Source organism: Hemibagrus wyckioides, linkage group LG03 (genome assembly GCF_019097595.1).
Source record: "Hemibagrus wyckioides isolate EC202008001 linkage group LG03, SWU_Hwy_1.0, whole genome shotgun sequence".
NCBI classification, from domain to species: domain Eukaryota; kingdom Metazoa; phylum Chordata; class Actinopteri; order Siluriformes; family Bagridae; genus Hemibagrus; species Hemibagrus wyckioides.
In genome coordinates, this window is record NC_080712.1 from 25649602 (window position 1) to 25861640 (window position 212039).

The following is a 212039-nucleotide window of genomic DNA, read 5'->3' on the forward strand; positions in this document are numbered from 1 at the left end:
TCAGTTTACTGTAGAATATCCTGTGATTAATATTTTAAATTATAATTATTAATGTAATTTCCTTATAGGTCATTCTAGTTCTGTCGTCATTGGGATCAATGTCACATCTACTCCCATAACAACTTCCAGCCTACAACATGGATCAGCAGCTCCTTAAGTTGACCCAGGTGAGTGGTCATCTATCCTGTCTGACTCAGAAAGGACTGATCTGGTATGCAGAGGGCCACTGCCTATAAAGGAAAACTTCACATTCCCTAAAAAACCTGATGGTCGAAGCTTCCACTACCACTACACATACAGACAGTTAATTAATGGAGAAAAAAATCAAGCAGAGCTGGCTCACTTATTCAAAAAGAAATGATGCAGTCTACTGCTTCTGCTACAAATTGTTCTCCAAGAAGTCCACAAAACTGGCAACATATGGACAACAGGATTGGGTCAATATAGGTGCACTACTAAAACAGCATGAAAATAGCCTTGATCACTGCAACAACATGGTGAAATGAAAGGATTTTGCACTCTGTCTTTCAAAGGGGAAAACTACTGATGAAGCTGAAATGGCCCTGTTGGAGGCAAAAAAGAATCGTTGGAGAGATGTTCTCACACGCTAAATCAGTATTATTCAGTCCTTGGCAGAAAGAAATCTGGCACTCAGGGGATCTGTTGATACGTTACATCAGAAAAAACAATGGGAACTTAGTGAAAGAAGTGGAACTGATTGCTAAAAAAAATTGCTATTTTGAGAGATCACGTGAGATGAATTGACAGTGGAGCACAGCATATCACATAATTGTGGAAAACTATCCAAAATGAGCTGATAAGTGACAAAATACTGGACAAAATGGTGGCAGAAATCAAAGATTCAAAATATTATTCCATAATATTGGATTGCACCCAAGATGTTAGTCACCAAGAACAGATGTCTGTTGTTGTGTGCATTGTAAGTCTTGGCAAAACACCAGAGATAAAGGAACACTTCTTGGGATTTCTCATAGCTCCTGAATCTATAGGCCTAGGCTTGTCCAAACTAATTCTTAAAAGGCTTGAAGAATTGAACATCACTTTCCAGGACTGTAGGAGACAATCTTATGATGATGGTGCAAAAATGAAGGGCCGAAATAAAGGTGTGCAGGCTAGGCTGTTAGCAAAAAATCCATGTGCTTTTTATGTGCCTTGTGGAGCACATACCTTAAATTTAATGGTTTCAGATGCTGCTAAAGCGTCCAAGGATGCCACTTGTTTTTTTTTGGAAATGTGGAAAAACTTTACAGACTCTTCTCAGGGTCTCCTCAAAGATGGGCCATCTTGCAGAAGTATGTGGATGTCACACTCAAGTCTTGGAGTGAAACGCGATGGGAGAGCCAGGTGAACAGTATTGAACCTTTACGCTACCAAGCAGCCAAGGTGAGAGAAGCTTTGTTAGAAGTCAGGGAACAGACTATAGACTCCACAGTAAAAGTTGAGGCCCAATGTCTTGCTGAAGAAACTGGCTCATTTAGATTTCAGATTTACTGTGTCATCTGGTATGACATTCTCTCCAGAATTAACACCAAAAGCAAGCACCTTCAATCAACCAACATGCAGCTTGATGTTGCAGTGGGCCTCATTAAGAAAAATAAAGAAAATTTAGACGGTTACAGGACAGCTGGTTTTATGGATGCGCAGGTCTCAGCAAAAGAGATTTTTGAACAAATGAACACTGAAGCAGTGCTGAAGGAAAAGAGGCTATGGTCCACAAAAAGGCGCTTTGCCTATGAGGCAGCTGATGAGCCACAGAGTGATGCAATGAAAAGACTGGAGGTATCATTTTTTAATGTTGTGGTAGATTGTTGCATCCAGTCTTTGGAGGACTGCTTTCAGTCTCTGAGGGAAGTTAAAGACAACTTTGGAGTGCTCCTCGGCTTCAGCCAGCTTGATGCACAGACACGAAGGGTCCAGTGTAAGCTTCTTGGAGACAAACTGACCTGTGGAGAAGGGGCTGATGTTGATGGGAGTGCCCTTGCTACAGAGATGGAGAGCCTTTCAGAACTCCCTGAAATAAAATATGTCAGCATTTGAGCTTCTCACTTACCTCTCTCAAGATGAGATCTATGAGTTGTAGCCAAATCTTTGGGTAGCTCTCCAGATAGCTTGCACTCTGCCTCAGACTGTTGCGTCTGCAGATCGGAGCTTTTCTAAACTCAAATTGATTAAAAACTATTTGAGATCTTCCATGGCTCAAGAAACACTGAGTGGACTTGCATTAATCAGTATTAAAAACAAAATTGCCAGTCAGATATCTTATAGTGATATAAACGATTTTGCCTCCAGAAAAGTCAGGAAACACAGATTCTAAGGAGAAAGTGGAATATTGGGGTGGTATGTGAAGTTAAGTTAGTTTGTCTAAAATAAAGTGTTTAATTTCGAAACCTAGGTAAAAAAATTTCTATTACATATGTGTTTATTTTTCATATAAGAAGATCCTGTTTGAATTTGTAGTTGATTGTTATTCAGCTTTATAGTTTTTTCTTGAACCACCTTGTTACAGGTCCATCTGATCTGTTCATTTTATGCCAAAAGTATTCGCTCACCTGCCTTGACTCGCATATGAATTTAAGTGACATCCCATTCCTAATCCATAGGGTTCAATATGACGTCGGTCCACCCTTTGCAGCTATAACAGCTTCAACTCTTCTGGGAAGGCTGTCCACAAGGTTTAGGAGTGTGTTTATGGGAATTTTTGACCATTCTTCCAGAAGCGCATTTGTGAGGTCACACACTGATGTTGGACGAGAAGGCCTGGCTCTCAGTCTCCACTCTAATTCATCCCAAAGGTGTTCTATCGGGTTGAGGTCAGGACTCTGTGCAGGCCAGTCAAGTTCCTCCACACCAGACTCTGTCATCCATGTCTTTATGGACCTTGCTTTGTGCACTGGTGCACAGTCATGTTGGAAGAGGAAGGGGCCAGCTCCAAACTGTTCCCACAAAGTTGGGAGCATGGAATTGTCCAAAATGTCTTGGTATGCTGAAGCATTCAGAGTTCCTTTCACTGGAACTAAGGGGCCAAGCCCAGCTCCTGAAAAACAACCCCACACCATAATCCCCCCTCCACCAAACTTTACACTTGGCACAATGCAGTCAGACAAGTACCGTTCTCCTGGCAACCGCCAAACCCAGACTCGTCCATCAGATTGCCAGATGGAGAAGCGCGATTCGTCACTCCAGAGAACGCGTCTCCACTGCTCTAGAGTCCAGTGGCGGTGTGCTTTACACCACTGCATCCGACGCTTTGCATTGCACTTGGTGCATTGCACTTGGACCCCGCTCCGTCAGTTTACGTGGCCTACCACTTCGTGGCTGAGTTGCTGTTGTTCCCAAACACTTCCACGTTCTTATAATACAGCTGACAGTTGACTGTGGAATATTTAGGAGCGAGGAAATTTCACGACTGGATTTGTTGCACAGGTGGCATCCTATCACAGTTCCATGCTGGAATTCACTGAGCTCCTGAGAGCGACCCATTCTTTCACAAATGTTTGTAAAAACAGTCTTCATGCCTAGGTGCTTGATTTTATACACCTGTGGCCATGGAAGTGATTGGAACACCTGATTCTGATTATTTGGATGGGTGAGCGAATACTTTTGGCAATACAGTGTATATATTAATATTAATATTAGGGTTGGGCAACGATTAAAATTTTTAATCGCGATTAATCGCATGATTTCTCTGTTATAATTGTTATACGCAAATCTATCTATCTATCTATCTATCTATCTATCTATCTATCTATCTATCTATCTATCTATCTATCTATCTATCTATCTCTGCCTACCCACCTATCTATCTATTTATCTATGTATTTGCCTACCCACCTATCTATCCATCCATCCATCCATCCATCTATCTGCCGTCTGGAAGAAGTTAAAAATGAAACTGTCCATGTAAAAGTTCGGTGCCTTTCTCCATGTTTGTTTATCCGCCGGTTCTATTTCTTCCCCGGTTCCTGTGAGCGCCGCAGCAATCTTCACAATTGCTCTCATTGGTTGAGACGCGTGATGTCGCTCATCCCAAGCCAATACGGATCAAGATGCCACCCCTCCCGTCACCCATGGTTTGTCTGTATGTATATTCAGACCCAGTGAGCAACAAACTTTTAAAATAATTTACAAAATAATACAAACTGCGTTAATGCGCGAGATCTTCTTACAGGGATTATATCGATTAATAATCATTACATTAACAACCACTGTATGCTACTCTGTGTTGTTCACCACAATTACCGCACTTTTCTTGCACATTCCCAAATCCCCACACTCTTTGGCATTGTGTTCACCTTCACACTTGAGACAACTTTGCTTTCCTTTACAAACTGCTGCTAAGTGTCCATATCTTTGCATTTGTAGCAGCAAAGAGGTGGAAGAATCTAACTGGAAATCTCATTCATCTGATTATAACTTTATCTGGTAGCACTGACTCCTGAAACTCCCGACAGACGCTGACACACTTTTAACTCACACACCATCTAGTGTTCTTAGCAATCACTATTCTACTCACTTTACCTCCCTGGATATTCTGTTTGAGTTTTTCGAAGTCTTCATCTGTTGGTATTTCTGCTATTACTCCCTGAGTTACTTTATTTCTTGCCATAACCCTTTTTTCAAACAGTTTTTTGTCAATAAGTTTCTGTCCCTCAGTACCGTGGCCATTTCCATATCTTCTTTCTTCCTTTCAAGTTCCCAGGTCAGTGTTAATGGGCTAAGACTTGTTTCCTCATAATCATTCCTAAATTTCACATTTATTTTAAACTGCTCCACTGCCTAGCTTCATCCGAACAATTTTCCTCTAGTATCCTCTTTCCAGTTTGGCCAGAAAAAGAAATCCTCTGTCAGCTGGAGTGCAGTTGTCAGAATCCCTGTTGTCATTATCATCTAACATTACTAGCTGGCTTGTCACCTGGCTGCATACCAGTTTATGATAACTGGTACAAGTGGGTTCTGTGGACTCAGATGTCAATTCCTCTCTCAAGCTGCAACTCAGTGAGAGATAAGATCTCCATGACAGATAAGCTAATAGGACTACTGTGGCACTAGACATTGATATAGAGCTTTTTAGGCAGTCGTAATATTAGTATTGTGTCAGTGGCATAAACAAGAGTTACTGTATAATATGGTAAGTATAGTGTATACATTTTGTGGACCAGAACCACTCACATCAGCCAGTACTATAATGAGGAGCTCAATGGCATTAAGCAGGAAATGATTATGATAAGCATGAACAATATTTCTGTTATTTCACTTTAAATCTATTTTGCCTACCCATAGCAGCAGGGCTTGATATTTAATGCTAAGGTTAGATATTAATACTAATTTACACTAATTTTTTTTATTGTTTTTATTTGTATTTTTTTATCTACCGTAGTGGTATTACTAGTGGTATTACCACTTGGGTGACCCTTAATGTGTAATCTCGCAAAAGTCTAGGAAAAGTGTTGCAGCACGCTTCACGGCAGTGTAGTGGGATTTGTAAACATATCGATTTTAACGTTTGATTACGTAATTACCCTTCTGCAGTTCGACAGCAAAATGGACGAAGGTGGGGTTTTAAAGAAGCGCGATGAACACAATTAGAAGTATCACGGTTGCTGAGTAAAGCCAGTTGTATTCCAGTCGATGACGGTGTGTGTGAGATTCCCCTTCAGACAGCTGTTTGTTATGGTCCAGCTAATGCGAGGAGCTTGACTTTTAATCCCTCTGAATTTAGTAAGTTCATTTCATTTGACCTACTATACAAATGACAATGATAATGGAGTGGAAGAGTGGAACTGCTTGATAGAAATAACAGTTAATTTATTTAAAATCATATAATAAAAATAAAAGTAAAATATTATATTCTCAGGGCCACATAATATTTGAGTTGTATTTAAATTGAAGATATTGAAGATAACCTCAAAACTCAGACTTTCAACTTTAATTTAAGGACATAATAAATAAGCACTTGATACCCATATAAAGTACAGTCTGAAACCCATAGACATCACCAGATGCTGGGTTTCTTTTCTGGTAATGCTCTGCCAGGTCTTTACTGCAGCTGTGTTAAGTTCCTGCTCATTCTTGGGGTCTTTTGCCTTTAGATTTTGTTTCAGCAAATGACATGCATGCTTTATTGAATTCAGGTAATTTGATCAACTTTGCCATTGCAGAGCATTGTATGTCTTTGCTTCAAATAGTCTTGGGTTGCCTTTCAGGTCCTTCTGCACTATGAAGCACCATCTAATGAGGGGATTTATTCTGGCCAGTTTTCCTTCACAGTGACAGTATTTCATAGTATCTTAAAGTAGCTAAAACACTGAAATTACAGACTGTGGTGGTTGTTCATCAACAACTGAACAAAAGAAAATCTACTGCAGATTCTATAAGAAAGAGTATTTGAAGTATTGAGGTTATAAAATTGACATTATAAACAAGCAGATATGGTAATGTTAGATAACTAACATTGCAGTGCTTCAGCAGATACTGTCACCTCATTGAACTAAACAGCTTGTCAAAATTCATGATTTACAAGTATCTCCTCCTCTCTATATAACACCCTTATACACTACTTATTAACCCAAGAGGCTCTTGACAAAGTAAATATTTGTCCAGATGTGCTTTAAATACATTTTCATGAATGTTACATAATATATTGAGCTTTTAGTAAATGCATGTGAACTGTGAAATGTACATATTTTTTTCTTTGTTCCAAACAAAGGTATTGCCAAATTATCTACTCATTTCCATCAAGATCAGTGGTTGCCTGATATGATATGCACAAGTCCATGATTTTCTATGTATTTTTGACTGCAGTTCCTTGCTGTATTCAGAATCAGAGTGTGTGATTCATTGCCTCATTTACAAAACAAAAAATGGATGTTTCTTGTACACTTGAATCATTATTGACTTATTATATTTTCAAATTATTGTTGGTACTTTGCTTCACTTCAGAAGAATAGAAGCTAGATGCTAACTTCACTTCTCTACTCCAGTGCCTCTACAAGTGCTTGAAAGGCATATTATGTATGGAGCGTGATCATATGACCACATGACACAAATCTCCAGGATAATACCTAATACAAACTAGCCTCTCTCCTTCTGTGGTAAACTAATGCAAAAATATAATATATGTCTCCCTTGAATATTATTGGCAGATGGGGATGTTATTGGTACGTTATTATGAGATATGTACAGGTAGCAGAAAGAAATAATTTGCGGAAAACCAAAAGGCTGAAAGTATCAGTTGTTACAGTAGCTGCATGTTTTTACAATGTGATAATTAAATAATGTAAAATGGTTTAATTAATCTTGATATTTGTTGGTTGTTTAGTGATGAATGGAATGACAGCAGAGGACTACAAAGAAACTTACTGGCCAAGGCTGGAAAAAGCAGTTGAACAGCTGCTGACTCAAAGCCCAGTGAAATACAGTTCTATCTCCTATGAGCAGATTTACAGGTTGGTTAATTTTAGGTTTTTTTATGTTGCAGAAACACTTCACACAAATCCTGCCATGTACAACATTAAAATTTGTATGGTAAATCTCTAGGGGCCTCAAATATAAAAAAAAAAAATCGCACTGATTCCAGAGTCAAAGTATGCATGCACACAAAAATGGAAGTCATGTGCCCACACATGAAAAAAATATATTTTTTTAAACCTTAATTAAAACTGTTTCTGCTTCATAAATCATTGTTAAAAAAGTGCACAGGTAAATGTCTTCTTTTGCACGGATACCACCCACATATATTCAATTCAATTTATTTGTATAGCGCTTTTAACAAAGCAGCTTTACAGAAGTATAGAAAAAATTATAGTTAAGTTACTATTTATCCCTAACATTTATCCCTAATGAGCAAGCCTGAGGTGATGGTGGCAAGGAAAAACTCCCTGTGATGTTATGAGGAAGAAATTTTGAGAGGTACCAGGCTCAGAAGGGAACCCATCCTCATTTGGGTGACACTGGACAGTAAATAATGTGAATGCAAATAATGTTGTTTCTAGACAGCAACCAAGAGCTCTTGAGGAACTATTAGGTCAGTGTACTTTCTGAGTTCATTATTGGCATAGCACTAATTCCTTCCTGCTGAAAGCTGACTGAGGCAACGGCAGTTTAAAGACGGCATGATAGTCTCCAAGTGGTTCTATCCACAGTAGTCCCCTGGGTCACTGGCTGTCCACGCAGATCCATCATTAGCAGCAGTAAGCACCACTAAGCGATACCAGGAGTAAATAGTCTGGATGGATCAGGCAGGTCCGGAAGAAGAAGTGGTCACACTGGAAACTCAGAAACACTGGGAGCTCGGGAGTGGGACTTAGCTTGACAGAGAAAGAAAGAGAGAGAGAAAATATTAGGTATGCTTGTGATCATGTGATGTTTGAAGACATAGATTATGTGCATAGTGCAGGCAGAGACTAGCTATGAAAGCATAACTAAAAGGGAGAACCAGACGCTGACAGACATGAAGGCTTCCCAGGACCACTTCAGCAAACCTGAGCGACTTGCTCGGTGGTAAGGCGACAGCATCCAAGGCGACAGCATCCAAATATCCCTGTACTCCAAACACTCTGTGCCCATGAACCTTCTAGATCTACTCTTTTACCTAAGAAAAACTATACATTGAAAGCTTGACTAAACAAATGTGTCTTCAAATGGACTTAAACATTGACACTGTGTCTGATTGACTGTGTTTTCTGCATCATGAAGTGACATCATATTTCTTATCTTAGCAATATTTCTGTTTCTATTTGAAAGAAGGCTATCCTAGAGATATTATCTACATGAGCTTCAAATGAAAGATAAAATCTATAAAATTTGCATATTTTGAATTTGTCTCAATCCATCTGATAATATTTTATGCAGTTTATTATTTAGTAGTAAACATATGAATGTATAAACATGTAATCAAACTATTTCTTTTTGTTCAGTCATGTTTATAAGTGTGTGTGCCAGCAATACTCCGAACATCTCTACAGGGACCTGCTATGGAAGATTACAGCTCACTTACAGCAAGTGTGCTTAGAGTTGCAAGTATGTGTAAATAGATATTCACGTAAACATTCTTGTTCTGTTGGGAAAAAGCTGCCTGGCTTTCACAAGAATGGTGATTTTAGTCATTGGGTGAATTTTCTCTGCTTATTTTTTAAAGGACAGCCAACCTGAAAGTTTTGTTGAAAACTTCAATCAAGCTTTCACTCAGTACATGGCTGCAATCCAGTGCATCATTCCTGTGTTTTTTTATATGGTAATTTGCTCTTTTTGGTTCTTATTGACATAGCAGTCATAATATAACATGAGTTGTTTATTTTATAAAATAATGTTTTTATAATAATGTGATTGAACCTACTTGATTGTGTTATTTAGTTTGCTTTATTTTGTTTTAAAGAACAAGTTCTACATTGAAATTAAGCTGCACAGAGACTTGAAGGATGACCTCATGGACCTTTTCTCAGCTCAGGTTGCAGAGAAACATATTAGTATGTTAATATGTAAGTACATCTGTAAACAAATGGTGCTTTTACACACCAGTTTTGATGATGTATTTTACACAGTCAAGCACTGATTATTTGCCAAATTAATGCGTGTATCATGTAAGGAATAACACATGAAAGAACATGCAAGTATGTTCCTTTTTTGCATCATGATGTCACATCACCCCAAAGTATTTTCAGACTTTGTTATTCTGCTCGTACTATAGCACTTTGTCTAAGATTTCACTGTTTAATTTATTCCTGAATGGCACGTCATATATTTTAGTGGTTTATATTTAGATTTAATGTCAAGGAATGTCCATGAGACAAGTTAGTTCTTGTTCTTATGTTTTGACTGCAGAAATACTGACAGGAGGCCAGAATACTGCCACACTGATAAAAGAGTGTTAAAAAAAAAAAAAAAAAAAACTGCTGCAAATGCTTTTGCATTTGTTGGTGATAGCCTACAAGGTAGCTAACAGTAATTCAAAGATAGCCAGAACATCCAGAAACTAATCCATTACAATAATCCAACCTAAGGTAATAAAAGCATTAACAAGTATTTCTGCATCATGTAGGGCTGCAGCTATCGATTATTTTAGTAATCAATTAATCGAGTAATCGGATAAGAAGTACTTTATATGATATATGCAAGAGAAAATAAGACAGGTCTCTTAAAATGAACAACTAAGTTGTTTCCTATTTAGAAAAATAAAAATAAAATCTAAACCCATTTAGTACATTTAATTGACATTCAAAATGCAAATACAAATATAAATAAAAAAAAACTTAATTACTTCAAAAGAAGGTAAAAATAGTACAACATAAAACAAAATAATAATAATAATGTGTAAATTAATTTTGACGTTTCAGTCTAACTACAGCTCAAGCAGGACATAAGCCTTTACTATCTTCCTGGAAGACTTTGTGGCTTTTGTAAGAGGCACAAATTAGTGGACAGAAAGGTAACTTGGAACAACAACAAGTCCATACACATCAAATTTCTTAACACATTTTTCTGTAACATGAAATTAGAGTTATTCGGAGAGTAAACCCTCTGAAATGTCTCTCTACATACTGTGTATGTGTGTGTGTGTGTGTGTGAGACACAAAACTTTCACAAAAAAGCTAAATTAGGGACATCATAACTAGCCACCATACTGATTTACGGTCTTAAATAGTCACTACATGTAGCCGCAATCCACATACATTTATACCGGCCTTAATTCTTAATTTCAACTAGCAATCATATTGATTTAAGCTAATTGTGAACGTTTATATTGATTTAAGCTAAGTGTGAAGCTTGTGTCGACTCTGAGGACTTAAAACAGTGACTGTGTGTTTTCGAATGAGATATTAACACAGTGAAGTTAGTTTGATATTCAGACATTAGACAGATAGTTGGAAGCGGTATTTTAGGGACCGTCGACAAATTTCTGTACGACTGAAATGTGGTACTTGTTACTTACCTGGCTACGTGCCCCAGTTATTCTAATTTGTTCTTAAATATATGTATACCATGCATCATTGCATGCTGTTGTTAATTTATTTATTTAAATGTATTTATTTATTTATCTATTTAATTAATAGATAGTATTAATTATGCGTCATGTGAATTAATTTGTAATTTTTTTTTTTAATGAAAAAAAAATCACTATTCCTTCAATACCTCCTAGGTCATGTGATCCTGTGACCCAAAACTAGTACCAAAATAAACCCCCACAAGGTACACCTCGTATTATCTCAAAATATGTCTTCACTGATTGTTATTTGTCAGTGGTCCCTAAAATACCGCTTTCAAATGTCTAATGTCCCAATGTCAAACTCACCCGAATATCACCGTGGTTGAGATACATTGAAGTATGGAACTTTCCAGTTCAGTCTTAGAGTAATCACACTGTACAGAGTTTTCTGTCTGTTTTAGTTTGAAATGACTTTGAAAACTTTCTGCCGTTTTCTTTGGCCTGAATCATCTTTGTGTGTAGTTACAGTAAATGGACTAAACAAAGCTTCGAGGCAACTTATTTGCCTCTATGATTTTTGTATTTGAATTACTCGAGTTATTCGAGGAATTGTTTCAGCCCTGTACCCTAGTGATATCAATATGAGGTTCAAATGAAAGAGTAAAGTCAATAATCACACCAAGAACACTGTGTGGAACACTGCTGCACATGATGAAACAGAAAGGCTATCCAGAGTTACTCTGTAATCAGAAAGCTTGCATCTGGCTGCATGTGGTCCTAGTACAAGCACTTCTTTCTTGTCTTGACAGACGTAAGCAGGAGGAAGTTAATAAGCATCCACTGTCTAATATCTCCCTGAGGAACTTTGAACATAACTTTTAGTATGCATAGAGAAGTCACTTAACTCCAACAACATTTTCTAGCCTTGTGTAAAATATTATGCATAATAGTGTCAAAAGTTGCACTTAAGATCAAGCAACACCAGCAAGGTGACACAACCCCAGAGGTCAGTTATCACTTTAACCAGTCTCTGTGCTATAATGAGGCCTAAATCGATACGTTTGATACATTTCGTGAATGTTATTCCTAATGTTATTCCTTATTCCTGTAGGTATAAGCATAACTGCTGTGCTACAACCTTTTCAAGGATGTTGGATATAAAGTGGAGGTTTGATATTGGCCTAAATTTTGGACAGTTGACAGGGGCCAGGGTCGGGTTTTTCAATGAGGGGTTTTATGACAATGTGCTAGCTAGGGATGTGGTTACTGGTTAAGGCGTTGGACTAGATGATCGGAAAGGTTGTGAGTTTGAAACCCAGGTCCACCAAGCTGCCTCTGTTGGGCCCCTGAGCAAGGCCCTTAACCCTCAGTTGCTCAATAAAAAATTAGATAAATTGTAAGTTGCTCTGCATAGGGGTATCTGCCAAATGCCAGAAATGTAAATGTAACCATTAGTTTAAAATATTTTGTTACATTGCCAGCACTAAGGGAAGAATTTTTAGAATGGGTTTAGTAGCCAGTTTAGGGTTTTAGAATGGGTTTAGTATCTGTTTAAAGGAACATGTAGATAAGGGATCTAGTACACAGGTTGATGATTTTGGCAAAGAAATTAGTGAAATAAGTATTGCAAAGGGGAGTGAAATAAGTGCTGATCAGATATAGAATATTGTTATCTACATTTATTTACAATTATTGAAATAATTAATACAAATAATTCATTGCTGGTGCTTACTGATGGCCTGATCAGGGTGCTGTTTTTTCTCTGTAAATATTTTTCTTCTAAGTGGAACTACATTATCTAGGGTGTAGTGAAATGTCAACTCTAATCAATTAGTCGCTTGATCTAATTCTGTGGGGTCAGACATTGATCCAATAATGGGTGTTAATACCAGGAGATCTCTTCAGTAGCAGATGTAAATGTACTTTTAACACGGTAACATGGACATGTAACTATATTTAATCCGAATGTTATATTGAGACCTCTGGTATGAGTAATGTCGACATGTGACTATACTTTCTATATTTAATCTGTGACTACATTTTCTATATTTACTATATATTTAAAATTCTATATTTAATCATATTTAAGACCTCTGGTATGAGTGGATCCTATTACGGTCTGATTAACCCCTACTGAATCTAGAATGGGCTCAACAGCTGTTCTCAGAGGTTCTGAATTATCAGAATGAATACTAAAGTCTCCAGTAATTAGGTTTGAAAAAAATAATTCACAGATTCAGACCATACTGGAGGTCTGTAAATAACAATTGTCTGAGTAGGCTTAATTTTTGAGGATACATTTGTTAAGTTAGTATTAAATTAACTTAAATGCTGTAACATATTACAGCATCGGACATTGTCTTTGCTAATTTACACATCTTTACAATATTACTTATCTTTGGCTTTGTGAGTATGCCAGCAAGTCATCACCCAGATATTGTTGCATTTGTCTCAAACCTATTTCTGCCCATTGATATAGAACAGGTAGCAGCTAAATTCCAGTGAGTATTTGCTTTGCCAAATAGAGTTGACATGGAGATGGTTGGTTTGCAAAATGAGATATAGCTGAAAGTAGAATTTATTTGCCTGATATTCTCTATTTTTTTCCATTGAAATAAGTCAGGAAGTCATTTCTGCTGTATATTGATGGTGTGTGTTTTCCTACAGTGTTTTTATTCTTAATTAAGCTTCCTATGGTATTAAATAAAAATTTAGGATTATTATATTATAGGATGCTGTTTATATTCTAAGGACTTTTAAGGGCTTGTCAGCAGAGGGAAGTTTCCTCCTCACTGCGTGTGTATTCACTTTAGCATCCGAACATCCCAGTTTACAAAACCCTGAAAAACACTGGGAACTTTCCAGATCTGCTCCTTTTAATTAAGAAAAAACACTTGACTAAACAAATCTGTTTTTAGCCTAGACATAAACACTAATATTGTGACTGAGTCCTGCGGCTGTTCCGTAATATCAGGGCTTTGTAAGAAAAAGTTCTGCTCCTGTAAAATTTGACTAGGACAATTTGACTCGTCCATTCTTAGGGTAGTATGTAAGCCATCTTCTTTGCCAGTGACATACATTTGCATACTGCTCTCAGAGTTCACAGTTTTCACAGTTTTTATGAAGTGAAGTTGATGAATTTTGTAACATGGACATAATAAAATTGTACTCTTGAAATTTCCTTGCTGTCATGGGTCAGCAGGTAAAGAATAAAGGTCTCTTCTAATAAGGAGCCTGTGTTAACTCTTTTGCTTGTGTGCTCACTGAGAATCCTATGTATTCTCCACATGAATTAAAACTAATAATAAACATGGACATAGTCAATATAATGTAGCAAGGCAGCAAAATTACCTTTTTTTGCTCCTTAACTTCTGATCATGGGCATTGTTCCGTCCCCTTGTTTATGAATGCAAATAATTAAACAATTACAATACAAATTACACAACTACTGCAGCGCTAAGCTAAAGGTACAGATATGTTTGAATTAGTAATGAACATGCCTGATGTCTCTGTGATTGGCACTTACTATTTCCACCCCCCTCCCCCTTAAAAGGTCTACCAATTAGCATAAGATGTTCTTCCAGGTGGTCCAGTTAAATAGCAATTAAGATTGTTTGTTTTTTTTTTGTGATGATCTGTAAAGAGATCTTACTTATTGATTTAATGACCATATTACACCTGTCCACCTTTTCTTTTTAAAATTTAATTCATGTCATGTATGTCAATACTGCTTGTTATTTGTTATTTGTTTTAATATTAGCTCTTCTTAAGAAAGCTGATTCCATGTCATTTCAAGTTAAACCATCAACCATGGCAAGTGTGGTAAAGGGCCTTTATGATCTGCAACCAGGTGAGAATGTTTGTCCATCTTTTTCTGTGTTTAGTGTTTAGTCCAGAGGGTGGTGTGATCAGCTGAGCTCACCACCTGCACTGAGGGGAAAAAAGTATAGGAAGAGATGGACTGAAACACTTAATATTTAAAGACATTCCCAGGAGGGGTGGTCATATTTTATTTGAACAAACACAACCTGATTATACAGTAGTTCTTCCAGGACGTATACACAGAGGTTCTTCAAACCTAATGGTGCTGTTACTGTTATTGCAGCTGATGACCTGCTTGTGCTTGGCCGGCAGATCTGTGAACATCTTTCAGAACCATTTTGCTACAAACAGCAAAGCAGATTAAACATTAGCGAGCCTACTTCAAGTAGCAGATAACAGCTGACAAAGTGTTAAAAGTATTAAGTTAATAAAGAAATGAAATCTAGTCAGCAAAACGATTCACTGAATTTCCACACTAATATTGGTTTGATACGTCACTGCAGACTTAGTCTTTTAAAGTCTTTAGTAGTGTTTACTGTTTTACCATAACTAGACTAAGCTACAAATGTTGAGGTACATGAGCTGTCTTTCATGGAATCTAAATGCAATCTTTAAAGGCATTTTTCTTCTTTTTTTTTTTTTTAATATGGTTATAACCAGATTTAAAATGCTATGATGAACTTTGATGCATGCAAAAGTAAAATGTCAGAATATGATAGTTTGTTGATATTACCAACTAATAGTTTGTTGGTATTGTTGTTGCCCAGTAATGATAGCTTTTTATTCTTTTTCCCTTCAGACTGGGCTCAGCTAGCTCCTGCATTGTTTTCTAGATTTATTCCCCAGATTCACCCTCCTGTTTTGGAGTCTGATCTGCTGCGGTATGCAGCTGAAGACCAGAAATTGCAAATGGAGCTTTCACTAAATGGTTTTGCCAGGTAGTAGATCATTTTGCATACTGATGTTTTTGAATACTGTGTTTTAAAATGGCACTGCATATATAATAACAAAATATAATTTGGATAAATTGGCAAGCATAAGGGCTAAAGCAACAGGACTTGTGGGGTGTTCCCATCATGCAAATGGAGTAATGGTTAAACGTGACAAAGGAAGGAACACTGGTGAATCAGCAAGAAGGTTATGGGTACCCAAGGCTCACTGATGTGCATGGAAAGCAAATGGTAGTGTGATTCCTCCGATTCCTGATTGCTGGGCAAACAAGTCCGATCCATAATGTACACTTGAATGATTCAGCAGGTCAAAGCTCTTTTGGCAGGACAGGTGGGACCTACACAGTATATTAGGCTGGTGGATTTAATGTTAGGGCTTATCGGTGTATAAGCCGATAATGAAAAAATATATGTTTTTTTAAATTATTATTATTATTATTATTATTATTATTATTATTATTATTATTATTGAGTAATTTCTTTTCCAGGTGTAACCACTCACGTAAAAGACCAAGTGAAGAATCCTGAAAATCCTGCTGGAAAACATGAAATGAAGAAAGGCAAAGAAGAAAGTGCCCTTACAGTGGGGCTATGTATTAACTGAAAATAATTTACTAAGTTAAGTAAATGAAGGGGTTAAAGGCCTTGCTAAAGGTAACAGTTTGGCTGGGCTGGAGCTTGAACACTGAGCCCTTGATCTGTTCTGATCAGCAACCTGAGCTAAAGACCAGACAGACAGACAGACAGACAAATAGAGTTTTGCCATATTGCCAAATGTTTTGGGACCCCCCAATTCAGGTGTTCTTTTCCAGGGTTTGGCCCCTTAATTCCAGTGAAACTGGAACTTGTATTAGAGTAACTTTCTAATAGAATCTTTGTGTGGGAAGGGGAACACATCTGTCTGCAAGTCCTACTTATTGTTAGTGACACATATAGCATGATGGCCTTTTTGGTCTATTCACACTGCATGGAAAACAAACAGAATTTTCATTCATTTCATTTTGATTTGGGACACACCAAATCAAAGTTATATAAACTACAACAATCGTTAAAATAAGCCTCTTGAAAGTTAATGCAAACTTTCTTGTACTGTGTATGATTTCGTATGTGATAAATAAAATTTGAATTGAATTGAATTATTTGCAGTACAAATGCCAGGGTTCAGCTGCACACACAGTGTACTCAGTGTGAAACAGGCATTGTCCTTCATGGTTCCTTAATAGTTGTGGCCTTCTTGGTTGAATATACACCTTCATGGTTGTATATACAGTACATGGTTCCAGGGAGAACCTTTAGAAGAATTAATCCAATAAAACACACCTTTACCATTTGTTCATAATAGAAATGTAATATATAGTCTTTCATTATAAAAAAGTGCAATCTCTGTGACTTTGTGGCATAGATGTTGGTACCACATGTTCACGCCCATTCTGATGTTTCATTTTAACATTTGATTTTTTTTAATAGATAATTGCATGGAATTAAAAAGCTTAGATTAGCTGTCAGTGCATGCAAATACTACACAAAAGGCAGACAATTTATTTTACAAACAACCAGAACTAAAACAAAACTAAAAACAAAAACCTTAAACCATGTGGCAAAATATGCAAGACAAAAACCCCAAAAACTTGAAGGACACACAACCAAATGACCCTAACCCTCATGAGCCTTAGTAAAGACCAACACTATGTTTCAGACAGATCGTGCTGAAGACAAAGTTAAAAAAAAAAAAAAACCTCTTTGCTGTCTCCGGAGTGGTGGTCATGCAAAGAGTGATTTCTAGCAGGCTAGTAGCGTCCGAAAAATTAGGCACAAATAATAGCAAGCCCCAGAAAATGCCTCACAATCTTTTTGATTTTGGCTCTTAGGCAGGCTGCAAATCTCTGCTGTCTTATTGGCTGTTTTGAGATCCATCTGCACATTGCACATTACAAGTGGAAGTCCAATTAGCATATTTGCTTGTCAAATTCTTTAGATTTAATGTGAGTCCCGTCCATGTCAGGAATATCAGGACAGTTCTCACATGTTGTAATTATCATTGGAAATAATAATTGGCAGTGACATTTACATGTGAGAGCTGTCCTGATATCCATGAGATGAATGGGCACAAAGGATTCCTGATATCCCTGAGATGTCATATACACTTGATTTGACAAGAAATAAAAGTAAAGTAAATTTTTCAGTTATACTAATTAATGAGTAATATTCTCATTAACCATAAAATAACACTAGGGCTCCAAACAAATCAAACATCAGCTATCCTTGGGTGACACATCAGTGCAACCCAGAGTGTAAAAGGATGGGTTTTTTTTTTTTTTTTCCTCAAGATATTGGAGCCAAGGTAATCTCCCAAATGCCACTTAATTCAGTGTCAAATAAAAGCAAGCCACACCTGATCAGTTGAGAACTTTATCATCAGTTCTTCAAATTTAGACACTGTGCTGACATTTCTAAATTTCATGCTAAAACATCAGCCATGGACACAAAGACCACTGGGCTTTCCCAATGGTACTCCTTTATTACTCCCATGCAATCCCATAGTCAAGTTGATGCAAGCTGTCATGGTCATAAAAGTAGGCCTAAATCCAGTGGCGGGCCGTGAATTTCACACCTAGGCTGTCACCAAATCGATTTCTTCTCCTCTGTCAGCCATTGTGAGGTTAGTTTGTGCAGTTCGCTGCCTCTGACTACTTCAATTATCCAATCAAAGGCCATGAAATTGCTGGCGTAAGCGTACGCCTGCCAGATGGCCCCAGTGACGCCAACTCAAAATCTGATTGGTTAATGTAACATTGCCACTTATTTTAAGCTATGGGCATCTGCACTACTGATTCTGAAGGCCTTAAGGCAGATTTCTTTCACCCTGGCAACACATGATGTCAGCCACTGGCTGAAATATGATTGGATAAATACTCTTATCATAAATATACACTACTGGAAGCACCGCAACCAAGAGAAAAGCTATGAAATGTAGAGAATAGACTATTGGGAATAATTTAATGGAAATTATTTTTCATGGAAAAATATATTAAATATATTAAACTGCAAGTCAGTGACTCAGATCACTGCTGTTTAGACCAGCAGAGAAGGCCTTGCTGACCCTGATGGCCCACCACTGCCTAAATCAGAATTAATTTCTGAAATGAGCTCCAAATGGTCCTCACGAGATGAACATACACCAGATGAATGTACACTATTAAAATTTGTATTTATATTCATAAATAATCAAAGCCATTGTAAACAACATCCTCTTTATTCTCTGATACAATGTACAGAAATGGCATAGTGAAGAATTAATGAGAAACAAAAATGTATTCTTAATGTTTCTGAAAAAATAAAAAAAAAAGTTTATTTCACTAAGACAAATGCTCCCAAATCATTAAATGACCTTTTATTTGAAACAAATTACCATGTTTTTTTTCACAGCATCAGAACACATCAGGTTTAACAGTGTGGCTACTATATGATGTACAAAATGGACTCTTGCATTAATGAATGGGACAGACTACTTATTTCCTTCACTGGTATTTCACTACTACATTCAGCTGTCACAGTAAGACAGAAAACCACATAAACACCACTTTTCAATAGAGGGCTTTTTTTCTGAAAAGGTGGGATTTTTCTCCATTACCATCTCTAGTATTCTTTGTGCCTGAAGGTGGACCCATCACATGCACCCAACGTCTGACTTGTAATTTTGCTGCAGCACCACGGCTAAATAATTAATTCTGTATGCTAACACATACACCAGCCAAACCAGCAGCACTGGACTGTGTGAGTACATGAGCCTCAGGAAAAATATATTTATATTAGCTTCAAAGGTAAATGGTTTTCGAATTTTGGGTATTCAGAAAGATCTAGGATCCAGGATGTCTTAACTACAAAAGTTCAAATATGGAGTGAAAAAAAAAATTACAAATACAACTTCAACAACCAAAAACTAAGCCAATAAAATAAAAGATGTGTTCTGTGAAACAGAGCATGAGGAAACAAAGTTACTGAAGGTCCACAAACATTCTCCTATCTTCAGCAATATATACACAGCAATCTTCTTACAGTGCATTCACTTTTAGGACACATGCCCTATCCAAAGCAGGAATTCTCATGCCTCGAGGCACATGTCTTTTAGTCTGGTGCATGCAGACCTCTTCTCACTCTAAGGCAGCAGGGTTTCGGGAGGTTTCTGAAGGTTGTAGACCAGTTAGTGAGTGTAGCACCACTCTCTCAGCCTGCAGCATAGGTGCTCATGAATGAGTAAAACATGGGTAGCTTCATGCGCTGCTGATCCCGTCGACACCAAGCTATCACCATGCCCTCAATGTTCGTTGTGTACAGGTGGTGTCCATCACAGGAGAAAGTAAGACTACAGTAATAAACAGTTATCAGAATACTTTATACATACATGTTAAAATATAATATAATATAATATAATATAATATAATATAATATAATATAATATAATATAATATAATATAATATAATATAATATAATATAATATAATATAATATAATATAATATAATATAATATAATATAATATAATATAATATATGTTTGTTTGCGATTTAAATGATCTCTGATCATTCAAGATTATTTATACACCATTATCATGGTAAACCTGCACAACATACCTTACTATAGGCTTGTTGGACTTGGGAAAAGTTATTTCTCTCACTGGCTTTAGGTCCCATGTGCTCCACAGCCTTCGTGTGTATGCACAGCAGAAAAAGGGAGGGATTTCATAAAAGCACGATTAATGACAGAGAGCAGGGATAAATAACAGGCAGAGAGCAAGAGAGTGAGAGATTGATTATTGATTATACAAATTGAAGATAGTATCCTGATATGGCATGTCATTGTGAATTAAAACAAACTATAGCATCAAACTATATATAAAAAAAATAGCATTTAAGAACATGACCTTTATGAACATTACAGTGAATTTTATTTAATTTTAAGCATATTGCATCTTATTAGTAAGGTCAGAGCACTGAAACTGCATCCCTGGAGCAGAGAGGGCAGAGAGTCATACTCCCCCCAAAATCGTCATATATGCAAGACCTACCACTGCCCCTACTTTTTTTTTTTTTTTTTTTTTTAACATAACGTCTGGAATAATCAAATAAATATTAGTAACATGCTTTTTGAGGTAAAAGTCATTTGTGTTTTATGTATAATCTCTTACCTCACAACTCCATTATGTAGACCTCCTGCAATCACATTAACTGACACCCCCTCTGGCTGGTTGGAGAACGCAACAGAGCAGATGTTCTCTCGGCAGTGGACATGACCAATCAGATCGCCATTTACTGTCCATAGTCGCAAATCACTTCCTCCACCCACTACACAAAAGAAAAAACAGAACACTAAACAGATTGCTAAAGAATACATTTCTATCATTTAATTTTTTGTATAGTAATTTACATCACATCAGTAATGTACATGTACATCAGCTATAATATTTAAATCACTGACAATTTAAATAAATAAGGCTGCTTTGAGACAGACTTTGTGCAACAGTGGTATTTTGCTTTAGTACCTTTACATTTTTTTGTGTTTTTTTTTTTTTAGTATTTACCTTATTGTGGATACTGCTGGAAGTTGTAAATTGTGAACATTATTAATTTAAATAATAGAATATGCTCTCAATGAGATATAAAGTTATTTTAAAGCAAAACGCCACTGTTGCACAAAAGTCAGCAGAGTCCTCAAAAGGTCTTGAGCAACCTTAAGTGTGTCTCATTTGAACACTAAGCTATAATAATGAATTTAGGGCTGGAAATGTTTTTTATTTATTTATTTTTCCATTTTTCTTGAATCAGCATCTCTACATGTATGGCAGCAATTCCATTCCAGTGTCTGTTGAATTCCATCACAGGTACACCTCATTCTGCTTAATGAAGTACTGATTAGCTCATTACATGAACCAAAACTTAAGTATAAAAACCACCTTATTTAGGAAAAGTATAAAAACCACTGATGTTGTCATCACTATCCTCTTCCAGTTGGACCAGCTGGATGGCAAAAGCAGTGCTAGAAGTACCTCAAAAGTAATTGAAGTCAAATGACTATTGACCATGCCAAAAGAGTTAAAAAGAAAGTTTTGATTGAGGAAAAGAAGAGTTCAATTATGGTTTTACTGGCAAAATGATACACTGAGCATCAGGTTGCTTCCATCCTTAAAATTTCAAAGACAGCGGTTCATGAAAACAAGGTCAAGTTGCAGACATTGCAGACAACAAAGCTACAGACTGGCAGAGGGCGAAAACGACTCTTCACTGCCCGGGATGACCACCAATTCATTTGAATGTAACTCAACAACCGTAGGATGACATCAAGTTATCGAGTCATGGGGGGCAGGGCTGAAGTCAAGTGAAGGGCTGAGGTTTATAGAGGACTGGAGTAAGGTCATCTTCTCTGATGAGTCCAATTTTCAGCTTTGTCTAACCATTAGATGACCAGGTGTTGGTCAGAGACCCAGCGAAGCCACAGTTTTTTCCACCTTTCTCCTCTTGTCTTCCACGTTCCGCACTTCCTCTTGATTCTCATTCCATCCAAAGATGTGCCCGATTCCAGCCTTGCAGATCATCACTAATCCGTGCCATCAAACACCAGCCACAAGCCATCGAACAAAGCTGAGCTGCTTGAATCTTTGCTGCTGGGTGACTTTATGCCACTCCTGGCACAATGTGAAATATTAGTGGAGAGCATGTCAAGTCGCATGAAAAGCATGAATGAAAATCCTATTATATAATCTTATTATTATTGCACCAAATATTGATTTTTTAAATTTTTTCTAAGATAAAAAAGGTATTGTGTTGTTCAAATAATGCAATGGAAACATCATATTCATTTTTAAAGTCTGAAAACACTGCATCTTTTTTTTTTTTGACCAGTTGTCTTTTTCTGTAAATAAATGCTCTAGCTGACAATATGTTTATTTGGAATTTGGGAGAAATATTGTCTGTAGTTTATAAAATAAAACAAAAATGTTCATTTTACTCAAACATAGTAAAACCAGAGAAACTGATAACTTTTCAGTGGTCTCTTCTCCGGAGTTGTATGTTTCAACCAATCAAAGACAAACCTGTACAAAAGTACAAAAATCAGATTTGATAAAACTTTTTGATATTCAAAAGTGTTTTCCTAATTTTAAATTAGATATGATAACCTGTTTTGTGTTTTTACTGTAAAAAAAAAAAAAAAATTCACATGCTGTGGGCAGTGTTTCAACTTTTTTTTACATTTGTGTATATTTACTACTAGAAAATATAGTCAAATCTTCAAAAATTTAATAATTTTTTATCACACTAAACACTGCTTAAACTTTACTTCCTGTATTCATAATTCATATTCTATACCAGTGTTGTAGATAAAGTAAGAAAATAACCTAATATTAATGAATATCAGAGTTTAAGAAGCACTACAAAGATTTCAGTCTGTCAAACAAATAAACAAACAAAAAAAATCCTAACCGAAAATCATGCAATTGTTTGGAGTCTGCCACTTTCACTGCCATAGTTGTTGCTTTGCAGTGTAACATGGCATTGATTGCCTTAAAAATGGTCATGTCAGTGGATCATTAAATTTATTATATTTAGGGGTAAATTTATTATATTTAGGGGTCAAGCACAGAAGATGTGTAGCTACTTCTTGCGTTTGCTAGTGTTTTCCTTTTATAATTTTTTCCTATATTCCTATTGTTTTTGTTTTTATTATTATTAGGGGTCAAGCAACATAGGTTCATGATGACAAATAGACATGAAACATTTTCACACTTTGCAGACTGCTTTTGAATTTTGCAATGGCACACAATAATTGAGAAATTGCTTTTAAATTTATCTCTCTATCTCTGCAGTCTCAGAAAGGAGTATAACAATTTGTGGTCATATGCTACAACTTTCACAATAACACAGATAGCCTGAATGAACACCTGTGGGAGATTTTGGAGTGATATGTTAGGGCAGTAATCATCACAATCAGAATCACCAGTAAAGATACAGAGACTTGCAAATTTGATGCAAAGATTAATTGAAGCTGTTTTGAGAGCTTGTGGTGGTCTAACACACTGTGTTATTGTTCTTTTCCCTTTAATTTATTAAGTAGAAGAATTTGATTTGCTAACCTTCTGCTAGACGTTCTACAATGTTTGTAGAAGTTAGTCCACAAACCATCAACTGACTAACTAACTTTTGATCATAATTGTCTTTTTGGCACAAATCAGATAGGCTTTGTGGTAAATCTTGAAACAGCTTTTAAGCACTGAAGATAACAACTAAACACACAATTGGGCTGTGCAGAAATTCCCCTAATGAAAATCCACTGAACAATAAGGTTCTAGGAACTCCTATCAGCAAGAGGAAGAACACTCCAACAAAAAACAAAAAAAAAAACAAAAAACATGTTTTGGCCCCTAAATATCAGTGAAGCACTGCAGAGATATGACCTTTACTTAGAGAGAGATTCTGTTTTATGGATAGGGGCAACCTCAGCCTGGAAGGAAAAAATCCTAGTGAGATATTAATTTTCCATAACAACAAAGTTGATCGGTCAACAGTATACTGTAACTCCCAGCATGTTTGAGAACCTGATGAAACATTACATGTGAAGCATAAAAAACCCTATACTAATTGTGTTGGAAATGAGGCTCAGGAAAAAGGTGTGGATTTTTAGAACCCTTTTGCAATGTTGTTAACCTAGGCTATTGAGCCCCATTTCCAACCTAATTGGAAAGAAAAAAAAGAAAAGAAAAAGAAAATTCTAGTCTTTGAGACCAGTGGCTCCAAAATTTTTTATACAGGGTCATTAATGTCTTGTATCTCTAGACATATATAGCTGGTGGTCAACACTTTTGCAAGAAACTCAGAACTTTTCGTGACATGCAAATATTGTAAAGGAGTACAGGCCAGATTTTGTGGGAACTGGTGGTCCGTCCCTTAAACTAGACAAAGGAAAATACATTATCAGAATCAAAGTAAGGATGTAAGGAATAAAACAGAATCTAAAGCCTAGAATCCACAGTCATTGGGGACTGTAGAAAGACTGAACATAAAGACTAAATACCCATAAAAATGGGATCCAATCTGGTAGAATGATATAAATTTCTATGGAAAGAAAATAGGGAGAGACTGATTCAAGAAGTGGAGTAGCTACCTATATACGGTAAATAATTTTGATTTAAGCCAAAAGTAGTTTGAATTAATTATTGATTGAATAAATTCTAATGCATACAGATAACAGGAAATTAAGAAACACATAAACATCATTATGGAACTGAAGTTCTAGAGACCACAGTAACTCACCTGAGTCACAGACAGTGGCAATATCTCCTGTTGTCTCGCTTGCTGACACAGCATTCACAGGGCTTTTGTGGCCAGTTAGACTCTGCACATAGCACAGGCTAACAAGACAAATTGTCTATTACTCAACTTTGATCATCATCTTTTTAACAAATTACAGGTGACAAAAAAACCTTTTGTGGACCATCTTTGTATTTCTTTGTTAATTCCAATCTCATTGACTGCTGTTTTGAGATTTCTTTATACCTCTCACAATATTATTGTCAAATGCTGCTGCTGCTTTCCTGATCTGTTCCATGTCTGGTTGTAAACTACTTTTTTTTTTTTTTCCCCACGGCACTCCAAATGTTGTATTGGCTATGTGATTTTCCCCCATTTCTTAGCTCAATATGGCTTCATTTTAGCCTTTGGGTCTTCATTTTAGCCCTTGAGTCTTGTAGTCACTACATCTGAATCCCAGGGCTCAAGACATTCATAGCTAGACTGTTTACACCAGGCATCTCCAACACATCGCTCACAAGCTACCAGTCACTCACAACACACTTCTGAGTAGCTTGCCTAAAGTTTTATAGAATGTGTAAAAAACTGATGAAATCAAATGAACTTAATAAACCTGTTTAAATTTCATTTAAACTCACAGACGTCCCACCCCTTTCCAGTGTTGTACCGAAATCTGACTAATCATACTCCTCTGCACGTGAACGCCCAACACACAGTTTAATACAGCCATGATTCAATTTAACACACACCAAGCATGTTTGAGAACAAGGAAGTGCTATATAAACTTAAATCTTTAAGCACAAACTCAAGTAGTTTGGATAAAATATAAAGAACGAAGTTACAATGCCAAAGCAAAACTGCTGAATAAATCTATCCTGCTGCACGAAGATGCAGAACGAGTCTGCTGTACATAATTCTTATTAGTGCAGCTGATGTTTCATAGTAAAGTACTCTTTAATATTTCCCATTGCACTTGGATATGAATACCATAAAAATACTATTATTTAATCACAAAGTCCAATACAACTTCAGATCCCTGTTTTCAAATTAGTATTGCCTTCAATATTAATAGCAATAAGCTTTTTAAATAAATGTTACTAATATAACACAAGTAGATCTTGGCCACCTTCATTTTGTCAAAGTAGCTCTCCTAGGAAAAAAGGTTGGAGACTCCTGATTTAAACAGTCACTCTAACAGGGCAGACGTGTCAACAGACACATTTTCCAATACATGATTTAGTTTTCTCTAAATGATAATAAATTGTGTGATGCAAAAATTTGTAGCAAAAGCCATCAGCATGATGAGTTTTATGACAAAGGAGATTTACCCTTAAAAAGTCCTCTCATCTAAATAAGACTCATGATTATTAAGTACTAGGCATGACTACAGAAAACACAGACTTATGTACACAAACCGATTGAGATCCCAGATGATGCCGGTTCCATCTTGGCTGACACTAATCAGGATACTGTATGGTTTACAGACAAAAAGACCCGTGACCTCATCTGTATGTCCATACAAGTGAACCTGTGACTCAACCTCCATCTCAGAAGCCTAGAAAAGGAAAAGAAAGGAGGAAACTTGGTTAAAAAAACAAACAAAAAAAATACAGCAATTCTCTGCTAATGTGATTGATGTGTTTGATCAAGCCTTATAAATACAAAATAAAATGGGAAGATCACCACTCTGAAGCTCTTATAATGAAACACTTATAATTAAGCAACTAAGAAACAGGAAAGAGTTCTTCCCTAAGATTATATTTTTTTCTTAATGTAGAGGGATAAAAAACTAAAGATGAGAGAAGTGAGAGGGCAGAAGTGAGAAGTGAGAGGGCAGTGCAACCATTTGACCTCTCAACTCCATCAGGCTTCAAGAAATGTGTTTCTAGGGCAACAGTAAAATAACAAATGAGACCACTCCAAACATGGTTTGCATGTGTGTTTGATAATATGATGGTGGGTGGGTGGTTGGTGTAGAATCAGGAGAGTCATGTTGCTATGGTAACCTACCACAAAGCGATTGCTGTAGGCAGTGATAACTCCGCATTTACTGCCTGTAAATAGCTGACAACCATCAGACACCCAGGCACAACTTGTTACCTAAGAGTGAGTGACAGTATGCATTATGGGAATCAAGCAGCTTATAAATAAATTGCAATAAAGTAGGAGATCACACAGGAAGAAAAAGGTTTTCCATTCAAAATAATTTGCAATAATAATCATTATCTCCCTGAAGCTAAATTCAAGACTCTTAGATTTGAAACAGTTTTATATGTGCATTTTTTTTTTTTAGATTTCAACATAGAATTTCCCCAAGAACTTAGCAAAAAAGAAAAACAACTTAATGGGTTATGTATATGTATATGTATGTATATATATTATATATATATATACACACACACACACACACTATATTGCCAAAAGTATTCGCTCACCTGCCTTGACTCGCATATGAACTTAAGTGACATCCCATTCCTAATCCATAGGGTTCAATATGACGTCGGTCCACCCTTTGCAGCTATAACAGCTTCAACTCTTCTGGGAAGGCTGTCCACAAGGTTTAGGAGTGTGTTTATGGGAATTTTTGACCATTCTTCCAGAAGCGCATTTGTGAGGTCACACACTGATGTTGGACGAGAAGGTCTGGTTCTCAGTCTCCGCTCTAATTCATCCCAAAGGTGTTCTATCGGGTTGAGGTCAGGACTCTGTGCAGGCCAGTCAAGTTCATCCACACCAGACTGTCATCCATGTCTTTATGGACCTTGCTTTGTGCACTGGTGCACAGTCATGTTGGAAGAGGAAGGGGCCAGCTCCAAACTGTTCCCACAAAGTTGGGAGCATGGAATTGTCCAAAATGTCTTTGTATGCTGAAGCATTCAGAGTTTCTTTCACTGGAACTAAGGGGCCAAGCCCAGCTCCCGAAAAACAACCCCACACCATAATCCCCCCTCCACCAAACTTTACACTTGGCACAATGCAGTCAGACAAGTACCGTTCTCCTGGCAACCGCCAAACCCAGACTCATCCATCAGATTGCCAGATGGAGAAGCGCGATTCGTCACTCCAGAGAACGCGTCTCCACTGCTCTAGAGTCCAGTGGCGGCGTGCTTTACACCACTGCATCCGACGCTTTGCATTGCACTTGGTGATGTATGGCTTGGATGCAGCTGCTCGGCCATGGAAACCCATTCCATGAAGCTCTCTGTGCACTGTTCTTGAGCTAATCTGAAGGCCACATGAAGTTTGGAGGTCTGTAGCGATTGACTCTGCAGAAAGTTGGCGACCTCTTCGCACTATGCGCCTCAGCATCCGCTGACCCCGCTCCGTCAGTTTACGTGGCCTACCACTTCGTGGCTGAGTTGCTGTCGTTCCCAAACACTTCCACGTTCTTATAATACAGCTGACAGTTGACTGTGGAATATTTAGGAGTGAGGAAATTTCACGACTGGATTTGTTGCACAGGTGGCATCCTATCACAGTTCCACGCTGGAATTCACTGAGCTCCTGAGAGCGACCCATTCTTTCACAAATGTTTGTAAAAACAGTCTGCATGCCTAGGTGCTTGATTTTATACACCTGTGGCCATGGAAGTGATTGGAACACCTGATTCTGATTATTTGGATGGGTGAGCGAATACTTTTGGCAATATAGTGTATATATATATATATATATGTGTATGTATATGTATATATATATATATATATATATATATATATATATGTGTGTGTGTGTATATATATATATATGTATATATATATATATATGTGTGTATATATATATATATATATATATATATATGTGCGTATATATATATATATATATATATATATATATATATATACATATATATATATATATATATATATAGTGCCTATTAAGTAAATGCACAAAACAATCTAGAGTTTATGCTACTTTGCAGTTATCAGATAAATTATACACTATCATGCTGTTAAAACAACTTTAGTAAAAAGGTTGTTTTGTTTTTTGGCAACAATGCTATTAGTGTCTGACCTGATGGAGCGGAGAGCACTGGATATAATTGATGGGTGGCTCACTTTGCTTGCTCTTAAGCCGCAGTGTATTGTCACAGTAGCCCCAGCTGAGAATAGCGGACCACTGGATATCTGTGCTGTGCATACTTCTCACACCTAAAAAATAGTTAGTGTTCAGCTGAAAACATCATTACAACAAGAGACATACTGTTCATCTAATTTGCTTTCAATTGTCTATTATGGTCAGTCTAGCCATGTGCTTGCAGACTGGTGCAGACTCTGCTGGAAACCAAAGTGAGAAATAGGCCAGAATTTCTGCTTACATTTTCTGATAATTACATGTAGATGTAACAACTTAGAACATGGCACCTTTGGTGGCAGACAACCCAATTTTAGGTGACCATAAGTATACTTGTAAAAAGGAAATTTGTTCTACTGTTCAATTGCACAATGCATGTGCAATGTCTCTGATTTTCAACTTTCCTTCTTTTCCCAGCTTTTATGTTGCTTTTGGTCTTCATGTTTTTTTTATCATTTTCATCAACAAATGCTGCATTCACAGGCAAACCTGTCTATCAAGAGTAGACAATCAAAGCTCTTATTTTTTTAAACAATCAAATTAACAAGGGCATACCTGAGCAACAAAAATGATCCGTCAGTCACATGCTGCAAAATTTGTTTAACACATCTAGATGTATTACACATTATGATTTGTCTTCTGATCACAAACTCAAATGTTTTAAGTGTACAACAAAAACAGAAAAATTAGCCACACCATTCTAATACTTTTGTGAGGACTGTAAAAGCTTTATTATATTATGCAATAACATGATTGTGGTCAGTTAAGCAGAGGAAATGCACAACAATCTACTTTATCTGAAAACAGATGTTGCAAAGACCTGAGGGTGTATCCATGTACAGTTTTATGAAACATCAATACTCATGGTGATTTGGATGCATCTTTTGATGTATGTAAACGTGTATGTCCCCCACCTTGCTCCTTGCTGTAGATCATCATAAGGCAGAACTTGCAGGAGAGGCCACAGATGGCTCGGGTAGGCAGCGCCAACAGTGAGCCAAAGCACTCTCCATGGGGCTGGCTGAAACACACCACTGGGTCAGGAGCACTAGGTGAGCCCACATACTCACCCCATTTTAGGCCCTTAATCCATGGTAGAGGACTCTGGAAAAACAAAAAAGGGACTTGCAAAACCTCATAGTATCGCAATAAATTTGAATTTAAACAAAATAAAATACAAACCCTACAAAAGCAGGAGTTCAAGCACAATATTTTATTTAAATGCAGTTTTTCAATACACCACTTCAAAATTGCACAACTCTTGGTGGTGCTGACTATGTGTAAAAAGCTCAAAATGGGAGTAGAAGTAATTTCTAGATGATTAGAAGGGAGGCATCGTTGGTGCAGACAGAGTGGTTGTCAGAGAAATCTTCTTGTATGTGCTGTGAATAGTAGGCCTTTGCTCCACACACTTGCTTATGTAGCCAGTGACAGATAATGCATGTTCCTCTATGTAACTTTTTCCAACTCTCATTACAGTTGCTGGTTATCCGAGTTGAGATGAGAGGTTCAGTCAACTCATCCCATGTGTAAAGCATGACTGAGTTGCACTCACACAAGCTGATGTTCCCAACAACCTCATACTTAACCATTGTTTGTCCCGTCTCTCAGTTAGTTAATTGTCTAAAACTCACTTCTTGGTAGTAATAAAAATTAGTTTTCTACATTTGTAACTATTTCCTCTATGCTTATTTTACCACTACTCAAAACTTTGTATTCATTCTTGATAGAATGTATATTATTTTGAAAATGCATAAAAGGTTAGCTTATGGTGCAATGACCAAAGATGACTTTGTTCTACAATATCCCCAGTTTGTCCGTTGGGGTGATTTCAGAAAATCTTCCTACCTCAAATACTAATTTATTGATTCAAATGAATGAATAATATACTGATACTGTAGACTGTGGTGGAAAAAAGTAAAAAATATTGTCTCTTATTATAGTTTATTTTTTGCTATACCTGATGGAATAAAAAACATGGGAATTTTTTAAACAAGTAAACATTAGAGACTCCTATATTTTCTAACATTTGTATCTTGTGGTATCAACAGGTTGAACCTATTGATACTTTTATTGGTGTCTTAAGTGCTTCTACTGCATCAATGCTATTCCAATGCTTTTTCAGTATAACACATTTGAAGTTCTGCATACCTAACGTATGCAGCTACAAATAATAAGTTCACAGAGTCAATTCCACTAATTGTTGTTTACAGACCCCCTAGGGCCATATTCTGAATTCCTCAGTGAATCTGGAGATTTTCTTCAAACCTTGTTGTTTCTTTAGACAAAGCATTAATAGTAGGAGACTTTCAACATTTATTTTGATAAGCCAGAAGACCCTCTGAGAACAGCAGTTGTATCCATCTTAGATTCAGTAGGTGTTAATCAAAATGTAATAGGACCTACTCATATAGGCCACACTCTGGATCTCATTTTTACATTCAGATTAAATATAGAAAACATAGTCACTCTTCCACAGTTGGAAGCTATCTCAGATCACTATCTTGTTTCATTTAAAATGCGTCTTAGACACGAGATGCTTGAATTGCCACATTATCGTATGAAGCGTACATTTACGTCTGCTACTGCAGAGAGATTTACCAAAAGTCTCCCAGAATTATCTCGCATGATTGGTTCGCCGTCTGACCCCACAGAACTTCACCAGGCCACTGATTACTTGGAGTCAATGTTTCAGAACACCTTAGACACTGTAGCCCCACTTAAATGGAAAATAATTAATGGTACAATGACCACACACGAGCTTTAAAACAATCAGCTAGGAAACTAGAACATAAATGGTGTCAAACTAAATTAGCAGTATTTCAGTTAGCATGGAAGGAAAGCATTCCGAGATACAAAAATTCTCTTAGTACTGCTAGATCAGCGTATCTTTCTGCCCTAATCGAAAATAACAAAAACAATCCTAAATTTTTATTTAGTACTGTAGCAAAACTAACTAGGAGTAAAACCACTGTAGAAAAGCACATTCAATGAAAAAATTGACAATATCAGGCAAAAAATTCAGACTATTAATTTAAAACCAAATTATTTGTTAGATAATTCTTTAGATAATATAGCTATTTCTGATCAGAGCTTAGAGTGCTTCACTCCACTTCAAGAGCCTGATCTAATTTCGCTAATTTCCTCTTCAAAACTTTCTACCTGCATCCTAGATCCTTTACCCATGTCTTTCCTTAAACAGATACTACCAGTAGCTACCGAACCCCTTCTAAAAACCATTAATTCTTCCCTTAGCACTGGCTATGTGCCTAAATCTTTTAAGCTAGCAGTTATCAAACCCTTGATTTAAAAACCTGACCTCAACCCCTGTCAGCTGTCTAACTATAGACCAATATCAAACCTAGAAAAGGCTGTATCACAACAGTTATGTTCATACCTGCATAGAAACAACATTTATGAAATGTATCAGTCAGGATTTAGGCCTCATCATAGTTAGGACTCTAGCTGCTGCATTCTGGACTAACTGGAGCTTGTTTATGCTCCTACTAGAACATCCAGACAGTAAGGCATTACAATAACCCAACCTAGAGGTAACAAAAGCATAAACTAGTTTCTCTGCATCATGAAGTGACATCATATTTCTTATCTTAGCAGTATTTCTGAGATGGAAGAAGGCTACCCGAGTGATATTATCTACATGAGCTTCAAACGAAAGACCAGAGTTAATAATCACACCAAGATCTTTTACTGCTAGACAAGATGAAACCGAAAGACCATCCACCGTTACTCTGTAATCAGAAAGCTCACTTCTAGCTGCATGTGGTCCTAGTACTAGCACCTCTGTCTTGTCCGAATTAAATCAGGAGGAAGTTAGTGGCCATCCAATGTCTAATGTCCTTTACACACTCTTCTATCTTAATAACTGGTGTCTCTCATCTGACTTAGCTGAAACATATAGCTGTGTCGGCATAACAGTGGAAGCTAATACCATGTTTATGAATAATTGCACCAAGGGGTAGCATATATAGGGAGAAAAGCAGTGGGCCTAAAACAGAACCTTGTGGAACACCGAACATAACCTTGGTATGCATAGAGAAGTTCCCATCTAGATCTACAAACTGATATCGGTCAGTCAGATAAGACCTGAGCCAGGAGAGGGCTTTTCCTTTAACACCAACAACATGTTCTAGCCCATCAAGTAGAATAGTGTGGTCAATGGTGTCAAAAGCTGCACTAAGATCCAGTAGCACCAGTAAGGAGACACAACCCTGATCAGGTCATTTACCACTTTAACCAGTGCTGTCTCTGTGCTAGAACCAGAAGATATGAACACATCACTTCTATCTTAGCCACACTACATTGGCTCCCAGTCAAATTTCGCATTGATTATAAAATACTGTTACTAACCTATAATAACTATAATGGTCTCACGCCGCAGTACTTGAGCGATCTTTTAGTCTTTTATGATCCGCCACGCCTACTCCGATCAAAGGGTGCTGGTTACTTGGTAGTACCTCAAGTAGCAAAGGCTACAGCAGGGGGCAGAGCTTTCTCTTTCAAAGCCCCAAAGTTATGGAACAGCCTTCCAATTAGTGTTCGGGATTCAGACACATGTTTAAGTCTAGGCTGAAGACACATTTGTTTAGTCAAGCTTTTAATATATAGTTCTTAGGTCTTTACCTAAGAACTATATATTAAAAGCTTGACTAAACAAATGTGTCTTCAGCAGATCTGGAAGGTTCATGGTCATAGAGTGTTTGGTGTACTGGGATGTTTGGATGCTGTCATCTTACCACCCTCGCAAGTCGCTCAGGTTTGCTGACTGTGAAGTGGTTGGACGCTTTATGTTCCGGGAAGCCTTCATGTCTGTCACCTTCTGTCTCTCCCTTTTAGTTATGCTGTCATAGCTAGTCTTTCCGGAGTCCCTGCCTGCACTTTACACATAATCTTACTTTTTATTAAAGACATAATTGTCTTTAAACATCACACGATCAGAATCATACTTAATATCTTTCTCTTTCTCTCTCTGTCTTTCTCTGCCGAGCTATACACCCCACTCCTGAGCTCCCAGTGTTTGCCAGTTCCAGTGTGACCACTGCCCTACCCCTGGTCAGAGTCTCATTGCTTGGTGGTGCCCACTGATGCTGTGGATGGATCTGTGTGGACCATCCACAGACAGAGCCACTTGGGGACTTTCATACAGTCACAGATCTGCCATTTCATCTGTCAGCTTGTGGCAGCAAAGAACTAGTGTCTATAATTACCCTAGAATCTACAATGACCTAATAGTTCCTCATGGACCATTGATTGCTGTTGTAGAAAGGACATTAATCAGCTACAGTTACGTTATTTACTGTTTAGTGTCACCCAAATGAGGATGGGTTCCCTTCTGTGCCTGGTTCCTCTCAAGGTGTCTTACTTATTCCATCCCAGGGAGTTTTTCCTTGACACCGTCGCCACAGGCTTGCTCATTAGGGATAAAATAGTTTAATTATTAAATTGAATGATTTATTCTTATTTCTAGTTATTCAGTTATTTTTTCCCCTCCCCTTTCTCTGTTTCTCTTCTTTTGTAAAGCTGCTTTGAGACAATGTTCATTGTAAAAGGCACTATACAAAATAAATTGAATTGAATTGAATTATGCTTGTTGACATAATTGTAAAGCTAACAAGTGTAACAAGTGCAAAGCTAATTGTAACATGCTGATAGGGACTAGGACTAAGTGGCTTGCAGACACATCCCTCAATCATTAAAATATGGCTATTAAAATAAGTAAAAAAAAACCCAAACATCTAAAAATGACATGTATGTATTTAATGGTTGGCCATTTTTTATTTTTTTTAATTCATAACCATGTTTTTAAATACTGCACATTTGTTTTCATTCTCTTACCATTTTATGTGTTGAAACATGCTGCATGTATGTGGAAAAAAAAGGTGGATTTAGTTTTACCGGGTGGACAATGTCTTTGCTCTGATCACGGCTCTCCCTGAATGCCAGCTGTACCAGCAGGCCCATGGCAGCAGGCAACTCTCCCTCAATCACGAGTTTATGTCCAGCCCGGCTAATGTGTGAGGTTTGGAACAGCTGTCTGGGGGTCTGGCCATAAGTCTTGATCATTGTCTCTAGGGCTCGCCGTTGTACAGGATCCTCCACGGCTGAAACGTCCATTCCAAAATATGTCTATAGGAACAAATAAAGAAGAGGTTTAAAAAGATGAGAATGATTTCTGCACTGTTAGAAAATGTGAAATGTTACACGTTAGAATACCCAAGATTCATTCAAAAATCAGTCTCTCTGTACATTTTCCACATTATAATAAAAATGACAAGAAGAACATCAGTAATATTACCTATTACCTAGCTGGTTCTTTCTGTTGTAAGAGCATTTCAGCTAGATCAGACATAACATATGAGAAAAATGCACTTGAACTTAATCTTGCCTCTAAAGGGTAACCATGCCCTAACTTAGCCTCAGAATTTAGCATATGTCCTTAAATGTTGGGCAAATCCATCTAATACAACACACTAACTGATCACTTTATTCGGACCAGTGTTTCTAAAACACATGGACACAATTATCTAAATTAGCCACAATCACAATTATCTAAATATGGCAACAGTGCAATGCATAAACTCAGCAGAAATGGTCCAGCATCTCACATCAAACATCAGAATGGGGAAAATGTGATCTCAATTATTTTAACCATAGCATGATTGTTGGTGCCAGTCAGGCTGGTCGAATATTTCTACAACTGCATATATCTAACTGACTCTAGAGTTTACTCAGAATGGTGCAATAAAGAAATTTGGCTGTTCTATGGACAGAAGCACCTTGTTTATAAAAGATGCCAAAGGAGAATGGCCAGACTGGTTCAGGCTGACCAAAAGTAACTCAGTAACTAACCACTCCTACACTGTGGTGAACCTCAAGGGGGATGGGCAACAACAGCTGTAGAATTGGCTGACAGAAGTGTATAAGGAGAACAAGAACAACAATAAATGAGGCTACAGTGGGCAGGTAAGTAAATGTCACAAAGCAAAAGTAATCTCAAAATGGTTTCCTGAACATGGCAATGAGTTATGTTTTCTTTAGTGGCCTTATGGGTTCACATACGAATATAATTTTAAGACATTTGAGGGGAAAAAATCCATCTCCACATTATTTTACATTAGATATACTTTTTTGTCAGAGAATAGCCCCCAGTGGCAACCCCAGTAGCCAATCTAATAACAATGTATAATTTTTGTGGATCATCGTGGACCTATAGTTCATACCGACTAATCATTTTTAATTTTTTTTTTTTTTTTAAATCAAATTTCCTGTTAAAATAGCTCTTTCTTTAGTGGTTGTAAGAGCATAATAGAAAGTTTCATAATGACTGCTCACTTTTAACTCCATCAAATGCCTGCTGAAACCTGACTGCCATATCTTTAAAAATAAGCAAAAAATTTATGTTGGCAGAGCTGAGTGGTAAAATGGGGTGTTATAAAAGTAAAATGGTGTTATGTTGTTTTTATTGCAACCAGTAGACAGATTAGGGTCTAAGTAGAGGGAGTGAGTATTACATACTGGCCAAATTTCATGTCTGTGGCTTGTACTTCCTTGCAATTTTTTCCCATTCTTTTCCAGAGGAGCTATTTCAAATGGCTTTTAAACACAAGTTATTCATGTTCAGAAAATGGACCATTCCCAACCAGACTAAACAGTTTTGGTCTCCTTTCAATATCTCAAATAATGTGGCATAAGATAGTGGACAATACTAATCAGTGGGTTTAATCTAGCCATGGGGGTCACAGTCCAGTGACTTCTGTGCTGGTCCCAAGCCCGGATAAATAGAGAGGATTGCGTCAGGAAAATGTTGCCAAATTTAATCATGCAAATCATCAGTACTCTGAATTTCATATCGGATTGGTCGAGGCCCAGGTTAACAACGACCGCCATTGGCACCATTGACCTACAGGCCGCCAATAGAAATTGGGTTACTGTTGGTTGAAGAAGTAGAGGAGGGAGGAGAGTGAGTAGACAGAGAGAGAAGAGGAAAGGTAAGAGTGTAGGACTGAGAATAGGAACTCTGAATGTTGGTACTATGACAGGGAAACGAAACGAAACAGCCTTTATTTGTCACATATACATTACAGCACAGTGAAATTCTTTCTTCGCATATCCCATCCTTGGAGGTTGGGGTCAGAGCGCAGGGTCAGCCATGATACGGCGCCCCTGGAGCAGAGAGGGTTAAGGGCCTTGCTCAAGGGCCCAACAGTGGCAACTTGGCGGTGCTGGGGCTTGAACCCCTGATCTTCTGGTCAACGACCCAGAGCCTTAACCACTTGAGCCACCACTGCCCCCTAGGGAAAGGTAGAGAGTTGGCTGATATGATGGAGAAAAGGAAGGTGGATATACTGTATGTACAGGAGACCAGGTGGAAGGGTAGCAAGGCTCGTAGTATAAGAGCAGGATTCAAGCTGTTTTATTATGGTAAGTTTTATTATGTATTGTAAGAGAAATGGGGTATGTGTGGTCCTGAAGGAGGAGTTTGTGAGGAATGTTCTGGAGGTGAGGAGAGTATTAGACAGGGTGATGAGTCTGAAGTTAGAGATTGCAGGGGTGATGTTGAATGTTGTTAGTGGTTATGCCCCACAGGTAGGTTGTGAGTTAGAGGAGAAAGAGAGATTCTGGAGTGAATTAGATGAGGTGATAGAGAGTATTCCCATGGGTGAGAGAGTGGTGATCGGGGCAGATATTCATGGACATGTTGGTGAGGGGAACACAGCTGATGAGGAGGTGATGGGCAAGTTTGGAGTTAAGGAAAGGAAACTTGAAGGACAGATGGTAAGTTGACTTTGCTAAGAGGATGGACATGGCTGTGGTTAACACTTATTTTCAGAAGAGGGAGGAGCATAGAGTGACTTACAAGAGTGAAGGTAGGAGCACACAGGTAGACTACATCCTATGTAGAAGAGGCAATCTGAAAGAGATTACTGACTGTAAAGTGGTAGTGGGAGAGAGTGTAGCCAGACTGCATAGGATGGTGATGACTTTGATGGTTTGTAAGAAGAGGAGGTCAAAGATATAGACAGAGAAGAAAACCAAGTGGTGGAAGCTGAAAAAAGGAGGAATGTTGTGAGGAATTTAGACAGAAGTTGAGGCAGGCTCTGTGTGGTCAGGTAGTGCTGCCAGATGACTGGGAAACAACAGCAGAAGTGATCAGGGAGACAGAAATGTGCTGGGTGTGTAATCTGGAAGGAGGGAAGAAGATAAGGAGACCTGGTGGTGGAATGAGGAAGTTCAGGCTAGTATTCAGAGGAAAGAAAAGTGGGAAATAGACAGGACTGAAGAGAATACAGGAACACAAGGAGTTACAGCGCAGAGTGAAGAGGTAGGTGTCTAAGGCCAAGCAGAAGGCATATGATGAGTTGTACACTAGGTTAAACACTAGAGAAAGAGAGAAGGACTTGTACAGTTTAGCTAGGCAGAGGGATCGAGATGGGAAGGATGTGCAGCAAGTTAGAGTTATTAAGCATAGAGATGGAGAGAGGTGAGGAGAGTGTACAGTGGAGATGGAAGGAGTACTTTGAAGAGCTAATGAATGAGGAAAATGAGAGGGGAAAAAAGAGTAGAAAGGGTGAACTCTATGGAACAGAAAGTAGACAAGATTAGAAAGGATGAAGTCAGGAAGGCTTTGAAGAGGATGAAAAGTGGAAAGGCAGTTGGTCATCCCGGTGGAGGTCTGGAAGTGCCTAGGAGAGGCAGCAGTGGAATTTTTAACTAGTTTGTTTAACAGCGTTTTAGAGAGTGCTACCAGAGGAATGGAGAAGAAGTGTATTAGTGCCAATCTTTAAGAATAAGGATGACGTGCAGAGTTGCAGCAACTAGAGGAGGATAAAGTTGATGAGCCATACAGTGAAGCTATGGGAAAGAGTGTATTGGAAGCTAGGTTAAGGAAGGTAGTGGAAATTTGTGAGCAGCAATATGGCTTCATGCCCAGAAAGAGCACAATAGATGCAATTTTTGCTCTGAGAATTTTGATGGAGAAGTATAGGGATGGTCAGAGAGTTGCACTGTGTGTTTGTAGACTTGGAGAAAGCGTATGACACAGTGCCAAGAAAAGAGCCGTGGTACTGTATGAGGAAGTCAGGAGTAGCAGAGAAGTTTGTCAGAGTGGTGCAGGACATGTAGGAGGGGGGCAGGACAGTGGTGAGGTGTGCTGTAGGTCAGACAGAGGAGTTCAAAGTGGAGGTGAGACTGCATCAGGAATCGGCTCTGAGCCCCTTCCTGTTTGCTATGGTGATGGACCAGTTGTCAGAGGAGGTCAGACGCCATTGCAGATGACATTGTGATCTGTAGTGAGAGCAGGGAGGAGGTGGAGGAAAACCTGAGGAGGTGGAGGTTTGAGCTGGAGAGAAGAGGAATGAAAGTCGGTCATAGTATGAGTGAGTACATGTGTGTGAATGAAAGGGAGGGAAGTGGAACAGTAAGATTACAGGGTGAAGGGGTGAAGAAGATACAGGAGTTTAAGTACTTGGGGTCAACAGTCCAGAGTAATTGAGAGTGTGGGAAAGAGGTAAAGAAGTGAGTGCAGGCAGGTTGGATTGGGTGCAGGAAGGTGTCGGGAGTTCTGCGTGATAGAAAAATTTTAGCCAGTGGTGAGACTGGCCATGCTGTATGGTTTAGAGACAGTGTCACTGAGGAAGAGACAGGAGTCAGAGCTGGAGGTAGCAGAGCTGAAGATGTTGAGGTTCTCTTTGGGAGTGACAAGGTTGGACAGGATTAGGAATGAGTACCATCAGAGGGACAGCTCATGTTGGACATTTGGGAGACAAAGTTAGGGAGGCCAAATTAAGGAGGTTTGGACATGTTCAGAGGACCTGTGAGTGAGAATCCTCACTCTCCCTCCTCTGAACATGTCCAAACCTGTTGGACATGGAGCTGCCAGGCAGGAGGCAAAGAGGAAGGCCAAAGAGGAGGTATATGGATTTAATAAATAAGGATATGAAGCTAGTGGGTGCAAGTGTTGAGGATGCAGAATATAGGGATAGGTGGAGAGAGATGATTCACTGACCCCTGAAGGGAAAAGTCGAAAGAAGAAGAAGACGACTAATCAGTGGGTTTCAAGCACTTCTTGCAAATAATGCCCCCAGTGGCCAGTTCATGCCAAGATACACAAAACAATAAATAAAATATCTGTGAACATACATATTAAAGTTTTCTGACATTAACTCAGGGCTATTTGTGTAAAATTCCTGCTGACCTCTGATTGGATGAAGGTAGCCATGCTTATGAAGTAATTCAGTGATTACAAACTCAGTTGGAGATTAAACAGAAATAGATGCAGACATAGATAGTACTTAGACTTAGTATACTAGTTGGCACAAACAAATGAATGTGACTGAAGATTCCTACCAACTTCCCTCAGACTGAAGAAGCTGCTCTAACTAGAAATCTAACTAGAAAGAAGTCCAGCTGACATGACTCAACTTCCAGATAACCACACCAGGATGATTTAGAATGATCACAGACATATTGCTACACATTTTGGGGTGGAGACCCTGAAGTTGGTACGGGTATATGAAAGAACATCAAGAAAACTGGCGGACTACAGGAACCATCTTTAACCTAAGATGCAGACAACAGTCTAATCCCTACAAGCCTACACCTACCATCCATGGTCAAGGGTCACCAAGCCGATATGATCCTCCAGAAAACACAGGAACACCTGCTTAATGAAAGGATAATACAGGTCCACTTCACCATTGATGCCTTGCAACTCAAAATAGATCGCCTTCACCAGAACATATCCAGCACTCTACCCAACCCAGTTTTGGACAGAATTACGATTTTCGTCCAGAATGCCCAACTGGCCCAACAACACAAAGAGGAGAGACAGACTAAGAACATAGATCTCCTTCTCTCCCGCAAACAGAACACAGCAGAACTCAGCTGGGGGGAAAAAGGATGACAGGACAACAAGAGAGGACACGAAAGTCAAGTCACAGCAAAGTCACCACATTTCTAGAGGACCATCACACCTACAAGAAGCTGAAAAGAGACCTGACCAGCAACTATAAGACAAAAACACCTGGAAAGGGATGGCACCATTGACAGGGGTACCTACCATCATCTGTACTCTGAGGAAGCCACTCCTTGCATTTATGGACTTCCCATGATACACAAGAAAGGATCCCTACCTCAGACCTATAGTCAGCAGCATTAACTCAGTGACATACAACATTGCCAAATATCTTGCTAACATTTTAGCACTGCTGGTTGGACACACTGACCACCATATACAGAATTCAGAAGATTTTGTCTCCAAGATCAAAGAACTAAAACTGGACACTGACAATGGTTTCTTTTGATGTTACATCACTCTTCAATAGAATCCCCACTACTGATGCTTTCACAACAGTTAGGAAATAACTGAAGGATAGCAGCCTCACACTAAGAGCAGCCTCAACCCAGAGCAGACCTGCTCTCTCCTAAACCTATTTCTTAACAGAACCTATTTCACTTACAGAGGTGACTTCTATAAACAGAAATATGGCTGTGCCATGGGTTCCCTGGTGTCACTTATTGTGGCAAACCAATACATGGAGGATGTAGAGAAGGCGGCACTCAACTCTTTCTAAAAGATGGCACCAACCCATTGGTTCAGATATGTAGACGACACCTGGGTATCATGATCTGAGAAGTACAGGGCTTCACAGATCATATTAACGCTACTGAGACCAACATTAATTTCACCAGAAAGCACACCAAGGACAACAGGTTGGTATTCCTGGACTGTGCAGTTCTCTGAGGGGAAACTAGGAGTAGAAGTATATAGGAAAGCCAGATACACAGACCAGTACCTACTGTTTGATTCCCACAACCCACTGCAACACAAATTAGGAGTCATCAGGACATTACACCACAGGGCAGAAAGCATTCCCACCTCTACAAAAGCCAAAAAGAAGGAAAACAATCATCTGAAGGCAGCCCTCAATGCATGTGGATATCCTAAGTGGGCTTTCAACAAGACAGCTTCTAGCAGAAGGACAACAGACCGAACTGAGGAGAACCAACAGAAAAACCTTGTCATCTCTTACATGGCCGAGAAACTTAAAAAAGATTTTTGAAAAACACCTTATTCAAGTTTACTTTGAGACTCATCCACCTCAAAGACCGGACACCAAAACATAAGAGGAGTAATGTAATTTACACAGTCCAGTGTAGTTAAGAGTGTTCAGAGCTCTCCTTTGGAGAGACTAAACAACAGCTACATAGGAGGATGTACCAACACAGAAGAAGCAAAATCTCAGGACGAGAATCAGCTGTGTACCTGCATCTGAAAGACAAAGGACACACATTTTAGGATAAAAATGTACACATCTTAGAATCTTGGATGGTTTGAAAGAGGAGTGAAGGAGGCCATCTATGTCCAGGTGGAAAATCCAACAGAGGTGGAGGTCTTCGGCACAACCCCTCTCCTATTTTTCATGCTGCTCTTTGATCCATTTCCAATGTCTACCAGGAAAGCCACACCTAAGGACTCCCCTGTCCATTCTCACATTTGCTGATCATTACTCTTAATACTTCAATAAACTTACTCCACCTTACTCTCCTTCTCTGGGGTCATTACATCCTAAATGGCTCCCTTATTCCTAACACCTCCTCCCATTCTAACCTTCCCTTGTTCCCTTAAAAAGGCTACCCAGGGAGGAGAGGATCCTTGACCCTGAAGGATACAAATTCGTGGAATCCTGCCAACTTCCCTCAGACTGAACTGTAACCCAGTGTAAAAGCTGATATATTGTTTATTATCTATTTGTTTATATGTAACAATGTGCTGTTATATGTTAAAAATCATATTCTCTATTATAGTGTTTATTCTGCAAATAGTCTACATTATGTTTTGTGGTTATTTCTGTGAATCCTTTAGAGGTCATTGTGTAAGGGGAGAAGTTGGGGGGAAAAAAAAAAGAGTAGTGCAGAAGTGAGGAGAAAAGCATGCGGTGAGAGTGAGGCATGAGGGAAAAAAATGGGAAGCTGATGTATGAAGTAGATATGTAAATTAGTGTAATTTTTGCTAGAAAAGCAGTTAACTAATTTATACTCAAGTTTATATGAGAGAAAGACTCTCAAGAGTCAGAAGTGTGTGTATACAATACTACTCATGTGTCATAATGAGACACCCAGTTTAGGCTTGCTAAAAGTGGACTGTTAGAACAGAGGATTTCAGAGGAACAGGCAATTTTGGGAATTTTGTGCATTCTGAGGATATTAGCAGGTTCCTGAGTGGCACAGGCACCTCGTCAGTCTCTCATTGTGGATGGTGATATTTTCCACTTTCTGATTCTGACTACAAGGTTGAACGCAATTGGAGGTATTTTCTGCTTTAATTTTAATTTAAAAAAAGGGATGCATTTACAAGGGCACCAACAATAGAAAGATTGAAACTGAGGTAAAAAAACAAAACAGTGAATTGAACAGTGGTTTGAGAGAACTATCACTTATTACTGTCACTGAAATGTTTAATACGTTGAGTGAGGAGATTACTGTAACTGAGTGTTTGATTTGAATCTTGTTTTCAGTATCAAAATACTGAAAGGTACAACAAAACTGCTAAGTCATCACTAGTAGAGTATATTAGATCATTCAAATTCCCGGAAGATAAATACAAGGAAGCCAAAATGAATAAATACAGAGTAAAGTCAGGGCACTTTTTCTTTTAGAGAGAGGGAAAACAGCACAACACAATGAATGTCATGTACACAAGTACACAAAACCTTTCAGTCAAACATAAACTAACCGCAGGGTGAAACACATTGATGGCCTGGATAGCCGCCTTGCCCTTCTGCTTAATTCCAAACACCAGGTCTATCCACTGGCAGAGCATCTGAGACACTTGCTCAGACTCGAGAGCCTGTCTGTGGATCAGCACAAAGAGCCGTGGGTCATTCCTGGCCCAAGGAGGCAGATTCACATGGTTCACTCTTTCACTATTCTGACGGATTCCAAAGTCAAAACCTGGCATGGGGAAAGACATATAGTTAACATGGTACTGTGGTAATACACATTCAAGATTCTTAAGCAAACAAAATTAAAAATCATCTGACTTTTGAGATTAACCAGCACTCATAGTAAATTAATCGATTTGAAAATTTGGACACTAGATAGTCCAAAATGCATTAATGTGGAAACTTAAAATGTGGGAAAATGGATACCTTCTCTATTGACCAGAAATTCTGGCAGATAAAAAAACTCTGGGATCAATTCCTTAACATCTGTCATGGACTCATAAGAGGACAGTCTCCATGTGGTCTTCATGGAGTGAAAGGTCCGGTCAGGAATATCAAAGCTCTGGTCTGAGAGCATTAGAGAGAGAAAAAAAAATACATAAATACTCCATACAGACAGAGCCAGAGAGACAGCCTTTCCAGTTCCAAGCAGCATTTAAAGCATTGGCCTCTTTGAAGGCACTGGTAGATTTGGATATCCAGGTGTTATTTAACATTCAGGACTTATGCCTGTTACGAAGATCACGGGGGTTGAGTACACTGCCCTTCAGGCCCGGTTCTTGCCAACCATAGAAGGGTGGGCAGACAGATATCTCAGGTGGGCAAATTTTGGGGGTGGGGTTGAGGAGATAGATACTCTGTAAAATTCAACTAATTAAATGATGGAATACCAAAAATAATGTTGTACTAATATTCTTGCTTGAGCTTGGTTAAGAAGACATATTATATTAAGTCAATATAAGCACAAATTTCAACGTTCAGAATGGCTAATAACTGGACTAATAAGCACAAATTCAGGCAATATTATAATCTTTTTAAAGTTGAAAACCTCTGGAATGTCATCAAGAGTAAGATGGATGGTCACAAACCATGAAGCAAAGCTGAGCTGTTTGCTTTTTGGCAAAAATAGTAGTATAAAGTAACAGCAATGTGAAAAACCAAATGACAAAATGCATGCAAATCGGGGTTATTCCTCCAAATACTGATTTCTTAATGTTATTTAGCCAAAGCATTAACACAATTTGTTTACAAATTATTTGCATTTTGTTTTATTTGAGTTATTAAAGCTCTGCAAATACTGCGTAATCTTGGGTTATTTTGATGTGTTGTCATTTCCTTTAAATATACACTCTAATAACAATAGTTATATTTTGAATTTAGGAGAAATATTGTCAGCAGTTCACAAAAAATGAAACAAAACTGTTCATCTCACCAATACATGCACCTGGAAGAAAAAAACATAAGAAACTGATTTCTTATCAGATTTTTTCCCCCAGAGCAGTATTTCACAAAAGTGAGTACACCCTTCACATTTTTGTAAATATTTTATTATATCTTTTCATGTGACAACACTGAAGAAATGACAATCTGCTACAATGTACAGTAGTGAGTGTACAGCCTGTATAACAGTGTAAGTTTGCTGTCCCCTCAAAATAACTCAACACACAGCCATTATTGTCTAAACCATTATTGTCTGGCAACAAAAGTGAGTACACCCCTAAGTGCAAATGTCCAAATTGGGCCCAAAGTGTCAATATTTTGTGTGGCCACCATTATTTTCCAGCAGTGCCTTAACCTTCTGGGGGATGGAATTCACCAGAGCTTCACAGTTGCGACTGGAGTCCTCTTCCACTCCTCCATGATGACATGACAGAGCTGGTGGACGTTAGAGACCTTGCGCTACCCCACCTTCCGTTTGAGGATGCCCCCCACAGATGCTCAATAGGGTTTAGGTCTGGAGACATACTTGGCAAGTCCATCACCTTTACCCTCAGCTTCTTTAGCAAGGCAAGTGGTCATCTTGGAGGTGTGTTTGGGGTCGTTATCATGTTGGAATACTGCCCTGTGGCCCAGTCTCCGAAGGGAGGGGATTATGCTCTGCTTCAGTATGTCACAGTACATGTTCCCTCAATGAACTTTAGCTCCCCAGTGCCGGCAGCACTCATGCAGGCCCAAACCATGACACTCCCACCACCATGCTTAACTGTAGGCAAGGCACACTTGTCTTTGTACACCTCACCTGGTTGCTGCCACACACGCTTGACACCATCTGAACCGAATAAGTTTATCTTGGTCTCATCGAACCACAGGACATGGTTCCAGTAATCCATGTCCTTAGTCTGCTTGTCTTCAGCAAACTGTATGCAGGCTTTCTTGTGCATCATCTTTAGTAGAGGCTTCCTTCTAGGACGACAGCCATACAGACCAATTTGATGCAGTGTGTGGTGTATGGTCTGAGCACTGACAGGCTGACCCCCCACCCCTTCAACCTCCGCAGCAATGCAGGCAGCACTCATACGTCTATTTCCCAAAGACAACCTCCGGATATGATGCTGAGCACGTACACTCAACTTCTTTGGTCGACCATGGCGAGGCCTGTTCTGAGTGGAACCTGTCCTGTAAAACCGCTGTATGGTCTTTCCCACCGTGCTGCAGCTCAGTTTCAGGGTCTTGGCAAACTTCTTATAGCCTAGGCCATCTTTATGTAGAGCAACAATTCTTTTTTTCAGATCCTCAGAGAGTTCTTTACCATGAGGTGCCATGTTGAACTTCCAGTGACCAGTATGAGAGGGTGTGAGAGCGATAACACTAAATTTAACACACCTGCTCCCCATTCACACCTGAGACCTTGTAACACTAACAGGTCACATGACCCTGGGGAGGGTAAATGGCTAATTGGGCACAATTTGGACATTTCCACTTAGGGGTGTACTCACTTTTGTGAGATACTGTATATATGTGTGTATATATATATATATATATATATATATATATATATATATATATATATATATATATATATATATATATATATACACATATACACACACACACACACACACACACACATACATACATACATACATACATACATACATACATACATACATACATATATATAGAGAGAGAGAAAGATCACATTATGATCACTGTTGCTGGAGCCATTAACAGGCTTTTTTAAAGGAACCAAAAATTGATGCATTGCATTTGGAAGCAAATATTTCCACACTTTATGAATTGCGTGACTGTCGCCTCGCCTCGCGAGTGTAGACCACGCAGTTACTTACAGCCAATCAAAAAACGTGAAACTGTTTGATTTTGCATTGTGATTGGTCGGGGCTTTCAACACCCCTTCTACAAACTTCTCAACACAGAGCCCACCTCAGACTGCTTTTATCAAATCACAAATCGTACAAAAGAAAATAAAAACGTATTTGTCTTTACCAAATTTTGATTGGGTGGGCAAGACAGATGTTTGGGTGGGCTCAGCCCACCCCTGCCCATGCCTAGAGCTGGCCTTGCTGCCCGTGCACAACATACTCAAGCTGTGTAGGGACGTGGTAGGTTAGTGGTTAAGGTGTTGGACTACTGAACAGAAGGTTGTGAGTTCAAATCCTAGGTCCACCAAGCTGCCTCTGCTGGGCCCCTGAGCAAGGCTCATAAACCTCAGTTGTATAAAATGAGATAAATTACAAGTTCCTTGGGATAAGGGCATCTGCCAAAACCAGAATTGTAAATGTGTAAGTGAATGTTAGAGTGAGATTACCTTGATAGGCCAGGAACATTTTGGTGAAGGGAGGCATCCGGACTAGGAAGTGCAGTACGGTCCCACTGTTGGAGTAGTGGGAACCATAGTGGTATGGTTGTACAGGGGGCATAGGGTCATCCTCACGTGCACCCTTCTTATATTCCTCCTCCAAATACTACAAAATCATACAACTATTCATTATTCAGCATTATAGCCAGTAATTGATTCATGATAATTGAATTTTAAATGAAATCCAAAAAGAGCTAAAGCAATACCCTATAGTTGGCTACATATCTGTCCTCTTTCTCTTTTGACTGCACAGCAATAGGTTTGCTCAGGTTTCTGCCAAAATAAAATATACATTATAAAATCCAAATACCATTATATACCATATACCATTATATCAATTTAAACGTATTAAAAATACACTGAACAAAATTATAAAAGCAACACATTGAAGAGGAGTGGACCAACATTCCAAAGGCCACAATCAACAACCTGATCAACTCTATGTGAAGGAGATGTGTTGCACTGCGTGAGGCAAATGGTGGTCACACCAGATACTGACTAGTTTTCGGACCAACCCATCTTTGAGTTCAGCTCATGAAAAATGGGGGCAAAAACAAGTGTTGCATTTATAATTTTGTTCATACTTCATAAGGTATTAAAAATGTATGTGAGAAAACAACATTATTATACATAAAGTCCACTGAACAAAATTTAATAAGCGTAAATCCAGTAACAATGTAGTTCTGCTCTATGGCACCACTGAATCTACCTCTAAATATAAAAGCCCCTGCTGGCAAGATCATTATCATTTAGTTTGCCATTGTTAGGGTTTACTTCTCATTATTATTATTACTATTCTGATTATTTGCTACACAACAGGTAGCCACAGGAACTCATAGAAAAACACCACATTATGTCACATGGTCAGAATTCCCACAGCTCACAGGCAAGTAAAGGGACCAGCAGCAGCCTGATGGTGGTGCTATTATTCTAATTCACTGATAATAATCTAAATCAGTGAATTCATTTGCTGTTTTTCAGGGGTTGGGCTTGGAAAGGAACTCTTAATGCTTCAGCATACCAAGACATTTTGGACAATTTCATGCTCCCAACTTTCCAGCATGACTGCACACCAGTGCACAAAGCAAGGTCCATAAAGACATGGATGAGTGAATTCAGGGATCAGGCCTGCACAGAGTCCTGATCTCAACCAGACAGAACACTTTTGGGATGAATTAGAGTGGAGACTGCAAGCCAGGCTAACAAATGTGCTTCTAGAGTAACGGTTAAAAATTCCCATAAACACACTCCTAAACCTTGTGGAAAGCCTTCCCAGAAGAGTTGAAGCTGTTATAGCTGCAAAGAGCAGGTCAATTCCATATTACATTCATGTGCATGTAAAGGCAGACTTCCCAAAACTTTTGGCAACATGGTGTATTTCACACAACTAGCACTGAGCTCCTGTCACAAAACATCATATATATTTAATATGTATGTAATATTAATTTGTATATACGCTTTTCTAATGTTATATGTACATTAGAAAGGAGTTGACACTGGGGGTGAAGTGTGCTATGACCAAGTAGATCGCCACTTGTGGCTATATTCATTTTAACACTTTCTATTGCAGCACATAGAATGTTTCATACACATTTTATGAAATTTGGCAAAGTAATAGAGGTCTCAGCGACCTTTAAAGCAATCATGTTGTACACTACTTAAGCCCTTTAATGCCACCAGTAAGACAATGTTGCACAGATATTTACACTAATAACTTCCACAATGGACTGTGATTGAAAACTGTTCCTATCTGTGTCTCTTCGGTTCAACCGAAGTTCAAAGGTAATTTCTGCCAGATTGGCATTTTCACCATTGAACATTTTCCATATTTTATACATAAAAAACCTTTTTTTCCTCCATTCTTTGTCTATTTATCACTAAATTTAAAGTGGTATTTAGTATTGGGAGACAAAAGAAAAATAGATTTTTGATATATGGGACAGTTCATGTATAATATATAAGCAAAACAGGCAGATATTTATTAGGACTAAACTCTGGAAAACAACTAAAAGACTGTAACCTAAAAGTCTCAAAGCAGGTTTGTCTAATTTCACATACGTAACTCAGACAATCACTCTCTGGTGAGTAAGAACAAGAATCTGAGGCACAAGCTAACCCTTCTATAGATCTTCTACTGTCCAGTTTTGGGTTCCTATACACATGACGGCCATGCATTCTTGTTCTTGGATGGCAGAATAGTAGAAGACCACCTAATGTGGTCCATCCACCTAAGGTTTGATGTGTTTGCATTATGAGACTTGATATGATGTTTTCACACCATTCTATAAACTCTCTCTTTGATGAGAACATTAACTAAAGCTCTTGATCTGTATCTGCATAATTTTATGCACTGTACTGCTGTCACATGGCTCACTGGTTAACTGCATAAAGGAACAGGTATATAGGTGTTTTAATTAAAGTGGAAGGTTAGTTATCCATAAATTAACAGGTAAATGGGTGTATGTTAGTACACACATATACAATGGAAGTATTGGAATGGCAAGACCCATTCTTTGTTGTTACTCTACACTAAAGAAATTCAGATTAGAAGATGACAGATCTGAATTTCAGCTTTCATTTCAAAAACAATTGTTAGTGACATCTCCAACTATCTCCAACTACCTCCACAAGGCAGGGATTAAGGTATCACAATCCACCTTTGAGAGCAGAATTACAGAGGCCATACCACAAGATGCAAACCACTCATCAGCAGTAAGAAATGGAAAGATTGGAATCAACAATGAAATACAGAAATGCACAAGAGTTCTGGAACGAAAATTAATCTCTACCAAAGAGATAGGAAAGTCAAAGTGTGGAGAAAGAAAGGATCTTCTGATGACCCAAAAACCTAAGAGTTCATTTTTCATCCATGGTGGAGGTAGTGTCATGGTTTGGGCTTGAGTGGCTGTTCTGGAATGGGCTCACTAATCTTTATTACTGATTTGACCAGTGGTGGGCCATCAGGGCCAGCAAGGCCTTCTCTGCTGCCCTAAACAGCAGTGATCTGAATTGCATTTTAATATATTTAAAATATCTTTCCATGAATGTGTATTAAATTATTCCCAATAGTCTATTCTCTACATTTCATGGCTTTTCTCTTGGTTGTGCTGCTTCCAGTAGTGTATATTTATAATAAGAGTATTTATCCAATCATAAATCAGCTAGTGGCTGACATCATGTGTTGCCAGGGTGAAAGAAATCTGCCTTTAGGCCTTCAGAATCAATAGTGCAGGCACCCATAGCTTAAAATAAGTGTCAATGAAATTATTATATTAACCAATCAGATTGCGAGTTGGCGTCACTGGGGCCATCTAGCAGGCATATAATTACGTCAGCAATTTCACGTCCTTTGATTGGATAATTGGAGTAGTCAAAGGCAGCGAAATATATAAAATATATATATTTTAACTCACAATGGCTGACAGAGGAGAAGAAATCGATTAGGTCACAGTCATCCTTACAAATGCATTTTCAAGGTTGAACTGTAATAAAATTGACTATTCCTTTTGAGATATGAAATACTGTAGCCTAATTTCTTTTTTACTTTGCTATTTAACAGTTGATTAGTGTCTATTACTGTGGCGTCATAATGATGGTATAGAGGTGGATTAACTCAGGAAGGACACCAGTAAAGGCCTATAAAACTTAATTTACAGAGAAATGCATCCAATCTAACAAAGAGGAACGTTATCATGCAGCAAGACGATGACCCAAAACACACTGCCAATAGAACAAGGATTGGGGGGGAGAATGTAAGGTTTTAGACTGCCCATATCAACCACTCAGAACAAACAACTCAAAGAAGCTACACTCAAGTCTGGACAAAGCATCACACAAGAAGAATGTCATGGTTTGGTAACATCAGGCAATTGCCAGCTTGATGCAGTTATTTGCTAGCAAGAGATATGCAACCAAATAGTAAGTGTTATTTACTTTAATTTATTTTAAAACTGTTGTTCTAATACTATTTTTATCTCTGATCATCTATCATTTCAAATTCTCATGTAAAAACCTTCAGTGTGTAGCAAATTCTTTGAGTTTCTTGATTTAAAAAAAAATAAACAATTTTGTCTATGTTTATATAACCATAAACCTGTCATTTAATTTCTGTAACTCTAATAATGAAAAGTGTTTAGAGTGGAATGCTAAATGGTGACCAAATTTAATTTGATTTGTCTTTTTATGAAAATGCAACAAAACATTGTATTTTACAATTAGGCAATATAAATGTAAGGTTTGTTTGTTTGCTTTAAGGGCAACTTATAATATTGTAATGTTTTACCTGTAAATGGATGCGTCCTGCAGGTCCAGCACCTCGCTAGTGTAGTCACTCAGGATGAAGGGGAAGACAGGATACTGCATTAAATCATTAAAAGAGCGCCCTGCATGCTTATTCAGATGGGTGAGATACTCAAAATTGGTGATCTGGCTGGTGCCCCACAGGTGTGTGAGGGCATTTATATTATCATATTCTAGCAGGTTGGGCAGCTCAGAAGTAAGGATGCTGTGGTAGACATCATCACGAACCTGACACAGGAGGAAAAACACATAAAAAGATTTAAGAAGTATTTGTAAGAATTTCATGGGGATAACTAGACCTGTCAAGTGTGTCCATTACACCCTTTGTACATCCCTCATTTGATAAGGTTAAATATTAGATGTACATTCACTGAACATTTTATGATTTAGGGTCACTCTGGACATAATGAATTCAAATTCAACTTTATATACAAAAGAGTAAATCATAGTGCCTACATAATGTGTACTAGCAGGCCACTGTTCAATTGTAGCAGTAAAAAATTTACCTTTGTATTGTCAAACGCTAGTAGCAGAGTTCTGCCATTGGAGAGGAAGATCTCCACAGCATTGTCCCTAAGTTGCCACCAACGTTTGTGCACTTCTTTTATCTCCTCATAAGTCCAGCAGAAGGATGCAGACTCCATCTCACCTTGAGGAATCTGCTAATAAAAAAAGCTCTATCAGCTTAAGCCACTCATGTGCCACTCAAAATTTTCACAAGAGTCTGCTGAGCTAACCTGGTTATAGCTGGCTTCAGATGCATTGTCTTCCACAAAGTACATCCCTGATTTCCCTACAGACACACAAAACATTGCAATGGATCCTACTAGTTTCAAACAGTATGTTGTTTTTTTTTTTGTTTTGTTTTTTAATATAATGAGCTTACCCAGCAACAATTCTCCAGCAGTTTCTCTGGAGGGTGCTACATTCATACACTTCCTTGTGAACCTACAGAATGTACAAAATATCATGTTTGAATAGTCTTCTCCCTGTGCCTTCAATGAAGCCAAATACTTTGTGTATAGTATCACATAATGATAAAATAATGAATAATGCAAGTGACATTTGTTCATTGCTAAGGTAGCAGTACCTGATGGGCTCACTAGTCGCTTTATCTTTCACAGTGGAAGAATAAGATGAGTGAGTCTTCTCTTCAAAGAGGTAAGAAAGTGGGGCCTTGATAGGGTCTGTTCAGGGAACAAGATTTACAACAAACATTTGCAACATTTACATAAATCTATTAGCATAAATCTAGCTGACATGAAATACATTCTAAAATGCATGACGTGCATTTAATGATCCAAAGGTTTATCTACTAGCTGCACACTATGCATCCATAAATTCTTCATAGCTTTAGTCACAGATATGAAAAGGAAGACGGCTCATTGTGCTAAGCCATACAATTCAGTGGCATTGCCATTTGGATGGAAGGAACTTCCCAGGATAAGCTCAGTTACTTGAAATAAATATAACAGTGTTAACTAAGATTTTCTACAAAATTCCTTTCCTCAAGACTAGTAGGTCTTATCTTGCTTCATCAACATCAATGTCCAAACAGTATAATGTATGACACCAGAAAGCAAAATTTATAAAATTTGTCAATATTTTGAATAAAGCTTTTACAATACTGTCGTGGCACTCCCACATTGTCGCAGCAATCCCAGTATGACATACATGTTGAAATATCACAGCACGTTCAACATCAGCTAATGTGTCAGCAACCATTCTTATATATCTATGCCCTTGGTAGCCAGAGTTCTCCAGAATAGCGCCTCCTCTCTCTAATAATCTGTCTAACACATTTCTCCCTTTTGGATGACAATATTGTGTACCCTCTGGTTTACAGCGGTCCTTGAGAAGGTATTTATTAGGAATGGTGAGATAGCATCGCTGCAGGCGTCTGCGCTCCCTGTTGGGGCCCTCAGTGGGATCCAGTTGCCACGATGTTGGGTAAGAGGACTGGTCATACCACACTGCCCTAAAAGAGAGACAGACAGACAGTTGTGCACACATTTAATTCAATTTATTTGTATAGCACTTTTAACAATGGATATTGTCTCAAAGCAGCTTTACAGAAGCATAGAAACAGAGAAGTAAAAAATTTACACACAGACACACACATAACCCTAGTAACTTAATGTATTGACAAAATTCCTATGCTGAAGCCTAAAAAAAAATTATATTTATAAATGACAAAGAAAAATGATATGGGTCAGGTACACAACTGAGTGACAACTGATAGATTCTGCACCTAGTACATTAATATAGGTCAGTGACTTGAAGTAAAAGAAATCAAAGAAAACAAAACAAAAGAAAAAGTGACAAGAAGTTAATGACCGATCATGGGTGAGTTGCAGAACCAGCTCTTGCCAATGGCGGCTGCCACTCAGGTCAGTCTTGTAAAGGCTTCGGATGTGCTGAATGACCTTCTTCCTTTCTATGCCTTGTCTAAGAGACATGTTCTGAGTGATGTCTGTTGCAATTTTGGAAATGTCCTTTGATTTACCATCCAGTCTCTGCATTAGACTACAGAGGAAACATTGAGGTAACATGTACAGTATAAACAAGCATACAAAGAAGGGCACAAACTGAAGGCTTGGGTTTAAAGAATTTAACTCACATCTTTTGGGCACTGGCCAGTTTTTTCTCCCATGCACTTTTGCTTGTTCTTGCCTCTGATTCATATTTGAGTTGTTCCTTTGAAGAAAAAAAAAAAAACAGGTTTGTATTGATAAAATAAAGTTTATTGCAGTTTGTTAATTAATTTTATTGAGTGATCTAGCTGCATTTGAAAAAAAAAAATTATAAGTAATTATAACCCAAGAGCTGGCCACCCAGAAAATTAAGTTAAGTTTAGTGGTCAGACATAGCTGAACACATACAACTTTCCTTGTATATGTACTGAGACATCTTTGAAGTACCCATTGCACACAGACTTTGGTCATACACTATACGTTGTATAAGTTGGAACCACATAATTTTCTAGAATGTCTGTGTATGCTCAACTAAGGATCTTTGGCCAAACCCATTTCAGCATAACAATACCCCTGTGCACAAAGTAAGGTCTATACATTGTTCGTCAAAGTTTGTGTGGAGGCACTGGAATGGCTTGCACAACCCTACTGAATACCTCTGGGACAAGTTGGAGTGCTGACATCTGATATCAGTGCATGAGCTCATACTGTAAATTCTCTTGTAGCTGAATGTCCTCAAATTCCCATTGCCATGTTCCAAAATCTAGTAAAAAGCCTTCCCAGAAAATTGGAAGTAGCAAGAGTTGGACCTACTCCATATTAATGGCTATAGAACATATGCATGCAAAATCAGATGTCCACATTCTTTTGTGCATTTTTTAATGCCACAACAACTCTACATTATTAGAGCTGCTGGAGTGGCCTACCTCTCTGATAGCCTTGAGTAGGTCTGGTTTGGGGGGTGCAGTTGGAGGGATGCAGCGATGGCCACAAATCTTCAGAGCTGTCATGAAGGTGTTAGCAGCTGCCTGTTCATCCTTAGTGAGGCTCTCTTTGTGGTCATGAAGCATCTCATACAAGTAAAGAGCAAGTTTGGGTCCATGCTGTTAAATAAATAAACTCAAGTTATACACAAATACGGTATATAATAAAGTTGAAAAACAGTAATAAATAAAATGGATTTGGACTATAAGTTTACTTTTTTTTATTGGACTTTAAGTACTCTTCTTATTTGCTATATGCTGAATACATTTGAATTTGAGATCAAAAGATAAATACGACCACAATTTCAGCTTTCATTTTTTCATCATGTCTGAAAAATGGCCTACTGGGTGTTGTTAAAAAAGCAAAAGGTCTTTATATTAGAAATTGGAGATAATTAGACCATCTCTGAGCTTCCCCAGTGGTGATGGTTCCAAAAGACCCAAAAAGATTGACTACTCAGCACTTAATTCTCAAACCCATCTCAGTGCATTTCCAATGCAGAACATCCCTACACTACTAAGTAATCTTCAGCACCAGAGACAAAGTTCAGCATATTGCTGGAGACAGGTATTCATTATTTAGGACGAATAGTAAAAAAAATTGCAGATTCATTTCAGAGTCTATGGTTCTGAGAAACCTGACGGGACAATTTACCACTTGGATTTAACTAAGGAAATAGTTAAGAGCCATCCATTGTATAATTACTGCACTGAATATGAATTCAATAGTCAAAAAATGGCCTGCATCAAGCAAAGAAAACAACTAAGGAGATGGACAGAACTACTAAAATTGGGTTAAGAACTGTCCAATGCATTACTGAAACCTGGAAGGATAATGGTGAATAATAATCTTCAAGGAAAAAATGTTGTCAGAAAAAACTTGAATGATCATGATCAGAAATCACTTAAATGTTTGGTGAAATTCACAGCTATGTTTAATAGTGAATGTGAGAGCATTTTGACATGCACAGTGTGAAGAGAACCCTAAAGGGACTAGGACTAAACAGCTGACAAAAGCATAAATACTCTGATGCAATGGAAAAAAAATCATGTGGTCTGATAAGTCCAGATTTACCCTGTTTCAGATTGATGGGCAAAACAGGGTAAGAAGAGAGGCAGATGAACTTCAAAAGATAGCTAAGGTACTGCATACTTATATGAGAAATACTATTTGGACTATTTGGTTTCAAACAGAAGGCCACAATTGACCTCTAGCCTCAACAAAACTTACAATGATGAACTTTATATGCCCACCACTGTACCTGGCACAAATGGTTCTGTGTTCTGCTTCATCAATAACACAGCATGTCTAGAGAGTACAGGGATCACCTCAGCAGAAGTAGACATTGGCTGGAAACTCAGTGGACGTTTGGAACAGTTGTACCCAACGATATCAGAGCAACAATCATATTGACTCTACAAAAACACCAAAAACTACGCTGTCTTGTAAATTCCTGAGTGGAAAAAGCTCAGTCTAAACAAGGCAGGTATTTTAATCAACTGAGTCCTTTTAAGAGAAGGAACTGCTCTGGGTGAGAATGTACCCATTGTCTATGGCCAAGGAAGGTACACTAGAAAATTAACAGCAGAGTAGAAGGGTCCTGCAAAGGTACATAACTAGTTACATCCAGTGACTTGCTAGGGAAAAATTACTTTCTCTAGCACAGGTGCCTAGCTGTGTTTGGTCAAAATAGCTCTGTCAAGAAACCTTCCGTTTTACTGATTGAAGTAAGTCTGTTATTTAATGCTTGCTTTTTGCTGTATGCTTTATAATATATGTAAATTTTATAATATTATAGATTGGAATGTTTGCTATGACCACTGAAGGTTTTATGGCTTTGTTCCGTTTACTATACAGTATGTGTGTATGACTACAGTGGAGATTTGTGTTCTCTCCTTTATTTATTTATCTTCAGATAAACCCCTTAAGCAACCCACTCACACAGCTGGTTCTTCATCCTTCAGCCCAGCAACTCTTGTATCTACAAGGAACACTGGAATATCTAGTGAGAACTATCAAATATATTTCTCCAGCCTCTGTTTGGACATGTCTAGAGACTGATTTTAAAAGGTGTGTGTGTGCGGGGGGGGTGGTATTCCTGTGTGAATGTGTCCTGGATGGGGCCAAGCACAAGTACATGGACACATGGTTACCTGTTTTTCAGTATAGCACCACAAAAAGTCTACATTTCACTAAATAGGCCTCATGGTTAGCATGTGCTCTGACTTTTATACCACTGATCAAAATCATTGCAGAAATATGACCACTTTTCCCTTTATGGCGGCTATAACTTATAACTATAAAGTTATAAGCAAAAGTGTTTTGCCTCTTTGTGGCACTATTACTGACCACAAATTTCATGCCTTGATACATTGGACTGTCCTTGATCAATGTGACAAATCTCATAATAATTCACTAAGGGATTCTATGGGATTCCATAGACACAAAGAGGGAGAAATAATAAAAATAATAATAATGAATATTTCTAACAGTTACAATGACGACATTACAACGTACAAATGACCACTTACAATATCACAAATGCAACATTATTTTATGATACTGTCTTTTTCAGAACCAGAACATGAAACACATACGTGAAAAATTCCAATAGATGCCTAGCACATTTAGTGCTTGGCCCCTAAGAATTATTATGTATTATAATGTCAGATTTTAATGAAAGAAATTAAATTAAAAAAAGTAAAGTATAGATATAAATGCCAGATGAAGTGTTTGTGCTGTGACTGTGATGGGTCACCTCAAGTCCAGGGCTGAGGCTTTCTCTGAGGATGTCAGCATGATTTTTCTCACGGACAAACTCTAGTGCTTTCTTCCTGTCTTCCAAAGGAAGGGCAGGACTAAGTGTGTGCACCAGCAGCCGACCAATTTGAATCCGGAAAGTGTCCCTGCAGGACCAGAGTATGCGACACCATTGTTGTCGTGGAGCTCCAGTTTGTCCGGTATTGACCTGAGGGACAAAAATCCAATCAGAGACACTGTGTTGGCCCACAATGTCACATCAGACAGAAGGTCTTTATCGTGATTATTTCAGGTTATTGTTGATAAGCCAATGATCAATATCATCTGCTTAAGTCCCTGTGCATGTAGCTATTTTGATGGCAAAGATGACTGGAGATTCAGCACTGGAGAAAACCATTAGCTTATTTTGTGTTTACACACAATTAACCAGTCAATTACAATTAAGCAAATAAAACCCTTCAACAATCTTACATATTTGCTTCCACATATTACAATTTTACATGTGTAAAAATGCTAAGCAGGCCCAACTGACCTTGATTTGGGGAGTATCTAAGGCTACTACAAGGCTACTCATTAAAACTGGTCAGTTGAAGGTTAGCAAAAAAGTCACCTGCACTTTTTTTAATCTTCAGCTATACAGTTTGATAAGTCTGTGACCAGGATTCCTGTTCTTGGCTGACAGGAGTGGAACCAAATGAGGTCTTCTGCTGTTGGAACCCATTGCATGCTAAGATGCTTTTCTGCTCACAATGATTGTAAAAAGTGATTATCTGAATTTACATTCCTGGCAGCTCAAACCATTCTGGCCATTTACTCTTATCAACAAGGCATTTCCACTGACAGAACTGTTGTTAACTCAGTGTCCCCACATACTATTCTCCAGAGACTGTTTTGTATGAATATATAGGATATGTATCAGTGAGACATGTGGCACTAACCAGCCCGATTTTCAGGCCCTCTGTCATGAGCTTGAGAAGATCTTTCTGGAAACATCTCATATCAGCAAGTGGGAATGGAACAGGGTGTGTGATGCTATTCTCCTCTGATATTTGCTCAGCATGCAAGGATGTGCCCGCTGTGTGATCAGGAGACTCTGGAAAGTTTAGCAGGTCAAGGAAATCCTTACTGTTGTCTGTTGAGTGATAAGGTATGCACAAAAAGCAAATGATATATTCAGTAACATATACTCAGTAACTGCAGTATCAGCAGTTCAGTTTCCATTTGCACAACCATCTAAGAATCAACAGGTTAGCTAGAGCATACTAATAAAGTCACATTTTTTAACATATATTTCATGTCTACATTATACCCCCCAAAATAAAAGAAAGAGTACAAATGCTTGCTGGACATACTGTATATAATAGAGGTAATAATAAATAATAAGGAAGTCAGATGTCTATTTGGAAATTTACCATAGTATATTATTCTGTTGACAGCCAGCACTACAAGTCGCTGCAGCCTTTGAATAAACTCGGTCTCACTGGCTCTGATGGGGTTTTCCTGACTCATTCGCCGTTGCATCATTTGGGTAAGCTCATCATTAGCCACAGAGCGCATCCTCATTAGCAATGAATCTGACTGTGCTAAGGAGAATTTCTGCTGACCTGGGCCAAATACACACACAACACATAGTCATTCTGGTAAATTCAGTATCAAGACCATTCATTTTTTCAGACAACAAAAGTTGTAACTTGTAATATTCAAACTACAACAAATAAAAAGCCACCAAAACTTTGTAGTGAGTTTCTTGTCTGTGTTGGTGTTTATATTATACCGTTTCATTTTCCCTTGTTTTTCATCAATAATTTTGCACTGCCGCTTTCCTCTGTTAAATTTTCACCTACCTGTCGCTTACCTGTAAATCTTTTTGGACGACACCTTCGTTTTCTGTCTAACGACAGTACGGAGGACACCCACTTTGGTTCTCCTAATAATTACCGCATATTCAGTCAAAGGGTACGTAATCATTAAGTTTGGCACACATTAAGGTTGTATAGTGTTTGAGCTGCAGGATGTTCAGTAATTCCTCCTCCATTGTTAGCAGTAATTTTAATTGTGATAAGAATATTTTAGTTCTCTGATGAAGATTTTAGCATTACAGGTACACATCCAGGTGCTACCGACAGTTTGAGATTGTGAGAGAGCTCTCACAACACGGCAAATGGGTGACGACTCGGCAGCATAGTCCCTTAGCAGCTAACCCTAACCCTAGGTTCTCAAAAGTAGCTTTCCATGCAGCTAATAGCTAATGAAATATGCCTTTGTCAGTCAGAAGTTACTAAGGATTATATTGTAGAGGAATGTAAATTAGTGAAGGCGATGTCTGATGCTGTAATTTGCTTCATCTCAGTAGCATGTGGCAGTGTAGTTTACAGCAGTTTATGGATGCTGAACTGCTGAATTCCCAGTTGGTGTGGGCGTTATAGATAATTGGAGCACTTTTAAGGGCAAGGCTAGACTATGGTAGGGTGGGGCAGTGTCCATCCCACAGTGTCCATCCTTGTTTGAAGCCTCGCAATGGTGAGGTACTGTTGATCAATTGTTAGGTGTTGTCTTGGTCTCATGATGTCAAAATGTGAACAGCATGATGAAGAGGACTATTTAAATACCAATTCTAATTGAACCAGAAAATTTATTGGTCGATTCAAGGATCAAACACCAGATGTGAATTTTGCTGTTAAGCACCTTGTTACAGAACAGCAAGTTAAGCAAAAAGTGAACAGTGAAACACTGAAATTTCACCCGAAAGCCGAATATCCTTCACTTTTTGTGAGTAGTATGTGTTCCCCAAGCTATACCAAAAATGTAGAAACACTTCAAAAATTTGTGTTAGTTGAATGATTAGCATAAAACTAGATCATAGTGAATGCACAGCCAGCACCTTTGAACTGAAGCTAGGACTGTGTAAAGATTTCCTTCATATAAAGCACTTATATTTAATGAAATTATTACTGATCAGGAGTTTAATGTACCGTGTTTAACAGAAACATGGATTAAACCAAATGAATAAGTAGCATTAAATAAAGCTCACTTGCCCGGATATAGTTATATACCTCAATCTCACCTAACAGGAAGAGGAGGAGGAGTCATAATTATTTATGATGATAAGCTTGGCATCACACAAAAACCTAAAACAATCAAACATAAAACAATAGAAAAATGTGTTCCTCAGGGTTCTGTTTTAGATCTACTGCTTTTCTTCTAATATATGTTACCTCCTGGTACAATCATTCGTAAATATGGTAGTAGCTTCCACTGTTATGCTGATGATACACATGTTTAATCAAAGCCAGATGAGAGGCACCAACTTAGTAAGATTCTTAAATGTGTAAAGGACATTATACACTAGGTGCTTGCTAACGTCCTCCTGCTTAATTCAGACAAGACAGAAGCCTTGGTAATCGGACCACATGCAGCCAGAGGTAACTCCTTGATTACAGAGTAACTCTGGATTCTGTTTCATGTGAGGCACTAAAAGACTGTGGTGTGATTACTGACTCCAGTCTATGATCTGAAGCTCATGAAGATTATGTCACTAGGGTAGAGTTCATCTTAGAAATATTGCTTAGATAAGAAATATATCATCACTACTTAATGCAGTACATACTAGTTCATGCTTGATTCTTGCTACTATTACTATCTGGATTTTCCAGTAGGGGCATAAGCTCCAGTTATTCCAGAATGAAGTAGTTGGAGTCCTAACTAGAACCAGAAAATATGAAGATATCACTCCAGCCTTATCTACATATCCCAGTCAAATTTTGCACTGATTATAAAATACTACTACTGACCTTTAAAGCACTGAATGGTCTTGTGCCACAGTAGCTAAGCAAACTTTTAGTTTTTATGATCTGCCATGCCTATTTTGATCAAAAGCTGCAGGCTCTTTGGTAAATACCTCAAGTAGTAAAGGCTACAATAGGGGGCAGAACTTTTTCTTAAAAAGCCCTGCAGATATAAAACAACTTTACAAGTAGTGTTCAGGACTCAGATGCAGTTTAAGTCCAGGCTGAAAACAGGTTTGTTTAGTCAAGATCTGGAGGGTTCATGGGCATAGTGTTCGGTGAACTGGGATATTTGGATGCTGTCTCCGTACCACTCCTGCATGTTCACTCAGGTTTGCTGACTTCCTCGACACTTTATGTCCCAGGAAGCCATCATGCCTCTGACTGTTCTTTGCACATAATATACATTGTCTTTAACCAATACTTGATCACAAGCATACCTAATATTTTCATACTCTGTCTGTTCAGCTACACATGCTACTCCCAAGCGTCCAGTGTTCTGATTTCCCAGTGTGACTGCTTTTTCTCTCCAGACCTGCCTGTTCCCTTCAGCCCTACCTCTGGTTCAAGTCTTGTCGCTTAGTGGAGCTCACTGCTACTGGAGATGGCTCCACATGGACAGCCTGGTGACCCATGGGACTGCTGTGAATAGAACCAATTAGAGACTATGGTGCCGACTTTGAACTGCTGTTGCGGTTGTCGGTTTTGCACTTGGCTCTTCATCATTGAACATTTAAATCCTTCGGAGGGAATCACTGTTAAATCTATCATGAACTCAGAAATTATGCAGATTTATTAATTGCACAGGAGCTCTTGAATGCACAGCTCCACTTGACTCTTTGCACTCTCCAATGTCACCCAAAGGAGAATGGATTTCCGTCTGAGTCTGGTTACTCTCTAGTTTCTTCCTCATATCTCAGGGAGTTTTTCCTTACCACCTTTGCCTCAGCCATGCTCATTAGGGATAAATATAAATTTAATATTAAACTAATTTTTACTCTATATATCTATATTTCTGTAAACTGCTTTTAGATGGTCCATTGTTAAAAGTTCTAAAGAAATAAATTTGAATTGAACAGTTTGCTGCTATTGTTTTACTGCCATGTTATTCTTTTTTTTTGTCTGCTGGATAACCTTGTTGCTAAGCTACTTGTCATGGTTTGATAATTAATTAATATTGATTAATATTGCATGAATACTTTTACTTCCCTATAACAGAACAGCAACAGTAGCCATTCAGCACTATAAAAGTGAAAGTGTGGTTAAAATAGCTTTTTATGAACTTATATGCTCTGACAAAGCAAACAAGAGACATGCTTTCATGGAGGCATCCATGTGTCCCCCTGTTAAAATGTGCCAGAAAGACCCTAAAAGGTCACTCAACTTTGATGCATCACCCCATCTACTTTGCACCACTGATTATTGTTTCAGCTACTATCAACAGAAATTGCCAACTTTAATTGAAAAATGAATGAGTGGTTTTGAGCCATGCTGCTGCCAGTGTGAGTAGTGGAAAAACATGGAACTTGCTCTGGAACAACCACAGCATCAGAGGAAAAGAGCCTTTACTCCATAGTATACAGAGCCCAATAATGTGAAATAACTTGTCAGGAGCTAGAAAAGCACTTAATGGCTAGGAATTCATATAGAAATTTCTCATGGACCATACACCTTGAAAGATACAGAGCATATGGGGAAAAATATATAATTATAGAATTAAAATATAAATATAGATATCAAGCCATTTTACTGTGCATTAACAGTCAAATCTGTAAAAAACTTACATGGCCAGTTCTCACCTGTAATGCTCTTGTGCTTCTGGTGGACTGTGTGCTGCAGAGGGGCAGAAGTGTGGACAGAGGCACTCAACTTCCGAGGGTCCTGATTGGCCGTTGTCCTAATGAAGTTTATGGCTGATAGGAGTACATGGAACTGCAAGGCCCTAGCCATTTCTAATTGGTAGATGGGTATGAGGCTTAATGGATAATTTGCTTAATGGATAAATCGTTTATGTACTTAATGACAAGTGTTATTTACCCTGAGTGTGATATACTTTGCTGCCCTGCATAAAACCCAGTAAGGTGATTAGATCCTCAATGATGCGAAAGTACTGGGAGCCAGATGAGCTGCAGGCATGGATGGTCACTGCCACCAGCAACTGCTGTATGTCACATACAAGAAGTCTGTAGTCATTTTGAGGAATCCTGTAAAAAAAGAGCATAAATATGCCACTTAAATGCAGTATTTTTATTAAAAAAAAAAAACAACAAAAAAAAAAAACTTAACCACAAGTGACTGAACTAACCAAACCTATGCACTTAAGAAAATAATAAGATACTCAGAAAATTCTATTACAACTCTATTTCCAAAAACGTTGGACACATCCTAAAGAATAGTAAAGTAAAAATTGCACACCACTGTGTGTAAGACTGCATGAGAAATGCATGTTTCTCATCATATAATTGCAAAGAATTTCGGGAATTTCATCTTCCACAGTACATACTATCATTAAAAGATTCAGAGATTCCCAAAAAATCTCTGTATGCAAGGGACAGAGAAAAAAAATTAAATAGCTGTGATCTTCAAGACATCAGATGGCACTGTATTAAAATCAGACACAATTCTGTAGTGGAAATCACTGCACTAACAAAAATCATTGTCAATGACAAACACAGTTTGTTTCTGCATTCACAACAACTTAAAACTTCCCCATTGAAAGAAAAAACATACATAAACAAGATCCAGTACCACTTCCCTCTCCGGACCGGAGCTGTGGACCTGTGATTTGAAGCCACAAAGCGACAACAGACCATTCATTTCAATGAACCTGGCAACTTCCAGCTGCTGTAACAAGAATTTTCCTCATGGGATCAACAAAGTCTGTCTGTCTGTCTATTTCAGGGAATGCCTTGCATATTTCAGCAAAACTATGCCAAACCACCTTGTACAACAGCATGGCTGTGGAGTAAAATAGTCCAGGTGCCTGCTGGCAGTACAGTCACAGAATGAAAATATTATAGAATTATGAAATGAAAAATACAACAAAGGCAGCCCTGTACTGTTTTGTCTGCAGACAGTGGAATTGTTTATTTTTATGCTAAGTGAGCAAACAAAAAAATCTAAATCAAATCAATATTTGGTGGGTTTGAACCCTTTGGCTTCAAACCAGCATCTTGTACACTTTGTACACTTCATCAGAGTCTGGTATGTGATTAACAAATTATACCAAGCAGGTGCTAATGATGATCAATTTCATGTGTAGGTTGAAACAGACATTAACTGATACAGAAACAGCTGACATACACTATGGTAGTTATACTGCATCACCAAGGTCTCTCCCAGGCAAAGATTTCAAAGCACACTGGTGTTTCAAGATGTGCTGTTCAAACTATTTTGAAGAAGCACAAGGAAATGAAAAATGTTGTCTGTCAGGGACTACATGAAGAGACAGAAGGATTTGAGGAAGCCTACATCTACAGAAGATCTGTGGTTATTTCTCAAAGTTGTTTGGAACAACCTACCTGCCGGGTTCCTTAAAAAACTGTGTGCAAGTGTACCTAGAAGAATTTATGCTGTTTTGGAGGCAAAGGGTAGTTTCAACAATTATTGATTTGATTTGGATTACTCTACTGTTCATTTGCTTTCCATTTTGTTCATTTACATTATTAACACTTCTATTTTTGAAAGCATTCTCAGTTTCAAAATTTGTACTATTTTCTATTAGATATACTGTAGGGTTTAATGATTTTCAAATCATTGCCTTCTGTTTTATAAACATTTGCACAGAGTCCAAATGTTTTATGAAACAGGGATGTTAATATTTGCCTGGAATGATTCTTGGAGGCTAAAGCATGCTTTTTTGTGTTTTAATGAAATTGGGTGGGTATTGGTGCCATTGCAAGACATGGTCCCTTATACCAAACTATACAGAAGGATAAGACATGATAATCATCATTACCCATTCTCTAGGCCATTGAGTGTGGACAAGGTGTTGATGAGTACATAGAGGAGACCATGGTCCAGCAATATATCAGCCAGTTTTGGGCAAGCATTCAGCAGCTGCAGTAGAACACGTAAGGCATTGTGGACCAGCGGGTTTTCATACAAAGAGTTTTCCAAGAGCCCCAATATGGGCACCACAGATCGCTTTTTGAATGGAGAAACTCTTTCCATATCTTCTAGGTCAAGACTAGGTCAAAGGAGAAAAAAATTAAACCAATAAATTCTTGATTTCAGTAGCATAGTGAGAGGGATATTTCTAAATACTTACTTTTTTAAATGATCAAGCACAAATATTTGAATGAAGTAGATTAAATGCAATACTCACTCCTCGTCTAAGCTTACAGTTCGGCCGAACAACATCCCCAGAAAACACTCTAACACACCCTGAGTGCCTTGGTGCAGATACAACTGGTTGGCCAGCAGAGAAAAGCCATGGTTCCTTATGAACTTCTCTTTTTGTTCCTTTTGGGCTCGGGTAAAATATGCATCCAGCAGCTGTGTGTGTATTGGGAAGAAACCACAACATTTCTGTTGGAGTAAAAAACCCATGTTCTAGACCCTGCTGTAGCCTCTTGGCTTCCCTAGACACAATCCATCCTTTTACACAGGCACAGTCAATAATGTTAATAAAATATATATTTCAGGTTAACATACCTAATTATGTGTTATTTATTCTTCCCTTTGTTATTAGAATGAACACATCTTATCATTGTTACCATTACAGTGTGCTGTAAAAAAGGTTTTTTCCATATATAATAACATGCTCCAAACAATTCTTTTCTTTTTTTTTGGATATACTTACACTATAGGTATCACTTAAGCCACACAAGTTTTTTTTTAAATAATAGTGCAATTGCATACACTATCTAGTATGGAATTATTGATTAGACTTTTATTCATAAAAGTAAAAAAACTGACTAAACTGACTAAAGTACCTTTATCACCCCTTGTTGAATGAGAGGGGATGGATGGTTAACCAAGACAACAAGAGCTTCAGGCTGGATCATTTTGTCCATCACCTGCTCCAACATGAGATCTGGCAGCAGTAGCAGGACACCTCTCAGCAGATCATAAAGCCCACAGCAGATCAGAACCACAAAGTCCTCTGTGCCAGATCTAAAAAAAAAAAACCCAGAGAACACGGTCAGAAAGAAAATATGGAGTAAAGAGGAAAATAGGTGATTTGGAATAAATTCTGTTATATGGAAAGTTCAGAATTAATAACCATTCTCAATAAAAGATTAGATTTCATCAATTATGTTTATGGCTATTCATAAAAACCTGAATAAAAATGTGAATGTATTGCATGTACCAGAATGGAGACTTAAGACTCATCATAATTCAGAAGAATTAACTCTTAAGATCATTTCTACCTTTCACTGGCCTTGCTGTGTGTTCGGTCATAGCCAGGAGAGTAGGTGTAACTCTCCACATCATCATTCGGGGTAGTGCGATCAGTTATGCTGGGCCATCGACCAACGGCCACAGAACTGTTTTGCCCTGGAAATGCCAGACCCAGGCTAGCAAGGTCACTGTGGCTCCTTTGAAAGGATTGGATGCCTTTTAGGCTGTCAGGCCTTTGCAAAGCCTCTTCTCCAACTGAGTCAGTGCTGACACTGCCCTCCTGCTCTGTTTGAGCTTCCTGTTCTTCTCCCATGCTGATGGAGAATGTATGACGTACTTCATCAACTGCATCCAGAGAATCACAGACTGTCTTGGCTGACTCACAGCTGTTTAGGGGTTGCTCCTCTCTACCTTTCAGCAATTCTGTGCTGTCATTTCCTGACTGCTGTGCAGTCAGGGAGGCAGCCTCATCTAGTTCACATGGCCTAGGGGAAGCTTTGCTAGAAACATGCTGCCCCATACAGGCCATGAGGTCCGTAGAAGAATAAGGAGATGGAGTAAATATGTTTGGGGTGTGAAACAAAACGTCACCGTCAGGATCTGAAAAGGCAGGTGCACTTTGGTGTGAGAAATTCAATTAGATTCTGATTATAACATACAGCTTACAAATAAACTTCATCTGGCCTAAAGTGTGCTTTCTACAGCTACAGTAACCTCCAGAATTATTATCACTATTGAGGAAAATGAGAAAAAATGACAATTAACTTTAACAATTTATGGATTCAAGATTACAAATATACATGGATGGTCTTGTTCCTTTTTGGGGTGTGTGGGAGGTCTGTGAAGCATAGAAAAGGGGTCCATGACTGATTGATTATTTTGTTACCACTATTATTAAAAAAGTATAAAGTTTTTGGATTTATTAATTAGTTCTTATTATTTAGTTATAATTATCATTTATTTATTTAGCTCTTATTATTTACTTCTCTATTCAGTTAAAACCAGTTTTCTGGTCAAGTGAATTGATTGGGTTTAATTCAAACCTCAGTAAATAGACCCAAAAATAATGTCAGCTTGAATGTACTGAGATTGTTTTTAAAATACATTCTATAGGAGAGCTCAAGAATAAAATTTAAAAGAATAAACTCCTTCTAGCTGTTTACCATCACACAGTGTAGGTGCATATAACAGATATCCTTCTGCTGAATTTTAAGTCTTATATTAAGCCAATTAACCCTTCCTCAGACTCATGGCTTGGTCATCTGACAGGGGAAAATAGAATCAGGCAAACACTGTAGTCGATTTATTGCTTCACAAAAGCCATGATGTGTTTTCACTTATTTGGAAAAAAACTCCAGATCTCCACATGATGTTACTGTGAGATACTCAAAGTGGGCCATCAAACTGAACAAAACAAACTAGCAAAAAATCCATTTACAGAGTATGTAAAGTGTATGTTTTGGATACACAAATCTCCAATTATCAAAAACAAATTGCAGAAAAATAGCAGAAGCCTTTAATGATATTAAGCACAAACCAGAATTTGTTTTCTGAAATGTATTATGATAAGGATGAGTCAATATAATAAAAGTGCTCATAAATACATTTATTTTTAATATATGCTATCAGACTGGACACTTTTCCAAGCCAACAGTAGAATGTTCTGATTACAGGCAATTAAGAAGAATAACTGGTCTGAGGGGCTCAATATTTGCAGTTCTCTGTATTTTATTTGTAAAACATTACATCTTAAATGTACTCACAAACAACAAAGTATGAAGACTCAAGAGACTTCTATGCCTTTAATTTCTCTCCAGTATAAACACTTTTAATTTCTATGAGACACTGCTGGCTAGACCATCACTAAAAGGGTGCCCAGCAAGAGTGTTCTTTTAGAGTTACATTGTTTAAAAGTTTGAACTTAATAAAACACCCTTGTCCTTTAATGTTAATCCATAATATGCAGATAATCTTTTAGCCAATGTCAGTCTGAATCCTGGCAGATTCTTTAGTGAAATTATAATTAAACTGCATCAGGCCTTTTTGCAACCAGGTTGTGTGTGCATTCCTTTTTGTTTAAAAATACCAAAGGGGTAAAATCACATGTATAAATTGAGACATCTGCTAAGATGGTGTATGGAGTGTATTACCATCAGCTTGTATCCCAGGGAATGGAGCTGGGGAGAGCGAGAGCACAGAACTACAGGTGGACTTCCCTTCACTGCTGTGCTGACGTAGACACATCATGGACTGGACCTTCTCCTGGTACAGTTTACCATCTTTTACACATCAATAACATAAGAAGAAAGAAATACAAAGAAAATGCATGTAGGCAAGGCAATGTCAAGACATTTTTCAATAGGATTTTGAACTTTATTTCAGTTACTGTCCTAGGTCTATGTCTGAAGAATTAGCTTGCATGGATGACAATCAATTAGTAGACATTCTAATAGATATACAGTGATAAAACTGGGCAAAATAAAGTGCAGTGGAAAGCTGTCTTTCCACTCTCTAGCATACTGCATGCAGTCACCCTTCAGTTAGACATGCTGACATAAAACATTAGCCTATTTCAACTAATACCTACTATGTGTTAATGGAGAACAAACCACAACATTCCCAAGGCCAAATTATGTACTTGCTGACCTATTGGTTGCTGACCTATTTTTGTGAGTGCAGACCTATTGTTGTGTAGTTTGCAAATTTCTTATGAAAGGTTATGGCTGGATCTGCGTTAATGCACTTGAACATGCAGACTAATTTGCCATATATTATGATTGCGGCCGCTTTTAAGCCTATGCAGGTAGGGATAAAAAATATCGAAAAATGGGTCAGGGCAGCACAGTTATTAGTTATTAATTTACAATCTGTTCACCCCAACAACAGCCAGAGATCAACACCCTATATCAAGGTGTGCATAATTATAACACAGCTTCTTTTACTCAGGCAAAATGGGCCAAAAAGGAGATTTAACTGACTCTGAAAGCTAAAAAAAAAATGTAAAAAGTCTTTCAGAGGGATGCAGCACTCTTGAAATTATTAAAATAAAATATTGGGACGTGATCACAGAACCATCAAACTTTTTTTTTCAAATAGTCAACTGGGTGAAAAGAAATGTGTTGAGAGAAAAAAAAAGACGCAAATTAACTGCCAAAGATTCAAGAAGAAACAAACGTGAAGCCAAGAAATATCTGAAAACAGATTTTTCAAAGGTTCTATGGACTGATGAAATGAGAGTGACTCTTGACGGACCAGAAGGATGGGCACGTGGCTGGATCAGTAATGGGGCACAGAGCTCCACTTTGACAAACACCAGCAAGGTGGAGGTGGAGTACTGGTATGGGCTGGTATTATTAAAGATGAGCTAGTTGAACCTTTTCAGGTTGAACATGGACTCCCATACCTACTGCCAGTTTTTAGAAGACACTTTCATCAAGCCGTGGTACAGGAAAAATATGACCATGATATTTATGCAGGACAATACTCCACCACATGCATCAAAGTGCTCCACTGCATGGCTAGCCAGTAAAGGACTTAAAGATGAAAGAATAATGACATGGCCCCCTTCCTCACCTGACCTAAACCCTATTGAGAACTTGTGGGCCCTACTTAAACGGGAGATTTACAGTCAAGGGAAATGGTACCCCCCCTCTCTCTCCCCTGTCTGGGAGGCTGTGGTTGATGCACAAAAAGTTGATTAAAATTTTGAGTTGTTTGTTTATTCTTCTCACTTTAACAGATAAAATAAACAAGTGAGATGATTAATAGCTAAACTAATAGTTGCCCAATAATTGTGCACACATAGATATTCTCCTAAGAAAGCCAAACCCTCCCTTTTACTTTCTTAAATATTAAGGTTTATTAACATTTTGGATTGACTGAAAGCACCGTAGTTGATCAATAATTAAATTAATCCTCAAAAATACAACTTGCCTAATAATTGTGCCCACAGTGTAAATTTAAATTTTGTTATTAACATGTGCAATAACTCCATAATAGATCCACCATAAAAATAGAAAAAGGTGTACTGGACAGATTTACCCATTAAAGCTAAATATAGGTAGCTAAATGCGTTAGCATTAAGCTATAGTCTTTCAACAATTTTAAACAATTTTCTTTTTTCCTTCTTATACTACTTCCTTATTTTTTTTTTAGCCATTCACACAATCATCCATCTGCTGCAGTGGTAAGGTCCCTTACCAATATGTAGAAAGAAGTAAAAGCTGGATGGTGTGTGGCACACATAGGTGTTAGTAGGCGGGTGCACAGCCAACAGAAAGTTGTAGAGCAAACACAGCAGGTCCAGGTCAGGGGGTGAACCGAGTACTTCCTGAATGATTTTAATGAAGGACAGGCACACTCCTTGTGGAACAGAGGAAAAGTGCTCATCCTGATTCTCCTGTCAAAACGAAAATGTTGAAGGAAAGATGTCATGAAGGGGTATGCAGAAAAGGTAAATTTGAGGGGTGGGGGTTGAAGTGTTGGGGTCTTGCCTGGAACACTTGGCAGCTGAGCAGGAAGCGCTGCACCACTTGAGCTTTGAGCAGCTGCTGAATATTGAATGCCTGTTGAGGATGGTGCTCTCTGATAAGAATCTCTAAAGCACCCAAAAGAGTCTCCCACACTCCACTCTGACAAAACAAAAAACATAATGTGATGTAGATCTGTAGGACATGTCCTGTATATTATTCCTGTATATATTATATCCTGTATATCTATGAATTTGTTTTAGCATGTTACCTGAGCTTTGGCCCATATCTTCCAGTCTAGTAGTATTTCAGAGAGCAGTCTCAGGTCTTGCACCACTGCAACAGACTCTGTGTCCACATGCCACTGACCGTCCTCCTTTACTATCAGAATAGAGCCACTGCAGCAACCATCCAACAGAGTCTACACACACAAACAGACATCTAGCAAGTAAATGTAGGAAATATATAAGATCACTTTTATCACTCACTCACACAGACACACACAAATAAAGGTGGGAAAACATTTATGTAATCATAAAACATTAACAATAATTTAAAACCTTAGACAGGTATGTGCATATCCATAAAATTAATAAGTGTTATAAGGGAGAGAAGGAGAGCTCCAAACTTGACAAGTATAAACTAATACACCTTTAAATGCTAAATGTATTAAAGGAATGACAAGCCTAGAAGAGAAGTTAAAAAAGACTGGCAAACTAAATTCACACACAGAGCCTGCTTTTAGGTATTTAGAATTAGCAGGCAGCACTGTTTAATGTAAACAGGCAGTTACCCTAATTATAAGCACATAAAGAACTTGTAGAGAACATTACAGTTTGTTAAAAGCTATTGAAATTAAAAATATTTAATGCATGAACACCTTAAGAATATGATATCCCACAATGCATTTGGTATTCATGAGGACTTGGTGGATCATTGAGTACCCGTGACAACACTCCATCTCATGCATACGATGCTGATTGTTCTTAACCAGTGACAACAAAACCTGCAGTGCCAATGCCTGAGTCTTCTCACAATCATTTAGTTCCACTACCTGAGTGACAGAAAGAGAGATACAGGAAGGAAAAAAACAAGGAAGATTATCACAACCTTCTTTACAAACACATATAACTTAACCATTCACTAACAATTCTAAACAATGTAAAAAAAAAAAAAAAAAGTAAATAAATCTGGCAAAGTCAGGTGACACTATATTCAGACAATTTGGCATTGTGTGTTTTTGATACATGACCCATTTAATTTAGGTCTGTTTAAAGATAAACCTTCCTGCAATATTTTCTAAAAAAAAAATGCAAGATTTTTTTTCAGTTTTTCCCAAAAAGTGGTGTATACATGTGATGCAGCTTATATATAAATGCTTATATTTTCAAAATTTTCTTGAAAGAGTAATGAAAGTCTGTGAGCATCAGCCAATGATTATTGAAAAAAAAATTGGAAATAAATGATATTTCCTAAAGTCTCACACAAACAACCCTAAAACACATGAGAAGACAAAAAACTGAATTTCTTTATGCATGCAGAGTGTGCATGCATAAAAAAAATTCAGTTTTTTGTCTTCTCATTTCCGCATATTTCTTTAGTGTAATATAAACATGCAATTATCCAGTCAGTCAGTTGGCAGCAGTGCAAGACATACATTTAGGTAGATACATGTTAAGAGCTCCAAATTCTGCCACGCCTATTTTGATCAAAAGGTACAGAATAATTGGTGGGCTACAGAAGGGGCAGAACTTTCTCTTAAAAAGCCCTGCAGTTATGGAACAGACTTCCAAATAGTATTTGGGATTTGACATAGTCTCAGTGATAAAGTCCAGCCTCAATTCAGTTGACTGTATACAGTTATAGAAGGGAAACCCTCTGGTGTCTCTGGTATCACCCAAATGAGAATAAGTTCTCTTCTGAGTCTGGTTCCCTGTCAAAATTTCTTCCTCATATTGTCCCAGGGAGTTCTTCCTTGCCACTATGACCCCAGGCTTGCTTATTAGGGGTAGATATATATTTAAAAGACCTTGGTGTGATTATTGACTCCAGTCTTTCATTTGAAGCACATGATGATAATATAACTAGGGTAGACTTTTCTCATCTCAGAAATACTGCTAGAACTAGACAACCGGCTTTGAGGGAGTCCTGTTAAAAGCATACAGTACTAATAATTTATTATTATTAATATAGTACTAATTTATTTATAAGTACTATACAGTACTAATAAATAAAGCTGAATTGAATTGTGTATTATTATTCTATATTTTTATGCTTGAGAATCTTTATATATACATACATGTACATTGATACACACATTGCTTTCCTCCTTAATTAAGTATAAAAGGCAAAACAACAACAACAACAAAAAAAACCCTAAAACAAATCTATTTAATATAACAAAACTGAAAAATTACCTTTGTCTCTAGAGAAACTAGATTTTTCTGCCAGATGTACAAAGGTTTTGTAAATACTGCTTTTCATTGTATTTGTGTTTGTTTGTTTATCACCCGAAAAATGTAAAGTAAATTCTCATTTGCATGTGGTGACGCCCTCAAAACTCCATAAAAGTTCAACTGAAGAGACAGTTGGGCGCACAAAATGAGCGATAATTGTACAGACTAAAAGATGAAAGCTATTAGGAATAATGAATGATAATCAGCTTAAGGGCTGATCTAAGTTATTTTGACACACTTTTCTTATGGCAGTAAAATATTTAATAAATGCTACTATTACAACTAATAATAATAATAATAATAATAATAATCTTCCATCAGGTGAGGCATTTGTTTACAGTTTATAGCTATGTGCAGCAGACCAACCTGTCCTCCATTTATAAAGCAACATTTTTGTTAAAATTGAATAATTATTTTTAATATTTATGTTTAATTTAGCTTAATTTATATGATTGGGTTCGCCAACTTTCTTTATTTTTTATATTCTTTAATTAATTAAATTAATTAATTAAATTTAATTAATTAAACTGACAAGTTTTCACTAAATGTTCCTGATGGTATTATTTACTAGTAAAAAATAAGTGGGTCTACCAAATGCTGTAAACTGAATTAAATATGCATATTGACAGATTATACAATAGATAAAGGTATACAATGCAAATTATATGACTTGACGTTGATCAGGTCAAGATTAATATTAGTCTTCTTATGTGTAAATGTACACACACTTCAGAGCATAAGATGGAAATGAACATTCATCTGAGTGTAGGGAATTTTCTCATCATCCATATGCCTTAGACATGTTGTAATACAATTTAAAATTCTTCATCGTCTGCAATGGACTAAGGTCAGACTTTCTAAGATTATGGCTGACAGACCCCAACTTGGCAATGTAAAATGGGAACTTTCAGTATACATGTTTACTTCATGCTTTTAATTTTTCTTTATGGACATTTGATGATATATATTGTCTGTATGTATGGTGTATGGGGAATGGGGGTTAGTTATTTGTTATATGTGTTTTTCTGTGCTGTATAACAAAAAACAAATAATAATAAAAAACCTGATCAAATTAATTGGGAGCAACATCATGGACCAAGACAATGACCCAAAACACACTCTTGAAAGAACAAAAATCTTTTTTGGGGGAAAAAAGTGGTAGGCTTTAGACTGGCCAAGTCAGTCACCAGAACTAAAAGCAATTGAGCGTGTTTTTCACCACCTGAAGAGAGATTCATGGGAGAAAGCTCCTAAAACCAACCAAAAATATGCAGCTGCCCAGTTTTGGGAAGCCTCTTTGAAAAACATGCTAATAACTTCTAAACTGCTTATAAGAGATAATAGAAGTGAAGCCTGAGTACAGAATGCATAGACTAAAGTGTTTTTCATGGCCCCAAAATATTGTAGGTTCAAATATTAATCATAAGCATTGCTGTGCTGATATTGGCATGTGCCTAAGTAATTACCCGAGCAAAGAGAAAGATGAAAGCACCAGTGCCACCAATCTTATGGAGGCAGCTGTGGAGTCCAAGGGGCTGCAAAGCCTGCAAATGCCTGAGTGACAGAGGATCCAGCACAGAGCTCTTCAATTGTTTAACACTGAAGGGCCTCTGGAATGTGACAGGAGCCTTAACCTGACCTTTGAGACGAATCACTGGCTCGTAGATGGTGTAGATGGAAGGAGTGCTGGGAGAGTAGACAACAGCTAGGCTCTCCTGTGTGATGAAATGATGCATTTACATAAGGGAAAGAGAAAAGAAATCATTACTGCAAACAGACATTTGTTTACATTCCCATAGATTCAGGAAAATGTATTTGTAGAAAACATTTATACCCTGAATTTTACAAAGAATTACAAACTAGACTTGGATACTAGTGGATATGACATTTACAGGGTTGCGAATTAACTTTTGTTATTTGTATTTAACTGCTGCTCAGTGTTTCTCTGTTTAAAATGCATGTCACTGAATCTCTCCCTGGACTCCATGAAACAGCTGGCTTGTGGCATCTAGCACCAAGACATTAGCAGCATATACTGTACTTTAAGTCTTGTAGGTTGCAATGTGGGGCCTCCATAGATCTCACTTGTTTGTCCAACACATCCCATAGATGTTTGCCTGGGAAACCTAGGGTCCTGGCATTCACGTAGATGTTAATTTGACACATACCACTTACCTAAACATTGTTGTGCACTAAAGTTGTGCAAGAGCAATTCTTAATTGGAGTGGTCTCTTTCAGCAGCATAGTGCCCCCTGCCAAAATTGTTAAGAATTTGGTTAAAAGAGCATGAGTTCAAGGTGTTGCCTGGCCTTCAGATTTCCCAGATCACTAACCCTTGAGCATCTCTGGGATCTGCTGGACAAACAAGTCATGGAGGCCCCACCTACAAGACTTAAAGGATCTGCTGCTAATGTCTTGATGGCAAATACCACAACTCAACAGGTCATGAGCTATTTTGGTGGCACAATATTAGGCAGGAGGTTTTAATACTATGGCTGATCACTGTATAGTTGAGTGCAAATGGTTACAACCCCCATGGTCTATGGATGGCTTATTAAGGTGTTGAGCCAACATAAGCCACCAGAAAAACTAACCTCTTTGAAATGAACTAGAGGGATGAACACTATTGAACACATTCAAAAGATATTCCCTCATTTGGTGTATTGATGATGGCAATGGAGACTACTGTCTAATACATCACTCAAATATCTCTAACAAGTAAAGGCCAGTAAAGGTCATAGCTTATGATTTATCTCAAATCTTACCATGCCCTGGGGACGGGGGCAATGTCATTCTGGAAGAGACTGAAGCCCTTAGGAGAGTCATGTTTCATAGAATAAAGTTGATCAGTGAAAATCGTATTGTACCTGGGGTGAGGTGGATTACACTGGGAAAACTGCGTCCATGTCACAAGACCATGCACAAGCCCTGCCCAGCAAATGGCAGAGTGTTCACCTATATTGGGGCTATTGTTGAGTGGCAGAACAAGCATGCTGACGAACACAATACACAGTGTTAAAAATCTCTGTTGCACTGAGATCTGGTGCAATGCCTTTGTACTGGTAAACAGGGATGGTGCCATCTACTTCCAGTTGAATGGGGATTCACACTTCTCTGCCTCCCAGAACATTTAGACTTCTGGAGAGAAGATACTGACCGTGAAATCTGACCTTGAATCTGATTGAAGAGTTTAAGTATCTTAGGATCTTATTGCCTCACCTCTCTTTTTACAAGTTTATGAACACATTATGGTCAAAATTATGTGGATAAAAAACAAGGTTTGCCAAGGTTATGGTCCTCACATTGTCCACAGGTGCATTGTTATACTATAAGTTTGGGTGAGACCACTTAGTAACAGTAAAAGGAAATCTTATTTCAACAGCAAACAAAGACATTCCAGACTATAAAGTGCTTTCACCTTTGTTGCAACAGTTTGGGAAAGGCTAACATTTGGGTGTTATAGTGATCAAAAGAGGTCACAAGCAGCAGTTTCACCACCGGATCACTGGGCTTACATGATAGGGTGAAGAGCTTAGAAAATTCTGAACAGCCTCAGAGTAGAGACACTGCTCCCCTAACTGTGATTGGAGAGATTTAGGCTAACCTTCTCAACCCACCGTCACCAGTCCGACCATAAACACTGTAAGAGAAAAAAATCATGCTGCTCTTGTTCTTTTGTTCTAAGGGTATGCACTCTTTTGCACTCAACTGTATTTAAAGTCATAACATGTATTATAAAACTCACAAATTGGTAAGGCCGAGTTAATATTCACAATTCAGGTCTACTAAGCTCATGAAAAACTGAGCTCACATCACTATGCAATCAGCTTAATTTAGCTCTAAACTTACGATAATAAATGAAGAGTCTATTTCACAATTTCCCATCAGCAGCTCTCGAAGCTGCTCACACTGAAGCACTTGTTGAGTAATGTACTTGGAGAATGTCCCACTGGGCTTTCCATACTTGCATGGCATGATGGAGGTAAGGTCAGGGCCATTTGTGTACAGATAAAATGCCTCATCAGTGTTTATGCTGGCACCTTAAACAGAAAAGCAACAGTTTATCAAAAAATCGGTGTGGTGAAATGGATAGAAATGGTCACAGACATGCCACAAAACTATTTTCATTTAACATTCCAACCTTCTGGCTTCATGAAACACTTACAAAAATTAAAAAGAAAGAAAATTGTAGTCAATTGCAACTGTTTTTACAGATCAAACAGAGAAAAAAAATATGGAATCACTCAATTCTGAGGAAAATATTATGGAATCACCAAACAAAAACACCACTAGTACTTTGTTGCACCACCTCTGGTTTTTATAACAGGTTGAATTCTCTGAGGCATGGATTTAACTATCGACAAACAGTATTCATCAATCCGGCTCAAACTTTCTCTTACTGCAGTTGCCAGATCAGCTTTGCAGGTTTGAGCCTTGTCGTGGACCATTTTCTTTCATTTCCACCATAGATTTTCAATTGGATTGAGGTCCAGACTATTTGCAGGCCATGCCATTGACATTATATGTCTTTCTTGAAGGAAAGTTTTCACAGCTTTTGCCCTATGGCACGATGCATTATCATCCTGACAAATTATGTCATCATCACTAAACATCCTTTCAGTTGATGGAATAAGAAAAGTGTCCAAAATCTCAATATAAACTTGTGCATTTATTGAGGATGTAATGACTGTCATCTCTTCCATACCTTTACCTGACATACAGCCCCATATCATTAATGATTGTGGAAATTTGCATGTTTTCTTCAGGTAGTTGTCTTTATAAATTTCATTGGAACGGCACCAAACAAAAGCTCCAGCATCATCACCCTGCCCAATGCAGATTTGTGATTCATCACTGAATATCACTCTCATCCAGTCATCCATGATTCCTTGACTGCTTTTCTTTAGCCCAATGAAACCTTGTTTTTTTCTGTTTAGATGTTAATGATGGTTTTCGTTTGGCTTTTCTGTATGTAAACCCCATTTCTTTTAGGCGATTTCTTACACTTTGGTCACAGACATTGACTCCACTTTCTCCCCATTTGTTCCTCATTTGTTTTGTTGTGCATTTTCTGTTTTCAAGACATATTGCTTTAAGTTTTCTATCTTGACGCTTTGATGTCTTCCTTGGTCTATCAGTACGCTTCCCTTTTCCAACCTTCCTATTTGATTTGTACTTGGTCCAGATTTTAGACACAGCTGACTGGAAACAACCAACATCTTTTGCAACATTCCGTGAAGATTTACCTTCTTCAAGAAGTTTTATAATCCTCTCCTTTGTTTCAACTGACATCTCTCATGTTGGGGCCATGATTTATGTCAATCAGCTTGGTTCAACAGCTCACTATGGTGTGCAAGCACTCTTTTTAACTGCAGACTAATTAGCAGATGTAATTGGATACCGGTGTTTGTTTTAGAACTGCAAAATACATGGTGATTCCATAATATTTTCCTCAGAATTGAGTGATTCCATTTTTTTTTTCCTGTTGGATCTGTAAAAACAGTTGCAAGTGACTATAGTTTTCTTTCTTTTTTATTTTTGTTAGTGTTTCATAAAGGCAGAAGGTTGGAATGTTAAATGAAAATAGTTTTGTGGCATGTCTGTGATTGTTTTGTTTCTACACAATTAAACAATTGAATGAACATCTTCCAAGAGTGGTGATTCCATATTTTTTGCCAGGGGTTGTATATCACTGGAAGCAGCGCAACCAAGAGAAAAGCTATGAAATGTAGAAAATAGACTATTGGGAATAATTTAATACACATTCATGGAAAATATATATTAAATATATTAAAATGCAAGTCAGTGTTTTAATATTTTAGGCCAGCAGAGAAGGCCTTGCTGGCCCTGATGGCCCACCACTAATTAGTTGGATTCTATGCAATAACTACCCAACTCCACAAAACCCCAGTATTCAATATACTGATAAAAACCTAGAAAACTAAATCCATGCTTAAGAACAATTAAATTGGGTATACTGGATCAACTTTATTATCACTCACTAGTACAACAGCTCAAACAGCTCACCCCTTATAAAGTCAATGTTTAATTTAAAAAAAAGTACATTCTGTTAATCAACAGTAGCAAATATCGTAATGCAACATTTGTAGACATTAACTACTGAGAATATGATTAAGATTAAAGATAAGATTAAAATGCGGGGAGGCACTGTTTTCCAAACACATTAAATATTTATCCAAATACATTAAAATACATTAATGCTAGAAGTAATCCATACCTATTCATGACAAGTAGAAGAAATAGTGCATGCCATGTACTGCCACCTATGACATACACTTATTCCAATCCATATTTGGGATGTAATGAATCTTCATTGTAGAAGTTACTCATAGACATCTGACATCGATACCTTTCAACACCAGCAGTGACATATCTCTGACATATTATAGCACCAACCAATCAGACTGGTGGCATCAAAGTTAACATTCCAATGCAATAAATGAAATATGGCAAAGACAAATGCCCCTGTTAAGACACTAAATATTTACTAGAAATTTGGATTTCTTATGACAATAGACATATCATACCAGTATAACACATTCTAAACTCTAAATACCGGTAATATAAAAAAAACAAAACAAAAAAAAAAACCCTATCTAATGGCAAAAACTCAACTCCAATTAGCCTCTTCACTTTTTCATCAAAGCAAAAAATGACACCCTGAGAAACATGAACAGAGAGATTTACTCTTGTGGAACAAAACTGTGAGAGAAGAAAAACATACCATTAAAAAGAAGCACACTGCCCATATCCAAATGGGAAATTAAAGTTTGTGGCAACTCTTTTGTGGTGTTCAGGTAATGGCCCAGCATACAGAAGGTCTTGTTACTATCAGATGACAAACTGGACTTCCTTGGAAGGGTGTAGTCCAGGTAGACCTCACATTTTCTGGTGAAGGTATAGATAGGTGTTAAAGAAGACAAACGTTACTGCAGCATACTCTACTGTTGGTACAATGTTACATCAAAGACATAATAGCCATTAAGGGATGCAAAGAAGAAATACATTTTCATTTAAGTGGTCATTATTAGAGCTACTGTTTACACCCAGACAGCATAAACAGATTAATGGTGATACTGCAAATCAACTGCATTCTCATTTCTTGTCAAAGTCTTGTATTTCCTCCAGAGTATATGGTTTTATAATTCAATTATACAGGGGTTATACAAAAGAATGTAAACACCCATTGGTATAGGGGTGAATATTATTTCTGTAGACTACTGGGAAAAAATAAATGTTGTGATTATCATTTATTTATTTTTCGTTACTATATATTTATATCTATATAGGTTGCACGCCAGTATAAAAAAAAGTTGTGCCCAGCAGTGGTTTATTTAAGACATTGTTGAAATGGGTGACTTGTCAGATTTCCAAAGGAGACAGATCATGTGGTATTTCAAGAGCAATAGTCTCCCTGATTACTGCATATACAAAGCATGGCAGGACTTCATCAGTGAAGAACAATTGTGGATGAAAATAAAAACTCAATGATATGGACCATCAAACACTAATAAAGGATCGTGTCCAAACAACACAGAACTACTGTAGCAAAAGTGGCAGCAGAACTTAATGTCCACCTTAAAGACCCTGTTTCCACAAAAACAGTCTGCAGAGAACTTCACAAAGCCAATATCTATGGAAGGGTTGCAACTGCTAAACCATTAATCACAGACGCTAATGCAAAAAGGTGAAAAAAATGGGGTCAAGATCATAAAACCTGGACAGCTGAAGACTGGAAACAAGTGATGTAGTCTGATGAATTATCGTTTAACAACAGCAGGTCGAGTTTATATATGGAGAACCCCCAAGGAAGCATATAAATGGACTCTGTTTCCAACTGTCAAACATGGGGGTGGATCTGTGATGATTTGGGCAGCCATATCTTGGTATTCTGCTGGCCCAACCATTAGCCTACATGGTCATGTTACTGCCAGCAAATATTTGAAAATTAGGAGAAGGAAACTGTATTAAATGCAGATGGTGTCCCAACACCTTATTAATAAGAGATATGACATATTTAATTAGCGTTCACATTTTTTGTTTAAACCCTGTAGTTTACTATGTAGAGTTTAAATATTTAATTGATTGTTTAAAATCTTTTTTTTCACATTTAAAAAAATCCTAGAAATGTATTACTTAACTAAATAGACTAAGTTGGGAATGACTTACTTGATACCACACACCCAGAGTGTCAAGCAACCATGGATGTTCTTCTTGCCCTCAGGCTGCTGTGTATAAGTAAGTGCAAGGTGCTGCCAATGGCCTGCACTCAGCACACCATGCAAAGACTCTGCCTGGGCCAGGAGACCAGCCTTCATTTCATCATTAGGATCAATGCAGATCCTTTGGCCACAAATCCAGAAGTTAGTTCATATAACATTGCTTATTCATTACGTTGAATATAGTATGTATTTATTTTTATGTATTTAACAGTCTAACATCTACATAGTACATATTAACAAGCACTGAAATCAGATTACATTTACAACCTACCTGAAGGTGCAGGCTCCTGTAGAAACGTCAGCCCACACTTGCAGCATTAGGGCTTTGGAGCCAATAGAAAGAACATGGAGGAGGTTATTTTCTCCTTGCCAGTCCACATGCTGGACTCCATCACCCCCCATGTGAGCTGGAAAAGCAACCATACAGTCAGATATCCAGTAATTAAATTAAAAATGTAAATAATAAAATATTCTGCGACATAATTATTTAAATTTTAAAGCATTTGCTTGATTGTACATTTTATTGCAATTTTTAATCCTTTGCAGTCAGTGTTTGCCTGAAGTCTAGAACCTACAGACATGTTTCTGTTTTAAGTTTGTCACATGTTAGCGATAGTTTGTACAATGAAAGGTTTAAAGTGAATTCCAGGCAAACTACAGCACATATAATATAAAAACTTTTTTTTTTTAATTAACAAGCATCTTGAGCCTCAACAGAAAGAGTTGCTGCTGAGCCAATTGGTGTGTAGGGACCACGACAAGTCATCAGAGAGGTGTGCACCAAGGACCCTGATGCTCCTGACTCTTTCTACAGTTGCCCCACAAATGTGTAAAAGGGTATTTCAGGCTAACCTCCTGCTCTGTGATCATCTCTTTAGTTTTACTGATGCTGAGGCAGAGGTTGCTATCATTGCACCACTGTGATAGCACTCTCACCTCATCTCTGTAGGCCATCTTGTATTGAATAATTGATGATGAGAACAAACAAAAAAAAGACACAAAACACTGTAGAGTTTGTTCTGAGCTTTCACCAGCACAGCTATCCTGTGGTGCATTAGGACTAATTTCCAGAACATTACCAGACACTGGGTTTCATCACTGGTGATGGTTTGACAGGCCTTTACTAATTCAGGTATGGTGATTGTCAGGACCATTGCAGAACATTCTGCCTTAAATCTTGGGTTGGTTTTAAAGTATTCCTTGGCTAACTGTCTATCTGTATTTTGAAGTGCTGTCCAAGCATTTGGCTGAATCTGAGAAGACAATGTATAGGTCTAGAAACTTCAGAATTCACCCTGCTATATATTCAAGGGAACCAGTTCCATTTGCAGCCATACATGCCCATGCAATAGGTTGAGATGGTATGCTTTGGCTCATGAGCACTTGCTTCCTTTCTCCATATCTTTCTCTTCCCTTCCTTCTGGTACAAGATGACTTTTGTCTCATCAGGATGTGGCTTTTTTGCAAAATTTGTTTTTGACAAACTTGAAAGTCATCTCCCCATTTTTGAGGCTTACCTCTTGTAAATTCTGTGTATTTACTCTGATGAAGACTTCCCTTGATTGTTCACTTTGACACAGAGAAACCTACCTACTGGAGGGTGTTGTTGATCTGACCAACTGTTTTGAATAGATCTAAATTTTTTTGTTATCTCTGATGGTTCTTTAGATTTTTTTCCAAATGATGGTGTTCTTCTTAAATGTATATTATAAACAAACCATGATCAAACCACGATCAACTACTCTGTTTTAAACACTAAATACAATACAAAAAAAACAAAACTTTACCTATTTATGAGTGAAACTGTATGTTTGGGTGGTAATAATGTAAATTGGTTTTATCCATTGTTATTTAAACAACCGCTACCCTTGCTGGCAACAATCTTGATAGTGCTGTTTCTTGCCAGCTTAATTTGAGCAAGAGTTCAATATGATCTGGGTGTGGGGAAATACACCGATCAGCCATAACATTATCACCACTGACACGTGAAGTGAATAACATGGATTATCTCCTCATCATGGCACCTGTTAGTGGGTGATGTATATTAGGCAGCAAGTGAACATGGAAATGGTATTCCCTGATGGCTGCCATCCATGTGGATGTTAATTTGACATGTACCACCTACCTAAGCTTTGTTGTACACCCTTTCATGGAAACAGTATTCCCTGATGGCTGTGGCCTCTTTCAGCAGGATAATGTGCCATGCCACAAAGCAAAAATGGTTCAGGAATGGTTTGTTGAGTACAACAAAGAGTTTGAGGTGTTGATTGGCCTCCAAATTCTCCAGATTTCAATTCAATCGAGCATCTGTGGGATATGCTGGACAAACAAGTCCGATCCATGGAGGCCCCACCTCACAAATTACAGGACTTAATGGATCTGCTGCTAACATCTTGGTGCCAGATACCACAGCACACCTTCAGGGATCTAGTGGAGTCAGGGCACTTTTGGCAGCAAAAGTCAGACCAACAGAATTTTAGGCAGGTGGTCATGATGTTATGGCTGAACAGTGTATGTATATTATTTTCTTAAACCAGATTGGCATTTAAGGACAAACTCAAAATTCATCTGTAATAAACACATACTAAAACTTCAAAAAAGTCCATACAATTAAATCATAAAATTAAAACAGCTGTGGAAAGTCAATCTTTACCTCTGCCTGCTGGCTTCTCATCACCGTTGTTCTTCACAAATCTTACCCAAAGCGAGGCACTAAAGCCACTGGCCATATGTGGCCAGCAGTTCTGTCCAACTAGAGGCAGATGGAGAGGAGCAATGTGCCAAGGAGAAGCCTGAAAATGCGTGACATGACTCTCACCCACCCCCTTGCCTGCACCAAGTTTGCCACCCCAAAGAGTACCCACTGCCGCCCTAATGCCAACCGCTCCATTTGTGCTGGTGTTGGGGTCACTGGTGCACAGGGACATAGGAAAAGACAAGTAATGTAGTGGCTCCATTTCTGTGTTAGCTTCCACCATCTGGAGAATGCCATTCAGCAAAATCTCCTACAGGACAAAAGAAAGAAACTATGATAGCTAACTAGTCAGAATTATGATTTATAGCAGGTAATAGAGAGTCAAAGTGGCAGAAACAACCATATGGTAGCAACCACAATGATTTTTTTAGTGTTTGCACATTAAACATAATATTACAAGCACAAAGAGCTTACAAATGCTATTAAATTTTGAAAAATGTTCATTAGAATTTGAGATAGGATCTTTTGAAGTTCAGAAAATTCATCAAATTTCTGGAACATTTTCTGATATAAAAGCATTATAAGCAACCGTGATCTGTGAAAAAAGTGATTTTCTCTAAGTGTTAAACTTAACTGGGTCATGTACTTAGTCTCTGTAACTTTTTAATTTTTTTAGTGTTATTTTATTAGTTTTTTTCCCTTAGGTAAAGGAGCAGATCTGATGAGTTCATAGGCATAGTTTGGATGGGATGGGATGTTTGGATGCTGTCAGTCCCCTCCCCCCATGCATTCACTTAGACGTGAGGGCCAGCCACTCCATCGTCAAAAAACTTGTTACCTTCTGGCTCTCCTTTTTAGTTATGCTGTCATAGCTAGGCTTGCCGGAGTCCCTGCCTGCACTCTGCACCCAGTGTTCACTGTCTTTAAATATTACATGATCAAAAGCATAACTAATATTCTCTCTCTCGTAACACATGCTACTTCTGTGTGTTCAAAGTACCCAGTGTGACCAACTTTTCTCTACTAATAATGATTAGTGTAGTAAATTGATTTTCCAATTTCTGTATTAGTAAAATATTTGTGCCAATCATTAGACTATTTTGTATTCATATTGTATTGTGGACGTTAATCACATTAACCATACATTAATCACAACAGTAACCATACAGTTAATAAAGTATTAGACTCTATCAAAGTCTAGTAGAGCTGCGCGATTAATAGTTATTATCGACTAATTAAAATTTATGGTTTATGTCGATGTTGAAAAACGAAAATCGATTTCACTTTGGTTTGGCAGAGTGAGCTTCCGTAGTTCTGTGATGCAAAGTGCTTGTTTCCAAGAGAGGTGCGGTTTCTTCAGTCTGGTTGAAAAACGCGCTGAAAGACGAGGAGGAGCCGAAGTCTGCCACCGTTTTCATATGAAATTTAAAGGGGACTGAGACAATCATGAATTTGTGAACAATTTATGGAGAATCGCAGAATTTTTCGCAGGGGGGGTGAATAGAAATGTTTAAAATGGCCTAGCGATGAAAATAGCGGCAGACATTGGCTCTTCTCCATCTTTCAGCGCGTTCTTCAATCCGCGCATTGCAGAGTGAGGATCAGAGGACAAGTATGTGTGTGTGATCAGGAAGACTCATATTTGGCTTGTTCAGTACTCAAATGTTATACACATCTATGTATTTCACATCTATGTTTTTTGTTAAAGAAAAATAATTGTTTTAAAATCGAAAATCCGATTTTCTTTTAAAATATCGGAGATTCAATTTATAGGACATATCACCCAGCTCTAAAGTCTAGCCATATTTTAAAAATGATTCAAGACTAATCATTGCCCAGTTGAGCTACAGCAGTATACAGCACAATTGTGTGAAGCAAAATAAATGTATTTAAATTCTAAGAAGTGTGCCTGCAGGCTGCCATTCAATCATACATGAAGTTTGCAAAACCATTTGCCACATCTTTATGAAAAATGTTGGTAAAACGGCTTAGGACTACAATTACTATGATGGCTTTAGTACTGCAATTGCCATAAACAGTTTTGCACTCAAGACTAAGTTGATAACTTCAACAAAATAAACTTCATGTTACAACTAGAATGAATAACTGCACATTTGACCAAAAAGTACAAGTTTTTTATTTATAAAAATTATTTATAATTCGGATGTCACCCATATGAGAATGCGTTCCCTTCTGAGTTTGGTTCCTTTTTGGTCCAGATTTTCTTCATCATATCAACCTCAGGGAGATTTTACTTACCACCTTTGCCTCTAGCTAACTCACTGAGGACAAATTTATCATGTAAACTGCAGTAATCTTGTTCAGTGTAATGTGACACGGAAGAATTCTTACAGTAGGTGGAGTCTTCTCCAGGAAGAGATGTATTAACAGAGCCACTTCCTCTGCTGTTATCCTGTATTTTACCATTGAAACGAGTAGCTCCATCAACAGGGACTGGGACTCTGTAAGGAAGGATAAACAACCAGTCAGAACTGCATCCTTCCACAGCATAGTTTGTAGTATTGTATAATTTTTTTCAAAAGAATATTAGTCGTCTTGCTATCCTCAAGAAAATCATAAAGAAAAAAATAAGTGAAAACCTACAAAACTGTAGTGTGATCTTTAAAAGAATCATCATAGACAAAACAATGTGCCTAATTATATACTCAATAATAAAATTGTAAGCAGCAGCTGGAAAATGCCCAAGCACCAAGGTTGTGGCACTGCCTGCTGCATAAGTGCTGCCATGTGGAAGGTTTTTTATTTTTTTTAATTTTTTATTATTACTGAATATATACACATATCGAATGTAGTACTGGCACTTTAATTTTTGCACTGGTTCACTTTTCATGCAATGTTATACTGCACTATTACACAGTTAATATTTGCTCTTCTACACAGTTAATCATGCTTAAAATTCTTTAGATTTCTTTATATTTTTATGTCTATATTTTTATTATTGTGCACCAAAACACCAAGGCAAGTTCCTGGTACAAGTGAAACCCACAGTACTTGGCAATAAAGCTGATTCTGATAAATGACATCTTGATGGTATATATCACTACAACAGTGTTCATGGAGACACTTGGTTATAAGATCAAGAATGCAACAAGCAGAGAGTGGTCTCCATGTTGGAAGCCTAGATTAACAAAGTCTGGAGGGACCTTAGTCAAGCTAACAGAGGTGCAGAGTTGTGTATGAGAGACTGGTCCTGAATGGATAAGAAGTACAAGTTTGGCTGCTATGCTTAAGAGATACACATGAAAAGCAGAGGCCAAGAAAAATAAATAGGCTGTTCTCCAAAGATACATCCAAATACAAAGAATGTACTCCCAGCTGCAAGGAAATAACAGAAAAAGGACATACCTAACCAGAGTTCAAAAGGAGCAACACTGGAAGGACATAAGGGAGAAAAAGGAAGCACAAAACACCAATGCAAAGTGACTGGTGGGCCGAAGAAGTAGCCTTCATTCATTTACATTATGTAGCCTTCTACAATTTACATTACGGCACAGTAGAATTCTTTTCTTTGCATATCCCAGCTCTGGAGTTTGGGGTCAGAGGGCAGGGTGAGCCCTAAGTCAGTCAGCAGACTTTAACCCAGTTGAGCCGCATTTGATCTCCTGAAGAGGAGACTGAAAGAAGAAACACTCCAAAACAAAACAACTCCAAAACACCTAAAAAAAGCTGCATCACAAGACAAGACAAGACAAGACAAGATTTTTTGGAAATTTGGAAAAAAAAAGGAAATTTGTATTGGACACATACAATACGATATCTGCTATTTTATACAAGTAACATACTACGTACATACTGTATAAATACATTCAGTGACCCATCATTGCCCTACTCATAGTATACAGTGAACAATCTAACCTTAGTGTGAAGAATAAAAAAAAAAGAAAAAAATAAGAACTGGGCTTGCTGTTACAATACTTTAAGAGGAGACAAGAGCATGGACATTCAGGAGGGCAGGATAGCAGATATACAGAGAAGCTACCTTAGAGAAGTACCTTAGTGTTCCACAGGTCTACGGGAGCCATAATAAACATCCAAGGATCAGGTACAGCCAAATACCTCCAATGAGTAAGACTAGTGCTGAAAAGACAGCTCATTGGTAGGAATAAGATCCAAGCCATCAATATAAATGAACTACCAGTCATCAGATGACCAGCCGAAACAGTAAGCTGGCCACAAGAAGGACTACTTACAATGCACATAGAGTTCCACCCAAAGTTCAGCACCCTTAGACTCTATAAGCAACAAAACGAGGGAGGGGCAGGGATTAATGAGTGCCCGAGCCACTATACAAGGAGAAACACGGAGCAGTACACAGGGTTTCACCCAGAGTCTAGCACCTTTAGACTCCATGAGCAACAAAAAGAGGAAGAGCAAGGATTAGTGTGAAAGCCACTATACAAAATGAAATAAGGAGCAACAAAGCTAAGAGAGTGCTACAGGCAGCATAAGAGGGTGAAGAGAAGGTAGAGAAAATATAAGGGAAGACCAAGTCCTTTCACATATGACTCATCAGCAGATAGAGGACGTGGCTGACATCAGTAAAAAGGCCAGTATGAAGCTCTGATCCTGGCAGCACAAGAACGGACCCTACACACAAAATCCACGAGTCAAGGATCTATCATAGAAAACAGATAGTGATAAAGTGCAGGATGTTGAAAGAACAACTGAAACAGTTTGATATTTAGTACCTGTCAAAATGCACAAAATACAATTTGGAACGTTTGTCTGACTTAACAAGACAAACATACCTAAAATGTTAAATACAGCTCTGGAAAAAAATAAGACACCATTGCCCAATCTCCAGATTTGAACCCTATTGAAAACCTCTGGAATGCCATCAAGAGTAAGATGGATGGTCACAAACCATCAAGCAAAGCTGAGCTGTTTGCTTTTTTGCAAAAAGAGTGGTATAAAGTTACCCAACAGCAATGTGAAAAACTGGTGGAGAGCATGGAGCCAAAACGCATGTAAATCGGGGTTATTCCTCCAAATACTGATTTCTTAATATTATTTAGCCAAAGTATTAACACAATTTGTTTACAAATTAGTTGCATTTTGTTTTATTTGAGATATTAAAGCTCTGCAAATACTGCATGATCTTGGGTAATTTTGGTGTGTTGTCATTTCCTTTAAATATACACTCTAACAATAGTTATATTCTGAATTTAGGAGAAATATTGTCAGCAGTTCACAAAAAATGAAACAAAACTGTTCATCTCACCAATACATGCACCTGGAAGAAAAAAACATAAGAAACTGATTATTTTGCAGTGGTCTCTTATTTTTTTCCAAAGCTGTACATTTAGTTCAAATTGAATGTCCACAATCAAGCAAAATGTCACAGATGTGGTATAAAGTCCCTGGGCCACACTTGGGTCAACTCACAACGATGCAAACAGTTGCTCAAAAGAGCAAAAAGCCAGCCACATTTAGGAAGACAACAGTGTTGAGGAGGAGGAGGAATGAGACAAAGTGTATGCTTTATTTGCGGAGCAGATCATCACTGGGTGAGAATGGGAGTGAGAATTTCCAAAAATGGATCCGATTATCAGCACCTGATGGTTGAGGAGGGTAGTTCTAAAGGGATGGCTGAGTCAAAACCTTGCTGACTTAAATTCTGAATGCACTTGACTTCCTAGAAAATAAACATTGGCACATATGCAAAGAAACAAGGCACATGTGCAAAGTACAATTTAGATTGCCTTTAAACACATGCCAATGTGCATATTAAATGTAGAAAGGGAATGCCATTGTGTTTTCAGTAGATTCATGTGCAGGGAATTCTGTGATAAAAAAAAAAAAAAAAGGATGAATTTGAACAAAAAGGAGTGATTAGTTTCTGATATTCAGTAGGAGCATCTGGGTTAATAGTGAGAGAAAGATTTATAGCACCTTTAAGGGAGAAAATCAAAGATTATTTAAATTTTCCTTTTTGCTGTCTGAGTGATGTTCTATTAATCTGATGGGCAGAAATTTAATTAACAAATTGGGAATAAACCTAATTAGCACTCCAGATAGATTGAAAGTGTATAGCGTTAAGTGTGACCCCTGACATCTTCTGTATGTGTATGAGTGGAAGCCCAGCACCTCTGCAGAGAGCTTAGTAAACCATGCTCTCATGGACAGCTAACCCTAGATGCACACAATACATGAACATGCATGATATTCACTGCACAGTTCACATACATATGAGAGGATCAGATGTACATGAACGAGAATGTTTTGAGAAGTGAAAAGATGCAAACGTGTTAATGTTAAAGAAGTTGTATTGGGATGATCACTGGCATACTATAGAAACAAATCTTTCTTAAAATACATGCAAGGACAGGGGTACATACACCCATACACTATAGAAAACTCACACCCACATGTGTCGTTGTCAAAATGTAGAAAAAGACTGGAAAATTTAGGAGAGTGGACATTGAAAAATATGTAAAAACTTATGATTGGAAACCTGGCCTAGATCCCACTGCATTATACAGCAGAAGTATGAAAGCTTATAGTATGGTTTTCAATTCGATTAACCTTGGCTGACAGACCAGTTGAGATAATACAACAGCCGACCAACATCCACAGGTTTCTATCGATGATCCCCTGCACAGTTTCTAAGGAGCTCTGGGTAAACATGACGGGCCTCATTAAGTAGAATTGTGCACCAGTGCAAATAACACCCAAATCTGATTACAGACCTTGTAAAATGCTGTAAAATCCTTTAAAACCAGAGGCTATTACCAATCATTTATAATGAAGCTTATCAAAATTGCAAAACAAACAAACAACTGATGTCACTTGTGGGGATGTGCTCATTTGGAAGAACATTTGTACCAGTAGCTCATGGGAAGGGTCTATCAGCCCACAGCACACTTAGTTGAACACCAGAAGCAGAAAAGACCTTTGCAGATAAAAAAGCTACCCTTACAAACCACACCCATATTAGGTATACCAAATCCAAACAAACCATTCACACAGACAGTATATGAGAAAAATGAGTGTATGACGTACCAATATATAAATGGTGACTTCTCTATACATAAAGGTACTGTTTTAGGCCACTGATTTTGTTCCGATATTCTCGTAAACATGAAAAATTTGGCATTAGCTTCCACTGTTATGCTGATGACACACAGTTTTATGTTTCGGCAAAGCCAGGTGAGAGGCATCAGCTTAACAAAACTGAAGAATGTGTAAAGAACATTAGACAGTGGATGCTTGCTTACTTCCTCCTGCATAATTCTAAAAAGACAGAGGTGTTTGTACTAGAACCACATGCAGCCAGAAGTAAGCTTTCTGATTATAGAGTAATGTTGGATGGTCTTTCTGTTTCACCATGTGCAGCAGTAAAAGACATTGGTGTGATTACTGACTCCAGTCTTTCATATGAAGCTCATGTAGATAATATCACTAGGGTAGCCTTCTTTCATCTCAGAAATATTAAGAAATATAATGTCACAACATGATGCAGAAATACTGGTTTATGCTTATTACCTCTAAGTTGGTTTATTGCAATGCTTTACTGACTGGATGTTCCAGTAGGAGCATAAACAAGTTCAAGTCAGATCAGAACGCAGCTGCAACAGTAGAGTCCTAACTAAAACCAGAAGATATGAACACATTACTCTTATTTTATCCATACTGCATTAGCTCCCAGTCCAATTTTGGTGTGGTTGGGCACTTTATGTCACAGGAAACCCACGAGTCTGCGTCACCTTGTGGCTCACCCTTTTAGTTATGCCGTTCATAGCTAGTCTTGCCGGAGTCCCTGACTGCACTTTGCACATAATGTCTTTAACCATTACATGATTACAAGCATACCTATTATCTCTCTCTCTGTCTCTCTACTGAGTCGATTGCTATGATGTGTCACATGACATTATTTTGGTGGTTGACGTGCCTGTGACCTCACATGATGTCACCAAATACTCATATTAGAGTTCTCCTCATAGTGCTGGGCATTTTGATATGTCACATATCCATGTTACGGTACCTTTGTGAATCTGGTTGTCACATCATGCCGTTCTCATTATTTTGCTGAGAGTTTTGTTATTTCACATGTGTATATTGGTATACTGCTGCAATATTGCAATTTCACTTAATTCTGATAGATAGATAATTAAAAAGATAGAGAGACAGATAGATGTAAGATGGCTATACTTTTAGAATGGAGTAGATAGCTTTTCAAGCACCACAAATAATACGCAAGTGAGACAGTAGTAGTGTGCAGATAGATAGGATGTCAATGCTTATAGATTGGTTAGACAGACAGACAGACAGATAGATGGATAGATAGATTATTTAGAGCATGCAGCCTGAAAGCACTAGAGGGAGTAACATTTAGAAAATTGTTGGTCTCAGAAGAATAACAATAAGCATAAATACCAGAACAGAAAATTGCAGAACAGAATGTTGGTTTTGTACAAGCCAGAAATATGCCCACTTCTCACCCACAGGCCTTGGCATCAAATAAAATGTGGCCATAAATACCGCTTTTGAAAGTGCAACATCTCACAATTTACAGAATAATTTCTCGCATAACTAGATTGCACTGTCCTACAATTGATATTCTACACAAAACAGTGACAGCTTTTAAAATGAAGGGATACATACCTTTATAGCAGGAATCTGACTGAGTGAGAATGTTCGCAAAGCCTGTCAGAATGGTTTTTACTCCACCCTTGATAAAAAAAAAAAAGAGAAAGATGTCAAAATACATTTGCTATAGAAGGATATCATTCCTGGTTTAAACTGAGAATATGAAAATATCACATGCATTTATTAAAAATATTTCTAGGCATATTATACGATTGCAAGGATCATTTAGAAAACCAGTGACTTAAAATAATGTCATGCAATTGTTTTGCTATTTCCTCAACATAAAGTTCCACTTTACATTAGTAGAATATTTTTGAATGGTAGTGAGAGTGTAACCTGTTGGTAAATCATTTCAGCATTGGAATGATGCATCTTCACAGCTGCCAGAAGGCTTTGCAGTATGTGACCTAGAACATCTAGGTCTGGAGAACTATTGGCCAACAGCTGCAGCTCCATAAGACATATTTGTGGGAAAAGCAACATAACTTGTCCAGAGCCATGTGCCATAGCAGCAGATTCAAGCAAACATTTATCTACTGGGTCCAACAGTTCCATCTTCACACCTGAGAATAAGAGACAATAATAATCTTTCTCACACCTGTTCTGGTTTTTAAGACCATACTGCAGACTTTCATGTATACAGTTTAGCAGTGATTTTAGAGCCAACAAAGCAACACACTTTTCAGCTAGGACAAATACGCAAAATACAGTTCCTTGATCTAGTGTTCTAAAGCTCTGATAAATTCCACATATATAAATATATATTAGTTCCTTTAAGTTCTGTAAGTTGCGAGGTAGGGCCTCCATGGACCGGAACTGTTTGTCTAGCACATCCCACAGATGCTCGATTGAATTGAGATCTGGGGAATCTGGAGGCCAAGTCAACACCTCAAACTCAATGTTGTGCTCATCAAAACATTCCTGAACCATTTTTACTTTTTGGCACAGCACATTATCCTGCACATTATCCTGCTGAAGCCATAAGGGAATACCGTTTCCATGAAAGGGTGTACATGGTTTACAACAATGCTTAGGTAGGTAGTGTGTGTCAAATTAACATCCATATGGATGGCAAGACCCAAGGTTTCCCAGAAGAACATTGGCCAAAGCACACACGCCCGGCCATCCATGTGATGTAAAAGAAAATGTGATTGATCAGACCAGGCTGTCTTCTTCCATTGCTCCGTGGTCCAGCACCCTGAATGGTCTGCAGCTATGCAGCCCCATATGCAACAAACTATGATGCATTGTGTATTCTGACACCTTTCTATCAGAAACAGTATTAACTTCTTCAGCAATTTGAGCAACAGTAGCTTGTCGGCTGGATCCGACCACACAGGCCATCCTTCCCTCCCCACGTGCATCAGTGAGCCTTGGCCGCCCATGACCCTGTCGCCACTGTTCCTTCCTTGGACCACTTTTGATAAATACTGACCACTGCAGACCAGGAACACCCTACAAGAGTTGCAGTTTTGGAGATGCTCTGATCCAGTCGTCCAGCCATCACAATTTGGCACTTGTCAAACTCACTCAAATCCTTAAGCTTGTCCATTTTTCCTGCTTCTAGCACATCAACTGTGAGGAAATGTTCACTGTTCACTTGCTGACTAATATATCCCACCCACTAACAGGTGCCATGATGAGATTATCAGTGTCATTCACTTCACCTGTGACTGCTCATAATGTTATGTTATAATGTGTGTGTATATATATACACTATATTGCCAAAAGTATTCGCTCACCCATCCAAATAATCAGAATCAGGTGTTCCAATCACTTCCATGGCCACAGGTGTATAAAATCAAGCACCTAGGCATGCAGACTGTTTTTACAAACATTTGTGAAAGAATGGGTCGCTCTCAGGAGCTCAGTGAATTCCAGCGTGGAACTGTGATAGGATGCCACCTGTGCAACAAATCCAGTCGTGAAATTTCCTCGCTCCTAAATATTCCACAGTCAACTGTCAGCTGTATTATAAGAACATGGAAGTGTTTGGGAACGACAGCAACTCAGCCACGAAGTGGTAGGCCACGTAAACTGACGGAGCGGGGTCAGCGGATGCTGAGGCGCATAGTGCGAAGAGGTCGCCAACTTTCTGCAGTCAATCGCTACAGACCTCCAAACTTCATGTGGCCTTCAGATTAGCTCAAGAACAGTGCGCAGAGAGCTTCATGGAATGGGTTTCCATGGCCGAGCAGCTGCATCCAAGCCATACATCACCAAGTGCAATGCAAAGCGTCGGATGCAGTGGTGTAAAGCACGCCGCCACTGGACTCTAGAGCAGTGGAGACGCGTTCTCTGGAGTGACGAATCGCGCTTCTCCATCTGGCAATCTGATGGACGAGTCTGGGTTTGGCGGTTGCCAGGAGAACGGTACTTGTCTGACTGCATTGTGCCAAGTGTAAAGTTTGGTGGAGGGGGGATTATGGTGTGGGGTTGTTTTTCAGCAGCTGGCTTGGCCCCTTAGTTCCAGTGAAAGGAACTCTGAATGCTTCAGCATACCAAGACATTTTGGACAATTCCATGCTCCCAACTTTGTGGGAACAGTTTGGAGCTGGCCCCTTTCTCTTCCAACATGACTGTGCACCAGTGCACAAAGCAAGGTCCATAAAGACATGGATGACAGAGTCTGGTGTGGATGAACTTGACTGGCCTGCACAGAGTCCTGACCTCAACCCGATAGAACACCTTTGGGATGAATTAGAGTGGAGACTGAGAGCCAGGCCTTCTCGTCCAACATCAGTGTGTGACCTCACAAATGTGCTTCTGGAAGAATGGTCAAAAATTCCCATAAACACACTCCTAAACCTTGTGGACAGCCTTCCCAGAAGAGTTGAAGCTGTTATAGCTGCAAAGGGTGGACCGACGTCATATTGAACCCTATGGATTAGGAATGGGAGTCAAGGCAGGTGAGCGAATACTTTTCTAGTGCAATACTAGTGCAAATTGTACCGTTCTGCCATTCAAAATATTTGCGAATTTTGGCCCAAATCTGAATAGAATTCCATGCTATTGGGTGCAACGATTGAGAATCTGGACCTATCGGTAGGGGTGAAAATAGAAGAAGGAAAGCAGGCTGAGGATTCTATCTACACCTAATCCTGTATTTAATTAATGCCGTGTGAGCCCTGCCAATAAGTCAGACCTCTTAGGCTACAAGGCCAATACAATAATTGAAAATTTGGAAGGGCTATCCCGTCTTTTTGCAGAAACTGTAGCCATATTCTGGGGGGTTTCATATTCTGAAGGTAAGACGAGATTATCTTATTAAATAAGCAAAAAAGGATTTCTTAATGTAAATAGGTATAGTTTGATTGGGGGAGCAGTCAAAATGTCCAGTGGGATTTCTTACAAACACATTTGGCAATAAAATAGAATATGTATCATACTGAAGAACTGTAGCCTCCCTGACATATGTTTTTGTGTAACCCTGAAGACTAAGTTCTTCAGTTTCCAGTTTTTCTTTTTTTCCCTTTCCTTCCTGGGCAAAACCCTATTGATAATTTTTTTCCTGATGACCCAGAACAATCTCTGGCTTATATACAAAATTTGTATTATTATTATCCACTTCTGTAACTGCACAAAGAGATTCCTGGCAACTGGACCTTAATATCAGCGTGACAGACGAGGAATGAAATGAAATCTGTGCAAAATGTAAGCAGTCCCCTTTACATTAGCCCATACTGTATGTTTGGAATCTGTCCTAGTCTGTCTGTTTTTTGGTCATTTTTTTTTTTCTTATTCTAGAATATTCTGTAAAGATGTTTGTGCAAATCCTTTAACTGCCATCTTTGGTATTGATATGTGAATCTATGTTATTGATTGTTATTTAACTAAATATAAAATTGAAAAAAATAAAAAAAATAAAAAAATTAGATCAGCAAATTTGCCACTATAACCAAAGCTGATAAGTTCTGCCAGTGTATATAAAAGTAGTAAAGCTTTAGTTTAATGATTTTAGTCTTTCGTTAACAGGTATTGTTTAAAAAAGTTTTTTTCTAATTGAATCAATCTACAGTCAAGCCCGAAATTATTCATACCCCTGGCAAATTCTGAATTAAAGTTACTTTTATTCAACCAGCAAGTTTTTTTTTTTGACCGGAAATGACACAGGCTTCTCCCAAAAGATAATAAGACGATGTACAAGAGGCATCATTGTTGAAAAAAATATTTTTCAGCTTTTATTTGAACAAAAAGTGGCATGTCCAAAATTATTCATACCCTTTGCAAACTGTCACAGACTATGGGAAAATCCAAAGTTCTTTACCATTCCAAATAGTCCAAGCTGTTCTAAAGCATTAAAACAGCTGTTCCCAATGAATCAGAGTAATTAACCCTGATTCATTGGGAACAGCTGTTTTAATCAACTCAACAGGTGAAAAACAGAAGCTCTCTGCTGTTGGTTTGTGGACAGTCATGGCTAAGACAAAGGAGCTCACTGAGGACCTGCGGCTGTGCATTGTGGCTGCTCACAAGTCAGGAAAGGGCTATAAGACCATATCTAAATGTTTTGAAGTTCCAGTGGCTACAGTGCAAAGTATTATTAAAAAATACAAGACGTTCCGCACTGTGAAAAATCTCAGAGGACGTGGTCGGAAGCCAAAAATGACACCTGTGCTGGCCAGGAGGATAGTGAGAGAGGTAAAAAGAATCCAAAGATCACCACCAAGGCCATCCTGATGAATCTGGGCTCTGCTGGTGGCAACATCTCAAGGCACTTTACGTGGCTAAGACAAACTTCTGTCCTAGCTCTGGTGTTGTTTTGTGTTAAACTTTGTTGTTGTATGTTTATGTAGCACCAGGTCCTGGAGAAACGTTGTTTCATTTCACTATGTACTGCGTCAGCTATATGTACTTGAAATGACAATAAAGCTTCTTGAATCTTGAATCTTGAAAGGCAGACAGTCCAACAGACACTGCACACCGCTGGGTTCCACGGACGCAGACCAAGATAAAAAAAAGCCTGCTTGGCCTTTGCAAATGCTCATCTGGACAAAGAAGACTTCTGGTCTTCTGTTTTATGGTCAGATGAAACAAAAATTGAATTGTTTGGCCACAGTGATATAGCCTTCATTTGGCATAAAAAAGGAGAAGCCTTCAACCCTAAGAACACCATCCCCACTGTCAAACATGGCGGTGGGAACCTAATGTTTTGGGGGTGTTTTTCAGCCGGTGGACCAGGGAACCTAATCACAGTAAACGGCACCATGAAAAAGGAGCAATACATCAAATTTCTCAACAACAACATCAGGCAGTCTGCAGAGAAACTTGGCCTTGGACACCAGTGGACATTTCAGCACGACAACGACCCAAAACACACAGCAAAAGTGGTGAAGAAAGTCCTGACAACTGAGAATCTGTGGAGGGAGCTAAAGATCAGGGTGATGGCAAGGAGACCCTCCAACCTGAAAGAGTTGGAGCTCATTGCTAAAGATGAATGGGCAAAAATACCAGTGGAGACATGTAAAAAGCTGGTCAGCAATTATAGGAAGCATTTGATTGCTGTAATAGCCAATAAAGGCTTTTCTATTGATTATTGAGAAGGGTATGAATAATTTTGGACATGCCACTTTTTGTTCAAATGTAAATAAAAGATGAGTAATAATTTTTTTCCACAATGATGCCTCTTGTACATCGTCTTATTATCTTCTGGGAGACGCCTGTGTCATTTCTAATCAAGAAAAAACTTGCTGGTTGAATAAAAGTAACTTTAAGTCAGAATTTGCCAGGGGTATGAATAATTTCGGGCTTGACTGTATATTCTTCAACCTTAAAATTAGAGTAAACTTGCATGTATCATCCTAGTACCTTGAACAGTTGATAAATAAGTGAATTTTATTCAACACCCCAAAAAAAAAAAAAAAAAATTACTTGCCCAAACATTTCTAAAACAGAATATGCAATCAAACTTTCAAACTGTCCACATTTTGGTCACATTAGCCATATTTTGTATAATTCTTAATTAAATTAATATGTGAAAGAGAAGCACATTTTGTGTGTTATGCCAATTTATTACATAAATAAAAATGTTTCTTTCCAGGTAAAATTCTAACACAGTTAGCTTGTTTGGAAGCTGTAACAGAAAGCTTGAATGCACCCCCAACAGCCATGTAGTGGCAGCTTGCTGGGACAATCTTCTTATCTTAAACCACTAAGCCACCAGTGACCTAACATTTGCTGTGATGGTCTGTAATCATGAATAAGCATTAACTTTCTCAAAGTATTATAAAGAATAGAAGCTTAAAACCATGCAGCTTGTGACAATGTTATTCAAAACTATTGTAGTGTCTCCAGGTTGGCTCACTTGCTCATGGGGTCCGTTGCATCCTTCTCAAAAAACTCAATTAACTATTACACAGCTCACAACTGAGCTATCACTACTTATAGTCATTTCATTATACCTCAACCGACATGCTGTAACTCATGGGAGCCAGGCTCCGGGATGCCTGATGGCTCTGCATAACCAATGACCCCCCCAACAAAGACTGGAGATAAAGGAGGTATTCTACCACCATGAATGTTGGAGTTCTGCAGACCATCAGTGCTGATAGCCCAGCCTCACACCTGGAACTCGCCATCAACTTGTGATCTTAACATGCAAATCACCCTGCGCCTAGCAGTTTTACTGCTGTTAACAAGAACAAAAGTCAACAAGAATTCCCTAATCTAAACCAAATCAATGCCTTGACCGGGGGATGACCAAAGTTCTGACTGAAGACACACATACACACACACACACCCACAGCGTCTGGAAACGCTCATCCTGACCCCCCACACGCACACACATAAGGAGAGTTCCTTGATTCAAGTTTGAATAAAACACTAGTAAAACCCTACCTGACCCATGCCTAACACACCTGTATTTGGATTCCCCTTTTGCCTTTACATTTTTATGGTTGCATTACCACTCATGACCTGTTGTTCTGTGTTTTCATGAAATAGAACATGTTTTTATAAGATAAGAATGTATGTTTTAATTGCTTATACCCAGTTTCCTTTCCTCTCATACTGTTTCTTTCATGTCTACTATCAAAATGATCCGCTTTTACTTTTATAAGCAATAGTGTATGCCATGTGGTCACCCAAGTACATAATATGAGCCTACGATACTTTAATTGAAACGTTATCCATTCCTGACTTCACCATAAAGTATGCAAATGAGTGCCCGAGCGGAGACAAAGAAACTTTTCCCTCCAAAAGCTCAGGTGTTGGATTGGTCACTCTGAAAAACTGGGCGTGACCAAGGGATCAATAAAAACCCTAAGCACCCATCTATCGCGCTTTTTAGCTTTTTTTTTTTTTTAGCTTTGGCTTTTTGCTCAGCTTTTTGGCTCCGCTCAGCTCGGCTTGGCCTCACGGGGGCCAACCCCCTCTCCGCTCTGCGGTTGGGGGGGCCCCCGTGCGCCTTTTCTTCCCGGTACGACCTCTTCTATCGCCGCCCGACTCGACGCCGATCTCTCTTCGGGACAAGACTTTCACTTTCTCTTGAGACTTTGCTGGCAGCTTCAATCGAGGAACTTTGCACCACCGAAACCTTTTTGTTCCAGCAGAATCTCTTGCTTGCTCCGAGGACTTTGAATCTCCGAACCTACTTGATCCACTACATCAGGACGCTTGTCAACGAACCAATGCAAGTAAAAGCTACCAATTATTTTAGATCCGCAATTTTAAGCTGAAGCCCCTTTATTAAGGCAAAATTACCTTGACGATTCTCACACATGGTAACCAAAAATTCGATCTGAAACTTGCCATATTTGATCTCTCTGTTTCCTTATCTCTCTCTCTCTCTCTCACTCTCTCTCTCTCACTCTCTCACTCTCTCACTCAATCTCTCTTTGCCTACTTATCCCCTCTCTATGATCCTTACCCTGTCTTTTATGTATGTATGTCGTAGTTAGTATGTGTTGTGTGTTGTTGTTCTATTAAATGCATTTTATTCACAAGTGTTTGTCTCTGTGCTTTGCTTACAATTTCGGGGTCCCTGAACATTGCTCTTGCTATGTGCTAAATTAAAACTAGTACTTTATAAAGTAGTTATTCTTTCTTGGCCAGGAAGATAACTTTCCCTGGAATTAATACATAATTATACTGTCTGTTCGGTGGACGAACAAATCAAATAATTGTGTTATTGATTCTCTGACAGTTAGTTCTAAGAACCCCCATTTGAATATTTATAATTAATTATAACCAGTTATAATTACACTTAAATATTTAAATGTTGAGCTAGATTCGCTACACTATCAAAAGACATAATAAACCTAAGGAAGATAAAAGCTCTGTAAAGAACATGACCTATGCCTAATTACCCCCAGTATTCATGCTGGCATGTCCACTAACACTGCTTTAGACCTTCTTAACTAACGTGAGGCAAAATACTATACAAGCTGAGCAGCTGCATTGGGCCTTGCTGAATGATGCATCAATGACACCTGGTCAGCTTTGGGACATTTCTGAAATTAAATAATGCTTAAATAATATAGCTGTAAACAACAACTGACAAGCATGTGGGCATTATTGTCAAGCCACTGAACATACATATGACTACTGGCCTGTCTGTGTGATTTAAAAAAAAAAATCACTGAAAGGATGAGCCCTTTGGGCCACCTAACACAATATAGTGTGAAAATATGTTACATGTCCTGATTACATGACATTACGTAATTGAATGAAAAATAAAAATTCCTTCACAGTTTCATCACAGTTTAATTTCTCAAGGAGTATTAAAAAAATTGTCAATTGAAATTGTGAGAAAGAACCTTTACTGGAATGGGTACCATAATCTGAGGTTTGTGCCACACTGTAATGCATAGTGATATTACATCATACTTCCCATTTGAGCATCATCACATTAGTTTGTCACTGTACAACTAGAAAACAAACAAAATACACAGTTAACTGAGAAAAGGAGAGGGAAACAGTCATCTGCTGGAGTTAGATGAAATTTTGAGAAAAAAATAATGTTTTTTGCTGGGCCTTACCAGTGAGGTTACATTGTGGCCAAATGTTTCAACCTGCCAATTATCCTTTAACAAGTTCTAAAGACAGTGAACCAAAGAGGTGATACATAAAACCTCAATGGTGACCAAACGCCATAACTCTAGCAGGAAATGGTTAAATATGAAACACAGATTGGCTGACGTGGAGATTTCGTAAGTTCCCAGAGAGGATCCTTAACACTGATGAAGCATAAAAAATTTCATTTCATTTGCACTAGTAAAATTATGGAATAAATTGTGGTCAGAACCCTCTGTAGATTTTATTTACCAAATCTGGTGGTGATAGGATCAACAGTCTAAGACTAGTTTGCATAAGAATGAATCTAATGCAGGGGAAATAAGTATCACAACTGTGGAGAGCATCCTGGCCAGCTGCATCACTGTGTGGTTTGGAAACTGCAAAACCTTAGAACACAAGACCCAGCTGAGAGGATCATAGGATCATAATGTCCATTGAGTGACATTAATGCACCCCCGCACTCAGCCACTTTGTAGCACATCTGCAGACGTCTGCACTCAAGGACTTTAACTGTTTACTGTAGACTGTGCACTCACACTTGACTTGACTTTTGTTCTTATTTTACTTACATTTCAACCTCATATTTATTACATCTACCTCATATTTACACCATAACTCTGTTTTGTTTAATGTTTACTCTTTATTTATGTTTGTTTACTCTTGCTGTTTCACAGTCTATGCACCTTGGTCTGTTAGTGAAGTCATTTCATTCTTTTGTATACTGTGTGTGTAGAAGAATGACAATACAGCTCGAGTTGAGAAAAAATAAATAAATAAAATAAAAAAATAAATAAAAAAATTAAAAATAAATAATAAATACTACTACCCAGAGTGGCCGAGTCTTGCCAAGTTACAGAAAACAATAAAGAACCCATACATGAACATACGCAAGGCATCAAGTCTGTTTTTGAAGGTTTTGAATATTATGTACATAATCCCAAATTTATGGACAAAGATGAATGTACCAAAAAGCAGTTTTTACAGAGCAAAAGAATCAAAATAAAAAAAGATTTTGTACTAAGGGATATGCTTTTGTTTTAGTTTGAACAAACATGCATAGCACACCCAGCAGCCAATTAAAAAAAAAATGCATTAGATAGCTGTGCATCCCAACACAAACATACCCTTCAAGTTTCATTACAATACTCAATGTACACCTTGTCAAATTCCTGTCGAAATCAATTTGGCCAATGTGTTATTTTAGGGAAATATTCAGAATCTTCTTCTAGTTTCATGCAAGCAATCATGAGTTACAGCTTATTAGCACTGACTGAAGTGGTGTGCATACCTTTTACAAATCTCAACAAGTTCTTAATATTTACTGAGGTAGCACTTAACAGTCATATGACTCCACATTTCAGAAGAAATGTTAAAAAAAAAAAAAAAAAAAAAAAAAACCATAGCTTTTGAAAATGCCAACATGATTGTGGAGATCAGCCAAAAACCTTGGATTAGTTCTTGAAAGTTGTTTTGCATATTATGCAAATACTTACAATCTGGGTAGAGCTTAATAGACCCAAAGGAATTTTCTAGATTTTAAAAAAATTATTTTAATGTATAAATCATTTTCCAAAATGTGTTTGTTTTTATGTGCACAATAATAAAGAGAGTATGTGTGAATGTGTGTACATGTGTGTAGTACTACCTTCCTCTAGCAGCATAGAATCGTCAGGGTTGCTTTCACTATCAGCCTCATAGCCTTTCTCCTCACCCAACGCTTGAACATCACACACTTGGACTTCATCCGCTTCATCAGACAGATCCCCAGTTGGAGTTGAGACGTCACAACTGGCTTGATGCTTCATAAAAATCGAGAGCAACATAAAAGAGGTTAAACAAGCAAACTGACATTTCATAAGCAATAAAAATATTTACAAGAACCCAAATAAACCATTTTTAGTTGTATTCCATCTACATAGTCTTCCTTAACACCTAATAGTATAGCAGCATACACTATTGTATAACCTCTAAAAGCACATTCTTGTTTACACTGCACAAGATTACAATAAACCAAATATATAATACATGAAAATATTTGTATATATTCTTTACTTTTTTCAAGCTTGAAATTGTCTTGTTCTATTACCACATAATTGTCTAATTTTAAGCATATATTTAAGAAAAGAAACAATTATCTGCTAACAGGAACTGTTTAAAATGTGTTAAACATAAAAACATGCTGAATACTCATATTTAATTTCTTAGGACAATGAATTCTTGATAAATGACCATATATATTTTTATTTAAGATATTGTTTTTATACTTATTCATGCTGAGAAGAATTTCAATAAGTAAATAAATAAATAAACACTCTTGTCACAAGACCAAATCAGCTGACTATAGCACAAAGATAGGTCAAAGCCCCAGGAGGAATTTAGTCATTTACAAATAAACTAACAGAAGTTTTATTCATTTATGCATGGCTATGTATAAATAACTTTAAGTAAGAACAATTACTATATGATTTTACTAAATAAATTTCATGTTTAATTGTTCCATTTTTTATTAAGTTAACATGCTGCTTCTTGCTGTTCAAAAGAAAAAGAAATGCAAGCAATATTGAAATTTGCTTTGAAAATCTCTTAGAAAACTCTTAGAAAACAACATAAATTAAACAGGCAGCATGATAGACTTGATAGTATAATGATAAACATGATAGTAATGAGCTTAGCATGTCTGAGGTAAATGTAAAACATTAACAAACAAGAATTCTTACCCTTTCAGGTTTCTCCTCAACATCCAAGGCTGGGGCAGACACCTGAGCCAGTGCAACACGCAACAGGGAGTCAAACAGGGGAACAGCCAGGTCAGAGTTCACCACATCAGAGAGAGACAGCTGATCCTTCACCTCACACAGGGTGTCCTCTACAGACTGAAGTTATGCAGAGAAAGAGGAGGAGAGAGAGAGGGACAGAGAGAGAAAGAGAGAGAGGGAGAGAGAGAAAGAGGGAGTGAGGGAGTAAGTGGGAGCAAAACGGAAAGAAAAATAATATGAAGTTTGGTCAAAGGGCACTATTAGAAATCCAGTAATAAGATTTTAAGTCTAATGCAGCTTAATAGAATAAAACATTAATGCATTTATGAATTCTTGTGTTGTTTATAAAAAGGATTATTTTGAAAGAAATTGTATATTAAGTACCTGGAATGATATGTAGTTATATTCAGGTTTCTGAAGCACAGACTTGGAGCTGTGAAGACAGATGGATAGAAGCGCTTCCAGGAGATGTAAACACTTTAAAAGCCACTCCTCTTCTAGCTTCTGTGCTGGAATCTTTGCTTTTGACTCCATATGACCTGGACTCACTGAATTATTAAGATCTAGCTGTTGTGTTTCATATGTCCCATCCATCATATCTTCATGTGCAATCTGTAGTGGGTTTAAGGCTGAACAGCCTGAGTGTGATAAGCTTTTGTGATGAGTGACCTTGCTGTCACTCTTTTTATTAGATGTGTCTCCTTTGATTTTCAAGGTAAGATTCTGAAGGACCATAGTCATGAGGCGATAGCACACATTCAAGCCACCTAACCTGAAGAGCTGTCTCTGGAACACTGGGCTCACCAGATACACCCGATGGCATACGGACCACACATCTGCTGCTCGCCTTATATGCTCCTTTGATGACAAGGCCAGTGTATCTGGTATGAGAAAAGATAACCCCCCACTCAGGTGTTCACTGGCTGTATTATCATTGTCTGATGTATCTTCAATGTCCCCATCACAGTCAGCCTCTTTACTCATACATAAGAAGGCCACACACAAAAAAAGATTAATAATGTTCAAATGTGCACCTCCATGGTTCCATTTGATTCCTGCACTCCTACTGCTTTTGCTATTCAGACATGCCTCTTTTAGATCCTCATAGAATCTACTGAAACTTTGTGGACCATCACCTTTCGCTTGAGATTCTAGGTCTTCTGCTTTACCCAGTCCATGCAGGGCAGCATCTGTCTGATGGTCAAAGCAATTTAAAATCAATGTCTCAAACACCTTAAGTGCCCAAGGCCTAGTGGAGTCCAGATAGATCAATTCAGTCACCTGGTTCAGCCCAGTACTGCTTAGGAACAAGTCACGCACCACTGTGCTGTGGGCAAAAGGGATTAGAACCAGTAAGAATAAAAGGAAAACAATGATATAAAATAAGCACATCACAACACAAAACATTGTAGGGTTTAGATAACAACATGGCAACACTGTATAATGACATTACTAGGCATATATTTTACTTTATACGTTAAATTTTTAGAAACACAAAGTCTAGAGAAAGTTTTAGCTGCATAAACCACATTTATACTACACTTTATTTCAAGGTCATAGAAGAAAGAAACTGTCAGAGAAACAAATTTGTACAAAGCCAACCAGCAATGAGAGGTTATAGTTTTGCGAGAATGTCTGCTCATGTTATACTTAGTATCATTTATCTCACAAACAAAAGTCTCAGTGTGGTTTCACTTTAAAATTAGTACAGTGGTACCTCGGTGTTCGACCTTAATTCGTTCTAAAATTCTTGTTGAATACTGATTTGGTCAAAAACCGAATTATTTTTCCCCAAAGGAAATAATGTAAAAACGAATTATCCTGTTACAAATCGATGGTTGATCTCACAACTTTCCTCTTGGCAACACTGATGCCCGATTTCCCCTTTTTCGGAGACATGGCTACTGAAATTATACCACAAAAGATAGCATGGGGTTATAACACAAGCACTCACAGACTATGCTTTCAGAACAGACGAACCGCATAGACTGCTTCATCTCTATTGTCTACACCAGGGTATGCCGCATGGAAAAAGTGTGTGCGGCATGGGCGGCATGGACTTCGGCTCCTCACCATCTTTCAGCATGTTCTTCAATCTGCAGACCGCAGCGTCACAGAGCAAGGATCAGAGGACAAGTGTGTGTGATCATGAAGACTCATATTTCGCTTGTTCAGCACTCAAATGTTATACACATCTATGCAATACAGTGGAATCCTACCATGTTAGTCAAACGTTAATTTTATTTTATTTATTTATTTATTTTTTTACTATTATACCTTCATTGGGGGCTGAAATGAAACCCCTTAAATGAAAATTTGTTATTCGATATTCGAATAACAGAGAACAGATAAATCCTGTATGAAACAAGAACTGGCATTCCTGATGGTTGATTGGTACACCGAAAATATTTTTGTACACTGAGGTCAAATTGATGAACACAGAGGTGGTCGAGGACCGAAGTACCACTGTATTTAAAATTATATTGAACAGAAGTAGTTTAAAAAAAAAAAAAATCCTACCTTGACTTGAGTAAGCAGGGCAGCACCCGAAGATACATAAGCAGCACTTCCACAGGGAGGCAGCGAGTATGATAGCTACAGACCTGACTGCATGTCTTGGACACACCTAGTTTTTGAGCATGGTGGGCTAACTCCACACCTCTCTGAAGCATAGGATAAAAAATGTAAGTGTACAGTTTCCACTGTATTACTGCATTTCCCCTTAAGGTCAGTTGGCATACATGACTGGCAATCTGTTTACTCCACTGCCAATCTTTACCAAAGATTACTTCCTGGTAAGCCTTCAAAGCATCCCATTTCCAAAACATATCTTCAGACCCTCTACTAGGAAGAACTTGTGATTGATAGGAAGAACAGGGAGAAGTGGAGGAGGCTATCTCCTTTCCTAGACCCAAGTCTTGCAAAGTCTTTTCAATACCAAGTTTCTGGGAGCTGTCCAAGATACAGATAGTGCAAGAGGTTACTGTTGCCTTCACTGAAGGTTGTTCTCCTCCTAGCTGCTCCAGCACAAGTCTACTAAGTAGATTGAGAATATAGGACTGATAGCTGCACAGACCTGGGGCTTGAAATACTTGAAGCAGAGGAGCCACCACTGAAAATGGTTCCATACAGCAACAAATACCAACAGCTTGCACACCAGTCAGCACCTGCAGCACGGCAGGCCCAGAGGGCGAGAGACGCTGGAGTAGTCGCAGACACTGGTGAGCACAGACAGCCAGAATGCAACAACGTTCAGTGTAGCACACTTGCAAACCATTACCCTCAGTTGCCTGCTTGAAGGCAAGGACAGGCAGTCCTGAGAGGTCACAGTGATGGTGCAGCAATTGGGAATACTCACACCGTTTGTGGCAACGTCGCTCACATGATAATTGATGCATTTGTTCAGATTTGGCCCTTTTCACTACACTGATTATCTTAAGGACACCAGAAATAATACCATGCAACCGTTCCAAAACTTCATCACTCATCGAAGAATCACAAGTATTACCAAGGGCTTCAAGATGAAGGCAAGCTTCCTCAAACAGCTCAAGGCCATGGTGCTGCACAAACTCATGAATTAGTTCTAGGGCCTGGTTGAAAAATAAAGGATTTGGGGCAGAGACTTCTAAGCAGCCAAGCAAAAACTGAAGGACACCTTCAACGAGTTCTGGCAGCAACAGAGCTTGGTGGAGGTAACTAGAAAAAGACAGGTCTTCTTGAACCTCTTGTAGATTTGTTTTTGATAGAGGTGCAAATAGATTCCCACCTGCCTTGAAGGCCTGCCTATCAGGGCAGGTCCGAATCTTCCGGATAGCTCTGAGCAGTTCAGTTAGGCTTTGCCGGAGACTATTGGGTAGTAGTTCATTCGGACTCGTATTTATAGACAATAAATGCAGAATGGTGCGCAATAACATTCTTTGAACAAGGGCAACTGGCTCCTCAGCCCAGCCTGCAGCTATTTCATCAACCCCTTCCGGACGACCTCCCCCTTGTGGTCCACAACAGTCACAGAACTCAGTTAGAATTTCAGTGAGTTTTGGAACAACACTAACAGTTAAACATGGGTTGTGATTGATAGTCATGTCAAGCTTGCAAATTTTCTCCAGTAAGGACAATAAAACATGACATAGGTCAAATGGTGTATTTGCAATTGCACTCAAAATAGAAAAGGCTGTAGGATCAGTTAGCATTTCAGTATTGGGCAGCAGTGATTCAAAATGCCTCATATAAGGCCTGGATCTTTCAAAACTGCTCATGCCACCCACACAAGGATACTGCAATGACTGCTGCAGAAGCGTTACTAACTGATGATGCTGGAGACTAGAATGACTGGATGAACCAGAAGACCTGTGATGTTTGGGACATGTACTTGATGATTTTTCATCCGAATTAGATTCAGAATCAGATGTGGAGATCTGGGATTTCTTCACCTCACTCACTGAAGATCTCTGAGCAGTCCTTCGTATATGCCTTGACTTCCAATTGTGAGAAAAGTGCTTTCCAGTGCTCTGTGCATCACAAAAAGTTTTATGTTTTCCCACATTCAGAGTGGTAGCCTTTTCCTCTCGAGAAGGATGCCCTTCTATAAGTGAAGGCAGAGTGAAATCTATGAAGATAAAAAAAAAATGAACAAATTGTTCATGAGATCCTATTGCTACATTTCTGGTCAACAGCATTGGGCTATAACTGTGATCTATGATATGCAAGCTGAAACAGATCGATTAATGAGAATTAATTGAGTAAATGAGAATCTGAATAATCTTTTTATTTATCGTTTTAATCTGGCTATTAGAATGTAGGATGCATGCTTCTGTACAAAATGGCTGCACAAATATGGGACCTAATAAGGAAACATTGTAAGAGGCACATGTTAGGACAGATTAGCATGTCAGCACTAAATACCTTAGATTAAAAGAAACGGTCCAACTGAATTACTTGGTTACATGGGATTTGCACATGAGCTGTTTAACTATTCATGGCGTCTACTCAATAACACTTCCTTTAAAATGCATTTCATGTTGTCATAAGGCATAAAATACCAAAATGAATACAAACACAATTATTTAATTAGGGCTAAATAATAATGCATTAATAAAAACAAAGTCATGGAAAACTACAAAAAGGAAACATCGTCTATCAGATTTTCTATGACATTTAGTTTAACCCCTGCTCAGCTGAAATCAACTAGACAATTATAGCCCTGTCCATTTGCTAGACATTTGTTTTTTACATACAATCAAGAGATACTTTTAAAATGGACAGATACTAACCAGGGAGCTTTTCTTCCTGAATAGGAATCTTCCACACTAGGGGTAGCAATGATAACAGAAGTGTGAGCAGCTCTTCCCGACACGTCAGTTCCTACATAGAAAACATAAAAAATAATCTCTGCATCCAGTTTGTATGTCAGGTCCAGGTAACAATAGCTATAATATAATTGTACCTACAAGCAATTGCCATGCAATGAAAAAAATGACTTAATAATAATAATAACAATAATAACAATTATTATTATTGTTGTTGTTGTTATTATTATCATGTTAAACAAACAATTAACATACAAACGCACACTGACTACTTGACTACATTTAAATGCAGGTTCAGACATGATATGGTGAAAGTGAGTCCCTAAATACTAACTCCGCCCTGGGAAATCATTTTTCACAGAGAGAATAGAAAATGTGCCAGCATGTGTGAATTAAAAGTAAATAAGGGGGGGCTTGCTGTTTCAGTTGTTTGTGACTGCGGGTAAGAAGTCAAGAAGTTAAGGTTTTTTTTGTCATTTCAACCATATATAGCTAATGCAGTACATAGTGAAATGAAACATTTCTCCAGGACCATGGTGCTACATAAAACAAAGGGCTACAGAAACACAAAAAATCAACACAGAGCTAAGCACTAAGTGCATAAGGTGCAGCCTAGAGTAAACGGTGGAGACAAACAGTACAGTACACTACAGGACACATACATAAAATAGCACCGAACAGTGTACAGACTGTACATAGCATTGTGCAAATTGTAAACAATGAGAGTGTTTGTAAACATATTACAATAGCAGCATTGAATTTTGATGTGCAGTACAGCATTAAAGTGAACATGCATAAACAGCATATTATCAGTGTTTACATTGGTGGTGCTGTAAATATAGTAAATAAATAATTTTATTTAATGATTATGTGTATTTGTATGTGCATGTCAGTTCTGGGAGTTGAAGGCCCAAAAGCTATGGTACCTTTTTCCAGATGGCAGGAGGGTAAAAAGTGAAATGTGATGGGTGTGTGCGGTCATCCACAATGCTTTTGGTTTTGCAGTTGCAGCGTGTGGTGTAAATGTCCAAGATGGATGGAAGAGAGAGATGATGGCTGGCTGTCCTCACTATCTGCTGCAGGCTCTTGCAATCCGAGAAGGTGCAAATCATAAACCAGGCAGTGATGCAGCTAGTCCTTCTGTAAAACATGGTCAGGATGGGTGGAGGGAGCTATGCTTTCCTCAGCTTTCGTTAAAAGAGACGCTGCTGGGCCTTCTTGCTGATGGAGCTTGTGTTGAGTGACCAGGTGAAGTTCTCTGCCAGGTGAACACTAAGGAATTAGGTGCTCTTGACAATCTGACTGAAGGATCCGTCGATGTTCAGCAGAGAGAAACCGCTCTGTGTGCTTCTGATGTCAACAACCATCTCTTCAGTTTTGTTAACGTTCAGACAGAATGTTGGCTCTACACCAGGCTACACCTCCTCTCTGTATGCTGACTCATTGTTCTTGCTGATGAGACCCATCACGGTCGTGTCATCTGTGAACTTGATGATGTGGTTTAAGTTGTGCATTGCTACACAGTCGTGAGTCAGCAGAGAAAACAGCAGTGGGCTGAACACACAGTCCTGAGGGGCCCCAGTGCTCTGTGTGGTGGTGTTGGAGATGTTGTTCCTGATCTGGACTGACTGAGGTCTCCCAAGAAGTCAGGAAGTCCAGAATCCAGTTGCAGAGGGAGGTGTTCAGGCCCAGCAGGCTCAGCTTCTCAATCAGGTGCTGAGGGATGATTGTGTTGAATGCTGAACTGAAGTCTATGAACAGCATTCATACATATGTGTCTTTTTGTCCAGGTGGGTGAGGGCCAGATGGAGGGTTTTGGCAATGGCATCATCTGTGGAGAGGTTTGGACAATACACAAACTGCAAGGGGTCCAGTGAGGGTGTCTCATGACGAGCCACTCAAAGCACTTCATCATGATGGTTGTGAGTGTGACGGGACATCATTCAGGCCGGACAGTGTAGACTTCTTCAGCATGGGGATGATGGTAGTGGTCTTGAGGCATGTTGGAACAATGGATCTGCTCAGGAAAATGTTGAAGATGTCAGTAAAGACATCCACTGTTCTGCACAATCCCTGAGCACTCTGTCAGGAATGCTGTCTGGTCCAGCAGACTTCTGCGAGTTAACTCTGCATAGAGTTCTCCTCACATCAGCCATGATTAGACAGAGCACCTGGATGTTGGGAGGAGGGATGGTCTTCCTTGCTGCTACATTGTTCTGCACCTTAAACCGAGTGAAGAAGCACATCTGGGAGGGAGGTGTCACAGTCACAGGCAGGTGAAGTTGTCTTGCAGTGAGTGATCACCTGGATGCCCTGCCACATGTGCTGGGTGTTTCCACTGTCATGGAAGTGGCTGTGGATTCTCTGGGCGTGTGCGCGATTTGTCTCATTGATGGCTTGGGACAGTTTGGCACTTGCTGTTCTTAGGGCCATCTTGTCTCTGCTCTGAAAGCAGAGTCTGTCACAAAACAGCCACAGGATTTTCTCTGTTTACACACATTTTGATTCCAGTAGATACTGACATACCTTTTCTACAAGCATAGGCTACGGAAAAGGATCTTTTGTTTTGATCATCTGAGAACTGTTTGCCTTCAGACAAGGATGGACTGATTCCCAGGTTTTGTCTTGCCATTTCTTGAGTGACATTTTCATGGTATCTCACATGCCACACGAAGAGTGATGATTAGGAATATTAACAAACAATTTTGTATACTAGATGTCACTATAAATGATAAATTGATACTTGATGTCAGTATCTCAACACTGACTGGAATTTTTCACATTCCCTACCATCCCCAAAGATCAGGAATAGCAGAAACAAACAAACAGCCGAAACTGGATTTCCTGCCTTCAGTTTTTTGTAAAATTCGTAACTATCTCCCTTTGAGATAATTATGGGCAGGCCATTTCCATGCCCTTAGACTAAAGGTAATCTTGGTGTTTACTTTTCAGGTAACCTGGGGGTGATTTTAGGTGATTTTATTCAAGCACTAACTAAAAAAATTGAACAGTATGCATGATAATGTCACTGCCTCTCTCCCTACTCATAGAGCAAAAGGACTCACCCTTTTTCCTCACGGTTTATGCTGTACTAATAAAAAGCCTCATCTCTCAAGATTCTTCAGAAAAAGGAGAAACTGAGCAATCAAGCAGCCCTTAGTGAAGTCCACATCACTGTGGACTTGACCTGGATTCATTACATCAAACAAATCCAGACAATGATTGCACTACCTGTGCCACCAGCTGAGAAATTCAGGTTCTCCCCATTGATCTTGATAACATTCAATACAGGAGTCATAGAAAGTTTACTGACTCAGTGCAGCTCAGTGTGGTACAGGGAGTGGTGTGTGTAGCTGAGCACATCTCTAGAACGGCTGTTCCCAAACTGCACATCTACACCAGACTATTTTTGCTTCACTTTTCTCCTAAAAGCAAACCAAAAAATGGTCTTCAAGTGAGCTACCAATAAGTGTAGTCTTAAATCCAAAAAAATCAAGTCACAAGAACAACAAGAAGCAACAAGAAACAGTCATATCACTGATCATTTTAAAATGGGTTGGTTCAAACAAAAGTTGCCAAACACATCTAGATGTAAATAGGTGAAATACTGATTAATCATCTTATATTCATCTTTTGAGCATAAACTCAAATGTATTCATTGTCTGGGGGCTGTATAGTTTAGCACACTAATCTGAATAAAAAAACAACAACAGTGGGATTGTCAGGGTCTGTAGATAAAGCAGGTCCCACAGTCACTGCTAGCTTTTCTGGGTTTTGCACAAAAAAAAAAAAAAAAAAAAAAAAAAAAAAAAAAACACTAGATAAATATTTCATCTGTCCATTTAAATCAAGAGGGTATAGTCCTCTTAAAATGCTCATCATCATGATCCCTTGGTAGACACACAGACAAGCACATACACACCGTTCAAAAAAATCAAGGGAACACTTAATCATCACAGAATCAATCAGTTTCATGTGCTTTGGTGCAAATGAAAGTGACAAGGGGCACACTAGAGAAGACAATAGTGAAAAAAAGTGAATGGTTTTGCAGGTAGTAGCCACAGACATGTGCTCGTTTTTCTTATCCTTCCTGATTGATTTGTACTGTATCTAGGTTTGTGGTTTCTTAAGGTCCTTTTCACTATTTGTAGCATGAGGCAGTACCTGCAACCCAATCAGGTTGCTCAGGTAGTCCCACCCCTCCAGGATGGTGCACCCAAACATGCTGTCACAAGGAGGTATTGACATAGTAATCATTAACATTGATTACAGTAATATAGTAGTAATCAATGTTAATTATATACTTGTGTGTTGTTAGATTAATTGAAAATATATAGAAACATTAGGTCACAATCAGAAAACTTGAGTGCACCAACAAGGCTGCCAATCCAAAGGAGATAAGTGTCAGATCACATTGTTTAAAAAGCAATATGCAAGTGACAATTAGTCCAGATTCATGTCTTGACTGGCTGCCATGGTGCCATCAGAGAAAATGAAGGCTAATCTTTTGCCATGTTTTTAAATGATACCTTGTACCAGCATACTCCAATGTAAAAATGTGCAGTCTATATGGAAAATTTAGGCAAAGTTTAAAATGATAAAATCTGAGATGTTGCCTTGGCAATTTATGTTAGCTACTTTAATCAATGCTAATCTAACTTGTCAATATGATTATACAAAATGTTGCCAAGACAATAACTCAAATTTACATGTGTTTTAGTTTTGTCTAGCATGTTGAAAAGTTTTACTGAGAACAAAGGATGTTTGAATTAGAAAAGATCTTGGTTAGATGAGAGAAGATGTGATTTGTAATGAGTACAATAAGAACACTGAGAATGTAATTAAAATGTATGGAGCTCTAACTAAGAGAATTATTTATTTTATTAATGTACAAGTTAAATATATAAAGGACAAAATAATTCTCAAGTGTACTAAACAGTACAGTTACTTCAAACATTTTCCTTGAAGTTTCTTGTCACTGACAGGCATTTAAATCAAGGCAGGCATCAAGATTAACAGATTTTGTGTTTACATTTATAAGACTGAACAACCACTTTTGTCTCTGAAAGCTAATTCAACATTAAAATATAATTTACAGGGTGCCATTTTATTGTCACCTACACCTAAACATTGTGATACAGATTGTGCATTGCAAAAATTAAATAAAATATTTTTGCCACAACACCCACATACACAATATTCAGAAAAGATAAATTCATATATATATATATATATATATATATATATATATATATATATATATATATATATATATATATACACACTATATTGCCAAAAGTATTCGCTCACCTGCCTTGACTCGCATATGAACTTAAGTGACATCCCATTCCTAATCCATAAGGTTCAATATGACGTTGGTCCACCCTTTGCAGCTATAACAGCTTCAACTCTTCTGGGAAGGCTGTCCACAAGGTTTAGGAGTGTGTTTATGGGAATTTTTGACCATTCTTCTAGAAGCGCATTTGTGAGGTCACACACTGATGTTGGACGAGAAGGTCTGGCTCTCAGTCTCCGCTCTAATTCATCCCAAAGGTGTTCTATCGGGTTGAGGTCAGGACTCTGTGAAGGCCAGTCAAGTTCATCCACACCAGACTCTGTCATCCATGTCTTTATGGACCTTGCTTTGGTCACTGGTGCACAGTCATGTTGGAAGAGGAAGGGGCCAGCTCCAAACTGTTCCCACAAAGTTGGGAGCATGGAATTGTCCAAAATGTCTTGGTATGCTGAAGCATTCAGAGTTCCTTTCACTGGAACTAAGGGGTCAAGCCCAGCTCCTGAAAAACAACCCCACACCATAATCCCCCCTCCACCAAAACTTTACACTTGGCACAATGCAGTCAGACAAGTACCGTTCTCCTGGCAACTGCCAAACCCAGACTCGTCCATCAGATTGCCAGATGGAGAAGCGCGATTCTTCACTACAGAGAACGCGTCTCCACTGCTCTAGAGTCCAGTGGCGGCGTGCTTTACACCACTGCATCCGATGCTTTGCATTGCACTTGGTGACGTATGGCTTGGATGCAGCTGCTCGGCCATGGAAACCCATTCCATGAAGCTCTCTGCCCACTGTTCTTGAGCTAATCTGAAGGCCACATGAAGTTTGGAGGTCTGTAGCGATTGACTCTGCAGAAAGTTGGCGACCTCTTTGCACTATGCGCCTCAGCATCCGCTGACGCCACTCCGTCAGTTTATGTGGCCTACCACTTCGTGGCCGAGTTGCTGTCGTTCCCAAACACTTCCACGTTGTTATAATACAGCTGATAGTTCACTGTGGAATATTTAGGAGCGAGGAAATTTCACGACTGGATTTGTTGCACAGGTGGCATCCTATCACAGTTCCACGCTGGAATTCACTGAGCTCCTGAGAGCGACCCATTCTTTCACAAATGTTTGTAAAAACAGTCTGCATGCCTAGGTGCTTGATTTTATACACCTGTGGCCATGGAAGTGATTGGAACACCTGATTCTGATTATTTGGATGGGTGAGCGAATACTTTTGGCAATATAGTGTATATATATATATATATATATATTTATTTATTTATTTTAATACCATTAACAATTTTGGGGTATATATTATATATTTTAATACCAATACAATTTTGGGGGGTGTTTTGTGAGGGGAGGTTCTCAAAAAAATGGGGGCTCATGGGGAAAAGCCTTGAATATGTCTCAAATAAAGCTTTAACTGACCTGATCTAGGACAGCGTCCAGGGTGCTTAGCAACAGGAAGCCACGGCCTTGGACCAGGTACTCTCCGAGAGCTACCACATGACTCTTCTCCTCTTCCTGCTTCCTGTGGGTCTCCACATTACACAGCTGGTGAACATCAGTCAGAAATTCCCTAGCCAGAGTGTTACTGGCACCACTCATGTCTGAGCTAGAGTGAGAGAGGCAGATATTGACAGAAATTGCAGAAGTACACTTTCATGTAAACATACAATGTACAGCAAACATTCACTTGAACTGATGAGTAACAAATAGGCCATGTTGCCACAGAAAAAAATCAGGGTGGGGTTACAGTCTGAGACACAGTAAAATGAATTATTTTCCAGCTTAATTGGGTTGAGGTCTGGAATTCTTTCTTCTGTAGTCATTCAGATGTCAGTTTTCTAGTGGGCTTGGGATCACTGTTCTATTGCATAACCCAAGACGCTATTTTGCAAACCTAAGTCATGCCACCATATTATTTTTGGATAGACTGGGCTTTTTCCTAGCCACCCATCTATAATCAATATTTTACTGATTGTGCCAGGATGAACATAGAGATTTAATGTGAACTTTGAACTTGAAAGCTCTTAATTTGTAAACAATCATTCTAACTATAGAATGGCGAGTTTCAAATATTATGGAGAAGGTCTTGTAAAAATCATGAGCAGCAGCAATTGCTTTTGTGAAGTTATGGTTGATGTCCATTCTTCTTGGCATGATGTAGACACATACCAGAATGCTCCAGAACACCAAACTGCCAAAAGGTTCTACTTTTATAGAAGTAGTGATACTTCTTGATGATTAATTATTTCTTGCTTAAAATTCTGATTTTTCTGTTTATATTTTTATTGTGCACCAATACACCAAGTCAAATTCCTTGTGCATGTAAAGCCCGAAGTACTTTTCAATAAAGCTGATTCTTATTCTGAATTATTTTAGTAAAACCTGGCTGCTAATTATTAACATTTACTCTGTTGAGGAGTAAAAGTAGGAAGGGTGTACCTGAACTTGAATGCTGGTTTCTTTTGGAATAAATACTCCATACTGAAATCTGTTCTTATTTTTGTTCTCAGCTGAGGTTATTTGCTTATTTATTATAAATACTAAAGCTGGGGAGGCCCACACAATTATGTAGGCACTTAAATAATAAATAAATAAATAAAATAAAAAAGATAGAATTGAAGGAGAGTGGACTTTCTTTTTCCCCCCAATGACTATATAGCTATGGCTGTGTCTGGAAAGACTCTGTGTCCAAGACACATGACTCCAACTGCTTGGAGATGAAAGATAAAGGCTATAATAAAGAAAAACGGGCTATATTAGCCAGCCTATGTTAGTTTGGGTACGGAGGTGAAACACTCAGTCCTGGCCCCAATGTTCTTTGGGATGACAAAATGCAAGTATTAGATTAATAGCTTTAATGCAGGTACTAGCAGCACCATGCCCTGAATTGGTTGCTCACATAGTACTGAGAACAAAAGGGGCATCAAATAATCCAGAGCTACACCCAGTTGATGCTTGCAGATTTGCAGACTTGTGATATTTAGGCCAAGATCAAAATTACACCAAAACTAAAAGGCAGCCGTATGCAATTTGCTCTATATTCCAAAGACTGGCTTTGGGCCAGGTGCCAAAGAATCCCTAGATAGAAGCAAGTGCCGTTAATCAGGTTGCAGTGATTTATATCATCAGTCCACTGAAGTGTCATCTGTAAGATGTTCTTGTTGACAAGCTCATGGTGACCGGGAAGAAATTCCAGAAATGGCTGCACAGGTCACTGGTGTGGAGCTAGATTCAGTGAGAATGCAAATGATTCTTAGGTCAAGAATGCTTGCCATACCAGTTTTTGCTGATGGTTGAAATCCTGACAGCAACTAGAACTAAGCAATTCAAAATTTATGATCAGCCTGCAGTTAATCCCAATACACCACAGACAGAACCCTCATATCCTTTTAACCAGAGGGATGTCTCCATCCACAGGCGGTGTCCCCAGAAGCAAATCAGCAATAAAACTGGCAAGGCAAAATCCCAGAAGGCGGCTGTAGTTCAGTGGTCTTCTAATTGTAACCAGTGTTGGGCTCTTGAGCAAGGCCCTTAACCCCTAAATATTAATGGGTTGAATGACCACCCCTGGCAATTATTTAGAGCTCACTGGAAGTCATTATCCTCACAACATTGGCCTCTGAAATACTGATTTAGCAGATGGCTTCAATTTCTTCCAACAATTTTTTTTTTTGTTGTTTTGGGAAAAAAAGAATCAAAATTTTAAAAATAATTAAAAAAATTCTATTATTGTCATACATTGAATACATTTGGGTTTCAGATCAAAAGATGACTATGAGACCACAGATCAGAATTTCAAATACACTGCCCATCCAAAAAAAAGTCACACACTAATATTTCGTTGGACCGCCTTTAGCTTTGAATACGGCACACATTTGCTGTGGCATCGTTTCGATAAGCTTCTGCAATGTCACAACATTTATTCCCATCCAGAGTTGCATTCAAGTCTTCTCCAGCACATCCCAAAGATAAGTTAAGGTCTGGACACTGTGGTGGTCAATCCATGTGTGAAAATGATATCTCATGCTCCCTGAACCACTCTTTTACAATCTGAGCCTGATGAATCCTGGCATTGTCATCTTGGAATATGCCTGTGCCATCAGGGAAGAAAAAATCCATTGATGGAATAACCTGGTCTTTCAGTATATTCAAGTAGTCAGCTGACCTCATTCTTTGGGCACATAACATTGCAGAACCTATACCTGACCAACTGCAGCAACCCCAGCTCATATCCCCCACAGGCTTGTATGGTAGGCACTAGGCATGAGGGGTGCATAACTTCTTACCCTGATGCGCCCATCACTCTGGAACAGGGTATATCTGGACTCAACAGACCACATGACCTTCTTCCATTGCTCCAGAGTCCAATCTTTATGCTCCCTAGCAAATTGAAGCCTTTTTTCCGATCATTCTCACTGATAAGTGGATTTCTTAAGGCTACAAAGCTGTTTAGTCCCAATCCCTTGTGTTCCCTTCGCATTGTGCGTGTGGAAATGCTCTTAATTCCACTATTAAACATGCTGAGTTCTACTGTTGTTTTTTTTATGATCTGATTTCACCAAACGTTTAAGTGATCGGCAATCACAATCATTCAAGATTTTTTTCTGACCACATTTCTTCCTCGAAGCTAATGGTTCTGCACTATCCTTCCAGTTTTTAATAATGCGTTGGACAGTTCTTAACCCAATTTTTGTAGTTTCAGCAACCTCCTTAGTTGTTAAACAATGTAGGACAGGCTTTTGCACAGGTATGATTGATTATTAGATTAACTGTTAAAACAATTAGAAGCTCTGAATATCTACTTTTGGTTGGAGTTGGTATGGATTTCCCTGTGAAGACAGCATTAATGTTAAAAAGGAATAAACCAACACAAAGACCAGCCATCTGAGCTGGTCAGAGCCTTTGCTCAAGCTTGTCCTGAAAAAAAAATGAAACTACAGCTGCACTAACAACAAAACACTGAATAGGTCAGCCAAGGAAAACAACAGTAGCTGATGACAGAAACACTGTTTGTTTTTCTGTCACAGCTCTCACAAACAAACAGACAAAAGACAACAGTCAGTGCCATCACCAGCAATCTCCTCAGGGAAGGGGTGAAGGTATCACAATATACTGCATGAAGAAGACTTTGATAGCAGAAATGTAGAGGCCATACAACAAAATGCAAACCAATCATATAAAGAAATACACAAAAGTTTGCGGGGTCACTGGCTTTTGGTCAGTTGGCTGCCGATGTAGCTCAACAAGGAATACTGTTTGCACCTATTACTTTTCTTCACTTAAGTCTAAAACTTTTGAATAGAACTGGCTTTGCCATTCCAGGAATTTTGAAGGGGAATGTATGCATATAAGTTCATACAGTGTTATTGAGCCCCTGAAGTTTACAGAACTTACTGGATTTGACTGAATAATAAATGATAAAAACACAGTCGTCCTGTCAGTACTGTTATTGCAAACTCACAGTGTTATCGTACAATGTACTTGGAAAGTTGAAATTAATTAAGGGTCAGCAAATATTTCACTGAAAATATAAATAAAAAAAAAAGATTGTTGCTTACATAAGTGTAAAAAAACCCTCTCTCACTAAGTAGACAAGGCCTTCCTTCAGAACAGCACAAAAACTAGACAGAGACTGTTGATGAAAGCCACAGTGAGGCAAACAGTCACTTTGAATAAGTTACAGATTACAGTGATTGAGATACTGAATTTTAAAGCAATATGTGGGGTACAAACAGGCTATCCCTCAATTAACATCCCTAGAGTGAAATATCGTGGTGCCAGCATCATCAACTCGAGCTTGGAAGAAACCTCACCTTTCAGCAGGGTAATCACAAGACCAAACAATGCAAAAGTGGTTAAAAACATAAAGGTAAATCTTCTACAATGTCCAGTTCTGGAACCCCACTAAGAATCAGATCAGAAATTGCAGTCAACATCCAACCCTAAGAGCCTGGAAGAAATCTGCCAGGTGGAATGGTCAAAAATCACTCCCAAACAGTGTGCAGAACTAATAGGACCTGACTTACTTAAAGCTGTTATTGCTGCACAAGGCTGTTCTACAACTAAAGACTATTAAAAGCAAATTGGTTTGTAATAAAACTCTGAAACAATATGTGTTGGTGTCATTCTTAATACAGATGAATCTGATGACTTTTAATGGAGATACATACAGTGCATACACACATATTTACCTACATAAATACATGTAGACATACATACATGAGAAAACAAACCAATTCTGTTTGGACCATTGGAGGCACGTATTTCATCATAGTACATTCTTATTTCTCTGTTTTAGTTTTAAACCTTTCAAGACTTATCACAGATGTGGTATATACATACTTTCAATATGCTAATTTGTCCGTACAATATAGACTGATAATTATCAGTGTTATTCTAAAAATTGCAATTTTTCTTGAAAATAATAATATATTCTATAGAAAAATACATGAACTATAAAATTAACAGAAAATGGAGGAAAAACTGTGCTTCATTCCTATACTCCACAAACAACTGATATTCATCAGCTTAATCTGGCATCGTCTGTGTGATGGCTGAACTGGTGAGGAACAGACACTTATGCAAAACATTTAAAGAGAACACAGGACCAAGGCTGCTAGAGTCATCTGACACTGACACAGTGAGGCTTACTGTATTACTTTAGACTGTTATTCCATCCTTTTGATCAGGCTTGATACACTATTTCCATCCTCTTCACTAGAATATGCACAAAGGTTAAAATGCTTGGTATGTGACTCATTCTATGTATTTGTTCAGCAGTTAAGATTTTGTGATAGTAACTTAAAATCCTAGACCTGTCAGATAGCCAGTGCTGGACCTGTGAGGACTGCCCTGATTTCCAAAATTGCCATACACAAACCATTTGTATGAATAGATATAAATGTACCATAGACATAATCTGATCATGATTCTGAAGCAATCAGAATATCCAACATTTCCAAAGACATTTTTCCTGACTCACCTCCCTTCTACAAACATGGTGGAAGCGAAGGTCTGAAGTGCAAACTCATTGTTTACTGCTTAGACACCCACCCACGACCACAGCACACAGTTACTATTGCAATATGCACAGTTGCTTCTAATACTTTCATGCTTTAGTAATGAACGAACTTTCTACTCTGCACATCAAAATGAAATTAGAACCGCAACTGGATGCTTTCCAGATCTGGGTTGTTAGTGCATCACATGAAAGCATGTGATGTCACATGGTACTGTCTTCCTCAAGGGCTCACTTCATTGGCTCAGATCAGTGCTTGTATCACACTAAAGTGAAGATGTGCACAAAAATGCTAAAAATAGCATAAAAATGCCCACTGTCAGTTTTCTTCCTCTTCTCATCCCTTTTTGTTTAACAACAAAAACTATTAGTAAGTAACAGGCCCTGACATCAATCCCAGTGAACATCTCTGGTATAAACTTCTTGACCAACTTCATGACTTCACTAATGCTCTTGCAACCGAATAAGCAAATGAACAGCCATGCTCCAAAATCTAGTGTAATGTGCTCTCAGAGTATAGATTATTATAACAGTTAAGAGGAACTAACTCTAGAATGTTGTTCAACAAGTATGACTGAGGTGTGATCATCAGGTGGTCCACAGAGTGTGCATTTTATGATGCATGTATGATACTTCAAGCAAAAGCACACTACTTGTGTGACCAAAAGAAAACCCTAAACTTATACATTTTACTGCAAAATTGTTCATTTTTATTCATCTGAGGTAAAAGATGAAAAATAAAAACAGAAAGATTGTTATGAAGTGATGTATTAAAGATTTTACATTAAATAGTTCCCTTCACTATAATTCAGGCCTAGATCAAAACTATTTCCAGTACTTCACAGTAAATTTAATAATTAATCATTCTCAAAAAGTAATCATTATCAATCTCATGAATTAATCAGTCTCATAGAATATAGTGTTTCTAACACAAAGGCTTTGCTTGGGTGGGCTGACCAGGTATATATTGTAGATACCCATTTTTTGCTTTTTTTTATCTGTCTGAGAGAACAAACCCTCTTTGTGATCAATTGAATAACCTCTACCCTCGTTCTGGCCCTCCCAAACCTGTTTGTTCTGCTATGAGAGAGGGGGATATATTATATATATATATATATATATACACACACACTATATTGCCAAAAGTATTCGCTCACCCATCCAAATAATCAGAATCAGGTGTTCCAATCACTTCCATGGCCACAGGTGTATAAAATCAAGCACCTAGGCATGCAGACTGTTTTTACAAACATTTGTGAAAGAATGGGTCGCTCAGTGAATTCCAGCGTGGAACTGTGATAGGATGCCACCTGTGCAACAAATCCAGTCGTGAAATTTCCTCACTCCTAAATATTCCACAGTCAACTGTCAGCTGTATTATAAGAACGTGGAAGTGTTTGGGAACGACAGAAACTCAGCCACGAAGTGGTAGGCCACGTAAACTGACGGAGCGGGGTCAGCGCACCTCAGTGCTGAGGCGCATAGTGCGAAGAGGTCGCCAACTTTCTGCAGAGTCAATCGCTACAGACCTCCAAACTTCATGTGGCCTTCAGATTAGCTCAAGAACAGTGCGCAGAGAGCTTCATGGAATGGGTTTCCATGGCCGAGCAGCTGCATCCAAGCCATACGTCACCAAGTGCAATGCAAAGCGTCAGATGCAGTGGTGTAAAGCATGCCGCCACTGGACTCTAGAGCAGTGGAGACGCGTTCTCTGGAGTGACGAATCGCGCTTCTCCATCTGGCAATCTGATGGACGAGTCTAGGTTTGGCGGTTGCCAGGAGAACGGTACTTGTCTGACTGCATTGTGCCAAGTGTAAAGTTTGGTGGAGGGGGGATTATGGTGTGGGGTTGTTTTTCAGGAGCTGGGCTTGGCCCCTTAGTTCCAGTGAAAGGAATTCTGAATGCTTCAGCATACCAAGACATTTTGGACAATTCCATGCTCCCAACTTTGTGGGAACAGTTTGGAGCTGGCCCCTTCCTCTTCCAACATGACTGTGCACCAGTGCACAAAGCAAGGTCCATAAAGACATGGATGACAGAGTCTGGTGTGGATGAACTTGACTGGCCTTCACAGAGTCCTGACCCCAACACGATAGAACACCTTTGGGATGAATTAGAGCGGAGACTGAGAGCCAGGCCTTCTCGTCCAACATCAGTGCGTGACCTCACAAATGCGCTTCTGGAAGAATGGTCAAAAATTCCCATAAACACACTCCTAAACCTTGTGGACAGCCTTCCCAGAAGAGTTGAAGCTGTTATAGCTGCAAAGGGTGGACCGACGTCATATTGAACCCTATGGATTAGGAATGGGATGTCACTTAAGTTCATATGCGAGTCAAGGCAGGTGAGCGAATAATTTTGGCAATATAGTGTATGTATATAATATATATATATATATATATTAGAGAGAGAGGGGGGGGGTTGTCCAGTATTATGTTCAAAGGAGAGGACACTGAGTCATGATGCAAGAAATGATAGAAGCACCTACCCAAGTGAGATGGATACTTCAACAATTAGGTTACCTACAATGTCCAGCATTCTGGCCCTTTAATTCAGTTAACTACCACTTAGTTATCATTAAGGCCTAGCTAATTTCACATGCTGTACAATAGCCTCCTATAACTCTTCCAGCAGGTTTCTCACTGGGTGCCTCACTAAGAAGAGAAATCCTGACATGTGAAGGGGAGGTGAGTGATGTTCCTGTGGTTGAGCCTTAGAATTACCTTTGGCTTTGTGGCTGCGAGTTGTCACCCATTAACCCCACTGTGAGGGCTCTAATGCTGGAGTTAGGAGATTGCTCTCTCTGCCTAGGGCATCCAGATTTTCCTCAACCAAAACAAAGCAATTACTAATAATGGAATAAGAATGACAAGATTTTGCACATGACACAGCAGGCTAGCCTGACATGCACAAGTACTTGAAAACACCAACAACATCAATTCCATGTGAGAAGGTGTTTTCATTATCTGAGCATATTGTGCAGAAGAGAGCTTCTGTCAACTGACCATGTGATAATTCTTCTGTGTTTAAGAAATGAGCAATCATTATCTTTTTACAATGCCACCTGTCAAGGGGTGGGATATATTAGTTGCAAGTAAACAACCAGTTCTCAAACTGTATGCGGTGGAAACAGGAAAAAATGGGCAAGCATAAAGATGTGAGCAACTTTGGCAAGGGCCAAATTGTGATGGCGAGCCAACTGGGTCGGAGCATATCCAAAAAGGCAGGTTATGTGGGGAGTTCCTGGTATGCAGTTTTTAGTGCTCCAAGGAAGGACATCTGGTAGACTGGCATCAGTGTTATGGGTGCCCAAGGCTCAATAATACATGTAGACAACAATGTCTGGACCGATCCCATAGGAGAGCTACTGTAGCCAAAACTGCTTGAAAAAAATATAATATCTTATATAATACTTATAGTATTATAAGTATTAATATTAATATTAAAATATTAATATAATACTTATAGTAAAGATTTATCAGAGAACAAAACTGGATACTGGACAGTGGAATTTTTGATTAACAGACTTGGCAACACCTCATCCTCCACTACCACCAAAACACCATAAGCCTATGTGCGAGTCAGCCAAAAGCTCTAATTCTATAATCAAGTTGTGATGAAAAATGATGAAAAAAAAGAAAAGGTTCATGTTCTGGCAACATGGTGGGCCAAAAACAACCTTGGCCTTAACATCCAGAAAGGCAAAGAACTGACTGTCGACTACTGGATGTCAAAGTCGCTCAGATCCTTAATGCTTGCCCATTTTTTCTGCTTACAAGACATCAACTTAGAGAACTGAAAGTTCACTAGCTGCTTAATTTAACCTAACCCTTGTCAATAGGTCACTGTTATGAGATAATCAATGGTATTCACTACACCTTTCCGTGGATTTACGGTTATGGCTGACCAGTGTACATTCTTGGCATTCTAGTTGCTACCAAAATGTGTCCCGTGGGGTCCATTTTTATAAACAACAGCACAGTAGAACATTTTTCACTGTACATTTTTATAAATGTTTATAAGCATCAAATTAAAACAAGTCAAAAAAACATACCAGAATTTCAGTGCATCCTTCACCCCAGGCTCCCTGAGGTGGTGCATAGAGTGGAACAAAATCAGAAATTTCTCCAAGGATTGCAGACTGACCTAAAGAGTAAGTAACAGACAGACAAACAAATTAAAAAAGGGGGGAGAGGAAGACAGACAGACAGAGAGAGAGAGAGAGAGAGAGAGCTGTAATGCATTCGTAATTATACTCAGGTGCAGTATAAAATAATAATGCAAGTCCTAGTCCTAGGCAACACGGTGCCCTCTCGTTTCACAGCAGCATTTCAAATACTGATGTCTAGATGACTCATTTTACTTTATTGGAAAATTCCACACCCACCTCTGCATAAAGGATGACCTTCACTTTAAAAAATTCTGAAAAGATAAAGTACACCTTTCGTGATGCAAACAGGAATTTTGTTTAAGGTGTTAAAAGCAGTCCTTCGGAGATCATGGAAAGAACAATCAATTTGACCGATCCGACACTGACTGCATGTAGCTAAAATATTCCATTGTTCCTTGCGACCACACCACAGAGTATTTTTTTTCTCCCCTCTATTACCTTGGACAACTATATCTGGCAGATGTATTGTTCACACATGGACAAAACTGTTCCTTCCATTGAAGAAAGAAAAACCCACAATGGTCACTGAAATAACTGAAACAGACAAAAGTAATAATAAATAAGAATTTACTGAAAACTGACTAATGGAAATCAGAAATTGCTTTTGAACAAAATCATTAAAAAAAAACCCAAACTAATGAAACTGGCCTAGACAAAAATGATGGTACCCCTAGAAAAGATCAAAAATAATTTGACATAGGGACATATTAAACTAAAGTGTGTCCTGTAATTATCACCACAGGTGCCTTTAAATTTGTAATCAGTCAGTGTACCTATTTAAAGGGTGAAAAGTAGTCACTGTGCTGTTTGGTATCACCACACTAAGCTAAGGAGAGTTGTCTCAGGAGATTAGAAGGAAAATTACAGACAAGCATGTTAAAGGTAAAGGCTATATGACCATCTCCAAGCAGCTTGATGTTCCTGTGACTACAGTTGCACATATTCAGAAGTTTAAGGTCCACGGGACAAGAAGCCAACTTCCCTGGACGTGGCCACAAAAGGAAAATTGATGACAAAATGCAGAGGCAGATTACAGTTGGGTTCATAAGTTTACATACCCTGGCAGAATTTATGATTTCTTGGCCATTTTTCAGAGAATATAAATGATAACACAAAAACCTTTTCTTTCACTCATGGTTAGTGGTTGGCTGAAGCCATTTATTATCAGTCAACTGTGTTTACTCTTTTTAAATCATAATGACAACAGAAACTACCCAAATGACCCTGATCAAAAGCTTACATACCCCAGTTCTTAATACCGTGTATTGCCCCCTTTAACATCAATGACAGCTTGAAGTCTTTTGTGGTAGTTGTGGATGAGGCTCTTTATCTTCTCAGATGGTAACGCTGCCCATTCTTCTTGGCAAAAAGCCTCCAGCTCCTGTAAATTCTTGGGCTGTCTTGCATGAACTGCACGTTTGAGATCTCCCCAGAGTGGCTCAATGATATTGAGGTTAGGAGACTGAGATGGCCACTTCAGAACCTTCACTTTATTCTGGTGTAGCTAATGACAGGTCAACTTGGCCTTGTGTTTCGGATCAGTCATGTTGGAATGTCCAAGTACGTCCCATGCGCAGCTTCTGGTATTTTTTGATAACATACTGCATTCATCTTGCCATCAATTTTGACCAAAGTTCTTGTGCCTTTGTAGCTCACACATCCCCAAAACATCAGCGATCCACCTCCGTGTTTCACAGTAGGAATGGTGTACCTTTCATCATAGGCCTTGTTGACTCCTCTCCAAATGTAGCGTTTATGGTTGTGGCCAAAAAGTTCAATTTTGGTCTCATCACTCCAAATGACTTTGTGCCAGAAGGTTTGAGGCTTGTCTCTGTGCTGTTTGGCGTATTGTATGCGGGATACTTTGTGGCATTTGCGTAGGAATGGCTTTCTTCTGGCAACTCGACCATGCAGCCCATCTTTCTTCAAGTGCCTCCTTATTGTGCATCTTGAAACAGCCACACCACATGTTTTCAGAGAGTCCTGTATTTCACCTGAAGTTATTTGTGGGTTTTTCTTTGCATCCCAAACAATTTTCCTGGCAGTTGTGGCTGAAATTTTAGTTGGTCTACCTAATTTGGTCTTCTTTATTAGAGTTTGAACACTGCTGATTGGCATTCTCAATTCCTTGGTTATCTTTTTATATCCCTTTCCTGTTTTATACAGTTCAACTACCTTTTCCCGCAGATCCTTTGACAATTCTTTTGCTTTCCCCATGACTCAGAATCCAGAACCGTCAGTGCAGCACTGGATGAAAGATGCAAGGGTCTGTCAGGAGTCCAGAAACTTATTGACCTTTTATACACACACACTAATTACAAGCAAACAGACCACAGGTGAGGATGGTTACCTTTAATAGCCATTCAAACCAGTTTGTGTCAACTTGTGTGCATGTTACCAGGCCAAAATCACCAGGGTATGTAAACTTTTGATCAGGGTCATTTGGGTAGTTTCTGTTGTCATTATGATTTAAAAAGAGTAAACACAGTTGTTTGACAATAAATGGCTTCAGCCAAGCACTAACCATGAGTGAAAGAAAAGTTTTTGTGTTGTCATTCATATTCTCTGAAAAATAGCCAAGAAATCATAAATTCTGCCAGGGTATGTAAACTTATGAGCACAACTGTATATGAATGGTAAACAAAGAGCCCAGACCAATTCTAAAGAGATTAGAGGTGAACTTCAATGTCAAGCTACATCAGTGTCAGATTGCACCATCCATCGCTGACTAAGCCAAAGTTAACTTAATGGAATGACTTCACTTTTGAAAGCAAATCATAAAAAAGCAAGACTTGAATTTGCCAAAATGCAAAATGCAAAATTTTGACAAGCCACAGACTTCTGGGAGAATATCCTTTGGACAGATAAGACAAAACTGTACCTATACAGTGTGAAACACGGAGGAGGCTCAGTTATGTTCTGCGGTCTGCATATGGCACAGGATGTTTTGAATCTGTGCAGGGTACAATGAAATCTCAAAACAATCAAGGCATTCTGGAGCGAAATGTGCTGCCCAGTGTCAGAAAGCTTGGTTTCAGTCACAGATCAACAGGATAATGACCCAAAACAAATCAAAAAGAAACAGAAACAGAAACATGCAGTCTGTAGAAGGCAACCTTCAAATCTGAGACAGCTGGAGCAGTTTGATCATGAGGAGTGGGCCAAAATACCTGTCAAAAGATGCAGAAGTCTCACTGAGAGTTAAAAAAATCGTTTGATTGCAGTGATTGCCTCAAAAGGTTGTGCAACAAAATATTAAGTTAAGGGTACCATCATTTTTGTTCAGGCCAGTTTCATTAGTTTGTTTTTTAAATGTTTCTGTTGAACCACAATTCAAAAGCAATGTCTGATTTTCATTAGTCACTTTTCAATACATTTTTATTTATTATTACTTTTGCCATTTTCAAGTTATTTCTGTAACCATTGTGGGTTAGAAGGGTACCAACAATTTTGTCCACGTGTGAAAGTATATAAAACATGACATAAATGAAAAGGATGTTAAATAAGGCCTTTGAGTGTGCTAGAGAAGTCTGGATAGAAAAAAATAATTCACACACATCTTGCTCACCTAGGTGGAACAACTTCTATTAAGCAGTGAGTTACACCCTGTTAATCAACATTAGCTAAGCTTTGATTGGAATAGGACAGCTCTGTATGGATAAAGTAAGTCATGAGTGTTCAAGCCCACCAAACTACCACATGATAAAGCAGAACATACCGCATCCATTCTTTTCAACTAATGCTGACCAAAGCAGACACTTTCAGAACTTGTTATGGATGATGCCCAACAATACCTGTACTACTAGTAACTTCTCTTAATTCCTGTCAGACTTTGTGTGAATGCGATACAAATAAAAGCCAGACCTGTGCTTCTATACTTATAATCTTAAATTAATGCCAATCATTAAAACTGACAAACAAAACTAAATTTAAGCAATAAACTTTCTTCATGGTTCTATTTAAATTAAATCGTAGGAAGCATTATCTGATTGTTTAGCTTTCTTTTAAATGTTGTATGTCACTGAAATTACAGGCTACATTCACAGTCTGGAACATGCTCACATTATTTCCACACAGGTTTTTTGAAACATACACTAATCGGCCATAACATTAAAGCCACCTGCCTAATATTGTGGAGGTCGCCTTGTGCTGCCAAAACAGCTGTAATCCATCAAGGCATGGACTCCACAAGTTTTGCTGAGGTATCTGGCACCAAGACCTTAGTCGCAGAATCTTTAAGTCAAGTTGTGAGGTACAGACTTCATGGATCTGACTTGTTTGTTCCTGCACATTCCACCAATGCTAAATTGAATTGAGATATGGGGAATTTGGAGGCCAAGTCAACACCCTGGTCATGTTCCTGAAACCATTTCAAACAGTTACAACAATGTAACAGGGGTACAACAATGTTTAGGACCCAAGGTTTACCAGAGCATCACACTGCCTCCACCGGCTTGCCTTATTCGCATGAGGAATCCTGATCCACCTGGCCATCCATATGATGATGTGATGCACCAGACCAGGCTACCCACTTCTATTGCTACTAGTCCAGTTCTGATGCTCATTGTACGTGCATTCAGCAGTGGACAAGCGCCCTTGACCACACTGTGACTATGCAGCCCCAGATGCAGCCAGCTGTGATGCACTGTGTGTTCTCACACCTTACTAGCTCTTCTGTGGGATTGACCCAAACAGGCTAGCTTTCACTTCCCAATAGCATCATTGTCAATGGTTCATTGGTTATCCTTCTTTGGACCACTTTTGGTAGATACTAAGCAATGCATAAAGGGAAAACCCCACAGTAGACATGCCATTTTGGAGATGCTCTGAATGAGTCATTTAGCCATCACAATTTAAACCTTGCCAATGTTCCTCAGATCCTTACGCTTGACTATTTTTCCTGCTTCCAACACATGAACCTCGAAAACTGACTGTTCACTTGCTACCCTGATAAGTGCCATTATAAAGAGATAATGTTTTTCATGTCACCTGTCAGTTTCAATGTTAAGACTAATTCCCACACTGTGTTTGCAAATGAATCTTCACAAGACAGACAGGCTGTAAAAAACAAAAAGGTAAATGTTGCATCAGGACAGCTACTTCTTGCCTTCTTTTATAATAATCCAAATTTAGACAGGAGGCATGCACTAAGATGTCGGTTTTTAACGCAGGTGCAGCATTTCACAAGCTGTATCAAATTAGCCAAAGTTTAATTACTTTATGAAATATCTGATACATGCTTAATAAAATGTGTGCATTTCCTACATTCAGAGAGAACAATTTAATAGCAAAGCAGGGATGCACTGATCTGAGTATTGTATTGGGAATGACTCTAACTTGGATCGCTATCAGACTGGATGTGACCTGTCTTCTAATACACTCATGAATTTTAGAATGAGAACATGTGATATTGACTAACACAACATTATGCACAAAAAGACAGGACATAAGTAATGATCAGATCCCTGATATCAATACAGTATAGAAAAAAACAACAACAGTGACGCAACTCTACGGCAATGGTGTATGTTGTTGATGCTTACAGGTAGATCTGCTCCCTGTGCACGACAGTCCATGTATTTCTCCCAAGCGAGAGTGAGACTGGATGTTTGTTGGTTGGCCATTTTAAGTCCCAAGCTTGAAACTGGAAATAACTGTTATCAATGACCTAGATTTTAAGGTTCAAATCCTTCAAAAATCTTTACTCGTTTCACTATTGGCCTATCAAATCCACCGCTGGCCTTCGTGAAAACTCCATGATGATTTAAATCCTAAAAAAAAAACAGAGAAGAAAAATGAGGCTTATAGGCGTCGACATGACAGAATTATAAACATCGATGTGTACTGCTAGCATGTGGTAATAAAACAGAAAGTGACTTGTCCCATGCACTAACTGCAACGACTCAGACAACTTTGCTAGAACATCAGCAAACCTATTTGCGTTCAAGATTAAGCCTTTCAGTAATATTATAAACAATGTCACATTCGCGCGGATTATTTCTATGCCTACCTGATATTAGCCGACAGAAACGTAAACTAAACTAATGGCCGATTACTGCAGCAAGTGGCTAGCTACTACTATGCTATGCTAACCCCCGACTTCCTGTCAAGTTGAATAATGCAAAGAAAGATTAAATGTTAATACTACTGTCTTAACTAAACTGCAGGGTGTTGTTTATGTCACCCTAACAATTCCATTCACTGAACGACAATTTTCCACGGCAGTCATCTTCATCTTTAGACCCGTATTCACAGTCTTAAGACTTTTCCAATATAAAAATGGCCTTTTGACGTTAAATACCCGTTTAAACTGCGCACAGTTCCTTCTGTTTACCCTCTGCCGTATTCCGATACTGATACAGTACATTAAACAAATATACTCACCTTTTCCGGCACAGTTTAGAATAAATGGGTATAACCGGTCTGTTAGGAAAAAACACCAAGTGAAACATTCGAGACAGTTAGTCACTACTGGTGGAAAACTGGATAACCTCCGATCAATCACAATATTTGCCTCCGTGGACCATAAAAGACGCTTTCTCTTCTCCCCAATCATTGTGATGACGTCAATGCCAGGGTCTCCCTGAGTAGGAGGAGCTCCGCTTGTGTAGACGTGCACACGCGCATTCATGTCATTGGCTAATTTTTGAAGTAGAAAATTCTACTATTTATTAACTAACCAGAAGATATTCTGCATAGCCACATAAACACACACCCAGTAACTAAAATCAATAGATAGTGTTATACCTGACCTGTATGTTAGTATAGTAGTCATTTACGATAACGTAATATGTTATTCTGTAAGTCATCAGGAAAACAGCAGTTGATGTCAAACACTTCAGGAGCTGTGAAGAATGAAGCAGAGGTCGGTGACATCCCCAAGAGCCACAGGACAGGGATGAAAGTATCACAATACACTGTTTCAGAAGGCTTAAAGAGCAGGAATTCAGGGTCATACCTGAAGATGCATACTACTCTTCAGGAGGAAGGATCCATATTGAAATGTACAAAACACAAAGACGAGCCGCAAACACAGAAACAAAACAGATTTCTTTTATGCTTGATCAGCATTTTTTTTTTCATTTGAATATGACCTAAACTGCAACCAGTTGAAGTTTTTATATATATGAATTTAGTGTAGTTATTATGATGTAGGTCATAACTTCCTCCTGCTTAACAAAACAAAACAGAAGTGTTTGTACTAGGACCACATACAGCCAGAAGTAAGCTTTTTGGTTGAGTAACTCTGGACAGTCTTTCTGTTACATCTTGTACAGCAATAAAAGACCTTGGTGTGATTATTGATTGATTATTCCAGTTTCCCATTTGAAGTTCATGTACATAATATGACTATGGCAGCCCAGAAATATTGCTAAGAAATATGATGTCACTACATAAAGCAGAAATACTAGTGCAATACTAGTACTAGTGCTCAGCAAACACTCTGGACACTCTGGAAAGGCCCTGCTCATGATCCAGCAGATACAAGTTTGGGGTTTCTGCACTGGGCTCACTAATCTTTACTACCATGATATTCTGATCTATTTTCCCATAGATAGATATAGCAAAAAAAGAAAAAAAGGCCTTACTATTTCTGTACTATCAGAGGAGCCTGTATTTTTGTCTTATATAATTTAATCATTTTCTGTGATTTTGTACACATGGTCAAATGATGACATGATTTTATGTCCATTAAATTGCAAAGATTTGTATAGATTGTTATTATTATTATTATTATTATTATTATTATTATTATTATTATTATATCAAGCCTGTTATGCTGCAACTGCAGGAGCTTTATTAGAAAATGTTACCTTTTACTTGTGAGTTCTATAGTGCTTTATATTTAATCTGTTCATAATAAATTTTAAAAAATATTAATTATGTATTTGGAAAATAATATTAAAGGTTTTCTAAGCCCTGTAATTGTTATTAATGTGAGTTGTAGAATGTTACTACTGGTTATTGAAATAATATTTATAAAAGACACAAATAAGTATGATACAAATAATAATTTAAATGTTAGTGAGGATGAAAGTAATGGCTTAAGCCAGTTATAATGTGTCCCATATTACCTAAACTGGGTGTAAGTTTCAGCCAATTTTGACAAGAGAGTACACCATGCTTCTCCAGGACATCATAGTAACAGTTTTACTTTCTTTGTAAAGTCATCAACCCAAAGTCTTTCAGAACTGTATTATGTGTGGTGTTGTAATTATGGCAATAAAGTAAATCCCCATCTGTTTGAAAGAAGAGTGCTGGTTATTACAACAGCAAATAAAAGACAGTCTAGAATGGGATCTTCTACAAACAGACATTGTTTAGGTGTCCACATACTTTTGGCCATATTTTGTATATTAATTCACCATACTTTATAGTTTTCAAACTTTGTTCCACCACTTACTGCTACTGCTTTCTTTTTCTTATCTTCTTGTTCTCTCCTTCACTCTCCACTTCCTGATAGGTAAATCACATATTTTGGAAGCATCAGGCATGCCTTCATTCTCTCAATTCTTTTACATCATTAGGTTCTTACAATTAGCTAAAGTTTTTGTGAAGAATTTACCAGCTACTACAATAAAAAAAGAATAATAATGTTTGCACAGTTAGGACATTTCATAAGGCTTTTTGAGATGAGAATTAGATATCTACTCACACGTTACCAACTTCACAGAAACAAAACTGATTACTTGCATGCTCACTCAGCACTTTTGAATTTGACCAAAACTACAACCAGCTGAAGTTTTTATATGCATGAATTTTGTGTAGTTATTGTGATGTAGATCATAAGCTTAACTCAGAATGACAGCACTAATTGAAAACTTCACATACTTAAAATGGTAGATATATTTTTCTGTGAAACGAAATCTCACAAATTCCCAAAACAGAACAATATGACAAAGTTAAGTTTGCAAACAAGCAAAACCCATGACCTTTAATGCTTATCAAGCCACTCAGAGCTCAGCACAGTAGTAGTGTACAAGTGTTCAACCCATTGTCCAGAGACTGCAACCATTGCTATGAACATGGCAAATCTTTCCTCAGTCCTATAATTTTGTGTTATATTACCCCTGTGAGGCAGCAGGAGCATCAGTTTAAAAGGTGTGGTGGGCTGGCTTCATTGGAGATGTATGTGCTGGCCTTCACCCTCCCCAGCCACCAAGTCACCCAGAGCTGGGGTGAGCAGGCTGGTGGGTAGACACTGGCAGGAGAAAATGGGGGGAAAAAAGAAGGAGCAGAGTAAAGCATATTTTAATATGTTTTATTAAACCAGATGTGATATGTGTGCTGTCTCTGCATGTTGCAATGTCATGCTTTACTGGTCAGTGTAGCTTTTCAAGTTAGAGGGGGGGAATAACAGCAGGGTACACAGAAACCTTATTTTGACACAGTTCTGGGCTGTGTCCCTGGAAATATTTACAAAACACACCATGCAATGAATTACAACTCGTGTTAACATAAAAGCATTGTGGAGCTTCCTCCCTCTGTCCATGTAACCACTTTATACTGGTCCAGGGTCATGGTAGATCCACAGCTGGTTGAAAACTGGTGAATCCAGATGAAGCCTACATAGACATGGGATGAACATGTACAGAAACTCCACACAGATCAGCACACGATTGAACCTAGGACTTTAAGTCTTTAACGAGGACTTTAACTTTAAAGCTCATAAGCAGCAACACTACTCACTGCACCACCACATGAGCCAAAAGTTACGCTTTGCTATTCTTAAATGGTTTTATACTATTAGAACTACTGTCATTAAGTGTGTGATCTGACATGTCCATACAGTTATGAACAGGCAAAATGGGACTTTTTGTAGCTTTTGGTTATAAATAATACTTTTGACAGTACAGTTGATAATTGTTTGTTCAGTGACTGATCTTTAGTAACAAAAAACTAAGTTTAACACTTTAAATTGTGATGTCAGCGGTTTTAAAATTAAAAGTCGCCTAAATCACTGATATTCTAATAAGGGGAAATTCATTAATTGTAAATTCATCAGAGGAACTGCGTAGCTTTTAACATGTCAATTCTATGTTGACTTCTATAGCAGTAAGGTGTGATAGTATTTTGTTGGTCCATTCTGTCCTTCACTGACAGTTTTCACTACTATTATGATAAAATAATTGATCCAAAAACTCCAACCCAATAGATTTTATTTGTTATGGCACTGCATTAAAAATTAAGTCTGCCAATCGGAAGAGATTGAAAATCCAGTAGCACTATTAAAAACCCAACACAAAGAACCAAAGCAAAAAAGCAGAATACTCCAAAGAACAGAACAAGAATCAAATGTGTACAAGGCGTCATCAAAACTTTAATTGGCGTGTATAGGAAAACTTTAAATAGTGTTTCTGTAAATAGTGCAATCTAATTAAATTATAGTCCTATATTAAACTCCCTTGAGTATTTATCTCTCATTTTATAGTATTTTAATCAGTGGTCTCAGACATTCTGTAGTCTAGAAACAAACTGAATGCAAAACTGTGTCTCTGTAAACTGTCAAGCCAGATTGAAGCCCTGATTGTGTTCAATGACCTGTAGAAGCTTTTCTTTGAGTATTTCTTGGCTTGTATACTTGGGCAAATCTAAAAGATTGAAGCACGTGTGGGCAACTGGAAGATAGTTCTCTCCACCTCCAGTTGGCTGAATGACCATGACAAGACTCTTCATGCCCAGGATGGGGATTCGATCACTACCTGTGAGAAACACTGCAAATCCAACCAAATTATTGGAAAAGGTAAAATAAAGAGTAAATACAATATCAATATATTCTTAATGCCCACTATAATTATAACTTCATCCCTGCAAGCTTTATAAATTTATCACCGCCCCATGCGCAGTGTTCCAGATACACTATATTGCCAAAAGTATTCGCTCACCCATCCAAATAATCAGAATCAGGTGTTCCAATCACTTCCATGGCCACAGGTGTATAAAATCAAGCACCTAGGCATGCAGACTGTTTTTACAAACATTTGTGAAAGAATGGGTCGCTCTCAGGAGCTCAGTGAATTCCAGCATGGAACTGTGATAGGATGCCACCTGTGCAACAAATCCAGTCGTGAAATTTCCTCGCTCCTAAATATTCCACAGTCAACTGTCAGCTGTATTATAAGAACGTGGAAGTGTTTGGAAACGACAGCAACTCGGCCACGAAGTGGTAGGCCACGTAAACTGACGGAGCGGGGTCAGCGGATGCTGAGGCGCATAGTGCGAAGAGGTCGCCAACTTTCTGCAGAGTCAATCGCTACAGACCTCCAAACTTCATGTGGCCTTCAGATTAGCTCAAGAACAGTGTGCAGAGAGCTTCATGGAATGGGTTTCCATGGCCGAGCAGCTGCATCCAAGCCATACATCACCAAGTGCAATGCAAAGCGTCGGATGCAGTGGTGTAAAGCACGCCGCCACTGGACTCTAGAGCAGTGGAGACGCGTTCTCTGGAGTGACGAATCGCGCTTCTCCATCTGGCGATCTGATGGACGAGTCTGGGTTTGGCGGTTGCCAGGAGAACGGTACTTGTCTGACCGCATTGTGCCAAGTGTAAAGTTTGGTGGAGGGGGGATTATGGTGTGGGGTTGTTTTTCAGGAGCTGGGCTTGGCCCCTTAGTTCCAGTGAAAGGAACTCTGAATGCTTCAGCATACCAAGACATTTTGGACAATTCCATGCTCCCAACTTTGTGGGAACAGTTTGGAGCTGGCCCCTTCCTCTTCCAACATGACTGTGCACCAGTGCAAAAAGCAAGGTCCATAAAGACATGGATGACAGAGTCTGGTGTGGAGGAACTTGACTGGCCTGCACAGAGTCCTGACCTCAACCCGATAGAACACCTTTGGGATGAATTAGAGCGGAGACTGAGAGCCAGGCCTTCTCGTCCAACATCAGTGTGTGACCTCACAAATGCGCTTCTGGAAGAATGGTCAAAAATTCCCATAAACACACTCCTAAACCTTGTGGACAGCCTTCCCAGAAGAGTTGAAGCTGTTATAGCTGCAAAGGGTGGACCGACATCATATTGAACCCTATGGATTAGGAATGGGATGTCACTTAAGTTCATATGCGAGTCAAGGCAGGTGAGCGAATACTTTTGGCAATATAGTGTATATTGGTGACTAAAGCTGGTGAATAACTGAATAATTTTTTTCCCCAAGAAACATGCAAGACAGCTTGTTCTTACTTACACAGGAACTGCTTCTTCATTTCCAGAGGTAACTCATGGAAAACATTCCAGAAGAATTTGATAGTGGGGTGTTCAGGCCAGTATTCTCCCTTGTACTTTGTATTCTGAGAGAGATCAAAATTTGTAATTTATTGCATTATTCTGCAATAACTGTACTTATACTGTTGCCCATATACCACAGTTGAATTACTAAATCTGATTAGTCAGAAGTTTGTGTTATTTAATAAAAAAACCAAACCAAAACATATAACGCTTTATGTGCCAATAGGTTTATTTAACATTTAAGAAGGAAGACTTCAGTCAGTGTCAACAATTTGAAGGTAAAGCTGTTCTTTTAAGTTTTCTGCAATGGAGGGTGAAATCTTGAGAACAGAGGACTATTTTGCAATTTCTTATGTGACAATCTGCATTTATATATATATAAAGGAAACCAAGATAAATAATGTCAGAATTTTTATACCATTTTGTGACAAAAAGGCAGTTAAACTTCTGTGTCACAAAAAAAGTGGTTCTGACAATTGAATGGAAACTGATCAGTACATCATCAGTACATATTAAAAACAAAATATCGGGTCTTGCTGCTCCAAACGTTACAAAGGAGACTATATATACTTCTGTATATACAATTTCCATACCTTCTCTAGTTCTTTCCAGTCATAATTGGTGTTCCCTATAACCATGGCCTGTAGTTCATTCGGCTGAAAAAGCTCCAGAACTTTCCCTCCACATACTTTGTGAAATCCGGCATAGAATTCATTGAAAAGAGGAGCCACAGATAAGTTGAAAATGTAGTCAAGGTAGGCATTTACAAAGTCTTGTCTGTAAAAGAAAATAGCAAAAGATGGACATTACACAGTATGTAAAACCAAACAGTATGAAATACACAACAATTTTGCAATGTGGCACAATGCTTAATAATGTTTGAATTAGTTATTTAACAAAATTGGATACAGTAAAATAGTGTTTCCAAAACTCCAAAGACCATCCACATTTTGGCCTGTTCTGCCAAATAGTACCAGATTTTATAATGTCTAAAGATGTCCTCAAATTGTGCCAATTCTGCCTCAAATGCAACCTAAGACCTACTTTATAGTATTACATCTAAAATAATACTTAAAAGTAACCATCATAAGTAAAAACAGTCTATTTATGTTAATTTTAGTTCTTCTTGCTTATGAGCCATATTATCAAAGTATTACCAAAAACTTTATGTGTTGCCTATAGTGAGCTTTGGAGTTGCTTGTGGACACCACCAATGGCTGAATAAAAATTTCTCCAAATCAATGTGTCAGGGTGTATGCTAAATCAGCAACAGACAGCTAATGCTGGGTCCAGTTTATCCCTTTTGTCACAAATAACAACTTGTATTATTCAATCTGTGATGACAATCACCTTTTTTAACACCAATTAAAAAAATAAGAAATCAAATGACACCACAACTGAAGAAAAAAAACAAATCTTAGCACCATAAAAATTTTAAATTTATACTTATTAGTCATACAATTATGTACAGACAATAAGCAACCTCCAGACGTCATCATAAAGCCATTTTTAGTCCACTTGATGTGGACTGCATTAAATATTTCACATTTTTCTGGAGCACTGAGACATGGAAAAATTATGGCTCATCTACAACAATGTAAATCAGTTCTATTGAGTCAATCATTTACGCAGATAAATAAATCTCTGAGAGATACATAAATTCTGTATATTAGAAAGCAATGACAAGTTCAGAATTACAAAGCAAATACCTGTTGTGATTGTTTACAGCGATGTTAATTCCATCAGGTACCAGCTCAAAAACCTCAGTTTCACCAAAATTTTCCACAGTAATCTAAAAACAGAAAAAACAAAGACATTATTGCATGAATAAAAAAGGTTTGCATGCATGTATGTATTATAAAATATATATAACTAATACTTACTGTACAATACTCACTAATTTACACTGTACAAGCTTACCACTAGCCAATGTAATTTTTAACATTTGTACTACCATATGTAATATATGTGATTGCATAGCTGATAGTATTGGTAATTTCTGCATAGTCCACCATCACTAATAGTGTGTCTAAGTGAGAAATCTAAAAAAAAAAAATCATGTATGTATGCATTGTTTCCTAAATACAGGTTATACTTTGTCAGGTATACTGATGGTTATATAGTATGCATATAGAATTGTACACTGACTAAGCATAACATTATGAGATTATTATATTATTATAACATTATGGCCTCATATTGTGTTGGTCCCACTTTTGCTGCCAAAACAGCCCTGATCAGTTGAGGCATGGACTCCACTAGATCCATGAAGATGTGCTGTGGTATCAATGAGCCTTGTCCGCCCATGACCCTATCGCCGGTTCACCACTGTTCCTTCCTTGGAACACTTTTAATAGATAGTGACCACTGCAGACTGGGAACACCCCACAAGATCTGCAGTTTTGGAGATGCTCTGATCCAGTCATCTAGCCATCACAATTTGGCCCTTGTCAAACTTGCTCAAATCCTTACGCTTGGCCATTTTTCCTGCTTCTAACACATCAACTTTGAGGACAAAATATTCACTTGCTGCCTAATATATCCCATCCACTAACAGGTGCCATGATGAGGAGATAATCAATCTTACTCACTTATTAATTCATTTTCAGATTACAATGTACATTGTTTTCAGGTTGGATGTGACAAACACACTGCATGGAAACACTGAAGGTTAAACCTGTATGTAAAGAATTCAATAATGGTAATGGGGGAAAATGTTATCATAAAAGGTCATAGAGGATCCTTTTATCATGTTTTAAATGTGTAATAAAACCTGAACAAAAAGCAATGAATAAAATATAGAAAAATCTACATTTTAAATAAGATTATTTTCAGAAATTCTATCTGTGCAACTGTGCAAGAAACACATTATCTACATCTGATTATAACAGCCATATTTAACAGTACTTCTAGAAAAAATTGCTCTTACTGTGAAGTTCAAGCAGAATGTTTCCTCAACATCATCTTCTGTGTAGTCCAATAATTCTTGCAGACTCCTGGTCATTAAAAAGTGTGAGTAAATATAAAGTTTATAAGAAAATAAGAAACAGTATTAAAGAAACTAGGACTAAATCCTGTACAAAAGAAAGGTTAATAGAATTGAGTCAACTCTAAATAACTGACCTGCCAACAACAGGCATGAGCTCCTTCAGGTCCTCCAAAGTCGGAGTTTTCTTCAAGAGTTTTTTGTACAGGGCTACAGGAAAATTTAGTTCCACTATAGTCAGATTATATATGGCCAAACCACAAATAACCCCGATGAGGTGAAACAAGTCGATATCTTCTAAAGTCTACCAAACAAGAATAGATAAATCTTAGAATTATAAAATGAATTATAAAATTATAGAATATATATTTAGATGAAGTGTACTTTTAAATGGAAGAAAATCCTATTCAAGTCCTAGGACAAATCTTTACCTTGTCCGAAAACCAGATGAGTCTGGACTCCTCATAATACCTGAACATGCCATATTTCGGGTCCAGCAGTTCTTTCATGATAAGGAGGAAAAATTCTTTCCTCACACCCCCAGCATCCACAGCTTCCTCTCCAACAAAGATCACCTACACACAGTCAAAAATGAATTTATTTAAATTATTTTTTTTTTCTTTTAATATACCATCTTTTTTGGTAAAACATTCATATGAGTGATTGTTTTTTTTGGTAATCATTATTGGTAATAGTTTTATAATAGTTCACATTTGTTTACAGGATTAAGAAATTTGGGGCATTGGATAAAACTGATTCAGGAACAGTATCTGAAAGTGTGTGTTCTGTTCAAATATTGCATTATGGGGGCCTAAGTGCATAAACTACAACCAAACAAAGAAAATCTAAAAGATGTGTTCTATTTTCAACAAAAGTTTTAAGGATTTTATATATCTTTTTATTCTAGTGTGGGCTAGGTATAACAAAGGCCATATTTTTTAAATGTAAAATATTTGTACGGAAAAAGGTGATGCTATTATTACCTTTAAGGGCTTCTTGTAATCAACATTTTTGGACTTCTGCAAAACCTCCATAGTGTCTTCAACAACATTTTCTCTGCGTACCATGAGAATGAGGCACGGGTTTACTGACTCCACCATGCCACCTGGCAGGAATAAAGAGCTCAGATTCTGTCTTTCTGCTTGGTCTACAGCCATCTGTTCAAAACCAACAGACTTGTGATGAAGTTAAATTCAGAATTCAGGATTGTGGATCATGCTGAGGATCTCTCTTTGTCTCACCTGCATCTGGATAACAGCATCAGTTTGAAGCAGCATTGTCTTTGCTTGAGCATCAAATACAAATGGGTATTTGCACAGGTTGACCTGAGAGCCCATGCCCTGGTGGAAAAAACAAACAAACAAAAAAAACCATACTTCAGGAATTAATGAATGTCTTTGTCTTTAAAATTTATGCCAGCTTGAAAAGCAAAAATCCCATCATACAACTTTTTGTTGCCCCAAATTAATAATACAAACCCCTAAAAACAAACAGCTGAAAAAGTATTCATATTTGTATCCATTTAAAACACATTATCAGTTCAATCCAAATTTTGTCTTTGTATTTGGTTCCACACCTGTGTCTATTGAAAGCTAAGATCAACTGATTAAACAGGTGGAATCAGGTGTGGCTCCTGTTTAATTGGTATGAAAATCTGCACCCACATTGGCCCATATACAGTAAGATTTGACACCCCTGATATAGATATAATAATTTTGACATGCTTAATATAAAATGCCATTTTCTGTTAATGTATTTTTCTTGTCTCCTCTGTGCTTGGTTAATGTTTGTCTTATTTATGAACTGACTATGGCATTTTCTGTGAAATTCAATATGACCCTAAAGCCAATGTTAAAAGATATTTAATCTGTTAAATCGCATTTCTGGCAACTACACTTTTTCCAGCTGCTGTTGTGCACAGAGTTAAAACTTTTTCTTGTAAAACTTGGTTGGTTGCACTTGAGGCCAAATGCATGTAGCACACATTTATTTCCAGACATGTAGCATGCTTGTGTTAGAATACACAGCTACCAATATTTTGGCCAATTTCCTGACTATGTATGTCTTTTCACCCTGCTTCTTGGCTGTCAGAATGAGCTCAATGTCATCTGTGATCAAGTTCCCCTATTACGACTGCTACCAAGAAATGTTTCTACAAGGGAAATATGGACACATCTGCTTCACACAAGCTCCATAACATTTATCTCGTAGTTATTAAACCACTCCTATCATCCTTACTATGAAATAATTAGCTAAATCTGCTTATATTTCCCTCCTACCACAATTTATAGTCCTACTCTATATAATTCCTCTTCCCCTATCTCTTTATAATATTATCTTCTTTTGTCAGAAGAACCAATTGCTTATTGAATCTTGTTCCTTTCACAGTACCATCTCGCAATATCTTGTTCATCACTTCCAAAGGAAATGACTCCATAACATCTGTACAATAAGGAATAGACCTATGCTAAAAAGTAGATATCTCCCACAGTAGATATCTCAGACATTAGCAACTATATACCAGAATCCCTTATAGTATATTGAGTGGAAAAGCATCCTTGAACGCACAACAGATAAAACCAGAGGCTGCAACACCAGAAAACAGCAGTGGTAGTACAAGATTGAGAAGCTTTGTGTTAGTGTGGAAACCCTCTGTTACCTAATGGAATTATAAAACGTAGTATGCATACAGTCCCCACTGAACAGGGAATTATACAGTATGCATCATTTTGCTATACAGTGTCATTTGGGTTTGAGATCAAAAGATGCATGCTCAAATGTGTTAAGGTCTTGTGATTGGCTTGGTCAGTCAAAAACCTTTCACTTTTATTCCCTTTCTTTATTTCATAAGCTTCAAAATAGCCTTGGTCTAGCTTGTAAACTTTCAGAGCTATTAACTGTTTAAACAATCAGTCTCACAGGGCACACCTGCACAACCAGAAACAACAGTAAATATAAGGAAACGAGACTCTGACATAATTTAAACAGGAAATAAGGAAGACACAAAAAAGAAATTACAAATCTTCCAAAGTAGGAGAAAAAACTAAACAAAAGTTTGGCAGAGAAACATGATAATATGGCAATTATTGTAGGCCCAAATAGATACAGAGCATACTTGTCCTCTGCAGAAACCAGAAATTCTACATCATGCTTTTCCATACATAGTAATCAGGCTGAAAACAAGAGAAAAAAGAACTTACCATGGAGAACATCTGATGCTGGATCCATGTAACGTAATCACTCCTGATGTCAACAAGGTCTTCCAGTTCATGTATATAAAACTTGTCATACTGAATAATTTGACCAGCTCGCTCATTTACCTGCAATTTTAAAATAACACGCTTTATGGTGTAAATTATCACCTGATTTTACAGTCAGAAAGAGACTACAGGTATATCTAGGAGACATACAGGTCTATCACTGTGATTTGCCTCAAATTTTATGTTACAAAAGACTATTACAGCATGTTTGCCATGTCATCTAGAACTACAATATCACTATATAGTATCATACATGCACATTCAGTAATCAGATTATATATTATATATATATATATATATATATATATATATATATATATATATATATATATATATATATATATATATATATATATATATATATATATACACACACACACACACAGTATCTCACAAAAGTATCTTTTCATGTGACAACACTGAAGATAATGACACTCTGCTACAATATAAAGTAGTGAGTGTACAGCCTGTATAACAGTGTAAATTTGCTGTCCCCTCAAAATAACTCAACACACAGCTATTAATATCTAAACCAACAAAAGTGAGTACACCCCTAAGTGGAAATGCCCAAATTGGGCCCAAAGTGTCAATATTTTGTGTGGCCACCATTATTTTCCAGCACTGCCTTAAACCTCTTGGGCATGGAGTTCACCAGAGCTTCACAATTTGCCACTGGAGTCCTCTTCCACTCCATGGCCATGATGCTTCACTTCCAGGCCATGATGCTTCACTTCAGGATTCTCTCAATGGTGAAGGTGCAAACATTCCTTAGCACCATAGAGGGCAGTTTAAAGTCTCCTAATCTTCTAAGGTTGTAAAGACATTGACAGGCCTTCCTTATCAGGGTGTAAATGTGAAAGTGTTGTCAGAAAACTTGACACAGGTGATTGTAAATGGCCACACAGTCATAAGTGTACAATGAGCACAGCAGGGGGCCTCAGGACACAATTCTTAGGGGCTCCAGTGCTGATGGTGAGAGAGGTAGAGACATGTCTGCTCACCTGCATCTCATCTTATTATAAAGGGTTGGATATATTACGGAACAAGTGAACAGTCAGTTCTCAAAGTTGATGTGATTGAAGTAGGAAAAATGGGTAAGCATAAAAATCTGAGTGACTCTGTTCACTAAAAGACTAGATCAGAGGCTGACCTGTCTGGTCTAATCTCACCGAAGAGCTAGTATAGCACCAATTGCTGAAAAAGGGTAGATATGACATCAGGATGCACTATGGCAATAAGGCAAAGCACCAAATGCAGTGTGATACGCTGGGAAATGTTCTACTCTGAAACCTTGGCTACTGGCATTCATGAGGTTACTTTGACATGTACAACCCAAATTCCGGAAATGTTGGGATGTTATTTAAATTTGAATAAAATGAAAACTAAAAGACTTTAAAATCACATGAGCCAATGTTTTATTCACAGTAGAACATAGAGAACATAGAGCATGGAGGCAACAAAGGGCTGAAAAAGCAAGAAATTTTGAAAAGATTCAGCTGAGAGAACATCTAGCAACTAATTAAGTTAATTGATATCAGGTCTGTTACATGATTAGCTATAAAAGGGATGTTTTAGAGAGGCAGAGTCTCTCAGAAGTAAAGATAGGCAGAGACTCCCCAATCTGTGAGAGTGTATAAAAAGATTGTGAAATACTTTAAAAACAACATTCCTCAATGTCAAATTGCAAAGGCTTTGCAAATCTCATCATCTACAGTGAATAACAATCAAAAGATTCAGAGAAACTGGAGAAATCTCTGTGCGTAAGGGACAAGGATTTTGTTGGATGCCCGTGGTCTTCGCACGACAGACAACACTGCATCACTCATCGGCATGATTCTGTCAATGACATTACTCAATGGGCCCAGGAATGTTTCCAGAAACCACTGTCGGTAAACACAATCCGCTGTGCCATCTGCAGATGCCAACTAAAGCTCTATCATGCAAAAAGGAAGCCATATGTGAATGTGGTCCAAAAGCAGCGGTGTTACCTGTGGGCCAAGGCTCATTTAAAATGGACTGTTTCAAAGTGGAAAAGTGTTCTATGGTCAGACAAGTCCAAATTTGACATTCTTGTTGGAAATCATGGACGCTGTGTCCTCCAGGCTAAAGAGGAGGGAGACCTTCCAGTGTGTTATCAGCGTTCAGTTTAAAAGCCAGCATCTTTGATGGTATGGGGGTGCATAAGTGCATATGGTATGGGCAGCTTGCATGCATTGGAAGGCACTATGAATGCTGAAAGGTATATAAAGGTTTTAGAGCAACATATGCTCCCCTCCAGATGACGTCTATTTCAGGGAAGGCCTTGTGTATTTCAGCAGGACAACGCAAAACCACATACTGCAGCTATTACAACAGCATGGCTTCGTAGTAGATGAGTTCGGGTGCTGAATTGGCCTGCCTGCAGTCCAGATCTTTCACCTATAGAGAACATTTGGCGCATCAGTACACGAAAAATATGTCAAGGATGACCACGAACTCTTCAGTAGCTGGAAAACTATATCAGGCAAGAATGGGACCAAATTCCAACACGGAAACTCCAGAAACTCATAACCTCTATGCCCAGACATCTTCAAACTGTTTTGAAAAAAAGAGGAGATGCTACACCATGGTAAACATGCCCTCATCCTGACTATTTTGAGACCTGTAGCAGGCATCAAAGCTCATTTGGTGCATAAAATTGTAAAAATTTCTTACTTCTTAAACATTTACGTTATCTATGTTCTATTGTTTATAAAATATTGGCTCATGTGATTTTAAATTCTTTTAGTTTTTATTTTATTCTAATTTAAAAAAAAAAACTCCCAACATTTCTGGAATTCGGGTTGAACTGTAACACCTAACTAAACATTGCTGCAAACCAAGCACACCCCTTCATGACAACAGTGTTCCATAATGACAGTGGCCTCTTTAGCATGCAAAAATGCACACCAGCATGCCAAACTGCAAAAATGCTTCATGCAAAACTACAAAAACTGTTCAGGAATGATTTGAGGAAAATTAACAACTGAAGGTGCTGACCTCCAAATACCCCACATCTCAAATAATTCTAATCCATGGAGACGTCAACTTGCAGGACTTTAAGAATCTGTTCCTAACTGTTGGTGACAGATACCACAGCACACCTTCAGAGGTTCATACAGAGTTCATGCCTCAAAGACCAGTTTTGGCAGCCTAATGAGGACTTAACACAATATTAAACAGGTGGTTTTAACCATAACCATTATACAATGACTATATGAAACTATGGCCTTACACATTACTGTTATTGGCAAAAAAAGTAATGCCTGAAGCACAGTAACAATGCATGCCAAAAAAATAAAATAAAATAAATAATTAAAAAAAAAAAAAAAAAAAAGTTACCCCATTGACCAATTAAGATCATGCTTTTAATATTTTATTGAAAAATAAAAGCTTCATAGAATATAGATGCATAGGTTAGTTTTTATTATGGCCTATGTGTACTTAAATGCAGTTGTTACATTTGTTAGGGAGCCAAGAACCAAAGTTGTGTAAGTGTCTGTATGTTTTCTAATTATTAGATGAGCAAGCACTAAATCTGCATAGGCACCTTTAAGTGATTGCATGTTTTCTTCTTCTTGTTCCTATATGTGTCTGTGCCAGCCCATAGATAAGTAAATTACCTTCTCCTAAAGATGCCAAATGATTGTTTAAATCCCCTATAAAGGTGTTATAATTCACAAACTAGTTTTTTACATACAGGAGTAACTTTCCTCAACTGCCAACTCTACACAGCCTAAAGAGTATTTCTGAGAACAAGTCATGTTTTAAGTCATGTTTTGTGTTGTACTCAAAGTGAATCATTCTAAATACTTACAGAGTGCAGAATCTCCAGAAATTTCAAACAGGTACTTAGGAAGCAAGTAAATGTCCTGTGCTCAGATGGTGAAATTCCTATCTTCTGCATCCGGAGTAAATACACAATCACCTCTTTATACAATTCCACCAGTCCTTGAAACACTGCTGGATCAAGGCAAGACCACCAATTTCCTTAAGGGGAAAAGGTGAGAACATAAGGAGATGAGTACCAAATTAATTTACAAATATGTCAATCATGATCCTTTTTATGGCTAATGAGCTCCATAGGCATGTAAAGAAAGAACCTTTTGTATAATGAAGTGGAATAATAACTAGTCCACAGGACAAATGGCAATTAGTTAACCCACATTTATTAACTTGCTTTGCTTGAACAATGATATTTTGCACTTTTTACTTTGACTGTAAAAAAACAAAAACAAACAAACAAAAAAACCCTCAATCACTTTGCACTGTCATTTGTTCAACATGCAGCTATCACTGCCAGACCATCAATTTAACATTAGGCTAAAAATAAAAATTAAAAACAAAATCAGAGAGATAGCAAAGACAAGGTATTGCCAAATCAACTATTTGGTACATTCTTTAAAGCTTTTTGTGTTTCTGAGCTCATCAGTATGTTCTTTTTTTTTAAAGACCATAAAAACAACAATACAGAATAATCGAATAATAATCTCACTCTGAGATTCTGAACCTGCAGTTCCTCAGGCCCAAGGGGAGGTCAGGCTCACATATGTCAACAACACACCATGTATCACTTATGAAACACTGTCACAGGTGGCTGACTGGACTGGCATGCAAAAAGACTTAGAAGAGTGCCTGGTGTGTTGCAAATTCGAACCAGCAAATCCAAACCTCAGAGCTTCGCTAGAGTGCAAAGGAATTACATTCAAATGGTCAGACCTCCGAAAAAAATGAGTTGGACCAATGCCTCGGCGAAAATACTTTCTAACCGTTCTCGTGAATTCAATGACTTGGTCCAAATGACAGTCTGTAGATGAACAACATTTTTCAAGATTCAGACTACCCCTGAAGGTCTGAAGTCTGGAGACTCCTAGTGCATACAGGTCAGACTACATATCAGTTACTACCTAATCTCTTACGGCCATATGGAAGGGACCAATCATACCATGGTCAGCATGCTAAAGATGTTTGTGTCTGCCAAACAAAACAATTGGGACATTAAACTCCCTTTAGCACTCAATGACAACAGGGCTACCTAACACAAACCCAAAGGAGTGCACCCATTCAAACTAATGACAGGAGGACTAATGACACTCCAAAATCATATTGTGTGATTTAGGAACCACAAGGCCCCTTTCCCCTGGAATACACAACCATACAAAAAGAGGCAGGCTAACACCCATGAATTAATGCAAAGTTGGGTGATTCCAACTGGAGCTATTCCAGCGGGCCAGAAGAGATTACCTGAGGTATGAATCCTTTGAACCCCCACATGGGCACAGAACAAAGACCCTCTTTCTTAGTTTTAAGTAAATTAAGTTTCTTAGCTTAATTTTTAGTTCTACCTAGCCTATTTTTTATGACACACACCATAACCTTATTTTATATATACAGGCAAAATAACACAGTAAGAACAGGAAAATGAACAGATGCACTCAAAGGCGACATGCAAATTAGTTAAAGGACTAAACTAGTCACGTCCTAAAGGTAACGAGTAATTTTTTTCAGAATGAATGCACACAAATGACCCAAATTTTCAGTGGACAAACAAGTTGGTTAGTTATTATAATTTGATTCTGAATTAATCAACTGATCAAATGGTTAATTAATTTATATTTCTCTGGATCTAATGCATTTTCCTACAAAATGTCTACAGCAAGATATAAACCACAAAAACAGGACAAACAGATCAGAGTTTGCCAAAAATATCTTTAAAAACAAAACAAATAGAAAAACAGCCAGTGCACTTCTGGAATAATATGCTAAAGAACAGTGGAGACAAATGTCAACTTGAACAAGAATGATAAGAGTTCCACCTCTTAAGGCTTGGGCATATCTGTCTGCCGAAGGAACAGGTTCCCTTGTATTCAATGCTGACAAAACCAGCACAACAAATTCTTAAGTGTATATATGGCTATATTATCTGCTCAGATTCAACCAAATTCTTCAAAACACTGAGGTGCTTCAAAAATTGGACAGGCTTAACAGTAAAGATGGACAATGGCCTAAATTCAACTGAGTATATCAAACATTTCACTTGCTAAAACCAAGCAGGAACTGAAGTAGTAAAGGCATGGGTGAGCACTATCAGGGAACAAACCCAGTGTTTGCTGATGTTCCAGAATGTTCCTGGTGATGTCCAAGTCCCAGCTTTCAAGCAGTCATTAACATCAATTACATGAAAATACCATATTAAAACTTATGCTGGAAAGACTGCTTCTGAAATTCTCCATTTAATAGTCATCAAACTGCCCTATCCTATTTTTTGTGTAGTGTAGTGCACACAAGCAGTTGTGCCTTTGGGAAAATTGGTGGGATGACCATTCTTCGAAGTTTAACCCATTTTTCCCCAGTAAATCTCTAGCCAGTCTTTCTGCACTCTACAGCCACATCTGAATACTTGAGCTGTTTAAGTTCATGAGCAGCCTTCATTCCCTCCTCCCTTGGGACCATGACCTCAATGATCTTGGCAGCCTTGAACCACAGCACCTTGTCTAGCTTCTTCAGAGCCTGGTCATGCCACCATCCATAGTGTCCATGGGAAAGTGTTGTGTTGCACTCGGATAACAAGGACATTTGGGCCTTCCACTACCACCCTGCTTAAACTGGGACATGTACAGCTCTAACCAGTGCATTGGTGAACTCCCTCAATTTCTCCATTTCTGTTGCTTGTACCCTGAGTTGATGGACTGAATTGGGAGTTGCAAGGCATTTTTGTTAGATGTAAGAGTTTGCTAGACCATCCCTCCTATTGGCCGTTGAAGAGGAGATTTCTTACAGGGGATCTTCAGTACAACATCACCCTATGGTAGTGTTAACTGATTCCAGGAAGCTGGCTCAATCCAGGCTAGGCCTTCTGAGTGCTAATCTATGTTCCTCTGACCATTTCTGTAACAAATTAAAGCAAAAATAGTGGAAAAATAGTATGAGGTCTATACCAAAGACAAAAACTGGGACATTTTGAGAGAGGCTGCCACATAGAACCACATTACATACTTTAGGGAATACACAGCAGCCTCAGTGACTGGCTACATCAGCAAGCACATAAATAATGTGACTTCTTCATCAGTCAGCTTTCGGCAGGAAGAAATTAGTGCTAAGTCAATAATGAACTAAATACACTGACCTATTAGTTCCTCAAGAGCTCTTGGTTGCTGTTGTAGAAAGGACATTATCAACAATTACATTATTTACTGTCCAGTGTAACCCAAATGAGGATGCGTTCCCTTCTGAGCCTGGTTCCTCTCAAGGTTTCTTCCTCATATCATCTCAGGGAGTTTTTCCTTTCCACCGTCACCTCAGGCTTGCTCATTAGGGATAAATGTTAGGGATAAATAGTAACTTAACTTTAAACTTTATATATTTTTGCTATGTTTCAAAACTTCTGTAAAGCTGCTTTGAGACACTGTCCATTGTTAAAAGCACTATACAAATAAATGTAAATGAAATTGAATTGAATAAGTCTGCATGCATGGAAGAACTGGAGCAGCTGACAGAATGGTGTAGAGACAAAAATCTTGATAAGACCAAAAGAGTTGAATATTGATTTCAGAAGGACCCAAGAGGATCACTTGCAACTACACACCAAAGAAACAATAAATCGATAGAAGGATAAGCTCAAATTCCATCGAGTGCATGTCACAGAGGACCTATCCTGGACTCTAAACATCACTTGCCTAGCCTCCACCTGCCCCCACCCATCCTCACCACCTTCTACGAAAGGGACAATAGAGAGTTTCCAGCTGTCTCCCAGTTTAGAAATTGCATTTCAGACTACAGGGCTTCTTGACCATCTGCCTTGCAGCAATAAAGATCATCTCAAAGTACCTCGGGATTTCTAAGATTTCTAAGCGTACACCAAATTCTACCTCCAGCTGTTGTCAACCTGTCCAAAGTACTGAAACAAGGCTCCCGATGCAGTTGTGTAGGTAAAATAACTCCACTGTGAAGTCGATGGTCTGTAGGCATTCAAAAGATCCAGCCACAAATCATGCAGTTTGCCCTTTGCTTTTTGGAACTGTACCCATATTATTGTTGCATGCTCAAACCAAGAAGCCTAGTTCAGCTGTTTTCTGACAGCTGGTATAAATGTACTTACTGCCTATAAAATAGCTGGTCAACCTCTTGGCTATGACAGTGTTTTGTGTGTGGTCCAGCAACTGTTAGGCATGTTTGAACAATGTCTTGAAAAAAAGTTAACTGCATAGGCAGTTAAGCTTCTGCTTCACCTCCTCTGTCAGCACTCTCAAACACACCCTTTCCTTCATTTTCAGCCACAGACAGGTTGGCAGCTTATTTACCTTTGGTCGCATAATCTTATTTCTCATGCCTTGTTCTTTTCTTGCTGCTTGTTGCCCTGGCTCAATTGGAGGGCTGCTAGATGTACCTACTCTGCACTCAAATGCGAAAGGGTTGCTCTGCAATGTCTGGCTTTCTCTGACAACTGACTGTCCGCTTTCATTAGTGTTGGTTCCTTCAAGTTCAAGTTTCCACCCTAACTTTGGGTCCCACTTCTCTAGACTACAACTGCAGTGTAGTCCAACATTGCTGTTGAACTTTCCCTCTGCAACACTTTACCAAAAGGCTGCAACTTCATCAAATCTTCTCCCACCAACAACTCTCTCTGAGGGCCTTCGGGCTGTCTTCTCTTATTTCTGCACTTGGCAGACAGCTAAAATAAAAAATGCTTTGTCATTGTGTACCTGGGTGGAATTGTTTTAGCTTGTTATGTTTACATAATATTAGCTGTACTAAGCTTTATTCATGCATACTGAGGAAAACATAAGCTTACACTGAGCTACTTATTGTAGCAATAACCTACAACCCACAAACAACAAATTTTAACATATTATGTTGTAAATTTTCAAGTAGTATTTTACTACTTAGTCAAGTGTAATGATGACACATTTGATTTAATATTAAACAATGTGACTAATCTAAAAGAAATAGTTTCACATTGAAACAAGACTATATTAAAATCTGACAACTTTGGCAAATACTTATAACCAATTACTTATCATATTGCATTACTATGTCCAATTACCTGTGGTAAGAACAAAAAGGGATTTCTATATTATTCATCCAACACACATGCCTTTCTCACATTTAAACTTGACAATTCAAGATTCTTACCAAGCACTTTGAGTGGAGCACTGCTGAGGTAGATGACTGCCTTGGCAAAGGGAATGGTGAGTGTGATGTAAGTGTTGGGGTTTTTAAACAGTGGACACTCTGGAAGTATGAGGTAGAGTCTTAGTGCCTCAATGTCTGGAGGAGAGCTGCACAGGTTGGGAATCAAATGCCTCCCCAAACTATCAGCAATCTACATGTTTGTGAAATAAACAGTTATGCCCATGTGCATAGTACTTTTATAAAATAATGGAAAAAAATTATCCTGAACATATTGCAAATTCAGAATTATGAGAACTTTTGTCACTCACTTGTTGTGAGATCTGTGGATAATCAGGCTGGATTAGTCTGTTAAAGAGGAGGCGAGCCATGTTTATGTCCACCCCAGGACATTTACTGCTAGTGCGATAATGATCTGGATGACTGGAGAGGATTAATCACACAATACCAACAAAAATTTAATACAGCAGTTCAGTGTATCAGAAAATTGACACAAGAACACAAATTTAATTATGTAACTATAAATAAACACAGTATACAACACAGCACACTGTAGATATTATAATATCTTGACCATAAAACATAAATGAACACTTTTTAGACATTAAATAATCCATTACAAAAATTAAAAATATTTACCTTGTAGAAAGAAAACTCCCATTTAGACAACTTGCTGAGGAGAATACACCACTGATCTCACTGTAAAAAAAACATAAGAAATTAAAAAACCTATTTGAAAGCTGGACAAAACATTCAAGTATAAGATTAACATGAATGACATGAATTCAAAAGTAACCAGTAATACAATAAAGCTATTGATTTCTGTATATACTGTAAACTTGTACACTGTAATTTCTGGCAAGAGTCTTCCATGACCGTGGCTCAGCCATTTCTGTATGAGGTCACCATTCAAGGTTAAGACATGCTGATTACTATGTCTTATTCGCAGATCATCTGGGGGAGGGCCATCCTTACAAAAAAAAAGACAAACACGAGCAAATTTATACACCTTCCATATTTCAGACAAATAAGTTACAAATAAGTTAACCAATTCACAGCTAGGTCCATTAATTTTTGGTGATCATTAAAAAAATAATTATTATTAAAGCAGTCTTCAAAATTATACTGGAGTTCAAAATAAATAAAAAATTTGACTAAACTGCAGACATTAATTTCAGTGCAGGAATCAGAGCACTTTATATAAGGAAGTAAATTATTTGGTCAATTGGCTACCCAGATATGTGTTGTTCTCTCATTATTTCACTTACAATGAAGCAAAATCAACAAACAAAAGAAATCCATCAGAGACACAGCAAAACACTGGATGATTAGATGTAGCCACAGTTGACTGTCCATGTCCCAAGGTTGCATGCATTGACTGAAATTAAAATCAGTAAAAAAAAGTTGTCTAAGGAGATGACAAGATACTGACGTGGGGATGAATCTCCTAGGATGAAGAGAGTTTGGCTTTGCTGGGATAAAGTTTTAGCTGCCATCCATTATGAGATACAGTTGTGTTCAAAATAATAGCAGTGTGTTCAAAAAAGTGAGAAAAGCTCAAATGCATTGGGAACACTACACATTCTATTCTAAATCAAAACATAAAGAACAATTTATCAAATTTGTTATTATTTTACAGAAAGTGAATAAAAAGGAATATTATGCAATTCTAAAAAAAATAGTGTCTGCATTTTTCTTTACAAACTCAAACATTTATTTTATTAACTGAAAAACGCTTGAAGATTTATCTTTCTTGTGAATCACTGAACTAATATTTAGTTGAGAACTGCTTCTCATCTGTGTTGCATGGAGTCGACCATCTTCTGGCACCTGTGAACAAGTATTCCGTCCCAGGATGATTGCACTACATACCACAATTTCTCTGCATTTCTTGGTTTTGCTTCAGAAACAGTATTTTTGATGTCACCTCACAAGATTTCTACTGGATTAAGGTACAGGGTTTGCCACTCCATAATGTTAATCTTGTTGGTCGGGAACCAAGATGCTACTTGCTTACTGGTGTGTTTGGTGGTGTTGTTTTGTTGAAACACCCATTTCAAGGGCATTTCCTCTTTAGTATAAGGCAATTTGACCTGTAAGTACTTTGAAGTATTCAAACTGAGCCATAATCCTTGATATGTGATAAATAGGCCCAACACCATAGAATTTGAAACATCCCCCATATCATGATGCTTGCGCCACCATGCTTCACTGTCTTCACAGTGTATTGTGGATTGAATTCATTGTTTGGGGGTCATCTGACAAACTGTCTGTTTGGCTCCTAGACCCTAAAAGAACAATCTTGCTTTCATCAGTCCACAAAATGTTGTGGCATTTCTATTTAGGCCAGGTAATGTATTCTTTGGCAAATTGTAACCTCTTTAGCACATGTCGTTTTTTCAACAGTGGGACTTTACGTAGGCTTCTTCCCAACAGCTTGGCCTAACATAGGCATCTTCTAATTGTTACGGTACTCACAGGTAATATTAGACCTTCTTTGGTCACCCTGGAGCTGATCATTGGCTGATCCATCCGAATGGTAGATTTCCTTTTTAAAGCGTTTGATATCATTTTAGCTGAGAAGCCTATCATTTTCTGCACTTCTTTATATGTTTTCCCCTCTCTAATCAACTTTTTTATCAAAGTACGCTGCTCTTCTGAACAATGTCTGGAACGACCCATTTTACTCAGATTTTCAGAGAGAAATGCACTATAACCAGCATGTACAACATTTGCTGCCTTCGTCCTTAAATAAGGGCAAACTGTTTGACACCAGTTTTTTTTTACATAATGAATGACCTCACTAATTGAACTCCACACTTCAGTTATTTTGAACACGGCCCTTTCAATTAATGATTCAATTACACAGAGTCAGCAGCATGCATTTCATGACTGTTGGGTCTGTTGGTTACTCTACTACACCTACACCTTTCTATTACTCTACTATACCTACTAGTAAATTATTTGCCATGTAGAAATATAATTTCTACCAAAAACAATGATTGATCTGATTAGTGATGTTGGACTGCTATTATTTAGAACACAACAGACATTGTGTATCTGACAGACATGCTGAGATCTGAGTGGAAACAGGAGTGTCTGAGGGAGGGAAAGGCAAGATAGATTTGCATAGCAGTGGTATGAAAACCCATATGAGGATATGACCATACCAATATAGAGCGAGTACAGGATAGGACCAAGCAGTCTCCAATATACAACCCCTGGCAAAAAATATGGAATCACCACTCTTGGAAGATGTTCATTCAATTGTTTAATTGTGTAGAAAAAAAAACAATCACAGACATGCCACAAAACTATTTTCATTTAACATTCCAACCTTCTGCCTTTATGAAACACTAACAAAAATAAAAAAGAAAGACAATTGTAGTCAATTGCAACTGTTTTTACAGATCCAACAGGAAAAAAATATGGAATCACTCAATTCTGAGGAAAATATTATGGAATCACCATGTATTTTGCAGTTCTAAAACAAACACCTGTATCCAATTACAACTGCTAATTAGTCTGCAGTTAAAAAGAGTGCTTGCACACCATAGTGAGCTGTTGAACCAAGCTGATTGACATAAATCATGGCCCCAACATGAGAGATGTCAGTTGAAACAAAGGAGAGGATTATAAAACTTCTTGAAGAAGGTAAATCTTCACGGAATGTTGCAAAAGATGTTGGTTGTTTCCAGTCAGCTGTGTCTAAAATCTGGACCAAGTACAAATCAAATAGGAAGGTTGGAAAAGGGAAGCGTACTGATAGACCAAGGAAGACATCAAAGCGTCAAGATAGAAAACTTAAAGCAATATGTCTTGAAAACAGAAAATGCACAACAAAACAAAATGAGGAACAAATGGGGAGAAAGTGGAGTCAATGTCTGTGACCAAAGTGTAAGAAATCGCCTAAAAGAAATGGGGTTTACATACAGAAAAGCCAAACGAAAACCATCATTAACATCTAAACAGAAAAAAACAAGGTTTCAGTGGGCTAAAGAAAAGCAATCATGGACTGTGGATGACTGGATGAGAGTGAGTCAGTGATGAATCACAAATCTGCATTGGGCAGGGTGATGATGCTGGAACTTTTGTTTGGTGCCATTCCAATGAAATTTATAAAGACAACTACCTGAAGAAAACATGTTTCCACAATCATTAATGATATGGGGCTGTATGTCAGGTAAAGGTATGGAAGAGATGACCATCATTACATCCTCAATAAATGCAATGCAAGTTTATATTGAGATTTTGGACACTTTTCTTATTCCATCAACTGAAAGGATGTTTAGTGATGATGACATAACTTTTTAGGATGATAATGCATCGTGCCATAGGGCAAAAGCTGTGAAAACTTTCCTTCAAGAAAGACATATAATGTCAATGGCATGGCCTGCAAATAGTCTGGACCTCAATCCAATTGAAAATCTATGGGGGAAATTAAAGAAAATGGTGCTCCAACCTGCAAAGATGATCTGGCAACTGCAATAAGAGAAAGTTGGAGCCGGATTGATGAATACTGTTTGTCGATAGTTAAATCCATGCCTCAAAGAATTCAAGCTGTTATAAAAGCCAGAGGTGGTGCAACAAAGTACTAGTGGTGTTTTTGCTTGATGATTTCATAATATTTTCCTCAGAATTGAGTGATTCCATATTTTTTTCCTCGGTTGGATCTGTAAAAACAGTTGCAATTGACTACAATTTTCTTTCTTTTTTATTTTTGTAAGTGTTTCATAAAGCCAGAAGGTTGGAATGTTAAATGAAAATAGTTTTGTGGCATGTCTGTGATTGTTTTTTTTTTTCTACATAATTAAACAATTGAATGAACATCTTCCAAGAGTGGTGAGTCCATACTTTTTGCCAGGGTTTATAGCAGCATAACTTAGGTTTGCAAAATTGCATCTGAACAAACCACAGAAGTTCTGTAAACATATCTGATAATACCAAGTTGAAGTCGTTTGGCCATCATTCACAGTGCCATATTGGGCAAAACCAAACACAATGCATTACCAAAAACACACAAATACCGACTGTCAAGCAGTTGGTGGAGGGGTCATGTTTTGGGTGTCTTATGCAACCACAAGACCTGGGAAATTTGCAGTCATTATAGCAGAATACAGTGTCTGAATGTTGGTTTACGTTTTTGGGAAACATATTGAGTACATTTTGAAATCTGTTTTTGTTTGTTTGTTTGTTTGTTTTTAATGCCAGTTAAGGTTTGTTAATAGAAGTTGGTAAGGACCACACATTTGTTATTTAGGCTCTAAAATAAAAACATACAATTAAAGGGTGTCCTTTCTTTTCCTTATGACTTTATGTACATGTTAAGGTCCCTACATTACAATGCTTTAATATTCTCTTACCTGAAGACAGTGGAAATGGGCAAAGCTCTGGTCTCCACCAGCATAAATCCTCTTCACAGTGTACAACTTCTCAGACTCTTAACACAGACACAACAAAACAAACACAACAAAAAAATACAAATACAAAAAAATACTAAAAGAACAAAAGACTTGGTATACATCAACACAAACACACAGCTTTGTTTCCAAATTATATGCTTAGCTAATTGTCTGCATTTCCAAAAAAGTCATCTAAACAGTTCTTGTTTCTGATGTGCATGCAGTATTTCAAATAACCAGAAAGACCACAAAGATAAATGGAAATTCCACTAGTAAGAGTGAATAACTAATACAGCTATACTGGGATAAAGCAGAAATGTGGTATTTTGAATAGGTCTAAAAGACAAAAAACTTAATGTAACAATTAACCTTAAAATAATTTACCATAAATTGAACTTTAAGTATTTAAAAATTCATGTAGTTTGAGACATAACATTTTAACAGGCCTGTCAGTTTACTAAAGATCAGTATCGTCAGGTATATGTGTACTTACCAGATTCTATTGGTGTCGGGTCATTGTGGACTCTCCATGGGCCTTTCACAGGAGCAGGGCTTATCCTGTTGCAGGTGTGACGTGTTCCAAGTTGTCCATTCCCTCCAAGACCAAAAGAATCAATCTTGCCAGAGGATGGAATGAATGCTAAGGTATGCTGCCTTGTATATTAATAAAAATAAAGCATTATGATAAATTAAAATACTGACTATTATGTTGGCTTTACAAAGCTGGTATGTTCTTCATAATCTTTATTTCTTTATTGTGTTCCAGCAATCGTATTTTATATTATTGAGGAATGTTCAGATACTGCTTTCAAACTATTTTAGGCCAAGTTAATTCAGAAATACTTATACATGATAGCAACCAATTAACAGGCTAGCAACCAACTGAGATTCCACTCTAACAGCATAGTCACAACCTAGCAACTACAAGCCACCTAGCAAACTCCTGGTAAGCCCACAGAATGAAATTATTTAGCAACACTCTAGCAACCACCTAGTATACCATAGAAACCATACATCTGCAACCTAGCAACTGGCTAAAACTGGCTTAGAATCAACCTAATATCTCCCTAGCAACCACTTGCGATAACATAGCAATCAAACAAACAGTCTAGGGGTCACTTGGAAAACCCTATCAACACCCTAACAACCACATGGAATATCATTAACACTATAGCAACCACATCAAGTGCCATAGGGACAGCCTAGTATCACCCTAGCAACCACTTAAAATACCATAGCAACTACAGAGCACTACTTTAGCAACAACATTGAAAATCACAACAAAGACCTACTAACTCCTGGAATAACATAGAAACCATGGAGCAACACTCACCAACCACCTGGAATATTATAGAAATCACCTAGCAACATCTTAATAATGACTTAGTAACAGCCTAGCAACCATATACAGTACATACAGCAACCACCTTGAAAAACCTTAGAAACTACCTATAATACGATCTAGCACCAAGGCAACCATGTGGAATACCAATGCAACCACTAAGTACCACCCAAGCAACTACATACCATGCACAGTAAGACCAGATTTCATAGCTAATTAAACAATCAATTACAATGTACGGAAGTACAAAAAATTTAAGTTTGATTGTATTCCTATCAAATCTAAGTATATTTTACTAATTTGTATAAGAATATACTTGAATTTTGGTAGTAATGCAATGTGTGAATAAGTTAAATTACATAAAAATAGTTTTAGTTTAGTTATGATCACTTTTTTTTTTATCTCCATGAGGATAGAATTTGGTGAGGAGACACCATGGACGAGGGCTGCTTCCAGCAGGGGTGAGTGGTGTAGGAGAGTGCAGGGTGACGGTACTACTGTTGTACCACAATCTACTGAATCTGGTGAGTGCTATTGGTGAGAAGCAGGGACCTGTGTGCTTTAACTGTAGTTTCATGTTAACTAAATTAGCTGTCTTATATAAATACAGATTAAAATACAGAATACACTTACAATGTTTTAATAAGTTAGCTTAAGTGTTACTTGTTTTGTTTTTGTTTGTTGTTTTATGTTGCAGGTCCCAGGAAGAGATGGAAGATAAATTCTTGAATTTCATGTTCTAAACTAAAATAAACAGAAAAAGGATATACTTAAGATATTGAGTGAGTAATTGGGCAAAGAAACTGATACTATAAAGATTTTAAGTTGAATAAACTTGGCATTTAGTGTATTGAACTTAAAATAACAGTTCTATACTTTCCAAGTTTTTAAGTTAAATTCAATCAGGTTTTCATTATTATTATTTTTAAGGTAATCAATTCCTCAAATTTTTAAGTTAACTGCATTTTCCAACAAAGCAAAAGGCAGAAAATGGTTTGTTGGTACTACATTCACATGATTTCAGCACTTGTTATTTCAGACATACTGAAGAGAATTAAAAACATAATGCTCCACCAACTAATACCACAGCCTTTTCCTTTAAAATGCTAGAAACAAATATACTAGGAACCAACTGATATTGCTTAGAAATCACCTGGCTACAACCTGGCAGTCACCTGGGGTAACATACCATGGATATAAAAAGTCGACATACAGTGTCTTGCTGAAGTCTTCATACTTCTTGAGCTTTTCCATATTTTGTCATGTTACAACCACAAATATACATGTATTTTATTGGGATTTTATGTCATAGACCAACACAAAGTGGCACATAATTCTGAAATGAAGGAAAATGATAAATGGTTTTCAAATTTTATTTACAAATAAAAATCTGAAAAGTGTGGCATGCATTTATATTCAGCCCCATTTTCTCCTAACTAAAATCCAGTGGATCCAGTTTCCTTCAGAAGTCACCTAATTAGTAAATTTAGTTGTAAATCTAGAGTCTAATTAGTAAATTTAGAGTCTGTATGCAATCTCAGTATAAATTCAGCTGTTCTGTGAAGCCCTCAGAGGTTTGTTAGAGAACATTACTGAACAAAGAGCATCATGAAACCCAAGGAACACAATAGACAGGTCAGGGGTGAAGTTGTGGAGAAGTTTAAAGCAGGGTTAGGTTATAAACCAATATCCCAAGCTTTAAACATCTCACAGAGCACTGTTCAATCCATCATCCGAAAAACGGAAAGACAACTGCAAACCTACAACCCCTGGCAAAAAGTATGGAATCACCACTCTTGGAAGATGTTCATTCAATTGTTGTAGAAAAAAAACAAAACAATCACAGACATGCCACAAAACTATTTTCATTTAACATTCCAACCTTCTGCCTTTATGAAACACTTACAAAAATAAAAAAAGAAAGAAAATTGTAGTCAATTGCAACTGTTTTTACAGATCCAACAGAGAAAAAAAATATGGAATCACTCAATTCTGAGGAAAATATTATGGAATCACCATGTACTTTGCAGTTCTAAAACAAACACCTGTATCTGATTACATCTGCTAATTAGTATGCACTTAAAAAAAGAGTGCTTGCACACCATAGTGAGCTGTTGAACCAAGCTGATTGACATAAATCATGGCCCCAACACGAGAGATGTCAGTTGAAACATTAGGGTTATAAAACTTCTTGAAGAAGGTAAATCTTCACGGAATGTTGCAAATGATGTTGGTTGTTCCCAGTCAGCTGTGTCTAAAATCTGGACCAAGTACAAATCAAAGTCAAGATAGAAAATAGGAGACATGGCCATCTAACTAAACTCACAGGCTGAGCATTAATCAGAGACGCAGCCAAGAGGCCGATGGTAACTGGAGGAACTGCAGAGATCCACATCAGGTGGAAGAATCTGTCCACAGGACAACTATTAATCATGTACTCTACAAATCTGGTCTTTATGGAAGAGTGGCAAGAAGAAAGCCATTGTTGAAAGAAAGCCATAAGAAGTCCTGTGTGCAGTTTGCGACAAGCCATGAGGGGGACACGGCAAACATGTGGAAGAAGGTGCTCTGGTCAAATGGGACCAAAATTGAACTTTTTGGCCTAAATGCAAAACGCTATGTGTGGAGGAAAACTAATATTACTGTACACATCACCCTGGACACATCGTCCCCACTGGTGGTGGCAGTATTATGTTGTGGAAATGCTTTTCTTCAGCAGGGTCAGGGAAGCTAGTCAGAGTTGATGGGAAGATGGATGGAGCCAAATACACGGCAATCTTAGAAGAAAAACTGTTAGAGTCTGCAAAAGACTTGAGACTGCAGTGGAGGTTCCCCTTCCAGCAGGGACAACAACCCTAAACATACAGTCAGAGCTACACAATGGAATGGTTTAGATCAAAGCATATTCACGTGTTAGAATGGCCCAGTCAAAGACCAGACCTAAATCCAATTGAGAATCTGTGGCAAGAATTGAAAATTGCTGTTCACAGACACTCTCCATCCAAATTTTGCAAAGAAGAATTGGCAAAAATTTCACTCTCCAGATGTGCAAAGCTGGTAGAGACATCCCCCAAAAGACTTGCAGCTGTAATTGCAGCAATAGATGGTTCCACAAAGTATTGATGAGGGGGGCTGAATACAGATGCATGCCACACTTTTCAGATATTGTTTTCAAAATTCTTTTTCAAATAAATTTATCATTTTCGTTCCACTTCACAATTATGTGCCACTTTGTGTTGGTCTGTAACATAAATAAAATACATTTATGTTTGTGGTTGTAACATGACAAAATGTGGAAATGTTCAAGGGGTATGAAAGTATGTTAAAGTATGTTAAAATGATGATTTTCTTGAAGGAAAAAATTAAACCAATACACTCACCAAAACTAGACAGCTGATGACTAGAAAAAGACCAGGTGATTTTTTCTCCCATAGTTTTCAACAGTACAGTTTTGAGGAGCCTGTTCTTGATGATGGCTTCAGTTTTCTGTTTTCATGTTATTAGGAGTGAAAACCAGTGTACCTTCTGCTGTCATAGTGCACCTAAATCAAGGTTCAATCTTTTGTGCATGCTGAGATGCTTTTCAGCTCACCACACTTTTACTCTAATACTCATACCAGCCCATCTGGTATCCTCATTCTGATGTTTGATATGAACATTAACTGAAAATTTGTGGCTGCATGCCTTTAGTCATTGTGCTGTTGCCACATGATCAGATAACTGCACGAATGTGCATGATCCTAATAATGTTCCTAATAATGTGGATAAGGAGTATATTAAATTTTCATTTACATTCTTGCTCTGTCTCAGTCCTCCATCTAGTAATCACCTAACAACATTCTAATCATCCTGGAATTCCACAGCAACCACGTGAAATATCACCTAGCACTCCCATAGCAACCAAGTAGGAAGAAAGTAGAAAGGACCTATCAACCGTCTAGTGACATTCTAGCAACCACCTGGCATACCATAGCACCAAACCATCTACTAACAACAACCCTTGCAGTCATGCTGGATACCTACCTACCTTAAGACCCTAGCAATCACCTAGAAATACCACAGCAACCAACTAACAACAGCCTAGCAATGTGGCATAATATATCCCCATAAATACCTAGATATTTTAAACTTTTTATCTGTATGGCCTTAAAAGACTGAATGAACTTTCAACATTTTAACATAAACACCATCAGTCATTAAGAATCAAACATTGTAATATCATTTAATCAGTTCTTTAGAATGTTTTACTGGCTCTGTCAAGCCAACACAAAGTTATACATGAGCCATAGATAAGCTTTCCCTTTCTAATGCATTACAAGTAGAATGCAAACAAGACTGGGCCATGTAACTTTCTGGTAGTATGAAAATAATCACAAAGTAAAAAATCATCTACAGCATATATACAGTCAGGTCCAAAAATATTTGGAGATTGACAGATGGTTACTGTTGTTTTAGTTGTCTACCATGTACTGGAGTTGAAATTTGTTCTTTAATGGCCATAAATGCAACCTTTCTGCTTTAATATGTTTGTGTTTACACCTAACTCTGAGTATACAATATAGGAATTAACAATTAATGTTTACTTCATTAGAATGTAAATACACTCAAGTTCTACTGTAGTACACAGCTGAAATTACTTAATTTGTATTTGTCCAATAGTCAATTTGTCCAATTTGTCTCAAAAGTTTGGGATCACTCAAAAATGTTATTGTTTTTCAAGGAAACACACATGAAATTAGTCTGAATAGAAAATATAGCAAAAGAACAGAACATGCTTACATGTTAGAAATAATGATTTTGATGGAAATGATGAATGTATTCTTCAAACTTTGCCTTCATCAAAAAAAAACACCTTTTGCAGCAATTATAGCCTGGGCATTCTAGCGGTCAATTTCTCAAGATAATCTAATGAGATTTCACCCCATGCTTCCTGGATCATCTCCCACAAAATGGATTGGCTGATAGAGTCTTCCTCTGTAGCTGAAATCAAGCTGAAATATGCAAGTGATCCCAAACTTTTGAGAAGTAGTGTATGTATTGCTTCTTTCTTTTTTAAAAGAAAGATTTTTACTCACCTACCACAAGCTACTTGTGTAACAACATTCCCCATGAGTTCAAACACTTTTCGTGGGTTAATTTCGTGGTTTATGCTGTTGTGTCCCAGCTGGCCATATCCACCTGCTCCAAATGTGAACACACCTCCCTCCTAAAGGAGTCAAAATAATGTTCATTAAAAACACCCAAGAAATGTTATGCTTTATTCCAGTGTATTTCACCTAATAAACACTAGATCCAATGCATTTGTGGTACTTGTGTAATTAAAATGCCAATTATTACAACAGCCTTCATAGAACTAGGAAAAGAACAAATGAACAAAGGCTTAAAGAAAGCACCAAGTAACTGGATTGTCTTCTTACTGTATTGCTGCTATGTTTGAAAATTAAACATAAAACAGCTCTCTTCTGAAACATTCTTGCAGGTGTCTCACCTTTTTTTAATAGTGAAAAAATAAAATAAAATTTTACCTTTGTTAATGCAGCAGTGTGATTCTCTCCACAGCATATATAAACAACCCCTTGTGACCTGAGTGTCTTCAGCAAGGTTGGAAAACATCGATCTTCAAAAATAAAAAATGAAATCATTTCAGTGCTATAGTAGATCCTAAGCTTATAACCTTAAATTAACTAACTTACCATTGTTGTCATTTAAGCCCAGCTGGCCAAACTTGTTTTGCCCCCAACCAAAGACAGCACCAGACATTGTGAGTGCAAAGCTGTGGGCACCTCCTGCGGAGATCTGGGCAAATGGGATGCCCTGTAAAGACTGGATGACCTGTGGGGTCAAGACACAAGGTCCTTCTTTCCCTAGTCCTAACTGACCATACCTATTTTGCCCCCAGGAAAAAATATGTCCCCCTGGTTAGAAAAAAAAAAAGATAATGAAACAATTTATTTGGTAATAATATATTAGTATTAGTAACAATCTACCAAATGACCAAGTCAGGGAAAATTTGTATATTCAGAATATCTAAATTACAAAGGGTATGTGATACATAAACACAGATTAGTCCAAAAACTGTTCTTTCTGCACTTTGGAAAGCCATGTTTCTTTACACCCAGAGTTAAATTGTTTGTATATGGTCAATATAGAGCTTCCCACTACAGCTCTTGATGGGCTTCAACTACACTAACCCCCAAAAAACAATGACCGAGTATCATACTTACTCCTAGAAAGTGCAAGGGAATGCCTATAACCACAGGAGACCTGGATAACATGGACATCTGACAAACTCTTGATTGTTCTGTGGAGGAGGAAATCAAATGTATATTACATTTACATTTATAGCATTTGGCAGACTCCCTTATCCAGAGCAACTTACATTTTATCTCATTTTTATACAACTGAGCAATTGAGGGTTAGAGTGGCAGCTTTGGTGGACTTACAATTCGAACTCACAACTTTCCGATCAGTAGTCCAATGCCTAAACCAATAAGCTACCACATCTCCCATATTACAATGTCATTTTAACTGCATTAGTGCTGTAAAATCACTTAGTAATTTATGTGTGTATGGGAGGATATTTCTAAATAGAAGCTATTTTTTCCTCAAAGTAGCAGTGTAGTGGAACTATTTACATATTATCGATTGCACTTCAGTATAGACTGCACTTTGTTGCACAGAACGCTTGCATGGACCAATAAGTATAATAATATCACACTACTGCTGTGCGAACTGTAGGAGATTATCAAAATCTCATTAAAAATTACTAGCTGATTTCCTTAGAAAACACACGTATGACTTTTGTGATTAAAGTGCAGATATGTGCAACTGTGGGTACTTAGTGCAATATATGCAATATGTTCTGTGCAAAAATATGGCTGAGGTATCTAGTGTTGTGTAGAATGTCCAGAAAAAAATCCAAGCTCCAGTTTTAAGTATAGTCATGGTTGAGGCTCATCCTTTCTATGAGGCCTTCAGGGAGTCAAAGAGAAGAGTCCATTGCATGGATGGCTGAGATCCTTCACTATCTTCCTGGCCCTGGTCCTGCACTGCTTGCTGTAAATATAGATGGCAGGTCAGGAACATTGAGATACCATTGAGGAAGACATGTACTGCTTGTGGTCTGCTTGTCAGGAGGTTGGAGATCCAATGACATAAGGGCATGCTAAATCCCATGTCCGCCAACTTGGTGAAGAGTATGGAGGGAATTATGCTGTTATTTGGGAATAATGCTGAACTGTAGTCAACAAACAACATTTTGACATAATTCTCCCTTTCTCTAGTCCAAATGGCTCAGGGCTGAATGTAAGAGGTGTATGACTGTGTCCTCTCTCGATTGACCAGGATGGTCTCTGACCAGTCTATTAAAGCAATACATCACAACTGAGGTTAGGGCTACTACAGGCTGGAGTTTCTCCAGGACAGGAACAGTAAAATATTGCTTGAAGCATGTGGGGACAACTAAGGAGCAGGAGAGGCCAGGATGTTAAGTAATAAAGAAAAGAATTTGTGGAAGTTACAAAGATCTTGTGCAGACGTTCCCAGCTTCCCCATATACAGATGTAGGCAGCGTTGGTCCTGCAGTGTTTAGCTACAACCCTAATCAAACATATCTGAACAAGCTAATCAAGGCCTTCAAGATTACTAAGGCAACAGACAGGTGAGATTTTTCAAGGTTGAAGCTAAAATCTGAGGGCAGTGGCTCTCTGCCTCTGCCCTTGTAGAGGTTGGACAGGAGAGAAGTTGGACAGGAGAAAAAAATAATAAGTGAGATCTGTGCCAAGTTGTGATTTCTTCCCTCTGCTGTTCTTATTTCTCCAATTGCTGCACAACACATCTGACAGCAAAATAACAGGGCAAGAAGTTTTCCTGGGTTTAGAAAACAGGGCAGTGGAGGTCCATGACTGGGGAAAGAGAGGGGAGAAAAGTGTCTATGGCTAAGTCCAGTGGTAGGAATGGGAAAATGATTCAGGGTCAGAAAGAGATGAACAAGTACAGGAAGCTATAGAGGAAAGGGAGATAGAGCAGAGGTTTTGGCAAGAGAAATGTTGATAATTGGTTTTAGGGAGAGTGATGTCAAAGGATACTAAGTGATGTCTAGAGATGTGAACTGGGGTAGCACTGATGTCTGTAGCTGGAGAGGGACAGGTGAAGACCAGTTCCTGGGAATTTTCTATCCTGTGTTTGGGAGGGCAGTTATCAAAGAGAAGGAATTCAAAAGAGACAGAAGGCAAGAGAACTGGAGCTTATCAAAAGGAAGGCTGAAATTGCCTAGGACCATCAGAGTTGTGCTGTGGGGAAAAAGACTGAGGAGCATGTCTCATTTCTCATGCGAGCTAAATATTAGAAGTATTTTGTTTTTTGTATGTTGTTTTTTTGCTACTTGATTTTCAATATTGTAATTTCACAATAAAGGTGAAAGGTTTCTGACATGGTTTAATTTGAGTTTAATTTTTCAACATTACAAACAGCTGCCACAAACATTTTACATACACTGTAAATAAATGTTAACTGTGTTTTACTGTCTTTTATAAGTGTGTAAACTTTATTTTGAAATAAATAGACACAATAAAATGAAAATATCACAGCAGATTCAAGCAGTTTTAGTAGCTTCCATGTAGTTAGATATAATTTAGTAGTTGGTTAGTTTGTCTGTAGCTTGGCAATTTTAAATCATGTGTAGCATAACTGACAAATTATAGCTGCATGTAGTTTCCCTGACACAAGTAATGTCCTACATAAGGTGTTTTCTTGGAAAATAAGAGATACTTCACCTGGGCACTCTCATACATTCTTCGATGTTGGCAAGGCCAAGTTGTCCATCAGAAGCCTGTCCCCATGCAAACACTTGTCCTTTGTCGCTTAGAGCAAGAGTGTGAGCCTCACCACAAGATACCGCTACAATGTTCTGAGCATCAAGTGCCATTACCTGCTCTGTATAACAAATATGCACAAAACATAGAGTCTTACTATCTAGGGCTAAGTCTTGGCCTGGATCTGCTGTATTCTCTAAGAAACATGACGGCAATGCCTAAATAGGCAATCTTTTGTAATTTATCAGCCCTCTTCTATGCTATCCATAAATGAAAAGGGTTGAGTTCTCACCATTCTCAACACAGTAATGACACTAATAGTGACAAGGCAATGATTTGTAAATGCACACAACACTGAACAACTAATAAAGAGGTAGAAAATGTTGACAACATTGTGCTACATTTCACCACATTATGCTAAATTTGACCACACTGTTGAAAAATATTTTCCTGCTCTAAGTAACTGACGAGTTGGATCAGGGGTCTTTGAAAAAGGAAATCTGACTTTTATACTGGACTTTCATAGGACTGGAGCTCATGACCCCTGGAAAGTTTAGAAGCTTGTACTTCAGAATATAAGTTTCTCAAGAGGCATTTTACAGATACTCTATGCACCTACACATTTGTTCCTGAATTAAACTGTTCACTATTATTATTTACATATACATGCATATTGCTCTGTACCTGGTTTTTTGCGTGCCTTATCATGCCCCAGCTGTCCCAGGTCATTGCAGCCACAGGTATACACAGTTCCATCCTCAAGCAGAAAAACAGTGTATCTTCTCCCACAGCCTACATCTCGCACCACCTTCCCATTAAAGAAGTCACATTTCCGGGGCTCTACTATGATTTCTTCATCGATTCCACCCAATCCAAGCTGGCCATAGGAGGCATTTCCCCAGCACAGCATGGTTATGGCAATGTCTTCAGCTTCAAAGAGCTGTTCAAAAAGCTGTAACGTTACAAACACAGGTGAATAACAACAATTAAAAGGTGATTCCATGTCAAATAAACCAGCAGCATGACTTTTCAAGATTAAATCTTACTTTGTGGGATGTTTCTACAACACTGAGTAAATATTTGTTTTGTAATGCTTATGATATGTGTATGTTCTGCATCCTCACCGAAAGAACAAGTTTGGTAAACAATGCAATCTTCCTGGATGAATGGCATAAAAGAAGAAAAAAAATGAGCATTTTAACCATTTCAGGTTAAAGGAGAGTAATTCAATTCAATTTAGTTGTATAACGCTTTGAACAATGGGCACTGCCTTAAAGGAGCTTTACAGGAATATATAAATTCAAAATAAAAATTACACAGTTTAAAATTAAAATTTATCTTTATCTATAATAACCAGAGGCAGCTGTGGCAAGGAAAAAGTCCCAGAGACTATATGAGAAAGAAACTGTATACAGTGGATATAAAAATCTACACACCCCTGTTAAAATGCTAGGTTTCTGTGGTGTAAAAAAAAATGAGACCAAGGTTAATCATTTCAGAACTTTTTCCACCTTTAATGTGACCTATAACCTGTACAACTCAATTGAAAAACAAACAGATCTTTTAGGGGGGTGCAGTAAAAGTGAAAAACTAAAATAATGTGGTTGCATAAGTGCATAGGACCAGAGCATTAGACATTGCCTTCGTTAATTTACACATCTCTAGAATATTACTCATAGTAATCTCAGACTTATGAAGACGTAATTTATTAGTTCCTACATAAACAACTACCTTCAAGAACCTATTCTTGCCAAAGACCCTAAGGTAACCTGCTTTGTCCTGCATCCTGGCTCTTGGTATACACCCAACCAGTGAAGCCCCTAAAGGCTTAGCTTATTTCACATGCCTTAAGATAGCCTTCTATAAACAGAGCTCTATAAGTGAGTGCTTCAATGAAGACAGCAAGTCTGTTAGACATATGAAGTGGAGAGGTGTTATGCTTTCTTGGGTGAGCCTTAGCATTAACTTTCATCACCCATTTTCCCTGCTGTGAGGGTTAAAAAGGTTTGCCTAACTTGCATGGAAAGTCTGGATCCAGTATGCTGTGCAGCAGAAATCTACTCTTGGCTTAACATGCAAAAAAAAGCAAACATCAATATGCCATGCAGTGTATTGAGCATGAAAAGGCACATAGGATATCATGGTCATCCACTGCATCTGTTTCCATCTCAGTGTCAAGACATTACTAGATGTCTTGAAGTATTATGGGTATGGCTGGGCTTTTTTCCCAATGGCATCACTAATACACATCATGACATTAAAACAGATATTGTCTAAAATGCTAGATGATGTTATACTTGTCTGATGCAAGTGGAAAATACACTGATGGATTTTATTTCACATGAAATTGAACTCAAAATATTCACCAATTTACCTTAAGTAAAAGCAAAGAAGCTCACAGAAAATGTGAGTACATGAGATGTGAGTACATGAGATGTGAGTACATAAGAGGAAGGGAAGAAGCATTGGTTAATATTCAAAACACCTTGGAAGCATGGACAGAAGCTTTTAATTGATTAAAATTTTATTAATCATATAAAAATGGTACACAGTACAACATGCAGTAAAAAGCCTTTTATGCCTGCCTATGTTATAAAGTCAAAATAAAAATACATTTAAAAGTAAAATAAAATAAAATGAGATTAGCTGAACAGAACCAAGGAAAAAAATATACACTATATTGCCAAAAGTATTCTCTCACCCATCCAAATAATCAGAATCAGGTGTTCCAATCACTTCCATGGCCACAGGTGTATAAAATCAAGCACCTAGGCATGCAGACTGTTTTTACAAACATTTGTGAAAGAATGGGTCGCTCTCAGGAGCTCAGTGAATTCCAGCGTGGAACTGTGATAGGATGCCGCCTGTGCAACAAATCCAGTCGTGAAATTTCCTCGCTCCTAAATATTCCACAGTCAACTGTCAGCTGTATTATAAGAATGTGGAAGTGTTTGGGAACGACAGCAACTCGGCCACGAAGTGGTAGGCCACGTAAACTGACGGAGCGGGGTCAGCGGATAGTGCGAAGAGGTCGCCAACTTTCTGCAGAGTCAATCGCTACAGACCTCCAAACTTCATGTGGTCTTCAGATTAGCTCAAGAACAGTGCGCAGAGAGCTTCATGGAATGGGTTTCCATGGCCGAGCAGCTGCATCCAAGCCATACATCACCAAGTGCAATGCAAAGCGCCGGATGCAGTGGTGTAAAGCACGCCGCCACTGGACTCTAGAGCAGTGGAGACGCGTTCTCTGGAGTGACGAATCGCGCTTCTCCATCTGGAAATCTGATGGACGAGTCTGGGTTTGGCGGTTGCCAGGAGAACGGTACTTGTCTGACTGTATTGTGCCAAGTGTAAAGTTTGGTGGAGGGGGGATTATGGTGTGGGGTTGTTTTTCAGGAGCTGGGCTTGGCCCCTTAGTTCCAGTGAAAGGAACTCTGAATGCTTCAGCATACCAAGACATTTTGGACAATTCCATGCTCCCAACTTTGTGGGAACAGTTTGGAGCTGGCCCCTTCCTCTTCCAACATGACTGTGCACCAGTGCACAAAGCAAGGTCCATAAAGACATGGATGACAGAGTCTGGTGTGGATGAACTTGACTGGCCTGCACAGAGTCCTGACCTCAACCCGATAGAACACCTTTGGGATGAATTAGAGCGGAGACTGAGAGCCAGGCCTTCTCGTCCAACATCAGTGTGTGACCTCACAAATGCGCTTCTGGAAGAATGGTCAAAAATTCCCATAAACACACTCCTAAACCTCGTGGACAGCCTTCCCAGAAGAGTTGAAGCTGTTATAGCTGCAAAGGGTGGACCAATGTCATATTGAACCCTATGGATTAGGAATGGGATGTCACTTAAGTTCATATGCGAGTCAAGGCAGGTGAGCGAATACTTTTGGCAATATAGTGTAGCTGCAAGCAGCAATGACGGGCCCTCGCACTATGGGCCATCACTACATGGTGCCATCACCGCCCAGGCGCACCAGACACAGTGAGCACAGTGGGTACATGCATTAAAAGGGGAAATACCAAAAGGACAAGAGTGACAATTTGGGTGTACTGAAAGTGATCACAGCAAAGTCCATTGATGGCAAAATGAAAACTGACTTTCCTTCTAAACTATATAAGGACAAAAGGGACAGTTTGGGTGTAATGAAATAGATCATAGCAATGTCCAGTGATGTCCAAAGGGACAATGACTCTCCCTCTAAACTATATTACTATATCAGTTTATATATATATATACCCAGAAAAATGTATACACATGTATACATTTGGATGCAGTGTATACACATTTATACAATGTATACACATTTCAGGATTTAAGAAATTTTTTTATACAAAAATTTGTATAAATATTGTATTACTAAATTTATTGCTATAGGTTATAGATTGATTTATATGATATTATGATAATATTATGATAATATTATTGATATTATACTAATATTATTTACATCATACTATTTTTCTTTTCCTGAAGTGTATATACATTTTCTGGTTGACTCTATATATGAATTGTGAAAATGAAGCAATACTGTAAAAAAAACTTAAAATAACGGGATAAGAGCCACTAGTGGACATAGTCTAGTACTGCAGGGGTCAGGTGAAAATGGACTAGTCAATGGACTGATAAATGTAAAAATTTGTTGTGAGCCGTTTGAGCGTCACAAAATCATGAAACTAAGCAGAATCACTCACAACCAGTTGTTCGTTCTATTTAAAAAAAATTTTTGAAACATTAGGGCTTTCTACTGTTAAGATATAAGAACATTAATATTTTTCTATTATGTCCTCACAATAGCAACATCATTCAAAATATCACAAATCCCTTCACAGTTTCACATCAGCCATGTCCTGACATTATTCTGACTGATTTTCAACCAAATCAGGTGAAAGTAAGGGAAAACAATATAGATTTCTAAAAGTGACACACTTCCTGCTGCCAGTAGGTGGCGCTATGACTGACACTGACAGTAGTCATGTCCATGTGATCAGCTTTCTTCGCTTAACATAAAGTTGAGGTTTGATGTACATCACACAATATACACTGAAGTTATTAGCCACTTCCTGTTTCCTTTTATTCGCCATAAGTTTAAGGCCTCACGGCTGAACCGTTTGAGATATCAAAAATCCCTTATCAACTTTAGATCCTCAATGTCTTCAGATCATATTGGACCCTGTTTGGTCAAAATCATCCAAATCCCCTAAGAGGAGTATATTAAATTCCATTGGGTGTGTTTTTCAAACATCCCAAAATAACTGACTTCCTGTTAAGCAGATCCCATGACAGGTGGATGAACGTCATTTAGCTCAATGAAATCTAAATGTATACCACGCCTCATGCATATACGTGCAAGTGAAGATGAGCTGTACAGCTATATTTCTGACAAAGTTCCAGGGGGCGCTGTGACAGCCCTGTGCCACACCCGGGGACCAGCCACACTGGTCTTTCTCATACCCATTTACACTCTCTATGGGAAATATTTTGGAACATTAGGCCTTTCCACTCATAAGATATGAGAAGATTCATTGTCTTCTATTATGTTCTCATGTTAATCATCACCATAGTAACATGATTCAAGGCATCAAAAATTCCTTCACCGTTTCACATCAGCCATGTCTTGACATTATCCTGACTGATTTTGAACCAAATCAGAAAGGGAGAAAATATTAGAGATTTCAAAAAGTGACACACTTCCTGCTGCCAGTTGGTGGCGCTATGACCGAGACTCACAGTTGTCATATCAGTGTGATCAGCTAACATAATCCTAAGGTTTCATGTAGATCACTTAATGTACACAGAAGTTATTAGCCACTTCCTTTTTCGTTTTATTTGCCATAAGTTTAAGGGCTTCTCACGGCTGAACTGTTTGAGATATCAAAAATCCCTCATCAATTTTGCATTATCAATGTCTTGAGATCATTTTAGCCTGGGTTTGGTGGCGGTTGTATCAAGTCCCTAGGAGGAGTATTTCAAATTCCATTGGGTGCGTTTTGCAAACAACTCAAAATAACTCACTTCCTGTGGATTAGACTTAATGACATGCAGTGGGAAAGTTGTTCAGTTCAATGAGATCTAAGTGTGTACCAAGTTGTACATGGATACGTGCAAGTGTGTACCAGCTATGCAGCAAGATTTTCCAGGGGGCGCTGTAACGGGTGTGTGCCACGCCCAGGGCCGAGCCACGGTGACGTCCTAATGGCCGCAGATTCCAACCTGTCTGCTGATTTTCAAGAGTTTTTGAGCATGTTAAGGGGTCCAAAATGCCCCAAAAGTTTGAAAAAAAATAAAATAAATAAATATAAAATTCTAACGAAAACAATAGGGCTTCCGCACCTACCTTCAATCTTTATGAAGATAACCCTCAGACAATTCCCCTTAGAGGAGTAATGTGACAAAATCCTGAGGCATGCCTTTGAACAAGTGAAAATAATTGCTGTACTACCCTTCCATATTTTTCAGCCATTAATGATTAGGTTACATCATGAAGTTTATTGGTAATGAAGAGCCATAGAGAAATGTTGTTCCATGCAGCTCATTATAATCCAACAACTGACCACTTAGACCAAAATAAGATGCTAAACCATCTCATGGCATGGTTCAGTCGACATGGATCTCATTTAGCCATCAACGCACAATGATTTTAAAAAACAAAATAAGAGTCCATGCACTTCAAATATACCGCCGAATTGGAGGAGCTATAGGCTAGGCTCAACACTGTAGACTTGAGGAACACCACAGTGATTGGAAAAGGTCTTTGGTTCCTAAGGCCAATTGGTTGGTCCTGTTTGGTGTAGAATTCGAAAAGTCAACACTGTGTCTGCCTTACATTAAGAGATGAGAGTAATCATTAACAGTACTTATCAGATATTCCTTTAGTCACAAGTCTCTTGGCAGCCTCCGTGGTATGTATTTGGCTTGTCATTTCATCAAATTTAGAGGCATGTCCTGCTCTTGGTGATGTCATTGTGGTGTTACATTTTCTCCATTTGTTGATGATGGTCATAATCATGTTCCATGGTACATCTAATATTTTGACAATTCTTTATACCCCTCTCCTGAATGATACCTTTGAAGAAGGGTGACCTACATCCATTACTGATACGCAGGTGGCTCTAGTTATGAAATATTCCAGTGCTTATACATTCCACCAACAGAGCATAGTGGAACTGGTGCTGGCACAACAACCCTCCTGAACGTCAGTAGGACAAAGAATTTGATAAACGTTGGACCTTATATGCTTAAGGGGCTTTAAAGGGGCTCTAACATGCTAAGAATCTTCTACACATGCATGATCAATTTCATAATGACAGGAGGTATCACAGCCCAATTTAAGAACAGCACCAAGCAGGGTTAACACGCTCTACAGAGGGTGGTGCAAACAAGTGAGTGCACCATATGCAGTAAGTAACCTGGTTTGCAGACCAGGTTAACCATCAGACCATCTACAGCAAGAAGTGCTGGACCAAAGACCAGGAAGAAAGTGAAGGACATCAACCATCTAACTGTTCTCTCTGTTGTGGTCAGGAAAGCACTTCCCCTCCCTTACTGGGCAACAAAGCAGAACGAGGAAGAGCTTCTTTCCACAGGCCAATTGAGAGATTCCTTTTAATATACCAATATTAATCAGTATTTATAAATATTTCTTATAAATGTTAGGATTTCTTCTACTATCTTCAATGTACCGTAATGCCAATATACATTAATGTAATCTCTAATTATAATTAATGCATATTTGAGAGTTAGATTAATAGCCTAAACAATTACAATGCATATACAGTATATTTATTTCATAATAAAATTATTCATATGATATCTATATGATCCTTGTAGCATTCCATAGTTGCTGCACCACCTCATGTTCACTCTGATAACAAGATGAGGTGTTCATTTATAACACATATGGACAACATGAGTCTGAAATGTCTGAATATGAAACATCCCACAAAGAAATCAGGACTTACAATTAAATATTTGATAAAATATTTGATTGAAATTAAGCATATATTTTTGGAAGTTTTACTCACTCTCAGTGCCATATAAAACATTTTAGAAAAAGCAGGTATTAGCAAAACACTGTGGATATGTAGAGATTTATAGGTAAATGTGCAAATCACTGCTTTTACTTGCTTATTGATTGATTGATTTATTTGTAAGGTTTATTAATCTGTTTCTATGTATTGATATTTATTGCTCTAATTAACTACATGCAAACTACAGTTTAATACCCTACCCAAACTAAAGGTATGCAAACTTTTGAACAGGGATTATTCCCTTGTTTTCTTCATTGTCATGTTTTGTTTGATGATTGTGTCATTCTGTTATGCCTTATATATGAACTACGAGTCCTACAAGAAAATAAATAATTTTGTTGTGCCTTCCCATTCATGTTTTCTTAAAAATAAATAAATAAATAAAAAGATACACATCTTGCAAATTCTCCCAAGGTATGCAAACTTTTGAGCACAACTGTATATCCAGTAGTAGGGGTGTGACTGCCATTTTTGTTGGGGTGTGTGGGTTTTTGAATCTGTTTTTCATAGTAAAGGAAAGGTAATTGTCTTTTTGTTCATTTTGTGTAGGTTAGTTAGCCTCTAATACAGAGTGTTACTCTTTGCTATTTTGGCCTTGGTCCACCCTGACGTCTTCTCCAGTTATATAGATACCACTATACCAACCCAAAAAATCCCCCAGATTGTGAAGGAAAGTGCTGTGTGCCACAACAAGGCACAGCAAAATGGGCTTCTCTCCCCATACCTAACAAATTAATTACTTCACTTTACACCACATGAGTGTAATATTCTTGAAGTGAGAATCTTGTGCTGATTGTTAATAGCTGAGACCAGTTCAAAAGTATATTCTGTATATTCCTGTAAGAAAAAAATAAGAGACCACTGCAAAATAATCAGTTTCTTATGTTTTTTTTCTTACAGGTGCATGTATAGTTTTGCTTCATTTTATGTGAACTGCTGACAATATTTCTCCTAAATTAAAAATATAACTATGTTATTTAGAGTGTATATTTAAAGTAAATGACAACACAAAAATACCTCAAGATCATGCAGTATTTGCAGAGCTTTAATAACTCAAATAAAACAAAAAATCTCTTTTAGTTTATTTATCAAGTTTTAAACAGGTAGCTGTGTCGTTTTGTCTCAATTTCCAACATGTCCTTGCATTCCCGATACCACCTCACTTAGAAATGGGACACCCCACATTTGCGTATGCATGGAATATAGTCAGCAGGTTCTCGATAACACACCCAAGTTCATTTTATTCACGAATAACAATTGTTCACTTCGTTTGTAAGTAGTTCGCTCAGAATCAGCAGGTCTACCACTCTTGACCGCGGTGAAGTTAGCTTGATATTCAGACATTAGACAGACATTTGGAAGCGGTAGTTTAGGGACCGTCAACAAATTTCTGTACGACTGAAAAAAAAACACTATTTCTTCAATAGCTTCTAGGTCATGTGACCCTGTGACCCAAAACTAGTACCAAAATAATCTACTTGGACACCCCCACAGGGTACACCTCTTTGTATCCCCAAAAATCTCTTCTTTTATTTTTAATTTAATTTTTATTTTTTAAAAAAAACACTTTCTTCAATAGCTTCTAGGTCATGTGACCCTGTGACCCCAATCTAGTACCAAAATAATCTAATAATTGGACACCTTCACAGGGTACACCTCGTTGTATACCAAAAAAATCTCTTCTTTAATTTTTATTTTAATTAAAAAAAAACACTATTTCTTCAATAGCTTCTAGGTCATGTGACCCTGTGACCCCAAACTAGTACCAAAATAATCTATTTGGACACCTCCACAAGGTACACCTCTTTGTATCCCAAAAAATCTCTTCATTGATTTTTATTCATTTGTTTATTTTCTTCATTTGTTTAACTCCTCTCTTCTTTAAATAAACAAGTCATTTCTTATCACGATTACACACCGTTTTTTATTGTTATTACACAATAGTCTTCTTAAACACACAAGCAGTATTTCCATATTTTTTTTCTGGCTGTTTGAAGCTGCAAAGTGTCCATTCCGACACACTGTGCATGCATCCATCTATCACATGCATCACAATGGATCTGTTGAGATAATTTGATATATTATATATATGTATGTGTGTATATGTATATACATACAAACACACATGCACACACACACATGCAGTATCTCACAAAAGTGAGTACACCCCTCACATTTTTGTAAATATTTTTATTATCTTTTCATGTGACAACACTGAAGAAATGACACTCTGCTACAATGTAAAGTAGTGAGTGTACAGCCTGTATAACAATGTAAATTTACTGTCCCCTCAAAATAACTCAACACACAGCCATTAATGTCTAAACCAGGGGTATCCAATCTTATCTGCAAAGGGCCGGTGTGGGTGCAGGTTTTCATTCCAACTGAGCAGAAGCCACACCGGGGTCTACTGAAAGCCAAGATCAGTTGATTAGCCAGTTGGAATCAGGTGTAGCTTGTGCTTGGTTCGACTGAAAACCTGCACCCACACCGGCCCTTTCTGGATAAGATTGGACACCCCTGGTCTAAACCGTTGGCAACAAAAGTGAGCACACCCCTAAGTGGAAATGTCCAAATTGGGCCCAATTAGCCATATACCCTCCCCGGTGTCATGTGACTCGTTAGTGTTACAAGGTCTCAGGTGTGAATGGGGTGCAGGTGTGTTAAATTTGGTGTTATCGCTCTCACACCCTCTCATACTGGTCACTGGAAGTTCAACATGGCACCTCATGGCAAAGAACTCTCTGAGGATCTGAAAAAAAGAATGGTTGCTCTACATAAAGATGGCCTAGGCTATAAGAAGATTGCCAAGACCCTGAAACTGAGCTGCAGCACGGTGGGCAAGACCATTCAGCGGTTTTACAGGACAGGTTCCACTCAGAACAGGCCTCACCATGGTCCACCAAAGAAGTTGAGTGTACGTGCTCAGCATCATATCCGGAGGTTGTCTTTGGGAAATAGACATATGAGTGCTGCCAGCATTGCTGCAGAGGTTGAAGGGGTGGGGGGGTCAGCCTGTCAGTGCTCAGACCATACGCTGCACACTCCATCAAATTGGTCTGCATGGCTGTCGTCCCAGAAGGAAGCCTCTACTAAAGATGATGCACAAGAAAACCTGCATACAGTTTGCTGAAGACAAGCAGACTAAGGACATAACGACCCCAAACTCCAAGACGACCACTTGCCTTGCTAAAGAAGCTGAGGGTAAAGGTGATGGACTGTCCAAACATGTCTCCAGACCTAAACCCTATTGAGCATCTGTGGGGCATCCTCAAATGGAAGGTGAGGGAGCACAAGGTCTCTAACATCCACCAGCTCTGTGATGTCATCATGGAGGAGTGGAAGAGGACTCCAGTGGCAGCCTGTGAAGCTCTGGTGAGTTCACCAGAGCTTCACAGGCTGCCACTGGAGTCCTCTTCCACTCCTCCATGATGCCATGCCCAAGAGAGTTAAGGCAGTGCTGGAAAATAATGGTGGCCACACAAAATATTGACACTTCGGGCCCAATTTGGACATTTCCACTTAGGAGTGTAGTCACTTTTGTTTAGACATTAATGACTGTGTGTTGAGTTCTTTTGAGGGCAGAGCAAACTACTTTACATTGTAGCAGAGTGTCATTTCTTTCTGGATGCATGCACAGTGTGTCGGAATGGACACTTTGCAGCTTCAAACAGCCAGAAAAAAAATATGGAAATACTGCTTGTGTGTTTAAGAAGACTATTGTGTAATAACAATAAAAAACGGTGTGTAATCGTGATAAGAAATGACTTGTTTATTTAAAGAAGAGAGGAGTTAAACAAATGAAGAAAAATCAATGAAGACATTTTTTGGGATAAGAAGAGGTGTACCTTGTGGAGGTGTCCAAGTAGATTTTTTAGTACTAGATTTGGGTCACAGGGTCACATGACCTAGAAGCTATTGAAGAAATAGTGTTTTTTTTAAATAAAAAATAAATTAAAATTAAAAGAAGAGATTTTTTGGGATACAAAGAGGTGTACCTTGTGGGGGTATCCAATTACATTATTTTGGTACTAGTTTAGGGTCACATGGTCACATGACCTAGAAGCTATTGAAGAAATAGTAGTTTTTTTTAAATAAAAATTAAATTAAAAAAAAAAAAGAAGAGAAGAGATTTCTTGGTATACAAAGAGGTGTACCCTGTGTGTAACGTTCCGTCAGACGTAGGGGTATTAGAATCCATACGCGGATGATGTAAAGGGCCAAAGGCTAAGATCTTGGTCGAGGTCACGGAAAAGATAGAGTCGAAAACCAGAAAGCAATGAAGAGAAAGTCAAAACCAAAACGCTAGTCCAAGAAACGAAGTCAGAAGAAAAACGAGCAAGGTCATACACGAGGAAACGAGACTATAGATAAATCAAGGCTTGGCAGGTTACACAAAGGAAACAATGCTTCGCAATGAGGCTAGGATAGCGTGCGGTTTATATAGGTCATAGAACCGGAAGTGAACAGAAACAGTTAATATTCGGGCGACGGCTCCCTCTGGCGTTCAGGCCTCGTGACAGAACCCCCCCCGCCTAAGAACACCTCCAGGTGTTCGGCGTCGAGGGCGTCCCCTCGGGCGAGGGGCGGGTCTGTGGGGAAAGTCCTGGTGGAATTCGTCTAAGAGAGCGGGGTCCAGGATATCGTTTGCATTGACCCAGCATCGCTCCTCCAGGCCATATCCCTCCCAGTCCACCAAGTATTGGAGGCGGCGGCCCTGACGACGCGAGTTAAGAATGGTGTGGACCCGATAAGCGAGGGAACCGTCAATGTCCAGGGGAGGGGGTGGCTCCTGGGCAGAGGGGTCCGCGGTCTGCGGCTCGTGATAGGGCTTGAGCAGGGATACATGAAAGGTGGGTGTGAGGCGGTAGGAGGTGGGCAGCTCTAGGCGAAACGAGACGGGATTGACCTGGCGGATGATCCTGAAGGGGCCGATGAACCTGGGGATACTTCAACAACTTGTAGAACAAATACAAGTTCTTGGCCCCTTGTAGTTGTTCAAGGGCGGTTGGAACTAAGGGGAGAGGATAAGGGTAGGGCACGGTGATAGCGTTCAAACCGCGATAGTCAATGCACGGGCGGAGCCCTCCATCCTTCTTTTCCACAAAGAAGAAACCCGCCGCCGCCGGAGATGTAGAGGGCCGTATATAACCCGCTGCAAGGGCTTCTTCGATGTAGTCCTCCATAGCTTTCTTTTCTGGGATGGAGAGAGGGTAAACTCGGTTCTTGGGAGGGACAGCATTGGGGAGGAGTTCAATGGTGCAGTCCCATGGTCTGTGTGGTGGGAGCCTGGCTGCTTTTTCCTTACTAAACACTTCACGTAGTTCATAGTATTCAGGAGGGAGCAAAGTGGGGCTGGACGAAGCTGGGCTTTCAATGGAAGTAGCGAGGCATGGACGTGGAGTGCGGTTCAAAAAACAGTTCTTTATGCAAAAAGGGGCCCACTTTCGGAGGTCACTGTCCTTCCAGGAGATGTCTGGGTCGTGAAGCTGTAGCCATGGAAGGCCCAGCACTATGGGGTTGGACGGGGAGGAGATGACAAAGAACGATAAACGCTCATGATGGAATAATCCAAGTTGGAGGTCGATAGGTTGGGTTTGCCGAGAAATGAGGCCCCCTCCGATGGGCTGATCGTCAATGGCAGTCACTCTGAGCGGGGGATGTGCCGCTTGCATATCCGCTGGACTCATTTCTGGCGAAGCATTCTGTAACATTCCGTCAGGTGTAGGGGTATTAGAATCCATACGCGGATGATGTAAAGGGCCAAAGGCTAAGATCTTGGTCGAGGTCACGGAAAAGATAGAGTCGAAAACCAGAAAGCAATGAAGAGAAAGTCAAAACCAAAACGCTAGTCCAAGAAACGAAGTCAGAAGAAAAACGAGCAAGGTCATACACGAGGAAACGAGACTATAGATAAATCAAGGCTTGGCAGGTTACACAAAGGAAACAATGCTTCGCAATGAGACTAGGATAGCGTGCGGTTTATATAGGTCATAGAACCGGAAGTGAACAGAAACAGTTAATATTCGGGCGGCGGCTCCCTCTGGCGTTCAGGCCTTGTGACACTGTGGCGTCCAAGTAGATTATTTTGGTACTAGTTTGGGGTCACAGGGTCACATGACCTAGAAGCTATTGAAGAAATAGTAGTTTTTTTAAAATTAAAATTAAAATAAAACAAGAGATTTTTTGGGATACAAAGAGGTGTACCCTGTGGAGGTGTCCAAGTAGATTATTTTGGTACTAGATTGGGGTCACAGGGTCACATGACCTAGAAGCTATTGAAGAAATAGTGTTTTTTTTTAAATTAAAATTAAAATAAAACGAGATTTTTTGGGATACAAAGAGGTGTACCCTGTGGAGGTGTCCAAGTAGATTATTTTGGTACTAGATTGGGGTCACAGGGTCACATGACCTAGAAGCTATTGAAGAAAGAGTGTTTTTAAAAAAAATAAAAATTAAATTAAAAATAAAAGAAGATATTTTTTGGAATACAAAGAGGTGTACCCTGTGGAGGTGTCCAAGTAGATTATTTTGGTACTAGATTGGGGTCACAGGGTCACATGACCTAGAAGCTATTGAAGAAAGAGTGTTTTTTAAAAAAATAAAAATTAAATTAAAAATAAAAGAAGAGATTTTTGGGGATACAAAGAGGTGTACCCTGTGGGGGTGTCCAAGTAGATTATTTTGGTACTGCTTTGGGGTCACAGGGTCACATGACCTAGAAGCTATTGAAGAAATAGTGTTTTTTTTTCAGTCGTACAGAAATTTGTCGACGGTCCCTAAACTACCGCTTCCGAATGTCTGTCTAATGTCTGAATATCAAGCTAACTTCACCGCGGTCAAGAGTGGTAGACCTGCTGATTCTGAGCGAACTACTTACAAACGAAGTGAACAATTGTTATTCGTGAATAAAATGAACTTGGGTGTGTTATCGAGAACCTGCTGACTATATTCCATGCATACGCAAATGTGGGGTGTCCCATTTCTAAGTGAGGTGGTATCGGGAATGCAAGGACATGTTGGAAATTGAGACAAAACGACACAGCTACCTGTTTAAAACTCGATAAATAAACTAAAAGAGATAGATTTTTTGTTTTATTTGAGTTATTGAAGCTCTGCAAATACTGCATGATCTTGAGGTATTTTTGTGTTGTCATTTACTTTAAATATACACTCTAAATAACAGTTATATTTTTAATTTAGGAGAAATATTGTCAGCAGTTCACATAAAATGAAGCAAAACTATACATGCACCTGTAAGAAAAAAAAACATAAGAAACTGATTATTTTGCAGTGGTCTCTTATTTTTTTCTTCACCGCGGTCCACTCTTGTGCAGTCTTTAAAAACAGGAAAAAGCTGTTTTAAATACACCGTGCTTAATGGAAAGAAAAACATCAGTACATGCAAGTGAACGAGAAAAATTGTGGTGTCTGATAGCGAAACCCCTGCTGCATAGGCAATGTCATGGACATGCGAACAGAAAACGCTGCTACTACTTTCATTTTCAAACAGATTTCTAGAAATCTCTAGACCGTAGGAAGGAGGCATTCACGCAGTCCTGCACGGGAGTTTGTCTCCCGTTATGTCATCCTAGCTGGTTAGCTGTACAAATCATTTCCCACAACATTAAAAATTAAAATGTGAGCTACAAATAAGAAGTGTCATATTCTAATTCTAATTAATCACACGCATTTTTCATGAATAACAGCAAAACAGTACAAATACCCAGTATTAATGCGCGACTAAAACAGCAAACAGCGAGCCAGCGTCGCAGACAGCCCCAGTCTTCCCCAGCGCTGCTCCTTGTGAACAGAGCACGTTGTAAAAGCGGTCTGTTCTGGACAACAACGCCCCTTTACAGCTCTGTCTTTTCACAACCATTAACTGAACTAACGTTTAATTGTACAGGGAACCTTGTTTTCCTCACTGTGCACATGACAGTAAACGCAAAAGTAGGACTTTCAAGCATGCATTTATAGATTTTGCTTACCTGCTGTTAGTCAGTGACAGCTCAGCTGTTTTTCCACACATCTATAAACTCATAAAGATTATAATGATGATGGGCTTGAGAAGGGTTTGTCCTGTCAACAAATCCTTAAAACACCGTAGTCCATGACGTAGGTGATGACATCATCAAATTCTTAAGTGGAAAGCTCGCGAAAGTATTTCTGTAACGTTCTGGAGATACTACGGATATGACGACACGGTTTGTTTGCGTTTGTGTTCGACTCAACGTGGTAAGTGGTAAGTCGGTCGAAGAGGTAGGATGGCGAACTCGATCCGTACTGGAAACACTATTTGTTCTGCGCATGTGTGGAAATGCATCTACTTCCTGTCTGAAGTATGACGAAACGATTTACGTCAGTTTCGGATATTTATAATACTAATAATATAATGTAAACAGTCCTTTACTAGTGATTATTTACTAGTGATTAAATTGGCACAAATTAAATTGATAAAATAAAATTAAATAAATGAAAAAATGTAATTAAATATTTTACATTTGCTAGACCATTTTGGCAATAGAGATGTGTATGAAAGTGTGTGTGTGTGTGTTTTAGATTTAATATTTAATTTTGTAAATATGTTCTACTTATTTCAGCATACGTTTAAACATGTCTGCATTTAAGAAACACACAAGATACTTATTTATTCATTCAATTTATTTATTTATTCATAAATGAATTTATTCCTTCCATCCTTCATGTTCTATTTAACTGTTTTACTTATTTCAGCATACTTTAACAAATGTCTGCATCTAAGAAACACACAAAATATTTATATTTATTTATTTATTCAATTTATTTAATCATAAATGAATCCATTCCTTCCGTCCTTCATTCATTCATTCATTCATTCATTCATTCATTCATTCATTCATTCACTCCAACCCTCACACTCACTCATTCGTCTTCTACAATTGCGGATTGAGGAACATGGCTGCAAATCGTGTTTCCAGTATGGATCAAGTAGTGACAGTGGGATGTGTGAAAAAGAAAATGGATGAAAAAAGCTCTTTTATTTACAGTGTCCAGGGTGAGCTCAAGGAATGCTTGCAGGCTTCTTGTGGATAGTGACATGGGCACTGCCATCACAGCCAAAAGCTGAATATGTTGTACAAACTTAACAATTGTAGAGCTAACTTTAAATTTTGGTTACAAATAGACATTTTCACATTAGGTAGCATTTGTCTGACCATGATGGAAGAAGCTTGACAAGTTTTACCAACATATTACCAACTTTTCCTCAAAAGCCATTAAAGCTATAAATTAACTGAATTTTAATTCAATACAGTGAAAAATGCATTAACTTAATAAGGATATACTGAAAAATAAGGATATACTAAGATAATTAAAGAGGGTGGGCTACATGCAATTGTTTTTGAATGGATTGACATTACTCTTAAAGTCAGTTCCTTACAATGACAGCTTTTGGTTTTAGTCCCCAATTGAATATTTTGTAAATTAGTGGGAAATATGTTACACCATACACTCTTTAAGCTATCATTTTATCAGCATGTTCGACTTTACCTGAAACTTACACAATCATAACTTCACCCCACAGTCTACCCATATTTAGAATAATATCACAAATCTTTATTTATTAAATAAAGTATTTGATAAATGTATTTGGTTAGAAATACACCTACAAAAACAGAGGCACATTAATAAAATTAAGAATTCTGCAATAAATATAATCTTTAGTGAACATGCAAGACTTTCAATCAAGTTACCATCACATTCCACTAAACATTATATGTATGAATTACAGTTTAACAATATTGCAAAAAATATAACAAATGGACTTTTCAAAATTTATGACTGATTCTTGATTTTTCATTATATTTGTAAACATCCCTGTGTTAGTGTGAAAAGAGGAAGCGGAAGTCAGATGAGATCTCATCTCAAACACGGCTTTATTGAATACTTATTTTGAATGCTTTTCAGCGCCACATATCTGTGACCCACATCTGTGACCCAAGTCTGTGGTCACCTGGAAGTTGAAGGGCTGTAATGGTATATACCACCAAGTAATCTGCACATTGGTAATCTTCATGCAGTGGAGCCACTGAAGCAGGACTTGGCATGACCAGAACACAGCTCCATTCACTGGACTGGGTCTGCTGCTCCCTTTTTAGTGAGGGCAGTCATCAGGCTGGTGACATCTGAATAATTAGGTACAAACCTAAGATAACAACCTGCCAGCCCCAGGAACTGTCTCACATTCTTTTTAGTCTTTGGTCTTGGACAGGCTGCAGTCATTGCAGTTTTATCATTTTGGGGCCACACCTTCTCATGACCCAAGTGTAAGCCCAGATATAGTACTTACACACCTCCAATTGCACACTTATTCAAGGGGATCTGCCAATATCCCTTTGTTAAATCCTGTGTTGAATAAAATCGATCTGCACCTAATTGATCAAGACCTCCGTGGGGTAAAAGCTGTTTCTTAGCCTGCTGGTCTTGGACTGCAGGAACCTAAACCTGTTCCCAGAGGGTAGGAGGGTAAACAGTTTATGGGCTGGATGAGAGGTGTCTTTGATGATGCTGCAAGCTTTCAGCTTTTTTAGGTGGTTTTTAACTCCCTCAGAGAATCCTCAGAACTGTGGATCCCCAGGAACTTGAAGCAGGTACCACGTTCAACCATTATCTGGTTAATGTGAATTGGTGTGTGTGTAACCACTCTTCTTCCTAAAGTCCACAATGAGCTCCTTGGTCTTGCTGGTATTAAGGAGCAGGTTATTGTCAGTGCACCATGCAGCCAGGTTCTTAATTGACACTGATAAGGCCAATCACCACGGTGTTGTCTGCAAACTTTATTATGTTGTTAGAACCATACACAGGCCTGCAGTGAAGAGAATACAGGAGACTCAGTACACAGCCTTGGGCTATGTTGGTGTTCATTGTGATGGTTGAGGAGGTGATGTTATTTAATTACACAGAAAGGTGTTGATGCCAAGGTCACCAAGTTTAGTGATCAGCTTGGAGGGGATGACTGCACTGAATGGCAAACTGAAATCAACAAACACCATTCTTGTATATGTGTTCTTGTTGGTCAGGTGTGTTAGTATGGTGTGCAGTGCTATTGAAACAGCATCCTCAATGCTCCTGTTCCAAGAGTAGGCAAATTGATCAGGGTCAAGTGGGGTTGGTAGGCTGGTTTTTAGGTGAGCCAGGACTAACTGCTCAAACCACTTCATGATTATGGGTATAAGTGCTACAGGGCAGTGTAAGGACCACCCACTGACCCAATGACAGAATCCAGTGGTGTGTGTGAAGGGATCTCATGTCCTACCTTTCCTTTGTGCTTCTAGAAGAATTTGCTTAATTCATTAGAATTTAGCTTCGTTCTTTAAACTCTGTGTATAATGATAATCTGACTCCAATTAATAATTAATATAAGTATAATCTGATGCTTATCACAATTTAGAGGGTTGACTATTCTTAATTTATTAAGTAGATAGAAAACTAAAATGATTGAACATAACTCCATTTAAACTTAAGTCAAAGTCATACCTGGCAATAGGGACACACAATAATAGTGTGGGAAGTTCTGAATGCAGATGCTTCCCTTAGTCTTTTGCCAATGCCAAGAGAGACAAAGGGTCGTAAAATCTATAAGTCCACAGAAGACCTGGTTTTGAATGGGTAAAAGTAAGTATATCATCATATTATTCCTTGAGATTAGAACCTGAAGGGTAAGAGAATGCACATTCTTGGTGAGATCTGCAAGATAGTTTCACCATTGTTTCCTTGAAGAGGGGGAGATACACACAGGAATGTAGGAATGTGAATTGTTTTATGACACACTTTCCAAAACCCCCCAAAGTCCCAGCAGTTTCTGTTTTTGCTTGAAGATATAACTCCATCACACTCAATATTAATACTTTTGTCAGCCACATTACAGCAGTAAGTAAACATCTGGGTATGCCATGGGGGCCTGCAACTTTGTGTATGTTGCAAGCACTTCCACCCAGCTGGGAAGAGTGCATGGCCTCTCTTGTTCTGGAGATCTCAAAAGAGATGAGTCAAATGTTGATAGTGTTATTGTTGGTGTGTTTTAATCCAATTTCTAATAGTTCCTGTCGGCTATAGGATGTTAAACTTAGACTGTTCTGAATGAACAGATCAGCTACGAGTGGCAGATAACTACTAATTTGCCGATTCTGGGTAGACACCGACCCTTGCATTGTGCTTGTACAGCTATCTTGGTCTATTGGCTATAAGCATTGCCTGAAGTTCATTGTGAACTACTTTTTTGGGCAAACGATAGGGACGGCTGCATACAACCATCCATTTTGGTGTGTCAATGTGGTGTCCTATGATGTTTGTTTGAAAGGGGAGAGACTAGAACCCGTCAGAGAATTATTTTTTCAGTTTAGCAACCTCCATGAGTTGGGACGGCGAGAGTCCTGATACGTCGCATGACCCAAGTGACTGGACATCGGATTATGGCTGCCTAGAAAAGCATTTCCCAACAGCTGTTTGGAACCAACAGTTAGGTAGATTTTCTCCATACTGAGTAATTGAGTCACTCTGTATATTCTCACTAAAGTATGGGTAGGAAAGCCACAACATTTGGCTTGAGGCACTGACCATCGATTACTCTCACTGCCATCTCCCATCAAGCCCCCATCTCCCTCCGAGCTCCCCCGAGGCAGTGCTGATGTCGATTGCACTGGCACCACCTCTCCAGCGAATGCTGAGCAAATCCCACACCCCAATTTCAGGGTGTGCCAGGCCCATGTGCTACATTTAGCATCCTGTCACCAGAGCTATTTAACTTCTCCAAACCCCACAAATAGGAAAAATGGATTAGACGTTTCGAACGTTTCCGTCAGGCCAGTAATCTCCACGCTTCCTCGCAAGACATTCAAATAAATACTCTCATGTACTGTATGGGCGATGAAGCAGACGACATTTCAAAAGGGTTAAATTTGGCAAATGAAAACATGCAACAATACGACACAGTGAAAGAGGGGTTTCACACATTCTTTGTTGTGAAGAAAAATGTGATCTACGGAAGAGCACGCTTCAACATGAGAAAACCACTCAATGTGATTGGATTTTCAAACATGCTACTTCAGAAAGGCAACAAGCATTCATTGGAGGAAGTGTATGTTGTTAAAAGTCTGCAATCGTCACTGCTAGGTAGACCTGCCATTACCAAACTTGGTCTTGTCACACACGATGATGACATAAGCATATAGAGACCATACACTATTAAATTGAGCCTAGGAGCTATCCCATTTTCCCTCAGAACTCCATGGCACATCCGTCTTCCACTCATGCCTAAAGTAAAAAAGGAAATGCAACGCATGGAGCATTTGGGGGTCATAAGCAGGTAGATGAGCCCACTGAGTGGAGTGCAGGTATTGTTGTGGTGCCTAAAAAGTCCTGCGACCCACGGATCTGCGTTGATTTAACAAAGCTCAATGAATCAGTGCGAAGGGAGAAATACATTCTTCCCTCTGTTGAACAGACCCTTGGACTGTTAGCGGGAGCTTGTGTTTTTAGTAAGCTCGATGCGAACATGGGATTTTGGCAAATCACTCTAGCTGAGCAGTCTGCCAAGCTGACAACTTTTATCACACCGTTTGGGCGGTACTACTTCAATCGTCTGCCCTTCGGTATCGCATCGAACACTTTCAAAACCGCATGGTAACAGAAGTCATCGATGGCCTGGATGTAGTGGTCTGTTACATGGAAGATGTACTCGTGTAAGTAGGCAAACACAGAGAGAATGAGGAGGAGCTTCTTCCCACAGGCCATTCGGAGTCTGAACCAGGAAATACCTACAACCTGATACAGTTATGGGGACTCTCTCTGCTTTTTTTCATCACTTTTCATCACTTTGCACAACCTCGCACATTTGCACCAACTGACACTTTGACACTGGACAGGTCACTTCATACAATCATTCCAGCACATGGACACTTTAATGATAAACACTGGATCACCTCAGTATATGCCATATACACATACATCCCTTCATGTTCATGTCTGCATTTATGTGTATATATATATATATATATATATATATATATATATATATATATATATATATATATATACATACATATACACTATATTGCCAAAAGTATTCGCTCACCTGCCTTGACTCGCATATGAACTTAAGTGACATCCCATTCCTAATCCATAGGGTTCAATATGACGTCGGTCCACCCTTTGCAGCTATAACAGCTTCAACTCTTCTGGGAAGGCTGTCCACAAGGTTTAGGAGTGTGTTTATGGGAATTTTTGACCATTCTTCCAGAAGCGCATTTGTGAGGTCACACACTGATGTTGGACGAGAAGGCCTGGCTCTCAGTCTCTGCTCTAATTCATCCCAAAGGTGTTCTATCGGGTTGAGGTCAGGACTCTGTGCAGGCCAGTCAAGTTCATCCACACCAGACTCTGTCATCCATGTCTTTATGGACCTTGCTTTGTGCACTGGTGCACAGTCATGTTGGAAGAGAAAGGGGCCAGCTCCAAACTGTTCCCACAAAGTTGGGAGCATGGAATTGTCCAAAATGTCTTGGTATGCTGAAGCATTCAGAGTTCCTTTCACTGGAACTAAGGGGCCAAGCCCAGCTCCTGAAAAACAACCCCACACCATAATCCCCCCTCCACCAAACTTTACACTTGGCACAATGCAGTCAGACAAGTACCGTTCTCCTGGCAACCGCCAAACCCAGACTCGTCCATCAGATTGCCAGATGGAGAAGCGCGATTTGTCACTCCAGAGAACGCGTCTCCACTGCTCTAGAGTCCAGTGGCGGCGTGCTTTACACCACTGCATCCGACGCTTTGCATTGCACTTGGTGATGTATGGCTTGGATGCAGCTGCTCAGCCATGGAAACCCATTCCATGAAGCTCTCTGCGCACTGTTCTTGAGCTAATCTGAAGGCCACATGAAGTTTGGAGGTCTGTAGTGATTGACTCTGCAGAAAGTTGGCGACCTCTTCGCACTATGCGCCTCAGCATCCGCTGACCCCGCTCCGTCAGTTTACGTGGCCTACCACTTCATGGCTGAGTTGCTGTCGTTCCCAAACACTTCCACGTTCTTATAATACAGCTGACAGTTGACTGTGGAATATTTAGGAGTGAGGAAATTTCACGACTGGATTTGGTGCACAGGTGGCATCCTATCACAGTTCCACGCTGGAATTCACTGAGCTCCTGAGAGCGACCCATTCTTTCACAAATGTTTGTAAAAACAGTCTGCATGCCTAGGTGCTTGATTTTATACACCTGTGGCCATGGAAGTGATTGGAACACCTGATTCTGATTATTTGGATGGATATATATCTACTTACACCTATATTTTCATATTCTTACACCTATATTTTCATATTTTTATTTTATTTTTATTTATCTATATTATATTTTATTTTACTTTATTTTCTATTTTTATACTTTTAAGATACTCTAGTTTTATTTTTATCTTTTTATCTATCATTTTTATGGATCTCTTTCAAAAACATTTCACTGCATGTCGTACTGTGTATGTATATGTATGTGACAAATAAAAAATTTGAATTTGAATTTGTGTGGGGGTGTTCTCAAGAGGAACATGAGGCACGGCTCTACGCTGTGTTCCAAAAGATGGAAAATGCTGGTATTACCCTCAACTTTAGACAAATGTGCCTTGTTCCAGCATGTAGTCAAGTTTCTCGGACACATTATATCAGACTATATCAGGTGTGCAACCAGACCCAGATAAGTCTGTTGCCATCCAAGAGATGCTCGAGCCATTGAACATCAGCGAGCACTGAAGCTTTCTTGGAATGGTCAACTAGCTGGGTAAATTTATCCCCCATCTAGCAGAAAAGGATAAACCTATCAGGGATCTTCTTTCCAAGAAAAAATGTTGGTTCTGGGGGGGAGCACAAGTCAAATCTTTTCAAGACTTGCAAAAAGACTTGTCATCTGCACCAGTGCTGGCCCTGTACGTTGCAAATAAGCCAATCAAAGTATCAGGAGATGCGTCATCATATGGACTGGGCGCAGTCCTACTGCAACAAGATGGTGATGACTGGAGACCTGTTGCCTATGTGTTGCCTGTCGAGCAAAGATACGCACAGGTAGAAAAGGAAGCCCTCGTTCTGACCTGGGCATGTGAGAGATTGCGTGACATTTTGATTGACCAACACTTGTGATGGAAATTGACCATAAACCCTTACTGAGTCTCCTAGGTGGCCAAGAACTGGACACCCTACCTCCCCGCATCCAACGCTTCCAGGTGAGATCGATGCACTATTCATACAAGATTTCTTGTATGACTGCAGACACACTGTCGCATGCTCCATTACCTGCTGCCAAAGAGAATGTGGATGAGGAGTTCATGGAAAGCACTAACATTTATGTTGACAACATCATGGAGCATCTCCCAGCAAGCCAATCTTTCCTGGACAACTTGGGAGATCTCCTCAAATTAGATAGTGTGTGCTCAAGCGTTATGAAAATGTGTCAAGATGGGTGGCCCGAGTCTGGTCATTGCACAGGGGCTGAGAAACTATACTGGCCTGAACGAGCTTACCTGTACGTTCATGATGGTCTTCTTCTAAAAGGTACAAGTCTCGTTATTCCTTCTGCATTGAGGAACGAAGTCCTTGAAAGGCTGCACAAGGAGTGGACACCAAGGAGTGGCTAAATGCCGGGAACGTGCATGGCAAAGTGTGGTGGCCAGGACTTAGTCAGCAGGTGAAAGAGCTGGTCATGAAATGTCATGCTTGCATCAAAGAGCGCACCAATCACACTGAACCTTTGATCCCAACTGAGTTTCCTGAGGAGCCCTGGTGAAAGCTAGGGACAGATCTGTTTTTCTTTAAAGGGAAAACATACCTGTTAGTTGTGGATTACTATTCACAATACGTCAAGGTGGCAAACCTTTCACTCACCAGCTCTATGCACTATGCACCTAAAATCTATCTTCGTGGCATTCCAGAGACTTTAGGGAGCGATAACGGGCCACAATTCTCATCCAGTACTTTCTCGGAATTCACAGCTATTGTACAGATTCAAACATGTTACCAGCAGCCCAAAACATCCACACAGCAATGGAGAGGCTGAGCAGGCTGTACAGATGGTAAAAAACCTTCTTAAAAAGGCACAAAATCCTTACCTTGATTTACTGTCATACAGGTCAACTCCTTTGCATAATGGGTACAGCCCAGCCCAACTGCTAATGGGACGCCATCTTCATACCACTGTGCCAACCCTTCCCAGGTTGCTGGACCCTTTGTTACCACTGTAAGTGCTCATGAGAGAGAGAAAAGAAGTGCATACATGAGATGTTTCAATAAACGTCATCGTGTGAATGTCCTGCACAAGCTCTTACCTGGTGACCAGGTGTGGGTTACAGATCAAAAGGTCTTTGGAACTGTGGTGCAAGATACATTCCACTCCGTGTTACAAGATACATTCCACTCCGTGTTACAAGATACATTCCACTCCGGGTTACAAGATACATTCCACTCCGTGTTACAAGATACATTCCACTCCGTGTTCTTACCAGGTGAATGTGCCTCATGGTGCTGTTTGTAGGAACCGTCATCTCCTCATTCATATGGATACAAAGGAGAGTGGATGTGATACCTTGGCTGGTTCCCAGTTGGCTGAGAATATCACAGAGACCCAAACCCCTCTGGCACCTCAAACATTTCCTGCCAGTCCCAAAGGATCAGAACCCAGGACCAGATCTGGGAGGCCAGTTGTGAAACCTAAAAGGCTGTATTTATAGTCATTTATAGTTTTGGTTGTAGTTTTCGAGGACAGTTTTCACAGTACTCAGTTACCCCCTGAAAGTGTTGCTGTAGTGTTGAAAAGTGTTGCTGTAGTGTTGAAAAGTGTTGCTGTAGTGTTGAGGAACAACAGTCTTTAGTGGTAATGTGTTTTTCATAATTTGCAGTAATCTGAAGTGAACAGTTTTCAGGTAGTGTTCATCTTTATAAAAGATATTGGTTATTGTGTTCTAAGAGATGTCTGATAAGAGCAATATGCCAGCTATATGTTTCTTTTAATTGTTTCCTCTTTGTTAAAAAGGAAGATGTGGGATAATCTATGTAGTGAAACTACATTAATGATTGACAGTTTGAATGCCTAATACTGTTTCTGTCCTGGAGGGGGCACTGGGCGGAGGTATAATAAAGTGGTGGCTACGTGCAAAAAGTACAGATGTGTTTGTGTGCTGTTTACTCACGTAAAAAAGCAGTTAATATGACAGTCCACACATACACGGGTATTTTTTAAAACAGGAGTTTTTCCTCCTTTGTTTTTTTAAAAAAAAATCTCGTCCACACAAGCACAGTTTAAAAAAAATCTCTGTCCACATGAAAACGCAAAAACATGGTCTGAAGCACTGTCAAGAGCATGCCAAACCAAGAGGTGGCAATATAATCTCAACCGTAAAGCCATGTTGGCCAATCAGAAGCCTGAGAAAAATGTTATTACCGGTTCAGTTACCACTGGACAGACTTTTTTTAAATTTATCACATAAATACGAACAAGAACTGTAGGGCAAATATAAAACAATGTCATAGAGTTTTTAAAGTGAGACAACAAAACATAAAATGAACATAAGCATCAATATGAAACAAAATAAATAATAAATGAAAATAAATAAATAAATGGATAAATACCAGGTGCTTAATGGCAAAATTCACAACTGGTGTTTGATCCATGAATCGACCAATAAATTTTCTGGTTCAATTAGAATTGGTATTTAAACAGTCCTCTTCATCATGCTGTTCACATTTTGACAAAATGAGACCAAGACGACACCTAACAACTGATCAACAGTACCTTGCCATTGCGAGGCTTCAAACAGGATGTTCTCAGAGGGAAGTGGCCACTGAGCTTAGAGTGTCACAGAGTGTCATCAGCAGGTTGCGACCGAGATACAGAGAGACTGGAAGAGTCACAGAAAGGCATAGAAGTGGACGTCCTTTGTCATTATTTCATTCACTCAATATAAGTATTTCAGAGGCACATTTTAGAATTATGATTTATTAAAATTGACATATCCAGTCCACAAAGCGAAGGTCTGGTGAATTAATTTTCAAGAGTTATTTCAGTCAGTTCAGGCTAATTTTGAGAGAGTGATCACAAATACGGATAATGCTAGAATATTTTTTAAAAGAAATAGCAGCAATTTACACATTCATTTTAGACAATCACAAATTATGCTACGAACAATACAACACTATTTAAGGCTTGTTTTAGTACTTTTCAAACACACTGTTCCACCCTCTATCTTTTCTTGTTGAAAGGCTGGCAAACAGAATAAATGACATCACTAATTTAGCAGATCCTCATTCACCTAATGAAATGAAAATTACTGGTTTCTTTGGAATCAGTAGGTCTTATCACTCTTATTCAGACTCAAAGTAAGGGCTATATTCCCGCTAATCTCTCCTTTAGCCACTGCTTGCAACCGTGGGGTAACCATAGATAATCAACTGTCCTTTTCCTCACACAATGCTAATTTGACTGCTTATTTCAGTTTCTTTTTAACAACATCAGAAGGATTCAGTAATTTCTATCCATGCTGGCCACTGAGGTGCTTGTTAAGGCTCTTGTCATTTGTCATCAGATATTCTAGCTCTGCCTGACTGGTTATAGCATTTTGCAGGGTACAAGATACATTGAGTCTTATCCTTTTTCTGGCACCTATGTGGTTGAATGAACTTCTCCTAAATGTCTGAAAAGATGAGTCACTTAAGTTTTGTCAAAATGACAGGTGAAGACCTGATTGATCTTGTTTGTGTAATTTGTTCATGAACAGCAATTCCCAGCTCATTTATATTTTTCACAAACTAGTTCCTTCAGGTAGTACAGAATCAGTACCCCTCTCGTTCAGATTCATCAAATCTCGTTCATTAATGGGTCACAGGACTTAAGTGAGATTCAGTACATAGAAGTGAATGAAAACAATTTGCTGACTTGAACATTATGGTTCTGCAAATTCAAACTAAGTGTTATATTGTTTTGTATACTATGTTTGTGAAGTGTTAAGGATCTTAAAATCTTTGTCACCCTGTTTTTGCTGAGAAGATTTGCTATCCTCTTCAAGGACTTCTATTAACTATCTGTGATTTTTCTGGACTTGATCACAAAAATCAGGACTTCTGGTAAAATATCAAAGTCCACTAATGGTAGTAGAGCATTTTTGTATTCTTGTAGCTTTGTATTTTTGTAGCTCCTTAACTTTGCAATAGCCTTACTGACAGTGTTTGGGACTCAGACACAGTCTCCCAGTTTAAATGAAGATTAAAGGCATATCTCTTTAGCCAGGTATACACATAATACATCCCATAACCTTGTGCTCTAGTACATCTAGTCAAATGCACATTATCATCTAGTGCTAGGTAATATTATGAACAGCAGCTACACTAATTCTCTCCATTTGCTTCTCTTTTTCTACCCTTCTCTTGAGGCAAACAAAGATTGTGCCAGCTCCAGTTGTATTCCACTTCATGAAGATTTCAGACCTTCAGTGAGAACAGGCCAACCTAGCAAGGATCCAGAGGCATCTAGAGATGTACCAGCTCCAGGTGGATAACACATAATGAAGATTTCTGACATTCAAAATTCCAAATGGGGCTGGGTTCCCTTTTGAGCCTGGTTACTGTCAAGGTTTCTTCCTCTTACCATCTAAGGGAGTTTTATCTTGCCACAATCACCTCAGGCTTGCTCATTAGAGATAAATACAAATAAATGTAAAAATAAGTCTAATATTAACTTGTGTTAACTAATATTAACTTATGTTCTGTAAAGCTGCTTTGAGTTAATGTCCATTGTTAAAAGCACTATACAAATAAAATGTTATTGAATTGAACTGAAGTTTTGACGTATGAAAAGTACTGTTCTACTGTTCTACTATCCACACAGGCTGCTCGAATGCTTGTTCAGTCTCTTGTCATTTCGAGACTGGACTACTGCAACTCTCTATTGGCAGGTCTCCCTCTGAATGCAATTCGTCCAATGCAAATAATAAATAAAAATATAAAATTAAATAAATAAATAAAAATAAAAATCCAGCTGTGTGACTTGTTTTTAACCTGCCTAAGTTCTCACACACCACCCCATTGCTGCACTCCCTTCATTGGCTTCCAGTAGCTGCATGCATCAGATACGAAACACTGATGAATGCAGCTACTGGAATCCAATGGAGGGAGCGCACAAAGCCAAGAATACCCAGCACCCTTTTACCTCAAAGCTCCTCAAACTGCACCGTTTCCTCTGATCTACTAGCACTGCTCAACTGGTCCCACCATTTCTCAGGGTACAAGGTAGGTATAAATCTACACTCTTCTCTGTTCTGACACTGAGGTGCAGCTGAGTCACTGGCTGCCTTCAAACGACGGATGAAGACCTACCTTTTCTTGAAACACTTAAACTAGCTTTTATCTTCCCTGTTTGTTTTATTTAAAAAAAAAAAAAAACGTTCCTCCCAACACAGTTTTTGGCTGATGGCATCCTGTGAACTATTGAACCAGTGTTAATGTATTAATTGATAGAGACTTTAAAGCACTTTTTTTTATGTTGCTCTGGATAAGGGCATCTGCCAAATGCCAGAAAAGTAAATGTGCAAGGAATTTTCCAGAAAGTACTTAAAACCATTGGCGGACCGTCAGGGCCAGCAAGGCCTTCTCTGCTGGCCTAAACAGCAGTGATCTAAATCACTGACTTGCATTTTAATATATTCAATATATTTTTTCCATGAATGTGTATTAAATTATTCCCAATAGTCTATTCTCTACATTTCATAGCTTTTCTCTTGGTTGCGCTGCTTCCAGTAGTGTATATTTATGATAAGAGTATTTATCCAATCATATTTCAGCTAGTGGCTGACATCATGTGTTTCCAGGGTGAAAGAAATCTGCCTTAAGGCCTTCAGAATCAATAGTGCAGGCGCCAGTAGTTTAAAATAAGTGGCAATGAAACTGATCCATTAACCAATCAGATTTCGAGTTGGCATCACTGGGGCTATCTAGCAGGCATACGATTACGTCAGCAATTTCCTGTCCTTTGATTGGATAAGTGGAGTAGTCAGAGGCAGCGAACCGCACAAACTAAATAAAAAATATATATTTTAACTCACAATGGCTGACAGAGGAGTAGCAATTAATTTGGTCACAGACATCCTTACAAATGCATTTTCAAGGCAGACTGTTATAAAATTGACTATTCCTTGTGAGGTGTGAAATACTGTCACCTAATTTCTTTTTTACTTTGCTATTTAACGGTTGATTAGTATCTATTGCCGTGGCGTCATAATGATGGTATAGAGGTGGATTAACTCAGGAAGGACACCAGTGAAGACTGTGGAAAATAATTTTTAGGTGTGAAATGCACGGCCCGCCACTGCTTTAAAGATGGTGCTGAACAGAAATGCATGTTGAATATGATGGATGATTTATTTCTTTTTTGTCTTGTTGAAGAGTGTTGAAGAGTGTACTTAATTATTGTATTTGTTGTGATAATATTTGGATTCACCCTCAAATACATGGCTCTTTGACCAGTTTGGAAACCTTGACCCACCTTCAAATCCCAGTGCTGCCACAGCCATCCAAGGCAGGGAAGCCAAGGAGGCAAATTGGCTGTTCTCTAAGGGAGGAGTAGTATACTCCCTCACCCTATCATTCTTCACCAATGGACATATATATTACAAAAAAGTGCAATAAATAAACATAATAAAAATAAATACATCCCTTGTGTTTTCTTTCATGTTGTCACAGACATAATGAACTTGAATGATGGAATATTTTTGGTAGAGACAACAAAGCGCTTAGTGTCGCACTGGATAACGGTGTCTGATAAATGTTGTAAATGTAAATGCATTACATTTTAGTTCAATTTTTAGAGACTGCAGAGGAGGGGAAGTAATGTCTTGCTAAGCAAGTCAAATGGTGAAAGGCTTTAAAAGAGAAGAGTGACTACATTACCTCACTAATTTTATTTGCAATAATACACTGTTTAAATGTAGTTTTAGGTTTCTAGCTATTAGTAACTGAATACAAATAAATTAGCTTTATTAAATAGATAACATACTAAAAGAATACCACTACAGATACAAACACAACAAAACAACAAAATAAATCGTATATGATTTACTCAAGAAAAGTCTTAGTATTAGTAATAAAAGCACCTTTTTAAGTAATGTTTACATGGCACCACTATTTGTATTTTTAAAAAATGTAAATTATAACTAGCAGTTATAGAGCAGACAAAAGTTTTTCGACTTATTCTCTCTATTGCTGAATGACTTTTCCCATTTAGATACCAAGGTTACACAAAATCCAAGGTTACAAAAATAAACATAATTTCAAATGACATTATTTATACTGCTGAAAATACATTAAAATAATAACTATAAAAACTAAGCAGAAAAATTGTCATCCCAAATACAATTATAGAAATATCTATTTGAAAAAGTTAAGCTCATGAATGCAAATTTCACGCTGACGTTACACATGTGGTTTTTGTAGTAAGAGTGTGGTGATTTTCTGGTATGTGTGTATGGTATTGTCAGGAACCACTGGTACAGTTCCCTGCCACACCACCAGAGGGGGTGCTGGCAGGTGAGTAATCGTAGACTGCTTTGTTGTATGTATTCCCCACGCATTTTCAGCAATGTATGACAAGCAGACTCTGGATGCTAGTTTAATGTTAGACTCAGTATGATCAAAATTCAGTGGTTTACATATGATGGAGGACAATGAAAAATGTTTCATCCTGTGTACCAAATACCAAGTAGTGCATCTATTGTTATCAATTTTCCCATCCTTTTGGATTACAGAAGTAAGGATTACAGGTACTTCCTACCCTTCTGTAATACAGTGTGGGATGCATAAAAATGATCTACTTTAGGTATTTGTGCTGCACAGAAAATTAGCAACAGGATAGCATAAAATAGCCTTTTAATTTGTTCATTAACTAAGGGTGGTTGTTTATGCATAAAGACAATTAAAGTAATGATCAACATTTTCATATAATTAAATTGTATGCAAATTTTGCTGCTGTCTATCTCAAATTGAAATATTACAGTTTCTAAAAGCTGTTTGCTTTCTCTATTCTAAACACCTGCAGTTTGGTGGATGTGTCTCTGACAAACATCCTGTGCAGCAAGTGATTTATTTTACATTTTCGGGTACAGCAGTTAGTTTAAAATAAAAGTTTGTTTAACAGTGGAAATTGAGCCTCACATTATTTAAATTTTATTTACACACAAAACATTAATGGTGATAAAAAATGATTCTCTCAAGCCTTGGTGATCGGCCCCTATTAAACAACAACGAAAGTAAGACTTTTTTTTTTTAAATTTAGAAGCCTTCTATTCTTTTTGACCGAATTTATCATTACAATCAACTCAATTATATCCTGGATTTTGTATCACCATAGTCCCTAAATGTATGTAAATGCTGGAAATGGGATTTGCTTGTTTTATCCTGCGTTTGGGTCTATTCCAATGCGTGTGGGTGCACACAGCTTCCACGGAGGTCCGGGTTCGATCACGGCGTCGGGCGGGGTTACCCGGATGTTACAGGTATATTTATAGTGTGTATGTCTTTAATGTGTTTCTATAGTATATTTGTATTATGTCGAATGGTTGGAAAATGGAAACCATGCAGTTTGTTTGAAAATCACAAACATATCCTTTGGGCACAGGCAGCATTGTCCTGCAAAGGCTGATAGTTCTAGCTAAAGATAAACTGAGGGCTGTGAAAAGCTTCATTATTTCACTGAAAGTTGTCTCTGTCAGGCCAGCTCAAAAGGACACACAGTTGGCCTATACTGAAGTTAATATAGACCTTGAAATATCATATACTGCCAAAATAAGCAATCATACAAACCCCAAAATCCAAATCAACTGTAATGGTGAAAAAAGATCACCACTGATGTTTTATAATGATGGAGATGCTTTTCTTCTCACCACAGTTGTAAAGAGTGATTATTTGACTTACTATTTCCTTAATGGCAGCTCAAACTTATCTTTTGGGTTTTTTTTTGTGGGATTGAGTTTTTATCAAAATCCCAGAAGACCATAATTTTTTAAAAATACTCAAACCTGCACACCTGGTACTAAAAAACAAAGTCTCAGAGATCAGGTTTTCCCCCAATCTGATAATTGATGTCTACATTAGCTGAATGTCAACATTAGCCTCCCAAATGACATCATAATTTGTGGATGCATGTGGTATTTGTGTAATTTTTTTTCAATGGTCGAGCTTATGAAATTGGTGATTTTTGTTCTTCAGTCCCCATGTTTTCTGAGAGAATTTCTGGGATTTAGCATTTGAAGGTAACATCAGTGCTACTTGCATCAGGGCTTACTTGAGATTCACAGAACAGAGCAGGCTATCTGTCAATGAAGTCTTGGAAAGTTAAGCTGTTTTCACCAGAATTCTTTTTTTAAGTAAGCAAAAAAACCTTCAGCACAAGACAATCAAATTTATAGCCTCTTAATTTTGACCAGTAATTTCCCATTTTGTACTAGGTGCTCAGCTGCAAACCATACATCCCAGAAAATGAATCTGGTTCTTTGAGACATTTTAGTTCTCTAAGATACTTCTTTACAAATGCTTCCACCACTGCCAAAACTTGGATGCCTGTTAGGTATGTTGTGTAACAGAATATGTAGGCGGTGGCCAATGAAACTAAAACACATGGATTTAGACCACAATAAGTCATTAATATGGTGTAGGGCCCAATTTTGCAGCCAAAACAGCATTACTTCATTTTGGGAATGAGTGATACAAGTCCTGCACAATTCCAATCGTACACAAGTCTTTCCTCTTGCAGAACAGTGGCCAGGTCTCTATGTGATGCTGGTGGAGAAAACATTTCCTGATTCGCTCCTCAGAAAAATTTGACAGTGGCTCAATAATATTTTAATCTGGTGACTGTGCAGGTCATAGGGGTGCATTATCATCCTATATAGCAGCCCATCCATGAATATAGTCCCTGTGGAGCTCTTGACAAACAGTTTTGAAAAAAAGAAGGGAAAAAAAGTGTCATACTGATGACATGCTCATACTCACCACCCAGCTGGTGAACCACACTATGGCACAGTAGGTCAGGAGGCTCTCTATTGCTGACTGATAGAAGCTGAGTGAGGAGAGAGGTAAGCGTGTCTTAACTTCCTGAGGAAGTAGAGTCTGTTGTACCTTCCCCACCTGATAGGAGATGTGTGCAGTCCAGGTGAGGTCTGCTGAGATGTGCACACAAGAGAACCTAAAGTTCTCTCTCATCCCAGTTCATGTGGAGGGCAGAGTGCTCACTGTACTTAGATCTCCTGAAATCCAAATCAGTGAGATCAGTTCCTTGGCTTTTAAGTCCAGTAGTGTTTAAGTCCAGGTTATTGTGGTCGCACCATTCTGTTAGATGCTGAAACTCCTCCTTGTAGGCTGTCTCAATATTCTCAGTTATCTATGATGGTATCATCAGCAAATTCGATGATGGTGTTGGTAGGATGGCTGGGGGAGCAGTCATGAGTAAAGAGGGAGTAGAGGAGAGGGCTGAGGACACACCCCTGTGGTGTGCTAGTGTTCAGGATGAAAGTGGATAATGTGTGAACACCCATCCTGATATTCTGGGGTCTGTTGCTCAGGAAGTCCAGTATCCAACAGCATTCTTACACAGGTTTTATCCGGATCCAGGTGTGTAACTGCTGTGTGGAGAGCTATGATGGCTGCACTCTTTGTCAGTCCTTTTGCTCGATATGCAAACTGCTGTTGGTCAACATCAGTAGGGATGACAGATTTAATGTAAGAGTGGACGAGCCTCTCAAAACATGGTGATGATGGCAGTTAAAGCAACTGGGCTGACTTGAGGCAGTTGGGGACTGCAGACTGTAGTAGCGAGAGGTTAAAGATGGTGGTAAATACCTCTGCTAACTGATCTGGGCAGGCCATTAGGATCCTTTCAGTGAGTCCATGTGGCTTCCTTAGTACATATCTTGACTGCGTTCATGGATGGTTTTTATCTGCAGATGAGTGGTTTGTAGATAGGATCAGGGACACAGACAGATGATCTGAGAGATTTGATTATATAAATGAGCCTTTGTTTATGTACATACAATGAAGGTGAGCTCTCCGCTTGTAGGAGAATGCTGGATCTCCAGAGGAATAAAGTCCCAGTTATTATTGTACCAAGAGTTAATAAGTTGTACCATTATCAGTTTAGCTCTGCTGTATTGTACATGAAAAAAACAAGAAAAACCCAAAATAGCTGCCAAAAACTTGAAGAGTGCTGAGCTGGCTGTCTGGACACACTGCAATGCCTTTTTAGATGGCAGCCAATATGCTCAAAATGCTGTGTGTCTGAAAGGAAACAACTAGAGCAACAAAACAGACAAATAATAAAGAAAGCTCCCCTAATGTGACTGACAAATGTGTCCAATGAGCATTACAATGTTTAACTCTAAATTGCTTCAACAATACAAGCCTTTGTCTGCTTCAAATGTACAGGTTTTACAAGACCATCTTATGTCATTGCACCTAGAAATAATTCACACTACTTATTATTATTATTTAATACTTTATAAAAGTAATAACCATGCTTGAAGGCAAAATTAGGAAAAGTAATGTACTTTATTATGAAGATAACAATTATGAAATATTAATAACAAAAAAGTTAAGTTCTTAAGGAGATAAGAACATCCAGGGGAGGTCAGATGGTGACTCAGGGTGAACAGGGGAAGCTTGGGAGTAGTGAGACGTGAATGAGATTGTAAAGGCAGGTGAATCAGGTAGTAATGCCGTAGGGCACATGCAGGTTGTTTACTGGAGCCTTATGAGAAGAAGGCCCAAAAGACTGAGCTAGACAAGAGATATGGAGAGATAAATTTACTTACTGCTAAACTAAACATATATGCACATGCATGTCTATGGCTGGTCTAGGTAATTGCAGACGGATGTTGAAAATGATACAAGCATGCCTTATAACAAGTAGAACATAATGTATTTAGAGTCAGGCACCAGAAGCAGCATATTACATTAATGTCATAATATATGAAGGCATTAGCTTAGTAAATAAGTTTAAAACCATAAAACGAGAGGAATAATTATGGTAGACTTACACATCCTATATGCAGAGTTAGTCCGTGAGATTCCTGTCTGAAATTAGAGCTCTGAACAAATGTGAAGAATGAAGGAAGTAGAGTGTGCTTATGTGAGAAAATAAGGGAAATTCAGAGAACATGAAATTAAACTGCAAGACAGGCGTTCTGAGTAAAAGCAAGAAATATTGAGAAGTCTGAGAAGACATGTAAATTAGGGTAGGAGGAGCAAAGGGCTTAGAATTAGAAATAATGGGAAATTACAGGGACTATGTAAATTAAAAAAAGGATGTGCCTTGTAGTGCTGGGGATAAATAGAAAGGTAATTTCAGGGGACTTTCTCACTTGACTGCACCGTGCCTAGCACATTGTGGTTTGTTGTTTGGTGTCTTGAATGTGCTGAGTGTCTGCAATAAAGTGAAGATTGCTCCTTCTCATCCAAGCCGAGTTTTATTATTTTGATAACACGTTGAGTTTAATGGTTATAGTAGTGTGTAAAGACCCTGGACCACCCTGTGATGTGTCTGCTCTGAGGTAAGATCTGAGTTTCGGCACCTTGTATTCATCCATCTTCCCAAGGCCAAGCCCTGCATTGTAGGCAGCTGAGCAGGATCTCAGAGCATTGCAGATGGTTTTATCCACCCATGGTTTCAGATTGGTAAACCTTCTGATGATGGTTTTGTGGACTGTGTTGTCTTCTACTTTCCCGACAAATCCCACAACTGCTTCTGTAAATGTGTCATCAGAGCTGCACCTGAACATGTCCTAGTCTTTATCATCCAGAGCATCCTGCAGAGTGGCCACCAGCATGAAACCTCTCTTTGAACTGGAGCTTCCTGCTTCAGCCTTTGTTTGTATATAGGTATGAGAAAGACAGCGGCATGGTCCAATTTTCCAAATGGTGGACATGGTTGTGCCTTATAGCTGTCCTTAAACTGTAACAGGGGTGTAACAGTGGGCATTTGAGGGTGGCGCTGTTAAAGTCACCTGCCACAATAAGTGCAGAGTCATGATGCTGTGTTTGATACAGAGTGGCTCCCATAAATAAAGCAGCATATATGGAAGCCAACCTCATCAGCAACCTTCTTGGAATGTGCTGAATTGAATAAATCTGCATGCATTCCTCCTCCAGCCCCACACAAACACCCTAGTGAGTATATGGCTACCACATGTCACTGTAAACATGCATGTTTAAAGCAAAGGGTTCTAGCATTAATGGGAGAAATTCTGAAATTTTTGCTCAGAGTAAATACAGCTTTATTGTGCTCCAAATAATCAAATGCCTGTGAAAACAAAATATGCACACAGGATATCTCTGGTTTAATCAACAAATTTTTTTTTTTCATTTTAATTCTTAAAATCATTTTCCATCATTATTCTCCAATATTATTCAATATTCTCCAAAAATTGTGGGTATTATAATAAATTGCAGATTCATTATTGTCATGGAACACAGCTCCACAGCTCCTGCCAACAACCAGCCTTCAAACATGACTGACCACTTTGTGTGAGCCTGCCCTCTTCATCATTGAGCTGCCTCTTCTCAGGGCAGGGACCCTGATACCCGCGCTTCCAGGGTGTGTCCTCAGGTTTCTTGTCAATCTCAAGAATTTTCTGTTGAGCTCCAATGCTCAGGAACTATTACCTTTCTTGTAGTGCTAACTGATTCAGGAGCAGCAGGGTGCTTTGTGTACTAGGAGACCGTATGCCACCTCCAAATTCCCACAGAACAGTTCAGTACCTACAAGACTATACAGGCCATAGATGCAGGAAGGGAGACATTTAACTCTGTGTCTCAGAGTTGGCATGCTTCCATTTTATGATATCCTTTTGCCCCAGGGCCATGAATATTAAAGCTGATACCCTGTAATGTATTAATTCTTCTGTCACACAACTCATTTTACGCCCCACCATTGTGGTAGGTGTCCACGCCTCCTATTATCCTTTGAAATGGCAGAGCTAAATTTTACCCATGAGTTTTGATACTTTGGCATACTTAAGACATAGTAAGTGTTCATGGGCCCAAATTCACTTCAAGGGTATGGACTGCTTTTATTAACACGCTAGAGATCAATAGTAGCTGCTTTCTGCAGATATTCTGCAGTGATAATGCTGAGGACTGGGCAAGATTCCTCCCTAGGCCAAGTATGCACAAAACTTCATCTGATACTCCCAACTCACACCATTCCACCCCCGCTTGACATTGAAGGCCAACCCCTCAATACAAGGTCATATTTCCATGGGTCATCGAAGAGGAGTCCTTAAACACCTCATTGACTGGGAAGGCTATGGCCCAAAGGAACAATGCTGGGTACCTGAAAGTGAAATTTTAGACCCTGACCTATGCAAGTTTACACAAGATTACATTACACAAGAATTTTCCTAAAAACCCTACCACATGTCAAATTCCAAAATTGATCTAGTCATTGGTGTATTTTACCAAATAGTAGCTATGAGGTTATTTTGGATAATACACTCCCTTTCATGGTCTACTGCTTCTTACACAAAGCCGAGTTTTATTATTTTGATAACACGTTGAGTTTAATGGTTATAGTAGTGTGTAAAGACCCTGGACCACCCTGTGATGTGTCTGCTCTGAGGTAAGATCTGAGTTTCGGCACCTTGTATTCATCCATCTTCCCAAGGCCAAGCCCTGCATTGTAGGCAGCTGAGCAGGATCTCAGAGCATTGCAGATGGTTTTATCCACCCATGGTTTCAGATTGGTAAACCTTCTGATGATGGTTTTGTGGACTGTGTTGTCTTCTACTTTCCCGACAAATCCCACAACTGCTTCTGTAAATGTGTCATCAGAGCTGCACCTGAACATGTCCTAGTCTTTATCATCCAGAGCATCCTGCAGAGTGGCCACCAGCATGAAACCTCTCTTTGAACTGGAGCTTCCTGCTTCAGCCTTTGTTTGTATATAGGTATGAGAAAGACAGCGGCATGGTCCAATTTTCCAAATGGTGGACATGGTTGTGCCTTATAGCTGTCCTTAAACTGTAACAGGGGTGTAACAGTGGGCATTTGAGGGTGGCGCTGTTAAAGTCACCTGCCACAATAAGTGCAGAGTCATGATGCTGTGTTTGATACAGAGTGGCTCCCATAAATAAAGCAGCATATATGGAAGCCAACCTCATCAGCAACCTTCTTGGAATGTGCTGAATTGAATAAATCTGCATGCATTCCTCCTCCAGCCCCACACAAACACCCTAGTGAGTATATGGCTACCACATGTCACTGTAAACATGCATGTTTAAAGCAAAGGGTTCTAGCATTAATGGGAGAAATTCTGAAATTTTTGCTCAGAGTAAATACAGCTTTATTGTGCTCCAAATAATCAAATGCCTGTGAAAACAAAATATGCACACAGGATATCTCTGGTTTAATCAACAAATTTTTTTTTTTCATTTTAATTCTTAAAATCATTTTCCATCATTATTCTCCAATATTATTCAATATTCTCCAAAAATTGTGGGTATTATAATAAATTGCAGATTCATTATTGTCATGGAACACAGCTCCACAGCTCCTGCCAACAACCAGCCTTCAAACATGACTGACCACTTTGTGTGAGCCTGCCCTCTTCATCATTGAGCTGCCTCTTCTCAGGGCAGGGACCCTGATACCCGCGCTTCCAGGGTGTGTCCTCAGGTTTCTTGTCAATCTCAAGAATTTTCTGTTGAGCTCCAATGCTCAGGAACTATTACCTTTCTTGTAGTGCTAACTGATTCAGGAGCAGCAGGGTGCTTTGTGTACTAGGAGACCGTATGCCACCTCCAAATTCCCACAGAACAGTTCAGTACCTACAAGACTATACAGGCCATAGATGCAGGAAGGGAGACATTTAACTCTGTGTCTCAGAGTTGGCATGCTTCCATTTTATGATATCCTTTTGCCCCAGGGCCATGAATATTAAAGCTGATACCCTGTAATGTATTAATTCTTCTGTCACACAACTCATTTTACGCCCCACCATTGTGGTAGGTGTCCACGCCTCCTATTATCCTTTGAAATGGCAGAGCTAAATTTTACCCATGAGTTTTGATACTTTGGCATACTTAAGACATAGTAAGTGTTCATGGGCCCAAATTCACTTCAAGGGTATGGACTGCTTTTATTAACACGCTAGAGATCAATAGTAGCTGCTTTCTGCAGATATTCTGCAGTGATAATGCTGAGGACTGGGCAAGATTCCTCCCTAGGCCAAGTATGCACAAAACTTCATCTGATACTCCCAACTCACACCATTCCACCCCCGCTTGACATTGAAGGCCAACCCCTCAATACAAGGTCATATTTCCATGGGTCATCGAAGAGGAGTCCTTAAACACCTCATTGACTGGGAAGGCTATGGCCCAAAGGAACAATGCTGGGTACCTGAAAGTGAAATTTTAGACCCTGACCTATGCAAGTTTACACAAGATTACATTACACAAGAATTTTCCTAAAAACCCTACCACATGTCAAATTCCAAAATTGATCTAGTCATTGGTGTATTTTACCAAATAGTAGCTATGAGGTTATTTTGGATAATACACTCCCTTTCATGGTCTACTGCTTCTTACACAAAACCTGAGAATTAGATGGGCGTCTTGTTTAAAACTATAGTAATGCCAAAAAAGCATGTCCTCTTTCTGTGGAGTATAAATGTGAGGGAGCATGCATATGATACCTTGGAGTCTTCACCCCTGTGAAAGCAATTCATGTAATGAATGTAAACAGCATTCTAAACAGGCATGGGCATATCGTCATAACGTAATATGCCTGATCCATTCTGATGCTCTACTTCTAATTGGAGTTTTCATCAATTGAAGGCTGCTCATTGCTGCTGAGGATTGCTCTAGATGGACAGCTCGAAGTTACGTGCAATTGCTGCAGATAGTACTGATATAGAAACCATGAATGTGGACTGCAATTACCACAACCAGTTTTGCACTCAAATCTCCATCAGTGAAAATTTGATAACTTTATCTTATAGCTAGAATGAATCTCTTACGTAATCACACTCTCTGACCATATTGTTAAAGGTTATAGAAGGGAAATTATTTTAGAATCACACTATCCAGTGTCACCCAGATGAGCATCAGTCTAGTTATCCAGGTTTCTTCCAAATATTGTCTCAGGGAACTTTTTCTTTTAACTGTTGCCTCTGGCACATTAGGACACATTTCTGTTTAAGATGTATCATTTATTATATTCTTTAATTTAAAATTAAAGATTCCTTTAACATGCTATAGTCATAGATCCCATACATTCATTCTACTATATTAGAAGGAGAAGTAGTTCTGAGAATCAACTGATTGTGTTACATAATCACTGCAAAGTATAGCCATTTTATTTAGTATATTCAAGTTTGAAATAAACCAACTAGTGATGTATAATTGCCATACAGGTATTAGATAAACTTTCTATGTGGCTAGCAAAATTTTA

At 38.5% G+C, this 212039-nt stretch overlaps 3 protein-coding genes across 11 annotated transcripts; 1 reads left to right on the forward strand and 2 right to left on the reverse strand.

The window, feature by feature from the left end:
* Window positions 1-5597: 5597 nt before the first annotated feature.
* On the forward strand, window positions 5598-16460 carry cacul1 (CDK2 associated cullin domain 1; the record flags this gene model as incomplete). Its single annotated transcript, XM_058385243.1, has 8 exons — window positions 5598-5739; window positions 7340-7466; window positions 8937-9039; window positions 9158-9253; window positions 9395-9497; window positions 14703-14792; window positions 15564-15702; window positions 16203-16460. Coding segments are annotated over 8 exons (840 nt in total), but the record flags the coding sequence as incomplete, so codon positions are not given.
* Window positions 16461-18975: 2515 nt separating this feature from the next.
* On the reverse strand, window positions 18976-133896 carry lyst (lysosomal trafficking regulator). 3 transcript variants are annotated; one of them, XM_058382454.1, is made up of 54 exons: window positions 133709-133896; window positions 132868-133095; window positions 127208-127299; window positions 117554-117740; window positions 110804-110894; window positions 108054-110139; window positions 105918-106860; window positions 105495-105650; window positions 104423-104576; window positions 94099-94325; window positions 93778-93844; window positions 87505-87614; window positions 85111-85462; window positions 82729-82864; window positions 82405-82578; window positions 80960-81123; window positions 78064-78254; window positions 75681-75929; window positions 72639-72812; window positions 72030-72179; window positions 71783-71920; window positions 71490-71688; window positions 69440-69568; window positions 67319-67889; window positions 66881-67061; window positions 66271-66440; window positions 65902-66132; window positions 63981-64147; window positions 63743-63895; window positions 59571-59762; window positions 59097-59290; window positions 58157-58366; window positions 55341-55517; window positions 54561-54637; window positions 54278-54466; window positions 53773-53918; window positions 53031-53127; window positions 52827-52888; window positions 52678-52733; window positions 52447-52599; window positions 51924-52168; window positions 47848-47914; window positions 47591-47747; window positions 44251-44391; window positions 43836-44053; window positions 34997-35227; window positions 29998-30187; window positions 29024-29160; window positions 27023-27112; window positions 26428-26567; window positions 25016-25113; window positions 20899-21055; window positions 20345-20416; window positions 18976-20077 (listed from the first exon to the last, which is right to left on the reverse strand). In XM_058382454.1, exons 2-54 carry the CDS (start codon window positions 132946-132948, stop codon window positions 19939-19941), a joined length of 11358 nt encoding a protein of 3785 aa, XP_058238437.1. In that variant the 5' UTR covers window positions 132949-133095; window positions 133709-133896; the 3' UTR covers window positions 18976-19938. The 3 variants fall into 3 exon arrangements, with proteins under 3 accessions (XP_058238437.1, XP_058238426.1, XP_058238431.1); XM_058382443.1 differs by having other exon boundaries at window positions 52447-52602; XM_058382448.1 differs by lacking the exon at window positions 133709-133896 and adding an exon at window positions 133335-133563 and having other exon boundaries at window positions 52447-52602.
* A 2676-nt stretch (window positions 133897-136572) lies between these two features.
* On the reverse strand, window positions 136573-186809 carry herc4 (HECT and RLD domain containing E3 ubiquitin protein ligase 4). 7 transcript variants are annotated; one of them, XM_058385639.1, is made up of 25 exons: window positions 186530-186788; window positions 171626-171659; window positions 171186-171453; window positions 170463-170622; window positions 167913-167989; window positions 167382-167603; window positions 167214-167305; window positions 166764-166894; window positions 160840-161000; window positions 160308-160384; window positions 155790-155914; window positions 155584-155643; window positions 155256-155367; window positions 154948-155137; window positions 149633-149805; window positions 145738-145857; window positions 143779-143877; window positions 143521-143694; window positions 142969-143112; window positions 142675-142841; window positions 142481-142547; window positions 141261-141343; window positions 140145-140328; window positions 139511-139613; window positions 136573-138039 (listed from the first exon to the last, which is right to left on the reverse strand). In XM_058385639.1, exons 1-25 carry the CDS (start codon window positions 186568-186570, stop codon window positions 137831-137833), a joined length of 3273 nt encoding a protein of 1090 aa, XP_058241622.1. In that variant the 5' UTR covers window positions 186571-186788; the 3' UTR covers window positions 136573-137830. The 7 variants fall into 7 exon arrangements, 5 of the variants coding, with proteins under 5 accessions (XP_058241622.1, XP_058241625.1, XP_058241624.1 ...); XM_058385642.1 differs by lacking the exon at window positions 149633-149805 and having other exon boundaries at window positions 154948-155046; window positions 186530-186791; XM_058385641.1 differs by lacking the exon at window positions 171626-171659 and having other exon boundaries at window positions 186530-186787.
* Between the last annotated feature and the right edge of the window lie 25230 nt (window positions 186810-212039).

Bases quoted from the DNA above. Each gene is read 5' to 3' on its own strand.
- herc4 (XM_058385639.1), bottom strand. From the start codon at position 186,570: ATGTGTGGAAAAACAGCTGAGCTGTCACTGACTAACAGCAG. The intron at 143,695-143,778 runs GTGAGACAAAGA...GGTTTTGAACAG, and splicing joins ATGCTGTTATCCAGATGCAG to ATGGCTGTAGACCAAGCAGA. The intron at 141,344-142,480 runs GTAAGAGCAATT...TTCTGTTTTTAG, and splicing joins CATTCTGCTTGAACTTCACA to ATTACTGTGGAAAATTTTGG.
- lyst (XM_058382443.1), bottom strand. From the start codon at position 132,948: ATGGCCAACCAACAAACATCCAGTCTCACTCTCGCTTGGGAGAAATAC. The intron at 110,895-117,553 runs GTCAGTTAAAGC...TTTTCTATGTAG, and splicing joins TGGACGCTGTCCTAGATCAG to GAACTGACGTGTCGGGAAGA. The intron at 71,921-72,029 runs GTAACATGCTAA...TTGTTTTGTCAG, and splicing joins AGATATGGGCCAAAGCTCAG to AGTGGAGTGTGGGAGACTCT.